Source organism: Equus quagga, chromosome 5 (assembly GCF_021613505.1).
Source record: "Equus quagga isolate Etosha38 chromosome 5, UCLA_HA_Equagga_1.0, whole genome shotgun sequence".
NCBI lineage: Eukaryota > Metazoa > Chordata > Mammalia > Perissodactyla > Equidae > Equus > Equus quagga.
In genome coordinates, this window is record NC_060271.1 from 43,977,889 (window position 1) to 44,196,370 (window position 218,482).

The window sequence follows — 218,482 nt, forward strand, 5'->3', positions numbered from 1 at the left end:
CCGCCCGGCGCCGCTGATGCCCGGGATGTCCGGCGGGGCCAGGTCCCGCCGCCCGCCGCGCCGCCCCCGGCCCCTCACGCTCCGGCTCTTACCTTCCGGCTTGTTTTCGGCAGCCATTTCCCCTCCGCGCGCCACATCCTCCTCCTCCTCGCGACCGGGACCCCGAGCGCGCGCCTCGTACCGCCGCCGCCGCCGGCCCAGCCACCCCGCCGCCGCCGCGCACCCGCCCTGGCCCCGCCCCGCGGCCCACGCACTGCGCCCGTTGGGCCGCGCGGCTGCCACTCATCGCTCCCGCCACCAATAGCCCCGCACCAGGGGTCTCACTACTCTCCGGGAGGAGCGTCCTATCCATCCGGCCCATTGGCTGGTCACCACCCAACGGAATGAAAGGATTGGTCAAGAATCAACGCCCCCTCCCCACCCACTCCCAGGAAAGCCCGCCTTCCAGACCTAAACAAAGCTTCCCAGTGGCCAGGGCCCGAAAGACCTGTCCAATCAGGAAGGGGCCGACACGGAATATTTCCTCGAGGCCGAGATGTGGCGTCTTGATTGGGCGTTACTACAGTGTTTCCCAGGCCGTCCAGACCAATCAAAGGGGGTTCCCGGAACTCGGGAGCGGCGAAGGGAAGCCCCGCCCCCGAGCGTGACCGTCATGAGGAAGGCGCTCGCTCATTGGCACGCTGGGGCTTTTCCCGCGTGCTCCCGGGGCTGAAGGACGTTCCCGGGGAAGCCGCTGCCGGCGCGTGGGGTCCCGGTGGCAGTGGAGGACGCGGCGGGATCTCCGAGATCCCGCAGCGTGCCGCTGCCGAGGGATGGCGGGGGCCGGGGGCCTCGGGCTGAGGTCGGCCGGGCGCCGCGCTCCGGAGGCTGTCGGCCCTGGAGTCCGGGCGTCGCTGCCGGCCGTGGGGGAGGGGCGCGCCTCCCTCCAGGCCCCGCCCCTGCCCCTGCCCGCCCGCCGGTCACTGGCGGCCCGCGTCGCGCGGCCCCACGCGCGGGTGCCCGGACCGCCCGTGCCCGCCTTCCGCTCCCCGCCCCCGACGTGCTCCGTTGTCCCCTTTTCTAGCGGCTTAAAATACTGAAACTTTATTTTGGTCACGTTGGCCATGTGACCCACAGAGCCGATGACTCATAAATGCCCGTCCCAGGATGAGGCGGCTGAACAAAATCTTAGAGAAACGTTCAAGCTCGGCGCGGCTGCTCGAAGGGCGAAGCGAGCCAAGTTCCCTTCAATCCTGGGCTCACATTTCGTGGCTTTTCCGAACGAATATTCCAGCGTCCACTGACTCACTCTCCGTGCGAGGTGTCAGTCGGGGAGAGAGAGCCTAGAAACAGGTTAGGACCCGTCCTGTGGGGGGCAGACACCGCTGCAGCTTTTCTGGAAATCCGTCCACACCTAGTGGACCAGCACACGCTGTGCAGAGAAGCCTGTAGAGAGATGAAATGGCAAAGACGAAAATGCCCCCTTCCAGAGAAATTCAGGCATTGTGCACGTGGGCAAGTAATATCGGAAACAAAGGAGAGGGCTGAAATCTCAAAGTTTAAAAAAAGGAAGAAAAGTTGAAAGAGAAGCCGAGCTCCAAGCCCTCCATTTGGATATTGTGTGGTTTGCAGTGAGGACATTTCATTCCTCTACATTTTATTTTTCCCTTTGCTACTGTTGATGACGACTAGCAGAATCAGCGAAAGATCCTCGTTCGAGTATTTTGGCATTGAGATGGACTGCCAACGTGAACTTTGTGCCAATCCTAACAACATGGGTTTTTTTTCCTGGTCTTCACAAGTGAAAATTTATTAAGTTTTGCAGAAATAAAGATGTCTCAAAAGACTGATTTGTATTATACACTCATTCTTCAACAAACTTTAATTTTATGAGCCTCAAAAACATGCAAAATTTTAACAACTAGACTGCAATATTTTATCGATTAGCATTCTTAATAGTACCTATGTTGACGATTTGAGTAGTGAAACATGTTCTTAAAAGTACTGGTGGCATTGAAAGTTGGTATAACCCTTTTGAAAAGCAATTTTACAGTACATATTAAAAGCCATAAAAAATGTCTGCATCTTTTGACCCAATAATCTTACTTCTGGGAATCTATTCTAAGGAAATAGCACTAAATGCCAAAAAAGCTATATGTGTGAAAGTATTCTTCACAAGATCACTGTATCTATTACAACAAAAAATTGGGAGCATCCTAAACGTGCTAATGTTGGATATTTAGTAAGTAAATTGTGTTATATCCACAAAATGGAACATTATGGTAGTCACAGACATCAGAAAGAGAAAGAAAAGCTTATCATTGCTGGGTGGGGAAAAATAGTATTCAAAATTATGGTGTTGGTTTATTATATATGATGTGATTCAAGGTCAAAAAAACTGCAGTTTGTAAAAAGACATACAAAACACACCCAAGAAATTACATCTGGGAGATTATGGGTGGTTTTTCTTATTGTCTCCATTTTCCAGAATACAGTCATAATATAACTATATAGCTTTTATAATTAAAAATGTATTTAAATTAAAAAATAATTTTATACAGTGTTTACTAGACACCAGACACTGTGTTAGACGCTGAAGATGTAAAAGTGAATAAAGTTGAGCGTCTCCCTCCAAGGGGCTCACAGCCTAGCAGGGGTGAACAGGTCAAGGTGCAGTGGGGGAGACAGAAGGTAATGAGTATCACCTGAACCTCAAGAATGCATCACCATCACCATTGAAATCACCTATGGGAAGCAGTTTAGATTCTGGCTAGAATGGCAGTTCTCAAAGTGCAGCCTGGGGGCCGGGGGTAGGGGGGTCCTTAAAACTCTTTCTGTGGATCCACAAGGTCAAAACTATCTTCCTAATAATGCTATGTCAGTCTCTTAGGAGTGTACAGTGGAGTTTTCCAGAGGCTACATAATATATGATATCAAAACAGACTGAAAGCAGAAGCAGATAGGAGAATGCAGCTGTTGTCTATTAAGTGAGATATTAAAGAGATTTGCAGAACTGCAAAACGATGCCGCCCTTATCACTATTCCTCGTTTTGGAAAATTTAGTTATTTATCATAAAAAGTGTGATGTATGTTAACATGTAGTGAGTTTATTATTTTTAAATGGACTAGTCAATATTTTTTAAATTTCTAAGCAGTACACAAACTATAGATAAACAAATCACATAAAAAAAAAAGCTCTTTGGGGTCCTCAGTAATTTTTAAGAGTGCAAAGGGATCCTGAGACCAATGAGTTTGAGAACCACTGGTCTAGAGGGTGAGATGTCTTAGGGGGTTGGTTGGCTGTGTCTTAGTCACTTCGGGCTATAACAAAGTACCATGGACTGGGTGGCTTCTAACAACATAAATTTATTTCCCACAGTTCTGGAGGCTAGAATTCTGAGATCAGGGTGCATCCTCACATTGCAGAAAGCAGAGAGGAGAAGTAAGCTCTCTCATGATTCTTAAAAGAACACTAACACTGTCATGGGGTCCCACCTTCGTGACTCGTCTAATCCTAATCACCCCTCAATGGCTCCACCTGCTAATACCATCACGTGGGGAGTAGGGTTTCAACATATGGATTGAGGGGACACAAATGTTCAGCCCATAACAGCTGGTGTTTGTCTTTGCTTGGGAGGGTAACCAAGAGGTGGGCATGTCCAGTAAGGAAAGCAGCTCGGGTTGCTAAATAAGCTCATTTAGAAATGAAAGGAGTCAGAAGATGTGCTAGACACCCCACCCTCCAAATCCTTGCCCATTTTGACCCTAATGTTCTTCAAGGAAAATATGCTACTGTCCATAAACAGACAGAGATAGGTAAATAATGGGAATATTAAGTTGTTACTTTTTGTGTATGTATGTGTGTGTGTGTGAGGAAGATTGGCCCTTTGCTAACATCTGTTGCCAATCTTTCTCTTTTTGCATGAGGAAGATTTTCCCTGAGCTAACATCTGTGCCAATCTTCTTCCACTTTGTATATGGGATGCCACCACAGAATGGTGTGATGAGCAGCGTGTAGGTCCACGCCCGGGATCCAAACCAGTGAACCGCAGGACACCAAAGTGGAATGTGGGAACTTAACCACTACGCCAACAGGCTGGCCCCAAATTGCTACTTTTTTATCTCAAAAAAGAGCATTCTTTCCTGGTCAGTTTTCAGAAGTAATTAAAGTGACTGTTTATTATTACTGGTGATGACAATAATAAAAGTGTTTGGAATTTCTTCCTTAAACTGGAAGTTACTGAAGCTCCATATTACTGGGTTGATAGAGGAAAGCATGGGCTGAACCCATTTCAGAGGCTTAAAAGCTTCTAAAAGGGGAACTGGTGATACTACACTCACTTGCACCCAACATTGGACAAGAAAAAAAAGATTGTTCTATCTACGCTTTCCTTAGCTTTGAAAGGACTGCGTTGTTACAAGTAATGATATCCAAAAATTTTGCTTCCAAATAGTTACTCTTCTTGCCTTTTCTTTAATTAATTTTTTTATTTTGAGATAATTGTAGATTCACATGCAGTTGTAAGAAATAATACAGAGAGATCCCATATCCCCTTGCCTTTTCAGGATAAAACATAATGAAAGGAACCAGTCAAGGATGCCCACTTTCACCACTCTTATTTAACATAGTATTGGAAGTCCTAGCCAGAGCAATCAGGCAAGAAAAAGAAATAAAACGGATCCAAATTGGAAAAGAAGAAGTGAAACTGTCACTATGTGCAGATGACATTATTTTATATATAGAAAACCCTAAAAGAATCCACTAAAAAACTTTTAGAAATAATAAATTAACACAGTCGTCACAGGATACAAAATCAACATACAAAAATCAGTTGTGATTCTATACACTAACAACGAAGTAACAGAAAGAGAAATTAAGAATACAATCCCATTTACAATTGCAAAAAAAAGAATAAAATACCTAGGAATAAACTTAACCAAAGAGGTGAAAGATCTGTACACCGGAAACTATAAAACGCTGTTGAAAGAAATTGAAGAAGATACAAAGAAATGGAAAGATATTCCATGTTCTCAGATTGAAAGAATGAACATAGTTAAAATGTCCATACTTCCTAAAGCAATCTGCAGATTCAATGCAATCCCTATCAAAGTTCCAACAACATTTTTCACAGAAATAGAACAAAGAATCCTAAAATGTATATGGAACAACAAAAGACCCCGAATAGCCAAAGGAATCTTGAGGAAAAAAAACAAAGCTGCAGGTATCACACTCCCTGGTTTCAAAATATACTACAAACCTATAGCAACCAAAACAGCCTGGTACTGGCACAAAAACAGACACACAGATCAATGAAACAGAATCGAGAGCCCAGAAGTAAACCCACACATGTATGGACAGCTAATTTTTGACAAGGGAGCCAAGAGCATACAATGGAGAAAGGAGAGTCTCTTCAGTAAATGGTGCTGGGAAAAGCTGGACAGCCACATGCAAAAGAATGAAGTAGATCATTATCTTACACGATGCACAAAAATCAACTCAAAATGGATTAAAGACTTGAATGTAAGACCTGAAACCATGAAACCATGAAACTTCTAGAAGAAAACACAGGCAGTCGTCTGTGACATCAGTCTTAGCAGCGTATTTTCAAGTACCATGTCTGACAGGGCAAGGGAAGCAAAAGAAAAAATAAACAAATGGGACTACATCAAACTAAAAAGCTTCTGCACAGCAAAAGAAACCATCAACAAAATGAAAAGACAACCTAACAATTGGGAGAAGATGTTTCCACCCATATGTCAGATAAGGGGTTAATATCCAAAATATACAAAGAACTCATACAACTCAACAACAAAAAACCCACAACCCAATTAAAAGATGGGCAAAAGATCTGAACAGAGATTTCTCCAAAGAAGATATACAGATGGCCAACAGGCACATGAAATGATGTTGAACATCATTAACTATCAGGGAAATGCAAATCAAAACTACAATGAAATATCAGCTAACTCCTGTCACAATGGCTATAATTAACAAGACAGGAAACAACAAGTTTTGGAGAAGATGTAGAGAGAAGGGAACTCTCATACACTGCTGGTGGGAGTGCAAACTGGTGCAGCCACTATGTTAAACAGTATGAAATTTCCTCAGAAAATTAAGAATAGATCCACCATACGATCCAGCTATTCCACTGCTGGATATTTATCCAAAGAACTTGAAAAAGCAAATGCATAAAGATACATGCACCCCTATGTTCATCACAGCATTATTCACAATAGCCAAGACTTGGAAGCAACCTAGGTGCCCATTAAGGGATGAATGGATAAAGAAGATGTGATATATATACACAATGGAATACTACTCAGCCATGAGAAATGACGAAATCTGGCCATTTGTGACAAGATGGCTGGACCTTGAGCGTAATATGCTAAGTGAAATAAGTCAGAGGGAGAAAGTCAAATACTGTATGATCTCACTCATAAATAGAAGATAAAAACAATGACAAACAAACGCATAGCAACAGAGATTGGATTGGTGGTTACCGAAAGGGAAGGATGGAGGGAAGAGGGTGAAAGGGATGATTAGGCACAAATGTGTGGGGATGGATTGTAATTAGTCTTTGGGTGGGGAACATGATGTAATCTACACAGAATTCAAAATATATTACGATGTACACCTGAAAGTTACGTAATGTTATAATCCAATGTTACTGAAATTAAAAAAAAAAACCCATAATGAAAATCTGTGAGCTTTGTTAGAACGAACCTTTCACTAGATATTCCTTGTTTTCCCTATCCTGCAAACCTTCATCTTTCCTCCTTTCTACACCCCACCTGCCTCCATTCACAATTATGTTAGCCGTTATAATCTAAGAATGTCTACTCAGTATGCAGGAGTAAAGACTTGTCAGATACTCCAAATCTAATGAGATATTTGGGCCTAGTAGGGCTGAATTCCAGCTCATTTGAAATAAAATGTGAACATAAAAGGTCTTCTTTGTAGACCAGGAATCTGTTGAAATTTTGAAAAGAACAAGTAGTTTCATTTGTTCAATATTTACTTTACTGAAGTATGGCCAAGTCAGAATGGACAGTAGGTCCAAGGACCAACCACACCACTTCTGGCAGGTTTTTTTTCCTTTTAGCATTAAAACCCAGAACAGAACATTATCCTTCGTGGCAGTGATTTCAAGAGATATTGTTTAAACAATAATTATAATCATAAAACCTGTCCACATTGTCCAGCTATTGCATAAAGCAGACCTGAGTTCACGTGCTTTACAAGGACCCTCCTTGGAGTTACAGCTAAATGACTTTGACAGAATGTATCTTACTTTCATACCCTACTTAAAGAGTCAATCCAGTTTTTTTCTGAACTTTCCCTTTAAAATTGGAGTCTTTGCCCTCCCTCTTAAGCCTTCTGGTATTACAGCTTAACGTTTTTTTTTTTTTTTTTTTACTGAATTTGAACTTGGGACCAAAGAAATGGTTTCTTTTCTAAAGAAGGAAAAGGCTCTTGAGATAGGGCTTTGCTGGTTCAGAAGGGCACAGGTGCAGAGAGCTTCATGATTTCCAAAGTTAACAGACTTAGGAGATCAGGACGCCACCTCTGCTTCCTGGGACCCAGAGAGACATCAGTAGAGCCCCCAAAATCTCTATAGCGTGAGGACTTGGAGGCAGTACTCTGATTGAAGGGAGGGGGTGGGCAAGGGCACTTTAGCATTCGCACAACAAGCCCCTGCTTGCTCGTCCATTGTCTGCTTATTTGAGGTGGCTCCAGGAGGCTAATGGAGATGGTAAGGACGCTCAAGTCGCCCCCTGGCCACCACTGAAGGCTGGTGATATCATTTGGAGGACTCCTAAGTTTTGTTTCATTTGTTTTCTTACTTATTTGCCTCATTTAATTTCCAATGTAATTTATTTTGACTCTCAGTCTTCCGAGGAAACTTTGTTTAGTTGTTGAAAGTAAAATGACCTGTCAAAACACCTGAAAGAAAAAGTTCCTGATGTATCAGCAGTATTGTCTTTGATGGTCACTGAGGAGCACCCAAGAAAAATCAGCCTGCTACCATCTACCGCAGAAGATAATGTCAACTTAAAAAGCAAATTTGCTTGTTTCTTTACCCTCAAAATGAGTTTATTTGGGAATAGTCAAAAGAATTGCAATTTGGGATGTGCATGCTTTGGCAAACCATAGTCAAATCCAGAGAATAAGGGAGACGAGTTGCTTTTATAGAGGAAAAGAGAGAAGGAGGAGGGGCTGTTCTAAACAGAAAGTCCATTGGAGGAAAGTAACAGTTCAGGGTGGCAATGGCTTCTCATTGGCTGAGCTGCTGCCTTTCTCATTGGCTGAGCTGCGGCATTTCTCATTGGCTGGGCTGCAGCATTTCTCATTGGCTGAACTGCAGTTTTCTCATTGGCTGAGCTGCAGTTTTCTCATTGGCTAGGCTGTTGCCAGGTAGAGAGAGAAATCTTCCTTCAGTTATAAAGCAGGTTCACCTCCTGTCGGAGATACAAGCCTAGTCTCTTCCTGTTTGGGGTAGTGGATGATGTATGATAGGCTGTGAGTGCTCCCCCCACCAGCCTTCCTGACTTCAATTTAGTTGAGGTTTCTCTTATTCATTTAATGATAAAAATGGTGTGGACTAAGGGGCTTCCTGGTGGTGTAGCAGTTAAGCCTAGACACTCTGCTTCCACCAGCCTTGGATTTGTGGGTTTGGATCCTGGGCGTGAAGCTAGCACTGCTTGTCAAGCCATGCTGTGGTGGCATCCCACATAAAATATAGAGGAAGATTGGCACAGACGTTAGCTCAGAGACAATCTTCCTCAAGCAAAAAGAGGAGGATGGGCAACAGATATTAGCTCAGGGACGATCTTCCTCACAAAAAAAAAGAAAAAGAAAAGGTGTGTACTCAGAGGCATTTAATTGTCATTAGCTTTTCTGTTTTTCAAACAAGGTGAGTGATTTATTTGTCTTTAAGTATTCGCTGTGGGATGTTCTGCCATTAAAAAGATGGGGGTAAATCAACATGTGCTACTATGGAAGGTTCTCCAGCTTAAATGTTTAACTGAAAAAAGTGAGGCACAAGGCATAATGTATACTCCTCTCAGATATATACAGATATAACGTTTATTGCATATATAGATATTCTTGTATGAACAAGGAAAGTTTCTGGAAGAATAACAAGAAATTTAACTATTACCTATAGTTACATTTGTGGGTAAAGCAAAAAAACAGCAAGGCTTACTCTTCATCTGAAATGGCCTGGATTTCTTTACATGTGCATTCATTCATCCAACAAATATTTCTTGGGTGCCTATGATGTACCAGATACTGGTTCTAAGTGCTGGGGACAGAGCAGTGAACAAAATGGACCAAAATCCCTGCCTTCCTGGAGCTGACGTGGAAGTGGAAAAGACAGATGATAAACACACAAATATATGATCAAAGGTTAGAGAATGAGAAGTGCTTGAAGAAAAACACTAGGAAGAGAGAGTGGAGTCATAAGGGGGCTATTTTAGGTAGGGTGGGGTCTGTGAAACCTGAAGGAAGTAGGGGTGAGCTATGCAGTTATCAGTGGGGTGAACGAACATTCTAGGCAGAGGAAACAGCAAGTGAAAAAGCCCTGAGGCAAATGCACACTTGGTGTGTTGTAGGAGCTGCAATGAGGTCAGGCAGAAAGAGTGCTAGGACATGAATCCAAAGAGAAATAAAAGGCCAGATCACATAGGATTTGAATTTCATGGTGAAATCTTTGCGTTTTATTGAGGGTATTGAGCTGGGAGTATGATCTCAGTGCTGTTTTAAAAGACTCACTCTGCCATGATGTGGAGAATATATTGCAAGGGGGCAAGAGAGGAAGCAGAGAATCATTGGGAGATTATTGCATTCATGAAGACTGGACGGTGGCTTAAACAAGGTGTGTTAGTTTCCTGTGGCTGCTGTAACGAATTACCTTAGTGGCTTAAAACAACAGAAATTTATTCCCTTACACTATGGAAGCCAGAAGTCCGAAATCAGTTTCATTGGGCCAAAATCAAGGTGTTGGCAGGACTATACTCCCTCTGGAGGCTCCGGGGAAAGTCCGTTCTTTGCCTCTTCCAGCTTTTAGTGGCTGTCGGCACTTCCTGGCTTGTGGCCACATCACTCCAATCTTCAAGGCCAGCATCTTCAAATCTCTCTCTGCTCCATCTTTACATTGCCCTCTCCTCTGTGTATGTTGGGAGGGGGGTGGTGTGTGTGTCAAATCTCCTTCTGCCTCTCTCTTATAATGACACTTGTGATGGCATTTAGAAACCACCCAAATAATCCAGGATAATCTCCCCCATTTCAAGATCCTTAACTTAATCATGTCTGCAAAGACCCTTTTTCCAAATAAGGTAACATTTACAAGTTCCAGGGATCATAACCTGATAATTTGGGGTCCATTATTCAGTCTACCATACCAGGGGCAGGCAAATTTTTTTCAGTAAAGGAGCAGATAGTAAATATTTAAGATTTAAGATTAAGACTTATTATTTAATTTAAGATTAAGACCCTGTGGTCTCTATCACAACTACTCAATCGTCACAACTGCCATTGCAGCGAGAAAGCAACCATGGACAAAATGTAAGCAAATGTGCGTGCCTATGTTCCAATAAAACTTTATTTACAAAAACAAGTGGCAGGTCTTAGATTAAGGTGGAGGTCTTAAGAAGTAGGTAGATTTGGAACATGTATTGAAGGTAGAGCTATTGCTCAGGTTTTGCCAAAGGATTGAATGTGAAGTATAAAACAGAGAAATACTTTGGGCCAAGGTTTGACTCATAGGATTTTGGCCCGAGCAATTGAGTAATAGTGTTGCTACTTAAAGACTGGGGAGGGCCAAGTTTAGGACAGGCATCCAAAATTCCATTTAGGACACGTTAATTCTGAAATGCCTATTAGATACCCAAGTGGAGAAATCAAGAAGGCAACTGGATATACACATCTGAGGCACAGAGAGGTTGTGGTTAGAGATACAAATTTGGAAGTAATCAGCATTCAGTGGTATCTAAAACCATGGGACTAGATAAGATTTCCTAGGGAGCGAGTATACTTCATTCTTTTTTATTGTTAGTGCCATCGAGTCGATTCCGATTCTTGGTGACCCTGTGGACAGCAGAGCAGAATCATGCCCAATCTTTTGCGCCATCCTCTCAACTTCTGGCGCCATATCAGACAATGCTCTGCTGCTATTCATGGGGTTTTCGTGGCCAATTTTTCAGAAGTGGGTGGCTAGGTCCTTCCGCCTGGTCTGTCTTCGTCTGGAAGCTCCACTGAATTCTATCCACCATGGGTGACTCCGCTGGTGTTGGAAATCCCAGTGGCAGAGCTTTCAGCATCACAGCAACATGCAGCCACCTCAGTATGACAACCAACAGATAGGTGGTGTGCTTCCCTGACCAGGAAACAAGCCTGGGCCTCAGTGGTAAGAGTGCCAAATCTTAACCACTAGACCACCAGGGCTAGCTAATTCACTCCTTTATTCAATCATAATTTTCAAAAAGATAAAAAAAATCATGACTCTCATACAAAGATAAAGTGAATATGTGTTAAGAATTTTCTTGAGCTCTTTAATTAATAAGGGAACTGGTAAGATGTTGAAACTGGTTCAAAGGAGAATTTGAAGAACAGAGGTATAGGCAAGCAACAATGCTTGCTAAAAGATGCAAAATTGATTCATATCCTGTTGGGCAATAAAGCATCATGTTGGGGGTTATCTTTTCTGTAGGGCAAAAATCAGTTGCATCTATGGGCAAGAATCGTTTGCATTACTCTCAGTTTCCTACTTCTACAGAGTCCATAGAAAGGCAGTGAAAGGTGCTCACTCCTATGGAAATCAGATCCTCCCCAGAGGGCCTGTTAGGCAATGCCAGCACTTTGCTGAAAGGATATTCTCGTTCATTTCCAAATCTGGGACAATTTTTCCTGACATTGTCATTCAACATTTATTGAGCACCTACTAAGTGATAGGCACTGCTCTGTGCAATTAAAGGACATCACTGAATAAAATATACTTCTCTGATCTCTTGGTGCTGAACTTCAAGTGTGGGGCAATAAACATTATAAAGAAAGATATTCTACAGTGTGTCAGAAGGCCATAAGTGATACAGAAAAAATAAAAAGTGGAGCAGATTGAAGGGGATCAGGAGTAGCAGTGTTAGAGAGATACATTTTTAAATAGAAATGGTCAGTGTAGATGTCATTAAGAAATTGGCATTTGGGGGCCAGCCCTGAGGTGTAGTGGTTAAGTTTGCACCTCTGCTTTGGTAGCCTAGGGTTCAAAGGTTCAGATCCCAGGCATGGACATACACACCTCTCATCAAGCCATGCTGTGGCAGCACCCCACATACAAAATAGAGGAAAATTGGCACAGATGTTAACTCAGCCACAACATTCCTCTCCAAAAAAAAAAAAAATTGACATTTGGGCAAAGACTCAAAGAAGATGAGGGAGTTAGTCATGTGGATATCTGAAAGAAGATTATTTAAAATATGAAAAGAGCTCAGAATTTTTAAACGAAGGTTAATTTTGTTTTTAATTAGTGAAGGAAAAAAATGTAAGCAGTAAAATTTGAATCATAGACCGAGTCAAAACAGTTTGTTTTGCTGACTGCAACGTGTTCTTTCAAATTCTAAGCAGACTGTGGGTACGAGATAAATGTGAAATCAGAAGAATAATTTTAACAGTCCTGATCTTTGCCCCCTTTCAGAACGAAAATTGGCTCTTCCTTTTTATTGGAGGGGAGTCCCATCTGCCTCGCTATTTCACCCACAAAGAATTAGACTGCATGCGTGACACTGCTTAAAGGAAAAATTAAAATTTTAGTAGTAAATAGCAATTCAAAAATAGGTTTCTTGAAAGAGAATTTGCTAGTTAATGAAAGCGCTGCTCTGGAGGAGACCTGGCACCTCTGATCTGATTTCTAAAAGTCTGCTGTAGTAAACGTAGGAAAACGAACTTTCGTTTCTCTGCTCTTTATTTGGGAGAAAAAGGGGGCCTGGTATTATTTCCACTTTAATTCAAACTGTGTAAAGCAGAGCCTTAAGACTTGTGCAAAGATTTCTCAAAGCACAATTTTCTTCAGTGACAAAAGCTTTCTTTCTTTTTCATCTTGTCAAACATAATCACTCACAGATAAAGTCAATTTGCTCTTTTTGCCTTCATGTTGGGCTATTTCCTTTTGCCAGCTGACTAACGTTTTCTAGGGCAGGTTGGAATTAATCATTCAGCACCCTGAGATTTTTCAGGCCAGCCAGGGCTGAGGATTAGAAACAATAAAACCACAGTTCACCCTCTAACAAAAGACCTCACGCTTGGCAACGAGTGGACCACAGACCACCTTAGAAAGAACAGTTTGGGAAATTTCATCAAATAGCCCAATCTTGATTCTCCAGATCTGGAAAAACATGTTCATTTGTCACCCTAACAAGAAGTCATTTGTGCTAATTGTTCTAGAACTGGTGGCCATTTTCAGCTTTCCCAAGAGGCCTCACCATCAAGTGCAAACACACTTCATTGTTTTCTCTCTGAATCTCCTGGGGCCTCCTAGGGACTTCTCTGAAAAACCCAAGCCCCCCTTGCATTTTCATTCTGGCAGCTTCGAGCCCTGGGTGTTGATTCCCCATCTAGCATCTTCAAGTGACCTGAAACGCCATGTTCTTTTCACCAGGGTGGTGTCTTAATTGGCCTCTTCTGCAGAGCCAACCGCAGTCTGCCTGTGCTCAAAGAATGGGCCACTTGCCCTTCTCACGTCTGGAGCTTCAAGACCAAAAGGCAGAATGTGGTCCCCAGCACACAGGAGCAGCAGGCTGGGACCAGCCAGCAATTTTAGGCCGGCCAGCCAGGGAGCTAGAGCAAATGTCAAGGGATATTTGCTGCAAAGAGGCTCCAGAAATAATGTAAAATTGTTCTGTCCTTTTAAAAATGGAAAATGCCTTGGCAGGGTGATATATTATTTGCCTGGCTGCGTTTTCTCTCTGTCTCCGTCAAGGCTTAAAAGTACTGGCACTTCTGCCTTTTCAAGCGGAGCTCAGTGTAACTGGACCACATCTAATGCCTGCTCGATGCAAATGAAGATTGAAACTGTTGTTTCCTTTGATGTGTGTGACTAAATGCTCAAAGGGGATATTTTCTTTCCGATCCTCCAGTGGATAAAGTCTCTTTAAAAATACCTGTTGGCTCCCTCTTCCCATTGGCAATTGAAGTAATTCCTGCACTGGAGACGGAGGCTCGGTACCGTCATGATGAATGTCTTTCTCTGAGAAGAATACCCTGCCCGTGTTTGCGATGATTGTTAAAGTTCTGGAGGGAATGAGGAAGCGTGAAAGCCACGTTAATGATGGGTATCTGCAATGAGCCACTCAGGCTTGCCTGAGAAAGTCCAGAGAGCACATTTCGAGAGTGAAGTTGGGGAGGCGGATGAGTCATGGCCAGATTCGCAGCCACTTGAGCTCTTTCTGGCACCCAGTGGCATAAAGGGCCTGGGAAGCCGTTGGGGCTGCTGTGCAAGAGAGAAGCGGACCCACACGTTCGCCATTCCGTCTTGCCCCTCGTTTCCCTGCCAAGAGGGGAAACGACCCTGAACGGCGCTGGTAGAATCCAAGATCTCCTCTGAATCTGGGTGGTCTCTGGAAACACACAAACACACGCAAGGAAATCAATAGCTCCGAGGGCTGTCAGAGCCGCCAGCCTCCAAATTGGCTGTGGTGGGCACTTTGAACCACTTTCATAATGAAGAGAAGCATAATTATAATCACCTCAGTGGCTTTTTCTTGCTTGTCCACGTTCAACAAAGCAATCTATAAGAGAAGCTTATATTTTAAAGCAAAAACAAACAAACAAATAAGCAACCATCTATAAATCATGATTTGGGTCATTTAATTTATTCTTTCTCCTTTTTTCCTGGTAAATGTTTGCAGTGTTTTACTCCGGGAGGATGTTGGAGAGCAGGGCATTTTGGAGGTAAGGTGTTAGATGGTAGCTCCAGGATAACAGGGACTTTGTTCACAGTCACTGCTTGTACCTAGCGCCTAGTCAGGCACAGGACAGTGTGCAATAAATAATGAATGAATGAATGAATGAATGAATGCTCAGCCCAGCCTTATCCAAAGGAACCAGATTGCTATGGGGGCAGGAAATTCTCACAGAGGAGAATAGCCCTTGGATGGATACTGTATTAATCTGCTCAGGCCACCATAACAAAATACAACAGACTGGGCCGCTTAAACAGCAGAAATTTACTTTCTCACAGTTCTGGAGGCTGGAAGTCCAAGAGCAAGGTGTTGGCAGGTTTGGTTTCTCCTGAGACTTCTCTCCTTGGTTTGTAGATTGCCATCTTCTCTCTATGTCCTCACATGGTCTTTCCTCTGCATACAAGTATTCTTGGTGTGTCTCTCTGTGGGTCCAAATTTCCTCTTCTTTTAAATACACCAGTCGTATTGGATTAGGACCAACCCTAAAGACCTCATTTTAACACAATCATCTCTTTCAAGGCCCTATCTCCAAACACAGGCACATTCTGAGTTACCCGGGACTAGGGCTTTCACATAGGAATTTGGGGGAACACATTTCAGACCATAACTGATATGTACTATTCTCACATGAAAATTCAGTACTACTTTCGTGCTTCTTGAAACGAAAGAGCACTGATCCCTTTTCCTGCCACATTAACTAAGGCTACATTTTCCAGGTCTTTCATCCCACACTCAACAAACATGTCACGCAAGTGTCCCTTCAGTGTAAACCCTGCTGCATTTGTCTTTTAAGATCCTGGTTGGATCCTGGTTTTCTATCTTTTGTCTGTAATCTGAGAGGCATTGTGACATGCCATCAGGTACTGCTGCCCTCCTGGCTATGCCCCCACAGGCTGTGTCTCCTGGGCCAGGTCACTCGACATCGCTGAGCACCAGTCACCTCATCTCCAGAAGGGGCTTAATAATTCCTGCCCTGCCTGACTCACAATATCACTGTGATGACCCCGCAATGTCATGTTTCCATGTTAAACTGGGGTGCACGTGCCTGCCAAGGTGTGTAAGTGTCAGAGTAAACGAAGTCCATCTTTCTAGAGCATCTGTTTTAAAATATGATCTTTATATTAAAATAAGCACAGATGCATTAGGAAGCAGGATGAAAAATTGGCATGAAATGCAAATAAAACCGAAGATTTCAAATACACTGTGTCCTCGCTGCAGCCTGTGTTCCTGCCGTCCCAGGTACTTCGGTGGAAAAGTTTAGGCAATGCCAGCTATGCTCGTGAAGATGTATGAGACTGCTCTCCGCGTACTGATATGGAACAATTGCCAAGATATATTGCAAAGTGAAAAATCCAGGTGCAGAAAAAGGTGTTACCATTTGTTTAAAAAAAAAAAGAAAAAAAGGGCAGAGAGGATATTTATAAATGCTTGTGAATGCCGAGCATACTTTGAAGTGATAAAAACAAACCAGTAACAGAGAGTTACCTCTAAGGTAAAGACTTAGGGACCCAGAGGACAGGAGTGGGAAGGAGACTTCTCATCAGAAACCCTTCTAGAAATCTGATTTCTTTTTTAACATTTATGTGCTACCTGTTTTTAAAATGTGTTGTTTTTAAGAGCGGCAGTCCTGTTTTTAAAGTGAATTTACTATCATTATTCAAATGATACTTATCTTCTGAAGAAAAAAACTCAAACTGGACAATAATTATTAAATATATTGAGTTACTTACTAGTGAAATTAAAAGTTTAAGATTCCTCTATCCTCAGCATCTGCAAAGTATTTCTCTCCCCTTTTTGCCCTTGTTCAGAGAAAAAGATTGCATCCAATCTCACATCCTGTGAGGTTCTCCCTACAAGTAAAATTTAATCTTAAAATTTTAGCACTAAACAACACAAACTAATTTCTTTAGTAGACAACCTGTATGTGTAACAGGGACGTGAGTATTAGGTGATGATGAATATATGTGGTGTGAGATGCATGCAGTCCACCCATTCATTCATATATTAAACAATCGCTAACCAGGCATATACTCTGACACCAAGCGCTATGCACCTGTGAATACAGAAGTAAATAAACACTTAAAATACAAAGTTTTGTCCCTTCCTCATCCGTTCTATTCCAGTGATAGAGACAGAAGTGAACACCTAATTACAACTCAGGGTGAGAAGTGTTTACTCTAAGGAGTCTGGAATAGCCAGTAATGGTCAGACGGAGGCAAGGTGAAAAGCGTGGACTTTGGAGTAAAGTGACCTTGAAGTTACTTCTTTAAGCCTCGGTTCCCCAAATGGCAATATGAAGTTAATAATAGGGTTGGTGAGAATGTCAAATGATTAAAAACAAAGTTTAAATGACAAAATGCTTATAAACCACTCCTCCCAGTGTGTGACATAAATATTAGCTCTTTCAAATTTTTTTTAACTTCTGTTTTTAGTAGATGGTTGGACATACAAGTCCAGAGCTCAGAAAAAGGGTCCAAGTTGGGCATATAGATTTGAGAATCTACACCATCCAAGCAGGAGGTGAAATCAGGATATCAATGAAGTTATAGCAGAGTATGGGGTATATGAGTATATGGAACATATGACTTCTGCGGAGAATATGGAGTGCCTGAGTATATGTGGTACATGAGTTATATAGTGTATATGGAGTATATGAGTATATGGAGTGTAGGAGTTTATGGAGTACATGAGTATATGCAACACATGAGTATATGGAGTACATGGAGTATATAAGTACATGGAGTGAGGGACCAAGGATGCAGCAACACTAACATTGATGAGGTGGCTGGAGACCAAAAAAAAAAATAAAAAAAGAACAACCAGAAAAGTAGAAAAGAAAATCCAGAGAGTATGGAGGAAATGAGAGAAGAGATTTTGAGAAGGAATTGTCCATAGAGTCAAATGCCACAGGAAAGTCAATTTAGAACCACTTCACATTCACTAGGATGACTCATCAAAAAAGGAAAAAACAAAAAAAAATAGCAAGTGTTCGCAAGGATGTAGAGTAACTGGAATCTTTGTACACTGCTAGTGGGAATGTAAAATGGTGCTGCTTCTGTGGAAAATGGTATGGTGATTCCTCAATAAATTAGACAGTATTACTATATGATGTAGAAATTCTACTCCCAAGTGTACACCCAAAAGAATTGAAAGCAGAGACTTGAACAGATACTTGTACACTCATGTTTATAGCAGTTATTCACGATAGCCAAAACGTAAGAGCAACGGGAGCATCCATGGATGGATGATTGGATACACAAAATGTGGTAGAGCCATACAATGGAATACTATGCAGCTGTAAAAAGGAAGGAAATTCTAACAATGCTACATTATGTATGAACTTGAAGACATTATGCTAAGTCACAAATAAGCCAGTCACAAAAGGACAAATACCTTATGTTTCCCCTTATATGAGGTCCCTACAGGAGTGAAAATCATAGAGACAGAGAGTAGAATGAAGGTTGCCAGGGGCTGGGAGGAGGGGAAAATGAGGATTAGTATTTAATGGGTATGGAGTTTGAAATTGGGAAGATAAAGTTCTGAAGATAGATGGTGGCGATGGTTGCATGACAATGTGAATGCATTTAATGCCACCAAACTGTAGACTTAAAAATGGTTAAAATGGTAAATTTTATGTTATGTATATTTTACAACAGTAAAAAAGCGTGAATCCAACCTGGAAGTTACTGAGGATTTTGATAAGCCTAGTTTCTGTGGAGACAAAAGGGCAGAAACCAAACTACTGGAGGTTAAGGAATGACTGAAGGAAGTGAGGAAGTGAAGACGATGATACAGGTGTCCACAGCAGCAGGAGAAAGGTGGGATAAGAGTCAAAGGGAATCAAGGGTTTTTCTTGATTACTTGGTTTACAAAGATGGCGGAAGCTTGGTTCTGTTTATTGGTTGAAGGAAAAGTGGTTTAAATTGGTGTTTGTTTTATGTTTCAGAATAAAAGTTTCTGCCTTGCTACAAACAGGTGGTGTGTTCTGACTTGGTTTCTTTTCTTCTTCGGATGGGGTAGGCAGTAGGAACTCAGTGGTGGGGAGAAACTCTTATTGTCATCACCTTGCATCGAGGAGGCAGAAGAGTACATGCAGGGCTTCCTGAATGTGTCCAACCAGTAGACTAACCTAAAGCTCCTGATGGAAATAGAGATTCCAGGGCTCCGTCTTCTGGATCCGAATCTCCAGGTGATGGGCGATGCAAAGCCTCCATTGTAACCAGTGCCCAGGTGTATGAGCACCAGGCCAGGCTGGGAGCCTGGGTGGAGTCTAGGAACCTAACCTTTAGAGAGGGAAGGAGCCAGGCTCAAATTCCATCCCCACGTCACTACATGACCTCGTATGAATTATTCAACTTCTTTGAGCCTCAGTTTTGACAGATGAGATAGTTCTTACCTCAGAGGTTGTTGTGCAGATTAAATGAGATAATATATGGTGAAGTACCAGGCATAGACACATATTAAATGCTCAATAAACATTGAGTGTTTTTATTAACCCAGATTTGGTCCTTTAGGGCTTGGCTGTTGGGATGATTATCCATGCATAGATAGTATAGACTATGGAATACATGTGTAATTGGTATGAACCTCCGTTCACAAACTCAGGTTATAAGAAATATTGCATCTAAAGGCCGACTTAACTTCACTGTCAAACCCATCTCCCATGGGGTCCGCACTGGTTGGGGCACAATCTCAGCCATGCCTGGGCCTTTCCACTCCCTTAGTCAGGCCTGGGTTCCAGGATCATAGCTAGCACCAAGGCATGAGGGAGAGGTGCCCCATGCCCACCCCCAGGGGACCCTCTTGCTTCTTCCAAGCCCCTCTGCTCCTCCCTTTCACCCCTGGGTTTAGGCCGTTGGAAACAAGAGTCAAAGTCTTGCAGCTACCCCTATAATCTGCCAGTCCCAGGGTTCGCCAGAGGCAATGCGATGCAGAGCCAGCCCCGCATGCAACCAAGGGGAAGGAAAAAGAGAAAACACGGAGAGGGGGAAACTATCAGAGGACATTGCCTAGTGCCCCTGCTCCTTGGGTCTCAGAGCTCATGCACAGCCTCTTGCTGGCAGGCCTCTTGGTGTCTGACCAACAAGTCGAATGTGTTTTCTACTTAGCAGACCTTACCTTCCGTCTTCCTCTCCCATCCTCTCAATGCTCTCATTCCTCAGCCCACCGACCCTTACATTTAACACTGGAGCTCCTGCAACAAATATTTATTAGCACTTACTATGAAGCGAAACAGATGGGCATTCCTGCCCTTGTGGATTTTAACGTTCTCCTAGTGGGAGACAATAAAGTTTAAAAGTTACATACATTTATTAGATAGTAAGTGCTATAGAAAAAAAATAAGACAGAAAAGGAAGATGAGAGGAACAAGAGTGAGAGACGGAATTGCAATTTCAAAACGAGCAGTCAGAGAAGGCAGCCCTTGTGTGATATTTGAGCAAAGACCAAAGCAGGTGAGGGAGATCTGTGTGGGTCTCTGGGGGAAGAGGATCCCAGGCAGGGCAAAGAGCCAGTGCAAGGGTCCTGGGGCAGGAGCTTCCCTTGGGGATTGGAGGAAGAGTGAGGAGGCTAAACAACTGTAGCAGAGTGAGCACAGGAGAACACACTGGGATGTGTGCTGGGAGTTTAAAGAGTGAGCAAGCAGATCTGATGAGGACTTCGGCTCTCCTTCTGAGTGCAATGGGAAGCCATAAGAGGGGATGGGGGCACCCTGACCTGACGTAAGGGCTGGAATCACCAGTCTGGCCACTGTGTGAACAATAGACAGTTAGGGGGCAGGTGGCAAGTGGAAAAACAGGGAGATCAGTTACAAAGCAATTGCACAATCATGGCCAGAGGTCATGGTGGGTTGCACCAGAGTGAGAGCAGTGAGGTGGTGAGAGGGAGTCCACCTTGGGTCAATTCTGAAGGCAGAGCAGCCAGGATCTCCTGGCGGATTGCATGTGGAGTTCGAGGGAAAGGGAAAAGTCGAGAATGGTTTCTTGACAAAGTGACAAGAAGGGGAGGTGTGTTTGTGGGGGAGGATTAAGCTCCCACTGGATGGCAGCAACGTCCTCTGGGCCGGTTCTCTCCCTGGGCGAGCTGACTCCTTCCCAGAGCCTTTCTTCCCGCTTCCATCAGAAGGAGACACGAACTGGGGTTTCTCTACATGTCACAAGGCTCATCATCAAGAGTTACTTTCCATTTATTCTGCCACTGGTAGATCAAGAATAAACCTGGGGAATGTTAATAATTTTGAGCCAGTGCCTTTTATTAGAGAACTAGAAAGCAGCCAAAACACAGCCCCATCATCTCTTAATTATCAGAGTCACTGTCAGTTGGTGGTTTAGGTGCCAGGAAAGAGTGAAGGGTTGATTTCAGTTTTTCTTTGCTTCTGTAAATACCTGTCTATCTTCAGAACATTGAGGAGTCAGATGTGGGGGTGTCCCTAAATGAGTAATGCACACCTTTTCTGGTAGGATATGCCTGTAGATCAGCGGTTCTCAAAGTGGCATCCCTGGATTGGATGCATCAGCATTATCTGAGAAATTGTTAGAAACGCAGATGCTGTGATCCCACTGCAGACCTACTGAAGCAGAAACTCCCCGAGAAGAGGCACCCGGCAGTCTGTGTTTTACCCAATCCTCCAGGTGTTTCTGATGCACACCTAAGTTGGAGAAGTGCTGCTCCTAGTGATCAGCCCACGCTCACTCCCTTTAATCTTTACCCCTGGGGAGCGGGGGTAAATACTAAAAAGTTGGAAGGTTGGGGGGGGGGGGGGCGCGGGGAGGGGCTTTTCTGCTGCCTATAGCTTCCAGGCGCCCTGTCTGGAGCCTTCCTAATTTATAGGTTGGCTCTCCTTATTTAGTATGCACCCATGTAAGCCGTGGGGACCTCATCCAAGCATTTTGTCGTAGGCACTCAACCAATTATACACATCCGTGTCCAGTTGCTCTGGCAAGCATAAGGCAACCAGATGACTTATACAATTTCTGCTGGTAAGAATGGCAACATTGAAACCCTTTTCCTCTTGTGCTAGTTACAAAGTTTCTCCGCAGAGGAAAACAGTGGTAAAAATGCCAAGCGTTGTTGTTTTTAAAACACTAGTCAAACATGAGGCTCACTTTTTCAATGTTTGTGTGATCGAGATAAAAACCAACTGTTCTTTTGGCGTGGCATCTTTTCATGTCTCACTCTTTCTAAACAGGGTAGAGGGGAAACCCTTCCAAGCTAGCCTGCCTTATCGTTTGAAATGTATAAAAATTCAGTCCTTTTTCTCTTTTGTAATAAAAGTTTGAGTCTTTACAGCAGTCCAGCTGTGTGCTTAATGAGACACTGCCAAGGTTACCAAATATGGGTTCACAACCACATGGAGTTATCCATCCCTTTTGACAGTCCCACAATCTGGAGGCCCATCCATCTAATGTGACTGTCTTGCCATTCATTGATATGTGCCGGGAATTTGAAGGAAAACAGATATGCCTGGAATTTCATATGAGCCGTGGGTGCTGAGTCAGCACTGATTTGGCATCTAATATTTTCTTACCAGCCTGAGGAGACAGATCACCAGGCTGTTTCCCACCTTCCAGAGCTGGAAACCCCGGATTAGAAAGAGAAGCTGCTTGCCACAGAGCACACAGGGAGCCTGTGTCAAGAGTAAGGAGAGAATTCCCTCCTTTTCTACACCATTCCTCAAGGCCACTTTCTCTGGGCGAAAATAGTTCCAAGTTATAATGACAGGCTCAGAGAAGCGGAAGGGAGTGCCTCTGTCAGAGCTCTCCCTCATCGGGGCATAAACCCAGTCTGCTCCTGGACGCAGGGTGGGGAAGGGTGGCTCAGACCTAAATAGAGAGGAGACTCTGCTCATACCGAGGGGCAATGTCGATGAGCCACCAGAGCCTAAAATGATGATGCTCAACTGAACACAACATCCTCGCTCCCAGTACGCCTCCCAGCAGCAGGCTTTGTGGGCGCACAGTGCCAGAGCCAGGATGAGGGGGAGGCAAGAGAGGCTTCAGGTGCCTACCCTGCACGTGCACGACCCTAGGAGTAAGCACCTCCTTACGGTTTGCACCCAGGGCTCCGCAAGCCACGATGAAATCCTGCAGAGGATTATTTAACAAGACCCTGGAATCCTTGTGCCATGAGGATGACAAGAGGCTGAAGCCACTATCAAGACTAATTCTCCAAACCGCCACACAGTCAGCAGTAAGTGTGCACGAGGGAAAAGGAAACAGAGAGGGAATTTGACGGAGTTTGCTTCCAAACTCCAGTTTGGCCATCAGTATCGTGGTATCAGCAGAAGCTCCTCAGCTTCCTTCATTGTTGTTCCCAGTGTTACTTTGCAATTTGGGAGCACCCTACAAAGGGCGCTGGACAATAGCCACACCTGCATTCTGGTCCTGCCTCTGCCAAAGTTACACAGCGGCTTTGGGTGTGTCATATGGCTTCTGTGAGCTTTGATTTCCTCATCCAAAAACGTGCATAATACCTATTGTGGCATATCACAAGTTGTCACGAATGGCAGAGAATACCTGTAAAAGTTCTTTTGAAAATGCAAGATACGCTAGAAATGGAAGGTGTAACAACCGCTGTTTGCTCTTTATCGTTTGCAGATCTGTGGCACCTCTCTGTTTGTCTAGCCAGTCATCTTCATTTTAAATTGTGGTACCCTTGTTTGAGGTTGTAGGAATTAAGCAAGCAAGCCCTGGAGACTTCCGTGGAGACTTTGAAGGCACATTTTGTTTGTTCGTTTTTTTCTACGTTATTTCCTGTTTGTGTTTACAAAGCCTGTTTAACTCATCATGCTGAGCTAAGAGAGCTAGGCTACCTTCGTTCTGGGTTCAGAAAGCAAGGAGGAAACGCAGACTTCATACTTTTAACTTTCGAGTAAAGCGTAGATCACACTCGCACCATCAATGACACGCTCATGATTTTGTGAGGAGAAATGCTTTGTAAAATCCCGCACACTCACCTCCACTCAATCAGAGAGCTGTGTTCATTCACTGACCTCCCAGAAACTCTAAGGGTTCTGCTGGGCATTAGGCTTAGAGAAAGAACTCCAAGCTGCCCTCTGAGTGGGAGACCGAAGAATAACTGTATTAGTCAGGGTTCTCCAGAGAAACCACTAGTAGGCAAGAGAGACAGAGAGACAGAGATAGACAGGGAGATTGACTGATTAGAAGGAATTGGACTACGTGATTACGGAGGCGGAGAAGTCCCACAGTCTGCCGTCTACAAGCTGGAGACCCAGGAGAGCCAGTGGTCTAATTCAGTCTGAGCCCAAAGGCCTGAGAACCAGCGGAGCCGAATGTTGAAATCCCAGTCCACAGGCTGGAGGAAATGAGAGATGTCCCAACTGAAGCACACAGGCAGGAAGCAAAAAGGATTGAATTCCTCCTTCCCCCGCTTTTTGTTCTGTTCAGGCCCTCCACGGACTGAGTGATACCCGCTCACACCAGGGAGGACAATCTAATTTACTGACTGCATGGATTTAAATGTTAACCTCACTTGGAAACACGGTCACAGACACACCCAGAAATAATGTTAAATCTGGGCATCCTGTGGCCCAGTCAAGTTGACACATAAAATTAGCTATCCTCATAATCAAACAGTTACATTATGAGTATCCCAAGAAATGTCACATTAAGTGCTGGGGAGAACAAAGGAGAGCTCACCTCCTTGGGAGGACATTGGGGCAGCTTCACAGGAAAGGGCTGACCAAGATGGGCCTTGAAGGCCGGATGGGCATAACCAGCCCATAGCACTTGTGATTTCTTTCAGATCAGTTGCCTCCCTCTTTATTCATTCATTGACCCCACTAAAATTTTGTTTCAGGCACTGTTCTTGGCCTTGGGGATATGGTGGGAAAGGACAGGGACAAGATCCTGCCCTTGCAGAGTGGAGAAGACAAGACAACCAGAGAGAAAACAAATAATTAGGATGGTGTCCTATGGGATGAGTGCTCCAAGGTCAACAAAGCAGGATAATGGGGTAGAGAATGCCTTGCTGGGGTCATGGGATAGTGGGTGAGTGCTGTTTTAGCTGGAGCCGTGGGGCTATCTGCGGGAAATGCATATCAGGCACAGGGAACAGCCTGTCCAATGGCCCTGAGGATGGAATAAGCTTGATCTGAGGAACTGATATGACCACTAGATGGAAAAGGAAGGAGCCAGAACTCAACGGGACTTGTTGGCCCTGATGATGAGTTGATTTTATTTGAAATGTAATAGAAGCCCATTTGTAGGATTTTCAGCAGGGGAAATCATATGATCTAAACTTTTTGGGAGCCAGGACTCTGTTTCTCAATGGTTTCCAACCATTTATTGAATTGAGCTGAATTTCATCCACTCTGCCAATATTAGCCGTATGACCTTCGCGAAATCCCTTCACCAATGACTCTCCCACCGGGTCTTCTTTGCACTTAGTAGGCATGAGCCCAGGATTTGCTGGATGAAGACTCTCACTTGCCTCCCTGTAATGGGAAGGCGATGGATTATTGCTGGGGTGCTTTCCAGCTCCAGCATTTGCATGAGTCTGTGACCTCAGACTGCTGAAATGGCCATAGAGGTATCCAAGCTTCTTCTAGTGCTCAGTTCCAACTGGATTATTACAGCCCATTTCTCTCCAGAATGACCCAAACCCCCTCCCTCGACTCTCAGCCACAAAGGGAAAATTAACAGTAACATAAAAAGTTAAGAAGGTGAGAGAACATTATCACTCTTGTCAACAATAAAATCTGCTGCTGATCTTCAGTTGTGAAGACAGGCACATCTATTATTTATAGAATACAGATTGTTAAATATTAAATACTTGAGCCCGGGACAGTGTGAGGGTAAAACCAGGAGTGTGAACTTATCAAAATCGTAAAAATGGCAACTCTCTGCAAGGGTGGAGTGCACCTACATTTATTGCTGCTTTTATTGCGCCATAAATTAAGGGGGGAAACCTATGATGTGTCAGTTTCAAGTTCTAAGTGATATGCATTATCTTTGGGATGGCATCTATTTTACTCTGCTTCACAAATAGCTACTAGCCCACTTGCCTAGAAATATTAACTATTTCACCTGGGAAGGTGGCAAAAGGTAGGGGTTTCTTCCTTATTTACCACGTGAAGGAATGGTAGGCAAGAAAACCTTTTATGAGCTGGCAATTTTTCTTGTAGTTACTTGCACATCTGATCTAACATTTGTCCAAAGGTTTGTGTTGATGAAGGTAAAAATCATAAAATCTTCTTAAAAGTCACGTCTGATGCCCAATGTCTTAATTTTTGTATGATTTTGATGTCCTTCAATTTACCCTCACCATTATTTCCGGCCTGAAGTTTTCATACAAATTTTAAAACTTGAATCACCACTATTTGCTTCATACTAGGCAGCGAAGTGCCACAAGATCTGTCAGAATCTGGGGGTCCACTCAGCCTGCCCCTAAAGTCCGTAGGTCTGAAAGCTTGATTTCTTGATTTACTGCTCATAATAAAATGGCTTTCCCTTTTCTTAGAAAGAATATTTGCTCATCCAATTTATTTTTCTCTTTTAAAAAGTGTGTTGAATTTATCCAAAAAATTTCCAATGAAGCACTGATTCAAATACAAATTCTGCCCACTAAAGTCAGTCTTACTCAGTCTAATGTTTACGCAGTCATGAGCAGTCTCATGTTTAATAAGTGCTCAGCATGGATTATGCATTAAATTATCTCCCTCAAAAACTTGGTGATAGACTTATCAATATTTGGATTAATTTTAGTGTTAAAGAAGTAAATTCTTAACATTTCCATTCTAGGAGGAAAGGAAACCTATGACTTAATTGTATAACAATTTTAACCTTGATTATCCCTTTTTCTGATTGAACGCTATATAATGATATTAAATTCAAAAATTAATCTAGCCTGCAGGATGGATAATTAGTCAAAACCAGGGAAAAGTCACAAGAAATTAACAATGAAATCAATTCCTTGATTTTGTGTCGCACCGCTTTCTCCTGAGCGTTTTGAGGCAGATTTTCAGTATGAGCTCATTGCCTTCTTGTAAATTCTGCTGCAATTATATTCTAGGAAGATCTAGACTTTTCCTTTTAGAGACAGGAAAACTGAGGTAAAGCAAAACTTCACGATGACAGGAAGAAAAATTAGAAAAAGAAATAATTCGGAAAGAGACTAACTAGGGAGGAGGGAAGAGCCAGAGCTCAGAGGAGCTGAGTTGACCTGGCCGAGAAGAGAGTGAGGGCCAAGTGGCTAGTAATGGAGCAAGCAGAACTGCTTTCCAAAGCTGCTAGGGATCTAGCAAGCAGCCATCCAGTTTGGAGCAGGAAAGCAGACAGCTCGAGGAGGAAGACGTCTGGTGAAGATAGACAGAATACTGAGAGCTTGAAAAAGAATTGAGAATAGGATGAAGGCAAGTCATGCCAAAAAAGAAAAGAAAGACAATTAGACCCTCTAGGAAAAACAACAAAAAGTGTACACGAATTAATGGTCCAAAAATGAAGCAAACAAAATGTATCATGATTTTAAACAATTAACGGAATATAATAACTTTTTTTATACTTAGAAAAGTGACACAGAGTTCACTCTCGTGCCAGGCATTGAACACTCCTGAGGATGTCATTTTAATGCAAAGCCATTCACTGGTTTTTAACTTTTCAATTCAAACTGCAGACATAGCATCCAACACTCGGTCGCGTTGTCAGGACAGAATGCAAATGTTACCAACCTTGATGTTGTGAAAGTGTAGCTAATAGATATTATAATAAAGGAGGGAGGAAAGGATGGGGTGTAACTGTCTTTATCAGACAAAGTGGAGGATGAAATGAAATTACAGATAGTTGGTGTACAAGAAATCAAGAGATAAGCCCAGGATTTAAAGTTAGGAAAGTGGCTAATAGAAGAATTTAAAATAATAATGTAAATATCAAACATTAAGAGAAGAGGGAAAACTCAAGAAGAAATATAAAATATGAAGAGATCTATGACACGAGATTGAATTAGTAATCAAAAAACTTCCCACCAAAAAAAAAAACCCTAGGCCCAGATGGCTTCACTGGTGAATTCTACCAAATGTTTAAAGAAGTTACACCAATCCTTCACAAACTCTTCCAAAAAATAAAGTAGGAGGGAACACTTCCCAACTCATTCTATAAGACCAGTATTCCCTGATACCAAAACCAGACAGACATCACGCACAAAAACTCACACGCCAATATCTCTTTTGAATATAGATACAAGAGCTCTTTTGAATACTAGCAAATCAAATCCAGTAACATATAAAAAAGATTATATGACCAAGTGGAATTTATCCCAGGAACGCAATGTTGATTTAACATATGAAAATCAATCAATGTAATACACCATACTAATAGAATAAAGGACAAAAACTACACAATCATCTCAATCGACACAGAAAAAGCACTTGACAAAATCCAACACTCTTTCACATTAATAGCACTCCACAAGCCGGGAATCAAAGGGAATTTCCTCAACCTGATAAAGATCATCTATAAAAAGCCCACAGTGAACATCATACTTAATGGTAAAAGACTGACTATTTCCCCCCTAAGATCAGGAGTAAGACAAGGATAGCCATTCTCACCAATTCTACTCAATATTGTGCTGGAAGTTCTATCCAGGGCAATTAGGTAAGGCAAAAAAAAAAGGCATCTAGATTGGAAAAGAAGTCAAACTATCTCTCTTCACAAATAGCATGATCTTCTATATAGAAAATCCTAAGGAATCCACGCACACACACACATTAGAACTAATAAACGAGTTCAACAAGGCTGCAGGGGGGATACAAAATCAATATACAAAAATCAGTTGTATGTCTATATACTAGCAATGAACAATTTGAAAATAAAATTGGGAAAACATTTCCATTTACAACAGCATCAAAAACTGAAGACTACAAAATATCATTGAAAGAAATTAAAGAAGACAAAGAAATGGAATCCACGTTAAATGGACTGGAAGATTTAATACTGCTAAGATGGCGACGCCTCAGATTGGTACACACTTTCAACATAATCCCTATCAGAGACCTAAATGTAAGAGCTAAGGCTAGAAAATCCTAGAAGAAAACATGGGAGTAAATCTTTGTGATCTTGGATTAAGCAATGGGTTCTTAGATATAATACCAAAAGCATAGTGACAAAAGAAAAAATAGATTAATTGGACTTTGTCAACATTTAAAACTTTTGTGATTCAAAGGACACCATCAAGAAAATGAAAAGACAACCCACAGAGTGGAAGAAAATATTCGCAAATTACATATACCGTAAGTATCTAGTATCCAAAATATATAGAGAATTCTTACACCTCAACAATAAACAAGCAGTCCAATTTAAAAACACAAATGACTTATATAGACTTGTCTCCAAAGAATATCTGTAAATGACCAATAAGCTCATGAAAGGTGCTCAAAGTCATTAGTTATTAGGCCAACATAAGTCAAAACTACAATCAGAAACCACTTCACATCCCCTAGGCTGACTATAAGAAAAAAGACAGACAAATAACAAGTGTTGATGAAGATGTGGAGAAATTAGTAATTGCCAGAGGTTGGGAGGAGGGAAGAATGAGGGCAGAGTGCTATGGGATACGGGGTTTCTTTTGAGGGGGGCACGAAAATGTTCTGGATTTAGAGAATCGTGCACACTGGATTTAGACATGGTTGCACAACTTTGTGAATATACTAAAAAACCAGTGAATTGGACATTTTAACAGGGTGAACTTTATGGTATGTGAATTCCAGCTCAATAAAGCAGTTACAAAAATAAAAGAGAGACGAGGGCAAAGAGGAAAGAGTGGGTAGGTGAGCTAAATCCTTATCTTCCTACTTAGGAGTCAAAAGATATTGCCCAAAATTGATAAATGAAACAGTAGAGGTATAATCATAGAGCAGCACAGGAAATTCCAGAAGAATTAAAGCAAGGGCCAGCTAAAGTCCCTTTTGGGAAAGGGCTGGAGTGAGAAGGCTGCTTTTCAACATCATCTCTCTTCTACTTTTATATTTGTTCCTGTGTGTGTGTGTTGCTTTGACATAAAGTTTTTAAAAAATTCTTAAAAATGCAAGCATTTTTTCAAAGCTCCTGGAGATGGAGGCTAGGGAGAGGGAAGCTCTGAAAGGTGCTCATGGGACCCTGAGATGGAGCTTCTGGACCAAGCTTCTTCCAGGAAACTGTCCTCCCGCTGAAATCTTGTCTCGGCTCCACGCCTGCTGCTCCTCGCTGCCTCCTGCTGTGGTCAGATGACCCTGTCTGGCTCCAGCAAGGGTAACAACTGGTACAGATTTTTCTCAACCAGCTGAGAGATCAGAGAGTGACACTGTCAAAAAAGGAGCAGTGAAAAGAATTAACTGTAAAATTAATTAAATGTCATGCACTCAAAACTGCAGGAAGATTGGAACAAGAAAACGGCTCCAGCTTCAACAGTCAGCACAACTACATTTTTTTATTACTCAACTTTCACATACCTCCTCAACGTGTCCCCCAGGTGTGCCGAGAAATTGGGAGTTCATGCTGTCATCAGTGGTCTCTATGGCTTTAATTCCAAATCACTCTTCTTCTGAGTTGAATCTGCTGTTTAGCTAACACACAGCTCTGAGAGCTCTCCGTTCGATCCAGTACTCAGAAAATTAAAAATAAACAAAACAGTGTGTAAGGTAATTTTGTCCCAGATCTTTCCCTCCAAGTCATGAACATAATAGATTTGACTTTTTACATCGTGTGCCCCCCTAAGAAGCATAAAGGAAAGGTTACACTGTCAGGCAGCTAGAAAAGAGTTTAATTAATCCCAAAGTGTGTGCTTCACTTGGAAAGTGCATCACAAAAGAATCCTGTGTTTACTGAACTAGATCCTTAGGGCCATTATCCCTCCACCAATGGCAAGATTTTTCTGAGGGAGCCTCGTCCCTTGTGGTCTGGAAGGTACTGCCATTAAAAATAAGATCCACGCGGGGAACCAGAATTGAAGATGCTGAGGATGCAGGCACTTTCCCCTTGGCAGAGGTAATTGGCGTCCTGGCATTTATGGAAAGATGTCTGTAGACTTCCCTCTCCCGGGCTGATGGTGCCATCCAGCTTTCCCCGGACCGTCCCCACAAAGGAGCGAGGGTGGTCGGTATTCCACACCCTCCTAGTCGGCTAGCCCTTTTGTGAAAGCAGATGTTGCGCTGCCTTAGCAGATGTGCTAGGACTAATCAGAAACCACTTGCCTAAAACAAAAAATGTAGTTGTGCTTTAATTCAGCATTACTTTGATCAATTAGATGAGTGATTTTTTTTAAAAGGTGAGGATGCTGCAACATGGATGAAGCTTGAAGACATGATGCTAAGCGAAATGCTCCAGTTACAAAAGGACAAATCCTGTGTGATTCCACTCCTGTGAGGTACTTAGAGGAGTCAGATTCAGAGACAGAAAGCAGAACGGAGGTGCCAGCGGCTGGGGGTAGAGAGTGGAATGGGGAGTTAGTGGTTAATGGGACAGAATTTCATTTGGGGAAGATGAAAAAGTTCTGGAGATGGATGGTGGTGATGGCGCACAACAATGTGAATGTTCTTAATGCCATCAAACTGTGCACTTAAAAATGGTTAAAATGGTAAATTTTATGTGTATATACTTTACTAAAATTTTTTAAAATTAATTTTTAAAAAAACTGAGGGCTTATTCTATTAAAAAGTAACATGATGTTGTGCCTTGTTGTAGGTGTTAGCATTATGCTGATTTCAGAGACGGCTTAGAAGCCCAGGGCAGGGGTCCCTCAGTGGGCATCTGAGGGCAAACCCAGCCTCTTCTGGAGACTGGGAGGGAGGAAGCTTGCCCTGCTCATAAGTAATGACTGTGGTTTTCTGGCAAACATTAAGGAGGAAGGAGCTAAAAATACTTATTGGCCACTCTGCCAAAACTCCGCAGCGCTCAGAACGTACCAGGCCAACATGTTGAAGCACTTTCAGAGTGAGAAGGATCAGACTAAACATCAAGGTCAGAGTCGTTTCACGCCTTCCTCTTGCCTCTCCCTGATGCTGGTGCATGGGAGGAGGGACCAGGCGCCCAGCACTGCCCCAGACAGCCATCCAGCCACTGCCAGGGAGAGAGGCTGCAGCAGGAGGAACTGCTGGGGTCCCCAGGCCTGTGGGCCACAGAGTCACCGCCCCCACCCATCTGCAGGACTCACCAAGCCCTGCCAGGCGGTGCCTTTTCTGCTGCCAACTCTCGGAAGCTAAGACAGAAAGAGCAACATAGACATTTCCCTGACGCTTCCTCCCAAGTTGCTGGAGGCAAAGCCCCAGACACTTGCGGAGAGGGCAGGAGAGAAAGAGAAACAGGTGTGGTGAGAAGCAGCCCAGATGGAGGATGGTCCTCCAGACCCGTGCTTCTCAAACTCTTCATGTGCACGTGAATCGCCGGACAGCTGGCTAAAATGCAGGTGCTTATTTAGCCAGTCCGGGTGGGGCCAGAGATTCTGCGTTTCTCACAAGTGCCCAGGTGTGCCGTTGCTCCTGGCCCGTGGAACAGCAGCAAAACAAAAACCCACCAGGCACAGAGAGCAAACAGGGATGGGGGTTGGAGGTGAGGCTAGTGGCACCAGGCTACTCAGGTGTAGCCAGGTGTGGAGGGTGGAGAACATTTTTGGAGCCGATGGACCGTGATTTTGTATCTGCCACATGGGAGAATTTTACTCATCGTAAGCACAACCCAGAACCCCCTGTGGGTTTGAGGCGGGGTGCAGGCATCCGCTAACCACTAGGGGGAAGTGTGTCGACGCAGAAAGGGTGCATGCTGACCCAAATGGTAAACCAGGGAGGCTGACTCACCAGGGCTCAAGTTCCAGATGTTCCACATCAGCCATGTGACCTTGGTCAAGTCCTTCTGAGCCTCAGTTTCCTTATTTGTAAAGTGGGACTAATAATGGTACCTTTCTATGGGGAACAGAATAACGGCCCCCAAATCAGTACATATCCCCAGAACCTGGGACTACACGACCTTATGTGGCAAAAGGGTCCTAGCAGATGAGATTAAATTAAAGATCTTGAGTTAGAGAGATTATCCTGGATTATCCAGGTGACCCAATGTAATCACAAGAGTCTTTATAAGAGGGAGACAGGAGGATCAGAGTCAGAAAAGGAGGTGTGATGACAAAAGCAGAGGGAGAGAGGGAGATTTGAAGACGCTATGTTCCTGGCTTGGAAGACAGAGGAAGGGGCCACAAGCCAAAGAATGGGGGGTAGTTTCTAGGAGCTGCAAAAAGCAAAGAAATAGATGTCCCCCAGAGCCTCTAGAAGGAACATAAGTGTGCCCACACCTTAATTTTAACCCCATATGACCTGTTTCCTCCAGAACTGTAAGATTATAAATTTGTGTTGTTTTAGGCCACTAAATCTATGGTAGTTTGTTACAGCAGTCATCAGAAACACAGACACTTTCCCACAGGATGGTAGTAAAGATGAATGAAACACTGAGTGTGGCTCCCAGCACAGAGTCCGGCATCCTGTAAGCTGCACAGTTAGCAGGGCACACAGCAGGGACATGCACGCTTTGTTGCTGTTGTTGGCATAGTTGCAGCCCTATCAGGTGGCAACCCCCACCCTCACCCTGTGCCAGGAACACTGAACGTTTCTGGGACCGACCCCCATCACCAGATGATGACCACGGACTTCCTGCTTCCAAGGACTTCTGATGACTTTGAGGTCAGACAAGCTTGGGGGAGGGGTACCCCAAAGTGAAGATTTAGAATCTCTGAAGAAGCACATAGAGGACATTACTCCTGAGGATTCCCGCCGGACCATGCATTTTCCTGTCTCTGAGAATTAAAGTCCACTTTTTAAAAATCTCTATACCTCCACAATAACTTGACAGAGAAATGCCGTTTTAGAGGCTAGTGGGAAAGAGTGTAAAATGGATGATCTGCAGCCGGGCTTCAGCTTGATGCAAAATGGAACAGACGTGGAACCCAGCCTCCCAGGAAGGACTTGCTAATAGAGACGGCGGCTGCAGAGTCCTAACTCTGACTGAGATCTCGCTCAGCTCCAAGATTACCAAACCTGGACCCGAGCCAGGACATAATGTATTATAACTATAGAGTAAGTTATTCAAATTATGATCATTTCAGGAACCATTTTTTATGAGAAAATAAATTTTAAATAATAGCATTTTAAACTTTTTATGGTTACATTTGTCATGTGACCTGGGACAAGGTATATTTTTGCACTAAAATGGGACATGTTAATTATCTCCTAAGTAACACTCACTCAGTAACAACGTTAACAGGATGAAAGGACAGCCTGAACCAGACAGCTATTCCTTCCACCTGAGACACGTGAACACACACACACACACACACACACACACACACACACGAAGGATAAAGGTAGGACAATTCGGCCCATGGGTCAATGAAAGGTCTCTAGAGGGCAGAGCAAGATTGCAAACAGAGCAGTAGATTTAATTCAGGCCCAACAAACATAGTAGTTTGTGTGTGTGCGCATGTGTGTGTGCATGTGCATCTGTGCTTTGCACGTTTGCTTAGCAATTGAACAATCAAATAGTTTTTAACTTTGGCCATATGCTTCCCTAAACTGAAAATGGAAAGAACCTTCTATCAGCAGTGATTCTCCACCTCGCTCTCCAGAATCCCGTGGGAGCCCAGAGGGTCTGAGCTGACGTAGGTCTGTGCAGATTATGGGGGGTCAGGTGGCAGACAGTTGGATTATGGAGGTTTCCTGGCAAGAAGACCATGACACTAGACATAGGAGGTCTACACAGACTCTCTTGTCCCTAGGGGGAGGGACGAGAGGCTTATAAATAATAATAATGCTTTGCATAGCGCTTTACAGTTTGCAACTCCTTTTCCATACACTATGTCACCTGCCTGGGACTAGCTGTATAATTTGTGGGGCTGGTATAAGATGAAAATGTAGGCCCCCATTTAAAAATTTTTAGGAGTTTCAAGACAGCAACAGCAGAGCATTAAGCCAAGCCCGGGCCCTGTGTCATTGCCTCTGTCACCAGCCTGTGAGACTGGCCCTGCTCCTGCTCGACGTGCAGAACTGACCATTGAAGCACATGCACCAACCACTGCCCCCATGCCCGAAGACTGCCCCCACCCCCTCCACCTCCTACCTTTCCACCTCTCCTCAGGGCTTTCAGCAGCAAATTACAAACACCCAATGCAAACTGGCTTAAACAATAAAGCAAGGTATTGGATCACGTGACTGGAGGTCAAGAGAAAGGATGGGCTTCCCGACCTCCCTAATCCACTGGCTCTGGCTCAGTTTCCATGCCATGCTCTGGGTTCTGCCTTCCTGGGCAGTGACATCATCCTCAGGATGGAAGCAAGAATGGCTGCAGCAGCTCTGGGCCCCACCAACCGTGTATAACAACGTCCCAAGGAAGAGAGACCACCTTCCTCCACGGCTCTCCCCTAAGAACAAGGACATTTCCTCCCCCGCAGCCCTCCACATATCTCCCCTTGTGAAACACTGAACAGATTTATAAACCCACCCTGGGACCAATCCCTGCACAGAGGAATGCCTTGCACTGACCCAACCTTGGATTCTTTGACCAAAAATTAGCAAGGGTAGGGGAAGTGGAATTACCTTGACTGGCCTCAGGAACCCCTTTGCCACTCAGCTGAGGTCCAGCCCTCCCAATCACATTGCTGCTACACTATGGAGGTTGTTGCAGAGACAACTCTGAATGACTGCTCCAATGCCCTGTCCACTCCCTTGGTGAAAGCGGCCATGGGTAGCCATGTTTTCTAGCATGTGACATTGACCTCTAGCTGTATTTGATTGGGCCACTGTACCCCGACCTGGGGACTGTCAATCCATTGACTACACATTGCCCTGTGTAGAAAGATGAGTTGAACTGGATTGTTGCTCTGGGAATTTGAGGGAAGAAACTACAGGACTGAGAGAAGGGGACAGTTAATGTTCACAGTTGAAGTTTAAACATGACAACACAGAAGAGAGAAGATACAGTGGGCTTTGTGCAACGGAAGTGGTAAGGGGGAAGGAACCGTGGACAGGCAGAAGCTTTAGAGCAGAGAAAAGATGTTGACTAAAAGGTGAGAAGTGGGAGGGCAGGGAATAGAGAGGCCCTGAGTAGCCTGCTGACTCGAGTTAATACCAGAACACCAGAGCGAAGCCCACCCACTCCTGCTCCGGAGGTCCCCAGGGCAGCCCTGGATCCAGAACAGCCCCCTTGATGCTGTAACTCCTAGTCTGCACGCCCACCTTTTCCTGGGTTCCTTGCTTGGGCATAGCCTTCTCCTCCCCCACCCCCAGCCTTTGAGCGTTTTTTTCCTTACAACCAGAAAAGCCCTGTCTCAAACAAGGGATCTTAGATTTAATTGCACTTTTCAGCTGAGTAGGAGCAGAGAAATAGAAGAAAACAGCCTTTCATTCATTCAACACATACTGGGAACTCTGTGCCCCAAGCCCCTCCGCCAGGCTTTGGGGATGTGACAATGAACTGCAGTCCCTGTCAAGGACCTCACAGTAGGGTTGGGGGAAGGGAGAAGAAGACAGGTAAACAAGTAATTATGCTGCGATGTGATGAGCATGATAGGGAGAGGAAGGAAATGATTGAAAGGGTCCCCAAACTCAGCCAGCTCAGAGGGGAGTGTCTCCAAAGCTTAAACCACATTCAAAATTGATGCTGTGAGTGAAGATGAGATGCAAATGTTTGATAATAAACAAGCATATGGCAAATTTGTTTCAGTTCCCCTTCCTACTGTTTCCCCTGGATCTGTAATCCTTCCACTTCCATGAAAAAGAATTAAAAACAAACAAACAAACAAGGTTTATCCTGAGAGCTTTGCACAGATTAGTTCTTACAGTGGTGAAGCCCACAAAAGTACAGCTCTAGTTACTGAGAACTGTGATCACTAAAGCGATATCCATGGTAACTGATCAGAAACATAGGAAATCTATCACACAGGAATCTCTGACGAAACAGAGTAATCAGAGTAGATGATACTGACTTATGAATCTAGTTATGGAATTTTATGAGAAAAAGAATTATACCTTCAGAGAGAACGAGGGGCTTCTCATCTCAACATAACATCCATCTGTGTCAGAATAAATAACCTCACCTTGATTCCAAGGAAACTGACCTTTTTCTCTGAAAATATCCAGGGATCTGAGACTCAAAAGCTGTGTGTGTGTTGGCAGGTTGGAAGGGTCAGAGAATGAGGAAAAAGGTGTGTATTTCTATGGGGAAGATTTAGCCACACTTTCCTGATCCACTTATCCCATGAGCATTCTATAAATCCACTGTAGATTCACAGATTAATATTTGATATTAAAAGGCTCGTTTAAGAAAGCACTAAGTCCTATGGGTGAGAAATCTTCTGGCCAGGCCTCTGAAGCAAGAAGGTCCAAGGAAATCCGCTCCAAACTTTGGAGAAGGACCTTAGCTTAATTCTCAGAGGGATGTAATTACAGACTTTCTCCTCCTTGCCTCATTGGGACCTCGCTAACACACAAGATATGCTATTAACTTCTGAAAGAAATAGCACTACATAAATTATAAAGACTGAAATTTAATTTTTTTATTGCAATAGAGGAAAACAAGCCTGAGAAGATGGCCCTAAGGTCAGCTGAAGGGAACAGGAATTGATTTCTTTGTGAAATCATTGTTCAACAAACCCCCTGGACAGATGTGACCTGGCAAATGTCCACATCTGTATCAGAGAATCCAAACTGCCATCCTTTCATACTTAGAAAATAGATTAATAACATGGCAAGCCGTGATTGCATTAACAGTGTAACAGCTGCCTGTCTGAGGAATTGGAATGGGCAGTAGTATATGGAAGTTACATTTTCGGAGTCAATGAGTTTTGATAATTGAGTTTATCCCTCGCAATGAGTACAGTTCTAGGAAATCTAGATAAAAGCGTTATGGGCTTTGTTTGCTTAAGTGTTTCCTGAGCAAGGACCATTAGCTTCGTATGACTTTTTTGGACATTTTTTTGTCATTACTTCCTGGATAGGATTTTCAGTGGTGCTCTCCAGCATCATTTCCATTCCACAGAAGCCTTTTTTAAATAATATATGGAAAAACAAACAAACCACACAGAAAAAAGTGGCAGCTCTGCTTGGTGGATGGCTGAGAGGGGTTGACCCTTTTCCCTTGTCATCATTCACCATTACACACAGGATCCCGAGGGAGGGTCCCGGGGAGCATATTTGAAATCTACTACATGATCCACAACAAACCTCCATGTCTCTTTCCTAGTTCATAGAACATCACTGGAGCTTCGGGGAAGAGTTGGACTTGGGTCAGCCTTGGTTTGGGTCTGTATGGGAGGAGGTGGGACTTTCCAGGAGGAGAATGCAGTAAAGGCAATGGGGCAGGGATGGGAGGGCATCTGGGATGGGAGGAGCCTGGAGTCAACCAGATAGGGTGGACCGGGGGCTCCATTATGGAAGAAAGAAGAAAGATTGGGAACGTGGGATGGGACAAGGACATAGAAGGTCTTGAACATAAAACTAAGAAATTTGGCCTTTGTCTTGTGTCGCTGGGCTCTGTGACTAGTTAATTGAATAGTAGTTTGCTAGGGCTGCCAAAACGAAGCGCTACAGACTGCGTGGCTTACACAACAGAAATTTATTTCCCCACAGTTCTGGAAGCTACAAGTCCAAGATCAAGGGGTTGGCAGGTTGACTTCTTCTGAGGCCCCCGTCCTGGCCTTGCAGATGGCCATCTTCTCCTTGTGTTTTCACATGGTCTTCTCTCTGTGTGTCTGTGTCCTTATCTCCCCTTCTAATAAGGACACCAGTCATGTCGGATTAGGGCCCACCCCAATGACCTCATTTTAACTTAATTACCTCTTTAAAGACCCTATCTCAAATACAGTCACATTCTTAGGTGTTAGGGGTTAGAACTTCAACATATGAAGTTGAGGGGACACATTTCAGCCCATAACATTGAGATTTGTTATGTTATATATACATATACACATTCAGGCTTTTAAAAAAAAATCATCTGGGGGCTGGCCCTGTGGCCGAGTGGTTAAGTTCACGCGCTCCGCTGCAAGCGGCCCAGTGTTTCGGCGGTTCAAATCCTGGGCACGGACATGGCACTGCTCATCAAACCACGCTGAGGCAGCGTCCCACATGCCACAACTAGAAGGGCCCACAACGAAGAATATACAACTATGTACGGGGGGGCTTTGGGGAGAAAAAGGAAAAAAATAAAATCTTTTAAAAAAAATCATCTGGTAATAGTACAAAATAAATTGGTTGGCTCCAGGCATAGTGCAGAAGTGGAGAGAGTAAGAATAGGGTGAAGCATGAAGACATGGGGCCGCTGCAGTGCTGTAAAATAACGCTCATGCAATAAGCAAAGAGAATAAAAAGTGGTTGTAATTAAACGCTGGCTGGGATGGTGCAATCCATAAGTACCACAGGAGTTCAGGGAAAAAAGAGAAAATTATGTAGAGGGCAGAGAGCGAGGCAGGGGGCTTGTGGAGGGGTTGTACCTTGAAGGGTGGGTAGGTTTGGGACAGAGGAATAGAGGGAGGGTCTGCATTCATAACGGGGTGATGGCAGGGGCCGGCCCGGTGGCGCAGTGGTTAAGTTCGCACGTTTGGCTTCTCGGCGGCCCGTGGTTCACTGGTTCGGATCCTGGGTGCAGACATGGCACCTCTTGGCAAAAAGCCATGCTGTGGTAGGTGTCCCACATATAAAGTAGAGGAAGATGGGCATGGATGTTAGCTCAGGGCCAATCTTCCTCAGCAAGAAGAGGAGGATTGGCAGTAGTTAGCTCAGGGCTGATCTTCCTCAAAAAATAAAATAAAATAAAAATAAAGGGGTGAAGGCAGAACCACAAGGACAGGCTTTGCAGCTGGAGTTGCAGTTTGCAGACCTCCACATGTAAGGTCTGGACAAGACTGCCTTGCTGGGGTCTTCTCAGCCAAACTCATTAGCTTAGGAAGCCGCTGCTCAGAGCGTGATATTTAAATGTAGAGACTTTGCCCTTGTATCTTAATTGATCCTGAAGAAATGCTCAGGGGTAATGCTGAGAACCCCAATCCTCAAGAAGAGAACTTCCCTCCTTCAGTGATTTGATTTTTGTGCATTTTTATCTTGTTGGAATATACCAGGCAACCTCGCAAGGCCTCCAAAGCCCTCCCGGACATTCTCCAACATGAGTCCCCCCACCCCGCCGGAGGCTAAGGTAGGGTGCTCTCCCACGTGAACACATCACAGGGAGCCTGACCTCCACCATCCTGTGTGTGTTTCAAGGGGACTGATCTTAAAAAAAGAAGTTTTAGACAAGCTTAAATAACAATCAGACTCCAGAGAACAATGAGAGAAGCCAAATATAAAAATACTAGCATATGCCAAAAAAAAAAGAAAAGAGAAGAAAAATCAATTCACTTCCACAGATTACAACTGAAAATTCCCAGAGGGACGGGTAGATTTTGGAAGAGAAAAAGAGATTATATTTTATGGGAAGAGATACAATAACCATTCTCTTCCCATAAAGCAAGTGATGGAAGATTGTCTCTGCTCCATAGATACACACTGCACATTTTCGGGATAATACTATCAGGAAATCAATAGGATCTTTTATACGTGAAAAGACATTATCTCTCTGGAATCCCAGCACGGCTCACCGGGCTACAGGAGATCTTCACGAAAACTTGCCACTCACCATTAATCTTGGTCCTGGGACAGTAAGTAGCCTTTAAATCCAGATCTTTGTTTATTTTTAAATTATCCTCATTATTTACTTTTTTAGAAATAATCACATTCAAGGTTTCACCCTTCACTAGAGGCGAAGAGCCCTCAGATAATGCTCATGGCAAGTGTCTCCACGGTAGGCCAGAAGCTCTCCAGAAAGCCCCTCCCGCCCACATGCTCGCCGGGTGGACAGCCGTATCATTAGCCACCAGAAGCTCTATCAGGGCGTAACTTGGCAGCTCTGACGAGCGCAGCAGGATTTATGGGATCTCTTGGTTTTTGCCTCCATTGATCTGAAATAGAACCAAAGTTAATATTAGCAAAAAACACTTTGTGCTGGGGTAATTTTCCCATGAAAGGTTTTGGCGACTGGTGGCTTTGAACATCTATTATACAAATGCTCTTGGCCGACCCTGGGTCATGAGTTTCATAATACCCAAAAGACTGAATACCTTTGTCTCACCTCCCAGATGAGGATCTAACCACCAATCTGGTCAAACCTCATTTTTCCAAGAAACTAATTTAATTGTCACAGGTGTAGACCCCATTAGTATCAAGCTCGGATTTAGCACTGGCTCTGCCCTTGTGTTAGTGTCCTAGGGCTGCCCCAACAAAATACCAAAAACTGGATGGCTTAAAACAATGGAAATTTATTCTGTCAGAGTCTGGAGGCAAGATCTCCAAAATCCAGGTGTTGGCAGGGCCATGCTCTCCCTGAGGGCTCCAGGGGAAGATCCTTCCTTGCCTCTTCCAGCTCCACGTGGCTCCCAACAATCCTTGGCTTCCCTTGGCTTGTAGCCGCATCACTCCAGCCATGTGGTCATCTTCTCCCTCTGTCTTCACAGGGTCTTCTCCCTATGTGTGTCTGTGTCCAGATTTCCCTTGTTCTAAATACACCAGTCACACTGGATTAGGGCCACCCTGATGACCTCATTTTAACTTGATTACGTCTTTGAAGACCCTACTTTCAAATAAGGGCACACTGCGAGGTATTGGGGATTAGGACTTTGCATCTTTTCTGGAGGACACAATTCAACCCATAACAGCCCTCAAGGAACTTACCTCTTGTTAACGCAGACTAGATAACTCTGAACACGACTAGGTTAAATCCAGGTTTCTCAACCTTGGCACAATTGACATTTTGTCCAGATAATTCTTTGTTGTGGGGAGTCGTCCTGTGCATTGTAGGATGTTTAGCAAGATCTCTGGCCTCTGCCAACCACAGATGCCGGTACACTCCTCCTCCCTCTTGTGACAACCAAAAATGTCTCCAGATATTGCCAAATGTCCCCAACTAGGGGCAATATTGCCCCTAGTTGAGAACTACTGGTTTGAGTCAAATGTAAGCCAAGCTTAAACACATATAAAGAGGTTAGATTGGTTATATATCAATCAAAAATTTGCTAAAAGAGATGGATGCTGAGCAATTCCCTAATGTCTGCATTCCTTCATTAATTTAACAAATATTTATTGAGCACCAACTATATGTTGGGTCTGATCTGGGCACTGTGGGAAAACCAGGAAACAAAAGAGATTTTAAAACCTCTGCCTTAAACATCAGACCTTTTACTGGGGAAGACTGAAAATAAACAAGGTAAATAAAATATATAGTATGTTAGTGATCCGTGTGAATGAGAAAAGACTAAAGCAAGCAAGAGGACAGGAAGTGGTAGAGGACACTGCAATTTTCCAGAGTGGCCTGGGAAGGACTCACTGAGGTATAGGTGCATACCTAAGATGTGGGACAGGGGGTGAACCATGCAGATTTGGGGGGAAGAGCACTGCAGGCAGAGGAAACAGCAAGGGCAAAGGCCCTGAGGCAGGGACATCCCTGGGGTGTCTGAGGAACAGGAGGAGGCCTGTGCAGTTGGAGCAGAGCAGACAACAGGGAGACAGGTGGGCGATAAAGTCAGCAAGATGATGGCAGGGGACAGATGAGGCAGGGCATTCAGGTCCTTATAAAGACAGGCTGTCGCTGGGAATGATATGAGAAGCCAATGGAGATGTGTGCAGCGGGATGCTCCGTGGACCAGCGTGATGGGTGGTGTGAGATGTGGTGAGATTCTGAATGCATGTATTTGAAGGCAGAGGCAGTAAGATTTACCAATGTACCGAACATGTGCTACAAGAGAAAGAGGAGGTCTTTGGCTTTAGCAAATGGAGAGCTAGAGTTAGTGTGAAATGAGATGCGAAGTCTGCAGAAGGAGCAGGTTTTGAGGGAATATCAGAGGTGTTTTTTTCATTGCGGTAAAACACACATAACAAAATTTACCGTTTTAACCATTTTAAAGTGTACAGTTCCGTGGCATTTAATACATTTACACTGTTGTACAAGCATCACTGCCATCTATGTCCAGAGCTTTTACGTCTTCTCCAGCTGATACTGCCCATCCCCAGCCCCTAGAAATCTACTTTGTCTCTAGGAATTTGACCACTCTAGGAACCTCATACAAGAGGAGTCATACAGCTTTTGTCTTTCTGTGACTGGCTTATTTCACTTAGCATGATGTCCTAAGTTCATCCACGTTGTAGCATGCCAAAATTACCTTCCTTTTCAAGGCTGAATAATATTCCATTATATGAATATACTACATTTTGTTTATTCATTCATCCATGTATGGACACTTGGGTTGCTTCCATCTTCTGGCTTTTGCAAATAAAGCTGCTATGAACGTGTGTGTACAAATAACCGTGTGAGTCCCTGTTTTCAGGTCTTTTGGACACATACCTAGGAGTAGAATTACTGGATCCTATGGTAATTCTGTTTAAGTTTTTGAAGAACTGCCTTACCATTTTCCACAGTAGCTGTATCATTTTGCATTTCCATCAGCAATATACTAGGGTTCCAACTTCTTCACATCCTTGCCAAAACTTGTTATTTTCTGCTTGTTTATTTAAGAACAGCCATCCTAGTAGGTTTGAAGTGGTATCTTATTGTGATCAGAAGGTTAGTTTTGAACATGTTAAGTTTGAAATGCCCACTAGACAGTCAAGGAAAGCTAGCAGATAGGTAATTGGATATACAGGTCTGAATTTTAGGGGAGAGGTTAGGGAGACTAGACAAATTTGGGAGTCAGAGCCTCCTAAAAATGGTATTTAAAGCCATGAGACTGGCTGAAACCATCCAGGTCTGCACTGTCCAATACGCTAGCCACATTCAAGTACTCAACAGCCACATTTGACCAGTAGCTATTGTATTGGAGAGCACAGATACAGAACATTTCCATCACAGCAGAAAATTCCACTGGACTGCACTGGTCTAGGGAGTATGTAAGATATAAGAAAGAAGAGATCCAACCGCTGAGTCCCGGGCACTTCCACAATGAGATCTATAGTGGAGCTGTGTAAACCTGGGATGGCCAGATGCCCCTCTTTTCCAGGGATAATCCAGATTATGCCTATGGTCCTTTGCCTATTGTGCCTATGACTCCTTTCACTCTGAAAAGTGCTCCAGTTTGGGTGGCAATATGGTCACCCCACCTACACCCCACCTACTCTGAAGTAAGAATTACCAGGTGGCATCTCCTGTAAAGTGAGGGCGCAGAGCTTCAGCGATTCAGAATCCCCACCTGGGCCCGTCCACCATGTGCACATCTCAGTCACTGGGAGCCAGCTAGAGGATTGGTTCCAGCGTGCTTCTCCCTCTGACTAAACCATCATGAAGAAGTCTGTGCACATCACATGAGCCTGTGCCTTTGATACTGGTAGGAAGCAGGTGCAAATTCCAGGCCCTGTCATCGGGGTCACGAGGGCAGGCATGTAGCCTCAGGTCTGCCTTCCTCTTCCATTCACTGGTTCTGGTGCACTAAACAAAGGATGAGTTTAGACTGGTAAAGTCTTTGGCTGTGATATCTCCTGCTAGAGTTTCTGTCTCATTTACAGCCTACCCTGTGGGGACCATCTGCTTATTTACAGCAAATCTCACCTCACCTGTTGACATTTACACACACATGCCAAAACTAAGAGACAGTCTGAAGAGCAAGGGACATACAGATCTGGGGTGTTGCCATGTCGCTCCAGGCTCCTTACCAGGTGGGCTGGAATGTGGGAGAAATTCAGGAAGTTATGGATATACATTCCAAAATTCCCTGTGACATCTTCAGAATGAAAGAAGCTCCCAGGCAAAAACAATAGCCCTTGTTTAATTCTGAAGTTTACATGCACGTTGGCACTATTCTATCTCAACCTTTCATTTCCATGGAAACCATTTATGATGCCACAAAAAGAAGATTCTGACCAGAGTGAGAAAGGAGTAGTAGCAATAAAACTGGCTTTCAAATGAGCTTCTGGTGGAGGAAAAGATGGAAAAACCAAGGAGCTGTCCCCAGAGCTATTGCTAGGAAGAGTGACGCTCTTAAGACATCCAGGATGCGCACGGGTACCCCAAGCAGAGCCCGCTGACCCTGGGTTGATCCTGATGATCTGGCTGGCTGGTGGCCCATCCAAAAACTGCTTCACCTTTTTGTTTCGTTTTCTTTTCTTAAGAAAAAAGTGTGTTCTTCAGTCAATGGTAAAGGGCTCTCTGCTATAACTCAAGCACAGAGAGGGACAGGATGCAGGGAGCAGAAGTCACCCACAGTATTTGTTTCCTGGGCTCACCATAACAAATGACCACAAACTGAGTGGCTTAAAAGAACAGAAATTGAGGGGCCGGCCCAGTGGCCGAGTGGTTAAGTTCGCGCGCTCCGCTGCAGGCGGCCCAGTGTTTCGTTGGTTTGAATCCTGGGTGCGGACATGGCACTGCTCATCAAACCACGCTAAGGCAGCGTCCCACATGCCACAAGTAGAAGGACCCACAACGAAGAATATACAACTATGTACTGGGGGGCATTGGGGAGAAAAAGGAAAAAATAAAATCTTAAAAAAAAAAAATTTATAAAAAAAAACAAAAAAAAAACAGAAATTGAGGGGCCGGCCCAGTGGCACAGCGGTTAAGTTTGCGTGTTCTGCTTCGGCGGCCCTGGGTTCACAGGTTCGAATCCTGGGTGCAGACATGGCACCGCTTGGCAAGCCACACTGTGGTAAGCGTCCCATATATAAAAAAAGTAGAGGAGGATGGGCACAGATGTTAGCACAAGGCCAGTCTTCCTCAGCAAAAAGACAAGGATTGGTAGCAGATGTTAGCTCAGGGCTAATCTTCCTTAAAAAAAAAACACGAGAAATTCATTGTCTCACAGTTCTGGAGGCGAGAAGTCTGAAATTGGGGTGTCAGCAGGGCCACACTTCCTCTGAGGGCTCTAGGGGAGAATGCTTCCTTGCCTCTGCCAGTTTCTGGTGGCTCCTGGAGTTCCTCAGCTTGTGGCAATATTACTCCAATCTCTTCCTCCATCTTCACTCAGACTCCTTTCCCTGTGCATCTGTGTCCCAAATCTCTCTCTGCCTTTTTCTTATAAGGACACCGTCATTGGATTTAGGGCCCACCCTGAATCCAGGATGATCTCATCATGAGATCTTAATTACATCTGCAAAGCCTGTTTTCCCAAATAAAGTCACATTCACAGGTTCCAAGGATAAGGACTTGGACATGTCTTTTTTGAGGGCTACTATTCCACCCACTATACCCACTCAACAGGAGACTTCGCCCTAGCAGCTGCAAAAGTTCACATTCTGAGGCCAAAAGGGTCAGTCTGTGGGTTTTAAGGCTTTGGCCAATTTCAAAGGAATGGCATGACCAGTTCCTATCACTCTGAGACCTGGGTAAGGCAGGGAATCTGAGGCGTTGCTATGGTGATTCCAAACCTTGAAACTTTTGTCCCTTTTATTGTTTGCAAGGAACTAATTGCTCTAACACCACATGAAACACACGAATCCAATAGGTGGGCTGTTTCTGGAGGAAATTTATTGCTCAGAGTGGGAACTTTCATCTTCCTTTATCAAACAAACATAATCTGTGACATCTTGGGATTTTTCCCGAATGACCATTGTCCTAGGCTTAGCAACAGCCTTCAACTTTAAACATAATCAGATGCATTTGGAAATGAGGAGTACAGAAGAGTAAGAAAGGGAAAGAAATGCTTCTAATACTTACCACTCTCCACCACTCCAACTCAGTAGAGATTCTGAAAATGCTTGACCCTATAGAAATGCTGGCGGTGACACGGACAGGAAAGGAACAGCCTCTATATGAACAGCTTATCATGATGAATGTGGCTCTGCCAGACATATAACTAGTTATGAGGAGCTGACAGAAGGGCTAGGCAGCGGGCGAGAGCCTCTTTCTCCAGGAAACTTAACAAACTTGGAGAAGTTTTTTGTTAATCTATCTCAGGATTTCCATACAGGTAAGCATGTAAAAGAGAAGATTTGGGTAAATTCATCAGCTTGGACAGAACTTTGGCTAAAGATTCTCTGGGTAATTTCCTTCTTCATGAAATAAGGACTGGTTTGACCGTCCTTTTTTAATACATCCATCACCTTCTGGATTCAGTGTCCTCCCTTGGTAGCATGCCGAGGTCTGAACACATGGTCCCACATTGCAGTCAAGGCACCGAGCCCCTGTAAACCTATCAAAAAGGAGGATGCAGAGGAAAACCTTCTCCTCCTTAATGGTATTTCACAGCAGAAGATTTTTTTGCTCTGTAACACTTACAGACCAAGATCAGCTTAATAATCAAAAGTCTGGAAGAGGACAGTAAAGCTAAGGTGGTCTTTTAACTTCACGTTATCCTGTTGGAAGGAGGTTGTACATTTTTAAAAGAACGGGACAATTAAATACACAGTCCACAAAAATGTAAAAATGGCCCCACCTCTGGAGAAGCAAGTGATGTGGCTGCCATTTTCCAGAAACCTTTCCCCCTCTCTATCCCAAACCCTCAGGAACAGTTTTCTTTGCCCACTGCTGTTGATTGGGACCACAGGTCTGCCCTCTGCTGGTTAAGGGACATTTTGGCGTTATTACAACTGAGAAGGGGATGGATGTTGGGCCCCTTGACCAGCTGCCTTGTCATGGATGTAGAAATGTACTCATCTCCTAATTCATAGAGACTTTATCTTGGAGTCAGAGCTGTTAAGTGGTCAACACCACATTCCCCACCTTTGAGATTCACAGACAACATCTTTACGTGCCACCCATCAAAGGAATTATAAAATAAAGCAGGCATGAGCACGTATATGGCTAAAAAGTCCTCTGAAACATCATTACATAAATGACGATCATTATATAAATTAAGCTGAAAGAGACAAAACAAATAAATAAATACAAAGGCAATCATAAAAGGAGACAGACCCATGTGGGAATACTGGTTTCTCTATTTACTGGCTCCCTGAGCTGGGACAAGCACTTAGCTTCTCTAAACCCATGTTCCTTATCTGTAAAGTGAGGCTACTAATAATCACACCAGAGAATTATCGAAAAGATTAAATGAGATAATGAAGTAGCGCAGTGTCTGGCACATGGTAAATATTTCATAAATGGTAGCTTAAATATTTTTCTTTTTCATTTCATTTTATTCTAGAAACAAGAAAATTTTGCTCAGTGTCTGCAGTAGGAGAAGCCAATGTTGGAGAAGTGGGCATTGAGATCCTTGTGGTTTGTGAACAGCATGGTCATCTCCAGCCAAGCAGTTCTCAACCAGGGCAATTTTGTCCCCCGGGAGATTTTTGGCAATGTCTGCAGACATTTTTGGTTGCTGTAGTTGGGGTGTGGTACTACTGGCATCTAGTGGGTAGAGGCCAGGATGTTGCTTAGCATCCTCCAGTGCACTGGACAGACCTGCAACAAAGACTTATCCAGCACCAAATCTTAATAGCGCTGAGGTTGGAAACCCTGCCCTGGCCTTTCTAGAAATGTCTTTAGCTTTACACCAAAGAACTAAAGCCTTGGCTAGCCAGTGTCTAGTCAGTGTGTTTCCCTCAAATTGAAAACATTCAGAAATGCAAGCTACCAGCCCTCACCATGGGTCAGGGGTGGCCTTAAGCATTGGTGATTCTCTGCTGAGTTCTGGAACTTTCAGTCCCTGACTGACAGGTAGCATTTCTGCTTATTGCTTGCTTGGCTTTCTAGATGACAGGTCAGGAATAAGGTCTCTGGATTTAAAAGCCACTCAAAGGCAAGCAGTCAAGGCTCCCAATGTATTTTTCACATTTTTAAATTGTGATAAAATCCACATATCATAAAACTTACCACATTAACAATTTTTAAGTGTACAGCTCAATAGTGTTAAGCACATTCACATAACTGTGCAACCAATTTCCAGAACCCTGTCCATCTTGTAAAACTGAAACTCGATACCCATTAAACAACTCCTCGTTCCCCCTCCCTTCAAGGACTCCCCACACTTTTGTAAGAAAAAGTTCTCGTGTATTTTTTTTAAATGACCTGCAGCAGCCATCTAGTCCCCATAAGAGGATCGAGCCTAAGTAGACATGACTCCCAGGAGTGGCGGGAGGCAACATAGGAAGAACCTTTCTCCTGAAGACGTAGCCGAGCAGCCGGCCCACCCACTTCTGGAACCGCCTGGCTCTGGGCCTCTCGTCATGGTAGATAATAAACTTCTTGCTGTTTGAAAAAAAATGTAAAAGCAAATTAAAACAAAATACCCAACCAACCAACAAAAAACCCAGAGGTCTTTCTTTTAAGTTGGCACTTAATTTAAAAGGAACCATTTCTTCAAACTTGGTCTGACTCTGTGCTCAAGACAAGTCCCCACTCACCCACCCTCCGTGACAAAGCCACCTTCCCTTCTAGGGATTCCCAGGAAGACGGGGAAGGGAGATGGGCAGCTTGCCAACTGCATGGCCACGCACTTCCTGAGATCAGCGATGCTGGGGAGAGGGCTGATCTACCCCAATTGAGAAAGACCTAGGGCTTTCCCTGGCATTGTTCTGCTCCTAAGGGTCCTTGGCACTTCCACCTGAACTCTGCTCCTCTGCCTATCAGTGGACGAAAACATCTCTCTGCTTCTCCATTCCCATCATCTTTTGTTTCCAGTGCTCTCTCTCTCCTCTTAGCTTGAGCATACATTAAATACACGCATTTGCCTTAAGCACGTATTATATGTCAGGCACACGTGCTGTTGGAAATATAAACACAAAATATTTCAAGCACTTGCATCAAAGAGCTTACAGTCTGATGGAGGAAATAAATGGGTAAATGATGGAAATTTGTCAGTGGAATATAAGTGGTACAAATGGGTAAGTGCCAAAACATTATGTTGTTCAAAGGGACTTGGGTTAAACCTGATGAGAGACATGCAAGAGTGTGTCTTTGCTCCCTCCAGAAATCCCAATAAAATGATAATTAAGGAATTAAACAGGTATAAATGCATATGGACAAAATGAATGGGAGAGGAGATGACATGAGACAAAAGAAATCAACAAAAACTTGGAAGATGTAAAATGAAGGTGCCCTTTGTAACACACTTAGGTTGCAGCTTTCTCCATCCTGCTAAATGCCTGTGGGGTGTAGGAACACAACTGGAAAGTGGTTCATGTTGCAGGACCCAGGAGTGGTTCAGGAGTAGGAGTCTGGACACAAAGGATAGTTGAGAACCCCAGATATCCTTTCCCAACCTGCCCAGCCAGGAAACTGCACCACCTTACGCCTATAGGAGCTTCATTGTCTGGTGAGGCTCCATAGGAAAGTCTTTGGAGTCTAGACATCACAGCACAGCTAGACACCAGATGTTGTAGTGAAAATGAGGATTTTGTGAATCTCTAGGTTCTGAAATGCTATTCCCAGACTCTTCCCACGCAGGGCTTTTACCTACCCCAGGCAGGAAAAGGGAGGACTCCTCCCTGGGAAAATCAATCCACCCGAGAGAAAAGACCTACAGATCTGGGGGACCTTCCCCGACAACTCTCCAGGAAGTCCGCTAGAAGAACAGCCTCCAACGTGTACCTGGAGCTCCCGTGACTAGGCAGCCAAGGATCACCAGAGCACTGAGGGACGTCCCCCACAAAAGAAACAAACAGGAAAAGAAATAATTTGGAAGAAAGAAACAGTGAGGGAGTAGAGCAAAACTTAAACACGTCCTCAGAAATATGGGAGATGCAGCTATAAAACTATTTTAAAGAAAAAAAGAATCAGAGAACAAGAGCGAGCTCTGGAAAACTAAAAAATATTGTCGTAAACATTTTTTAAAAATCTAAGAATTGGTAGACATAGTTGAGATCTCAAAAAAAAGACTGAAAAGACAACGGAAATTTTTAAAATAACAACATTAGAGAATCTGTCCAGGAGGTCCAACATCACAATAAATAGAGTTCCAATGAGAACAAACCAAGAAAATTAAGTTATCAAACAAATAATTTTCTCCAGAAGTGATGAACCAAAGGTTCCTGGTTAAAGGAGCCCACTGAGTGGACAGCACGATACATTCAAAAAGACCCAGACAAGGTATATCATCATGGAATTTCAGAACACCAGGAGTGAAAACAATATTTTCAAAGAAAGGAAAACAACAAGCAGGGATGCCAATGCTGGAGAGAGAAGGGTCGTCGTACAGTGATGGTACAGGGAAGATGCAGGATGACATCTGTGGAGCAAGCTGTACAATTCCATCTATAAACTTCTAGAAAATGCAAACTAATCTATAACGATAGATAGCGGATTAGTGGTTGCCTGGAGATAGGAGTGAAGAGAGGGATAGATTATAAAAGGGCATGAGGAAACTTGGGGGAGATGGAGATGTTCATCATTTTAATGATAGTAATGGATTCATGAGTGGATACATATGTCAAAACTCATAAAATGCTTCACGTTAAATATGTGTATTCTATCACACACAAACTACACCTCAATAAAGCAGTAAAACTTTTTTCAGGAAAACAAGAGAATTAGTGAAGTGGAAGACTGGTCAGTGGAAACTACCCACGAAGAAAACAGAGAGATAAAAAGAAGGAACATACAAAGAGAGAATAAAGGGCATACAGGATCCACTGAGAAGGTCTAACGGGTTCAGTTGGGATCCCTGAAAGAGAAGGAGAATTGCTTCACAGCAGCAGCAGAAGCCTAAAGGAAGGGAAGAGACATCGCCAGAGTGCTGCAAAACAAAATGGCAGCCAAGCTAAAATTCTCTACCCTGAGAAAATATCCTTTAATATTAATGAAGGCAAGATAAAGACATTTCAGACAAACAAAAGCTGAGAGAGTTCTCCAACAGCAGACCCACACTTAAAGATATTCCACAGGGTGTTTTTTCCCCCCAGGGAAAGGTTCACCTTGAGCTAACCTCTGTTGCCAATCTTCCTTTTTCTTTTTTCTCCCCAAAACTCCAATGCATGGTTGTATATCCTAGTTGTAAGTCCTTCTAATTTTTCTACATGAGCTGCTGCCACAGCACAGCAACTGACAGAGAAGTGGTGTGGTTCCACGACCAGGAAACGAACCCAGGTCACCAAAGTGGTGAGCTCGCCAAACTTTGACCACTAGGCCATGAGGGCTGGCTCCACAGGGTGTTTTTTAGGCTGAAGGTCAACAACCCTCCATAGAAGCTCAGAGATACAGCAAAGAGTGAAGAAAGAAGTTCAAGGAGTGTTCAGAGAATATTTTTTTCCTGACTGGAACCAAAGATCCATGAAGGAAAGTCAACGGGTATATGGCTGAAGGATATGTGAACCCAGATCGAAGAGTCCTGAATTTGAGGTAAGAGGAAGAAAAAAGCGAACCCATAGAGAAAGATAGAAGTTAAGAGGGGCCGGTCCCGTGGCCGAGTGGTTAAGTCTGCGCACTCCGCTTCGGCAGCCCAGGGTTTTGCCAGTTCAGATTCTGGGCTCAGACATGGCACCGCTCATCAAAGCACGCTGAGGCAGCATCCCACATAGCACAACTAGAAGGACCACAACTAAAAATATACAACTACGTACCAGAGGTCTTTGGGGAGAAAAAGGAAAAATAAAAAATCTTCAAAAAAAAAAAAAAAGAAGAGAGAGAGAAGGTGACACAGTCAAGGATGGAGAGGTTACAATGAAGAAGGTGGGTAACACTGAAATACTGCCTAGAGTCCAGGCAGACAGCAACTAAACAAATGCCATTGGATTTGGGGTTCAAGAAGTTACAGGAAACTTTGAGAAGGAGATTTTAAGGAAATGATGGGGAGGAGCATCTGATTGCAAGACATGAAAGAGTGGGTGGTGAAGAAGCAGAAGCAGCAAACGCCATCTCCACAAGGAGGTCTGAGAAAGACCCAGCTCTCCTTCTCCAAAACAGAAGGCTTGGTTACTCCCCTCTCAAGCCTGTCTCTTCCCTAGTCTTCCTCAGTTCTGTAAGTGGCCTTACTACCTCGTAGCTCAAGCTAAAATGCAGGAGGAGCCGCTGATTCCTCTTTCCCCATCCGCCAGACCCAATCTATCAGCAGTTCCTGTTGATCTGGTACAATGTGTATCTTCTGTCTGAGCATCCCCACTGTCCAAGACCACCATTCTCTCCTCCCTGGAACACCACAGGAACCTCTAATGGGGTAGGGGTGAGGGGATGCTTCCATTCCTGCTCCTTATAACCCAGTCTCCCTGGAGTGATCCTTCAGGAAAAAAATCAGACCATGTCACTTCTCTGCTTAAAATCCTTCCATAGCTCCCCAGTGTGGTCAGAATAAGAGCCAAATTCCTGACCACTGTCCTCCATGAGCCTGCCCTGGCTGAGGTTCTCCAATATCTCTTCCTACTGCCCTCCCCACCTGCCTCAGCTTCCTGCTCACTGGCTCTCTCCCTATTCCTGGAGTACACTAAACTTGTTCCCATCTCCAGGCGTTTTCACTGGAAGCTTCCTCTAGGTCTTGCAAAGCTGGATCCTTCCTGTCATTCAGTTCTAAATGACCTCCTCAGATAGATCTTCCATAACCAACTTAACGTGACCTCCTTCCACCTAATATGTTCCACTATCACATCACTGCATTTTATTTTACTTACAGTACTTAGCATCTGAAATTATCTTTTTTATTAATTAACTGGTTTATTGTCTGTACGCACGCCCCACACTGGAGTGCTAATTCCACTAAAACAGAAATCATTTCCCTCTTGTGAATTGCTGAAACGTCAATGCCCATTCCTGGACGTTGTCTTCAAACCTAAAGATAAGCTGAGCAGACACTTCGGGGAAATTTATAGGGTGTTAATAAGAAATGGGTATAATAGGATTGCCGACTAACACTGGGTGCCCTTTGAAATCAGATAGCATCAACTTTGTATTTTCCAAGACTTTCCGCAGCCACTCTTACTTAACAGCCTGGGAGGAGTGTAGAAAGGCAGATAAGGGAGACAAACGGAACTGGAAATGGATGTGCTGGACAGAGCCAGAGGTCAAAAGATTACGATATCACTGAATGGTCAAGAAAGCAGATTGGAATGGGACTCCAGCTGGGAGCTGATGGATTAAGATGGATCAGCACATGGGAACCAAGGACCCGAAGTTGTCAACAGCAGGGAAAACCAGTACCAGGGGCATGATGGATGGATGACATTGCAGGTAGAATGCTGAGTTCCAAAGGCAGAAACTCTGAATTGGAGATTTTGGAGATGCGTGCTTTGTCAGGATGGCAAGGTCTAAAACTGGCGAGTCCAGAGGGCTCTAGTCTATCGCTGCATTACTGCCCACGTCTCCTCTATCACCCAAGGCTGCGTCTGGGGCTAGGCTCTTCAGCCTCTCTGGACAGCTATCTCAGCACGAGCCCTTCCTCTGGGTGACCCAACTCTTCTGCAATGATCATCATGACTAAAGATGTCAATGACAAGTCACTGAAATGCTAAGGGAGGAGATAACATCAAGAAAATTTAATTCTTGATGCCTGTAGACTCTCCCTTCTTGTCTTTAGCTAAGGATTTTTTCTTTTTCTAACTCCTTAACAGGGTTATCAGTGCTCCTGAGGGAAAAGGGAGAACAGGCTCTGAATGACAAACAAGCACTAAATCCCAATCTGGACTCAGTGACAAGAGAATAATAAAAAGATGATAGGCAATATTTCCTCCTGAATTATAGAGAAGGGGTGGGATTCAACCCAACAGAAGGGCCTGGGTCAGGCTGCTCACCTCGTCTCTCAGGAGTATACTCAGGAAAAGGGGAAGGATTGAAGGGTTTCCAGTTGAGGTTCCCAGGTGCTGCAAAGAAAAATACAGGACATGCAGTGAAATTGGAATTTAAGCTTCCCGAGTGTCTGTGCTAGGAGGCCGAATGCTCTGAAGTCATTCTGAATATGAATGATGGTGGAGGTAAATGTTCTTATATTTACTATTTTAAGATGAGAGAATTCACTAACAGTTATATATACATATATATAATATATACACCCACATACATAGTTATATAAATATATTGTATAAGTATATAAGGCTTTGCTTTACAGCTAAGTTACAAATTGCTTTGCAGCTTTGTCCAATAAAAAGAAAACAAAAGTGCAAGGCAGTGAGTTAACGTGGCCGAGTTTTGTCAGTTGCTCTGGTGTGAGTAGTTTGTTGGGTGTGTGTTAGCTTGCGAATTCGTACTGCTCCTGGTTTATATTATTTTGCCCATCATAGATTAGGGTTTTTGGACAGAAGCAACAAAAGAGCCAATTTCTGAAGTAAATATATTCTCAGGCCTGTGGTGTATCTAAGTTTATTTTTCATTTGTCACAACCGCTTTCCAAGTCACCATAATGCAAAATATCGTGGGCCCAAGAGAGGACAAATGCAGAACATCCCTGAGTCACTATTTATTTTGTGTGAGTGGTGATAAAAACCAGGTCATTCTCAATCATAGAAACACAGACCTGGGCGTTCTGAAACATATGTTATGCTCCGTTTATGTAATTCCTAGAGGCAGTGTTTTCCAAAGCAGAGGGAGGATGGCAAAGAACTCCTCTACCCAACTGAGCATTATGGCCCAATTAATGTCTACAAACCTAAGGAAAAAAGGAATGTCTCAACATTGTAGTTTTTTCCCCCAGCCTCTCTGTAAGAAATTCTTGAAGACCAGCAAATGTCAGCATGCAGTTTAGCCCTAATCACTGCTTCACAAAAGAGAAAAAGGAAAGACCATAAAAAATTGCTGGAATAGCTGATGGAACATGAGTGTCTGTGAAAGCTATTGTGGGGAAGCCTCACACAGCTAAAGAAATAGCTCCTAATTTACAACCTGGGCTGACAGTCTGTTCCAGACTAATTCAACACCCCTGAATAACCCTTCTCAGCACAGCTAAGTGCGTGATGCCAAAAGATCCTAACAGGGCTGGGCAACTTGGAAGGGACCATACACAGACCCAGATGGTACACATCTGGCCAAAAATTAGGAAGAGAAAGAAATCAACTTCTCAAATCCACAGACAGGTGTTTGGGGCTTCCCAGGAGACCTACTTAGGAAGGGCAGCAGGGTTGGTTCTAAACTGATTAGTTAAGGAACAACAAACATTCCTGAGAAATAATGAAGAATGGGTACAGGTCAGCATGAACCAAACAGGTGGCAAGAGCAAGGCAGCCCTGCTGTCCACCTTCTCTTGATAACTGCATCATTTCGAAGACATTTAAATTATTTAGGTGATTGTAACCGAGACATCTTTAATAATGCACCAAACAGCAGGCATTAGGTTGAAATCAATTAGACTCTACCGCTAAATTATAAGGTAGAAATTTACAAGCGAACGGCTCTGCGATAGGGGCTGTAGGTACACACGCCTGCCGAAGACTATTATATTAGGAACCAAATGGGTATCGCCTGGTCATTTAAGCAGCAGAAAAATAGCCAGGTCCTCCTAAATATAGGGCAACAATACCAAACGAAAAGGGAGAGGCCCGTTCTCTGGGCAAGGTTCTGCATGGCGAGGAGAAAAGACCAAGAACAATGGAGGCAGGAACAAATTCTATTCCGGAGATTTCCTGTGCAAAGACAAGTCAGCAAGCGGGGCCACGAGGAGCCTCCCGCCCGCGTGGGGCTATTTGGGATCCGGATGTGTCCCGTACTCAGCAGGCGAGACAGGGAGGAGTCGCAGGGGCCCGTCTCTACAGCGCCCAGAGGGTGAAGACCCCAGTTGTGACTACAAACTCTCCCTTTCTAGTCCAGGGAAAGCCCTAGGGAGACCCGGCTGAGCTTTAACTCTGCCAGCGGCACGTGGAGGAGCCCGGGCCCCAGGTGCCGCCCTCAGCCGCGCAGGAGCACAGAGTGCAGGCGCAGTGGTACCGGGCGCGGGCGGCGGCACGACTCCAAACCGCTAGGGGCCGCTGTGGCGCAACAGCGCCGGCTGGCGCTGTCAGGGCCGCGGATCGCTCGTCCCTCTTGAGCACGGCCTTGCCTGTTCGGCGGGGTGAAAGGTTGCGAAGATGGCGACGGCCTTGAGCGAGGAGGAGCTGGACAATGAAGACTATTACTCGTTGCTGAACGTGCGCAGGGAGGTGAGGCCTGCGGCAGGATGCCGTCGGGGCTGAGGCCGGGCCCGGTCGTTCGGGAGGGCCAGGCTGGTGGCGATCGCTTTGTCCCCACCGCGGGCGGCCAGGGTCCGGCTGGGAGGCCGCGTGACCCCGCCCGACGTGCCCTATCGCCGGCCGACCGGGCGGTTCGTGCCGCCCCGATGCTTGCGCCGGGGTTGTCCTGGCCGCCCTCTACCCCTGCTCTCAGCGGCCGGTGTGCCGCATGCGCTGTGTCCAGGCAAGGCCAGAGGCCCCCGGACCCACAGGAGGGCACAGGGTCCCCGACATGGAGGCTGCTGGAGTGGGGTTCGCAGTCCTCCGGGACCGGGTGCCACGCTCGGCTCTCATACTCGTTCTAGCTGGGGGCCGTGTCATTTCCCCTCGACCGGCATGATGGGAACCTGAGTTTCAGGCACCAAGGTCAAGGCCACCAGGGAACCTCCCTGGGGGTCTGTCGGGTCCCCGAGTCTTCCATGGGGACGTCCGGCCTCTGAAGTGAGTCCAGGCTCAGAGGCACGTGTCTTGTGTCTTCTTTTCCGCTGAGCGGCTGTCATGAAATTGAAGGAAGAGCCTCCCGGACATCCAGCCTCAATTCGAAGGCCGCACATTAGGAAGGAGCTCTAAAGCCAGCAAAGAAGTGGTGTCTCGAGCACGGCCTCAGCATGTGCCCCCATTTCCCCACGCCAGTGCTCATAGCCTGTTTCGTTACTGAATAAGATAACACGAGAGAGTCTCACGCTGTGTCTGGCACGTAGTAGGGGTTCAGTAAATTTTCTTTCTTGCTGACTAGACCAGTTGAGAGCGTGAAGGGCAGGAAAGCTTCCAAGGTCAGGTCATAAGGTGGATCGTTTATCTCTAAGCTGCTGGGTTCAGTCTTTCCAGCCCTGCCAGAGAATCCTTAATTCCATCTCTCAGCGTGTCCAGTGATCAGAACTAGACAAGTTTAGCTATCCTAGGCCAAGGTGGTCAAGCATGCTTTGTCAGTAAATGTTAGTCTGCATGATGTTACTGTTAGCTGATGTTTTTTGAGCATTTTGTGCAGGGCCACCGTGCTGAATGAACACTTTATATTGTGTAATCTCATGTAATTCTCACGTCAGCCCTTAAAACAGGTATTATGGTAATCCTTGATTTATAGTTGAGGAAACTGAGGCATAGAGAGAGAAGTAATTTGCCCAAAGTCGCACCGCTAGAAAGTACTAGAGCCTGAAATCAGCCCGGGGAAGTCTGACTCTGGGAATTTGGGGAGTTGCAGCTCTTATTAGGCCTCCATGGGGCACCTGGAGATTCTTGTTCTCAGTTTGTGACTAATCAGCAGTAGGTCTTTGGATAAATCACTTCTTTGGCCTTTAGATTCTTTCCCTTTAAATGATGCCATGTAGCTAGTTATTCTTTAAGTTTTCTCCAGTTCTTAGAAACAAAGCAGTAAATGAAACCAGCTTTTCTGAAATCAGTCTTTGTTATCACTCATTTATAATTACCAGTAATTGAGCAGCCATTTTCCCATTTACCAGGCTTACTAAATCTTAGGCACCTGCAGATGGTCAAAAAGATCTGGAATAATTGGCTTGGCCAGAGTCCTAGGTAAACATTGGTCAAAGGTATACCTTGAAACTGCTGGAATTTTAGGGCTTGTCATTATTATTGGACTGATGTGTGGGAGCCAAAGAAATATTTCTTTTTTTTTTTTTTTTTAAAGACTTTATTTTTTCCATTTTTCTCCCCAAAGCCCCCCGGTACATAGTTGTATATTCTTTGTTGTGGGTCCTTCTAGTTGTGGCATGTGGGACGCTGCCTCAGCGTGGTCTGATGAGCAGTACCATGTCCGCGCCCAGGATTCGAACCAACGAAACACTGGGCCGCCTGCAGCAGAGCGCGCGAACTTAACCACTCGGCCACGGGGCCAGCCCCCAAAGAAATATTTCTTAAAAAAACATTTTGGTTCTCGCAGTGAGTGAAAGCACTTCCCATATTTATGACTGTAAGTGAAATCCCTATGAAACATGACCTCTTGCTGAAGTCACTTCGTGTTGCCTTTGTCAGCAAACTCAGAGTGAAATGTTTCCAGGTGTGGTGCGCAGATTTTATCTATCAGGATTCTCCTAGAAGAGAAACTTTGAAGATAACATCTGCACTTGATATTTACTAGAGGTTTTTCTGTGTGAAATCAGAAATCAACCTGAAGTTGAAATAACATGGTTTGGTTGGAGGGAAAGTAGAAGTAGTCTTCTTACATGTGTGGTTGGAAGAAGATAATTACACCTGTTTAGGTGTTTGCTGTCAGCTCCACAGCTTGATGCCATTTAAGCATAAGTGTAGGAAGTGAGATCTTCTTCCCACCAGTACTTCAAAGTACCTTCAAAAGAGTATCTTGAAAACTGTCAGTGTCAGGAAGCTGAGACTTTTCCCTAGGAATTTAAAATGGAACCCACTTGCGACAAAACCAGGGAATTTTATTTAAAAAATTTTAGGCATGATACATAATTATAAAAATTGGAGCGATAGAGAAATGTCAAAAATCAGTTAAGAATCTCTTTTCTCAGGTTTCTAACTTTAAAATATTCCGTTAAATTGTATTCCAGAGAGTAAAACAGACAGCTAGACAGAACCACCAAATTCTGCTCTAAACAAGACTCATGATCTTTAATGATTCCCTTTCTCTCGTGTTCTGGATTTCCTGTCTTCCTGTTTACAGAGTGGAGCCATCTGCCCGCCGCACACTGAGGGGAGGGAGTAATGTGTCGTTAACCGGCCGCTCTGAAACCTGATTGGCATCCCTGGGTTAGTTTTACCAGGTGCCTAAAATGTAACTGGTCTGAGATTCTGGGATGATTTTCCAAAATTGACTTGAAGAAAGGATTCCTCAACGGTAAATCAGAGTGAAATTTTCTTGATCTTTATACTTTTTATAGACATTTTAATTAACACATTTTAAACCTAAGTTTTTGGTAAATAATTGGCTAATTTTTACTTCATCAGTTTGTATTACCTTTAAAAGAGTTTCATTTTTACAGTGTCATTCAGCAGTGTTTATAACCTGTTTCAAGATCTCTAGTCCCAGCCAGTTTAGACTTAAAGGAGCCAGCCCCTTTTTCAAAGTTTAAACACTTCCGAAAAAAAACAAAGTTGCTAAGTAAAAAATAAACTTAAGTAAAAAAGTTTTTTCCTTGCACTCCATGTGTGGAGGTCCCTGTCGTGGGATCTCCTTACTTCAGTAATGGCCATGAAACTAGAAATACAAAGTCATCACCTACCAATAAAAAGTTTTCCCAAAGTTCCTGTATTTTCATTCTTTCCCTGTTACAGGGTACATTGTTCTTTCTCTAGTTTTTGGTTGTCTGGGATTCTTTGGTTGCAGGTCACAGCCACAGAGTGGGGCTAAACATTCGAGTTTAGACTGCAGATGGAAGGAAAGGGCTAGAGCAGTGGAGGAAGGGCTCTTGGTCACTGTCAGGATTGACCTGGGGGGCAGAGTCATCCAAGTCTCCAACCAGGACCACTCAGCCAGGTGCACACCCAAGTCCCTAAAGTGGTGAAGTACTGTGTGCTTGTTCAGTCATTGCTTATCTGACCTCGTGGTGGGCAGGTAATTTAGTCTTAATGAGGGATATAAAGATGGGTCTGAGGTCATTGCTTCGGTGCGTTTCTCATTTACTACATTATGCTCAAAGTTTGATATTCCCAACAGTGACCTCACTTAAAATGTTTACATGGGGCAAGTAATGCTAAGCCTTGGTTGTCCAAAAACCTCATCACATTCCTAAGGTGTCCTGTAAGTGAAGAGGCTGAGGAGCTGGGTCATTAGGTGTGGGAGTTTCAGCCCACACTTGGGTGACCTTGAACGAGTCATTTAACCTCTCAGAGTCTCCATTTATCTGCAGCAGTTACTGACGGTAGAAGGATACAACACTGTAGGGCTTTGCAGCCGGAGAGTCCTGTATTCAGATCCCAGTACTGTCCTGGGAGTTTCTAGGCTAGTAGTTTAATCTTTCTGTTCTCTGTTTTCTTTGATATTGAAAGGTAGGTGACAGGAAATAATGTATCAAGCACTTACTGTGAGCCAGGATGTTGTATTTGGGAGGGTCGCAGTGTACTGAAGATATATATCAAGTGCCTGGTGTTAAGTAGGGGTTCAGTTAATATTTATTGTTGTTCATGAATTTTGATAAGCATGAGGTTTTTCTTACTTAAAAAAGACATACATGTACATAGAAAGCTTTGGTATGCTTCATCCTGTCTAAATTTGCTGTCCATCTAGTGTATTAATAAAAAAGTGCCAGAATTTAAGCTAAGTACTAGGTTATGAGTTCCTAAAGCTTTCTTTGCTTTTTCTGTTCAAAATACCGAGTTTGTTGTCTTCAAAAGACAGTTATCTCTGAGCTCTGCTTTCTGCAGGGTCATGAGTTTGACTTGGGGGGCAATGGTTCCTGGAAGCTGGGGCTAAGCACGGGAGTAGGCTGCAGAGCCAGGGATAATCCAGAAAGACAGCGCCTGGGCTAAAGGCAGAGAAGGACCCGAAGAGAGAGTCGTTGTGAGCTGTCAGCTTTGCAGGGGCCAGGCAAGGAGGGGAGGACCTGATCAGAGGCAAAGGTTCTGCTGCTGGCAACAAGAAGACAGAGCACTGGGGGTCAGGAGGATGCCCAGGTGGAGCTCAGAGAGGCTTAGGGGGTGGGGGCCTGGGAGGGGATTGTCTTGCCTGTGGCTGAGGAGGGAGCTGTTAGAACACCTAGCTAGTTCCAATGTCATCTCATAATGTGATTAGCAAACACCATGAGGTTAAATTTAAAAATCTGTTTTCTTTAATGAACCATAAGCTAGTTATTACCTTTCTGCTTTGGGCATTTCAAACAATCGCTTCTTGAAATTTTAATGCTCTAGTTCTGCATTATCTACCAAAATACGTCTTTTTTTCCTTTTTGCTTTCTTAAAGAGAATTCAATTGAAAGCGTTTATATTTGCCATGAGTTCAGTAATAAAACAATGAGAAGACGGTGTGGGACAGGCAAGCAGCATGGTTTGCTTGGCTATGGGATTTTAGTGTTTACTTTTATTAAACTTTCATTTTAATTTTACTTATGTATTTTATTTATACCCTACCTTGTTTAAGAAAGGATTTAAGACAACCAACTGAGATGAATAAATAAAATAGCATAAATATTTAAAAGGGGGCACCAAAAAAGACCGTTGGGAATGTTGCTGCTTTATCACCCACACTATGGCACGGGGATCACACAGATCCCACTCCCGTGAAGAAGCTCGGAGCTTGAAGTGGGACCTCCTCCGAGACAGTAGACTGCTGGCTGGATCCTGTTTGGCTCTTGGAGTGTTGGAACCGCTTCTGCATGCGATGAGTGCACAGTGTTCCCTCCCTAGTTTGCAGGAGCCAGAACATTCTTCAGTAGTAAAATGCCAACAGACATCAACCACAAGAAGTCTGCAAGAGTGGGCAGGATGTAACAGATGGACACGGATGAGAGAAAGTATAAGGTCAGGCTTTTAGGGAAAAATAAGCCAAACTCTTGATTTGAAGATAGGATCTGAACCATCAGTTTTGACCCAGAAAGGAACTTGAGCTCATTTCCCTAAGACTCTGGCCTTAGGGCACCAAACACATGGACATAACCAGGAAGAGAAATGAAAACAAAGTTGTAGAATGATAGGAAAATATTCCCAAGCCCTCGGAATGACCTTTGATCAGGAATCAGAATTTCTGCTCCTTTGGCTCCCTGGTTCTCTCGCGCTGCTGTCAGCAGAAATGCACTGGAGGGAGGATTCCCGTCTGCCCCATAAACCTTAAAGGTGACCTGGGCCCTGCCTTTTCTCTTTTATAGTATTTAGAGTTCTGTTGTTACTGATCGCCTAATCCTTTTTCAAATTTATATTGCCATCTGGGGGTTATGAGTTCTGTACATTTTGTAAGTTTTTTCCTTCTAAGTAGAACTTAAGTTTCAAAGGTTATTCCTGGTTGTAGAATCTTGGAATTGTTTGATCAACCTCCTGTTTAGCTTTTGTGACTTATTCATGATTTGATTGTTTCTCTCAAGCCCACCTTTCCAGAGTGAAGAGGCCTGAAATGGCCATAGGAGACTTACTTCCAAGATTGTGTGAAATATAGTGCGTCCGCCTAACCCCTACACTCACCAAAAGTGTGCTGAGCTCAGAGGTTGTGGAAAAGGAAACCACTGAGCCCAGTGCCTTGCATGTTAAGCACCTATGAGCGTTTGTTGGTGATTGTTTGAAAAGGCCAAAGATGATGGTGGAGCTTTGAATGGGGTCAGTGGCTTAAAGAGCAAAGCCCTTGAAGTCAGGTCTGAGTTTGACTTTCTAGCAGCCTGATCTGGGACGAGTTACTTAACCTCTCTGAGCCTGTTTCTTCATCCATAAAATCCAGACGATAATTTTACTGTCATAGAGCTGTTGGGAGAATTAAGAGAGAATGCATATAAGTGCTTAGCATAGTAATGGGCATATTATTATGTAAAGTAAATGCCAGTATATTTTTATTAGTATCATGAGCATAAAAGTTAATAAGGAATGCTCTTACCGATTTGTCTGAGTTCTTTGTATAATTTGGATGAGTCGTTTGTCTGATAGATGTATTGTACGTATCTATTCCCTCTCTGTAGGTTGCCTTTCATGCTCATAAGGGTACCTGTTCAATAACCGAAGCTTTGGGGCTGGCCCTGTGGTCAAGTGGTTGAGTTCACGCGCTGCACTTCGGCAGCCCAGGGTTTCGCTCGTTCAGATCCTGGGCGCGGACATGGCGCCGCTCGTCGGGCCACATTGAGGCGGTGTCCCACATGCCACAACTAGAGGGACTCACAGCGAAGATATACAGCTATGTACTGGAGGAATTTGGGGCAAAAAAAGAAAAAATTGAAGTTTGGTTTGAGCCAGGCTACATAAGTTGTTAATTTCTAGCCAGCTTTTGAGTCAGGGGTCCATAATCAGGTAAACTCCATTTTAGACAAGTCATTTAATCTTTTTGATCCTCACTGTTTTTATCTGTAAAATGGAGGTTCTAATACCAACTTCAAGATGGTTTGTGAGTATTAAAGTGTTTAATTCCTGGGGCTGGCCCAGTGGCTTAGTGATTAAGTTGGTATACTCCGCTTCGGTGGCCCAGGTCACAGGTTGGAATCCTGGGCGTGGACCTATGCACCACTCATCAAGCCATGCTGTGGCAGCATTCCACATACGAAATAGAGGAAGATTGGCACAGATGTTAGCTCAAGGACAGTCTTCCTCAAGCAAAAAGAGGAAGATTGGCAATAGATGTTGACTCGGCACCACTGTTCCTCACCAAAAAAAAGTATTCCTCATTTAATGAGGAAATATCAGTGGAAGTATTTTGTGCTATAAATCTATGCAAATACATTTGTGACACCATTGACAGCCTTGAAATCTCCTTCAGCTTCTGTGATCTTCTCGGTCCTCCTTTCTTACCTTGCCAGGTGCTCATTCTCTGTCCTCCTTAGAATTTCCGCAGGTTCAGTCCTCATGAGGTTGGCTCTTTTTAAAATGTCTCGCTTCAGCCCTGCATCTCTATCTGCCTTCTGGGCGTTATGCTTGGTTGTCAAATTCACCTTCCCTCCAAGCCTGACTGCCTCCCAGTTTCTCCCTAACTCATGCTTTCGAGCCAAAAAACCTGGGATGCTCTTTGATTTTTCTTTTGCATATAGTATTGAGCCCCTTTCAACTGTCCCATAGATCCATTCGGTCTGCGAATCCTCTGGACTCCCACGGCTCTGATCCCTTCATTTCCATTTCACCTTCTAGGCTGTTGACTGCCCTCACAGCCTCAACCCTACATTTCTGCTGTAGTTTTCTTCAGATCTCTCTGGTTTTGATTTTTGTCAGTTTTAATCAGGCTGTACCAAATTAATATTAATATTATATTAATATATAATTATAATAATATTAATATAATGTAATAACTGATCACAGTACTTCCCTGCCCGGGAACCTTCCATGACTTCCTGTTGTTTATTGGGCAAGGGTCAAACTCTTGGCTCCATTTTTATTTTTTATTTGTTGGCTCCATTTTTAAAGCCCCTCATAAATTAGATGTTTTATTTGTTTTCTGCCTCCTTTGTGGTGGTGTTCTGCCTTCTTCCACTGCGAAGCCAGCTCCCGGTGGTCAGGGACGGTGGCTGTCTAGCTCACCATTATGTCCCTAGCACAGTGCGGGCACATACAGGTACTTACCAAATGTTTACTGAATGAATGAGCAGGTGGATGGATGTCCGAATTCATGACTTGCCTACTTCCTCCCTACTTAGAGTCCTTTACTCCTATCAGTTTGGTCAGCGTGCTGTCTCTCTGTTCCCAACACTGGCCTGTTTCCTCAGGGTGTTCTTTTTCTCTGAAATGCCCCAGCCTGTCTTGGATACTGAAACAACTCAAAGTCCACCTTTTGCATTCCCATTTAGATCCCACTGCCTCTATGAAGTTTTCTTTGCATTCTGACTGCCCTGAACTTATTTCTGCACCATTAATATTAGCATTTCTGTTTTATATTGTCTAGTTAAACCCATGTGTGTGTTTTTTTTTTTAGGGAAAACACACCCCCCCCCCCCCCCAGGTTGTAATCTCCTTGAGGGCAGGGACCATATTGTATTTCCTTTGTACTTCCTGCTGTGCTTAGAGCAGGTTGGGCATTCAGTAGACATACTGACTTGAAGTGATAACGTATTTGCTGACACCTTACTCCCCTTGTCTGGGTGCATTTTACTTTGTGAAATGCTGTATTTTTGAGGAGGACATTGCAATTTTGGCAGCAAATCATTCTAGAGGACTTCATTGGAAGGAGTTTATCAATTATCAATTTGGTAATTCTATATCTTTACTTACAAACGTCATCTAAAGTCAGGTACAAGAGGAAGAGAGCAAATTCAAACACGTGCCTTTACGCTCAGGCCCAGAGTAAGCCAAGGCTGGTGGAGCCTCAGTCCGAGACTGACATTCGTGCTAGAAGAGGAAAGAACAGCTTTCCCTGCTGGGCTTGTCCTTTTTCATCTGGCAGATATTGATTATTTTCCTCCTATGTTTCTTTATTGCAGTGGGAAAAGGTTAATTGTTTATCTTTTGTACTAGCACCAGTAGTGATATTTGTAAACGTAAATAAGTTTCAGGTGAATTAAATTTCCTTTTGTACAGTTCTTTTTCTTTTTTCAGTTAATAGTGCTGAATTTTTACGCTAACATAGGTTAGTCTCATTGAAACCCTATTCTACTTGAGATGCTCCTTGCAAAGATGGGTCAGGCAGAATGAGGCAGTACAGTCTGCCTCGCGCTCAACATTGAGGGTGAGTCCACACGCATCGTTGGAGTCTCTTACTGTTTGTGAAGGAAGCCCATGTATAGGAACTTCTTTCCAGACCCTCTGAAGATGTTCCACATGGAAATGAGAAGGGCAGAGGTCTGTGTTGAACAGGGAAATAGCATCGCAGGATGGCAGGGCTGCGTATGAGAGCAGTTTTATTGTGTGATGCTTTACACTGTGTAGTGGGAACCTTTACGAAATGAAGTAGGACGTGTTTTCAAGTCCAGCTCAGATTGTGTTTTAGCGCCTGATGAGTGAGTGGCTTAGTCTGTTAGTATAATCAGTGTCTGCTCAGTGACCCCAAATCATCTGTAGCACCCCTTCTCTTCGTGAAACAGCTCTTACTCAGCACAAAGTACACATGCTGTCTTGGTCTAAATTAGCTCTGAAATCTGCTCTTTCCTTTAAATTGTGTGAGCACCAAGTGTCATAAAAAATTATAGGTTTTTATTAGCTGGTGCAGTTTATTTCAATCAAATTGTTGTGGAACATATGGACAGTAATGAATCTTCAATTGTGGTAGTTAGGCAAACTTCCCAAAATCCAATAGGATATAGTTTGTGGAGTCTTAGTTGCTGAAAACAGCAAGGTAGATATAGCCGGAAAGTTTGAACTTGAAATGATAGCCTTCAGCAACAAAAACCCTGGTGGCTTTGCTGTTCCTAAAATGAATGTAAGTGTGAGGTATTATTGAGCCGCTGCTTGCAGGCTCTATTTCGTCTTCAAAGTATTGAATTCAGTATCATCATTGTGGCAGGCGTGGGTGCTGTCCACCAGACGTTGGTTCTTTGCCTGCCCGGCATGTGATGGAGCTGCATTTCCTTGTCCCCTAGTGGCTGAGGGAGGCCCTGTGTCTAGTTCTAGCCAGTGATAGGAGTGGAAGTGATGTGTGGCACGCTCAGGCTGAGCCCTTTCAATGCCTGTGTGAGCCAGAGGGTCTCATGCTCTTCCCTCTGCCTCGGTGACTAGCATTGCTTCTAAAGGGTGGCTGCTCTGTCAGCCTGGGACCTAAGGACATTGCCAAGCAGAGTGCTAGATGACTTGAGACGAACATATGAAGTGAGGGAGAAATAAACCTTTGGAATTTTGGGGTTGCTTGTTACCACAGTATTATCTAACCTAGAAATTCTCCAACTTTGATGTCAAGACCCCTTTAGATTCTTAAATTATTGAGGACCCCAAAGAGCTTTCGTTTATGTGGGTTATAGCTATTGATATTTAATTAGAAATTAAAACTGAATAACTGATAAAATGTTGTAAAACAAGGCACAAAGTGTACTACTTGTGTTTCAGCATAGGCACAAGGCAGACTTAAGGATTTCAGAATAGCTGTGTGTTGGAAAATAATGAAGTTACAGATATACAGATATCATAGCAGATATAACAAAGATAGCTAGTCAGTACACAGTAAAAGAACTGAGAACCAATCGAGCTAATTTCTTTTTTTTTTAAAGATTGGCACCTGAGCTAACAACTGTTGCCAATCTATTTTTTTTCCTTTCTGCTTTTTCTTCCCAAATCCCCCCAGTACATAGTTGTATATTTTAGTTGTGGGTCATTCCAGTTGTGGCACGTGGGACGCCGCCTCAACATGGCCTGATGGGTGGTGCCATGTCCGCACCCAGAATCCGAACCAGTGAAACCCCGGGCCGCCGCAGCAGAGTGTGTGAACTTAACCACTCGGCCACGGGGCCAGCCCCTCAAGCTAATTTCTGAAAACTTTTGTATTTGTACTCTAAAACTACTACCTTAGAAATTTCTAGAAAACATAAGGATACATAAGTACTACACATTTCATTAACCATCAGAACAGTGATGTCATCACACATCATGTAGCTTCAAGAAAATCCCATTATACATTAATGAGGAAAAGGCAAATAACAGCTTAGTTTTATTATGAGAATAGTTTTGACATGTGAACCCTCTAAAAGGGTCTCAGGGATTCCCAGGGGCCCCACACCACACTTGAGAACCACTGACTTGGCCTGTACTGACCAATACAATCATTGTTCAGACAGACTGGTGTTCCTCACATTTTAGCTTACTTTGTTAAGTGAAGATGGAAAATAAAAGCAGAGTGGCAGTGTGCTCTTTGAATATGTGCTACCACATTGATTCCAGAGATGGTCTCCATCACTAGAATTTAAATAAGTGAAAATGTAGCAACTTCTTCAGTTGTTTAAGGAAAGCGAATGTGATGGAGTTAGGAGACTTTTCTAAGTATGATACCTCAGCAGAAATCAGAAAAGAGACAGTTGGGGCCTGGTCCAGTGGCATAGTGGTTAAGTTCATGCACTCTGCTTCAGGGCCTGGGGTTCTCAGGTTTGGGTCCCGGGCACGGACCTATACCACTTGTCAAGCCACGCTGTGGCAGCATCCCACATACAAAATACAGGGAGATTGGCACAGATGTTAGCTCAGGGCATATCTTCCTCAAGCAAAAAGAGGAAGATTGGCAACAGATGTTAGCTCAGTGACAATCTTCCCCACCAAAAAAAAAGAAAGAAAAAAGAGGGAGACGGTTGATAAGTTTAATTTTGTAAAAATGAGAAATTAAAAAGAAAAAGATGAATACCCTATATAGGAAAACAATACGAAGGAAATGAATAGGTTATTTCATAAAAGAAGAAATCTAAAATGCAAATAAATGAAAAAATGTTCACCCTCACTAGTAAAAAAACAAAAGCAATTTAAGACAAGGTACTCTTTTTTTGTCTGCCAGATTGACAAAGGTTTTTTTCTTTTTCATGGTGGTACTCAGTGCTGATGAGATGACAGTGCATTAGCCCGCCCAGCCAGGAGACAGGAGGCTTATTTCCTGGAGAAGGCCAACCAGAGAGTCTTCAGAGCCTGGACACAGGCACAGTAGGGGCAAGAGTGGCAGCCTAACAAAAGCAGGGAATGCCTGAGAGTTTACACCCTGCAATGGGGAGACTTCCAGCTTTTTCCATTTGTTCTCTGGGCTCTTCCCTGAAGAAACTAACCAGTCAGGGAGAAAAGACTGCTCAGTGAAACTTCCAGGTCCATTTGCAGGTGTTTCAGAGGAGCTCATCAGATAACAAGGCCTCTTCACACATACAGAGCTTCCAAATAGCTTTTTAGTATCTTACTATTAAGTATAAAGGGATTGCAAAAAAAATCAGATGTTTGAAGGACGGCTCCAATGTGAAGTTCTAAGATCATGCAGACAGCAAGGAGAAACTAGAAGAGAGCAGACAGTGCAGGGAGTTCAAAAAGAAGGTTGTCCTCAGAGAGGTAAGGCATTATATGTAAGAAATAAGAATAAGGTGATACTTTATAAATAAATATATAAAAAAGGAGCTCTTGGAAATTAAAAATAAGATACCAGAAATAAGGAATTCTATGGAAGAGTTGGAAGATAAACATGAGGAAATCTCCACAAAAATAAAATTTAAGAATTTTGTACTATCGTAAATGGAACTGTTCTTAATTTACTTTTCAGATTGTTCATTGTTAGTGTTTAGGAATGCAACTAATTTTTGTATGTCGACTTTGTATCCTACAACTTTGCTGAATTCATTTATTAGTCCTAACAGGTGTTTTGGTGTGGACTCTTTAGAGTTTTCTCCATATGAGATCATGTCATCTATGAATAGAGATCAGTTTACTTCTTCCTTTCCAATTTGGATATCTTTTATTTCTTTTTCTTACCCAGTTGCCCTGGCTGGGACTTCTAGTACTATGTTGAATAGAAGTGATGAGAGCAGACATCCTTCCATTGTTCCTGATCTTAGAGGAAAAGGTTTCAGTCTGCCACTGTTGAATCTGATGTTCCCCATAGGTTTGTCTTTCGTTGTAAGAGCTCTTTGTGGCTTTTATTATGCTGAAGTAGTTTCCTTCTCTTTCTGGTTTGTTGAGTGTTTTTATCACGAAAGGGTGTTGAATTTTGTCAGATTCTTTTTCTGCATCAATTGAGATGATCGTGTGAGGTTGTTTCCATCATTTTCTTAACGTTATATACTATGGGGGTTGATTTCATATGTTGAACTATCCTTGCATTCCAGGAATAAATCCCACTTGGTCATGATGTATAAACCTTTTAATAAGCTGTTGAATTCTGTTTGCAGTGTTTTGTTGAGGACTTTTGTATCAATGTTCATAATGGATATTGTTCTCTGTTTTCTTGTGGTATCTTTGTCTGGCTTTGGTATCAGTTTGGTATGAGTTTGGAAGTGTTCCCTCCTCTTCAGTGTTTGGGGAAAGTTTGAAGAGGGTTGATATTAGTTCTTCTTTAAATATCTGTTAGAATTCTCCAGTGAAGCCACAGGTCCAGGGATTTTCTTTGTCAAGAGGTTTTTGTCTGCCAATTCAATCTCCTTACTAGTTTATAGATCTATTCAGATTTTCTGTTTCTTCATGACTCAGTCTTGGTAGGTTTTGTATTTCTAGGAATTTGTCAGTTTCATCTGGGTTTTCCAATTTGTTGTTGTACAATTATTTGTTCATAGTACTCTCTTAATAATCCTTTTTGTTTCTGTAGAATCAGTAATTTCCCCACTTTTATTTCTGAGTTTGGTAATTTGAGTCTTCTCTCTTTTTTTCCTTAGTCAATCTAGATGAAGGTTTGTCAATTTTGTTGATCTTTTTGAAGAACCAATTTTTGGTTTCATTAATTTTCTCTATTGTTTTTCTGTTCTCTATTTCATTTATCTCTGCTCTAATCTTTATTGTTTCCTCCTTCTGCTAACTTTGAGTTTAGTTTGTTCTTCTTTTTCTAGTTCCTTAAGCTGTAAAGTTAGGTCATTGGTTGGCAATCTTTCTTGTGTTTTAATGTAAACACTTAGATTTATAGCTATAAATTTCCCCCAGCGCTGCTTTCACTGTATCCCATTAGTTTTGGTGTGTTTTGTTTATTTTCATTCATCTGTAACTATTTTCTAATTTCTCTTGTGATTTCTTCTTTGATCCATTGGTTGTTTAAGAATGTGTTGTTTAATTTACACAAATTTGTTGATTTTCCAGTTTTCTTTCTGTTTTGGATTTCTAACTTCATCCCATTGTAAGTTGGAGAAGATAATTAGTGTGATATCTACCTTTTTAAATTTACTGAGACTTAATTTGTGGCTTAACATATAGTCTATCCTGGAGGATGTCCCTTGTGCACTTGAGAAGAATGTGTGTTCTTTGTTGTTGGGTGGGGTATTCTGTATATGTCTGTTAGCTAGTTGCTTTATTGTGCTTTTCAAGTCCTCTCTTTCCTTATCTTCTGTCTGATTATTCTCTCTGCTATTGGCAATGGAATATTGAAGTCTCCAACTATTATTGTGAAACTGTCTATTTCTCTCTTCAATTCTGTCAATTTTTGCTTTCATATATTTTGATGGTCTGTTATTAGGTACATAGATGGTTATATTGTTATATCTTCTTGCTGTATTGGACCTTTAATTTTTAATGTCCTTCTTTGTGTCTTATGCCTTTCTAAGTCTATTTTATCTGATATTAGTATAGCCACCCCTGCTCTTTTTTGGTTACTATTTGCAAGGAATGTCTTTTTCCATCCTTTTACTTTTAACCTGTTTGTGTCTTTAAATCTAAAGCACATCTGTTGAGAGCGTATAGTTGCGTCATGTCTTTTTTTTTTTTTTTAATCCATTCTGCCCATCTCTGTCCTTTGGATTGGAGAATTTAATCCATTAACATGTAGAGTAATTACTGATAAGGGGGACCTTATTTCAGCCATTTTGCTATTTGCTTTCTATGCCCTATATCTTTTTTATCCCTCATTTCCCAAATTACTGTCTTTTTTTGTTTAGCTGAATTTTTTGTAGTAAAATGCTTTAATTCCCTTTCATGTATATTCTATAACTATTTTCTTTGTGGTTACATTTAATATCTTAAATTACATTTGACATCCTGAAGTTATAACACTCTAATTTGAATTTAGACCAGCTTAACTTCAATAATGTACAAAAACTCTGTTCCTTTACAGCTCTGTCCCACTTCTTTTAGTTATTGATGTCATGGAATTACATCTTTATACATTATGTGTCCAAAAAAATAAATAATTGTTTTTTATAATGCATTAGTCTCTTAAATTTTGTAGAAACAAAATGTGAAGTTACAAGCCAAAGTTATAAGACTAGCTTTTAGACCAGTAATTTTTTTAATGTATTAGTCTCTTAAATTATTAATAAAAAATGTAGGGTTACAAACTCTTTTTACAATAATATTAGATTCTATAATTGCCCATGTGTTTACCTTTCCTGATATCTTTATTTCCTCAAATGTCCTCTAGTTTCTGTCTAGTGTCCTTTGATTTCACCCTGCAGAATTCCCTTGAGCATTTCTAACAGGGCAGTTAGAGTGGAAACAAACTCCCTCAGCTTTTGTTTATCTGGGAAAATTTAATTTGTCTCTTTCATGTGATGCAAGGTAAGGGTCAATGTTCATTTTTTGCATATAGATGTTCCCTTCTAGCATCATTTATTGAAAAAACTATCTTTTCCCCATTGAACTACCTTGGCACCTTTGTCAAAAATTAATTGACAATATTTAGGAGATCTGTTTGTGGACTCACTTCCGTTCAGTTGATCTATAGATCTGTTCTTTCACCAGTATCGCACTGTCTTGATTACTGTAGCCATATAATAAATCTTAAAATCTGGTAATGTGAGTCCTCCAGTTCTTTTTTAAGGTTATTTTGGCTGATAAAATAACTAGGAAAGTAAAATTTCTTTTTGCTGCATGTCGTTTGTCTTTCCATATAAATTTTAGAATTGGCTTGTCAATTTCTAAAAAAAAAAAGCCTGCTGGGGTTTTGATTGGATTGCATTGAATCTATAGATTGCTTTGGGAAAATTTGATGTCTCACTAGTGTTGAACCTTCTGGTGCATGAAGGCGGTTTATCTCCGTTATTTTCTGTCTTCTTTAATTTCTGCCAGCAGTGTGTTGTAGTTTTCAGTGCACAAGTCTTGCACATACTTGTTAAATTTATCCCTAAGTAGTTCGTGTTTGTTGATGATACTCAAAATGGTATTTTTAAATTTCAGTTTTTAGTATATAGAAATAAATTGATGTTTGTATGTTCAGCCTGTATCCCATGACCTCACTGAAATCACTTAGTAGCTTTTTTGTAGGTTCTTTATGGTTTCCTACATAGATGGCATCTGCAAATACCGTTTTACTTTTTCCTTTCCAATCTGTATGCCTTTATTTCTTTTCTGTGCCTTATTGCAGGAAATTCATTTTTTGTATTGTATAGCATCTAATCCAACAGTTTTAACAGACCGCTAAACTCTACAGTCAGGTCACAAAGAACCTTTTCACTGTGAATTTTATGATATATAAAGGTTGAATTTATAATAGATTTCCTTTCCATTGAAAATATAACCAGATGATTGAGATGGTGAAACTTTTCAGACTTAAAGCACAATACATCTCTTAATTTTATATAGAATTTTAGAAATAAGTGTGTGACTTTAGGTATCATTTTTAATGATACCACGTTTTGAAATGGTATCGGTATTTTCTTAATAGTGAAAGAGTTTATCATTTGTGAAATATCGAACCAATGACCTTAGCTATTCAGTTGTGATGAAAGGCCTAATCTAACCTTTTATTGAATGTGATATTTATTAAAAATGAAACTTCTCATTTCTATTATTTAATCAATAGCACATTAAGCCATTTATTAATATGATTAAAGAAGGTCTTGCAGGCTAGATGTTCCACTCTCTAGTCACCTAGCTTAATTTTAACAACCAGGGAATAGCAGTCTAATCTAGAGTCGGTCAAATCTATCTAATCCTGCACTTTTAACTTTTATGAGATGCTAGAAAGAACAGTTAAAATTTGCAGAAGAAAAATAATTTGTAATGGCTATTTAGAAAGGAACAAGCCCAGGGCCGGCCCCATGGCTGAGTGGTTAGGTTCGTGCACTCCGCTTCGGTGGCCCAGGGTTTCGCTGGTTCAGATCCTGGGCATGGCCATGGCACCGCTCATCAGGCCACGCTGAGGTGGCGTCCCACATAGCAGACCCAGAAGGACCTACAGCTAGAATATACAACTATATACAGAGGGGCTTTGGAGAGAAGAAGAGAAAAAAACTAAAAGAAAAAAAAATTTTTTTAAAGAGAAAGGAACAAGCCCCTTTTACGTCTTCACATAAGTAAACCTACCTGGAAAAGATATGTTTTATTTGCCATTAGTTAATTATTTATTTACTAAAACAATAGGGTTTGGTACAGGTGGCATATTGGTAAGTGTGGTGAGAAATGCATTGCATAATTGATGTTGGCAGAGAAACAATCCTATGGTAGGAAAAAGAGAAAGAAACTATAGAGTTGGGAATGTTGAGGCCCATCTCTTTTATGGAGTCTTTTGTTTTTGTTGAAATAGAATATGCATATAGAGAAGTGCACATCTTAAGCATGTAGCTCAGTGAATTTTTGCAAGCATGGACTACTTCAAGAATGAATGTTTCTCCTGTCCTTGCACCAGGGCGGTGCCTTCTCTCTGAATTGTTCAGTTTCAGTATGCATGCTACCAAAGGGATATCGAAATTGAATTGTGATGATGATGATGATAGCTAAAGTGATTAAATTCCTACTCTGTGCAGGGCGTTGTAAAGCACTTGTACATGTATTATCTCACTTACTCCTCACGATAACTCTGTGAGAGAGGGACTGTGCCCACAGCTTCAAGATGAGAAAGCAAAGAAAAGGATTTAGAAGAGCTACAGCTTGTAAGTTTTTTGCTGTGTCTTGGACACTATCTGAGGCACATTATGGTCACTGTCTCAATTCTTTCTCACACAGTCCCTGAGAGTTGTTATTATCCCCTTTTGAAGATGAGAAAGTTAAGGGTCAGAAAGCTCATTTGACCAAAGCCACAGAGCTTTGAAGTGACAGATCCAGTGTCCAAACACAGGCCATTCGACTCCACAGCGTATGTTATTAACCACCAAATTAGAAGGTTGGTGTGTTACCACAGAGTAAATCACACAGATGACCAAATGGAGAGAAAGGAGGAAGGCAGTCAACAAAAACGTGTTCAGTAGTGTAATTCCCAAAGGCTACTAAATACACGATGGAAGAAAGAGATTAGGGCTAGAACGGGGCAGGCATCTACCTAATTTTTGGAGGCAAAGAGAGGCTCAATCAATGAGATCTTTGACCCTAAGAAGCTGCTAGTTTAAACACCCTCTGTGGGGCCGGCCCGGTGGCTCAGTGGTTAAGTGTGCACGGTCCGCTGTGGTGCCCCAGGGTTCGCTGGTTCGGATCCCGGGTGTGGACATGGCACCTCTTGGCACGCCGTGCTGTGGTAGGCATCCCACATATAAAGTAGACAACGATGGGCATGGATGTTAGCTCGGGACCAGTCTTCCTCAGCAAAAAGAAGGGGATTGGCAGCAGATGTTAGCTCAGGACTAATCTTCCCAAAAAAAAAAAAAAAACACCCTCTGTGCAGTTAAAGTTAGAGCTGGAAGGGCTCTTAGACATTATCCCCCCAACCACCTACCCCTCAGACGAAGAAAGGGGCAGGCATGGAGGTGAAGGCATCTCCCTGAGAGGGTGTGGAATTGGTCCATGGGCCTCCCCCACAGCCTCTCCTCTTGGGTATGTGTGACTGACACTTCACATGCCTCTGCATGTCTTTCCAGTAACATTTTTTGTCTCTCTGTTGGAGTTCTTCCGAATTCCGTTTTGAAAATCTCTAGTAAACTTGCACAAATTTGCTGGTTTTCTAGTGTCTGAATAACTTCGTCCCACATTTATAAAACCTTTAAATTTCATGCCAAATATTATTACTGAAGTACAGTAAAATTCTGCCTTCTTTCATTGGTGAAAAAACTCATTAGTCTTGGAATTGGAAGATATTCAAAACTTGTGGGAATTATTGAAAAATATAGTTTAATGTTTTCTCTTATAACCTTGATCCCTTGACTGTGTCCCTATGACTGCTATCCTTGTGGATCCATGTTCCAGGACCTGATCCCAGAGCACTGTTCATCCTCGGCATCCTCACCGGGGACCTGGTCCCACTCCTCTGCCCAGAGGCCTGGTGTTTCCGGCCCCTCTAGCTGGTGTCAGTGACCCAGAAATGTGCTTCTGTTGTCAAAAGGGTGGGATGGGTCACCTCCCAAAATAAAGTGTTCTTTACTTGACAAATCATTTGGATAGAGGTGCCCATTCAGCATCACCTCTGATAGACCAAAATGGCCCCTGAGGCTGATAAAGAAAATGATACCCCCTAAAACAGACCCAAGGGGCTAGCCAGTTAGATGGCACAGGGTTCTTAGGGCCTCTGAGGAAGTCTGTTTCTGAGAACTTAACGGCTGTGAGGCAGGCAGAGGAGAATGTGGATTTTTATCATCCTCTTCCTTCCTCCCTCTCTATGGTTGAAACACACACAGAGTCCATTTCACTCTCTGTGTCATCTGTGCTCCTGGTGTGGTGCATTTTTGTGCCTCAAAGTGACGATGAGAACTGGAGAGTTCTATGTGTGGGGTAGGGCCTTTTGGGTTTTGAGGGTGGGGGTGCTTTTCACCAGAGGGTAGTGAAACATTTTTGCCTGTTATGTGCTACCTTTTAGAATTAGAAGTGGGATTAGAGGAGTATGTTGGTTTTACAATTTTATTGTCTTTGATTTTTACAGATGAATATTCATTGAGTTTCCTTTGTCAGAAAACTGATTAAATGCATGGCCATTCTGTCTAACGATATATAGCTTTTTTTTTCTTTCTGAACAAATTCTCTGTTGAGAGTGCCTTGGCATGATTTACTTCAAATACCTTAGGTTAGAGACTATGCGGGTCTCTGTGACGTTTTTAGTTTCAGCTCAGAGCACGTTGAGCCAGTGTAGAGAGAAGCTTTCGTTGCATCTGATAGCAGCATTTCCCAGCAAAACACACTGCTATTGATGAACATAATGATCACTTTATTAACTGTGGAAGAAAGAAGCCGTATTGGAGCAATAAAGCATCACTTCATTATGTCCTGTATGCAGGGAGCAGACATGTTGGAAAGAGGCTGACAGGGTCCCATTTCAAGGCTGATTCTGATAATGATAATATTTAAGGAGCATTGATTGTTCCCTAATTGGATTTTTCTTTCTGTAGGCCTCTTCTGAAGAGCTGAAAGCTGCCTACCGGAGGCTGTGTATGCTTTACCATCCCGACAAGCACAGAGACCCAGAGCTCAAATCACAGGCGGAGCGGCTGTTTAACCTTGTTCACCAGGCTTATGAAGGTCAGTGGAGGGCTTGGCTTCCTAGAAGAACCCTGGTAGCAGATATTCGATTTTTAAGACTGGATTTATAGAAGATAGAAAAAGAGAGTCCTCAGAGGTGTATAAAAGAGGTGGTTAGTTTAGTACTTTTTACTGACAGGGTCCTTTGGAAGAGTAGTATTTTGCTTTGGAGATCAATATGTGTCCAGTAGGTAGAAAATGAGCGTACAGGTAAAGCAATAGGCCAGGGTCTGAGCTGCAGGGGATACACAAGTTTTAAATCCTTTACGAGTTTTCCTCTACAGGGAACTCTTAGAGGTAAAAGGCTGATCATTACAGACAAGCTTTCTTTGTTCTTTTCTTTGTGAGAAGATACAAGAACATTTTCCATCTCAAAGTGATTTTCCTGGTGCCGTAGCATTCAGTTAAGGAAAAGTTCTAACAAAAGAAAGAAAAATGGTGTTAAGAGGGCTAACAGGAAGTAGAATCAAGTAATTCAGATTTTTATACTTACATCTTATGTATCTCAAAAGAAAATGTTGTGATATATTTGTTTATAAAATATTAAACTCACTAATAGGTACAGTTTCTGTTTGAGATGATGAAAAAGTCCTATAAATAGACAGTGGTGGTGGTTACACGACAGTATGAATGTACTTAATGACACTGAATTGTACACTTAAAAATAGTTAAAATGATCCATTTTGTTATGTGTGTTTTATCACAATTTTAAAAATAAAAATTAAAAAATATTAAATCACTCTTAGGATGTATACTAAGTAAAACACATTATTCGTTCCAGAGCTGCTTGGTGATTAATTAGGCAGATGCAAAATTAGATAATGTGTTTCTTTACAAAATAAAGATTTCTCATTGTAGACATAAAAGCATATGCTGTATTTCACTTTATAGTTTTACCAAAACATTAGATTTTGATGACCAGTAAAACTCAGGCCGTGGCACATGATACATGTATGCAATCAACTTTGTGTCTTTAACCAAATCTGATGCTATTCAGACCACTTATGTGGTGGCCTTGATCAAAAGTCTGTTCCTTTTATTGAGTGCTGTTGTCTAAATGGCTGTGTTAGTTTTACTGTTGTCTAAATTACCCACATAGCTGGTTGGTACTGAGTTGGAGATTTAAGGAAGAGTTAACAGGAAAACCCCTCCAGTGCGTGTGAAAATGCTGCAGCAGCAGTCCTGGCCCCCACGTTAGCCTGAGGGAGACTAAAGTCAAATAGTGAATAAATAATTCCTTATTAAATCCTAGAGAGTAACTCAAGAAGTTTGGCTCCCACGTTTTCCAATGGTCAGCATTTCTTTCTTCCCATTAGGTTTGAATAAGGATAGAATCATTTACATCGTTTTTTAATTACACCTAAAAATATATGGGAAATCTCAGGGGAGAAAAGATTCAAAGGTCTTGAACAGAAATTGGCAGAGTGGAGGAGGAAGATAACAACTGTTAGCTTTACTGACGTTTAAATTCGGTTTGATATCTTTTGAATAGCTCTCGCTCTTATTGAAAAATCTTTCTCTGATGCACTTTAGGTGGTGTGGCCAACACCTTAGTGACAGGTGTTTGTGTCTTTTAAAATGATTTACAAATAAAGAGGAGAGGCACCAAAAAAAAAAAAAAAAAACTATCCTTTAGTGATATAAGCGTGAGTGCAGCTTCCTACAAGGTTCACCTTACAATTAAGAATAGTTTGGGCATGAGAAATCCAATGTTTCTCATTTGTTGCCGCCTTTAAACACATCGTAGATTGGATCTAAAGAGCTATTGGGAGGAAAGGTGCGTAGAGAATGAAGAGGGTCTCTGGGAGATTGTGGTTGGACGGGGAAGAACAAAAAGAGATGGACTAACCTGGTGTTGCTGTTGTCAGGCCTGAACAGTGAATTTCGTACTTTGTAAACATGTTTGGTTCTTCATTTGCAGTGCTCAGTGACCCCCACACCAGGGCCATCTATGATATATATGGAAAGAGAGGACTGGAAATGGAAGGATGGGAGGTAAGAGAAGCCGTGCGTCTGGTACCCAGAAAAGTCATCCAACAACAACCCCCAGATCCTGCAACCTTTGATAATATCTTTGAGAATATTTGAAGACTTTGGAGTCCCTTCCTCACCTAGTAATTTGGTTTAAGAGATTGAGGTGTAGGCTTGGCTTTGCCGGTTTGTAGCTATGTGAACGTAGGCAAGTCACTCTTCCAGCTTTCCTCAGTTTCCTAACTTGTCAGGTGAGAAGTAAGAGGGATCGACTGTATCAGTAGTTTTTAACCCAAGAGAAGGGAGCAGGCCGGTCGTGGGGTTGAAGGCAGACAGTTTCTGGAAGGATGCGGTGCTGTCCACACATGCACTGCCGTCCCCCTCCACATTTCTGTGCCTCTTCTCTCAGCCTGAGGTTATGAATAACTGCATTTAGGAGGTGTTTCTGTTGGTGACGTGTTGTGCACGTGAACAAAATGGAAGCAGAGAGAAGAGGAGAACTACTGGATTCAACTATCTGGGATGACCCTTCCATCTCTAATGCGCTGTCATATTAGAATGTTGTCAGATATACGAGTGAAACAAAGGAGCCAATATCCATGAAATAGGTTAGCCTGGGCAGCCGTGCCATGTTAACAGTCACTAAAATTCCAAAGATTCTGGGTTTTTTTGCTCTGCCACTGACTAGTCTTAGAGCCTTGGGCAAGTCATTTGACTGTACTTCCGTGTTATTATCTGAAAAATGAAGATACAAGGATCTAGTAGAAATGTGAATATGAAAGTTAGTTGTAAAACTTTAAATTGTTATGAGAACATATAGGTATTATTACTTAATTTCATTAAAGAAACTTGGTTCTGATGCCCAAGAAATTTTGTTAGGCTGTTAACGTTAAATTGACTGTCATTGATTTATTTTCTCATCATCGTGTAAGATTTCCCTTGAAGTTGTTTTGGTATTTAATCTCAAGCTTGTACGCCTGTCTCTTTTCATTCTAGTATGAGAACTTTTTAAGGGCCTTTGGGTAAGGAGTAGAAAGAAGAGAAGCAAAACAGGGTTCTATTTCCTTTCCACTACTGCTTAATATTGGTGGTTTGTGGGACATATTTCACCTGTAGCCATGTTTTGGTTGCCCGCACAAGGAATTGTAGTTGCTAACATTTAAAACTTGGGTTGTACACAAAAATCCAATCTTTTGTCTTCTCTTGAAAGAAATCAGATAATCTGATAAAACTGTATCTGAATTTTCCTGTGAGACAGCACCCAACTAAATCTGAGGAGCCTCTGCCCTTTAGACTGACTGTGCTGTCCAGTTTGTCCCAGTCCTCACCACTCCCTGTTGTGTTACATCTGGCCCCTCAGTTCATCTACATGTCCCCCTGGCTCCAGTAGGTGTTTGGTTTCTGGCCTTTGGCTTGATGGAAATAGCAATGTTTCATGTTACATTAGTTTATTGTAGCAAAGTGTCAGGCATAATTGCTTAACATTTTTTTTGTCCAGAAAGGAAAATAGAATCCTGTTGTATTTACTAAATTTCTCCTCACACTTTGGACACTATGTTAAAGCTCCCTTGTTTTTTGAAGCTGGTTACAGTTTTTCAGGGCCACTGCAAAGCTGTAGGCCTCTCGTACATACCCCGACTTCAGAGTCCAGGTTTTTAATTCCCAGCAGCATTATCCCAACTCTAATGGAGCACTTGGGTAGCATCTTCCTGGCAAAATATTGCGTGGTTTCCTATCGCCAAACTAACTTATCTCCCCATTAGGAGCAAAGCAAAACCACACACAGTAGTGACTGCAAAAATATGTAGGCAGTCACAGATGGTGAATGGAGAAGCTTTTATATTCGTAGTTTTTAGTAAACTATTCTAAGGAAATCAATTTCTCATTGACCAGAATTGGCTTTCTTTTGCATTGATACTAAGCCTTCACTTAAGATAAAAATGCCTTCAAAGAAGACTGCAGGAGGATACCTCCACAACTGTTTACTCAGAGATGTATTGGCGCCTGACATGCAGTAGGAAAATCGAGCCCGTCATTTATACTGTAAAGCAAAAGTGTCGCTGAACCCATGAGCGTTGTATGAAGCTGGCACCATCATTCCTTCAAGGAGTTCTACAGCTCGTCGAATATGAGTATTCTCTCACTTCATTTGTAGCTTTTGCCCCAGAGATGAAGGTGTGTTCACTTCATGCTGTTGCTAGTGTTTTTAGACTGTTAAACTTTTGCTGACAGGTATCCATCTCCACACATCTGCTGGTCTAAACATACAAGTAGTCGGTGAAGGATGAAGGACACTGTTAAAACCTTTAGTGTCTGAGACACCTTTCATCCAAAGGCATCAAAACACTCAACAGGTGAAGCAGTCACCCGCTGTCCCAGCAGTAGGGTCACCCCCTTTCTGTTGGTGGACGCTGGAGATGAAATGTGAGTTTTTTTAGATTGCATAAAATATTGGCTCTGTTTTCAGTCATTAGGTAAGTTTTCAGTCTTTGTTTTTAACCTTTAAGAGACTTTGTCATTCTCCAGCAGGGCTCCAAAGGAATGAGATGCAGCTGTTCCCAATTTGTAAAACCAACCATCTTAGTTCTTAAAGTTGGTTAGCAGGGCTTATATGGATACCTACAATGAAAATGAAATTGATGTCTTCTTCCTAATGGTGAAAATTCAACTTTGAGCTGAGAATGCCTTGACAGTGTTGAATCTGGTAACAGCTGGCAAGTGGAATGGAAACCACCTACTCAGCACTTTCAGATGTTGGATTACATTTGGAGGAGCATCCTTTGGCCAGATCATCCACAGTTTATTTTTGTCTGCAATCCTTTACATTATTCATATTTCACTTTTCCCTGTCTCGTTGACTTCAGTCTTATAGTGTCTAAGAAAGTCAGCCTGCTTTAAGAGCTGTAATATGGTCAAGGTCATGAGAATGAAGAATTAGAAACTCTCACAGATCAGAGGAGACTAAGGAGACATGATGATGAAATGCAATGCTGGATCCTAGACTGGATCCTGGAACATAAACGAGATGCTAGTGGAAAAACTAGAAATCCAAAAAGTCCAGGTTTAGTTAATAGTAACGTACTAATGTTAGTTTCTTAGTTTTGACAGATGAAATGTGGTTATGTAACATGAGGCAAAGCTGGGTGAGGGGGTATACAAGAACTTTCTGTACTGTCTTTGTAACTTTTCTAAAGTTCTAAATGATTTTCTAACATTATTCCAAAATAAAAGTTGACTACCAAGAATCAGAATTTTCAAACCAGACAACATCTCAGAAATTGGGTAGTTTAATTCCCCTCATTGATAGCAGGGATCTGAAGCTTAGAGAGGTGACTTACCTGTGGTCTCCCAGAAAGTTAGATAATGTCAGAGAACCTCGATTTCTATCCTCTTTTCACTGTGCCAACTAGACCTAGCTTTTAGAAATCTCTGTGCCCCTTTCCACAAGGTCAGTCAGTCTTCCTGGCCAGCACAGGGATGGACCTAGTTGGTGACTGGCCAGGGTGAACAGTGCAGGTGTATAGATTCATGGGCTGCATGTGATACACTCTGTTGATGAAAAACATCAAAAATGTTTTGTATTTAGCAACTGTAATGCAGTTTAGGAGCTGTCCCCCTGGACGCTTGTATCTAAGAGTTACTGAAATGGGAAAAAAGTGACTTGCAGCTGGCTTAGTCTTTTCCATTCTCCATCATCATGTCCTCTGTGTAAAGAGGGATATAAATAATAAAGGATGTCCGTGGCTTGTGGGAGCTAGAAGGAGATACCTGCCCTGCCGCATGCTTCACTGCTCTAGAGGAGCCAGCCATTTTGACTTTGCAGTTAGTTCTGATTATGCACCAACTGTTTGCAAAACTTATGTAAAATATGACTAGAAATGGGATGGCTTAACGCCTTTGGCATATTTGCCTCTTCAGCTTATCACAGAGTGTGGCAGAGAGAAAGTAATTTCCAGCTATTAATTCAATCAGCAAGGGTCAGACAGCTAGAATTCCTGAAAACAAATCCTGTTCTTTTCTGGCCTCTGTGGACGCTGATGCTTTCCAGTCTTTTAATTCCTGGAATCTTACAAATCTGTTATTAAAAAAATACCGGCATAGTGGCATATTCACGGAGTCTATGTCACTGGTTAGTTATGGCTAATCAAACTTTTGTTTAATCTACTTTAACACAAGCATCTTGTTAAATAGAGTACTGAGTATGAAATCTTTTCGTCCAGGTAGAACAGCCTGGTTGCTCTGGGCCCTGTGGCGGAAGTGCTCTCCTGAGGAACGAGTTGCTTAGCTCACCCTTGGCAGGGCTCCGAGTAAATGGTGGTTCCGCAGTCACAGGTCTACCGGATTGGGGTTTAAGAGTCATGAACAGTTTTTAAAGTATTTTAAATAATTTTTGCTTGATCTTCAAGGTTAGGTGGAATAGTTGATTGCCTACATTTCCCTAAAGCTCTTTTAGTTTTATTTTCTTTTGACGAAAGGAGAGACTGACAGGAGATTGTGAAGATAATGGAAACTTTGAAAAACTGTACCTCGCTTTTGTTCGGTCCGAGATAGGGTAACTTTGGGGAAGTGAAAGTGCTATAAATGGGTGCACATGCCTTCAGTGTTTTTAAGAACTAGCAGAGTGAACTTGCTATATCAGTTAAATATGACCGAGTATGTTTTTGTGAGGTCACCGAGAACTGCTGTCATGCCATTTAGGACTTTCAGTTTGTTCTTGGATGATTTTAACAGTGTTTTTATTTTAAAACTTCCTTTAAAAGAACCATCTCCTCCTTTTTAGTATTTATTGATTTATGTTGGGTTATTAGAGGAGAAAATGTCGTTTTCATTATTTTTTTCTGTTTAACTTACTGAAAGCAGTAGTGAACAAATTTCTTAAAGTTTTTTTGGATAGGCCAATTTTTGTTTTTATTTTTCTGTATTGCTAAGTAATAAAATCAAGTTGCACAAAACCTGTGATAGGACCCCCATTTGTGTTAGAATGTATATACATACATACAGATGCATAGAAGATTTTTAGAAAGATACGTAAAAAATTAAATGTTAGTAGCTTGTGAGAAGAGGGAGAGTGGTATGGGGGAATTCTTTTTACTTCCTATCCTTCTGTACTATATTGATTTTTTGCTATAAGCATGTCTTTTTAAAATAATTTTTAACCTTGTGATTTCTAAGGTAGCTTTTTCTCACATCACCTACCTTTTAGATGTTCTTTGAGCAGCCTCTCAGGACTTCCCGTATTTCTCCCACTGATACAGGGAATATACTATGTGGGGTTTTTTTCCCATCTCACCCATCTAATGACTTTGGTTGTGTCTGTCCTACTCCCACTCTCTGTGTTTCTTACAGGTGATAGAATTTTGGACCCTTAGAAGTCATGTGGTGCCTTTCCTCTTTCACAGATGTGGTACCTGAGGCCCAGTGAGGCCTTTCCCTGCCTCTTTGAAATCTCAACTAGATTGTCTTCCTTTCATGATGAGCTAAGAAAGTCCAAGATGGAATGCCTTGTTTTCTCTGGCATAGATTTGACTGACATCATTGTTCATCCCTGAGTGTTAACGTGATCTCCTGTTTGGTACCTGAGTAATAACTGACATCACACCTTCTAAGGTTCCCATCATATTTTAGGGAGAAGAGTCCCATGATTTTAAAAACACCCAGACCTGATGGCTTAAGATTTCTTGGTCCAAGAAGCTCAAAAGGCATCTCTAGCAATGGCCGCAGCACACTAGAGAGAGATGGCAGTATGTGTGGACAGCTTTGCCTTTGTTTTGATAGTTAAAATTTATCTGGGATTCCTTAGGAAATTTAAACTATGAGACTTAAGATGACATTTCTTTGTAAGATTCCTGGAGCCTCGGAGATAAGTTACTAAAATGCAGGAAATGATGCCAAAGTCTTTCTGGAGAGCTGAGGAAAAGTGTAACCTTGAGAATGACCAGGGCGGCAGAATGGAGCGAGTACGACGGTGAGCCTCACCTCACCTCGCCAGGGTCTGGGGCTGTCCAGTGGAAAACCTCATTGCCGTTCATTGACGCCTCAGAGTCCTGGGGAAGAGGAATAGGGGGCCCCTGGGCAACACATACACACCACAGTGAATGATGTCAGCTCTCAGTGTGGGTTTTCCTCACTCTCTGGGTCCTGTCTTCTCTTGATTCTGCCCATAGGTTGTGGAAAGGAGGAGAACTCCAGCTGAAATTAGAGAAGAGTTTGAACGGTTGCAGAGGGAGAGGGAAGAGAGGAGACTGCAGCAGCGAACCAATCCCAAGGTAAGCTAGGGGCCGGTGTTAATGAGGATTGTTGCAAGGCTTTATTAGGAGAAGGCAGGTCTAAAATAATTCAGTGCTGGTGGCTTTTTAAAGTAATAACATACAAAATTGAGTGGAACAAAATTTTGCTTATTTTGTCTCAGAGTGGTATCTTTCTGGAAGGCAACTCCATGGAAAGCAAAGCGTCTGCTGCTGACCCAGAGGGAAGTATTCTGAACCATAAGGAAGGAAGACAAAACCAGTCCCGTGGTCCTCCCAGAAACCAAGGAGACTCCCCAAGCAGAAACGCAGGCTAGCTCTCTGAGACCTTGTCCTCTAGTCATGCTGCACAAGGCCTTGACATGTGACAGTCAGTTACAGGGCAGTATCAGGGAAAGGACAGCCACCTCACCACACATGGAGGCAGCAGGATTTCTTGGGCCAGTGAGGATATGGAGAACCAGATAATATAGAAGGTTTGGAACATTTCCAAACTGTTTTAAGCAGGGGCCCATGCTCTCGTTTTCCCATGACAACAGTGCCGTCAACACCAGTCAGCAGGCTGTTTGGGCAACAATGAGGTGACTTTCACTCAATTGAGTCCCCGGTGGAGTTCGAATCTTGTAACCCAGCGCCGCGCCTGAGTCTGAGAATTGCCAGCCCTGCATATATCTTTTTCCTTTGATCTGTTAGGGAAGCAAATTGTCTGAGTGCTGCCCCAGCCCCGTGGCAAATAGGCTATCTTGGTCAATTTGAGATACCAGTTGTACTGAATGACTGATGGAGCATGGCCCAGTGTTCCTGTTCGACTGTGTTAAGAGGACTCGGTGGCCAGGCTCTGTTGGTGAGGTCAGAATGGCCTGGCAAGCAGCCTGAGAATCTTCTAAAGAAAAAGAACAAATGCTAGCTTGCAACTGGGAAGCATGATAATACGAAATTCTGATCAAATACATTCCAGAAAATGGAATTTTTGGAGACCCCTGTAGCATTTAAAGGCCCGTATATTCAGAACACTCCCGTTTATTTGAAGTCTACCTTTCGAAGTATATTTGTAAATGCCACTGCAGCTCCTTGCCACCATCCCTCCCCTTCGACAGATGCTGGCTTCAGTAGTGCAGAGTTATCTATTTGTCAGATGGAGGTAGAGAATTGAAACGCTGGCTGAACTGACTCAGGGAGTGTGTGAGATAATTGGGAGAGTTGATAGTCTCTGAGGTGCCCTGAACTGTGCTGGTGGGTTCCCTTCTTGGATCTCCCAGCCGGTGCTCGGGGCCAGTGCACTGTAGGGAGGTCTGGTGTGAAAGGTTAGTGCTGGCAGATGGAGGTGAGGGTGGAGGAGATGGGGTGGGAGCCTGGCAGGAACAGGCTTGGCTTTGGTACCTTTGCTGTTCTGGCTGGAGTCTTTGCTGCATTCAGAGCAATGAAGGGGAAAGAGAACATCACAGTAGCCTGAGCCTCTGTGTCCTATGATAAAATTGGCCATCTGGGTGTGTGCAGTGATTGCTTATTGGGATTCTATAGAAATGTGTCTCCGGGCCATGTTTCTGTGGAATGAGGGAGCACAGCTGTGACCATTTCACACAAGCATGCAAGTTACTGTAAAATTCCCAATACTTTGCTACTTCCATAAACTGCTTCCAAATAAATAAGATATTTTCTAACCAGAAATACTGAGTGATAACCAGATGTTGGCTATGTAGCATTTTGAGGGAAGATTTTGAGCTGTATCTTTCATTCCCTTTCCGAGTGTTTTGCTTTTCAAGATGAGCAGAAACGTCTGGAACCTCCTTATCCTAAGAAGAAAGGGGTAATCTCCTCTTTTAAGAAGCCCACAGGGAGAAAGACTCTTGGCGGCCTTGAGGCTCAGCACTGGCCTGTCACCTCGACCCTCACAAAGGATCATGGCTTTTAGGGGGTTGACAGACTAGATAACATTGTGATGCTGCCATCTGAAACATGGCTGGATAGTTCTCTCCATTTTCATCAGGAAGAGTTTGTTGGGTAGGGATTTTCCAGTCAGGTGTGTGTACCAAGAACAGGCAAAAAGGTCGAGTGGGGAAAATTCTAGGTTAGAAATATGGACCCTGACACAGTGATGCATGACACAAAACAAACCATTTGACCTGTGTTTAGTTTTCTCATTTGTAAAATGAGGAATCTCCTCCAACTACCACACCAAGTTGTTAAACGACTGAAAAAATGGGAAATAGATGTTAATTTATTAGAGAGAGGCAAGCCTGCTAAATAAATGCAAGTTGGTACTAGCACCAAGGTGAGGTTAAGAGCTAAATTTTGCTTTAGTGTTTCATTTGGCACTACGTGGGAAGTACTCAGCTTCGTCAGGCAATTCCTTTGCCCATGGTGTCTGGGTTGGGTGGGGTCTCTCAATTGGGGTTTGAAAATGGCCCTCTGACGACACCATCAGCCTTCTGCTGTGACAGAGGCCAGTGCTGTTCCAGTGTGGCCAGCCGCCTGCGAGTCTTGGTTTGTGTGAACTGAGCTTTGGAAAGCACTGTAGGACCCAGAAGGATGAGTGGAATCCCACCTCCAGTGTGTGTTCAGCCAGTGGAATGCACACGTGCGTGCGTGCGCACACAGGAGGCGGCATGGTAGAGCTTTCTACCTGGAGTCAAGAGTCCTGAATTGGGCTTTGGATTCCACCCTCCAGTTCTCTGCCCTCGGTCAGGTTACTCCTCCAGCCTTAGCTCACTTCTTGTGTGAAATGAAAAGTTCACCACAAGGTCCACTGCTTGGGGTCAGAAGGCCCCAAGTCCCCAAAGTTCTTAGTTGCCTTTGTTTTCTGTCTTTGCTGAGTGGGAGCAAATTCTTCTGTATTTCCTGCTAGAAAATGCCAGGCTCAGGTTGCTTGGGTCCTAGGGTCTCAGGGGCCCTCCATATTGAGCCAGTGTCGGGGAAGGAATTTATGGTTGGACGGATGATGAGGTTCATCTGCGTCCACGAGGACTGTGTGTAACTGGAATCTAACTGGACCGCCTTGGCCGTCCTACCTTCGTCTTTAAGATCTCTTTTATTTGCATAATCCATCTACATTTCTTGCCTCTTAGAGACTAGGATCGTACAGTAAGGTTGTTCTGTGCTATGGTCACTTCATATTGATTATATTAATTCCTCTCATTTGTTAATACCCATAAATCTCTCTCTCTGGATGGCAGCCACTTTGAGAGTTGGATGACAAGATCTCAGACAGTGTCGTTGGACTTTATTACTGCCTTCTTAATGAACTTGTTCGGATTCCACGTGAAGCAGAGCCCTAAGTTGGGGATTGTTTGAGGGGTGTGGTTGTCTGTCTCTGAGGGTATAGACTGCCTTCTTTTTACCCTGTTATGTAACAGTTCATGGAGATTGTTACGCTGTTTCTTGGACCATTCTGTTCTCCTTTCAGTATTACAGAGGCTGACATAAATTCCTTGGCAAGACCTCCTTTCTGATTTTAGAAAGGCCAGCTTATCGGTGTGGTTCCTGTAATAGCTTAAAAGCACGATTCAGCTTTATCAGAAAAAAAAATTTAAATAATGTATCAAGGAAGACATATGACCAATAAAATATTTTTAAATCTTAAAATGTTTTCATAAAGATGTATGAGTACATTACTCAATTACTTTTAAAGGATTTTTAAAAAGATTTGTTTTGGTTGCCATGGGTAATGATTATAGCCATCAGAATGTGCCTGTGGTTATGACTTCAGTCTGTTCTGTGGAAATGATTCTGATGTCATAAACTGACTCGACTTGGCTGACAGGATAATTGTGCAGAAGAAAAGCTGTTTGAACCCATATGTTTGTTGTACTCAATGGCAGGAAGGGGCAATTTACCGTATGCAGAAATGGGCTGCTATTGAATTTGAAGAAATTGGGAAGTTGTCGTATAAGGAGAAGGGATCAAGTCTGGGAAAGTGCTGTTATATAAAGTGGAGTCTTTGGGGAAGAGAAGAGGTGGCTGACTGTAGAAGGCATAGAGAAAGCTATTTAAGTGGGTGCTGGTTGGAGGACTGTTCCACCCCCATCCTGTCAGCATAATCACTTATAAATAAGAATTAAAGAGTATTGTTTATATGGGGCCGGCCCCGTGGCCCAGTGGTTAAGTTCGCGCGCTCCGCCTTGGTGGCCCAGGGTTTCGCTGGTTCGGATCCTGGGTACGGACATGGCACCACTCGTCGGGCAGTGCTGAGGCGGCATCCCACGTGCCACAACTAGAAGGACCCACAACTAAAAATATACAAGTATGTACGGAGGGGACTTTGGGGAGAAAAAGGAAAAATAAAATCTTTTTTAAAAAAAGACTGTTGTTTATAGATGTGAGGTAGGGGGCAGAATTGTTCTTGGAAACCCTGGTAGGTTTGAGTTTGATCCTCCGTAACATTGGAGAACACAGGTTTCAACTTCGATCTCAGGTTGAATGAGTCTTTGGAGACGGTCTCACAAGAGCCGCCATGGGCTCATCAGCCGTAAAACAGGCAGATTTCACATTACCTCTTAACGTAATTGCCACTTTTAGTGGAATTCTCAATTAGTAAACAGTTACTATGGAGACTGCATTTGACAGAAATTCCTCACATTATCCTTATGGCCAGATAAAAAAATATAAACATGAATATAATTCAGATTGGAACATTCCTGGCTGAATGAACAACTGATTCTATTCAAAGAGGGTTAATTAGTGCATCATTTCCAACCTGGCGAGAGTAAGGGGTAAGGAACTTTCTAGCTTGCCACGCTCAGAGTTTTTATGAGTGATGTCAACGAAGATGTGTTTGTCACATTCACAGGTGACCCAAGATGGAAGGACAAAACCGAGATCCTAAAAGATCTCAGTGAACTAGAATGGAAGGGATAAATGTGCTAGCTAAGAGAAGGCGAGATGGGGAAAAATGGTGGTCTTTAATTGACTCACCGGCTTAATATTAGCAACAATTTAACATCTTTTGTTGGTTGGAGGTGAGTATGGTCAAGATGATCCATTTATTCACAAAGTAATTTAAATTGGGTGACTGTAAGGAGCCAGGCACTCTTCCAGGTGTGGACATGCAGCAGAGAATAACAGTGCACAAGACTCTGCCCTCTCATGAAGCTTAGCAGTCTAGTTGAGAGAGCCAAATAATATGCAATAAGCACAATACACAAATTATATAATGTATTAGAGGATGATAATGCTGTGACAGGAAAATAGATTTGGGGTAAGGAGGGAGGGCTGCAGTTTTAAATAGGGTGGTCAGGCCTCATTGAGAAAGTGATATTGGAAGGAAGATGAGGAGAGAAGAGTTATCCCTGTGGATATCTGAAGAAGAGCTTCCCAGATGGAAGGAACAACCAGTGCAAAGGTGAAGTGGGTCTTGTATGTTCGAGGAATAGCAAAGAGGCTGGAGTGTCTGGAACACTGATGAAGGAAATTAGTAGGACTTGAGGTCGAAGAGGTACATCTTCCATTTCCCTAATGAGAAACAGTGACTAGCCTTAATTTGTGACGGGTCAAGAGAACAGAAACACCCAATAGCAGGAAGATGATTTTGGCTTGGTATAAGAAACACTGGACAACGTGGGCTGCTGAGGATTAATGGAAACTGCGCTTTTAATGACTATCTCATCTTGAACATGACGTGGCAAGGACCTACATTGCCCAAGAGGCAGCAGGGGCGGGATATATAACTGAGATAAAAATAAGATTTCCAGGGGCTGACCCTGTAGCGTAGTGGTTGGGTTCAGCATGCTCTGCTTTGGCGGCCTGGGTTCACGAGTTCAGATCCATTCACGGACCTACAACACTCGTCAGTCATGCTGTGGCAGCATCCCACACACAAAATAGAGGAAGATTGACACAGATGTTAGCTCAGGGCTAATCTTCCTGAGCAAATAAATAAGTTTTCCAGCCTGTTTACAGAGCCAGTCCGGGAGTAGATTCTGGGCTGGCAGATAATGCTCCCTTCTGGGCTGGAGAACCTTTGGATCAGGAATGGTTGGGCTTTTGATGATGGCTGGTGGCTGCCAAGAAGAGGCTGGGCCCCATCTCTCCTACTCCAGGCCCTGCCTGTGAGTAATGGTGTCATTTGGTTATGTTGGATCCTCCTGATCAAGAAACATGTGAGACTAGACTTAACAGGCACAAGAAGTCTACTAACTTTTAAATATGCGTATCAGAACTTTTTGAGATGTTAATAGTCTTTAAGTAGCCTCTAGTTTCGAAGTCTAAGGTGTGGGAAATTTTTTTCAGTTTTTTTTTGTCGAAGTAATGTAGTCATGCATCGCTTAATGACAGGGATACGTTCTGAGAAATGCATCATTAGTTGATTTCGTTGTGTGAACATCATAGAGCGCACTTACACAAGCTTAGGTGGTACAGCCTACTACACACCTAGGCTAATGGTACTCATCTTATGGGACCATCATCATATATGTGGTCTGTCGTCAACCGAAACATCATTATGCAGCGCATGACTGTATGAGTAAATAGTTTAGAGAGGCAAAGAGTTGTTAGACTTATACCCTTCCCACCCCTCCTTTCAACTCCTGACTCCTGTTGCCCGGAGGCGGCCACTCTGAGCTCTTTCTTCTGAAATTTCTTCTGCATTTCTAAATTGCATATTTATATTGTTCTCTCTTTGTTTTTTCAGTTTTAGTAAATATCTCCTGACCTCCTGCCAGAAAAGATAAGGATATAGTTCCCCAACATGGTACATGTTTTTCTTTCCATCCATTGTAGTTATAATAGTCTTTTGGGTTAAATTAATATTCACTGTATAAATACTCAGCTGAGCCAGACAGTAGACCATGATTACCTGACCTTTGTTAATATGCTTTTTCCTCCGTGGTGTTAATAATTGTCTCATTTGGTTCCTTTTGATTCGTTTTCTATAAATCTATCACTAATTGATTTCCAAAGTCTGTTGAAACTGAAACTTTCCTCTCAGTTTCGTCTGACACCACAGGCCTAGAAATTCATGGGAAGGTAGAGGGGAGGGCTTTGGTGCTTGAGCTCTAGAGATGGATGCCCTGGGTTCCAGTCCTGTCTCTGCCACTCACCTTGTCAGCTATGGGACCTTGAGCAAGGTACTTGACTTCTCTGTTCCTCAGTTTCTTCATCTGTGAAATGGAGCTAATAGTACCTACCTCACGTTGTTGATGAAAGGATTACATGGAATAATGCATGTCAAATACTTGAAGAGTTCCTGGCGCACAATAGGCATTCATCAATGTTATTTTTTATTATTAATGCAATATCTCTTATTTTTTTTAAGGATATTACTTACAGATTTCTTGCCATTTTCTTTGGCATTTGTATCCTCTGCTTTCTGGTTCTTTTTGATCTTTACTTGGTTTCAGACTTCGTGTTGGAGGTTTTCCTCGATGTCTGACAGTCCTTGGCTGTCTGCTCGTGAAGAGTGAGGCAGTGAGGCTGAGTAGCTGCTCCTTGTATTGGCAGGGCTTGTCACTGACAGGCTTCACTCTGGGACGTTTGGAGACTCCCTGCCATGGTTGGTGTCTAAAGGCCTTTTCTAATTAGCAGATGATTCTTCTCTGAGAGGAAGCTGCCAGTCTCCCGCCTGGCTGACGGCAGTCTTGTTGCTGACTGGGGTAGGAAGTTTGGGAAGCGACTGTTTGGTGTGCAGAGTTTCACTTCACCTTTGTTTCCAGTATGTGCCCCACACCTCCGCAGCTGTACCTGGAACGCCTTCTCTTTTTTTTTTTATTTTTATTTATTTATTTTTTTGAGGAAGATCAGCCCTGAGCTAACATCTGTTGCCAATCCTCCTCTTTTTGCTAAGGAAGACTGGCCCTGAGCTAACATCCGTGCCCATCTCCCTCTACTTTATATGTGGGGCACCTACCACAGCATGGCTTTTGCCAAGCACTGCCATGTCTGCACCTGGGATCCGAACCAGCGAACCCCGGGCTGCTGAAGCGGAATGTGCGCACTTAACTGCTGCGCCGCCGGGCCAGCCCCTAATTTTTTTTTTTTTTTAAAGATTTTATTTTTCCTTTTTCACCCCAAAGCCACCTGGTACATAGTTGTATATTTTTAGTTGTGAGTCCTTCTAGTTGTGGCATGTGGGACGCCACCTCAGCATGGCTTAATGAGCCATGCCATGTCCGCGCCCAGAATCCAAACCAGTGAAACCCTGGGCTGGCAAAGTGGAGCCCACGAACTTGGCCATTCGGCCACGGTGCCAGCCCCATGGAATGCCTTCTCTTGATTTCTCCAAAAAACAAGCTTCTGTCACTTGTCTCCTTGGTGAGTGGGAGCTCTCCCGACTCCTGGGGTACCTGGTGCACCCAGATCCTGAGCCGGCAGACACTTGGATTTCATCTTTCTCTGCTGAATTAGTTACCATCTGTCCATCCAACTCTGTCAACTTCAGCATCTTCATTTCAAGGACTGTCAGAAATGGAGAACAGATTTGGGATAGCCATAGCTTGGGAAGAGGGGGAGGAAGGGAGAGGGAGGAGGTGGGTGTGGTTATAAAAGGGCAACACAAGGGATCCTTGTGGTGATGGAAATGGTCTGTATCTTAGCTGTAATGGTGGATACATGAACCCATGTATATGTGATAAAATTGTATAGAATATACATACCACAAATGAAAAATAAACCTGAGGCACTCTGAATAATATCATTGGATTGTATCCATGTCAGTATCCTGGTTGTGATAGTGTACTGTAGTTTTGCAGGATGTTATTGGGGGAAATGAGGTACATGGGATCTCTTTTATTATTTCTTACAGCTTCATGTGAACCTACAATTATCTCAATGAAATTTTCAGTTAAGAAAAAAGACTGTCAACTAGCCCATGGTTCCCAGAGCCAGAAGGTGAACTCAGCTATGTCACAATAATACGTTTGCTTATTAGAAATGTAGATTCTCGGGCCCTACCTCAGAGCAACTCAATAGCAGGAGTCTGTCAGGCTGCTGCCTGGGAATCTGTATTTTAACAGGCTCCCCAGGGAATTCAGATGAGTGGCTGATTTGAGAACTGAATTTGCAGTAGTCTGCAGATGAGAGAATGAAAATGTACCTTTTTTGCGGTGCTTATTTCTATTTAATGGTTAAAGTAAAAAGGGTTGACTTTTTGTCTTTTTTTTTGAGGAAGATTAGCCCTGAGCCAACTGCTGCCAATCCTCCTCTTTTTGCTAAGACTGGCCCTGAGCTAACATCCATGCCCATCTTCCTGTATTTTATACGTGGGACGCCTACCACAGCATGGCTTTTGCCAAGCGGTGCCATGTCCACACCCGGGATGCGAACCAGTGAACCCCGGGCCGGCGAAGCAGAATGTGCGCACTTAGCCGCTGTGCCACTGGCCCGGCCCCAAGGGTTGACTTTTGAATGGAACATTTGATAGTCCAGCAAGTCAGTGATCCAGTGGGATTGTAGTTTATAGGTTGCATTAAATACTTAAAAAGGTGATCTCTTCATCTGCTTCCTCTTGTATTTAGCTCCTTGAACCTTTAAACTTTAGCAGTTTGTGATTTTTGTTGAGTAGCTCACAACTTGAGAAATTAAATCAGATTCTTTAGACAACTTGTGTTACACTCTTATTACTGTGACCTGATTGTTTGAAGATAGTATGAAACTGCGGGGCGGGGGGGCTTGTTCCCCATACAGTCTCGTTAGCTCTAGTGTAAGGGGGAAAAAACTGCCCTATACTATGGATTGAATCTTTCAGCTCCAAAAAAGTCACAAAGGCCTCACTTGAGAATCTGTAGCTGCTGGCCGTCCCACTGACGATTTTTCCGTGGTATCATCATTGTAGTAAAGGACTACGCATAACTTGTCATTGTTGTCTTTTTCTGCTCTGAGAGCAGAGTTAGGTGCCCTAGAACGAGGGTTGGCAAAGTGGCCTGCTGCCTGTTTTTGTCCTGCCCATGAGCTAAGAATGGTTGTTACATTTTTAATAGTTTTTAAGAAATCCAAAGAAGAATAATGTTTTGTGACACATAAAAATGATATGAAACTCAGATTTCAATGTCCATAAATAAAGTTTTATTGGAACACAGCAGAGCTCACTCATTTCTGTGGTACCTGTGGCTGTTTGCGCTGCGGTAGCAGAGTTGTGTAGTTTCGACAATGCTTGCCCACAAACCTAGAATACTGTCTGGCCCTTTATAGAAGAAGCGTGGCGACCTGGCTCTGGAACAGTAAGCTGAAGTGTGTAAGTATTTTCCTTTGTAAACTCTTGTTATTTGAAAAATGTGGTTTAATAGCAATAACAAAAGGACATGAACCTGCATATATTCAATTAGAAGTTGTTAGGAAAAATCTAACCCATTAATTTATCCAGGATTAGATTTCTGTTTATCTTTTTTTTTCCCTTGATCTTTTTTGATCTTCTGTCAGAATTCAAATCTGACTTTCATTCCTCTCAGTGACTTCTAGTTGTATAAAAAAGCATATTATCTTGAAAGAGAAAATGAATTGTAAGTTGTAGCCAAACTTCTTTGACACGTAGAGAAGAATCTATCTAGTTCTGGTACTCTGACCAGTCCATTTTCAAAAGATTATTTCCTTGAAATGGAAGACGAGCAGAAGGCAAGCATCTGAACCGCTTTCTGAAATGTTAAAGACATGCCCTTGAAACTCAGAGCGACTCGACCATTCTCTGGGACTGTTTCCTCTGGCATAGTTGGCATGTGAGCCTAATGTTCTTCTCCGCTCTCTCGACTCTTCTGGGTTAGTCCTTCTCCGTAGACTTGGATCAGCACCAGTGGCTGTCGAGTCTCAAAGTCACTGACTCGTTGGAGTTTTCGGTTATTTTGGCTTTGTTTAAAGAAACAACAAAATGGTTGAAAAAGTGATGACTTGAGCAAGACTTTTAACCTTCTAAAGGCCTCTCTACCCTCTGGTGAATCAGTTGATTCTCAGTGTAGAATTAACACAAATATTCAACATTTACAAAGTTTTCTTTGGGAAAGGAAATAAAACCATATTTAACATTATTCTGAAAGTTTTAGCCAATACAGTTAGACAAATAATAAAAGATATAAATATTGAAAGGGCTATCATTATTTGAATATGATTGCCTGTCTTTAAAAACCAATTGAAAACTGTCAACACTAATGAGTTGAATGAGGTGGCCAGTTACAGAATATATGTCCATAAATCATTAGTTTCTGCCATTGCTGCCGTTTCGTCTCTTCATGGATTGTGGAGTAGCCTCTCCTGACTTCTCTCTCTGCTTATTCTTTGCCCCAACACAGCAACCAGAGCAAGCCCACAGAATTCAGGTCAGACCAGGTCATGCAACTTGAAATGCTCCACTGTCTTTGCCATCATTCATTGTAAGCCAGCGTCCATAGGGTGGCCTGTAGACAGGGTGACCATGTCTACATCCAAACCAGGACATTTTGGAGACTGAAAAGGGGTGCTTAATTAAATTTCTACAGTTTTTTGATATATTTATTGACCCAACACTGGTTTTATTAATTGGAGAACCTGTGAAAAGGCTTATCAAAAAGTGTTTTCAGGGGCTGGCCCAATGGCATAGTGGTTAGGTGCGAGTGCTCTGCTTCGGTGGCCTAGAGTTCGCAGGTTCAGATCCTGGGCACGGACCTACATGCTGCTCATCAAGCCATGCTGTGGTGGTGTCCCACATACAAAATAGAGGGGATTGGGACAGATGTTAGCTTGGGGACAATCTTCCTCACCAAAAAACCCCACAAAACTATTTTCAGAATATTTCCTTTAAAAAATATACCTGTGTATATTAAAAGACATTTTGAAAATTATATTGATTATGTGAACATTAAAAGTTAGCAGAAGCAGAATCATTGTTTTTGGCATATGTTCACATACTTTAATCAGTTCATCAGTTATGTTTGTCTCTGGTGCTGTGTGTTCTGGTTGTGTACTGCCGCATAACAAACCTCTCTGACACTTAGCGGCTCACAGGAACAATTTGACTTTCTCTTGTGTTTCTGTGGATTGACTGGACTCAGCTGGATGGTTCTCGCACGGGGTCTCTTCCGGCAGTTGCAGTGCGATGGCAGCTGGGTCTTGTCATGTGGAAGATGGCATCTGCACTCATGTGCCTCTCACATGCCTCAGCTGGGGTGGCCTGGCATCTCTCCCATGCTGCCTTCCCCACCCCCAGCTAGCTTGGGTTTCCCCTTGACATGGCAGTCTCAGGGCTGTTGGATTGTTATGTGTTTGCTAGCTTCCTCAGAAAGCATGTTCCGGAGACCTAGACCAGGCTGCAAGCCTTCTCATGACCTTCTCATGACGTAGCCTTGAGGTTTCTACCATCATGTCCACTGCATTCTGTTGGACAAAAACAAGTGCCCAGGCAAGTCTGGAATCAGGGAAAGGACACTGTGCAAGGGCAGGATGGCAGCAGGCATGACTCACTGAGAGGCCTCCTCTACACTCTCACTTCCACACTGTGTCACCCTATGTTTCTGAAGACTGTACTTTCCATGTCTTTTTTCTTTCATAACATTGCCCACCCTCTTCATAAAAGTTGTGTTTATATTTAGTATTTGAAATTTTTACATACATCTCTGTATATCATAGTATTCTTTTTCTTTTTTAAGTAGGGCAACCAAGTTACTTGAAAGGTTCAAGTGCCTATTCTTTTTTTCCCCCCTGCTTTTTGGTGAGGAAGATTGGCCCTGAGCTAACATCTGTGCCCATCTTCCTCTATTTTATATGTGGGACACCTGCCACAGCATGGCTTGATGAGCAGTGCATAGGTCTGTGCCTGGAATCTGAACTGGCGAACCCCAGGCAGCTGAAGCAGAGCATGCAAACTTAACCTCTATGCCATCAGGCCAGCCCCCTATCATAGTATTCTTTTTTTTTTTTGAGGAAGATCAGCCCTGAGCTAACTACTGCCAATCTTCCTCTTTTTGCTGAGGAAGACTGGCCCTGAGCTAACATCCATGCCCATCTTCCTCTTCTTTATACATGGGACGCCTGCCACAGCATGGCTTTTGCCAAGTGGTGCCATGTCCGCACCCAGATCTGAACCAGCAAACACCAGGCTGCTGGGAAGCAGAACGTGCGAACTTAACGGCTGCGCCACCGGGCCAGCCGCTATCATAGTATTCTTAATTGATAAAATCTCTCAATTCTGAATTTCTTCGTTTTGGAACATACAAATATTTTCGCCTAAGTATTTTCCCAAGTATTGTCTTTTTGCCTCCATTCAGAGTATTTTTATTTGACAAATTTTTAATAAACTGCCTTTATTTATGATCTTTTGAATGCTTCATCAAATTTAGATGCCTCAAAACTATAGGCGGGCCTTTCAATTTTATTCCATTCTAGGGCAGAGTATAAATTTAAATAACTAATTAATTAAAAACAGCTTCACTGAAAATTGAGATATCCAAAATGCCGTTATAGTATTTCAAAATGAAATAAACTGTTTGAGCTCTTACCCTTTTATTTGTTCAGTTTTTCCCTCCTCAAGAGATCAATTTCAGGGTATTCTTGGTTACATGCTTTGTTTTCAGTGATTGCAATTTCTTAAATATTTTAAAAGCTGCAGGGTTTATTATGCTCCATTTTAAAAAGGAGTTCTACAAAGGCTCACACATTCCTAATACACAATTTATTTTTTTTGAAGAAGAAGAAGATTAGCCCTGAGCTAACATCTGCTGCCAGTCCTCCTCTTTTTGGTGAGGAAGACTGGCCCTGAGCTAACATCTGTGCCCATCTTCCTCTGCTTTTTTTTTATATGTGGGACACCTGCCACAGCATGGTTTGCCAAGTGGTGGCATGTCCGCACCCGGGATCTGTGCCGGCGAACCCTGGGCTGCCAAAGCGGAACGTGCGCACTTAACGGCTGTGCCACCGGGCCGGCGCCCCAGTACACAATTTTTAATGCACTGCCATGCTTTAGGTTTTTCTGTATTCAGAATCAACTTCACAAAAAATTATTCTGTTACTCTGTGAATATACAGACATATTTGTACAATTTGACAACGATAACTTTGTTTTCCATAGGTAGAATATCGCAGCTTGTTTTGATGCAGTCATGCGTTGTGTGTGTACTATAACTAATTCTGACTACTTCTGCCCCACAGGTTCTTGATTTAATAAGACCACTTTACATTCAATGTGGAACTTTTTCACTGAGTTTAATGTCAGGTGTTTCACCTTCAAAAATCAAATGATTATTAAGGTTACCTGATATTCTGTTTGAAGCATGTGATTGACATTGATATAAAACTGGCATCGTTAGCAGTTGTAAGGTTCTTCTATTAATAGAACCAACATGTAAACAGCTATTGCTTTGTCTTTCATTTGTGCATTACAAACCTTAAAATGGAAAAATGAGAGAAATTAACATAGTAGAGGGACTACCAGTTGCTGTAAGAGAAAAGTCCTTTTCCACGGTTATATGTAGCTCCGCCTGCCGCTGCAGCCTTGCTTTTGGACATGATCTTCTTAAAAGAATGACTCACTGTTGAAGAATATGCTGGTACTTCATTGGCAGATCTGAGAGTTATAATTTTCATATGCTCTGAGTTGGCACTATGGATGGTTGATGTTGAAAAACATTTTGTACAAGTTACAAATTCATCAGCTTTCTGAGAAAATGGAGATGTATTACTTAATTTGTTTTTCATTAAACACACACTGTATTTAATCTCATTGCTGCCTGGAGAGTTTCTCAAAAAAGTAGGCATTGCTGGGGCTGGCCCCGTGGCCGAGTGGTTAAGTTCGCGCGCTCCACTGCAGGCGGCCCAGTGTTTCGTTGGTTCGAATCCTGGGCGCGGACATGGCACTGCTCATCAAACCACGCTGAGGCAGCGTCCCACATACCACAACTAGAAGGACGCACAACGAAGAATATACAACTATGTACTGGGGAGCTTTGGGGAGAGAAAGGAAAAAAATAAAATCTTTAAAAAAAAAAATAAGCATTACTCCCCCTCCAAAAAAAACCCTGTAAGTTTATATCAAAAGTTGCCAAATTCAGCCCACTGCCTGTTTTTGTTAGACCTGTAAGCTAAAATTGTTTTACATTTTTAAAAGGTTGGGAACAATATTTTGAGACATGAAAATTATATGAAATTTAGATTTCGGGGTCAATGAACAAAGTTTCATTGGAACACGGTCAGGCCCAGTCATTTACTGGCTACTCTGGCTGCTTTCCCCAGTAAAAGCAGAGTCAAATTGCAACAGAGACTGTATGGCCCACAACTCCTAAAACATTTACTATAGCCCTTCACGGAAAACACATGCAACTCCTGATTTAGACCATTCAGTAGATGAGAAAAAACACCGCCAAGAGTGTTGGGACTGCTCTCTCATTCTTTCTCCTACGGGACTGACTCATCTCTGCTTTCCCGCACGTGTTCACACGCACCTGGAGTTTCCCATGGACATGGCTGATCAGTTTCTTGACAGGCTCGTACATGTCACAGGCCAAGGCACCAGCCACCTGCTTGATGCTTGCTGAGCATCTCATACCTCTCCTGCCACCGAGACTGGAAGGAGTTAGCTGTGCCTAGCTACTGTATCAGCAAGCGCTTGCGTGCGAGTACTAGAATGGGAGGCGCTGCTCACATTTCACCTGGAAAAGATGGGAGAAGAGTGATGGGTTATCTTTGTCATCTCCTAAAGTCACTGTGTAGCCCACACACCATTAGAAGAGATGGTAGTAGATGCTACAAATGCAAAGTGAAGTCCTAGCCACCAAACCCACTCTGGCTTCTTAGTTTAAGGCAGCTATTGACAATAATAGTACTAATGATGATAATAACACTATTGATGATGATAATACTATTAGTGGTGATGATATAGCCATGCGTCACTTAATGATGGGGATATGTTCTGAGAAACATGTCGTTAAAGGATTTCATCATTGTGCGAACATCAGAGTGTACTTACACAAATCTACATGGTGTGGCCTATTACACACCTAGGCTATATGGTGCTAATTTTATGGGACCACCGTCTTATATGCAGTCCACCATTGACCACAGCTTCGTTATGCAGAGCATGACTGTACCGTTGATGATAATTCTATTGGTGATGATAATACTTTGTTTAAAAATGAAAATCTAGGATAATTACTAAACTAATTAAAAGAGCAGGTTAGCGGCCAGCCTGGTGGCACAGCAGTTGAGTTCGCATGCTCTGCTTTGGCAGCCTGGGGTTTGCCAGTTTGGATCCTGGGTGCGGACCCACGCACTGCTCATCAAGCCATGCTGTGGCAGGCATGCCACATATAGAGCAGAGGAAGATGGGCATGGATGTTAGCTCAGGGCCAGTCTTCCTCGGCAAAAAGAGTAGGATTGGCAGCAGATGTTAACTCAGGGCTAATCTTCCTCAAAAAAAATTAAAAAAAAAAAAAAACAGGTTAAACTGGTATTATCCCGGATAAACCCACCTCTAACGTTGTATGTGATCACCCATGCAAGACACTCCCTCCCAGCTCCTCATCTGCCTTTCTCTGCTTCTGCTCCAGCCCAGTGGCCTCCTCATTCCTCCATTAGACACCCACAGTTTAGACACCCCTCATTTCCCTCACATGTCTTTGTTCACATGTCCCCCTTCTCAGAGAAAAACACACCCTCCCAAGCTACTTTTTGGGTGATAGAACCGTTTGTACCCTGATTTTGGAGGTGGTTTCACAAGTGTATACATCTCACAAAACTGATTGAATTGTACACTTCAAATGGGTGCAGTGTGTATTATTATATTTAAACTTCAATAAAGTTTTTTTTTAAATGGGCTGCAGATGATCTAATAAAAATGTGTGTCTGGTTATGATTTTATATGTCAGATTAAAATATATGCCCATTTGAAAAGTCTTATGACAATAAAAGAAAATGAACATCGATCTTCTGAGTATGGAGCATTTTTATCAGTCAGCAAAATTTTAGCTTAGTATTTCTTGAGAGAATATGGTGTTCTGTTTCTCATAACTTAATTGTCAAATTAATTTTAGAAGGAGGAACAATTTATAAATTTCCATTTGTTCATAATTTGTTTTGTTTGCACGTCTTTATCTTTGAAGATATTTTTATGTTTTAAAGAGTTTTAAGGCAGTTTTGTGATGTAAGTATTTAGAGAAAAATGTTTAATCCATGTAGCTAATTTCTAGGTGGTTTTGTACATTCATGGGTTAAATACGGAGATGACCTGTTTAGAGCCATGAAATAGGTCCTGTTTGGTCTCTCAAAATCAAATTGCGTAGATCTTATTTCTCCTCCTAACTTGTCTTAGGCATGTCGTTCATCCACAGACATGACTGGTTTCTGACTCTGGAATCGATGGTGCTCTGCCCTGTTTTGGTTTGAACTGGGACGTTCATATTCTGTGGGCTTCGTTGTGGAGTCTTGCCTGCACCCAGTGAACTACACCAGCTGCCAAAGTGTAGTTTGTCTTATTCCACAAATACTACCCCTGGTGCTGACTGCTTGCTTTTCTGCCCCAGGGGACCATCAGCGTTGGCATTGATGCCACTGACCTTTTTGATCGCTATGAGGAGGAGTATGAAGATGTGTCCGGAAGTGGCTTTCCACAGATTGAAATTAACAAGATGCACATATCCCAGTCCATTGAGGTAAAGTGCACAGACGCCTCCCCAGTTGTGGAGGGGTTCGGGTTAACGAGGCACAGCACACCAAGCAGCTGGAATGAGGGAATCTGCTAAGGGTTGTCTTCATCTTTATTTATGAAAAGATGCAAATAGGCACTTAAAAATAAAAGCTCCGATCCCAACCTTGTTTTTTACTGCTTTGCCAACATGTTAGCAGCATGAGTGCTGGGGGCCAAGGGGGCTTAGCTACCAAGGTCTCAGGGCTCTCCAGTCAGAAAGTGTTAATGGGCTCAAAGAAGTGAAAGCCCAAGGTCATGGTGATTTTAGCAGAGACAGCAGACCTCTGTGAGTAATTCTAAGAACCAGTCTTAGTTTTAAGGCACATTCTCTTGTGTGCTGAAAACACAAGGTTTACCTGAGCCCTGGGGTCACTTAAATGTCATCTTTCTGCCCACTATTTGGATGTGGTGTCAGGCCACTCTCCTGTGGGGTACAGAGGTCTCTACCTCCTCAACTCATTTATTTATTCTCAAGTGTATCAACCTAGAACATGAAGTCCTAACTCAGGAAATTGCCCCCTCTTGGAGCTACCAGAGTCAGTCAGTATGGCCATGGGAGGGTTCTTCAGTCCCTAATGCTGGTGGTGGCGTGCAAGGATTGCAGAGCCCAGGTGTCCAGAAGTGGGAAGGCACATAGTGAAGTCATTGCAATCTGATGCCCTTGGTACACTAAGAACTAGAGGGTGGCCCTGTGTTTCCCCTGTTTTTTTTTAAATTTGCCCATTAAAGCTTTTGCAAAAGATTACCTTAGTGGCCACATGCAGTTCACATGGCAAAGTGAGAGAGAAGTGAAGCTGTTGCGGTAATTCTGTGTCCCTACACACTTGAACTGTGGAGTCACCTGCGCTTTTGGCCTTGCACTTATAATGTATTCATCAGGCTGCTATCTCTGGCACTTCCTATTGCTTTGATTGATTTATAATCAGCAAATATCACTTCCTAGGCACCCTTGACAGCTACAGACACAGCCATCCTCTCTGGAAGCCTCTCAACGCAGAATGGGAATGGAGGGGGTTCCATTAACTTTGCACTCAGACGAGTCACTTCTGCAAAGGGGTGGGGAGAGGTAAGAATGTCGACTGGGTGGATCGTGTTGTCCATTGCAAAGCCTTATTTCGAACATTTACGCTCTAAAAGCTAACCATCAAAATGACCTGGGTTGGTCACATCATTGTGTAACAGGGAACCAGATGTCAAAATTCCATAGGGTTGACTGTCCCCAGGAGGAAAATATGTTTCATAGCTGAGAAGGAATTCTCCCAGTCTGCTTAACAGGTCAAAGTTTAGGATAGAACAACCAGATTTTGCTTGAAATTCCAGTGTCCAGAAATCCAACCTGTAGAGACTCTTTGTTCCCTTTAAGCAAAAATCTGTGGGCTCTTACTTTCTTTTCCTACACAATTGGGAAGGCAGGTGCCTCTGTCTCAGTGCTCTGGTCCACTGATTGGTAGTCATTTAACAGCCAGTTCTGCGAGCAAATTGGGCTGCACCAAATTAACTTTGAAGCGTTGCCTTGAAAGTCACCCAGACTAGTAAATGAGGCAGCCAGAACCGGCAGGACTTCCAAGGCCATGAGTGCGGAACTGCTGACGGGCTTAATATCAGACCCCTGAGAACCATCTCCAGGCGCCTGTGAGACCTGCGGACAGTGAAGCAGAGCAGAATGAAAATGCCAAGTGGGCACTGCGGGGGAGGGGAGGGCTCACGCCTGCCTGCAGCAGGCGCTCTGTCGATGAGCACGGCTGCTCTGCCACAGGGAGGAGCGCGGAGCGCCAGTCTCCTCTTCGGACTTGAGCTAGGGAGATGAGGATCAGATGCGAGCGATGTTTTATTTGAAGGGGTCCTTTTTGAAACATGCCTCATTGAAATCTGCTCCCTTTGCATCCGTGGAGACAGTCATCTCCATTGGGCAAAAGTTAAGATGAGACATTAAGAATCTTCCAGCCTCTACTTTTAGAGCCCTGGCCAGGACTCATGGCACTGAGTTAAATGAAGGGATTATAACCAGAGGTCCTTACCTGAGGCTGGGTTGCTGCTGTGAGATAAAACGCCATTAATCCTTTTTCTTTTTCTTTTTTGAACAGTTAGAATTTGGAGCTGGGGATCTGCAGGGGCCTTTATTTGGTCTAAAGCTGTTCCGTAATCTCACACCAAGATGGTAAATATAAAGAGATAAACCTTCTTTGATGGTCTTTGTGGATTTAGGAGACCAGAACCTGTGTATTCTTTTTGTCAAGGTTATCTGGAGTTACCTTGTCTGTCCTCCAGGGTCACTGGGGGCAGACCCTGCACCGCTGGCGTGGAGCCTGGGCAGCGTGCCTGTTGCCCATAGCACTGGCTTGGGGGTTCTGCTTGTCCCAGCCCTGCGCCAGGCTTCCGCCCTGTGGCACGCAGTTTCCTCCTTTGTGGGGATGAGGCTCTTTATCTGCCTGGTCACCGTGGGCTGTGAGGACCCCTAGAGACTGGAAGGAAAGCACCTTTAGGGAAGTTGGTCAGCAGTCTGAAATATTCATGAACTTGTGGATCATTTCTTTGTCCCAGAGAATGTGTGTTAAGTTCTGAAAAGGTGCGTTATTAAGCAGTGAGGCAGCTTGTGAGACCGCCTAGTTATCAGACAGATTTATAGATGCCAGAGCTTTAAATTCCCACCAGCCTCTGCTCTCCTTCATCTTTGCTGTGTCAGTGATGTCACACTCCTAGAACTGCACCTCGCTGTCCCTTCTAGAACAACAGTGGTGTCCTTCCTTCCCATTTGAGGGGTATCTGTGTGAGCTCAGGTAAAAGAATTAGGTGGAAGGTAAAATAAAACCTCTTTCCTCTGGGGGATGACATATAGCCAAGGGAGATCTGAAATGGAGTATATGTGTGAAAATAAAGGTGCTGCCCTTCCACTTGGATGTGTGTCTGCCAGCTTGCCAGGTTCTGCGGAGTCAGACCAATCCCGCCCTCTGGTCTGACAATGAAGGCAAGTTCATAGGTTGGTTGACATGCGGAGAGTAGCGAAGTGTTTTGAGAGGGGGCGTGGCATCTGGGACGGGTGAAGATGGAGCTTGTGAAGTTGAGCCAGCCTGAGTAGAGGCCCAGAAGCAGTGCTTCCAGGCAGGGAGCACGGTGTAGAGAGGTACTCGAGACTCCCTGGTGTTGGTTAGAACGCGCCTTCCCAGGCCTCTGCCCTGGGCTTTGGATTCACTGCATTTGGGAGGGGACAAGGATTTATCTTTTTAACCAGAACTGCAGGTGAACAGTATACATACATGTCAGCATTGTTCTAACCCTGTCTGCTTAGGGTTGTCACCTCTGGGACCGACTAAAAGCAGATTCCTGCCCCCGCCCCAGACTGACTGAATCAGGTCCTCTGAGGGAGAGGACTGGGAATCCGTGGTTTTATCAAGCATTCCGGGTCACTCTTAAGATTGGGCAAGTTTAGGAGACACTTCATTGAGGAGACTCTGTCGGCCATTTTGTTCTGGTTGAGCCTCAAGGCGCCCGGCCATTGGAGGCCACCTGAGTCTAGGGCTGGCTGGTTTTCAGCTTTTGCAGGTTTGGAAATTGAATTTTGTCATAGTACCCAGAGTATCAGACTTGAGAACAGATTTATAAGCAAGGATGCCACTTTGTTAATGTTCAGTGAGTGTCTGCTCTTCAGGGAACCCTGATCCTAGGGTCCAGTTATTTATGAGTCCAAACCAGTGATCAGAGGGTAGTCGGTGAGTGTGGAATCAGCCCCAAGAAAGGCAGGCAGCCTGTGGAGTGTTCTCGGTCTCCCAGGGCAGTGCCTGCCTTTCTCATCTCCCGAGAGACTGTCTCTCTCTCTCTCTCTAGAACATGCTAGATAAAAATACTAGCTCTTATTACTTTGATTAAACAGGCATCTCACTCTTTATATTTTGATTCTTTTAAATGTCACTCTGTAACTCTTGTCTTGAAGTTCTAGAGGTGACTTTTATCTTTCTCTTCTTCCTGCTTGCCTCCCCTCAGCGCAGTGTGGCTAAAGCAGAAAAATGTAGCTTTTGTCCTCTCTGACTCCAGTGTGAGCTAAATGAGAGAAAACATTAGGTGGGACCTGTCAGGAGTAAGGAGTTAATTCTTAGTTCATTTGGCCATGGGAACCTATTGGAAGTTTGTGAGAACAGGAGCGAAAATGATCAGTTATATTTATTATTATTATTTTAATGGCAAAAGTGACACCTCCAGAGCTTAAGAAGGAGAGAAAGAAACTAAACTTAAGCAATCTACTGAATGTTGGGCTGTTTACTAAAGAAGGCCAGCTGTTTGCTCACCTTTAACACTTTGAGTGAAATGGTGTGAATTCTTTGTTATTGAAATGAAATACCCCTTTTTAACCAGAAGATGGGGCTGGCTCCCCTGGAAACAACCTTCAGAGGCCTTTCAGGGGAAATAGTTTACTGTACTAGTTTTGCAAGTAGCTTCAGTCAGTAGCACAGGACCCTGGAGAGACATCAGGATCACATGGGCCGTCTTAAACGTACACTGCTGCCTGGGCCCCCCCCCAGAAGTTCTGACTTAGTTGCTCTGAGGCACGCTCTGGGTGAGTGGTTCCCAAGCTTTGCTGCACAGTTAGAATCACCTGGCGAGCTTTAACCTTCCCGGCCTCTACATCAGAACGCCTGGGGCCAGGAGCCAACTAACGGCATTTTCAGATGAGCCAGGGGATTCCAGCGTGCAGCCAAGTTTGGGGACCTCCCCATGTGATTCTAAACTGCAGCGGGATTGGATCTGTCGGCTTAGGAACGCAGACACTGAGGTGCCTCTTTGGTTGTAGCTGAAGTTAGAATGAGCTGGCGTGGGCGGTGCAGATGAGCAGGGAGGATTGCTGGAGAGATTGCACCCTGTCACCCTCCCTCTGTCTCTCATGATGGAGGCTTGGTCACCTGCTTTCCTTGCCGGGAGCTGGCCCAGGGGTTAATGGAAGTGGTAGTGAGCAGGGTCTTAGCCTGGCGGAGAGGAAGGGGCCAAGAACAGCTGAGAGCCACGTGTCACCCAGGACTCTTTCTGTCTGTGCGTCCCCTCAGCTTTGTGACGACAAACTGTGCCCTGCAGTTTTCGTCCCGTGGAATCCGGCCCGGCCTTACCACTGTCCTGGCCCGGAACCTGGACAAGAACACCGTGGGCTACCTGCAGTGGCGGTGGGGTATCCAGTCGGCCATGAACACTAGCATTGTCCGGGACACCAAAACCAGCCACTTCACTGTGGCCCTTCAGGTGAGGGCAGAGCTCGCACAGGACCCATTCCTGCTGCCGTCTCGATGTGTCCCCTGTGGCCTTCACCCTGTTCCCCTTGCCCGAATCTGAGCACCTGTGGGGGTCCTGAGGGGCAGAGTTCACTCACTCACGCTCAGAGTGTTGAAATACTGTTGTTCTCAGGCTCCCAGAATAGCAGTGTTCCACTTATCTGTAAAAATGTGCCCTTTTTTCACATCTTCTGGTGAGAGAAGCCCACCAAATCAGGGTGGGAGAGAGCCCTTGTTGATAAGCAACCCCGAAGCATGCTCATGCACTCAAATGCCACTGTGGCCGGGCAGGGACACGGGGAGAGGCCATCGCTCAAACGGCAGCTGCTCTGTAGCTCTCACCAGCTGCTGCCATATGAGAATGCAGGCTCGGTGTTGCAGTGTCTTTTATTTTTCATGAGAAGTCAGAAAACTGGGTTTTTATGTGAAACCTCCCAGTTTTAAAATCTTGGCTACTGGTAAATTCTCACACAATTTGTGCAGCTGCCATATGGTGGCCCCTGCCTAAGAGGCCTGCCCGGGGTAGGTGCTCAGTGCAAGGGCATACTCACCTTACCACAAAGTCTTGGCCAGCAGCCATGCCTTCTTTTTCCCCTCTGTCTTCTCAGCTTGGAATCCCTCACTCCTTTGCACTGATCAGCTATCAGCACAAATTCCAGGATGATGATCAGACTCGCGTGAAAGGATCCCTTAAGTAAGTTCTGGCCTGGCTGACGCGAAAGCATGCCTGGTCTGTGTGGGGGTTTCTGATGGTGGAGCCCATGGGTGTAAGATGCCTGCTCGTGTTGATCTCTCGTGTCTGTGAGATCACTTGAGCGCCCCCTATTGCGAGGCAATGGGACCTACCACTATGCATTCCCCGTCCTTGAGGGACTCGGAGTCTAATGGAAGAGCTGGACTGAGGTTGCCAGTCAGCCCCTGGGGGGGTGGGGAGGGCAAGGGAAGGATGGGATGGGGGACCTAGCCTTTGTTCTGAGTGACAGTAGCCTGTGGTGAACGGGAGGAGTCGGGAGCTAAGGGGCCCTTGCTCGCTCACCGCCATCTGCTCCTGCAGGGCAGGCTTCTTCGGGACGGTGGTGGAGTACGGGGCAGAGAGGAAAATCTCCAGGCACAGCGTTCTAGGCGCAGCCGTCAGCATTGGAGTCCCACAGGGCGTTTCTCTCAAAGTCAAGTAAGTTGAACTGGATATTTCTGGCCAAGGATTATCTGGCAACTTGTAACTCAGCGGGGCATCGCCTAAGTTAAAGATGAAATAGACTTCGCTCTGAAATTTTGTTCTTAAAGATGCAGTTGCTTCTGTCTTTCATCTGTAAGCAAATGTCAAGGAGTTCATTAGCCCAACATTCAGGTAGTGAGGTCTGAGTCTCTGCGTTTAGAGAACTTCCATCTGCTCTACCAGCCCGTCTTCCAACCTGCCTGCGTCCCTTAACTACCCTCTGCCTTCCCTGATGGCCCCGCATACCCGCTCACCGACAGTGCTCCGGCAGTTTGCACACACACAGTGTCATCATCAGCGCATCTGCTCTGAATTGCTGCAGGATCCTGACTGATCTCCTGCAGCCCCTGTAACACTGCTCTCCAAACAGGCAGTCTTCTGACAGTGTAAGTCAGCGTCTCTCACCCTTCTGAAAACCCTCAGTGACTCCCTCAATTCAGGGCAAAAGCCAGACTCCCTCAGTGCCCTCCACGATCTAGCCTTCTCACCCCCTCTTCCCCGCTCCGCCCTGTGCTCCCTCCACTCTGGCCACACTGGCCTCCGAGCTGCTCCTCGAACACACCAAGCCCACTTCTGCTTCCAGACTCAGCATTTGCTGTTCTCAGTCCCCAGGTAACTACGGGGCTGGTTCCTTCGTTTCCCTCAGGTCTGTTCAAATGTCAGCCAGTTGCCGAAACCATCCCTCCTCCCCCTGCGTAAAATAGCAACCCCTCACCTTGCCCCAGGCCTTCCCTTTCTCCTTTACTCTGTTTCTTATTCTGCTTTGCACCCATCTCCATCTGCTCTTCATCAGAAGCTCTTTAACTTAACATTTTATTCTTTCTATACTACTAGAACCTGGAACACAGCCTGGCGCTTAAGAACTCAGTGAGTGAGCGAGAGAGAGAAAGAGGAAGCAGATCCCATCTCAGTGTTGGAGATGAGAACCGAACTAGGTTATCAAGATCAGAGCTGGCATCAGGCATCTCTCCTGTCAGATAACATTTGAGAATACTTGAGATTTAATAAAGAACATACAGAGAGCTATCAGATTTTCTGCATTCTAATCCCTTTTTTTTCCCCCAAATTGGGACCACTAATGAGGCACCGTTCTCTGTGATTCAGCCTTTATTTTTAAACACTTCTCCTATGCAGATGTTGCGTGATATAATCTGAATTGAATTCTAATCCAAAGAATGCCACTCTGCCTCCTTGGAAAGAGAGACACTCATTTCAGCTGAGTTTCCTGTATAATAGGCTGAATTGTCCAAATTGTATTGGTATATAAAGCAAACTTTTGCCAGAAGGCACCAGAGTTCAGCGATAGTAAATGATCTTACTTTGCTAGCCTTTCTCTTATATTCTGTTTATTTGATGAGTCACAGCAATTTTTTTTTCCTTTTTTTGGAAGATTAGCCCTGAGCTAACTGCTGCCAATCTTCCTCTTTTTGCTGAAGAAGCCTGGCCCTGAGCTAACATCTGTGCCCATTTTCCTCTGTATGTGGGATGCCTACCACAGCATGGCTTGCCAAGCGGTGCCATGTCCCCACCTGGGATCTGAACTGGTGAACCCTGGGCCGCTGAAGTGGAACGTGCGCACTTAACCACTGAGCCGCCAGGCCGGCCCATAGTCACAGCAATTTTTGAATGTTAAACCAACCTTTCATTCCCGAGGAAAATTCCACTTGATCATGACATGTAATACTTTTTATATATTTTTTAAAATTTGTATACTTTTTAAAATATTTTTTTGTATTTTATACTTTTTTACTTTTCATTTATATACATTTAATACTTTTTTATATATTGCTTGATTTGATTTGCTAATAACTTATTAAGGATTTCTGCATCTATGCTTATAAGGGATGCTGGTCTATAATTTCCTTTTTTACTATGTATTTTTCAGGCTTTGGAATGATAAAATGAGTTAGGAAATGTTCCTTCCTTCTCTCTTTTCGGAAAAAATTTGTGTAAGATTAGTATTATTTCATCCTTGTTTTATAGAATTCACCAGTGAAATCAGCTGAGCCTGAATTTTCTTTGTAGGAAGGTTTTTGATAATGAATTCAATTTCTTTTGTAAATTCTTTTCCATTTTTTTGTTTCATCTTATGTCAACTTTGTTAATTTGTTTTTTTCAAGGAAGTTGTCCATTTCATCTAAGTATTGGATTTTTTAGCATAAACTTGTTTACCGTATCCTGTTATCCTTTTAACATCTATAGTCTCTGTCGATGCTCTCTGCCTTCGTTCCTAATGTTGGCAATTTGTGTTCTTGCTACCTTTTTCTTAATTAGTCTGGCTAGGGTACTTAACTTTTCGAAGAAGCCGCTTTTGGCTTTGTTAACTTTCTCTATTGTTTTTCTGTTTTCTAGTTCATTGATTTCTGATCTTTAATATTTCCTTCTTTCTACTTATTTTGGTTTTACTTTGCTTCTCTTTCTAGCTTTTTAAGTTCAGACTTTAGGTTATTAATTTGAGACCCTTTTTCTTTTCTAATGTAAACATGTAAGGCTGTAGATCTCCCTTTAAACACTGCTTTACTCCATCCCACAAATTTTGATATGTTGTATTATCATTATCATTCAGTTCAAACTATTTTCTCATTTCACTTTTAGAAATGTATTGCTTAATTTCCAAATATTTGGGTTTTTCTAAATGTCTGTTTATTGTTTTCTAATTTAATTTCATTTTGGTCAAAGAACATATTCTGTATGATTCCAGTCGTTTTAAATATATTGAGACGTCTTTTGTGGCCCCACATCGATCTTGGTGAATGTATCATGTGCACTTGAAAAGAATGTGTATTCCACAGTTGAGAAATGAGGATTAAAAATCTCCAGCTGGCCTGATCACACAGTGGTTAAGTTCGCACGTTTCGCTTCAGCGGCCCAGGGTTCACCAGTTCAGATCCCAGGTGCAGACCTGCACACCATTTGTCAAGCCGTGCTGTGGCAGGCTTTCCACATATAAAGTGGAGGAAGATGGGCACAGATGTGAGCTCAGGGCCAGTCTTCCTCAGCAAAAAGAGGAGGATTGGCAGCAGATGTTAGCTCAGGGCTAATCTTCCTCAAAGAAACAAAAAAAATCTCCAGCTGTGACTGTGCAATTCTCTATTTCTTCCTTTGTCAATTTTTGCTTCATTTTTTAAAAAATTTGTATTTTATTTATTTATTTATTTTGATGAGGAAGATTGTCCCTGAGCTAACATCTATGCCAGTCTTCCCCCATCTTGTATGTGGGACGCTGCCAAAGCATGGTTTGATGACCAGTGTGTAGGTCCCACCTGGGATCTGAACCCATGAATCCCAGGCTGCCGAAGCAGAGTGTGTGACCTTAACCACTATGCCACCAGGCTGGCTCCCATTTTTTTCTTTTTATTGATAGCAATACTCTTTGTCTTGAAGTCTGTCTGTTATTAATATAGCTACTCTAGCCTTCTTATGTTTATGTAGTTTATCTTTTTCTGTCCATTTATATGTAACCTATCTCTGTGTTTCTATTTAAACTGTCTCTCATAGACAACATACAGTTGGATCTTGCTTTTCCATTCTTATGATGCATGCATACAGTTTCTTGCTTTTTACTTGGAATGTTTAGTCCATTCACATTTAAAGTATTTATTGGTATGGTTGCATTTAGGCCTGCTGTTTTATTATTGGTTTTCTATTCTTCTGATTTTTTGGTCATCTACCCATCCTCTTCTGCCTTCTCTTATATTAATTCTTTTTAGCATTCCATTTTAATTTGTCTGTTGACTTTTTAGCTATACTTCTTTGCATTTTTTTTCAGTGGTTGCTCTAGAGATTACAACACACATTCTTAACCTTTCATCATCTATTTAGGCTTAATATTGTACCACTTCATGTAAAATGAAAGAACCTCAGGAATATCTAGACCCAGTTTCCCCTCACCGTGTCCTTTATGCTGTAGTTGTCATGATTTATTACATCTGCATATGTTATAATCCCCACAAGTGTTATAATTTCAGCTTTAAATTGTCATGTTAAAGAACTTAAGGAGAGAAAAGTCTGTAGTTACTCACTTTTTTTTTTTTTAAACCTTTTCCAAGGTTCCTTATTCCTAAAAATCCTGAATTCCTTTCTGGTATTGGTTTCTTTGGCCTAAAAACTTTCATATGGTGTAGGTCTGCTAGTGAAGACCTCTGAGTATTCTTTATCAAGAAAATGTCTTTATTTTTCCTTTATTCTGCTCTTATATTGTATTAGTTTATTTTATCTATATGCGTTATTTTATTTCTATTTTATATTAACCAAAAGTATTTCAGTTATGGGCCTTCCTGCTCCAGAACTAAGCTGCTGTCATTGCTGTAATTTTTAAAGTCAGGTCTATTAAAGTAAAATTTATTGGGTTTTTTGGGGTTTTTTCTTTGTTTTTGTTTTTGTTTTTTTGAGGAAGATTAGCGTGATTCGTATTTCCCTAAGTGTCTAAGATGTTGCAGCTTTTCATGTGCTTATTTGCCATCCATATCCTTTTTTTAGTGAAGTCTTTATTCAAATCTTTTGTCTGCTTTGTTATTGGGTTGTTTGATTTCTTTTGAGTTTTGAGTGTTCTTGATCAATTCTGGAGTTGTTTTTATTACTGAAGGATATTGCCCCTGGATGTAGAATTCAAGGTTCACAGGATTTTTGTTTCAGCACTCTAATGATGATCATCTTCTGTCTTCCGGCCTCCATTGTTTCTGATGACAAGTCAGTGGTCATTGGAATCATTATCCCCCTGCATGTAATGTAATGTGTCATCGTCATCTTCTTCTTTTTTTTTTTTTTTTTTTTGCTGAGGAAGATTTGCCCTGAGCTAAGATCTATTGCCAATCTTTTTTTATTTTTTATATGAGCCACCACCACAGCATGCCTGCTAACAGACAAGTGGTGTAGGTCCGTGCCCCGGATCCAAACCTGGGCCACCAAAGTGGAGCACGCTCAACTTAACCACTAGGCCACCAGGGCTGGCCCTTTTTTTTTCAGTGGTTTAACTGCAGTGTACCTACATTTGGTTTTTGTTGTATTTGTGCTGCTTGGGGTTTGCTAAACTTGCATGTGTATATTTTTATTCTACATCAAATTTTGGACTTTTGGGGCATTAATTCTTCAAGTAAATATTTGTTACTGCCCGATTCTCTCCTCTCTGGGGCTCTAATTACTCATATGCGAAACCTCTCCATGTTGTCCCACAGGCTTTTGAGGCTCTGCCCATTTGGCTTTGGTTCTTTTTCTCTTTTTTCTTCATATTGGATAATTTCTGTTGATCTGTCTACAAGTTCGAACCCTTCTCCCATCTCCAATCTGCTCTTAAGCCCATCCAATGAATATTGTGTCTTTGCGCATAGTTGAAATAGCTGCTTTAAAATCCTTACCTGCTCGTTCCCACATCTGAGTCACTGGCGTGGGTCTCTGTTCCTTCCTCCTCTCTTGTTGTATCTAGATATGTAGAGTAGTTTGTATTGGATCCTGGGTATTATAAATAATACATTGTAGAGACTCTATCTTCTGTTATGTTTCTCACAGAAGTGTTGACTTTCCCTTTTAGAAGGTAATTTAGAGGTTAAACAGACTCATCTGTGTGGCAGCAGCCTAAACACAGCACAATTATTTTCCCCTTCGCTAGGCCATTGACAGATGAGGGATCCACTGGAGGTCTGTGCCACATTTATACACAGAACTTGGAGCTCTCCATCTCTGACTTTCGTTTTTGGCGACCCCCCGTTTCCCAGCTGCTGTGGTTGCCCCAAACTCTAAGCTCGGGCTCTTTGATCTAGTAGGGCTGCAGATTTCTTTGCAGTTTTAGTCATCCATGTGGTACAGACTGAAACTTGCCCCCAGGCTAAAAGCTGTTAAAAAACAAAAACAAGTGTGCTGGGGGGACCATAGCTGGTGTACTAAATTAATGCTGTATAGATTATGACCTGCCAAATGAGGAGACACAAGCCATCCACATGGGGTCAGCAGGTAGCTCCCTCTTTGGGGAAGTGAAACCCATGGAGTCGTTTTGATTTTGTGTGTGTGTGAGGAAGATTGGCCCTGAGCTAACATCTGTTGCCAATCTTCTTTTTGCTTGAGCAAGATTGTTGCTGAGCTAACGTCTGTGCCAGTCTTCCTCTATTTTATGTGGGATGCTGCCACAGCGTGGCTTGACAAGTGATGCTAGGTCTGTGACCAGAAACTGAACCTGTGAACCCCAGGCTGCTGGAACGAGCGCACAAACTTAACCTGCTTTGCCACCAGGCTGACCCCCAGGGGTTGTCTTGATTGAGGGCGCAGTTTGAATATGCTCACACAAAGGAGGTAGAGTCACAAGATGTATTACGTACAGATCCCGGACGTCGGGGGTGGGCAGTGAGCCGGGGGAAGAGCAGTCGGGAGCGAGTGAGCAGGAGGTAGAGAGCAGAGTAGCAAGCACCCGTTGCTTGTAAGGTGGTTGGGGCGGAGGTCGCTAGCAGTTTGCAGGCTCAACTCTTAAGTGATTATTTTAAAAGGGGCCCCAGGAAAAGCAAAGCAGGAACTTATGGTGAGAATCCTAAGCTCAGGTTCTTATCTAAATGTCCAGACTCTGTGTGAGCAGAGTTGTTATAGTGTGAAACATCGAGGCAGCAACTCAGAAAAACAACAGGAAACTCACCAGCGCCATTCCAGTCTTCTGAATTTCAGCCCTCCTTTTGTACGCTTGCCTTTGGTTGCTGTCCAGGACCTGAAGGTCTTTGTTCTATGTGGTGCAGACTTCACTGCTATCTGTGGGGTGATTGGTGCAGTGGGAGCTACTCAGCCATACTGGAAGCAGAACCTCCTTATTGCCTAACTTTGGAGATCTTCACACACTTCTTTCAAACAGATAAATTGAGGCCTGAGATAGGACTCTGTCTCAACAACAGCTGGAGGAGTGTCCGCTCCTGTCTTCTAAGGCCACATTTGCTCTGGTCAAGCGTTAGTCTGTTGTTTTGCCCTTGAGGTTAGCAGGTGGTGGGACCTTTCTTCTGTCACGTACATCAAATCCAGCAGCTAAACTGTGGAACAGGGAACAGCAAAGAGGAATGGATTATGAAAGAAGTAGACTTCAGGGTTCCTTCTCACTGGTCTTTTGTCTTCTGCGAGGTTCCCTTCCTGTGGCTGAGACCCACATTACCCTTCCCTGGAAACCTGACTCATCTTGGCTGTTTGGTTTTTTTCTTTTCAGGTTAAACAGGGCCAGTCAGACTTACTTCTTCCCTATTCATCTGACGGATCAGCTTCTTCCCAGCGCTGTGTTCTATGCCACCGTGGGGCCTCTCGTGGTCTACTTTGCCATGCATCGTCTGATCATCAAACCATACCTCAGGGCTCAAAAGGAGAAGTGAGTGTAAAACGTGTCATGGGCATGTCCCTAAACACCTCTGTGCCTCAGTTTCCTTATCTTTAAAATGGAGATGATAATAATAGAAGCTACCCCATAGGGTTATAGAAAAATTAAATTAATACATGCAAAGTGCTTAGCATGGCATCTGGTCCAGTAAGTACTCAGTAAATGTTAATATTTATTATCATTGGTGGTAGTCCTACTGTTCCCTTCATCTGTTATCCCTACTTTCGAGAAGGAGTAGAGTGAGTTCACAAAATTGTCAAGACTGTAACCATGACCACAAGAAATAAGAAGTTTTCCTTTTTCTCACTCTGACCATTTCCTTTCCTGGCACTCAGTTCAGGAGGAATGAGTTCTGAGTTCTTACATACAGGGCGTGCATCATATAGTCGTAGAAGTCATAGAAATATAATTTATTTTGCAGTTTCTTATAGATAATCCATTAGGGCATGACATTAAATCTGAGAGGTGGTTTAGATTCGTTGCTTTATAATAATCTAATTGAATAAATCATTGAGCTTAGAAAATCTGGGAGAAAGGAATGAATCTCCTTTTTAGGGCCCCTCTAGACTTTGAATCATTAGAATTCAGGGTCCTAATTTCTCAGGGGCTTGAAGCTTGGCACAAAGAATGTGCTGGGTCAAGTTTTCTGACAGCAGGTGCATGCTGCCCCAGAGCCCCTGTGCTTTGCTAAGAGGAAGGTATATTTACGTATCTAAAGTGGTATGCGTTATCCCTACCAAGAATGTTATGTAATCGCCCCAGAAGGTTGGCGGGCCCTCCTCTGCCTCTCGCCTTCTCTGACCGCTCACTCTCCTGAGAGGCCTGTCAGCTGGAGTCTTCTTCCCACAGCAGACTTCTGGTGAGGAGGTAGGGAGAGCCATCTAGGACCAAAGGAAAGCTGCACAGGCCTGTGACTAGCAGATTTGCTTGAGATTGTCTTGGAAATATTTGTTGAAGTTCTAGAACTAGGAATGCAGGAGGATCACAGACTGTGTGCTGGGCGCAGGTCCAGCGAGGGGTTCTGTTGCCTCACTGCTGGGTTCAACACACTTGTGTGTGCCTTGTGTTTTTCTCACATAAGGGAGTTGGAGAAGCAAAGGGAAAGCACGGCCACCGACATTCTGCAGAAGAAGCAAGAGGCAGAGGCCGCTGTGAGTGCCGTGTCGCTGCCACCGGATGTGAACAGAGTCCTTGTGCTCTGTGTGAATCGCTGAGAACGTTCCTGCACTGTCGTGCAGAGCTCACACTGCAGTGCCCGCTCCTCTCTTGCCTAGTCCACATTTCGTAAACTGGGGCTGTGGGAAAATACTTCACACTCTGCACATTGGTCTCAAGGGCTGTAGGTGTCAGACTTTTCTTCCCCAACAAGTTCATTGGTCATTTTAGTCTGTACATTGCTTATGGGATGCAGTACTGGGAACTGCAGCCCCTGTCCTAGAGATCAGATACAGTTACCCTCAAAAGGCAGAACAAGCTTTATTAAAAAGTGGTGGGTGGGGCTGGCCCCGTGGTGCAGCGGTTAAGTTCGCACGTTCCGCTTCGGCTGCCCGGGGTTTGCCAGTTCGGATCCCGGGTGCAGTTATGGCACCACTTGGCAAGCCATGCTGTGGTAGGCGTCCCACATATAAAGTACAGGAAGATGGGCACGGATGCTAGCTCAGGGCTAATCTTCCTCAAAAAGAAAAAGGGGGGGGGGGGCGGTATTTTCCTGTTTATCTTCCCTTTAAGTGAATTGTTTTCATGTGACATAGGATAACAGAGCTATCCAGGGTCAGTGACTGTCCCTTCAGGGGAAGGGCTGAAATGCACCCAGGCACATGGCTGTGGCTCTGAACAAAAGGGGCAGAGCCCACTGCGGTCCTGAGGGCGGCCATCCTTGTTCTTTGCAGGTTCGGTTGATGCAGGAATCTGTCCGAAGAATAATCGAGGCAGAAGAGTCCAGAATGGGTGAGAAGGCATGGTCTCTCTTGGGACGGGTGGGCGCTGGGGTTCTCAAAGGAGCACACCGCTCCTGCTGTCCAGCTGCACGGGGGTGCCTGCCGCAGCCCGCCCCTGCTCTGACTGAGCCTGTCCTCAGGGCTCATCATCGTCAACGCCTGGTACGGGAAATTTGTCAACGACAAGAGCAAGAAGAGCGAGAAGGTGAAGGTGATTGATGTGACTGTGCCCCTGCAGTGCCTGGTGAAGGACTCAAAGCTCATCCTCACAGAGGCCTCTAAGGTACAGCGCACGTGTGCCCACGGGATTCAGACAGAAGAGGCGCCTGGGGAACAGGGGTGCCTGGCCCCTTGGAATGGCCACTTCGTTGCAGTGGAATCCTTCATGTTGCTGACAGTTGCTGTACCAAGTTATATCCACATTGGAGCTATTTACTTCATCCATTCATCCATCCATCCATGTGCTCAACAAGCATTTATTGAGCACCTACTGTGTGCCCGGTACAGCAGCAGTGCATACTCTGCCTTCACGGAGCTTACATGCTGTTTATTCCTCACCATGCTCCAGAAAGAGTGTGAAGTCGCCTGTAGCACGTTAGAGGCTCACACTGGAGCCTGGGGCACGGATGATAAAGGCGAATTAAAATGCAGATTAGTTCGGGCACTGAACTCCACTCAGAGTTCCCTGAGGAAGTCCACGTGGTGGGGCTTCCGGAAGACAGGCGGATTTAGAGTGGGGGATGGGGCCACTATTGAGGGGGAAGTCTAGAACCAAACAGGCAGCTTTTTGGAATTCTCATTTCTTTTTCCTCAAGCTCCAAAGTTTGCATCTTTCACAGGCAGCTCCCAAGGGCAAGTCAAGGCCCTTCTTCCACACTTCACCTTCAGGTGGCAGCAGACAGTAGTGGTGCCAGGTTTTTCAGGGCTGTCTCAAGTCATCTTTCCAGTAAGCATCTGTGTGTTACAGGCTGGGCTGCCTGGGTTTTATGACCCATGTGTGGGGGAAGAGAAGAACCTGAAAGTGCTTTACCAGTTCCGAGGGGTCCTGCACCAGGTGATGGCGCTGGACAGTGAGGCGCTTAGGATACCAAAGCAGTGTGAGTAGCTGTCCCTTTGCAGTCACATGCCCTGTGCATGGACAGGGAGAGGCCTGCGGCCACTGATGGGGACAGGGACGTCAGGGTGTCGGGCAACAACCGTCTTCCCTCTGTATCCAGCCGGGAGCAGGCAGGCTTGAGAGTCACGACTTGCTCAGAGCCCACAGTTTGTTGCCCACAGGAGGGGGTGTCGGCCCTTTCCCAGGTGGAGTTAGAGTGAGCTCTTTGCTTGGAAACTACAGCGTGGGTGGCTGGGTATGAAGCAGACCCAGCTGCTCCTTTATGTTCTAGAACCAGCTGATTCTCGGCACCTTGTATACTGCTACTCAGCCATAGGCCAGGCAGCCTCTGGTCTGGTGATGGCTGAACCCCTTACGTGGAAAGAGAGTCTAGAAACAGTTGCCTTTTGATACACTGAGTTTGTCTTTTCTTTTACAGCCCACAGGATTGATACAGATGGATAAACTACTTGAGAAATGAGATTAAAAAGAGGCTACAAAAAATCTTTTCCTGGGAGTCTACAAATTTGGAAGCAGGGAAAAAACCCAGACATCAGATCTGTTTATTTTATATTATTCCTATAGAAGGTGGTACCATATAAATTATGTGAAGGGACACACAGGCACCCCACTCTCCTGGGTGCTGTAGTCAAGACTGAGGCGGCCCCACCTGGACCAGAAGTGCAGCACCGCAGCTCAGCCTGTGTCTGTTTTCCCAAGGATCATGTCCCTGCAGGGAAGGGCCGTGGGCCCTGGACGCCTCCAGGTCCCTCCCCAGGTTCAGGGCACGTGCTGACTGCAGCCCCCAGTAGTTCGTGGTCTGTCTTGAGGCGTTTGTGGAACATCTTGCCCTCAAACACAGGACCGTGAACTGCTTTTCCTGAAATCCACACTGAACGTGGAAAACAACATGGAAAAGGAAGGGAGGAAGGAAGGAGCTCTCCCGAGCAGAGGTCTCCAGAGGAGTGAGCATCTTCAATCAGCTTCTGAAAACCACCTTTTCCTGCTGAAATATTACTAAGTGAATCTGGAGAGGATTGTGTGGGTTTATAAATTTGCTTTTTATCTGATAACGAATGGTTTTGGAAATTAGTCCTCCCCCCCGCCCGACTCCAGAACTTCTTGAATCATTCCACTAGCACCTGGTTTGGGTCAGAGTGGTGTAACTCCGGGTCCAGGGCCCATCCCTGTCACTGGTCACTCCCTTCCAGAAGCCACCTGTATCCTTGTGGGAAAAGGCAGATGAGAGCCAAGCCATGTCCTTCTCAGCCCGCTCCACACGGCTCAGCCTGACCTGCCCGTGCCGGTCACACTAGAGTGCAGTGTTGGAATGAAGAGGTTCAGGGCGAGAAGGGAGGCTGAGTTGGGGTGAAAGGACCAGGGCGCAGACAGGTGCCAAATCCCAAGCCCAGGAGAGCTGCGCTGGCCTGCGCCTCACTCACTTGTGGCCAGCAGGTGTCGCTGCTGCTCCCCACCTGTCAGGTCCAGCTCCCGCCTCACAGGGGCCTCCTTTCTGGGCGTCTGCTCCCAAGACCCTCTTCTCTCACTTGCCTCTTCTGTGGCTGCAGACTGTTGTAGGAGCCAGGACACTCCTGAACAGCCTGGTCTGTTAACTGGGAAACAGTTACTCAGTGAGCACAGGCCCTGGATGGTGGTGGTTCTGGCAGCCCCCCTGCAGCTATTGCTAAATGAGGCTTCACTCCTTGGCATTGGTACCCGAGTAACCTCTAATGACCCCCTCCCTCCAATTTTTAAAAACAGGTCACGTTGCCCAATTCTGTAATATTTATCTCCATTTAAAAAAGTTTTTCTCCGAGCTACTGCTCTGAATGTGAATCTTGCAATAGCGTTGCGTTAAGTGAGTCTGACTTGGGATGCAGCCCTGGGTTCCCTCCATGCAGGGGGGTCTTGTGGGCACCGATTCTCTTCATTTTGTCTGAAACGGACTGTACAGCAGGCACTCTCTTACCACAATAAACCTTTCCTGAAATCTGGGGATAGTGTTTTATTGCATCTGTATGTTCATTTTAAAGTTTGGCTTTCTTTAAGATTTTTTTAATTTTTCCTTTTTCTCCCCAAATCCCCTCGGTACATAGTTGTGCATTTTTAGTTGTGGGTCCTTCTAGCTGTGGCATGTGGGATGCCACCTCAGCGTGGCCTAATGAGTGGTGCCATGTCCGCGCCCAGGATCCAAACCAGTGAAACCCTGGGCCGCCACAGCGGAGCGTGCAAACTTAACCACTCGGCCACGGGGCCAGTCCGTTTGTTCATTTTAGGAGTGAACAAAACAAGGGACACGCCCCCTCCTCAAAGGCCTCATTCCATCCTTTGTTGTTCCACGCTGGAACCATGTTTTAAACCATGAGGCTTCACCTGAGGCTGGGCTTTGGTTTTTCTACATCAAACATCTGCCTGAGGAACAGAGGGTAGACTTAGGAAATCACTTAGGCTAAGACTTCTGTTTTCTTTCTTTAACTAGAATCACATTTTTTTTTGTAGTCAAAGGTAGTCATGCCCTGCCTGCTCTTCAATGGGAAACAGGAAGTCAGTCTTCTTGGCAGCAGCAAAGCACCAGGAGAACCTCGAATTAGTGCTTGCTTGTAAATAAAAGAGAAAAAACTGCAGTGTGGGAAGACACTTTATTGCATCGTTCACTCAAACCAGGCTGGAAAGGAGGCACTCCTTAGAACAGAGGCCAGTCTGAGCCCCTGAGCGAGCCAGCCATCCAGGCGATGGGGGGGACCACTCGCTGCCATCACTGGCTCTCGTGAGGGGGGTGGGGGTGACCCCATGCACTGAGTCTGTCCCTGGACCAAGCTGCCCCTTGAGGAAATGTGCTTCCTCCCTGTTGGGGGGGGGGGGGGGGGTGTCTGCCACACCATGGCTCCAAAGATGCTCGCCCAGCTTGTGCTGAAAGGACAGCTGAGGCTGCCACCTCGGGGCGGCCTAAGCTGTCATGCTCACAGCCCCACCCACTCCCGGCCTGATGCCACTAAACCACGCAAGATGGCGTTGGAATCCTCACCGGGGGCTGGCATGCCTCACTGCCATTTTGAGTGGCAGGAGCAGGATTGAAAGGTCCACGGCCAGAGTCCTGAAACCAGTGCCCCACCTCCCAGATGCTCCGCGCAGAAAGCCCGGCTGTCTGGCTCAGCTCTGCTGCTCTGGAGTCCCCTGGAGACCTGCCTGTCCGGCTCTGTGGGCGCGGAGGCGGCTGGACATCCTCCGCATCACCAGCCTCTGGGCCTTCAAGCGCTTTCGGAGCTTTTCGTTTTCCTTCAGAGTGAGGAAGAGTTTCTTTTTTAGAGCATTTAAGTCCAAAAGGGCGTAGCTGTGATCCGATGGCTGTGCGGGGAGGGCCCTTCTCAGACCTGTAGGGCTGGCCGGCTGACTGGGGGCCTTGGTTGCTTCTGGTCTGTGTGGCAGGACCTGAGGAGGGAGAGATTAGGAGCGCCCAGAGGCCAAGGCTCTGGAGGGCCAGAGGGCAGCGTGGCTCCGCGCTCAGCCCTGCCCCGCGGCAGCACTCACTCCCAGCAGCTCTCCTGAAAGCCAGACCTGCCGGGTCGCAGCTCATTCCATCAGGAGGGTCTGGACTCGGGGCTCCATGCCACGGTCCTTGTGGTCTCAGCACCAGTTTTCTTCATTTTTATTTGCAGCGAATCCCCTCGTGCCGAGACCAGCCAACCACACCGTGCCTCCATGCCAGCCCAGCACCTTACCTGCTCTCCAGGGCGTCGGGCACTTGGGGGCAGCTGCAGCGCTTCCAGGGCAGTGTCCGCCTTCCTGCCCGGGCCACGCTCCCCGGCCCCCACCCTGGACACGACCTGCGAAGGGCAGAAGCAGGCAGCTGAGCAGCACAGACAGCTGCTCCTTGTCTATCCCACCAGTAATCCCTGCGCACTGTTCCGGTGTTCCGGGCAGTGGCCGCTGCCAGGGGACCGGCAGAAACAGCCAGCCTCCTCCTCCACAGGCCTAGGACCAGCCCCTGAGAACAGGGCGCGAGCCGGCCTTGTAAGCAGCTACCGCTGCTTGATATTGAACAGAGAGGCTTCTGCTTTCCCTTTTCTAGGAAAAGAGAGAATCCAAAACCCTAGCTGACGAGAAAGCACGACAAGCCCCCAGCTGCCAGCCTGGCAGGCAGGTGACGCTGCTCAGTCTCCATCTCACAGCCTAAGTCCGAAGGCCCGTGAGCGCCAGAGCAGACTCACCTCCTCAGAGTCAGCATTTCCGCACTGGCTGTCAGGGGCTGTGCTCTCCTTCACCAGCTGCAAGAGACACGGCGCTACTGGAGACGGGGCGAGTGGGCAACGTGCGCCCCCGAGAACCCCACGGCCAGGTACCGGGTCTCGGGCAGCTCTGCCCCCTTGCTCAGCCCCATCTTTGTCCGGTTAAACCCGGAGACCCAGCTGCTGTTCTTTTCCAAAGATCTTCCCACATCTTGGGTTAGAGGCCCATGAACAAGTCCCTATGAAGCCAGGGACCTAATTCATATGTGTCACCACAGGGCCTGGCATTCTTCTAGGCACACAGCAGGTGACTCATTTTGCTCAATGAATGGCAGCCACGTAGTAGAAAACCTCTGACTCAGAGCCTGCGGTGCCCAGGCAGCCCCGGAGCGGGGCCAAGGCTACAGGGCCAGAACCAACTTCTCCCTGCCCCGGGGGCTGGAAGCACTAAGGAGCAAGGTCACAAATGTCCCCCAGAGATCAGACTAATCTCCTCCTTCAGGGGCAAACACTTCACCACAGATGCTGAAGGTGGAAGTGATCAAACGGCTCTATTCACAAACGTGCGCGGGGGTGGGGGGGGGGGGGCACTAATCAGTGGGCAGAGAGCTTCAGCTCAGAGAGAGGAGGACGTTCCAGAACCTGCCGTACAACGTCGTGCCTACCATCCACAATGCTGCCCTGTGTACACTTGAGAGCCTGCAGAGGGTAGATCTTGTGTTAAATGTTCTTTCCACAATAAAATACAATTTTAAAAAAACACGTATATAAAGTAAAACTAAAAGGCCTTCCGTGTTAAAACAACAACAAACCAAACATGCATTCAGCAGCTCCAGACCAGAGGCTGCCTGGCCTATGGCTGAGTAGCATGCCAGGCAACGCTGCGCGGGCTGGAACGAAGCCGTGAGACGGCCCGTTCCCGTGCGCTTACACTGGAGGGAGAAGACCAAACAAGGGGGACACCGAGAGCGGCGCACCGGGATGGGTGAGGTGCTAGAAAGACCGACAGCAGGAGGGAGGCAAGGGCCAGCAAGGGCGGTGGAAACAGGTGGGGTGGGCCCTCCTAGAGGACACGTGAACACGGACTTGGAGGTAAGGCCACAAGCGTGAGGGTGTCTGGGAAAGATCAATGGGCAGAGGCCCTGACGCAGGGCGTTCTGGGCGCGTCTGCTCACAAATGGCTGCCTGTCCTTCCTCACACCCTGTAACTCAACTCCTGTTTCCACCGGCTCCCTTCTCTCTCTTTCCCAATAAAATCAGACTACCACAGGGCTTTGGCAGCCTTGGGTTTGTCCCACCAGCACTCTGCCTTCCAGGTTCAGACGGGTGCCCCGCTGTGGAGCCCACACTCTGGGACTCGCTACACCTTTAGGATTTATGAAATTCAATATAATCCCCCTCACGGCTTCCACATCCAAGTGCCCGTGAACTCTCTCCGGAGCCAAATCCACACATCCTGCCCCCCAAGACACACCTACCTCAGTGTCCCCCTGGGAAGCCTAACTCGCCATGCACAGGACCAAACTCCTCAGGGAATCAGGGAAGCCCACCCTGCAGGGGCTCAGCGAGCCTGGTCTCCCTGACCACCTCCCTCTCAACCCCCCAGCTCTGCAAAGTCCATCCACTCTGCACCTCTCCTCACCACACTCACCACCAGCTCAGGCCACATGGCTGCACTCACCTGGGACACCACAGTGGCCTCCAAACCAGCTTCCAGCCAGAGGGAGCCTTCCAAAGCCACAACCCTCACCCAAAAACCCACAGCTTGTCCAACCGTCTGGCCTCTGCAAGCAGCCTGAGCCGATGCTGTTCCTGAGTGTGCCCCAATCCCTCCCACCTCTGCCCGCACTGGCCCGTCTCCCCCCAGCACTCCACCTGCCCCGTCCTTCCGTGCCCTGGAGAGAGCCCTCAGCTGGCACGCGCGCGGCACATGGAGCACTTGAGTGGAGACCTGCAGAGTGGCAGCGGCACAGTGTCTGGACTACACGCTCCCAAGCCCCGGCCGGCTACCATGAAGGACAGGACGAGGTCTGAACGCACCACAGCCGGCTGCCTTCCGCTGGGAAGGTCTTCGCCGCGTGGCCTTGAGCCTGCAGGAGGCCCAGCAGAAGTGAAATGCATCAAGGCACACTCGCCACTCAGCCACTTCAACGGCATCCAGCTGTGAAGCGTGATTTATTTTTAAAGTGGCTTTAAACTGCGACTTCCCTCCAGTGAGGGTCATGGCCGGCAGGGCCGGCTGGGCTCGGAACCGGAGGCTCGACAGTGCTGCTCGCCCCGCAAACACCCCCCCCCCCAGGCAGGCGGGATCTGGGGAGAAAGACAGCGGTGTGTCCACCTGCGCCGGCTCCTGGAAGGCGAACTCCGTGGGCACGGCGTTGTGCTTCAGGTTCTTGCGGTTCCCGAAGGCGCTGAAGCACTCGGGTCGGAAGTGCTCGGAGCAGATGACCGTGTGCTGCTTGGGCTTGAAGTTGCCGCGGCCGATGTTCAGCACCCATTCCTTCAGCAGCTCCGGGCGGCTGAACGGGAACCTGAGGGGCAAGGAAGCAGACGTGAGGGAATCCGCAACACCCAAGGCAGCACTTCCGAGTCCCGTGGAATTTTCACATCACCACACAGTATTTTACTGGACAGCGTGGAAAATTCAACCACCTCATCTGATTTCTGGGAGCTTCTGTCATGGCTGTTTACAGCATCCTTAGTAGGAAACTTGAGACTATGAATGTGGCCAAAGGGCCCAAGCGAGCTGTTTCCGAAGCTACGTCTGCCAGGTGGGGTTTCGTTCGTTAGTCAGGAGCCTGGCCCTGCTCTTGGTGGTGGGATGTGGGAGTGAGGAAGACAGCCCGCCCTCGCGGAGCCTACATTCCAGAATGGGGAGACAGACGGTAGACCAGATGTAGACTGCGTAGGAATAAGGAGTAGGGAATGGTCAGGGAAGGTCACCTGAGAGGTGACGTTTGAGCAGAGGCTGCGGGAAGTGGGAGAGCGGGCTGTGTGGGTATCAGAAGGAAGAGAGCAGAGGCTCTCTGGCAGGAGTGTGCCCCACGTGTGCGAGGAATGGTCACAGGCAGGCTGGGCTGAGACAGAGCAAGAGGAGGGGTGGGGACCACAGGATGCGGGCCTTGGGCAGATGGGGAGTCCCTGGAGGCTCCGGGCAGAGGGTGACGGACCGCGTCCACCCTGGCTGCCATAGGAGGGCACCTGGTGGCTGCGACCAGGGTGTCAGCAGGAGCAGATAATGAGCCAGGAGATCTGGGATATAATTTGAAAACCATGTAATAAGGTTTGCCTGTGGGCCATGAAATAAAGAGAGAAGGAAGGAGTTTCCTGTATTAAGATTGGGGGGCAAAGTGGGGCTGTAGGAAGGGAAGGTTTGGGGGTTGGAAGTTTGGTTTTATACATTCGATTTTTTTTTCTACTGAGGAAGATTGGCCCTGAGCTAGCATCCACTGCCAGTCTTCCTCTTTTTGTATGTGAGCTGCCACCAGAGCATGGCCACTACTGACAGACGTGTGGTGTAGGTCTGCACCCAGGAACCAAACCTGGGCTGCCAAACTTAACCACTAGGCCACCAGGGCAGACCCTGAGGTGACTCGTAGATGCCCAAGTGCTGGAGTGGAGTGGCAGGTGGACACACATGTCAGGAAATGTCAATGTGGGGACTGTCCCTGCATAAAGGGTGGTAAAGCCATAAGCCTGGGTGAGATCAGTGCCCTGGGGAGCAAGTGTGGACGGGGACAACACAGAGCCATGCCCCTCGCCCCGAAATGCTCCAATATCTGGTGTTGTAAATAAGGAGGATCCAGCAAAGGAGACTGAGAAGAGACACTGTGACAAAGGAAGAGGCCAGGAAGTGTCCTAGAAGCCAAGTGGGAGAGTCTCAAGGGGTCAGTGGTCAGTGTGTCAAATGCTGCAGAGAGGTCAATTCAGATGAGGACGGACCACTGCAGTGGGCACCATAAGGGCCCCTGGGGACTTGGCAGACCTCTTTTGTGGGAGTGGTGGAGGCAAGAGTCTGACTGGAATGGGTTCAAGAGAGAACCAGGGGCGACTCCACCACCAGGTGCATACCCGACCGAAAAGTACAGGTGCATGCACCAGAAGACTCGTCCCAGCAAAGATGTCCAGAGCCATGTGCTTGTAATGGCAAAAAACAGAGGCATCCCCATGCGCTTCAACTGTATGACAAACCAATTCTGGTGCATACCTTCAGTGGAATACTACACAGCAATGAAAAGGAACGAACTGCTGCTGCATGCAACAAGGATGACTCTCATCAACATAATGGTGAGCAAAAGACAGAGAAAAGCACACACTGTGTGAATCCATTCACGTAAAGTTCAAAATAGGCCAAAGCAATCCACTCTGACGGACGGCAGGATATAAGTTGCCCTTGGGGACGTTGAAGGACGAGGGGCTGAGGCGGGGATGCGGTTGGGGGTCTCCTGGGGCTAGTATGTTCTAATTCATGGCAGTCACACGGGGCGTTCACTGCGTTAGACCGGCTGGGCTGTGTACTGACGGCCGCGCACTCTTCTGAAAGTGTGCTACAGTACTTCAACAGAAACGTTCACTTTGCAAAAGACAACGATGAGAGGAGGAGAGGCGGCGCAGACAAGGAGCGCAGCAGCCCTTTGGAGTGGTGCTCGAAAGGGGACAGTGAAACGGGCAGTGGCTGCCACCTTGACGGGAGCGGGCAACATTCAACGGGCCCAGCGGACGAGCTCTGCTGGGAGAGTCAGGGACGGACTCCAAAACCCCGCCGTCCTCCCCGGACTCCCGCGGCCGCAGCGCGCCCGGCCCCACTCCCCGCCCACGGACCGTCCTCCCTCCGCCACTCCACGCTTCCCTCACGACAGGAGGCCTGCAGAGGGCACCGCAAACGCGACAGCCGTCACCGTCTCTCATTCATTCAGCAAATGCATTCAGCAAATACTGGACACCTACTGCGTCTCAGGCTGCCTCTGTGGACAAGATAAAGGCCCTGGGACCTGGAGGGGACGAGTACTCAGTAACTGCGCGGTGCTAGGTGCTAGGTGCGCTCTGCCGGGGAAAGAGCCGAGACCCGAGCTCGCAGCAGGGCCGGCCCACCGCCCCCTCGCACGCGCTTGCCTGGCCGGCGGCAGGAGGCCATGCGCCCCTCGACCGTCTCCTCACGCGCCCCGGCCGGCCGAGGCGGCGCCAGGCTTCGCCGCCCGTGACCCCGCCGGCCCTCGGGCCGCCGCCCCCCCCGCGAAGGCTCGGCCGCACGCCCTCGGCCCGCCCGGTGCACCAGGCCTCGGGCTCCGGCGGGGGCCGCAGGCGGGCGGCCCGGGTGAAGCGGGCAGGGCCTCGCGCCCCCGCGCCCCGCGCCCCGCGCCTCACCGATGGAAGGTGAGCTGCTTCCTGCGGTTGCTGTAGCGGTTGCAGCACTGCCGGGCCGCGCACGACTTCGGCATCTCCACACGCCAGGCCCGGCCGCCCCTAACAAAGATGGCGGCTGCGGGGCCTGCGGGCGGGGCGGGGCCGGCCGGGCGGCGGGGCATAAGGTGGGTGTGGCCTGCGGGGCCCTGAATGGACGGGGCCTGTGGAAAGGGCGGGGCCTGCCGGGTCGCCAGGAGGTGCAGGCTGGCCTGGCTCTGTTCCAGGGCCAGTATCTCATGCGGTGCCCCCGACCCGCGTTGCTCCAGAGTCGGGCGAGCTCTGGGTGCCACATGAAAGGGTGCTCTCGGGCCCAACTCAGGCCCGACACTCCCAACAGGGCTGGCCGGTGCAAGTTTCACCCCGGTTCACTGAAGCTCGTAGCCCTCCCCTCCTTGCTTTGGGGCCCCCAGTATCACACCCACCAACAACCTTGGAGAACTGGAAACCAGAGTAACGCTCAACGCCCAACTTGGCCAGTATTTTCAAGATTTCAAGGTGTCGATAGGTAGCGTCTGGCTGCTTGAATGTCTCTGGAGGAGGTACTAGTTGACCACTAGTTGGTCCGAGTTAGGCAGACATAGCTGATTGACAGAACAGCCTCAGGCCCCTGGGAGCCCCAACTGTAAAGGGGTGGAATGAGCACCCTAGAGAGATCTCAGTCCTGCTTACAGCTCAGAGGAGGCTGCAGCTTTACAAAGCAGGTACTCACTGGGGTTTAAGCTAATCCACAATTTCATGAAGAAATTGTGAAAGCTATTCCTGTCTATTCATACTGTGATTTGTTTCTGGAGAATTTACTGGAAAGATATATTAGGGGCTGTGGGCATTTTTCATCCTGCTAAACCACACTCAGACTTTAACATCCCAAGTCTTCATGTAACCATGGTTTGGGGGCGGTGATGAAGGGAGAAACACACAATTGTCCTTCAGCAAACAGCACAAACACCTCAAGCCAAACATGAATCTCAAAGTAGCAATATATTTATTTACAAAATATACAGTTTCACAGAAACAGCTTCGCTTTATACACATAAACTTCATTACACAGAACCATGTAAACGATGTTAAGTGTCTGGCCGGGCCAAAGCCAATGGGAGGGGCCTACATTTGGGGTGACATCTTTCTCTCCCCTCACTTCATTAGCCACCAACCAGGAGCCCCTAGATGGGCCATGCCTAATTTGCATAAAGCTGATTGCAGCTGCCCAGCTCAATGGAACACAAAATCAAGGTGTACTGACTTCTTAGACACCACCCCCAGGGATAGATCTGGTAGAAGGACAAAAGAAAACGAAGGAAACAGAAATCGAGATGATTATCCGATGCCTTGCAGAGGCGTCACCAGGCACCGCACCTTCTAAGAGTAATGCAGCAGCCACCAGCGCTGGCATTTCCACCCAAAAATCACACGTACTCTTAAACGCACTTTTAAAACCTTGTGGAATTTTTTTTTGAAAAGGAGAAAAACACTTTGGAACTTTGGCTATTCTCACGGTGAAGACACTGGACAGGCAATGTCAGGGGCAGATCTTTGGCAAATTCCTCTCCAGCTTTTCCTGGATGTTTGCCCTCGTCAGAGCCAGACAGTTGTCTGGGGAGAAGGTTGTTTCTAAGCCAGCTTCTCACTATTTTTCTCTATAGCAGAACTTCTCCCTTGGGGATCTTCACAATAAACTGGGTTTCAGAAACTATTTCTATTTTTCTGTTAATATAAACACAGAATTTAAAAAAAAAAAAAAAAGGCAGTTGGCTGGTCAAGCATGAAAGATACAACGACAAAATATGGGCTCCAAGGAGCCAAATACAGTTCAACCCCCTTGGTGCTTCAGTGAGAGAATGTGGACGGGGTCCGCCTGGTGGCCCCACACAAGTGAGCCCTGTGGAGAAGGCCCTGGCAGAGAGACTAGGGGTCCATCCTGCAGTAAATAAATATGACTAACCTGGCCATTTTTCCCTTTTCATGCTTTACAAGAAACGTTTATGAAAACACATCCATCGATTTACAAAAAAAAACATTTTTGAGAACAAGTATTTGAACTGCTAAAAAGTCATGTCAATTTCGGAGAGCACTGAAGCCCTCCTCTCCTTGGAACTCCGGAACCACCAGGATCCCAGGGTTCACGGCCCCCGAGCAGGGCCCTGCAGGGGCTTCAGGTGCAAACTCCCCGGCTTCTCCAGAGCTGACCTGCGTAGGGGTCTCCTCAATCCAGGGTCCTAGTTCAGATTTAAGGAACTCTGCACAATTCAGTGGGATATTCCTGGAGGCCAACGTTACTGTATCACTCACTCACCAATTCAAACAAAGAAAAGGCTTCAAGTCCTAACCTTGCCCTGTGGAACCAGCAGGCCAGCCTGTATGAGGGCATACTAAGAATCACCCATGGGAGAGGCTTCCTCCCAATTTTTCTTTACCCCATTATGTAGAGGAACGCCATTCCCCAGTGATTGCCTAACCTTTATGTTGCTACTGGAACAAGGTGAGGGGAAGAGACAAGGAGAGAATCTAAGTGCCCCCTCGCTTGAAAACACTTTGCCTGGGCACCCCCAGGACCTCAAATGCCAACTGGAGAGAAAGGGCACCAAGGCAGAACTCTGCCAATACTTTTGGCTATATCGTGCAAAAAGACAGGTTTTTTTACATCGTGCAAAACAGGAAACTGAGTTATGAACACAGGCTACCTCTCAACCCCCCAACCAACCCCCTTTCCACAGAGAAGTGGCCATATACTGTCCCTTTTAACAAACAGAAGGAAACCTAGGGATCACTAGCCAGCCCACCGCCCTGGGGCTCCTCTCAGAGGGAGAGCAGAGAACTCCAGCAGGCAGCCACTGAGGCAGGGGAGACGGGAGACCACAAAGGCAGGGGCAGCTTTGATGGTTGCTGTACGGACACTTACGGTAAAAGACTTAGTTAGACTTGAGAAAAAGCTTACAAGTATGGCTGTCATTAACAGGCCAGGGAAACTGAACACCTCCTCTCCCAACACAGAGGAAGCAGGAGTAACAGCTAGCACTTGTTCCAATCGACGGGAGTTGGTTAACAATGAGAGCAAGAATTCACAACTACCATGTACCCTCATGTTCAGCTGAGCCAAACCCACTGCACTTGGGTGTTTAGTCCACCTCCACTGCAGAGAACACAGCTCCAGCAGCAGCTTTGGCCAACAAGGATTTATTCAGTCACTGGCTATGTACAGTTTATACCTTGGACAGCCTGTCCTTTTGCTTAGGCACCTGAATGGCAGGGGTCTGCCCGCACCAGAGCTGAGAGTTCTGTGCTCAACTAAGAGAGGGGCCAAAAAGCCCACTGTCCCTTCTGATTCCTCATCCACAGTCTCTTTGCTCGCCAGCAGTCAGTCCAGAAACAGCTTCCGGGAGCCCATTCGGGAACGGTTGGAACGGCGGATGTCAAACTTGGAGTCCCGGCACTTTTGGCAGACAAACACTTCCGGAACATTGGATTTCCGGATTTTCGCACAGGACAGGTGAATCCAAGTATGGCACTCATTACACTCTATCATGGGGCGGCCAGCAAATGGCTTCATACAGAAGCAGGTGACAAGGTCCCAGGAGTCATCATCTGAAAGAAGAGAAACACATAACAAGAGGGAAAAAACTTTTCAAGATCCCTCTCCACCAGGATCCCTCTCCACCAGGATCCCTCTCCACCAGGAAGGCCGCTCTCCACCAGGATCCCTCTCCACCAGGAGGGCCGCTCTCCACCAGGATCCCTCTCCACCAGGAGGGCCGCTCTCCACCAGGATCCCTCTCCACCAGGATCCCTCTCCACCAGGAGGGCCACTCTCCAACGGGAGAGAGCAGCTGAGCTGCACTGAGACCTGATCCTCAACAAATGAAACTGATTTCAACTTTCACTTACGTCCGATACTGCCCTCTCTGAAAATGCTGTAAATGCACGACAAAGGGCACTAAAACACGTAGTATCAGGAATTACCCGTGAGATGTTTACTTATGAGCTACATTATTTTTCTATTTTGAGGTCTGTCTTGGAATCTCAGCTGTTTCTAGCTGCAATCTCTCCTTCCTAACATCTCAGTGCCCCCCTTCTTGCACCCTTCTCCCTAGACATAGGGGGGCACACTCTGCTGTCACACTCTACGGAAGGGACCACTGAGACCCTGCTTACAATCACCTCTCTTCTGACTACCAGCCAACAGCGTGGCCGTACTTCCGGTACCACTCACCTGAGTCCACCATTATGTCCTCATCATTGCCGGTGCTGTCCTCATCCCGGAACACCACCTGCTTTCCCTGCCGGACAATAGTCCGTTTGCCTTCAGTTTTTATTTCTTTGACCTGATCAGGAGACACTGTGGCACAAGATCCACTGGAAGGCGTGTCGGAGTCCCAGCCCGAGCAGGGGTCACCGGGGGGCTGGGGGATATCCTGCAGGGTGGGACTCGTGGGGGTCTCTACATATGCATCAGCAGCTTCCAGCTTCATTAAGCTCCCCATGTACCCCTCCTTCACGGGCACGTCACTGTCCCTTCGCTTCCTCTTCTTCTTCTTCTTCAGTTTGTCAGTCTTCTTTCTGTCCAGCAGGAAGTTACTGGGCTTGGCTCGCTGCAGGAGGGTGGGCTGCAGGTGGCCAAAGCAGCGGTCAGAGACTGGCAAGGGCACCGCGGATGAGATGTCAGTGAAAGAAGTGTCCCAGCCGTCGCTGTCAATGGTACCAGCGGTGCTGTTGGCAGGGCTGGGGCTGCTCCTCAAAGGGAGTTCCTGAAAGGACAGAGGCAAAGGTGGCGGGTTCCGATTATTTAGACCATTCCCCGGCAACAAGAGCTGGTCCCGAGCAGAGCTTCCGCAGGCAGCCCCGGCCAGGTCAGGCCTGCAGACAGACGTGCCCTCGCACAACCTTGAGCTTCCCAGCTCTCATGAGCATTATTCCTTAGGAACGATGTCATTAGTACCCTACTGTGACCTTCCAGACAGAATGTGAACCCACGAGGGGCAAAACTCCTACCCTTGCTGAACCCTCAGCCCGCGTCCCAGAGCCAGAAACTCAATCAACATTCAATAAGTATTTGCGAAAAGAGTGCCCAAGACACCCTCTCAAACCCTCTTATCTTTCCACAACTGTAAAATCTCCCCTCCAATTGTCCTCCCAAAGGATGTATTTTTTTAATTAAGGCAATTTACATTAGTTTTGAGAATCTTCTGATACTTTTTCAAAAACAGAGACATCACAAACTATTGCAAAATCAAAATTGGTAATTATTACCCCAAAGCAGTGAGCTAAACTCTGTGGTTCCTTCAGATCATTCACGCATTTTATTTGCAATGGTAGCAACATTCTGTGTGGCACGAAGCAAGCATCACCCACCTAGACGGCGGTGGGAATGATAAACCTATGCTGCACGTGGCCGCCTAGGATTCCTTTCTTTTCAGCCTCATACAATATGAATGAGGCTTGTGAAGTTAGAGCACCATGGCAGTGCTGGTCACAGTTCTGCCCATTTCTTAGCAAGGAAAAAACTTCCCTTAAACTACGTGGGATTTGGGCCACGAGTCTCTGAAGATCCTCTAATACGACATGCACAACCACCAGGAGACTGCTTGCCAGGCACAGCTGGGTGGACCCGCCAACCACCTGGCTGAACTCCAGGCTCCACCACTGTGCCTCACAGCTCCCTCTCTGTGACCCTGTGCCCCCATCTTTAAAACAGGGATAAATAATAGCACCTACTTCACATCAGATAAGCGCCAAGAACAGCGCCTGGCCATTTAGAAAGCACTCAATAAGTACTGGACATTAAAAGCAGACAGATATCAAATACGTTATTTGCAGGCAAACTTTGAAAGTTTATTAAATCTTTTCTGGACAAGCCTGCATTTTCTTTCTTTTTTTTTTTTTTTTTTTGAGGAAGATTAGCCCTGAGCTAACATCCACTGCCAATCCTCCTCTTTTTTTGGTGAGGAACATTAGCCCTGAGCTAATATTCATGCCCATCTTCTCCTATTTTATACATGGGATGCCTGCCACGGTATGACTTGGTAAGTAGTGCATAGGCCCGCACCCAGGATCCAAACCAGCGAACCCCAGGCTGCCAAAGTACAGTGGGCGAACTTAACCACTGTGCCACCGAGCTGGCCCCCAGCCTGTATTTTCTGAGTTTTAGGAACCCCTTCCCAGGCTGGTCTAAGTTTCCAAGAAGGATTTCTGCCTGACTGTTGTCTGAAGTCCTCCTGCACAACCCTTCCAGACCCCACTGCCTATGAGACACTTTGGTTTCACTGCCAGCAAGAAAGGTCTCAGAAGTGCTGAAGGTTACCTCCTTCGGATAAGGGATGTAGCCAGCATAGGCCAAGACAAAGGTGCAGAATTTGTTGAAATCCTCCACTGTCCTGCGCCTCTTGTAACTGGGGGAGTACTCCTGTTAGTGGATGAGAAAACAGAGTGTGGTTGAAAGGAGACATTTGTAGCTGGAATGGCAGAAACAAAGCTAAACAAGCTGGAGCTTTTAATGTCAACCACTCAAAACATACTGCTAGATCTGCAAACATTCTAGAAACAAGATAAGGTAAGCTCAGGTCAAGAAATAACACTGTTTTCAGAAGCTTAAAAGAGAGTATTATAACGTTATGTAAAGAATACTGGGAAACTGGTTAGGATATAAAAGCTTGTACAAAAGTCTATTTCTTAGCACTCATGTGGCATTTTCTGACATTATCTATCAGTTTCTGCAGGCCTATCCAGGGCTCTAATGACCACTTTTCTTGCTACAGATTTTCCATTTTGAAAACAAACTCCTGCTGCAGCTGAAACTAAAGTATTTTAGGTGATTTCAAAAATCAGCTACTTCTTACCTTCAGAGCTCCCTGAGCCTGGGACCCTGCAACTGAATCTGCCTGACCGCCCCCACCTCCTACCGCCCTCTCTCCTCCAGGAGGCACTTCCTGCTGGTCCCTCCACTGCTCCAACCTCCAGGGGGCCAGGCACCCCAATGTTCCCCCACTCAGAACAAGCCAGAAACACTCCTGCTAGTCTTATTTGCAGGTTGAAGATGAAGTACTGGAGGTTTTGGCTTGTGTGTCCTGTCAGTCAATCTGGAAACACCCTCGACAAGAATGGATTTTCTCCTGAGTAGGAGAGCAGCTCCGGGAGAAAGAGCCCTTATTTGCTACTGAGCAAAACAACCGTGCTTTATTTCGGCTTATTCGACTAGCATATTTACTGAGGTTTTCTTTAAGCATTTATCACCCACCTCAACCCCCTCCTTACATGCTCAGCTAACACTTCCAGAGCCTAGGGCCCCATCGCCCTGCTAGAGTGATAGCAGGGAAGGAGAAGGGGGGGTGGGGGGTGGACTCCTGGGCCGGCCTAGCCCAGCCCCTCCCAAGGACAGACGAGCCCAGTGAGCCAAGCGGCACCGGCGTGCTGGCTGCAGGTTTCCTTGCAAGGGCTCCACTTCTAACTTTCTCAACTTGGTTATAACAAACCACCTTCTACCCCCACCCGTCGGGCGCTGAGACCCCGAGGGGTGCGCAGGTTAGCGGAGCACTATGCGCAGCGCGGTACCCAGCGTCTCCTGTGCTCGAGAAATCCTGCACCCACCCCCGGGAAGAACTGTCGCCCTCCCTCCGGCCAGGGTGCGAGGCCCGCAGCCCTCGGCCCTCAAACTCTCAGGGAGAACTTTTATTTCGGCGGGGAACGTGCAGAAGTGGGTCAGGAGCCCCGACGCAGAACGGAAGGCGGCGGCGCCCGCGGCCCGGGGCGGGGGACCCGCGCGCCCCCACCCCGCCCGCAGCGCCGCCCCGGCCGCCTTTAGGAAAAGCAGATGGCGGTGCGGTCCCCTCCCCGCCCTCCCGCCTCCCGCGGAAACCGCCCCCCGCCGACACTCGGCCCCGGAAGGTGCGGGGCCCATCCCGCAAGGGAGGGGGCGCGGGAAGGAGGGCAGGATTCGGGGTCGGGGGCTGGCAGGCCCCGCGAATCACCGAGGCGGCACCGCAGCGGGCGAGCGCGGCCGGCGCCGCCTCCCCTCCCCCATCCACCCGCGGCCAGACCCGCATCCCGGACCCGGCGGGTCTCGGGAGGGGACAGGGGACGCGGCGGGAGCGCCGGGGGGGGGCCGGCCCGGAGAACCGAAGGCCGATCCCCGGAAGGAGGGAGAAAGGCGGGGCGAGCAGAGTCCGCGGGCGGGGGGCGGGGGCCCCGGAGGGGGAGGCGAGCGCGCCGGGGATGGGGGCATGGCTCCGGCCCCCGCAGGGGGAGGACCCCGAAGGACTAGGCGCCCCCGAGCCGGAGGGGGCGGGGGCCGCGCGGGCCGCGCAGGAGTCAGGGGGCGGGGCGCAGCCCACCCGGCCTGGGGGATTAGGGGAGCAGGCAGGGGCCTGCGGAGCGAAGTCCCAGTCAGAGGGGGACCGCGAGCCCCTCCGGGAGGGGGAGGGGGAGTCCTCCGAGAGGCGGGAGCGCAGGGCGGCGGCGGCTCGGACCGACTCCCCGGGGGAGGGGAAGGGGTAAGTCAGGCCGGTGGGGAGGGGCCGGGGGCGCAGACAGGTCCCGGGGCTACGCGAGGCCGGGGAGGAGTGGGCGCGGCGGCAGGGGGGAAGGGGCGCCGGCAGGACGCGGACGCCCGCGGAAAGGACGCCGAGGCGAAGGCCGGCGGGAGGACGGGGCGCGGGCCCGAATGGGGGGCGGGGCTGGGCGCCGGGGGGGGGGGGGGGGGCGGGGGGGGGGGGGGGGGGGGGAGGGCGGCGCTCTGCCCGCGGGGGTCGGGCTCCCGCGAGCGCAGGAGAGGGGTGAGGGTGGTCGGGGGCGATCGGGGCGCAGCTCTCACTCACCTCCGGGTGGAAGGCGGCGGCGCAGGAGTCGGAGTCCATGTTCAGGGTGAGGGGCGGCGGCTGCGGGAGTGCAGGGGCCGGGATGCGGGCGCCGGGCCGCGAGGCCGCTCGGGACTGGGGGCTCCGGCGGCCGCGCAGGGCGAGGGAGGACCCGAGAGGGGTCGCCCCGGCTGGAGGTGATGGGGGGCTCGGTGTGTCGCGTCCCGGGCTCTGTGCTCCGGGGCCGGCGGCTCCACGGCCAAGCAGAGTTGGCGATGCAGCTCCCGCGGCCGGCGCGGCGGGAGAAGCGGGAGAGTCGCTGCGGGGGGCGGCGGCGGCGAGCGGGAACCCGACCGGCTCCCCGACCTGACGCCCAGTTCGGGCTCGTGTCTCGGGAGGGAGGGCGGGAGAGCCGTGAGGGCTGTCGGGAAATGTAGTCTGGGGGCGACTGGAAGCCAACGGCGAGGGGGCGTGGCGCGGGGGCGAGCGCGGGGCATTGTGGGAGTCGTAGTCCCCAACTTCGCGGCTCAGCCGCACAAAGCCCTCCTCGAGGACTCCAAGCCCCATAGAGCTCAGCGGCGGCTGCCCGGTCTGCGGAGGCGGTGTCTCCGGGACTTGAGGCCGCCGGAACGGGGGAGGTGCGGGGGCTCGCGCCGGCTCGGCGGTGGGGGAGGGGCGGTGCGAGCGGCAGCGCCGCGGTCTTCGCGGGGGCGGGGGCGCGCGCGGTCATCCCGGCGGGTGGGGGCGCGGCTGACGGCCTCGGTCGCGGAGGGCGGGGGCGGCGGCTGGCCCTTCCCCTTTCTCCTTTGAGACTTGGGGTTCGTGCCCCTTTGTGGGGCCGGGGTCCCCACGGCCCGGGCGGGAGTAGGGGCGGCAGGGGTGACGTCGCAGCCGCCCCCCCGGCTCGGCCCCCAGCCGCTCCGGCCGGGTGGAGCGAACTTGTTTTCGCGGCCGCGGGTTTTCTGGCCGGCTGTTCCTCGCCCCGGGGGCCCGGGCCGGCGGGAGTGCGGCCGAGCGGGCGCAGGCTCCGGGGCGCCGCGGTCCCCGGAGGGTCCGCGGGGTGTGGGGTTACCGCGTTTAAAGACACTCGGCCAGAGTTAGCGATTGTTAGAAGATGTTTGCTTTAAATTCGTTCTCTTTCCCTCTTCGGCTAACCTTGGGACCGCCCCTGTTTTCTCACTTTAATTGAATGATTTCCTGAATCTGTTCCTCACAGGATTTTAACTGTGGGGCGAGGCGGACACTTGATAGAAATATTCGCTATTGGCATTGACTTTATTGATATTTAATTGAGGAATTTGCAGTGTTGAAATGCTGGATCGCAGAGTGTTTTACAGCGTTTTGTGTTGAAGGTTGATTGACTCTGAACACTTAGTTGAAAATTAACTGCTCCGATTAAATTACCGGGAGGAGGCCTGACGTTCTGTAACAGGTTAAACCACCATTTGAAAGGGGAAAAAAAAAATCTGTATACAGAATGCAGATGAGTCCATAACATATTTGGGAGTTTTGAAGACAAAGAAACTTGTGTTAAAAAAGAGTGACGTGAAATTTTAAATTCATATCAGAATTCTGACTCTTCTACAGACGAAATCAAAACGATGGATGGAAGAACCCCTAAGAGATGAGATTATTTCCGAGGCAGCGAGTGCTGCATGGGTTGGCTATTGCTACTTAGGTGGTTAAGATAATTCTGATGGGAACACTTAGTGGTTAAGAGACTGGGTTTATCTTAAAAATACTTCTCTGAGCCTCAGTTACCTAAGCTATAAAGTTTTTAGCATAGTCCTTGGCTCAGTAAATAGTTTACCATTGCTGTTGTTACTGTTTATTATTTCAGCAATATCTTCCCCAATAGAAGGGCTCCCCAGAGCTGGTAACAGACTGAGGTGCTTTCTAAAAACTAGGAAGGTAAAAAGAGACATTGGACTTGGCTGGTGGAAACTCATTAACAACTTCTTACAGAGTTGTCACCTTCAAGTGGTCTAGCCAGATTTGGGATGTTATCTGATCGCTGTGGCCAGAGCAAATGTCCTGAGGTTCCCCGGGGTTGTGCAGGGTCAGATTCACCAGGAGCACCTTCTTTTGCCTGAATAAAAAAGGGTCAGGACGGATATTATCCTATTGATGGTTTAAAGGTGTAAATACCAAAACAATAATTATTAGAGGCAAAGTCCAAATGAGAGAAGAGGGAATTTTTTCTTAACTGATCATTATTCCTTATGGTATAATTTTTCACATAATAAACATTAAATCCCCTCCCCATTAAGAAACTGAAATAAAGAACTTGTTCATAATGATAATGGACTTGATAACAAACCTAGAATTCAGGAACCTTTATTGGACCACTCCATCACTCTAAGGAAAGAAAATCCCAGACCTGGATTGTGTCATCTGACAGTGGGAGCTCTTGCTTAGAATAGGTATCCAAGAGATAGTTCTTGAATGAGTTCTTAGGAAACAGCAGTTGTTAGTACACAGATGTGGCCAGGGCTGCCTGGCGTACCCTGCTCGTCTTCCTGCCTGCCACGCCAGTAAAAGAAAACTCCATGGAGAACAACCTTCTGTGTCTCTCCCTCCTTTGATTTCCTTAGAAATTTAACCCTTTGGAGGAGCTTTAGACATTAATATTTACCCTTCTTTCCTTGGATTCAAAAAAGGACAGTAACACCAATGACTGACTGAAATTCAGGAGCACACTATGCAGCTATGGGGTAACAAAGTTGATTTTCTCTCCGTGACAGGCTTACGCTTCATCAGTGTGTTGTTTACTCCTCAGGTACACTGTACTACTCCTGGGCTCCCCGGGGCAAATCTACAATTCCATGATTAATGCAAGAGCATTAGCCACGCTAGCCAGATCCTTGGAGTCTACGATTCTTTGTTTTCTTCTTAAAAAAATGTTTACCTGCTGCTGAATGCTGATTCTCAGATGATGATAGTTACTTAGGAAAGAGGAAGAAAAGAGCCTACATTAGCACAGGTTGTGACAAGTTTTAAAATACTAAGAATACCGTGGTTTCCCAGTAAGTAACTTGAGAATGTAGTTATTTTAATTGGGTTACCAAATATAGCTTCACCTTCCTAAATCTCACTGGCTACACTACATTCATCTGGGGAACATTCAGGAAAGCTTTCTGCCTCCCATTTTAACTCTCTACGCTGGAATGTAGGTATGAACAGAACCAAAGGTTTATTTTTCCCAGAATTATTTTCTGGTGTTTCAGCTTTTTGTCAGCTTACTAGTATATTCTCATGAATTCTTATGGATTTTTCCTACCCTCAGTTTTGTGCCTTTCTCACTTCCATTTCCGGGAGAGGAAAAAAAGTGAAAATTCTTCAAAATCAGATTGTTTTCAACTTTTAGTACCTTGACTACTGCGTGAGTATATGTGTGTAAATAACTTTAAATCATTAATAAATAATTTCTAAACTATGTATTGTCAACTTTTCATATACCGTCGTGCACCGCATAACGGTGGACCACATCTACAATGATGGTCCCATAAGGCTAGTACCATATAGAAGGTGTGCAGTAAGCTCTACCATCTAGGTTTGTGTAAGTGCACTCTAACACGTTCACACAATGACGAAAACCCCGTCATTAAGTGACATGTGACTGTAGTGAGGGAAATAACCTATGCATAGAAGAATCAAATGAATGTCTTGTGTTATGGTTCATACAGGGAAAATATAAAGATGAAGAGCTAACACTATGTGCCAAACACTGTGTAAATGTTTTCACTTACAGTATCCCATTTACATGTAATGACGCACTTAATAGAGAATGCTGTAACACTCCTTAAAGGAAGACGTTTATGTAGAGTAAGTACATTACAGACCACACCTGAGGCAGCCCAGAATCAGAAAAGAACAGGGTGTGTAATAGGAAAAAAGGCACAATCTCTTTCTGACTCTATAAATGTTAAGGTATGTGTTCCTAAATGTTCTCAAAAAAGAAAAAGGGGGAGAATGGCAGCTTTCAAAATGATCTCAGTCACCTCTTGTCCTGTCTGCCTGAAATTAGAATTCAAATATCAAAATTAAGTAGTTTGCATTTTTTAAATTAAATAGTACCATTATTTAAGTCTTGTTAAATTACATTATGATAAAGAAGTTACCTAGGCAAAGACCATTTTCATGATTTTAGAAGAGATGAATTTATAAAACTGTCATGGCTCAAGTTTAATCTATAAATACAAACATTTTCCCACAAACGATTGCTTGTGTGCTGGAGTTAACCTCCTCACCAAACAAAAGTGCTTCTGCCACACCCTGATGTTGGATATTTGAGGAATGGAAATCCCTTAATTAATAGTTTACTGACTGTATTGATCACATTGTCACCCTACAGTGAGTGAATTTCTCACATTCCCATTTTGAACTCGAGATTAATGAGCAAAAAAAGGAACTAAATAGCATGCCTGGGTTACTAGGTTATTTAAAATTCCAAACACAGCTGAGAAGTCTAAATCTATCCTTTCTTTTCCAACCACATTCCTTTATTGACTTAGATATACACACATGGTTTCAAATGTTTGCCTGTTGGGTCTGGTATATTAATACACCTGTTTTCTCAAGAACTGAATTTTTAAATTTTATTTTGAACTTGTATTTTTTTTTAATACGCAAGTTATATACGTTTAGTACAGAAAGAAAATGCAGGCAAGCAAAAACAACAAACCTACCAGCTAAAGAAAATGTTACCTTCACCACCTTTTTAGGCATATGAACGCATATGAATGACAAATTGGGTCACACTATGGGTAATCAGATTTTTCGCTTGACACCATAGCATGAACATCTTTCCGTTTCAACAAATATCTACAACATTATTTTTCAAGCCTTCACGGTAAGGCTGAAAGACGGGTTGTTTAAATAAGAAAACTGGACTCAGTTCTTAACTATAGAAACATTATTGATTTAAAGATTTGATTTATGCAAGGTGGATGAGTTGTGACTCAGAGGGACTGGAGTACTTTTCCCTACAAACATCCCACTTCCTGGCTACTCAGACTTTCTTGTCACAAAGCCTGTGCAAGTAAGCTATTGGCCAGGCTCCTGGGCCCAGGAATGCTGCCGCTGCCGTTAATAGCTGTGTGAACAGTCCATCTATGGGCAACAGGCAGCCCGCCTGGGTACCTGAATGTTTTCTTACTTAGGCCTGTGCTTCTCATGCTGCAATTTAGACCAGATACATTCTCACGGCAAGTTGATGAGAGATTCATGAGTAGAAGAGAAAGCCTACCGTTCTCATTTCAAAAACAAGATGCCTTCTCCAAAGGCTGTGCTGACTTTGCTGGAACCCAGAAATGACAGCACCTCCGGTGTGCCCAGCCTGTGCTGGGACACACGTGGGAGCATGAGGTGTTCATCAGGAATGCCTTTAAGAAGCCCAAAGGGCATGGGTGGGGGCTATTAAATAACAAAAAACAGGTTTCATCTGCAAAACAAGAGGACTAGAGGCAAAACAAGGGTCTTTTCTAAAACTGAGAACACACATTAAAGAAAAAAATGGCCTCCAAGTGAGGGAACTTTTTCATATGGTTACGTTGAAAGTGCAACCCTGGTATTGTATCTACTGGAACCAAAATAAGGCAAAATTCCTTTCTTCACTGTCACCGCACAAGTGACTGTGACATTTCTGAATGGCCACATGGCCTGGTTTTTAAGGTAGTTCCCTGTCTGACCTTGAGCTGAAGGCCCTGTCCCCGGGCCCCTAGAACCCCGTCTCAAGATGTTGGAAAAACTGCTAATTCTCCAGAATTATTTTCTGGTGCTTTAGCTTCTTGTTGAGCTTAATAATCTATTCTTACGACTTCTGATATATTTCTCCTACCCTCACTTTTCTATCTTTCTCAGTTTCAATTCGAGAAGAGGAGGCGAGGAGGCCAGGTGGCCGAACCCAGAGCAGGCCTGCCCACTTCGGAGGGCAGCTCTGGGGCCTGGGAGTCCGTGAATCGGAAACAAACTGCACCCATACGCTGACGGAAGTTAATGACCGAGTTAGTCAAGTTTGAAACTCCTGCAGGAACACAGTAGAGCAGATTCCAGGCAGCTGGCCCCGTGTCACATATATACGCCAAGAAAAAAGTCACCTAAAAACCTTATACTTGTTCATGCTTTGGTCCTGAATTGTAAAAATCCTGTCGTTTGAAATCTGCCCTGTGATAGGGTTAACTAGCAACCCTTGGAAGTAGTGGAATTCGAAAAAAAAAAAGGCCATTGTACCGAGCAGCCCCGGGGCTCAGGGGCGGACGCAGTTGGGAAGTCTGGCGCGAAAGGGGTGGCTTCGGTTTCAGGCACGGAGCTCCCACCGGGTTTTGTTCAGCAGCAGGGCCTGGGTGGGTCGTGAGCAGGCCCTGGAGGCCCCCGATCCCGGCGCGCGGCACAGCCGCCCCTCGCAGAGGACACTTGTCACCAGGCGTCCCCGGCTCGGGCGTCGGCGGGAGGCGGCTGGAAGCCCCGGAAAGGCGGAGAGAGGGAGCGGGCGCGGGCGGCGGTGACTCAGCCTGGAGCGCGGGGGCGGGCGCGCGCGGGGGGGAGGCGATCCCGCGCGCGCGGCCGGGCGGCGGCGCCGGGCCCGGAGGGGTTAAGTGGGCGGTGCCGGCGGCGCCCCGCCCCCCGCCCGGGCCGGCCCCCCCGCGGCCGCGGCGCCCGGCCTTATTTATAGCGGCGACGCGCAGCGGGTCGCGTCTCTCCCGCTGGCCCCGGCCGCGGCGTTCCCAGGCACCGCGCGCAGCGGCCCCGCGCCCCGCAGCGAGAGCGCCATGGAGCGGCCGGCGCCCCTGGCCGTGCTGCCCTTCTCGGACCCCGCGCACGCGCTGAGCCTGCTGCGCGGGCTGAGCCAGCTCCGCGCGGAGCGCAAGTTCCTGGACGTGACCCTGGAGGCGGCGGGCGGGCGCGACTTCCCGGCGCACCGCGCCGTGCTGGCGGCCGCCAGCCCCTACTTCCGCGCCATGTTCGCCGGGCAGCTGCGTGAGAGCCGCGCGGAGCGGGTGCGCCTGCACGGCGTGCCGCCCGACATGCTGCAGCTGCTCCTCGACTTCAGCTACACGGGCCGCGTGGCGGTGAGCGGCGACAACGCCGAGCCGCTGCTGCGCGCCGCCGACCTGCTGCAGTTCCCGGCCGTGAAGGAGGCGTGCGGCGCCTTTCTGCAGCAGCAGCTCGACCTGGCTAACTGCCTGGACATGCAGGACTTCGCCGAGGCCTTTAGCTGCGCGGGGTTGGCGAGCGCGGCTCAGCGCTTCATCCTGCGCCACGTGGGCGAGCTGGGCGCCGAGCAGCTGGAGCGGCTGCCGCTGGCGCGCCTGCTGCGCTACCTGCGCGACGACGGGCTGTGTGTGCCCAAGGAGGAGGCCGCCTACCAGCTGGCGCTGCGCTGGGTGCGCGCCGACCCGCCGCGCCGCGCCGCGCACTGGCCGCAGCTGCTCGAGGCCGTGCGCCTGCCCTTCGTGCGTCGCTTCTACCTGCTGGCGCACGTCGAGGCCGAGCCACTCGTGGCGCGCTGCCCGCCCTGCCTGCGCCTCCTGCGCGAGGCGCGCGACTTCCAGGCGGCGCGCTATGACCGCCACGACCGTGGGCCCTGCCCCCGCATGCGCCCGCGCCCCTCCACCGGCCTCGCCGAGATCCTCGTGCTTGTGGGGGGCTGCGACCAGGACTGCGACGAGCTGGTCACCGTTGACTGCTACAACCCGCAGACGGGCCAGTGGCGCTACCTGGCGGAGTTCCCCGACCACCTGGGCGGCGGCTACAGCATCGTGGCGCTGGGCAATGACATCTACGTGACGGGTGAGTTGCCTGGGGGCTGGTTAGGAGGACCCAGGACCGGCCGGCCCCCCAGGCAGGGGTCTCGGGTTGGCCTCCTGCGCCCCTGGGGGATCACGTCTGTCCCCAGGAAACAGAACCTGGAGTCCAGGGACCTCGCCTGAGTGCAAGCGACTATTTCCCTTTCCCTTCCCGCAAGCTGGCCAGTGGGTACTGGTTTGGGGTTAATACTTTCAACCTAGAAAAAGAGCCCCTTGTGTGAGCCGAGACAAGTAACTGCTTGTGGGTCTCCCTCTCTCTCTTCTCCCAGCCGTGTGGCCTGCCCAGGGGAGCCCACTCCTTGCCTGGGAGGTGCCTGGCTATTTGGTTGGAAGATACTGGGACATTCACTCTACACAATGGGTGCTTTCTTTTTTTCCCTCCGGGATTCAGGGGACAGGCCACAGGCTGATGCGCTGCCCTGTGAGACATGCATTATCCCCTCCCAGGGGATTTCTCCTCACTGCTGAGCCACACGGGCCTCCTGACACATGCATTTTGTCATGGGTGACAAAGTTCCCTGGGACTTACACCTAGGCTATGTGGTGTGGGTCACGTGGTGTTTAGGCTGCTCCCTACACAGCGACTGTAAACATAGTCACATGCTAAGGTTTCCTTCCAGTTGCTTTGGCCCAAACCCCAAAACACTGCCGAGTCATGCTGGGCGGGTCCCAGCCAGCCTCAGTCCCGGGCTTCTCCCACATTTTTTATTAAAGATAAATCTCGGTTCGAACAGGAGGCTACCTCCTTCCGTGGGATGAGGAGGGGCGGTCTCTGACGGCTATATAAGGAAAGAACAGGACCAAGCGTGCGTTGAGCCCTTCAGAGGCTGTTACCCGGCTGGGGAGGCTCAGGGCTGGGTCCTCACAGCCACCGTGCCCAGCCTGGCATGTTAGAGAGAAAGCTAGCCCTGAGACGTGCTCCAGTGTGCCCTGGGGCTCTGAGCTGACAATGGGCAGCATCTCAGCCCAAGGACATGCTCAGCTCTGTAGCCAAGCTGCCTTGGCCTGCAGCTCCAGGTCCAGCCTCTGCTGGAATCTCCCGGAATCCAGTCTGAAGTTGGCCGTGTTGTTTGGGAATCATGGTCCCGACTTCCCTGAAAATTCTGCCAGTGAACTTCCTCCCAGAACTGGTCAGACTCGCCCCAACATTGCACACGCTTCCATAAATGTCTCAGCTGAGCAGCTAATCCTTCGGGTTTAGACAGGTGGCTGGGTCGTTCCATACAGCTGCCTCTAGGGAATTTCGCAGGGCCGGAAAACCGGCTCCAGCTGCCCTCCACACGGGTCCTTTGGAAGGGAGAAGGTAGGCAGAGTGGACTTTACAAGAACTTTGTTTTCTTCCTTTTAGAGCTCTGGGCTGTGAGACGGATAGAATGTCATGCCTGCTCTGCCCTGTGGCGCCAGCCTGGGGAGTTGGGATTGTAGCCCCCAGAGTTCTTAGGGTTCCTTCATGCTGTGGGAGTTTTGATGTCCCCGATAGACCTGTTTAATTTACAATTACAGCCAGCACCACTGGGAGTTTTTTCCTAGTTCTTTTCTGAAATAAGAAATGTAGACAGAAGAGTATACATCATACTTGTGCAGCTTGATGAGTTTTTCCAACAAAACACGCCTCTGTAACTTGCACCTAAATCAAGAACCAACCCCAGAAGTCCACTCGCAGCTTTACTTTACGTGGTGGTGTTGTGCTGGCTGCGTGAAGTAGATTTCCACTCAGTTGGTCCTGGCACAGCTTTGGTTGGGGGTGCCCCGGAAGCCTGGGATTTGGTGAACAAGCCCCTGTGTACCCCCCCTCCCCCTACATCCTGTGGCTCCCTGGGAGAATTGACTCAGACCTGATGCCCTGGTCCAGGTGAGGGGTCTGATGGCATCTGTGGGGGTAGCCCTGGGGCCTTTGCTTCAGCTGCAAAGATTTGGTGGAGTTTCTATGGCACGAAGCTCGGCCGTCGTCCTGGGTATTGCCTTAGCCCCAGCTTGGAGTCCCTGCCTTGGGCTTTGATGAGAGAGAACGTGTTCACATCAAAGCACAGTGAGGTTCATTCCTCCCCTGGGAGACGCCCTCTCGGAAGTTCAGGAAGGCACGGGTAGGTGACTCACCCCAAGTTGATGTGGGCTGACCTGTCCATTGTGCATCCCGGCAGGCGGGTCTGATGGCTCCCGGCTCTATGACTGCGTGTGGAGGTACAACTCGAGTGTGAACGAGTGGACGGAGGTGGCGCCCATGCTGAAGGCCCGCGAGTACCACAGCTCCTCTGTACTGGACGGGCTGCTGTATGTGGTGGCCGCGGACAGCACGGAGCGCTACGACCACACCACTGACTCCTGGGAGGCCCTGCAGCCTATGACCTACCCCATGGACAATTGCTCCACCACTGCCTGCCGCGGCCGGCTCTACGCCATTGGCTCCCTGGCTGGCAAGGAGACCATGGTGATGCAGTGCTACCATCCGGACACGGACCTGTGGTCGCTGGTGGACTGTGGCCAGCTCCCACCCTGGTCCTTCGCCCCCAAGACGGTGACCCTGAATGGACTCATGTACTTCATCAGGTGAGTCCCCGGGGCTGAGGCCGTGCGTTCCGCACTTCTTGCCAGGCCCCATGCTAAGCACTTTATCACTGTTCTCCCCATTTCACAGGTGAGGAAACTGAGGCAAAGCTGGGCTCTGAGGCTGGGTCTTTCTGACCCTTTGTTCCTGTTTCTTAGAGTGGTTTACATGGGCTTCTAGATTTTCTTAATCCAGGGATCCCAAGTGTGATGGAGTTAGATCCTTTCAGAGAACTTTTTGAGAAGCTAGATAAAATGTGTCCCTTTGGCTGGACATCCACCTGGAGGATCCCACTAAAAGCCTGGTTGTTCTTGCATTTGTTTAGTGCTGTCAAGTCAACTCCTGGTCCTGGCGACCCTGTGCACAGCAGAGCAGAGCCTCGTGGTCTTTTTGTGCCACCCTCTCCTCTTCTGGCGCCATATCAGACAATGCTCCGCCGCTCTTCATAGGGTTTTCATGGCCAATTTTTCCAGAAGTGAGTGGTCAGGTCCTTCTTCCTAGTCTCTCTTAGTCTACAATCTCCTGCTGAAACCTGTCCACCATGGGTGACCCTGCTGGTATTTGAAATACCAGTGGCAGAGCTTTCAGCATCACACACAGCCGCCACATAATGACAACCGACAGACGGGTGGTGTGGTTCCCTGACTGGGAAATGACCCCAGGCTGTGGTGGTGAGTGCGCCGAATTTTAACCACTGGACCACCAGGGCCGGCTGTTCTCACTTGGCATTTTTCAGAAAGGAACATGCCCTGCCTAAGAGGGATTTCAAATCTTTAAAATACCAGAGGAAAGCTTGTTGGACACTCAAGCCTTTGGGGAGATGTGGCCTCAACTGAGGGACCCTTTACTCGCTTGGCACAGTGTCCATGCTCAGGTAGGTGGGGGATCTATCCCCAGGTACTTGTGTGTTCAGTGAGTTTCCGAAGATTCTGTCTGGCGCCTTCTCGCCTGTCCTGGCGCAGGGAGGGCTCATGAGTCTTGTTGAATGAATGCTCTTCTCCGGGGATCCCACAGCCACTCTGGACCAGAAAGGGACCTGGTATTGAACAGGCCCCGAAGCTACCTGAGGGAATGATGACAACAGGCAGCGTGTGTTGGGGTGCCAGACGAGTCGATCTCTGTGCTGCCTGCTTCCTGGGCCTTTTCACAGTTGATCTCCATGACTGTCTAATGAGATGGGCACCACTGCTGTCCGTATTTCACATATTGCAAAACAGAGGCCTTGAGGGCTAGGGAACTTAATAGGCACAGGCTTTAGGTAGCAACAGAGGATTTGAACCAAGTACCTTTGACCCAGGTCCTGCGTGATGTCATTACATCACGGACTCCCTGCACTGGGCTGTGTCCTTAGCGGCATGGAGCGGAGATAGGCAGCCAGTGGGTCGCCGTGCATTCGTTGATCTTGATGACTGGTTGTAACCAAATGCCTCCTCCTCATGGGCCACTGGGCATCCAGGGGCGTAGGAGCTCCCTGCCAACTGTGTGTAGCTTCCGTGTGTGTGTGTGTGGGTATGCAAGTGCGTGTGTCCGTAGGTACATACGGGCATCATTGTAGGTGTTGTACCTGCTGGTCTGCTCTCTGGCCTGGAGCTTGCCTGGAGCTCCGGGACCAGGAGGGAAGAGTAAGGGATGAATGGCGGAGCCCTCTGTCCCCTTGCGGTCTGGGGCTTTGAATTGGGAGCCTCAGTGCACTTTGCTTCTTGGCCACCCCCTCTCTCACTGAGCTGTGCTGGCCTTTGTCTGTCCCTCCCTCTCCTCCGCCTGACTCGAGGCTCCTTCCCAGGCTTTGGGAGAGCCCATGCGGAACAGAGGTGGCATTGCTTGCCATGCAAGTGGCCAAGGGGCCAGGCATCACCGTGTGCCAGGAACCTGCAGTCTGCTCTGAGAAAGCCCTGGAATCTCAGCCTGCTCCTGTTAGAAAACATCATCTGACCTTTCTCACAGCTCTCCCTCCCACAGGTCATTGTAGATGTCTTCAAGGAGGGGGTGGAGATGGCTATAAATACAACTTATCAGAGCGCCAGGACCTTGGCTTCAGCCCCTCACCAGTAGTTCCAGGGTGAGCGCCTTTGAAAACGTCCTCCCTGCCCTGTGGTCGTAGAGCAAGGTGTGCCCAAGGGCTGGTCTGCAGATTGAGGTCCCACGGCTTCCTCTTCCTGGTCTGAGTCACCTGTCAGTTGCTAAACTCCTCACATGGACGCATTGGGGCACCCTCCACACCCACTGTTGGGGGTTCACCCAAGCCCTGGGGGGCGGGCTCACCTCTGCCCACCCCCCCAACCTGACTGAGAGAGTGGGAGGTAGGGAAAGGCAGCCCATTTGCCCTCCAGGTGAGTCATGGGGACCTGGCCTTGGCTGAGAGTCTCGGCAAGGCCTGGGGCTGACACTCTGGAGTGTTTGTCCCAGAGCCACGCTGTTCATGCACTTCGGCACCTCCGAGCCCCTGCTCAGAATGCTACCTATCAGGGCAGCTCCTGTCTGGAAGGTGCCCTCCCCAGGGAGGCAGCCAGTGCTGTGTGGAGGTCCCAGCCCCTTTCCTTCCCCAGCAATGCCCCGCCTCTGTCCTCGTCCTCATTTAAGGTGGCTCTCGGCTGGGGCATCCCAGCCCCCGCAGAGGAATGAACTGGGAGCACTGTCCAGCCTGTCACCTTCTGGCTGCAGCTTGCATGTCTCTGCTGGGGGAGGACAGCCAAGCAGGTTCTGGTATTGCCATCATCACGTGGGCCACACGCTAAGAATGGTTGTTACATTTTGAAATGGTTGGAGGAAAAAATTGAAGCAAGAGAAATATTTCATGACCTATGAAAAGTTATGCAAAATTCAAGTTTCTGTGTCTCTAAGAAAGGTTGTCTTGGAACGCAGCCAGTCCCTCTGTTTACGTACAGCTGTGGCTGCTTTTCAGCCACAACAGCCGAGTTGGGGAGGAGCCACAGAGACCGTCTGCTCTGCAAGGCCTAAGATACTTACTGTGGGGCCCCTCGGCTGACCCCTGACCTGTGACCATGATCGTCATTACTGCTGCTATTGCGGGGTACTGTCTTTGCTCTTCAAGGCTGTGCCTTTGAGCCTTTTGTTACAGGGATCAGGAGCCTGTCAAACAGGCTGAAGGATCCTGACCCCAAAGGGAAGGGCAGCGCCGGTATCTCAGTTCCTGTGACTGTGTTTATCCTGCTGGGCACTGAGGACACAGCAGTGAACGGGATGGGGCGGGGAGGCTGGTGGTGGCGGTGAGGACAGAGGCCAAGGAGCAGCCTGGGGCAACTGGGGGTGTGTGGTGGGGCAGGAGGCCTGGCCTGGACTGGTCAACCATGGAAGGCTGTCCTAAAGAGATGGCATAAGTCCAAATCAGGAGGATGAGAAGGAGCCTGGGGCAAGAAGGACCATAAGTTCAAGATCTGAGAGAAGCCAGCGTGGCTGCAGCCAGGAAAGAGGACAGCCGTGTCGGAGCTGGGTGGCAGGGAAAGGTTTAAGCACCAGAGGGTGTGATCTTAGGGTTTGGGGATCAAGGCTGAGTTCTGGCCTCAGACGCTGGGCCAGATAGGTGTCGGGGTCTGAGATTGGCTCCTGTAAACCAGGGATGGGGTCCCACTGGCCACTAGGCCAAATGGTGTCAGCCACATACTCAAGGTAGAGGGCCTGAAGGACCCTCTTCTCTAGCCCTTCACACTGGGGGGTACTTCCTCCTTGCTCTGACCTGCTCTCTCTGCTCCTTCTCTCCACAGGGATGACTCTGCCGAGGTGGACGTATATAACCCGACAAAGAACGAATGGGACAAGATCCCATCTATGAATCAGGTAAATTTACAGACATGCCAGCGTTGGAAGCACAGGCTGGTCCTGCTTTCTGGCCCAAGTGTCATCATAAGTGTTTGGGAGATAGTCCTGATGGGCAGGGCCCGTGGTGAGCCCTTTCCGGGTGTTATCTCATTGAGAGAGAGCTAGTGTGACCCTCAATTTGTTCTTGAGGGTCGCTGAGACACGGAGACCTTAAATAACATCCCAGGGCCACATAGCTTAGCAGGTTCATTCATTACACCAGTATTCACTGAGTACCTGCCATGAGCCAGAGAGCATACTGAGGAAGAGTGTTCTACAGAAGGACAGCAAGCACAAAGGCCCTGGGGCAGGGCATGCCTGGGATGTTTCTGGAACAAGGCCTAGAACAGGGCTCCTGTGTGGCTGGAACAGAGTGAATAAGGGGGCAAAAGAGGGGATAAGAAGGTCTTTGGAGACTGACACACCCTCAGCTGGTTCCTAAGGAACTGACCTTCAGAATACATTTATTGAGCACCTGCTGTGTGCTCTGAAGAGGACACCCATGCTGCTGCTGCTGCCTGATCAGGGTCTCTCCTTTCTGCTTGTCGAGAAGAGAGATGCTGAGCCTGACAGTGTGATGGAGCCAGGAAGGCTCGGAGGCATTTAGCCATGTGGGCAGTCTCCTTAGTCCCAGAAACATATACACCCATCTACATCTTTCTTTTCTGTCTTCCTTAAAATTTCCAAACCTGCTCTCGTGATAACGTCTGCATGGCAGATATCACAATTTACACATCACAGCTTAACATCTTAACATTTAGGAAATGTAACTATATTTTTCCTATAATGAGCTACATGTACTCCTTATAGCAAATTTGGGAAAGATGGGGTGGTACAGCCTTCTGGTTCGGAGCCCCGGCTTTGGATCAAGTCCCAGCTCAGCCACCATCAGCCATATGAGGCTCAGTTTTCCCATCTGAAACTTCCAGCAAGTGCTGAGGCCACCCCTCCCAGTGGTCATGGGTACCTGGAGAGGGGCAGTAGGGACTCTTCTGTGCCCTGGCTGCCAGTCTCCACTCACCCCTCTCCTTTGGCTCACAGGTGCACGTTGGGGGCAGCCTGGCCGTCCTCGGAGGGAAGCTGTACGTCTCGGGGGGATACGACAATACGTTTGAGCTCTCTGACGTGGTGGAGGCCTATGATCCGGAGACTCGGGCATGGAGCGTGGTGGGGCGGCTCCCAGAGCCCACCTTCTGGCACGGGAGTGTCAGCATCTTTCGCCAGTTCATGCCCCAGACACCCTCTGGCGGGCGTGGCTTTGAGCTGGACAGTGGCAGTAGTGACATGGATGTGGGGCGGGGGCACCGGCCGCCACAGAACCCTGGTGAGCTGCACTAGCCCCGGCCTGGCCCAGGGAGGGCCTCGGTGCAGGTAACCCAGCACCTCTGGGGGCAGCGACCCCCTCCTTCGCACACGAGGACAGGTTGGCCTCACCAGGTGGAGCATTGGCTCTTGGGCTGCTGACTGAGCCTCAGGATCTGACGCCTGGAGAGTTTCTGTGCATTTAGAGCCTGAGTCATGGCTGCTGGGGCCAAAGCTGGTTGCGAATGCCTCTCCCTTGGCCTGGAAGAGATGCCTCCTTGCTGGACGTCTCTGGCTCCAGCAGGTCACCCCCAGCCTCAGACCCATCCCTCACCAATGCAGCTCACACGCCTCCTGCTGCCACTACCTGCGCCTGCTTGCTCCCACCTCGGGAGAGGAGGGCCGCTTCTGAGGTACGAGTGGAGGGGGTGGGGTCCTCCCGTGAGGGTCTGAGAATGGCCTGGGCCTCCTGCTTTCCTGCGGACCTCGCTGTCCTGGAGCATCAGGAATCAGGCAGACGATAGCTGCAGCGGGATCTCAAACTCCATGTCCAGCGCTGGATGTCCCAGTGTGCCAGCTCCCCAGATGGAGGGCATCTGCCTGCCTAGCTCCTCGCCCCAGCTGGGGTCTCACAGCAAAATACTCCTCACAGGGGTGGGCCTCCCGGGGGTGAGCTCCCACCCAGGGGCGCAGGGTGGTGCGACTGGACAGGATTGTGGCCTTGAAGGGGGCCCTGAGGGGCCTGCTGCGTGTTTTCTGTCTCCAGTGGACCTGGGCTGAGGCAGGTGTTGGGTGTCCCCTTCCACCCACCCTACCAACTGGTGTGTCCCCACCTGGCCTGGAGACCTCTCTGGGACCTTCGTCCCATGCCAATGCAGGAGAGGTCAAAAGCCTGCAAGTACAAGGTCATAGCTCCTTATTGGGAGGCCCTGGGAGCCTTGTTGAAGCCCAGCCAGGCAGACGGCTGCAGGCGCCCCCACCGGCCTGTGAGCGCAGAGTCCGGCTGCTTCTAAAGGAAGCCCTGGGCTGGGCGGCCTCCATGGTTGTTTGCGAGATTTGAAGTGCAGTTCAGCCCTTCCTTAAAAGAAGCGGGGCAGCTAGAAACAGGGTCTGGTTTGTTTGGTTTTTAATCTATCACCATGCCATTGCTGAAGCTTTCTGTGGGGTGGGAGGTGGCTTAAGCTCCTCAGAAAGCCCAGGGCCAGCTCCAGGGCGCGGCAGGAAGAGCTCCCAGGAGACCTTGCGGCTCAGGGTCCCTGGTTTTCTCTGGGGAGTGTGAACATTTCTGGATTGGGAGGTCTTGTCCCTTCCGATTTCCCAAAGTAGCCTTTGTTTGAATGTCTTCCTTCCCTTCCTTCCTTCCTTCCTTCCTTCCAGAGAGGAGGCTGTTGGCATTTTCCTCGTTACATAAATTGAAAGCACACGTTCATTGAGTTGCCTCCCCAGTGAACTAACCTGGGAGATGTGTTCTCACCAGGACAAAAAGAATTTCAGCACTGTCATGTCACAAATGGCACTTAGGACCCTTTTATCGGTCAGATGGCGCAAGTTCTTCTGGGGAGGAAGCCTTCTGGCCTGCACGCTGTTAGGTAGAGCCCCATCGTGCCTATGAAGAGCCCTGGCACCCTGGCACCACAGCGAGCCCTTCCCGTCCCCTTGGGGTTGTCGCTGACCCAAGCACCCACTGTGTGCTGGGCGCTGTTGGAGGTGGGCTGGTGGGGCTCCCTGGATCAGGCCTGGCTGTGGGCTCCTGTGGGCCTCAGGGAGACATGTGCCTGGGCTTCTTGGGGTCGGCCAGCCCCGTGCTGTTGCTTTGTGCCCCAGGCCTTGGCCCAGGTGGGTGCTCAGCCCTCTGTTCCCTTGGGGACCCTCCACTTGGTGTCCACCTTCACTCTTCCTGATCTGGGTGTTCTCCCCTGGTGAGTCAGGGCTCCCCTGCCCCTCTCCCCCTCAGCCTTAGATGCTCCTCTCCACAGCCCTCACTTCCCTCCCCAGGGGGTCCTGGGGCCTTTTTCTGGCCCAAGTGCCTGCCCAGCAGTCTGAGCCCACCCAGAGATTGACCGTGCTTGGTGGGGTGGCCGTCTTGGGTTCCTTTGCAGGCAGAGGCTGCACAGGCACAGTGGTTTGTCTCCTGTCAGTGGCAGGGGGATGGCAGAGCAGGGTTGCGCTGCACAGCATTGATGGAGCCCTGATTATATACCAGACATGGAGCTCAGTGCCAGAGAGACTATGTCCTGCCCAGTTGGTGTGGGGACACGGCACACAGGTAGATGCTATGCTGACTGCTGTGACAGGTCATCCTGGTGCCCTTCCTCGGGGCTGTCTCCCTAGAGGCCCCCCTCGGCAGTCCAAGAAGGCAGGATGGGGAGCAGAGAGTGACTGTGCCGCGGTCACTGGAGCTCACCCCACAGCCCTCCAGATAGGTGGGGCTGGGTCTTTGTCAAGGTCAAGGATTTCCCACGGGTGGTGACTTAAGGGGAGAGGTATCATATAAAGCTTTTTTGTTGGGCCAGGGGAGCTGCAAACGCTTTCTTGTTTTTCTTACAGAACCAGCCTTTGGAGCCCGCCGCAGTGGTTATGGTCAGCACTGAGGGCCAGGGCCTGGCCTTTGTCTGACCTTCCCGGTAGAAGCTCCCCCCTTGTGGCAGGGGCCCAGTGTCCTGGGTTCCTGCTCTTTCTCCTCCTTTGGTACTTCACCATGACTGGCCGCCATGTGACTGACCATCCCGCTGTCTGGTGGCTGCTCAGATAATGGTTTGCTGTGAGCCAATGAAGGAGAGAGAAGGTCGGGTGTCGTCCTTTGTGTTCACTCTCTAGAACTACCTGGGTCCCCACCACCTGGATACCCCATCTTCGGTTTAAAAGACCAAGGATGGGAAGTGGAGGCAGTAGCCTCGGCCGTAGCAGGTCCCTCCAGAAATGTCTGCTCCCCTCCCCACTTCCCCTGGGCAGGGTTCTAGGCTGTGAAGCCCCTGCCACTTAAGAATGTCTGTACACTGACTTGGGGACAGAGGCTGGGCCAACTTGGGGTGGGACTGTCTACATGTTGGATGTACACAGCTTTATCAGTCTCAAGACAAATTAAGTTATAAAAATTCAGTGACTAGTATTTAATACTGATCTACTCCTATAAAGGATCTATATTTATATGACTTCAGAACTCTCACATACTAAAGGATACCACCTCCCTCCAGTGTCTGACATCCAGTTCCAACCCCAGACGATGGGGCAGATTTGCATATTTATTTGTCTGTTCTGTAGGCTTACATGTCCAAAATCCTGTTTCAGGTTTTAGGATGCCTTCAATACATATTTCTTGAAATAAAAAGATTTCCTATATACTTGGTGTCATTACCTTTATCCTGCTGCCACTGTCTTGGAACCTCTGGGCTGAGGCCAAGCAATGTGGGGCAAGGGGAGCAGAGCAGTGTGAGCCGTCCCTATGCTAGCAGGGAAGGTGGCAGACTCTGGAGCACCCAGGGCCTAAGCTAATGGTCTTGGGGGCAAAGCTCTCAGGCCCTTTCTCATCTTGGATCACTAGGAGTATGAAGTAGTGGCAAGAGGAGGCTGAGCCCGAGATGTGAGGGATGCGGTGGTTGAGTCCATGCCTCACTTGTTGCTCCCAGGCTGGGTTCAGTCTCCCCCACTCCACCTCTCAGTGCTCTGCCCTTGTCTTGCTCTCCCAGCCCCTCCTGGAGGTGTCCCAGTGGTGATGAGATCCCCATCTCTGCAGTGGGCGGATCTTGGACCTGTAGAGGGTAGAGCTCTTAAAATAAGGGATTCCAGAGGAAGCCATGGATCCCCTGGGTCATGAAGCTCAGAAACATCCCTCACATCTGCAGAGCCCATCTGAAACCAAGGGAGAGGCCAGGCCTGGGCTGGTAGGGGAGCATTTGGAGGCCAGTTTGCCTTTTTAAGACCCTGTTGCCAAAAAAGATCTGAAGCAGCTCATAACCTGCATGTCAGTTACTGTACCTGAATCCTGTCTTTACCTCTGAGCTCCCGAGTGGTCAGGGAATAAAAGGAAAGATAGATGGGTTCTACGTCTAAAATAGAAGATAGTTTTCCTCCTCAAACTCCAGGAGGAATTTAGCACAGCGTGGGGCTGCTGTTTCGGGAATCCTCCAGTGATGAGATTTAAGTAGTGCCTGACTCAAGCTCTCGGGGTTGTGACTGTCACTACCATTGACTCAGAGTTCACTCCAGGTCAAACACTGAGCAGAAGCACTGACTGTATGGGACAGTTGTAAACTGTGCGATTCTCTGACACCCTTCCCATCAACTGGTGGGGTCTATGTTCCCTCCCCTCGAATCTGGGGAGTGACATTTTGGTGACTGCCTGGACCAACACAACATAGCAAAGGTGATACAATGTGACTTCCCAGGACTAGGTCATAAAAAGGCCTTTCAGCTTTGCCCTGTGGGGACATTTGCTCTTGGCTCCCAGCCACCATGCTGCGAGGAAGCCCAGGCAGCTGGTGGAAAGGGACCGAAGCCCACAGCCAGCTTGCCAACCTGCCAGACACCTAAGCCACCTTGACAGCAGATCCCCAGCCTCCAGGGAAATGCCTGGGTAGTTTGACATCCAGCAGGACGTAACTGCAACAGTGGGTTTTCTCATTTAATCCTCGTTTATAAAGTGTGTACTGTTACTAATTCCATTAAAAGATGAGGAAATAAAGGAGTTAGTAACTTGCCCTGGGTCGCAGAGCTATGAATGAGGAGTTGGGAAGGAGTGTGGACACGGGCAGTCGGCCTCCTGCACCCACACTCTTCCTCCATGACACGCAGCACCCCACCCCACCCCCGTCCCTGTGACTGTAGCACCTGGGAACCGCCAGGCCCTATCACCATTCTAGGCCTGGTGTTGCCTGACCCCAGGCCTCCTGGACAAGCACACCAAGGTAGGGCCCTCCCAAGGGAAGGGTATTGTCTGTGGGCATGCTGCCAGCGAGGGTCCATCCAAAGCTTGCTTAGCCACAAACCCCACTCTCCTCAGGTTCCCAGATGTGCTCAGCTGCACATTAATGGCCTGAGACTTGAGCCAACAAGGCCATCAGCAGGGTGCCCTGGCCACTCTGTTTTGATACCAGAGGCTTAGTAATGAATTCTGCCCCCACTAGCTGGCAGCTCTGCAACTATGAAATAGGAACCCCACTGCTGTATCTGGCCACTACTGCCAGTTCTAAACCCTGACAGAACAAGGGACAGGAGACAGATGAGAGTGTTTGGGGTGAGAGGCTTGGCCACCAAAGCTACCTGCCCAGATTTCATTCTGCTGAGGTCTCCTGACAAGGTAGGGAAGCTGCTGGCCGAACTCTGAGGTACACAGAAGGTCAGGTAGGGCACCATTTCTTCTAGAGGACACGGTGGGAAAGCAGCACATCCCTGGAGTCCATTTACTGGGAAACAGATGGCCGGATGGGCTGAAACAATCAAGTCCAAAGCCATGTGGTTTATTGGGGGCTGGGGCCAAGTGGGCTATGGTGGGTAGGGGGCTACGTGTCACAGTCATCAGGGATGGCAGCCGTGATGATGAGCGAGGGCTCCATGACACCCGGGCTTGCAAAGCTCTCCTCTGCACATAGTCTCTGGCCAGGGAGCTGGGAGGCCAGGCCGCCGTGGCCCAGGGACTCCACGATGACTTCAGCCGAGCCCACCTCCAGCTCGGCAGGCGGCTGGAGTGCCACCACCACCATCTTCTCATCCTCAATGACCAGATTCCGGAGCTTGCGCTGCCGTGGGTTGTAGTTCTCCACCCGGTCGTGGATCTCCATGTGCCTCCGCAGGTGGGCCTAGGGGTGAGGGGGGCTCAGGGCTGGGTGGAGTGGGGCTGAGGGGTAGGGGGGCTCAGGGGCCCCAAAGGGGGCAAGAGGAAGTGACTCAGGCTCCAGGCCTACCTGCCGGGTGAACTTGTAGCCACATTCAGTGCATTCAAACTTCCTAACCCCCTTGTGTCTTCTGACGTGCACACGCAGCTGCTCCACTGCTGCAGAAGGGAAGGGACCGCCAGCATTAGGAGAGGTGGGGAGGTGGGTGGGATTGTGCCCCAAGATGAGAGGCAGCACTCGGGGCTTGCAACTGTGTGGAGGAGGGCCCTGCCAGGCTCTACAGCACCACTCCAAGGTCACTGTTCCACACCCCCCTTGGGAGTTTCCAGCCCCTCCACTTCAGTCAGAGCAGCTCCACCCTCATGTCTTTGACATGGGGGGAAGGGAAGAGATTCGCTGGCAAGAAGGTTCCTCTGCCCAGGAGCATGTGAAAGCCACTGCTGCCCCTGACCTCTCCCGGAGGAGACCGTCCAACTCTGGTCAGCAGGAAATGGCCCAGCCCACTGCTCCCCCCAAGGCTTGCCCAGAGAAAGGTGTGGGGTGATGGCCTTCCACAGCCAGGTACCTTTGAAGGTCTTCCCACAGATCTGGCAGAAGTGGGGCCGGCCCTCCTGGTGGCGGCTGGCCACATGCCTCAGCAGGGGCCCCTTCTCAGTGAAACGCTGCTCGCAGAACTCACAGCTGAAGGGCCTCTCACCAGTGTGGGTGCGGTTGTGCTTGTCCAGGCTGGCTGTGGGAATAAGGTGAGGGCTCAGCAACTGGGCCTCGGCCCAAGAACAGGGAGGGGACGGGCCTGCCTCACCTTGGGTACGGAAGGTCTTGCCACAGAGGTGGCACTGGAAGGGCTTCTCGCCCGTGTGTGTGCGCAGATGCATGTTGAGATTGGCCTTCTGGGTGAAGGCGTGGCTGCAGAACTCACAGACATATGGCCTCTCATTCCTGTCCGGACGGAGGACACAAGAAGCCATCACCATCTGTAGCTGGGAGCATACCTGGCCCCAGAGCCAAGGAAAGAGGCAAGCCTGAAGCAAGCCTGCCAGAGCCACTGGCATGGGCCCAGGCTGCAACGCGCTGCCTGGTGGAAGGAGGGCTTGGGCAGTGCTAGGAAAGGGGCACCAGCTCCATCCCGGGAGCCACAGGAAACTGACTCTGCCCAGGAAGATACAGAGCCTTGTCTTAGCCTGAAATCCCCTCCCCGACCCTCTCTGCCTGACAGATTTGCTCATCCCTCCTGTGCCCCCACCTAGAAAGGCTGCAGGGGCCAGACTCAGGGTGGAGGGCACTCTGTCCCATATGAGCATCAGCAAACTCTTCCCGGCCCACCCACTGGCCTGGAGCCAGCAGCAGCACCGGGCCCTGCGGGAAGATGGGCCAACCCCAACCTGTGCTTGGCCTTGATGTGCATCTGCAAACCATTTCGACTCGAGGCCCGGTGCCCACACTCCTCGCACACAAACAGCTTCTCCCCGCGGTGCTTGAAAGCCTCATGCAGCTGCAGTTCCGTTCGGGACAGGAAGCACTTGGCACAGGTAGGACACTGTGGAGCAGAGGGAACAGGCAGAGGGAGCAAGGCCAGGGAGAAGATAGGGTGGGGCTGCCCCCGGAGTCCCACAGACCTTCTTGGCCCCCTACATGGCAGAAACTGCACAGCCTGCCCATTCTGGACACAGCTACAGCCACATCACTCCTACTAGTTCCCAGCATCAAAGCATGCCCAGCCCCAGCCCTCAGCATGGCCTGGCACTTACGGCATGGGGCTTGGGGGCTCCATGCAGCTTGATCATGTGGCTCTGCAAGTCCTTCTTCTGCATGAACTGCTGGGAGCAGGAGGAACACTGAAAAAACAGGCCCACAGTCACCTCTGAGGCAGCACACACCAATGGAACCCTGGCCACCCCTGGGCTATCGGGGTGGGAACCCAAGGGCAGGGCCCAGCCTGAGAAGCTGGGAGCCTCCTTGACCTGGAGTAAAGGATGTGCCAGGGAGGGCTCCCAGTGCCATGCCCACACAGATGCTGAGCCTGCCCTCCATGGAAAGAAACAAGAACCCAAAAGGGCCAGTGGCCCTGCCTAAAGGCATGGAAGCACTGGATGGGCAGGGAAGGCTGGGCTCCTTGACCACTGGCAAGGGGGAGGCGCCTGACACCATTGGAAGTAAAGGGCTCAGCGGGAGGGATCCTGGGGCTGCCCCTCAGCCCATGGCCCTGGAGACAGGCCGAGCCTGACCTTGTAGGGCATCTCCCCCGTGTGGGACACCATGTGCACCCGCAGCTCCATCCTCCGGCGGAAGGTTTCCTGGCACACAGAGCACGTGAAGACCTGGCAGTGTGAGGGGCAAGCAGGGCCGGCATCAGGGGGGGCCTCTGCCTGCGACGGCAGCCCGGGCTTCCACTCGCTGCTGGGAGGAGTCTGCCCGAGGGGGGGGATGCTAGGGTGGGAGAGGGCAACACGTAACCTGCCTGCCCTGACCCTGACCATCACTGAGTACTGCAAACCCACCACACCAGGCCCTTCTCAGGCCCGACAAGCTGGGGCAGGAGCAGAGTGGCCTCACCGGCAGCCCTCGCCCCCCATGACAGGCCTCTAGAAAGAGAAGGGCAGGCTTTAGCTGGTCCCACCACATGGGCCAGCCAGTGGAGTCGGGGGAGGTGGCCAGGTGGCCCCTCCCAGCAGCCATCCCCACACCAAGTCACCCCTTCTCCAAAGCCCAGGGGGCTGGGCAGGCAAACCCAAAATGCCTCCCTCAAAGTCCCTCCTGGACTTGTCCCTTCCACCCTTGGGACCTGTGTCCCCATCTGTAATATGAGGGAGTAGACTCTGGCCTCCAGCTCTTGAGTTTACAGTCCCATCTAAGACAGTCTCCTGGGGGCCCTCTCGGGTGGCAGGAAGACAGAAGCCAACATGCCCTGGCCCACAAGGACCTGGGCCAGCCCACAAGTACCTGTTCTGAGCGGTTCATACAATTCCGGGCTTCATGCTCAAGGAGATTCTCCTTCCGAAAGTAACATTTTCCACATTTGGGACACTCGAAGGGTTTCTCCCCAGTGTGTTTCCTGCCAGGAGAAGCCATGGGGGGCATGGGCGCTGAGCAGACTTCTTGCCTCTCCCTCAGCCAGTGCCCCCTCTGGCTCCCCTGCTCCCAGGGGGGTGCTCACAGTGCTGTGCTCCACAGCAGAAAGGAAGAGCGGTCCTGAGGCCAGCCATGGCTCACCACGTGACTTGGTCAGACCCAGCTGGGGAACCTACAGGGGTGAACCCAGAGCTACCCTCCTCCAATGTGGAGACTGCAAGGGAGACTGCCGGGACTGGAGCCCACACAGCTGCATGCCCAAGGGCTGCTCCAGAGCCCTGCCAGCTGGCTTCTCTCTGAAGGCAGAAACAATCCCCCAGTTCTGACTCCCTGGAGAAACCACTCAGTCTGCCCAGAACTTCTGCGGGCTCCACCTTCCACACCGTGGCCAGAATCTGCTCACTTCACCTATCTCCACACTAACACCTAGCGCAGCCACACCAACCCCCAAGCTCTGCCTGAGCCTCCACATGGGTCTCAGGCTCCACACCTGCCTCCTGACAGGTTTTAACTTCAGTAGCCAGAGGGGCCCTTAAATAGAGTCGGACCTCATCATCTCTTTGCTCACAACCCTCCAGGCTTCCCATTTCACCTCAGAAAAGGCCTGGGGGCTACGAAGGTATAGCTGGCCTGCCCCTTACCTCCCTGCTTGCTGTTCACCAACCTGCTGGCTCACTCCCACCCCAGAGCCTCTACTCTGGCTCTTCTCTCGGCCCAGAACACTCTCCCACTCATCCACTCGGTGAACTTCCTCACCTCCTTTGAGTCTGCTCAAATCTCTTTTCTTTAAAATTGCAGCCTGACCCCACACTGAACTCCCCAACCCTTTGGCGCTGCTGTCCTTTTTCTTTTTTCTGTGGCACTTCCCACCTTCCTCTTCCCTGGCACTTTCCATCACACTATAAAGTTACTTATCTGTTAGTTCACAGTCTGCACCACCCTGCTGGAAGACAAGCCCTACAAGGCCTGTTTTGTTCACTAAGGTATCCTAAGCACACAGAATAGTCTTGTCAGCTACCTGGCAGACAGCTCATTGAATGAAAAAACCAAATGAACCCTGACCTCAGAGCCCAGATGCTTCTCTCATCCTCTGCCCCAACATCAACTATCCTCATCCCCCAACCCAATGACCTCATGAGGCCATGTCCCCATCCCTGTGTCCTCCCCCTGCCCCCAGCCCCATTCTCAGGGCCAGTCCAGCAGCCTGCAGCCGAAGGTAGGAATGCGGATGGTGCCTGGACTAGAGTCTTACAGTGGGGGAGTGTCCAGGCAGACCTGGACACCCCAGGGTACTTCCCACACTGGGAGTGCCCCAAAGACTGCACTGTTGGCAGCTGTCCCAAAGCAGGAAGAGCAAACAGCTTCCCCCCCAGCTCCAACTCCAGTCGGTCACTAGTGGCTTCCCAGAGTGCCATACTGAGAAAACATGTGTGGCCCAACCTGGCTTGGCAAGAAATAGCACCATGGCAGACTAGTGATGTCTTGGGCTAGGGAGTGACAGGACTGGATGGCACGTCACTCAGCTGCCATCCCTTGAGGCCTTGCAGAGACTCTGGAGCAGTGCTGTCCAAGAGAACTCTCTGTGATGATGGAGATGTTCTGTCTGCGCTGTCCGATTCGGCAGCCAGGGACTACATGTAGCTACTGAGCACTTGGAATGTAGCTAATGCAACTGAGGAACTGAATTTATTTCATTTTAATTACTTTTACTTTACATTAACATAGCTTCATGTGGCAATGGGTTACTTTATTGGACACAGCAGCTTTAGACAAATGGTCTCTTAAGCTCCACTTACACCCCAGAGCTAACATTTCTCCAGAAACACAGGCGGCACCAACCCTACAGATTGACATCTTGGCCCAAAGCCCACACTGCCAGGCTTTAGAAATACCGAAGGTCAGGCCTCAGCCATAGCACAGGGCCACAGGCTTCTCTCACCCTCTTTGCAGAAGCCAGCTGGAGATCAAGGTCCACCAGGGGTGGAACCTGTCGACAAGCTGTCCACAAACCCACCAGAGGGCTCACAGTAGGAGGAAGAAGGAATCCGACCCAAGGCTAGGTTCTCACTCCCTGATGATCAGAGGCTTGCTAATGCCAGGCACTACAGGAGTCTTGAGATGGGGCCCCCAACCCCTACATGGCCCAGGAATGGGGAGGGCAGGCCACCTCCCCAACATGGAGACGGCAGAGGGGAAAAGAAAATAGAAAAACAGAACGTTTACCTGTTGTGGACTTTTAGATAATATTTGCTGAGGAACTTTTTATGGCATGTGGGACACTCAACCGGCACGGCTGTACCTTTTCTGCTCTCAGAGGCCTCGGCTGCTAGGGAACCTGCGCTCAGGGCTGGCTCGGCAGCACAGGGCTTTCTGATTACGTTTGATTTCCTCCTGGTCGGCACAATCTCAGTCTCAGAAACGTAAGCGCCATCCCCGTCGTCCTCAACTTGAACCACCACTTCCCACTAGAGCAGAAAAGGAGGCAGGAGGGCACGAGGTCACTACATGAATCAGCAGGGATTCTAGGGGTGGATCTACAGGGCAGCCAGTTCCACCCCAAGGCCCAACCCGAGCACATCCCCACACAAGTCCCTTCATCCGTCACTGTTCCTTCAGGGCCCCAGAGCAGGCAGCATTTGAATCTTGGATTTGGAGAGCAGTGGCTCTGTCTGTGAGAAACTGGAAGTTTGACTGGATGTCACTACCCTGGTGAAACACCTGTAACCCTGATGCCATACACTCCACCCCAAGAGGCTGGGAATCATGGACAGCTGTGGCTCCCAGGAAGGTCAGCCAGAGGCTGCAGGATGGAGCCAGCTTCCTATGTTTGGAGAAAATCTGGTCCAAACCCACATATCAGAGATTCTACCTTGGGGTCCAGATTACCCTGGAAAAACAGTCTCTTCCCCCAACTCCTGCCTCCCCTTTTCCAGCCCCCTGGGCACAGTACCTCATCACTCCGGCCCTGCAGCTGGGCACCTTCAGCCTCGAAGGGCCTTGGGGGCACTTTGCAGTCCTCAGGCTCCTTGTCCTCTGGGGAACAAAGCTTCAGGGCCTGCTTGAGTTTCCCACGGAGAAAGGAGGGACTCTCACTCTCAGCAGGGACACCAAGCTGGGGCTTCTGGGGACTGTGACTGCCACTGAGCTCCTGATCCCTGGGGATTTGACCTAGAGTCCTCAAAACTTCCTCTTCTTCCAAGCCTGCTGGCTCCTTGAGGTGGCTGTTTCCCACATCCCGGGCGGCAGGTTTCCCCAAGCCACTCTGGCCACTTGGTCCCTGTCCCACTGAAGTTTTGGGCTTGAAGCTCTGGCACAGCTCCACAGCATCTGGCACTCGCAACTCCCTGGCTGCCAGGAGCACCTGATCCCGGTTCCCCGAGGTGAGGGCGAGGTGACCAGTGTAGAAAAAGTCCAACAGAAGGCCAAAGATCTCAGCGAAGCCAGCAGGGAGGACAACACTGCCCCCTGAGCCATCCCCATAGAGGCTCTGGAAGAAGTGGCTGCAGCAGGCAAGAACACTCCAGTGCGCCTTGAACACCAGGCCCCCCACGTCCAGGGTGGCGTCGCAGTACTGGCCCTTCTCCCGCTGCTTGTTGAGCTCCTGCAGAACCCTCACACTATGCTGGACAAAGGAGCCGTCCATGGTCTGCCTGGAGGAGGAAAGCAAAAGTGACAGCCTGGCCAGCCCAACCAAGCGGTAGCAAGAGAAAGCCTCTGGATTCGAGAAGAGGGAAAGGGGAGGTGGACTCTACTCAGTCACATTGATCACAAGGGCTTGGATCAAGGTTAGAGGACGCATGCTGAGACAGGAATGGACTGAAAGCTTCTGGGGGAGCGGGGGGTGGCCAGGGCAGCAGCCCTCATTGGTGTTGGCCAGAAAGAGCGAGTGGTGGGGGCGCAGGCGAACCTGGTAGGGGGAGGAGGCACGGCCTGCCGAGGATAGGACACGGTCGTGAAGAGGTGCTAGTGGGAACAATCAAAGTTGGGAAAAAGAGTCAGGGATCAGCGCGAAAACTGGTCGGCTTGGCACAGCTAGAGACCCCGGCCAGCGGAGGGCGGCAGCTGGGGAGAGGTGAGCGGAACCCCCGCCGCGCCCACATGTCCCGAGCGGCCGGGTGGAAGGCGGCCTTGTCGGCCCGCAGCGCCTACCTCCCTCGCCCCGCGCCCCCTCACCTCCTCACCCAGGCCAGTCCTCCTTACGCCGACCGCACCGGGAGCAGGAAGCGTTGCCTCCACAGCCCCACGGACCAACTGCCCAGGCCGTACGTGCCCGGTCGGCCGTACGGAGACGGCGCCGTCGCCGCCGCCGGACATGACGTCAGGGCGCGCCGGCCGGGGTGGAGCGCCTGGGAGGCGCAGGGCTTCTAGCTCCGACCCCAGGGGACGGGACCACGCAGAGAACGGCCAATGGGATGCCTAATGGGGCGTGGCCACGCCGGTTCTCTGGCCGCCGGACCCGCCTCCCAGAGTTGCCTAGCAACGCCAAGCTGGGCGCCGGGCCTTCACCCGGCTCTGGCCGAGTCCCGAGGTTCCGGCTGCGGTTTGTCGGCCGCGGCGCGCCCCCCCATCTCCTGCACAGGAAGCGCAGCCAAGACGCAGACGTACATTTCACCTCTTTATTGGTAGGCTCGTGGGCTTACACTTCCCCAGCCAAAACTGAGGAGCCCAGAGACCTCTCGGAGACCCCAGACCCTGCACGCCCCGCTCCACCTTCGATCCTCAGGGCAGGGAAGGCTTCCAGTGCGCCCCGCCCTGGCTTGGCCCTGCCCGACCCCGCGGTCAAGTGGAGCTGCAGCGCCTGGTGTACTCCTGGATGGAAGCCTGGAAGTACGCCGTGCTGTTGAGATCTGGACGGCAGAGGATCACATAGCACTTGGGCAGGAAATAACCGCTGAAGCCGCCGCTCAGGCAGCTCAGCGCGGCCAGCATGGTGACAGCCGGCAGGTACTTGCCCTGGTAGACGCTGGCAGTGGTGAAGAAGGCGATCCAGGACACGAAGTTGAGGAGCAGGCTGAAGGTGACACATTTGGCCTCGTTGTAGTTCTCTGGCAGGTCCTTGCCTAGGTAGCTGCAGGCAAAGGTGCTGACCGAGAGGAGGCTATTGTAGATGAAAGCCAGCACGAAGCCCAGTGACTTGGCCTCTGTGCAGTCAAGCATCACCAACTGAGGGAAGCGCTGGTATTCCCTGGTGGGCAGTGGGGTCCACACTGCAAGCCAAGTTAGGCAGATAAGAAGCTGGGCTGTTGAGCTGATCACCACAAACAGGCCAGCACCATGGTGTTGGACCCAGGCACGGTAGAATATGGGTAGCTTGGCAGAAAACTTGAAGATGAAGACCAGTTGGAAGGAGCGGATTGTCAGGCAGGATAGGAAGATGGCAAGACCGAGGGCAAAGAGAGTCTGGCGTAGCAAGCACATGATTAGTGTGGGCTTCCCTAAGAAGCCATAGAGGCCACAGCTGCCCACTGCCAGGGAACCCAGCATGAGGAAGCACAGCTTGCCCCCAGCTGACCTCACCACAGGGGTCTCTAGGTGCCAGGCAAACAGGCCAGCAGTCCCAACCACCACCAGCAGCAGCAGTGTATTAGCTGCCAGCAGCACCCAAGAGACAGGCTCATGCCAAGCCAAAAACACCACGGTGCGTGGGAAGCAGGTTTGGCTTCTCTTAGGTGCCCACTCTTCTTTCCCACAAGGCTGACATCTGTGCGGGTCTGGGAAGGAAGGTGGAGAGAGCTCCTGAGATCCAAGTGAGTAGAGCAGGAAAGGAAAGGGAGGCCATGCAGGCCTGCAAGATGCTGGGAGGGCTATACCACAGCAGCTGGGCTCTGCTGGGCATAGCGACATGGGTATAGCCCTGAGTGGGGCCCCAAGGCCACATGTTTCCTAAAGATGCCTGTGTTAATTACAGATTCTGGAGACACACAGGTAGGTTCTGTATGGCTCATGATCCCAGAAGGGGTTTGCAAACCAAGAGGTCCCTAGGGAGGGCCTTACTCTGATAGCTCTGCCCACATGTCAGTGAGGCTGTGATTCAATGGGACCAGCCAGCCCCAAAGGAAGGGCATTTCCATCTCTCTCCCCAGCACTTCCACTAGCAAAACCCACCTTCCTGAGCTGCCACTCTGTGGTTTCTCTGAGTCTTGACTCTCTGAGGACAGAAGAGATGCATTCCCATGCCCACAGAGACAGTAAAAGGAAAGGATGCGGCCCCTGGTGTACAGCTCTGGACTGAGCCCTTAACTACTTAATTTGCTCTCTGATCTTGACCTGGCACCACTGGGTGGAGTACGCTGTTTTTCCTGCTACAGACATGCTTCTATCTGCATTCAGGCCAAGCTGTCCGAGGTGCTGGCTGTCTTTGGCATGGACAATAGAGGGACTTCATACAGACAGCATGGGAGGGTACAAAGGGAATGATAGCTACATCTGTTTGGATAAAGAGGTTGAATTTAGGATAAGACTGCATCTGTAGAAGTTGGGTTTGGAGCTCTCTAATAAAGGACACAGCTAGGTCTGAGGCTTTCAACTGGTTGTTTCTTTCTGCTTTGTCAGAATTCAGACTGGTGGCAGGTATCTTCCAACCTGCACCTAACTGGCAACAAAGTGATCGGGGCCCTGGTTCTGCACACATGTGGCCCAAGGGCAGTCCTTTCATCTGTACAGACCCCAGGAGCTCCAGGTCGTGTGCCCACTTGCTTCGCCACTCACCACTCTTGTTGAGGAAGGTCCCAGCCTCACAGGGCACACACTCGAAGCAACAGTGGTGGACACCCACAATCACTTGTGCATGCCCTTCAAGGCAGTTGCTGGAGCACACAGATGTCGGCACCTGCAAGAAGCCACAGGTGCTCTGCAACCACATGGAGGAGCCCAAGTCAAGGGACGTTCACATGCAGAATGGAAAACAGAATCTCTGTCCATCTGCCCTGCTGGTTCACTCCCAGGGCAGAGCCCCTGGTTGGATGAATCAGCAGCAATGGGGCCTGCTAGCCAGTCGAGCTTCCCTGGCAGGGCTGGGGAGAGCCAGAGCAGCCTGGTACCTGAAAGCCCCACTCCTGCCCTGTGTAAGCTGCGTCAGCATCAACCCCAGGATCCAGGCTGCCCATAAGGCTGTCACCTGGTTAGTAACCACATCCCCATTACCTGGTTGTCCTTTCCATGCCACTGGATTTTGGTCTTATTTATGTCAAGCCTAACTGGAGACCATCTGGAGGAGCCAATGACCTGGAAGGTCCACTTGGGGCCACTCCAGTCCCAGGCAATTATGTCATAGCTGCTGAGGGGGTCCCCGTTGTCATTAAATGTCACAACGTCCTCGTGTAGAAGGAAATTCACCTTGTGGATCTGCTCCAGAAGCTGAAACAAACAGAGATCATGGAGCCACCATAGATGACATAGGCTGCTCTTCCTCGACCCTCCAGACCTGGACGGCCCAGGAAACAAGTACCTGGGGCCTTGATGGGCTTCTATCTGGGTGGTTTCAGCCCATCTGGAAGTTCTAGTCCCTTCCTCAGAGCCCCCTTCCCTCCTAGAAGGCCCCTTGACCTTCACAACCAGTCTTCTGAATTTACAGTGATTTTTAGCCATGGACCCAAGGCATGGTGGGTGGGAGGAGCCAAGGTTCAGGGAAGAAAAGCCTAAGAGAAGAGATCAGCCCTCTAGTTGGTGGCCTTTGCCCCCCACCTCCAGCACTTAGGGTGGCCAGAGAGTGGCCTCTCTGCTTGCCTCAGGAAAGCACCCTCACTTGGGGTACCAGGAGCTGGGCTGCCTTACCTGCCCAGGGTAGACTTGGCCCCTGGAACAGGCTCCTGAGGTGCAGCCCAGGAGCTGGTGGAGGCCATGGGCCACGGCATAGACAGCCCGGTATACGTTGTAGGAGTTGCTCATGGCGAATGCTCCGAACGTGGGCATCTCCTGTGCCGTGAACGCCTGGCACTCTCTGCAGAGCTGGTTGCTGCTGCACCAAGAGCCCCTGGGGCAAGGCCCCTGGATCCCCTTGTCTGCCCGGACATAGGCCTCTTCAAACTCCTTCAGGCCAGGGACAGTCCTCTGCTGGATGGCCACGCCCAGCACTGTGCCGATGCCCCAGATCCCGGGCACGCTGCTGAGGTGTGTGGAGATGGCCCAGTCTTCTGAGGCAATCCACACCTTGGCAGTCAGGTTGGCCAGCACCACAGACTCAAAGAACACCCTGGCCGGCTGCCTGCTGGAGAAGACGACCACGACGGTGGTCCTCGCCCAGTCCAGGCGGCTCATCATGTTCCACATGCTGTCATCGCCTGGCCGAGCAGAGGAGGGCACAATGCCCTTGAAGGCGATGCAGATGCCCTGCTGGGTGCCCTGGTTCTCCAGCGCCTGCACCCCCAGCTGCCCGTACTCGTCGTCGCTGCCCACCAACGAGATCCAGACCCACCCAAAACTCTGCAGCAGCAGTACCATGATCTCCACCTGGTACTTATCACTGGGGATGGTGTGCAGAAAAGAAGGGTACTGCCGCTTCACGCCAAGCGTCTCGCTGCTGGGCTTGTAGCTGATCTGTGGGGGTTCAGTTCAGCGAGGTCAGTGGCAGCAGCCTCGACTGAGGGTCCCCACGGTGCCGGCCCTGTGCTGGGCACAGGAACCCAGGGAGGACAGAGACAAGGCCCTGGCTCTGGTTCTCAAGGAGAGCAATACTTGACATGAGACTGACAAGTTACATATGGAGAAGAGGGCAGGCCCCGAGGCAAGGCTTCTGGGAGAGGAATGGGAATCTGCCTAGTGGACAAAGAGGACAAAACCTGGCTGCAGGGAGTGAAATGGTGTCGTGTGCTCGGGATCCTACATGCACTCCCATTTGGTTGGAGGCCGGATGCCAGGAACAAGAACTCAGGGCAGGAGGCCTGAACTCCCATGCTAAGGGGCTTGGTCTTTACCCACAGGCCATGGGGAGCCCCTCAGGGTTTAGGCAGAGAACAGATGTGTTCAGACTTGTGTTTTAGGAGTATATCTCTGATTTCAGTGAGGAACATGTTAGAAAAGGCTCAAGACCAGAGTCAGGGAGAACCCCTAGGAGGCTGATGAATCATCTAGACAAGAGATGATGGTGGTCAGAGTTAAAGCTGTGGCAGTGGCAATGTAGAAGAGGGGATGGACCTGGCAGCTTTTAGAAGGTCAAAGCAGAGGCCGTGGTGTCGGCTAAACACAGGGGCAGGGGCAGGAGGAATGAAGGTAGAGATGGTCACTCAGCTGCTGGGCTGGGCTGGGGATGCAGGAAGAACAGAGGCTTTGGTAGTGTAGGGAGGTAAGTTCAGTTGGGGCCTGCTGCGTCCATGAAGTGGACACACTGGGTGAGCATCTGGAAATGGGACTCAGTGCTCAGAAGTCAGGATGAAGCTAGAGAGGGGAAGTTCAGCCGTGGGGCTGGTGGCCGCCTGGGAACGGGAGAGCTCTCACTGGGGGAATCACCTGCCTTCTCAGAGGAGGTGGGGAAGAGAAATCTCTAGAGGAGACTGAGAAAGAGGTGCCACAGTGCAGGGGGTTCATAAGTGACAAGGAAAAGTGTCCCGGAGGAACTGGCCAGAAATGTGACAAAGTGGTCATGCAAGGTAAAGAGGGCTGAAAAGCATTCGTGGGATTTGGAGACCCAGAAGGCCCTCCAGATCCAGGTGAGAACAAGAGCGGTGGGGTAGAATCCGGGGCAGTGGGTTGAGGAGCAAATGAAAAGCGGGAGAAGCGAACAAGAATAGAGACCTCTGTGGAGAAGTCTCGATGGAGGGGCAGAGAGTGCAGTGCTGGGAGCAGATGGGCCTGGCAGGGGGAGAGGGGTAAGGCAGGCTTAGAGGCTGAGGAGAGAGGCTGGGAGAGGCTGACAAGCAGAAGAGGGCGCGAGCCCAGAGGGATAGCACAGTGAGGGGCGCCACCCCTCGGAGCCTGAGCCTGGAAGGAGGGAGGGAAGGAGGAGCGCAGGGGAGAGGTGGTGGGAAGCGAAGAGTGTTCAGTTCTTCACAAGGAGATGGAACAGTGGGAGGAGAGTGAAAGGCAGAAGTTTCAGAGGAGAATGGGTTTTCCCATGAGCGTTGAGGCAGGGAGACCTGGAAGCAGCACTTGGAGAGAGACAGACGCTGGGGCAGGAATCATGATGGGCAGGGACCTCTGCCATGTGAGTAACGAGCAGTGACCACCCAGGAGATCCCAGGGGCAAGACTGGCCTTGGGGTGCAGCAGCTCCTGCCCACTCACCCCAGCCCATGCTGGACTTGCCAGGAAGGGAGATGGGCAAACTGCTGGGGCTCCAGCTTACCAGGGGCACCAGGAAGGGGCTCAGCATGCTGGCGGCGGCGGTGGCATGGTTGGTGGAGGAGGGCCCAATCACGGCCACGGCCGTGGGAGAATAACGGGAAGTGTCTCCTTGGATCTCTATGTGGTGCGTCCCCGGCACGCTCAGTATTCTCAGCATGGCGTACACGCTGGCTGACTCCGAGCACACGTCATACAGCTCATACCCCAGGGTGACATTGGGCAGCAGGGCTGTGGAGTTGTTTATCTCCTCGATGCTGAACCGCATGGCTTGGAAGAGATGGTAGCCATGGCTGTTGAAACTGTTGGACCTGTAGTGAGAGCCAAGCCCTGCTGAGAACCTCTGGCCTCCCAGAACTCCAGGCTTGGGCGGTAGAAAGGAACCTCTGAGGTCATCTACAACCATGACCTCAACATGGGCCCTGTAGCACACACACAGTTCTGTTAACAGGGTTTTGGGAACGTGGGGAACAAATTGAAGAAATGCACATTCCTTGACCCAACCCTGCTCCATAAACATATTAGCCTTGAAAGTCTCGCAAGCCCTACAGCAGAGAAACCTGCTATATTAGTCAGTATTCTCCAGAGTGACAGAACCAATAGGATATGGAAAGAGAGGGAGAGAGAGAAAGAGAGAGAGAGGTTTAGTTTAAGGAATTGGCTCATGTGATTCTGGGGGCTGGCAAGTCTGAAATTTACAGGGCAGGCTGAAAATTTCCACAAGAGTTTATGTTGCAGTCTTGAGTCTGAAGGCAGAATTCCTTCCTTTTCTGAAGACCTCAATCTTTTCTCTTAAGGTCTTCAACTGATTGGATGAGGCCCACCCAGATTATGGAGGGCAATCTGCTCTACTCAGTCTACTGATTTAAATGTTAACCATATCTAGGGGCTGGCCCCATGGCCGAGAGGTTAAGTTCGCACGCTCTGCTTCAGGCAGCCCAGTGTTTCGTTGGTTCAAATCCTGGGCGCGGACATGGCACGGCTCATCAAGCCACGCTGAGGCAGTGTCCCACATGCCACAACTAGAAGGACCCACAAAGAAGAATATATAACTATGTACCGGGGGGCTTTGGGGAGAAAAAGGAAAAAAATAAAATCTTTAAATGTTAACCGTATCTAAAAATAACTTCGCAGCAGACTGGTGTTTGAGTAAACAACTGGGCACCATAGCCTAGCTAAACTGACGCATAAAATTAAGCACCACACCTGCTTAACCTTGCTTAGAGCTTCTCACCAGGACACCCGTGACTGCAGTGAGGGCCTGTGTTCCACATTGCCTACTTTGGGAACTGCTGTCTGGACCCCAGCAGGGGCACGCCAGCGACGTGATTCAGCCTTGCCTGAAGAACGTGCTAACCCGTTCCACTTTCCAGCCTTTCTTCTTGTTAGAAGGCTCTTGCATCATTTCTATCACTTCTGTCCTTGAGTCACACTCAGAGGAGGCTCAGGGCCTCCTGCCTGTGGCAGCCCTTCATTACCTGAAGCCAGTTTTCAGGTCCTCTTCTCTCACAAGTCTTCTCTTCCCAGGTTCCCATCTGGCCTCTTTGGGCCAGTCCTCATGCACCAGGCTTTCCAGACCTTCCTCCTGGGCTGGCTGTCAAGTGTGCTTCATGTTTAGGGCATCCTGCCATTGAGCCCTGATACATCCTTGAGCCTCTCATATCTGTGACTTGTACAGACAGCAAGCAACTATCTTCTTTACAAGAAAAGCAGTTGTCTTTCGCTACCTGGACTGTTGGCTTCATAAGGCACCGACCTGATCGATCTTTGCAAAGCTCCTGAAGCATCTACTTGCTATGTGTCTCCCCTTCCTTCCCCATAGAGAACCACATCTGCCATCTGGGAGACTAAGGAGCTTGAACTTGGGGAGGAGTGAGGAGGAGACGGAGGAGAGGAAAGCCCTCCCTTAACGCACTCTAACAGCCAGGACAAAAGACTGTATTACAAAGTGGAATCTGGGTAGAAGCACCAGGACTGGAAGGTGGCGCCAGTGGGTTGGGGAGGGATTGGAGGCAGTTCAAGTGGCAACCCCAGAGGTAGAAAGGGCAAGGTCCTAGCTGAGGAGGGCAGGCAGAGGTCTCTTAGGCACAAGTCCCACTAAGTGACAGCTCTGCTGACCCCTCACTCACCTGTCACAGAGGGTCACCATGGGTCTGCTTCTCACCTCCAGATAGTCACTGTGGATAGGGAACAGGCCTGCAAGGAGGTAATCCCCAGGGAGGCTGAAGTCCGGAGAGGACTCTGTGCTGTGACAACTGAAAGCCCAGCAGCAGAAAAGGGAAAGGGAGAGCTGCAGGCCCACCAGGCGAGCCGCCTGGAGTAACATGCTGGCCAGACAGCGCCCTCTGACCAGGTCAGGCTGTTTAAATAGAATAGACGGCAGCTGCCCAGATGCTTCCCAACTTCATGCCCATGAAAGGGGTGGGACCAGAGCCCAGTTGTAGGAACTGGGCTGTTTGCCTTGGCCTTCCGGGCTGGCAGTCCTACTCAGGAACTGGGCAGCGTCAAGGCATGGATGCAAACGGGGCAGAACCCACTGACCCTTCCTCTGCACGGTTGTGGGTTCTGTCCTTGCTCTGGTGCCGGTAGCTTCACCTGGCTCAGGAAGGGAGCCCTGGCATTTTTTGGGGGGGGTCATAGGAAGGCAGGGACACAGCTGCTCTGGGGGCCCTGAGGGACAGGGTGTGGAGGGTTGCTATCAGGGAGCTGTGGGTTTTAGAATCTTTTACCTGGGCCTCAGTTTACCGAATGAGACCTGGCTTTGAATTGATCTCCCCCCTAGTTCTCAGTTTTCTGACACTGAAATTCTGAGTGAATCATCGTTAGTTTACCTTCAGCCCAAAGACAAATGCATGCAAACAGATGGTACGCAAATAGACCGGTTTTGTTTAAACGGCCAATCCTAGAGCTTTTTCTGCAGGAAAGAAAAATACCAGGTGGATTTCCGGAGAGGTGGCACTGCTGTCGGGTCGGGTACCTGGTTTTCCCTCTCGAGGTGGCCGGAGTGGGGCTTTTGCATAATGTAAATGTGACCCTAAGTGGGACGGCCGGCGGGGTGGCGCCGAGGCGGCCGCCCCCAGAGCGCCCCCTGGCGGGCTGGAGCCTCCGAGGGGCCAGCCAAGGCCCAGGTGCGCTGCCGGGGTCGCCGACAGAGGGCGCCCGCAGCTCCCAGGCCGCTCCCTTTTGGCCGCTCGACGGGCCGCGGGGCGGAGCGACGGGATCTCGCGAGATTCTCGCGCGACAGGCGCCGGCGACCAGCATGGCGGACTCGCCGCTGCTTCCCAGGCGGGGTCCCTCCCGCTCCACGTGGCTGCGAGCCCGCAAGGCACGGCCCCAGCTCATTCTCAGCCGCCGGCCCCGCCGCCGGCTCGGGGCCCTGCGCTGGTGCGGCCGAAGGCGTCTGCGGCGGCGGCTGCTGCAGACCCAGGCGGCCGGCGCGGACTGGCGGGAGGGCGGCTGCCTGGCGTCGCGCGCAGCGGCGGCCCGGAGGCCCAAGACCGCCGCCCCCAACCCGGCCTCCAGCCCGACCCCCAGCCCGGCCCCGGCAGCTGACCCCGACTCGAGTTACCTCGCGACTCTCCCCATCCCGCCGGTGCGACCGGCCGGCCCGGGCCGCGCGCTGGTGCTGCTGCCGCTCGAGCAGGTGGGTGGTATGGGGCCCGGTGGGCAAAGGGAGGTGCAGGCTAGGGGGAGACCGTGGTCCCTTCTGCCGGTTCTCTGGTCGCAAGTTGGGCGCATTCCTCGTGTCGGGGATGCTGAGCCGAGGATAACAAGGACCCTGCTGAGGGGATTTCTAGGCCTTCAGAGCTGAAAGGTCCTTTAGTAGTAATAACATTAAGTCTCGTTTACTGGGGGCTTAGAAATGTCAGGTTGTAAGTGTTTTAGGTTTACGAACCCGTTTAATACTGCCAGCGTCTGTGGCGTCTATACCGTCGTTGCTGTGAATGTTTACAGACGAAGAAACTGAGATATAGCTTAGGTCAGGCAGAGCTGGGATTCAAACCCAGGCAGCCTGGTTGCACGGCTCCTGCTCTTCACTCGGACTGGGAGGTCCCCCTCCAATGCAGGAGGCGAGTGAAAACCAGGGATAGGAGAGACTTGGGAAGGACAGGGAGCCCTGAGAACAGCAGAGCCCAGGTCATGGGACCCGCCTGTTCTTCATGTGTCAGTGTTCTGTCTCTGTAGCTGTCATGCAATAGATCCTAGGTTAAAAACATCAATCACCTGATGGTCACCTAGTACAATGTATTCTGTTAGTTAGAAACCAGCTATCTTTTCGTAACTGAGTAGTGATTAAGATTTTAGAAAATTTCAGTCATTAGTAACAGAATCTGTAACATTCTCTCTTTCTTTTTTCTCTCCCTTCTAGGGTTTTACGTTTAGCGGGATCTGTCGTGTGACCTGCCTCTATGGCCAGGTGCAGGTGTTCGGTTTCACCATCAGCCAAGGCCAGCCTGCCCAAGATGTCTTCTCTACCTATACCCACACTCGCCTGGCTATCACTGCAGTTCATTACTCAGTGTCTGAGAAAAACAAGAAAGAGATGAAAAGGGAAGCCCGAATTTTGCTCAAACCTCATCTTAACAAGGGTAATGAAAAGAACTGGGTAACTGACCGAGAGCTCACTCTAATAAGGCTTATAATTTTTAGATGCTTACTACAACGTAGACGTTGCACACTTTACTATGTTTGTTTAAACACACACAAGATTGAAACTACTGTTTTCACCATTTTACAGATGAGAAAAGTTGCCCAGGGCCACACAGCTAGTGTGTAGCAAACCTGGATTCATTTCTCCATCCTGGTGTGTTCCTGTTATGCAGTATGGCCTCCTGAAAAAGGCTCTCAAACATAATTCCTACTCTCAAAAAGTTTGCAACTTAGCCGAGGAGATGGTAGTCCTAAAGGGCATAGAATTTAATGGAGTTGTTATTTCTAAGGTAGTTTATTTTTCTTTACAGATGACAGATGTTGGTTGATGAAGAATTTTTCTCCTCTGTGTTCCATTGTGATGCTAGAACATCTGAAAACCTCCACTGTAAACTTCATAATCAGCCATCCAGGTTTATCTTACGTTTTTGTACAAGAGGTAGAACCAGTTTTCATTCAGAGTTTTGCTAATCACTTTCACCAAAATAGTCTTATCAAATGATTATGTAGGATCCTCCCTTGGGAGATCAGTCTGTCTGTCATGTTGTGCTGTAGGTCTTACAGATGTAACGTGTGTACAGTAAAAAATAGCATAGAAAGATAAAGCATGAAAAAGTCTCTTCTCCTCCCCTTAGTTTCATTCCCCAGTGAAAGCTGTCATTTCATATTGTGGTTAGTTAAATGCCTTTTGGCATTTTTAAATGATTATATCTTGATTTACTTAACATGAGACAGTATAAATTTTCTTTAAGCTGTGAATGAGTAATTTCGGTGTATTTACAGTTTTTCCTCTCTCTTTTGCACCTTCAAATTTTTGCTGGCCATCTTATTAATTTCCTAAAGCCAAGGTCTATTACCATAATTGTCTCCCATGAGCCATAAATTGAGTCTAATCTGCAGGATTATTGGACAAACTAGATGTGAGGTGTGAGGAACAATCAAGGAATAACAATCAAGAGAACTTCTACTTGTCTCTGGCCCTATCCTGGGCATTTCCTCCAGGTATTCTGAATGAACTGCTCCCAAGGCCAACGCCTCCACGCGGAATAACAAGGCTTTTTGGCTTAACCACCTTGGTGCATGGACTTGCTATTAACTGAGATGAGGGCACTGTAGGAGGAGCCGAGTTAGATACATTAACTCTGAGATGTCTGTTACACATTCAGTTGGAGATCTCAAGTGGGCAGTTGAATATGTGAGTCTGGAGTTCAGAGAAGAAGTTAGAAATGTAAATTTGGGATCTTTCAGCAGAAAAGGGTTCCAAAGGCTGCATGAGATAATAACACCAAGGGAGTTGATACAGATAGAGGTGAAAAGGTTCAAGGACTGAGCCCCCGGCACTCGTGTGAAGTGGGCTAGATGAGGGACTGGCAGAGACGGAAGAGTGACGGTTGACGTTAGAGGAAGACCAGTGAGTGTGGTCAGCCCGTCCTTAAAGGACATGGAAGTAAACAGCTGTGTCAGATGCTCCTGGGGCTGAGATGAGGCCTAGAAAGGAACTCTGGAAGTAGGAGCGTGGTCTGGGTGAGAGTCGTGTCAGTCGACTGCCAAGGAGGATGGCCTGACTGGAGTGGCGTCAGGAGCCTGGGAAGAAGGAGCACAAGGGCTTTTGTGGAGTTTAGCTGTAAAGGAAAGGAAAGAAATGACACAGTAGTTGGAGGACTAAGTGTGGTCAGAGAGTTTTGTTTTTTGTTAAGATGGCTAAAAAAACAGCATGTTTGAACACAGCATGTGGGAATGATCCAGAGGAGAGAGCCCTGATGCAGTAGAGAGAGGTGAGGACAGCTCCAAGTGTGTGAGTGAGTTGACCTCGAGGGAGGGCTTCTGGTTCTGGTCTCTGCGTGGAGGCGTTGGCCTTGGGAGCAGTTCATTCAGAATACCTGGAGGAAATGCCCAGGATAGGGCCAGAGACAAGTAGAAGTTCTCTTGATTGTTTCCTGTTACTCTGAGAAATGGATCACGGTCGTCACTGAGGGGGGCGTAGGTAGTAGGTAGGTGTTGGAGGTTTGAAGTGAGAGGAAAAGAAATGAAATGAGGGTGGGACAATGAATGAACTATTGTGGTTACCTAAGTTTAATCTAGTGCAGAATCTAGTAACTAGGTCAGGGCTGTAGAGAAGGAAATGGAAATCCCATGTTACCAAACCGTTAGTAGTTAAAAGTGAATGTTGCAAATGCAGTGATCAGACACACTTGTTTTTTTTTTAAGGAAGATCAGCCCTGAGCTAACTACTGCCAATCCTCCTCTTTTTGCTGAGGAAGACTGGCCCTGAGCTAACATCCATGCCCATCTTCCTCTACTTTATATGTGGGAGGCCTGCCACAGCATGGCTTTTGCCAAGCGGTGCCGTGTCCGCACCCGGGATCTGAACTGGTGAATCCTGGACCGCCCAGAAGCGGAACGTGCGAACTTAACCACTGTGCCACTGGCTGGCCCCTCATGTTTTTTTTTCTGGGACTTAACCACTACTGTTTATATTCCTTTTGCTCTTTCTTGGATAACTTCCCTTGCCCTACTTATATGTAATACATTCTGGATTTTTATATAAGGCAGAGAGTAAACTTTAGATCATCTCATTTTATAAGATATTTTGCCCTCAGTGATTGATAGCTGAGCAGAGTGTAGACTTGTAGGTTCAGAGAAGTTTTCCTGAAAACCTCGAAGGCCTTGCTCCATTGTTGTCTAGAATCCAGAGCAGCTGATAGGAAATTTCACACCAGGCTGACTCTTGTTCCTTTTATGATGTCTTTATCTTCCGAGTTGATGAATTGCACGAGGATGCGTTCGTGGGTGGGTCTCTTCCTGGAGCCTCTTGGACACTGTGGCCTCACTCCATCTGAGCCCCATCTGCTTCAGCCAGGATCGAGCTCTTACATTCCTTGGGTTGCTTTCCTGTGGTTTCCTGGTACTTCAGTTAGAACGCAGTGGGACTTGCTAGAACTGTCTTCTACATCTTTTCAGCTGCCTGTGTGTATTTTTTGTCTTTTTGCTTTATGTTTTGGAGATTGTCTTGATTTTATTCTAAATCACCAACCTATTCTACAGCTGTGGTCTGCTATTGAATTTTTCTTTTGGTAATCACTTCTAAATTTCACACATTAAATTTACATGCATTTTTTTTCTGGAGTCTCCTGCAGAGGTGGTATCAGCTTGGATGTAAGAGTAAGCTATGAAAACAGAGCCACGGATAACTTTAGGAGTAGAGTTGACAGGAGTTACTGAAGGGTTGGATTTGGGAAGTGAGAGAAAGGGAGGGATCAAATTTAACTTTTGTAGCTCACAGCTGTATGAGTCTTATTAATTTAGAACTGAATTAAAAAAGGTACATTTGTTTTCACCTTTTCTTAAAGTTTAAATTGTTAATTTCAGAGTCCGACTTTCCAGATTAACTCTGAATATTTCGCCTTGAGGTCTGTTGGCATTAAAAGAGAGAAAAAGAAAAACGGCCTTCGTTTAACTGAGAGTGCCCTTTCAGCCATGGAAGAGTTAGTCAGCGTTTCTTGTGGTGAGTGACATTGATAAATTCCAGCGTTTATCTGCCAAAGCCTCAGAGGATGACTGTTTATGATCAGAGGCCTAAAGAAGATGGCTAATTCTACGGGTCAATGTTTGTTTCACCTCCAGAAGAAGTAGATGGCTGCCCTATCATTCTGGTTTGTGGAGCTCAGGACGTTGGAAAATCAACATTTAATAGATCCCTGATCAACCAGTTGTTAAATAGGTAAGAGTATTTTTATTCCAGTTTTGACATATTGCTAGATTTTTGACATGAAGTTGTGTTTTTGATTTATGAATCCGATGCAAATGCATCTTGACTTCTAAGTAGAGATTATGTACAACTCTTATATATACAGCTTTATATCTACAGCTATCTTATATATACGGGTTATATACAGCTGCTCAGCTGAGTGGTGCCCTTCTCTGTCATGCTGTGTTTTGGAGTCAGGTGACGATGCTCTCGGGGTGTACTGACTGCCTATCTGTGAGCTTTTGAGAGGAGTCACTTGGTTTGTCCAAATCCAGAGATTCAGATTAGGGGTAAATTCTGTTACACTTTAAAGATAAAATTTTAAGAAAGACAGAGTTGTATCCGTATTATGAACGGGCACTGTGGCCATGCCTGTATCACATTTTCTCTTTACGTTGTTCTTTTTATATTGGTCATCATCTTTGGAGCATTCCCCCTAATTAGGCCTGTGGATCTCATAAAATCTTGAAGATCTGGTTTATTCTTTTGATATAGTAAAGCTGGTTAAGACTTTCTTTCTGTTAAATTTTCAGTATTTCCTGCGTTGACTATTTGGAATGTGATCTGGGACAGACGGAATTTACTCCTCCGGGTTGTATTTCTTTACTTAATATTACAGAACCAGTTCTAGGTACGTGATATACATTTCTTAAATGTCTTGGTTTTGTAAAACACAGTGAATGCTTATTAAAAACTCAAAGAATATAAAAGTATAAGATATAAAAAGTGAACATCTGCCTACCGAACTCATGGTCTTCCCATAGCTTCCTCAAGCCTCCAAAAAACCCCAAACTGCTACTTCTCCAGGGTTCCGTTTTAGTAAATGGAACTACTATCCATTTTGTTTTATGTAAATAAGAAACATCTTCCTCTACTATTAACGTCTTCTATAACCCTATACAATGCTCTAAACCAGGAAATTAACATTGATTTAATACTATTAACAGTCTATAGATTTTATTCAGAATTCACCAGTCTTCCTACTGTGTCCTTTCTCTGGTTCAGAATCTCATATTGCTTTTTTTTAATGGTGAAATTTGCATAACATGATATTTAACCATTCATATGTGTACATTCAGTGGCATTAAGAACATTCGAATAGTGTGTGTAACTATCACCACTGTCAATATCAATTTGGGATGTTTTTCATCATCCCAAACTGAAATGCTATACCCCTTAAACAGTAACTCCCCCTTCCAACTCTCCCTCCAGACCCTTGTAACTGCTGTTTACTACTTTCTGTCTCTGTGAATTTGCCTGTTCTAGGTACTTCATATAAGTGAAATCATACAGTATTTGTAATTCCACATCTAGCTTTTTTCACTAAGCGTAATAGTTTTTAGGTCTGTCCATATTCTAGCATATATCGAAATTTAGTTACTTTTTATGGCTGAAGATTATTCCATGGTATGTATATATCACATTTTGTTTATCCATTCAGCTGTTGACGGACACCTGGATTGTTTCCACCTTTGAGGTGTTGTGAATAGGGCTGCTGTGAACATTGCTATACAAGTCTCTGTTCAAGACCCTGCTTTCAGTTCTTTGGGATATATACCTAGGAGTGGAGTTGCTGGGTCATGTGGTAGTTCCATGTTTAACTTTTTGAGAAACTGCCAAACTGTTTTTCACAGTAGCTGCACCATTTTACATTCCTATCAGCAGTGCTCAATTGTTCTAATTTCGCCACATCTTCACCACTACTTATTGGGGGGGTTTTTTGTTGTTGTTGTTGTTGTTTTTGAGGAAGATTAGCCCTGAGTTAACAACTGCCGCCAATCCTCCTCTTTTTTCTGGGGGAGACTGGCCCTGAGCTAACATCTGTGCCCATCTTCCTCTACTTTATATGTGGGACGCCTACCACAGCATGGCTTGATGAGCGGTGCCATGTCTGCACCTGGGATCCAAACCGGCAAACCCCGGGCCGCCAAAGTGGGTCATGCCCACTTAATTCTGCTGTGCCACTAGGCCGGCCCCTGCTTATTGTTTTGAGTATAGCCATCCTGTTAGATGCGAAGTGATAGCTCATTTTGATTTTGATTTCCATTAATGATGATGAGCATCTTTTCATGTGTTTATTAGCCATTTGTATATCTTCTTTGGAGAAATGTCTATTCGAGTCCTTTGCCTATTTTTGAGTTGGGTTGTTTTGTTGAGTTTTAGGAGTTTTTTGTATATTCTGAATGTTAATCCCTTATGAGATATGTGATTTGCAAATATTTTCTCCCATTCTATAGATTATTGTTCCATTTTCTTGATAGTATCCTTTGATGCACAAAAGTTCTTAATTTTTATGAAGCCCAGTTTATCTATTTTTTCTTTTGTTGCCTGTGCTTTTGATGTCATATCCATGTAGTTGCCATCAAATCCATTGTCACAGAGATTTTCTGTAATGTTTTCTTCTAAGAGTTTTATAAGTTTTAGCTCTTACATGTAGGTCTTTGATTCATTTTGAGTTAATTTTTGTATATGATATAAGGAGAGGGTCCAACTTTATTCTTTTGCATATGGATATCCAGTTTTCCAGCCAGCCCTGGGGGTCTAGTGGTTAAGATTCAGCGTTCTCACTGCTGCAGCCCGGGGTTGTTTGCTTGTCAGGGAACCACACCAGCTGTCTGTCAGTTGTCATACTGTGGTGGCTGCATGTTGCTGGGATGCTGAAAGCTATGGCACTGGGATTTCAAAAGCTAGCAGTCACCCATGGTGGACAGTTTCAGTGGAGCTGCCAGACCAGACAGACTAAGAAGAAGGACCTGGCCACCCACATCTGAAAAAAATTGACCATGAAAACCCTGTGAATAGCAGTGGAGCACTGTGGGATATATGTAGGAAGGGGAGAGGATGGCACAAAAAGACTGGACAGCGTTCCGCTTTGCCATGTGCAGTGTTGCCTGGAGTCAGAATCGACTCTATGACGCTACCAACAATAAATCCAGTTTTCAAATCACTATTTGTTGAGAAGACTGTCCTTTCCTCGGGGAGTGGTCTTGGCACACTTATCAAAAATCGTTTGACCATATATTGTATTCTATTCTATTCCATTGATCTGTGTATCTGTCCTTAAGCAATTACCATACTCTTTTAATTTCTGTAGCTTATAGTAAGTTGAAAGTTGGGAAATTTGAGTCCTCCAACTTTATTCTTTTTCAAGATTGTTTTGGCCTTTGGGGACCCCCTTGCAATTCCATGTGAATCTGAGGATTGGCTTTTCCATTTCTTTGAAAAAGGCTGTTAGAATTTTGATAGGGATTGTGTTGAATCTGTAGATTGCTTTGGGTAGTACTGACATCTTAACAATGTCAAGTCTTCCTAGCCATGAGCAAGGGATGTCTCTCCATTTTTTCAGGTTGTCTTTAATTTCTTTCAGCAATATTTTGTGGTTTTCAGCATATAAGTATTTCACGTCCTTGGTTAGATTTATTCCTAAAGAGGCCAGCCCGGTGGTGTAGTGGTTAAGTTCGCGCACTCTGCTTTGGTGGCCTGAGTTTTGCCAGTTCGGATCCTGGGTGCAGACCTACATATCGCTCATCCAGCCATGTTGTGGTGGCATCCCACATAGAAGAACTAGAAGGACCTACGACTAGGATATACAACTATGTACTGGTGCTTTGGGGAGGGAAAAATAAAAAGAGGAAGATTGTCAACAGATGTTAGCTCAGGGCCAATCTTCCTCACCAAAAAAAAGCAGAAAGAAAAAAAGATTTATTCCTAAAGATTTAATTCTTTTAGCTGTTGTAAGTGGAGCTGCTTTCCTACTTTCCTTTCAGATTGTTCATTGCTGGTTTATAGACATACTGATTTTTGCATGTTGAAGTTGTGACCTGCAATTTGCTGAATTCCCTTATTAGCTCTAGTAGCTGTCTTGTGAATTCTTTGGGATTTTCTATGTATAAGATCATGTCATCTGTGAATTCCTTTGCAGTTTGGATGCCTTTTATTTCTTTTTTGTCTAATAGCTCTGGCTAGAACCTCTAGCACAATGTTGAATAGAAGGAAACATCCTTTTCTTGTTCTTGATCTTAAGAGGGAATGCATCCAGTCTTTCGCCATTAAGTATGATGTGAGTTGTGGGTTTTTCATAGTTTCCCTTTGTCAGGTTGAAGAAGTTGCCTTCTGTTCCTAGTTTGTTGAATGCTTTTATCATGAAAGGATGTTGGATTTTGTCAAATACTTTTTCTTTGTCTGTCGACATAATCGTGTGATTGTTCATTTGACTTTTGTTTTCCCAAGGAAGATTCACCTAGAGCTAATATCTGTCGCCAATCTTCCTCTTTTTGCTAGAGGAAGATTCACCCTGAGCTAACATCTGTTGCCAGTCTTCCTCTGTTTTGTATGTGGATCACCACCACAGCATGGCCACTGACAATTGGTGTAGACCCGTGCCCAGGAACTGACCCTGGGCTGCTGACGTGGAGCACGCCACACTTAACCATTAGGCCACTGGGCTGAGCCCTAGTTGACGTTTTTTTTTTTTAAAGATTTAATTTTTCCTTTTTCTCCCCAGAGGCCCCCGGTACACAGTTGTGTATTTTTAGTTGTGGGTCCTTCTAGTTGTGACATGTGGGATGCCTCCTCAGCATGGCCTCATGAGCAGTGCCGTGTCCGCGCCCAGGATTCCAACCGGCGAAACCCTGGGGCGCCGAAGCAGAGTGCATGAACTTAACTACTCGGCCTCGGGGCTGACCCCTAGTTAACTTTTAAAAGAAGCAGATGGTATCATATTAGGTTGCTAGATATGTTAGAGATTTAACAGACTTTTTGTCAATAAGAATTCTTAAAACATTTACAGTATTTTAACAAGTGTATCAAAAATAGTTGTTTAGGCATAGCTCTTTGGCTGGATTCATTGTTCCTCTTTTTTTTTCTTTTACATTTTCTCTAGTCCATTTGATTTTCTTTTCCTTTTTTACCCCTTAATGTTTCAGTAGGTTTTTCTTTCTTTTTTTTTTTTTTGAGGAAGATTAGCCCTGAGCTAACACCTGCTGCCAATCCTCTTTTTGCTGAGGAAGACTGGCCCTGAGCCAACATCCATGCCCATCTTCCTCTGTTTTTTATATGTGGGATGCCTACCACAGCATGGCTTGCCAAGTGGTGCCATGTTCACACCTGGGATTGATCCAGCGAACCCGGGGCTGCCGACGCAGAATGTGCGCACTTAACTGCTGCGCCACTGGGCTGGCCCCTCCGTAGATGTTTCTGAAAACAAGGACACTCTGTTACATATGTACATACATATGTAACACAACCACCAAAATCAGGATAGTAACATTGCTACAGTACCGTTACTCCAGTTTTGTCCATTGTCCCAGTCATTTGTATAGACCCAGGGTATACTTGTAAATCTTTAATCTCCTTCAATCTGGAACAGATTTTCTTATCTTTTATGACCTTGACAGCGTTGAAGAGTGCATTTGTGGAATGTCCCTCATGATTAGATTTAGAAGTGATGCTGTGTGCTCAGTGCATCGTATCAACGTGCTGTCACTGGTCCTGTCACCAGGATGTTGGCTTTGCTCGCTTGGTTAAGGTAGTGTTTGCCAGGGTTTTTCCTTCCAACTATAACTAGACGTGCTATTTTCTTCTGGGGTGTCGTTGCTTCCAGGTGCCCTCAGTGGACACATCCCCTCAGGGGACAGATATAAGGAATATATGTATGTTTAAACCCACACTTGCCATATATGTATGTACATATGTGTATTTATATGCATATGCACACACTCATACATCTATATCTCTTTGTAAATCTTTTCTGTTTTTTAAGAGCCATGGATTTGCACCAATTGTTCCAATTCCAAACTGACACCCAGGGTTCACTCTAGTTAGTCTTCCTTCTTTTCTGTTTATAAGGTCCTTCTCTGATGTAAGAACCCTGGCTACAGTTATTCTCGGTATGTTTACATGTTTGCTCAGTCCCTTTGTATTCGTTCACTCCCTCCACTGTGCAGCCCCTCTCTCACCTGTGGGCTGTCCCGGTTAGCCTTGCATCAGCCACGTTGACCAAGGCCTTTGCCCTGCTCACTGTGTTGCCACATGGTCCTGTTCACCTGCCTGCCGACCAGGGGAGACTGGAAGTGGCTTAAGCTGGACAGACTGGTGGTGTGATTAGGGAGTGTCAGCTCTGGAGCTGGGACACCTGAGTTCAAGCCCAGCTGATAACCTAGCTCTGTTACTTTGGTCAAGTTAGTCTCTTTCTCAATTTTCTTGTCTGTAAAAATGGGGATGATAATAGTGCCTGACTCATACTGTTTTTATGAAAATTAGAGGCTGTATGTTACGTACCCAGGGCATAGTAAGTGCTGTATTCCAACAGAGGATTGCTGTTGTTATTAGAATGTAAGCCTCTGCAAGGATGGGGTTGTTTATCTTGTTCACAGATGTGTCCTAAGTATTTAGAAGAATGCCCAGCACGTGGCAGGTGCTCAGTGAGTGTTTGCTGAATGAATGGCTATATTAGGACATAATTGGGGTTACTGTTCATGTAAAAGTGAGCATGTTTTGGATTAAGTTAGAAGCTTAGATTTCCGGAAATGGGAGTACAGCTATTCCTCATGGTAGGTTGGTCTCAGATTTTCTAAGGATCTTTGTCAGTGATGATGGCGGAAGCAAAACCCTTGCCACCTTTCAAGTAGTTGTGGATTGATTACTCTCGTCTTTATCTTCTTAGGGCCACCTTTCACCCACCAGAGGACACCGCAGAAAATGGTGTATTATGGGAAAATTTCTTGTAAAAACAACTGTGAGAATTATATTGAGATGGTAAAGTATGTGTTCAGCTCCTACAAGAGAGAGTCTCCTCTTATCATCAACACAATGGGCTGGGTGTCAGGTAAGCCGTGGAGGCAGGAAGGGACAGGCAGTGTGAATTAGCTTTTGGCTTTCAAACGTTAGTGCTGAAGCCCAGTTTTTAGGAGGGTCTTCTTATTGCTCATTTCTGTGTCTAAGAGTAAGTCTGTAAGCACAGTTTCTCGTTGGAATGTGGTGGTGTTTTTTGGTGCACTGACTGCTAATGTCATCTCCTTCTTCACAGACAACGGGCTTTTGCTTCTCATTGATCTGATCCGATTACTGTCTCCCAGCCACGTCGTTCAGTTCAGTTCTGGCCGAAGTAAATACATGCCAAACCTCACCCCCGACTACGTCGATGACATGGATGGCTTGTACACAAAAAGCAAGTCCAAAATCAGAAACAGAGGTTTTCACCTGCCAGAATTTACAGAGAATTTGGACTTTGTTGACGAGGAGAAGGAGAGTCCAGTTGTGTTTACTGGACATAAATTGATGTGTGTTCAGTCAGACTTTACATTTCGAAAAACTCCAAGAAATAGGTAAATAGACCATCATGGCTGGAGAATTAAGTTTTCTTCAGTTTAACAAGGCCTTCTGTCCTGAATTCCTTAAAATGAATAAGTCCTGAGAAAGTTTTCAAATCTCTGTCACAGTTATATATTTACGGAGAACCAGTTATTTTCTGAACTGTTACTTTCCCAATAGAAATATCCAGAAGTGGCCTCCAGTTCTGGTTGCCAGGAGCTTTCGCTTGAAGGAGAGTCTTTCTGCCTCCTGTTTTCCCACTGGGTTTGTGGAAGGGCGGGGTCTGCAGATCTTAAGGTGGAAACAAGCTCTGTGTAAAAATAACCCACGTAATGACAGACGTCCTATGTTCCTGAGTGGGAGGTAGACCTGTAGAGTTAAATTGCTACTTACCTCGTTCTGATCTGCTTTTCAGAGACTCGCATAACAAAGTTCTTCGGGATTTGGCGGTGTTAGGTTACCTTGGCCAGCTGCAGCCCCCGGTGCCAAAACCACTTTCTCCCTTACATAGCCTGACACCCTACCAGGTAACCTGAACGTGTAGGGGGACTGTCTTTGTTCGTTTCACAAGTGCTTCTGTAACTTCCTTCGTGCCACGCGCTCTTCTCACCACTTTATAACTCCTCACTCGTTGGACCCTCAGAGTAACTCTGAGGGGTAGGGTCTGTAACTAGCCCTGTTTACGGACTGGAGGCTGAGTGATCCAGCGGAAGCGGCAGGACTGGCGTCAGACCCAGGCAGCCAGCTCCAGAGCTCATGCTCTGAACCACTGTGCTGGGCACAACTCTGGTTCCATGCTGGCTAAGAATGGTGTACCCAAAGGTGGCTCTGGGATTAGACCCAGGCAGTCTAGCTCCAGCACTTCGGCTGACTAGCCGTGTGCGACTGAGTTTCTCATCTGTAGGACAGAGGCAGTCCAGACCTTGTGGAATGGTTGTGTGGACTCGACGAGTGTTCACAGTGGTGTCTGGCACCCGGAGAGCTCTCTTAAAGTGTTTCATGTTATTGTCAAAAGTAGATTCTAGCACCAGAGTATTTGCATCTTGGGATCAAAGTTCTTAAGAATTATTTTGGGAAGAAACCACCATAATATTAGGATTCTGGATGATGAAAGAGTAAAATAGCAACAGGTAGCATTTCTTAAACGTTTACTCTGTGCTGTGCTCTGTTCTAAGCTCTACTCATAGTGGCCCTGTTATTATCCCTGTTTTACAGATGATAGAGCCGAGGCTGGGCACGCTGAGTTAGCTTGCCCAAAGTGGTACAGTAGAAGTTTGGGCTGGAACTGGAGCCCAGGCAGCCTGACTCTAGAGCCCTGAGTGTCCACCCTCTGCTGTGTGGTCTCTCCAGTGTTGAGCACGTTCTCTGTGCCAGGCGCTCTGCAAAGCACGTTATGTGGGATGGCCCAGTGACTTCGTGGCAGCTCTGTGAGGGAGATGCTGTTATCTCCCTGTTTACAGCTTAGAAAACTGGGCACAGTCAGGTGGAGACACTGGCCTGAAGTCACACAGGCAGGAGCAGTGGCTTGGATGGTGAGGACATGTCTCCCAAGCCTGATGGTGAGGTTGACTCCAGGCTTCTGAGTCATCTCCGCTGGGGCCTCTGAGACAGCTTGTTTAGTGGACTTTGGTTGATTTACTCCAATTTACTCACTTGGAGATGCCCTATAACTGAACTCACAACTTATCTGCCAGAAGTTAAAACTGCCTTTTATTTCGAATTTACTTTCGAAATCTAAATAATAGGTATAACAAAATACTTTTCAACTTTAAAAGTTTAGAATTACTGAAAGTTACATGTTAAAGGTAGTTATTTATCTTCCCGCAGGAATGCGATCCACTTTCCTGAACTCGGTCTGTTGTGTTAGGGAACGAGGGGAGGCCTTTTCTCACTGGATGGATTTTCACTTTCTTACATTAAGAAACCTCTCAGTGAATGGGATTTTCGCAGTCTCCCTCAGCTTTGTTTAGGATGTCTCTAAACCTGCGTCTTACGTGTCTCTTCAAACAAGAAAGCTCCAGGCATTCGGTTTAGTTTTCTAGGAAGTGTTGCTGGTATACAGAAGCTTTGCGTCCATTTCTTAGGTTCTCTGTGTTAAAGCAGTGAAACATGAACCACGCAAGTGCTGGTTAGTGTTTCTGTTCAGTTTAGTTACTTTTTGGAAGGCAGTTTGGTGGACATAACTTTATGTAGCTGGCTAGTCAACTTGTGAAAATTGAAAGTAGTCTTTCAAGTAGAATTAATAGAGAGAGATGCAAATTTATTTTCCAGGTCCCCTTCAATGCAGTTGCACTCCGGATTATTCACGCTGATGTCGCTCCTACCCATATATTGTATGCTGTGAATGCCAGCTGGGTTGGTCTTTGCAAGATCCTGGATGATGTCAGAGGTTATGCAAATGGACCCATCCTACTTGCCCAGACTCCAATCTGTGATTGCTTGGGATTTGGTGAGTCTTGAGAATAAAACATGTCTATAAACCTACTGAATTGATCCACTTCTTCAACTGTAGATGGCTAGTCTTGACCTTGTAACTGTGTCTAGCCTGGAGTGGTCGGAGAACATCCCTGTCTTGTATACAGTGGGCCTCAGAAGACAAGGAGGAAGCAGTCCTTTCTCTGCTTTTCCTCCCAGCTCCTCTAAATCTAGGATTCCTAAGGGCCTGGTCACAGCTGCCTTCTCACTTGACATGTTTTCTCTAGGCCATTTACCCCCTGATGGGGCTCTGAATCCATCTTCAGGGTGACTTCCCATAGGACCTCTCCAGCCCAACCATCCGTCTGAGTTCAAAGCCCTTGTTACCAGTGCACTTCTCTTGATGTCTCCCTGGCCTCTGAGACTTAGGTCCAAAACCGGGGTCCTGATGGGTCCATCCACCCCCCCGATGTTCTCCCCGAATCTCCTCCTCCGCCCCAGTGCCATCTCCTGTTCCCGGGCCTATGAATGCTCCTTCAGAGAGTCACTCTGGTGTTCGGGCCAGACCCCTGAGTCCTCATTGGCACCCCCTCACCTTCATTCACCACATCCAACCCACTAGCAGGTCTGGTAGCTTCTGTTTTCAAAATATGTTGGAGTCCTCCATCTCATCTCCATGCCAGTCTGAGCCAGCAGCATTTCTGCAGTAGACTACCAGAAAAGCTTCTTGACTGGACTCCCCAGAGTCAGGAGTGATCTGAGCACAAACATGATTATGTCACGTCCTGGCACTTCCATCACACAGGTCCAGAGGCCTCTCAGTGCCCATCTGGTTTGGGTTCCTGCGTCTTTTGCCAAGCCTACCACACATGATTGTTCCTCTGGTTCCCTGAGGTCAATAAATGCCAGTGTATATTTCTGAAAGGGTGCTGGACCTACGTAACCTAAAATTAGCAAAATTCTTAAATAATTAAATGCACGTTTCTGATTTATAGAAGACTGACACTTCATAGAGACCATAAGGAAGGAATTGGTGGTGGGGACAGATCGAGTCATCTTTGTGTTCCCCACTAGTGGGTTTTCTCCTGGCCTGTGCAGCCTCAGCTCAGACATTCGAGGACTTTGGCATGTAGACCTCTGTGGTTCCTCACAGCTGAATGAGGAGAAGTATACCAAGAGTCTTCACCGTCAAATATGCCATCTCTTGGCACTTTGTATTTTCAAAGCAGGACACAGTTGAAATTAAAACTCATATTTTTTTTTTTTTAAGATTTTATTTTTTTCCTTTTCTCCCCAAAGCCCCCGAGTACATAGTTGTGTATTCTTTGTTGTGGGTCCTTCTAGTTGTGGCATGTGGGACCCTGCCTCAACGTGGTTTGATGAGCAGTGCCATGTCCGCGCCCAGGATTTGAACCAACGAAACACTGGGCCAACTGCAGTGGAGCGCGCGAACTTAACCACTTGGCCACGGGCCAGCCCCTAAAACTCGTGTTTTAAAAGCCCTTCTTCAATTTTGAGTGGTGGGGAGATCTGATATCTCCCAACAAGGATGATTTTGTGTGTTCTGTGTGTCTTCAAGGAATCTGTAGGGGGATCGACATGGAGAAGAGGCTTTACCACATCCTCACTCCTGTGCCCCCGGAAGAGCTAAGAAATGTGAATTGTCTGCTGGTTGGAGCCGTTTCTGTTCCTCAGTGTGTCTTCAAGAGCCAGGTGAGTACTGCTCCCAGGGACTGCCCTGGAGGTAGCTGGCCGTGTCCTCAGTAGAGAGAGTGAGGACCTGAAGTTGGGGTGAGAGTCACGAGAACAGGTTATTGTTTGGAAAATGGTTTGTTGTAGAGGCTGGATGAGGCAAGAGGAGTGGCAGAGTGGCCTCAAAGGCCACTCCCATGAATTGCTATCACTCGTGGTCAAGAGCCCTGTAGCAGAGCCCTTATCCCAGGAGTAAGTTGTAGGAGAAGAGAGCAGGGAGGAGGGCAGAGGTGGCCGCCCCAGGATTACCCCTTCCTGAGGACAGTCTTCAGGTGCGCCCATGGGAAGGTCATGTTGGCCAAGGGCATCCATGTGGCCTCAATGCCAAACTGCAGGGCCTCTGAGTGGCCTGGGGAGGCAGTGGGTGTTCCTACCTTTCTTGCTCGTTTTACTTCTTTGAGAGAGAAACACACACCCACACCCACCTGTTCTCGTGCTGTTCCATGTGTTTGTTGAGTTGAATTGGACAGGAGGGAGGCGGTCACCTTTGTAACTGGGCCAGTTGCTTTAGTGGGGCCCCTTGAGGGAAGGGAACCAAGTGTCTTAAGGGTGAGAGGACCTTACTCAGACTCGCCCTTAATAACACTGTCTTCTGGGGAAGAAATAAAATGCTGCAGACTCTCCTGGCTGGATTTGGAGTGTGTCCATGCATTCTCTTTGTGTTTCCATTTCAGCGTGGGCTCGAAGGGACGATACCTTACATCACAACAGATTATAATTTTAAACTTCCTGGAGCATCAGAGAAAATTGGAGCAAGAGAAACTGAGAAAGCAGATGAAGAGAAACTACCCCCCAGACCTAGACGCTGTCGGAAAACAAACTGATACTGATGTTTTCGATAGGGAAGGAAACTTTCTACTGGAAAGCTTGACTGTCTCCAGCTTGACCTCAGCAATCTGATGGGGTTTTGTGGTCGTTAACAGCGCGCTTACCTAGCAAATGGTGTTTCCTGTATAGCTCGTGAATGTGTTTAGAGTAAATTTAAGTCTCTTAAAGCTACATGGCCCAGAGTTTTGCCCTAGGCTTCTGTATGGTTAACCATACTTGCTGTCTGTTTTATTTTCTGAGGGATAAAGCAGCAGAGAGAGTTCGTCCACCATTAAGACAGAGAGAATATGATCAGTTCCTCAGAAAGTTCTTCAAGGACCTGGTTGTTGGAAATCTGGATAAAAACAGGGAAACTGGGGCCCAAAAAATGTACCCAGGAGGAAGGAAGGCTGGCCAGCAGGATCACAAGTATAAGAGGATGTGGAGACGGACTCTGTCCTCACCTTGGTCTTCGCCCAGTGACGGTGGACAGGCGCAGGAGACCACAACAGTGGGGTCCACCTGCAGGGTGGCCACAGTCCCGGTGGTCTTTCTCATCCCTGCTCATTTGATGCTGTCCAAGTTCTGTCCTATTCACGTGGGTCCAGTATTAAAAGATTGTGCTTAGTCTGTTCAATGTAATCAAGGTTTAATAGATAAAAGTTTGGACTGAAGAACCCCTCATTTATTTTTTTTTAATCGGATGGTTTTATGCTGAAAAAATTGTTCTCAAATCCAGGAAGCCTCTCCTAGGGCCTCTTTAAAGCTAGATTTGTCCTAATTGACGTCTCCTCTGAGACTGAAGATACACGGTGGGCAGAGCTGGAAACTAGGCTGTTTGGAAGAAGCACTAGCAGAGCAACTCCTGTGAGGAACCGTGTTCTTGCCTTTGGGTGGCTGGACCTGAACTTGTACACATGGAGAACTCTGTGCATCTAAAACTTTCTCTAAGGGTACAGGAGGCTGGTGATGATACCATCTCCCAGAAGCCTTTGGGAAAATCGATGGAAGTCCATTCTTGGTTTTCTCTCTGGTGGTCACAATTTTTTTTTTTTTTTGAGGAAGATTAGCCTTGAGCTAACTGCTGCCAATCCTCCTCTTTTTGCTGAGGAAGACTGGCCCTGAGCTAACATCTGTGCCCATCTTCCTCTACTTTATATGTGGGACGCCTAGCACAGCATGGCGTGCCAAGCGGTGCTGTGTCCGCATCTGGGATCTGAACCAGTGAACCCCAGGCCACCAAAGCAGAACGTGCGAACTTAACAGCTGCGCCACCGGGCCAGCCCCAGTGGTCAGGATTCTTTATCCTTCAAGGTTGGAAGTGGTTTTGGTAAAGGTTGATGAGGCTGGGTCAGATCATTTCTGTGTTTAAGACAGTAAGACACTGAGGCAGTATTTCAAACTGGTATTGTGAATTCCAGCTTCCTAGCAGATCATCTTGAAGAACACTTACTAGGATGTGTGGGTTTTAATATTTATATTCCTTTAAATCATTGATTATCATTGTCTTATTTACTCCTGTGCCCCCTTGGTGTCTCATAGACCCACAGACTTACAAATGCGCACAGGATCCCTTATTACCCTCCAGGATTAGTCTTGATACCCTAGAGACCATTTAACGTCTAACTTCTTAGTTGCCTCTTATTTATATCTAAATTTAGCTTGTATGTGTTTTGTTTTTTTTTTTTAAAGATTTTATTTTTTCCTTTTTCTCCCCAAAGCCCCCCGGTACATAGTTGTATATTCTTCATTGTGGGTCCTTCTAGTTGTGGCATGTGGGACGCTGCCTCAGCGTGGTTTGATGAACAGTGTCATGTCCGCACCCAGGATTCGAACCAACGAAACACTGGGCCGCCTGCAGCGGAGCGCGCGAACGTAACCTCTCGGCCACGGGGCCAGACCCTGTATGTGTTTTTTTATCTTGGCCTTGCAAAGAATTTTGACAGACAATCTGCCACCATCAACTTTTTGCCTCCTTCCCCAGTTCCTTGTATCTTTACAGTAATACTCACTCCAGGTCATCAGCAGCAGGTCTTCAGAAGAAGGGCATTCGTGCCCAGTCATTGCATTTTCCTTACTCCAGGCTTACCTTTAGCCTAATTTCCTGCTGGCCTTCAAGGATGCCCTGTCTGCAGTCCCCATTGGTAAAAAAAAAAAGAAAACATCGCCACTAGAGGGAGCCACCAGCCTTTGGTCAGATGGCCACACTGGAGCTTGCCTTGGCTGAGGAGCCTGTGTGGGACTTTGTGGGGGGGATTCAGAGATGCTGCAGACGTGGCTCTGTGGCCTGCTCCGCGCTGTGCCTGGCTGAGTGGCAGCAGCCCCCTCCACCTTGGGTGTCTGTCTGTCGGTGTCAACTGCTTGGGCTTTGTCGTTTCCAGTCAGTTATGGTTCAGAGTGGGCAGTAAGGAATTCTGCATTGGAGTTATGCCTTACAGAGACTCTCAGTCATTTTTGTATGTGATTTCCAAAGTACACGTGCTTCCTTTAAAGCAATGTATGACAGAAGGTGAAAACCTTTGGTCGCAATTTTGTATTCTTTAATGTCAGTTCTTTTATAGAGGTGCATTTGTAGGAAGCTAGTATGAGAATTAATGAGAAGACTCTCAAATCCTAGGGATCATTTTATTTTGTAAACAAAGGCAGGTCTGTCATTCCCATGTCCTCCATTAAGGCCTTGGGGGCAGGAATCGGCGTACATTCTGAGACCCCAGTGTAGAAACTGAAGATTTGAGAAAAGGGAGAAGGGATAGTTGCGCTGGCCCCTCAGGTACCTTGGATTATGGTTTTCGGGAAATCAAAATCTGGAAGTGGCCTGCAGGAGAGGATGGTAGATGGCGAGCCAAGAGCTGCCCCCCTCTGCTGGGACCGCTTTGACTGGCAGTTACCCTGTTGGACACTGGGGTATCTGCCGACAGGCGGTGTGAGGACAGGCAACGTGGGTACGGCGTTCCTTTGGTTGTACCAGGTGGCAATTTTGTAAAACATTTGTGACCATTTTTTTTCTTAGATAAGGATATGGCAGTATCATGATTAAGGCAGCAGGCTTTGATGTTAGAGCTCTGGGTTCAGATCCTGCCAGGGGAGAGATGTAACCTGAGCCTGTTCCCTTCCTGAAGATGCGACCATCGCTCTTCCCTCCTGCATGTGGGGACCTGTGTGAGGAGCACGTGAGGCATGTCTGTAGGAGGCGGACCAGTACCTCAGTGCACGCCCGTCTCTGGTTAGATTGTAAACTGCGAGAAGGGAAGGACCAAGATTGTCTTCCTCACAGCCACATTGGGATGAAGCAGAAACGAAGTGTTTGAATGAACCATCTTGCCTGGCCTGCCTTCAGGCAGGTTTGCCTGAAACCTGTTCTTGCCACTGAGCGTCCTGTTAAAGAGCTCCAGGGAAGTGGCTCCACCGCCTCCACTCATTCCATTCCTGGGAGTTTTTCCATAAACCTCCCACCTACTGCTTTTAGAATTGTATGAACGGTTCGCACAGGTAGACAATGACCCTCAGGTCCACCACCGTGTAGGTAATCACCAGTGACGCTGTGATGCTGTCTCTGGTGTTTTTCTGAAGTGGACGTGTGTGTGGTTTTTTACAAAATTAGTGTCCTACCATATGTATGTGGTTTTTTTTACCTTTTTTTTTTAATTTTCGGATGTACATCGTATTTCGAATTCTGTGTACGTTACATCATGTTCACCACCTGAAAACTAATATGTATGTTTTTCCATCCAGGTCTTTCCACTTAACATATGAACTTCTATATCATTAAATATTTTTAAGAACATGAATTTGTATAGTTTCATTATGTATATAGATCATTTTATTCTAGGAAATTATTTAAATGCTTAGGAGAAATGATGGCAAAAACTTTGGGGAAAATAAATCATTGGAAGGGGTAGTGAAATCTGAGTGCCACAGCAGGAGGAAGGGGAAACCCCAGCAAATGACCTGTGCCTTTTTCCATTTCAGTACTGAATGCAGTGGGAGTATTTTAAGTTTTCTCTATGGGCCCAAGTATGTAAGTTAAGAGAGGGTGCTATATCCTTTGTGAACTGTGTCTGAGAGTGTATTAGAAGGAAGAAGAATTTTGCTCCCAGAAGAGTTCAAATTAAAAACAAAAGCCTGAGGTCTCTGGCCTGTAACTGCCTCTCAGCAGGCGAGAGCTCGGCTCCTCCGTCTTCGCTCTCCCAGGGTTGGGCCTGGCAGAGAGACCCAGACTTCAGCCGAGCCTGAACGGTGGCTAAAATAAATATGGGGGCCGTCTGTGCTGTCATGGGGAAGGAGCCACGTGATGCTCGGGGCCTCTGCAGAAAGGCTTTGCCAGGAAAAGGGGCAGACGGTGGGCTGGGGGCAGCCTGAAAGGGGCCACACTTGTAGTTGAGGGGCAGCAGGTCCAATCTGGAAATGCCAGGAGCTGAGTAAGCAAAGTTGGGAGTCAGCAAACAGCTGAGCCGGCAGACAATGTGTTGTGCTGGGAAGCTGAGGGTTGCTATGGCTCCTGGCCTTGATGCTGCTGTGGGGCTCGGCAGACTGTGGCTTGGGTTTTTCTAATGCTTTGGAACTTGCTGGCCTCCAGACTGCATGTCTCACTGAATGTCTGCGGGGCAGGGAGAAGCCACCAAACTTTCAGGCCTTCCTTGCCAAGGAGTCCAGCAGGGGCCTGCTGGCTGTTGGGATCGCAGAGATAAGGGTCTTCCAGGCGTTGCTTTCCAGGAAGGGAAAGAAGGCACCCGCCAAAGGAGCCAGCAGTGTGAGAAATCTGTTCCAGCGAGCGAATGGGTACTTGGGAATGGAAAATCCAAGGGGAGAAAACCACCAGCAAGGAAGCAGTGCGAACCACGGGCACGCAGTCTGTATGTGAAGATCTGCAGCGCCCAGGGGGCCTTCGTCGGAGGGAAACAGATTGGCAGAGCTGAGAGCTCCGTGGTGTTCTGCACAGATTCTGCTGGAGAAATTGAGATTGGGGCTGAGTCTGGGAGAAGACCTTCAGGGTTGGGACTGCGGCTGGGCAGAGAGGCACAGAGAGCTGTGGGTGTGATCAGAGAGGCATGTGGCTCGAAGGCCAAGCAAGGTGCCACCCCCCTAGAGGTCAAGCATGAATTCAGTCCTGACAAAATACGGGTCCCCACCTCGCAGCTGGCTCAGCCTCCGGCCAGGAACTGGTGAGTGTATTTTCTTCCTCTTTTGTCCAGAAAGGAGACTTGGCAACACAGAACAAGAAGAGGGGACTGTAGGTTTTGGAGGGACCATCGAGACCCCACTCTTGCTAAATTAGTCTCGACCCTTTAAGAGCCCCTCCTGCAGGCTGGGCCCATTTTGTCCTCATTAATTGGTGAGTTAATGAATTGAGAGCCTGGAAGGCAAGGGTCGCCCAGCCGAGTGAGTGTTAAGTATCAGCTCTGATTTATGGGTGCAGACAATGTCCTGTCTTCTGAGAAGGCAGAGGATAGAGGCCTTCTATTTCAGCCATCCAAACCCTGAAAGACGACAGAGCAAGATCCCCTGGGTAAGCCCTGCTCCAGTGGCTGACTTGACTAGATGCGGCAGGAGGGAGCTGGACGGGCTTGTGGTAGAAGCTTACTCAGCTTCCTCTTCTGTGAGATGGAAGGTGGGTTGGGAAAAGTGCCCCAAGACCCTTCAAACTGTCACATTTTGTGCATTAAAGTTGTGTCCCCGTTGCTAGGATGGTCTGGAACATCTTCCCAACCTTGCCTTTTTAGCTTTCTCAAGAAGGACCATGAAATTCCTCCTAAACCATCTATATATTTTTTTTCTGCTTTTTTCCCCCCAAACCCCCCCAGTACATAGTTGCATATTTTAGTTGTGGGTCCTTCTAGTTGTGGCATGTGGGACACTGCCTCAGCGTGGCCTGATGAGTGGTGCCATGTCTGCACCCAGGATCTGAACTGGTGAAACCCTGGGCCACCAAAGCGGAGCGCGGGAACTTAACCACTCGGCCAGGGGGCCGGCCCCAACCATCTATATTTTTAGGTTCACTTTTGATATATGCTATGACACACCTTGGGACTGGGGGATCAGAAATGGTGTACATGGAATCAAATGGCCTTCCAGCACCCCAGAGTTGCAGTCCTGGCCTGGGAAATGCCCAACTCCTGGCCAGAGAGGCATTGCCTGGGGACGTGTTGGCCACCGACCTCTCTGTGCTCAAATAAGAGACCCCGTTCTGACCTTTGTCTCCCGACCCGTGGCTGGCCCAAGTCAGATTTATGAAGCAGACGGTCCTGGTGCTAGACAATTCCTCCTAGCACCCACGCAGGCCCCTCATCGCAGGGGCACCCCCTTCCCAGGAAGGAGGCTGCGCTGCTGACTTCTTCCTCTGGCTCACCCCTACAAGTAAAACTTACCTATCATGGCTGGGCTCTCTGCTGGGAGTGGTCAGAGAAAAAAGGAATGTGCACCATCCACCCTAGCAGGTCTATCGCATTAATACGTGAGCCCCCAGTGTCTGATGTCCTGTCAATTCAAGGTCCATCAATGCTTACTCACCAAAGGGGAGGTTGTTTCCAGGTGTAGGTGAAATGCGGGTGTGCCTTTCAGAGTGTACCCCAAATCATACCTGCCACAGGAATGGCAGAGAATGGTCACCTATTCTGGTTCAGCATGCCCTTGAGTGTGTCTTTAAACCCTTTATTATTTTTTTCTTTTTTTGACATTAAAAGGACAACTGCTTATTGTTTCGCCTTATTTCCAAGTTTTAGAGCTTAACAAGCTTGAATGTGTCCTAGTTACTCATTTAATCACTTAACAAATATTGCTTGAGCACTTACTGTCAGACGTTGTGCTGGGGGCTGGGTAGATGATGGGGAACAAGATAGAAGCCTATCCTTCTAGAATCTTACTGACTAGTGAGTGATAAGGACATGTAAACAGGAAATTGAGAAGTAGTTTGATGTGTGTTAAAATACAGCAATTGTGGGAAAATGAGTCCGTACATAGGAGAGATTCCTTTTATAGCACCGCTCTTAGGGATTTTCTGAAGAAGTGGCACCACCTAAAGGATACACTGAAGCCGGTTGGGAAAGGAGAGTGGAGGAGGAGCCGGGTATAGGGGCTGAAAGGCCATTTCAGGAAAAGAGAATAAAAGGAGCTGGAAAGGGTCATTTGTGCATGATGATTGGGATGTACCGTGGGGTGACTGAGGGATGGACAGGTGTGGTGGGTGTTGTAGGGAGGTGGGGGGCTGTAAAGAGACAGTGCAGAGGTCAGTCACGGAGAGGGTGGTAGAGGGTCTTACAGAATTCAGATTTCATCCTTGGGGCAATGAGAATTTTTTTTTTTTTTTGAGGAAGATTAGCCCCTTGCTAACTGCCAATCCTCCTCTTTTTGCTGAGGAAGACTGGCCCTGAGCTAACATCCATGCCCATCTTCCTCTACTTTATACATGGGACGCCTACCACAGCATGACGTGCCAAGCGGTGCCACATTGGTACCCGGGATCCAAACTGGCGAACACCGGGCCGTGGAGAAGTGGATCATGCGAACTTAACCGCTGCACCACTGGGCCAGCACCGGGGCACTGAGAACTTAAGCATTTTTAGCAGAGTAGACAACATGATCTGACTTGCATTTTAGGAAAATCCTTTTTGGTAGCAGTTTAGAGAGTGGATTCGGGAAGAGTGAGGAAGAGAGTGTGGCAAATGAGCCAAAGAATCAGGAGGGTATTGCAATAATTCAGGTGAAAGATGGTAGTCTAGTCCTTTAAATTAGAGTATAAATAAATAAAAATATATGTACATACGCACACACGTATGTCCACTTTTCTCCTTATACAAGTAAGACATTTTCATTATAAAATTTTCAAATGGTACATAAATAACGAAGATATAAGTCCTCACTTTCTATTCAGTTGTATCTGAGGTCTTTTCTACGAATATACACACACGTGCAGATCCCTACATATGTGGGTGTATGTAAAAGTTAATGAAATGTTAGAAGTATGTATTTTGCAATTGCTTTTTTCCAATTGAAACTATACTTTAGACATTTAAAAAATACCAATGCATAAAAACCTACTTCATTCTTTTTAATGGCTTCATATATATGGTTATACCTCATGCTTACATTGGCCCTCTGTGAGTGGACATTTGGGGTGGTTTCCAGTTTTACACTCTTGTAAATGACACCGTAGTGAACATCCTTATACCTCTGTCTCTCTGCCCTCGGGAAGAGTATCTTTAGAATAAATTCCTGGAAGTGGAATTGCTGGGTTGAAGGGCGTGAGAGTTTTGCATTTTAATAGTTATTTCCAGGTTGTCATCCAGAAAGCCACTTACTGTCCGGTCAGTGGAGTACTGGAGCACAATGCGTGCACTCTCTCTGTCTGGTCGTGAGCCTGCCCCTGATATATCAGGGTGGGTGGCTGGGCAGGTGTCCCCTTACGTGGTCCCCAGGCACTTCTCCTCCTTGTCCACTCCCATTACTGAAGTGCTGTGGCTCTTGGCCGGGGTGCGGGTGCAGCTGCGGGCTCTGACATCATGCCTCTAGGACGTCCACGGGTGGAGGGCAGAGAGGGCCCTCCACACATAATCCTCTTGTCTTTCTCCTTAGTCTTCCCTTCTAAGGACCCCCTTAGGTAGTAAGTGTTTAACACATCCATTACAGAGGCAACTGACCTGTGTTGAATCACAGCTCTTCTACTCACCAGCTGTAAGGAGGGGACCTTAGGCAAATCACAAGCCGTCTGAGCTTCAATTTCATTATGTTCAGTGGAGATAATAGTGTCTGGCATGAAAGCTTACTGTGGGATCAGATGAGGTGATGTTTGAGTCTGTGTCTGATAATTCCAGTATCTCCAGTTTTTGTGGGTCTCTTTCTGTTGTCATTGTTGCTGTTGGTTTTCAACCATGGGATCTTATTTACCTGTGTGCCTAGTTATCTCTAACTGCATGTTGGATGTTGTAGTTTAAAAATTATTTGCAGGAAAAATTTGAGGCCTAGGATGATAAAGGATTCCCATTGCTTCTGTCATATGCCTGGAAAGACTACCGGTCTAGGCTGACCTTAATCCAAATTCAAGTCGCAGCTTCCCTGGACCTTGAGCTCTTTCCCCCAGCCCAAAAGCCATTCAAAGTGAAACCCAGTTTTCCAACTCTTTCTTCAGAACACCTGAGGACAAAACCATCTGAATTTACCTCCCTAGATCCACCTCGTCTGTGTTTTGTCTGGTTTGATGTTTTTAAGTAAGAAACTGTCTTTTCATCCAGCGTTTTCAGTTGTCCCACGTGGGAAGGTTGGTCTGGTTTGCGTGGTCCGCCTCTGAGGGAGGCAGAGTGCCCACTGGAGGATCTCAATGTTCAAGGCATTTAGCACATTGTCTTTTTGTAGCTGCTGTCATCTGCTAAACTCTGGTGTGTGTTGAAAGCACAAGAAATTAAAGTTTGTTAGATTCATAATGATGCAGGACAGAGGCTTTCTGTAGCCAACTCAGAGCCACGGCGAGGACAGGAAGTCCCCTGTACCCTGCTAGGATCCCTCCATGTTCCGAAGCTCCTCCCATTTCACCCATGATTACTTCTGCGATAACAGCCTTTTAACATCTAAGTCAGATCACGTTCCTCCTCTTTAAAAAGCTCCAGTGACTCCCGTCTCACTCAGAATAAGAGGCAAAGTCCTCACAGCCCTTATGGGACCTGACGGCCTGTCATCTCTCTGACTATCTCCTCCCCCTTGTTTACCCTGCTCCAACCACACTGACCTCCTCGAGGCTCCCTCATTAGGGTGACCAACTCGTCCGAGTTTTAAAACTGAAAGTCCTCTCAGTTCAGGGGGGGCAAACGGGAAGAGTAGGTCACCTTAGCTCGAGCAAAGATATGTGCCCACCTCAGGGCCTTTGCATTTGCTGTTTTCTCAGCCTGAGATGCTCCTCCCCAGATACCTGCAGGGCTAGCTCCCTCACATCGTTCCAGTCTCTGCTCAAAATCACCTTCCTCGGAGAGGGAGTCTTTAAAGTAATCTCTGTGTGCCTGTGTGGGAGCCTGTGCAGGAGGCTCTCAAGCACCAGCATCCACTAGAAAGCCAAGACAGGCTAAGACCCCACAGCTGCCCTGCCTAGAAACTGCCCCTGCATCCTAGGCTAGGGGAAAAGCAGGGGACGTGGCCTCTGTGGCCAACAGGGAGACAAGACCTGTCCCAGGTTTCTAAGCATCGGGATCGGTGTTCCAACAATGGGCTGGATATTTTGAAATCCCAGCTGTCCTGGATGTCTGGCCGGTCTTTTCTGTGGTTGGGAGCCTGGCCCAGAAGCCTTTGTTCCTTGAACAGACTTGGCCCTCGAGAGGGCCCAGCCTTTCAGTCTGTCTGGCCAGGTTTAAAAGTCTGCCCTGGCCAGCGGCCGGCAGTGAAACTGGAATGTGGCCATCCTGCCACGGCCACAGACAGCCCTAGGGATGCAGGCCTTCATTTCCTCCTCGCCCCCCACCACGGACGGGAAAACCCTGGCACCCCAGCCGACAGAGTGCCTGGGTTTAGCCAGGGTCTCAGCTCCTCCCAGGGCATTGCCCAGATTGACCCCAGGCTCGGTGTCTGGGCCTGTGGGCTGTCCTCTAAGCTGGGGTCCTGCTTGGAGGCCAGGGAGCCTCGCCACCTTTACCTTCGAGGATGAAGCAGAGCCCAGCTGGACCAAGCCTTGAGGTATTTGGAAGTCGGCCCCGGCAAGAGACACTTGATTGTGAACTGATCCAAGTTCAAGTCAACAAGCACTCCCCTGGCATGGCTCTGGGCCGGCCTGGGCCTGGGCTCTGCGTTCTGGGGAGAGTGAAACCAGGAGCTGCCCTCAGGGGCTCCCAGTCGAGATGGAGCATAGACTCCATCATTTCAGGGTGATCACCTGCAGCAGAGGCAGGACCAGAGGGCAGCCCAGCGGCTGGGGGACGGTACCATCGATCTGCCTGGGAGCCGCGAGTGGGGGCCGGTCCGGAAGAGTCTGATGGCCATGCCAGGGAGGATGGCCTTGCTTTACAGGTAGTGGGGAGCAGGTTTTTAATCAAAGCAGTGACATTTTCAGATTTGCATTCTATTCTTGTTGTTGTGATTGTAAGCCGTTGTCCACTGAGCCCCCACCAAGAGGAGACCCTGAGTGTGAAGGCCGCTTTTCTGGATTAAGTCATTTAATCCCCACAGCAACCCTGTGAGGTTGCACTGAGTACCTCCACTGTACAGATGAGGGAACTGAGGCCCAGAGAGGCCAAGCAACTTGCCCAAGTGACACAGCCGGCAGGAGCTGGAACTGGGATCTGAACCTGGATAGCCAGGCTGCATTCAGGAACCTGGCTTGGAGGGGGCAGAAGGGAGGCAGGGGGCCCAGACAGGAGGGTGGGAGCCTGAGCCTGGGCCAGGGCATTCTAGAGGCAGAGCTTAGAATGGCGTGGGCAGCTGGTCCATGGCCAGCCCGTCCCAGGCTATGCTTGTTCCCAGGCTGCAGTGGGTGGATGGGTGGGTGACAAGGGTCAGGCCAGATGCTGGACAGTGACTGGACCTCCCACCCCATCACCTCAGGGGAGGCGCCTGGGTCTGAGGGGCCTGTTGTTTGGCTGTCCCCCCCACACTCAGGGGAGCCCAGGGAGGGACCCACTTTCCTCAAGGCCTGTGGCCAGTGAGCTCAAAGGTCAAGGAGGCTTGTCCAAGCCAGAAGGCATCCCAGAGCCCCAAACGGGGGCACGTTGGGAAGGGAGGAGCCCAGGACTCCCTGGGATGGACCCACCTGAGCTCCGGTGACTCAGCTCAGGGCACTGATCAGCGAGGGGCAGGAAAGGCCCTTGACCAGACTCTGGCAGCACGTGGAACTTGAATATCTTGGCCATGGAGGGAGCAGCAGGTGGCATGGAAGATGGTGGGGAGACTCTGGTGACAGCGCCCCACCGTGTGAATCCCAGCCCCCGCCCACCTCCTGGCTGATCTGGGCAGGCCTCTAGACCCCTCTGAGCTTCAGCTTTCTGCTCTGTAAAATGGGCTGATAGTAACACGACAACAGGATCACTAGGCAGATTAAAGGAGATCCACCTTGAAGGCTTTTGCTCCAGGCCTGGCACAAAGGGGGATTTGGCAGATCTTAGTGTCCCTACTGTGTGCCCAGCCAGGCACTGGAGAAAGATGACTGAGACAGGGTCCCAGGCCAAGCAGGAACCTCCACTTCTGAGGGAGCACTCGAGGTGGGGGGGTTCACGTCAGAGTGCCTGCATGAGAACAGCACAGCCTGTGGCCCTGGCACAGGGCTTCCTGCCAGCAGAACTCTCTCCCCAGGCCATGGTGACAGCTCACATGTGTTCACACCTGTGAGCACTGGGGCAGCCCGGCTGTCGGCAGCTCTGGGGACCCTGTCCTGGGCCTTGGTGTGCCTAGACAACATCTTGTGTGTCTCAGTCCCAGCCCCTGGGGCCCCTGAGGGTTAGAGAAGGGCCGTGTAGGGGTCGCCACTCAGCCCCCTCCTGGCATGGTGAGTGCAGCCTGCTCTGGTGGGCAGTGGGCCACAGTAGCCGTGGGCTGTAAGAGGTGTCTGGGGAGAGGGTGCGGGGCTGGGGCCTGGTTGAGTCTAAGGGCCAGGCTGGATTGCAGCCAGGTGGCTGCAGCTCAGGTTTCCACCACCACCTTCCAAACTGATGGACCTGCAGCCGGCCGAGGCTCCAGACCCACATGTTCAGTGTTTGGAATGGTTTACTCTGCAGCGGAGGGTCTGTGCCGTCCATGCCAGGTCCTACTATTCACCCCTTCTGCAGGTGCCAGGCTGGGCGCACTGCCTGCTGGCGGGGGGTTGGCTTCCACCCCATCCCAGCCCCCCAACAGGGGCCACTACTGAGCATTGGTCCTGGAGGGTCCTCGGCCTGTGCTTCTGGCCAGTGGGGGCAGATTCTTCTCTTTCCTGAGGTTCTGAAGGTCCGGTGAGGGGATCAGTGGGACGCATCTCCTCTCAGGCCTGGCCGACGGGGCAGAGAGACAGGAGAGCTGGAGGGCTAGGAGGCGTCTGGTGCCTGCCCCACCAGGTTATGTAACGGGCCTCTGGCTGGCTGGCAGGACTTAATTCCTAATAGGCCCTGCAGCCCGACCTGGGAGCACTTAAGTACAGCACAGGCCGCTTCTCACGCAAGCTGGGCGCCTGGCACTGGGCACAGCACGTCAGAGCCCTTTCTGTTCCTGGCCCCCCCACCCCCAACACACACGTAGCTGGGCTCTCCTGGGCTGCCGTGGAGGTCCAGACAGGCCTCCTCAAACACTGGAAGGAAGAGGAAGGGATTTGGTCACCTGCTCCTGAAGGGGACCACAGAGGGCCATAGTGGACCTTGCCTGGGGAGAGGGAGGGGCTGGCCCCCTTGGCAGAATGCAGGGACCCCCTCAAGGCTTCATTCTCATGGGGCAAGCACTTGCTCTCTGCCAGACTCCCGGCTTAGCCCCAGGTGAGCAGGATTGTGGAGACGATACAGGGTTGGGGGGGGGTCTCTCTCCTGGGCCCATTTCACAGATATGGAATCTGAGGCTTCAGGAATTCTGCCAGAGGCTGCCCTGCTAGTGAGGCAGAGGCAGGACCCTGAACCAGTCCCACCCCTTTAGGTGCTGCCTTCAGGGGCCACAGGGCCCAGTACGGGGGGACAGGGGTTAGCCAGGAGGCTGAGAGGGAAGGGGCATCTAGGGGGCCCAGGGACCTCCAGTCTGTGAGCTCAGGCAGGGAAGGTACCCCCAGGGTCAAGATCTCTGTTGGCTGTGGCTTGCTGGGAGGCGGCTGGCATGGGGGTTGATGGGTGGTTCAGGCCACCTGCCCCTCTTCCTCTTTCAGCCCCTTACTCAGCAGCCTCTCTGGCTCCTGCTCCGGCCTCACGAGGCACTTCCGCTCCCAAGGAAACAGCTGTGGTTTGCAGAGGGCTCGACCCCCTCCCCACATCCAAGGCCATTGCCAGGCACTGGATGAAAGAGCCCCGGGTCTCCAGCTTGCCATCCCTCTGCCTGTCCTGGCCCTGGCCCCAGGCTAGTGGGAGCTGATGGAGGAGAGGACAAGAGGCATACCTCTGGGGTCTACCTGCCCAGGACAAGACTCTCAGCCCCGAGGAGCCAGTCCAAGAGGAAGGCACAAACCATTGGTCTCCTTGCTGTCGTTGGATCTCCCTGTCCAGGGGACATGAGGTTCCAGCAGGAGTAAGGCACAAGTCGTGGGCTTGGGGCTGTAGGAGGTTAGGCTTCCAGCTTGGGGCCACCCTGCCTCCCTCAGGGCTTCAGGCTGCCCATCTGTACACTGTGGTGACTGCAAGTCATGTCACTGAGGTCTGGGCAGTGTGGTCCAGTGGTGAGAGCACAGCTCTGGGCTTCTGCCCCTAGCTTGCCCCTTCTTGTCTGTGGGGCCTTGGGCAAGTTGCTGCCCCCTGGCCTCAGCTTCTCCATCCCTGTGGCAGGGATAACAGTACCTGCCTCATGGGGCTGACATGAGGATTAAAGGAGATAACGTGAACAGAATGGGGCTCAGCACGGCATCTGGCCCATGGGAAGTGTGGCTGTCATCACTCAGTACCCGCCTGAGGCTGGGGACACAGCAGCATGCAGGACAGACGTGCCCCACCCCAGCTGTCCCAGGAACCATGAGAAGTCCCCCCATGTTTATGAGCAGCATCACTAGTCTGGTTTCCTGGTTTCCCCCAGACCCAGTAAAAGGCCCAGATGTGTCTACGTGCCTTTGACCCCAGCTGCCTTGTGGTGGAGGGGCTGGTGTGGTGCCCTGGAGGACTGTGGGGGCCCTTTCCCCAGCCTGGGTGGGCCTGTCTTGCCCCCGAGGGCTGCCTCATGCCCTCCTGCACGGGGAGGATGGAGGCGAGGCAGTGGGTGGGGGCCTCTGGCCTGGACAGAAGGAGTGTGGGCGACTCTCTGGGGGAGCCAGAGGAGGGCATCCGGGCAGCAGGATGGGCACGAGCCAAGGCAGGGAGGTGGGAAGCAGCAGGCACATTTGGGGACAGAGAGAACTTTGGGGATGAGGCTGCCGTGTGCCCTGGAAAGTGGAAGAGTGAGGAGGGCCCCGGGTCCCGAGGGGGTCTGCACAGATGAGTGCGTGCAGGAAGGTGGGGGGCTCCTGTGTTCACCCCAAAGCCTGGCACAGGAAGAAATCTTTGCCTCCTCCACAGGCAGGGGTTGTTCTGAAATCATAACCAAGTGTGGCCCCCACCAGGCCTGAATGTAGAGGAGTCTGGGCTGGGTAGCTGCTCCAGGACCACCCCCGACTCTGTAGCCCTGGTCTCTGCTTGGTGGGCACTGAGACTGGCCATGGCTGCCGAGGACAGATCGTCTCATTCCCTGAGCTCAGTCTGACACCCCCACGCTGGCCACTTTCCTGTGAACATGAGCTGGGGCGCCCCCAACCTCCTGTGGGCCCAGGCCACGTGCGTGCTGATAATCAAGGACCAAGGGCCCTGCATTTGTTCATCCCTGGCCCTGTGCCGGAGGAGGAGGAGGAGGAGGAAGAGGAGGAGAAGGAGGGTGGGCGGGCAGGCAGGCATATGGTTTGAATTACTTGAGCCGCCTCTTGGCACCTTGGCCCTCAGCTGGGGGTGTGCAGGCTGCCTGGACGGCCACCCTCCCACCCGCCACAGCCCTGTGGTGACCCCACCCTCCCCCCCGGAAAGCAGAGCCTTCTGTTGCCAGCCCTCTCGCCTGGGCCTCTGCCTCTCTGTTGCCAGGCGTCTGGTCTAGGGGGTGGCTGGCTCTGCCCTGGCTCTGCTCTGAGCAACCCCCCACCCCCCCACCCCCTGCCAGAGCTAGCTCCTTCAAGTCCCTGGCAGGCCAGGACGGGGCGGGGTGGGTAGGGGGGGGTGGAGCATGGCAGGGTCAGACAGAGGAGGCTCGGCAACATGGCAGAGGCTGGTTGGGATGCTCAGCACGGTCTTCCCCTGTCCATCTGGATCTCCTCAGGGCCCCCCCACTGCCCTCTGACTGCCCAGCCTTCTCCCCCAGGTGGCTGTCCAGGCCCCCAAGTTGGCTTTGAAGCCAGACAGTCCTGGGTTCAAATCCAAGTTCTGCTCCATATTAGCTGAGCCCCAGCCATGTTCTCATCAGTGCTCTGGGCACAATCTCCCCTCCGCGGGGAGAACCAAAACTGTCAGGTAGGTGCAGCTTTCCTGGATGTGAGGGCAGAGGCCTCTCTACCGGAGGGTGGCCATAGGTCTTCACTTTTTATTTATTTTCTAACTAGATAAAAATTTGCAATTTTTACAAAGCTCCAAAATAAATTGACCAGTGACTTCCATTTTCTGTGTAGCTAGTTTTATCCTTCTCATGGTTCTTTTTGTGGGTGGCTCTGCACCCCACAACTCCTTCACCCCTCCAGCCTTTGTGACCTTCCCACCACCCCCTCCTCACCTGTGTCCCCCGGGCAGGGGGCAGGGCAGCTCCGTGATGATGCTGGAGGCTCTTTGCACGAGTTCAGCCCGCCCAGGGCTCCATGCAGGGCACTGCCGTTGGTGTGGATGACACAGCCCCAGGAGGGAGGCAGGAGTGGGTGGGCAGCCTGGTGAAGTGTGGCCAGCCCAGAGAGGGGAGAAACCCTTGGTGAGAGCCCAGAGGGCAGATTCTGGGCCTCACTGGCAGCCTGAAGGTAAGGCCTGGCCAGCAGCTCCTGCCTCCTGACCCCTGGAGGCCTCCTCAAGGCCTTGGCTCAGCGGAGCTGGGAGACACGCCTTGGGCTTCCCGGGGAGGGGCTCAGTTAGGCAGCTGAAAGCAGCTCCCAGGGTTATCCCATGGCACCCCCACGGGTGGCTCTACTTCTCATTGAGAAATCCTCCAGGGCCTAGCTGGGGCTGGGGGCTGGGGTCAGAGGTCAGGGGTAGGGGGCTGGAATTGCTCCTGGGGCAGCACATTTTTCTCCTCTGAAAACTTATCCTAGCAAAGAGACCATGGAACAATTGCACTCTTTTCCGAGCTTCTGTCGTCCCCAGACGGCTGGCCTATCCCCTCGGTGGGGGCTCCGAGGGGGCCGGGAAGTTGAAATTTGTAAAATGTCTGTAGGAGGGGAAGAAAGGCGCTTTGTGTGGGGCCGGGGCCCTGGCCATTGGTCAGCTCCTAGGCCCCCAGCCGCTCCCAGAATGCTCCCCTCCCCAGGGAGGGCCGTGCTTGGCTTACAGGCCGGAGGCCAGCCCCAGGGTCCCTGCAGCCCCTCTGCAGCCCCTGCACTCTAGTCCCTGGGGCCGCCCAGCCTCTGAGGGCACGGGCCTGGTGGGGAGGCCTCCCCGGCCCAGCATGTTTCTCTACTGGAAGAAGCGGGGCGCCTACGAGCTGGAGGCCCTGCCCGGCGCCCTGGCCGAGCTAGAGCTGGGGGCCGTCGAGCGCTTCTCCTGGAGCTCCACCCTGGACATCATCCAGGACCTTGGGGGTAGGTGTGGGCCCACTGTCCTGGGAGAGCTTTCAGGAGGCTCTGGCGCCTGGTCTACCTGGCCACCTCTCTCTGGTTAGAGCCTGTGGCCCACTCACCACACACATCCTACTGTCGGTCACTTACTTGACAGTAATGTTGGGGCCAGAGCCCCTCCTGAGAGCCACTGCTGGTGGAGGAGAGACACCTGAGCGTGAGGACCCTGGGGGTGCAGGGGCAGCAAGGGCAGGCCGAGGAGCTTCTCCTTCCTGGGGGCTTGCTTGGCTGGGCAGCGTGGGCCCTGCAGCTGGCGTGGAGCAGGGCAGATAGGGCTGGGGCAGCACTGCCTGGCGCTGGGCTTCAGGCCTGGCTCTGACTCTGTCTTCTACCTCCAAGATCAGGGCCATGTGCCATGTGGTGGGATGAGTCCTTCTGGAATGTTCATGTTCAAGGCCCCAGGACATGTGTCATTTCTCCTATTATCACACTGCAGACGAGGAAACGGTAGCACAGAGAGATGAAGCCCTCGAGAGGCAGTATGGGCAATGGGGACACCAAGCTGAGCCCCAGGCCTGTGTTGGAATGCCGACCTGACCATTTCCCCAATGAGAGATGTCGGGAGAGCCCTGTCAAGGGACTAAGGAAGACACTGACCTCAGTCGTGGGGTGGCTGAGAGGACTAAATGGGGTGACACACGGAGCACTTCAAACAGCACATGGCACAGAGCAAGGGCACAATCATGCTGCTGTCCTTACTGCCATTATTTTATTGTAGCTCCACTAACCATCAGCCCAGCAGAGCATTCAGCCTGGGGCTGGTGACTCGACTCTGTCAGGTCACTTCGGTGCCAGTGGTAGAAGCCCAGGTCTGGCCTGCAGGAGCTGGGCAGGGCGCAGAATCTGGGCCTCGGTTCTCTACTTGCCTCATCTTGGGCCTCAGGCACTGTCCTCCCCCAGGCCCCGGGCCAGAGGGGCAGGAGCCTCTCCCAGGTGCAGTTTCCTGAGCCTGGCGTGGACCTTCCCTGAGCCCAACCCCGTGGCCAGAGGGGTAGAAAGTGACTGGTAGGCCTGGGGTCCACCACGGAAGGCGACCACATGGGGCACGGGTTCCACAAAGAGTGATGGGAAATGCTGCTCCCAGAAAATAGATGCCTGGTGGGCATAAATCACAGGTGTCCCGAATGTGAGGAACCCTCTTCTGCTTCCTGTCCCACTGGCCAAAGTGGACTGGGGAATGTGGCTGCTTGGAGGGGAGGGGTGGGCACAGAGCCCACCTGGGCCCCAGGGGCACCTGACACCTTCAGAGGTGTGTGCAGGAGGCTGGGAGGCAGGACTGAGAGGAGGAGCCTGTGATGCTGGGCAGATTGTGGAGTGGGGGAGGCAGCAGGAGGGCACGGGGCAGGCTGCGTGTGGTTGGGGGCCAGCCTGGGGGAAAGCTCCTCTCCTCCTTCAGCAGATCCCTGTTCTGGAGCCAGAGGATGGGCTAGGGGGAGTGGGCCTGGGGGGCAGGCTGTGGGAGTCCTGTCTACTTGTACTGCTTCACCTGGCAAGTTCCTGTGGCCAAGGTCCTGACAGGGCCAGAGATTGGCCTGAGGTCGTTTAGTCAGTCCCAGCCACAACCAGGGATGGCCAGCAGGGGCTGTGGCCCCCGTCCCCAATCTATTCTCTACATCTCTGTCATCTAGAGGAGTCCAAGCTTTGCTGCCGCTGGGCCCCCTGCCCGGGATGCCCTCACCACTCGGGGTGGCTCTGGAGCAACTTCTGTGAATCCCACCCACCCCGCTGCCTTCCCCAGGCAGGGCAGTCCCTCCTACCTCTGGGATTCCGCAACCACTGCACGGTGACCATCTGCTTCCGAAAGCTCGGGGGCCCCACGGCTAGCATTTAGAGGAGATTTACTCAGTGCCAATCCTTTATAAGGCCTTCGCTCCTGGCATCTTCATGCCCACCCTTCGAGTCAGGGACATTTCTTAGTGTCTCCTTTCTCTGGAAGGGAAGGCAAGGCTCAACGGGGTGAGTGGTGGTACCCATACACACAACTCCCACTCTCAGCCTCAGAGCCACAGGACAAGGCCCTGCTCATCTGCATGTCCCTGTGTCCTCTCTAGCCCGGCTAGGGGACAGCCTCCGGCACATGGTGTGTGAGCAGATCTTGGGGGTGGGCTGAGGCAGGCTGGATGAGTGAGCTGGGCACACAGCTGTCTGTGTGGGCTCTGTCCTCTGCAGCCAGCCGGCCCCTGGCCTGGGCCCATCAAGGGTGGGTGGTGAGCCCTGGCGCCAGCCCAGCCCCATGATGGGGGTGGGGCTCGTGCATGGAGCGTGACTGTCCTGAATTGGAATCTCAAACCCATTTCTGCAGCCCTGCTCCTGTTCCTCCCTCGGCCACTCTCGGTTCCTCCAAGGAGCCTCAGGAGGAAGCCCGTGGTGGGCAAATGGGCAGGTGCCCCCAGCAGCTTCAGCCAGAGGAAGTGGCTGGCGTAATCCAGGCCTGTGTGCAGGAACTGTGGACAGTTTCTGCGGCCCCAGGAAGGGATTCTGAATGTGTCCTCCTGCCTCTTCTTACTGAGCCTGAGAGGTGTGGACAGGCAGGGCAATGGCTGGGGTCTTTCGGCCCCAGGGGGCAACATCAGTGACGGTTCTGGGCAGCAGGCAGGGACAGCGTCAGAGGCTATGGTCCCTGCTCTTTCCTCCAGCTGGGTTCCCACTTGACTGCCCTACCCCCAAAATGCCCCAGCGGGCTTTGGGAAGGGGACCACATTTTTTTCCTAGGCCACCTATGATGCTCTGACCAGTGTCCGGAGTAGGGAGTGGCAGATGGTTCCTGGGGCCAGCAGCCATTTGCCCAGGACATGCGCCTCTGGCTGTTGGCCAGGTATGGGCCAAATCTTGCCCTTCCGCAGGCTACCCTGGTGAGGGGGGTCCAGCCCAGCACCGCCTGTGGCAGCTGCCCCAGCTTGAAGAGGCTCCCAGGAGCACTGGCTTCGCGTAGGAGGGGGCATTCAAGGCCACAGCTGCTTCCTGGGAGGGGCAGCCTTTGCATGGTCAGGCCTGGAGTTGGGAGGTGGTGGGCAGAGAGGCCCTGCCTTCTTGGGGCAGAAGGGTTCAGTGGACTGGGGGTCACAGGGAGGGGCTCCTCCAAGAAATGAGAACAAGGGTGGTTTCTTGCGTTAGCCTGGGGCCAACTGGGAAAGGGGGCACTTATGTGATGATGGGGGGATCAACTCTTGTGTGCCAGCCACCTAACTGTGCCAGGAACCATGGGGGCACTCGGGAGCAGTGTACCTAATGGTTAGGAGCACAAACTTGGAGTCTTATGGACCTAAGCTCAAGTCCCAGCCTCATCACTCACTAGCTGCATGAACTTGGGCAACTCTCCCAACCCTCTGAGCCTCAGTTTCCTCATCTGTAAAGAGGGCACAATGATTGTGCCACCCTCTCGATTGTTTAGAACAGTGCTATCCAATAGAACTGTCACCATGAACATTTTCTAGATGCCACATTAAAAAACAAAACTAAAAATAAGCAAGCAAATAAAATTAATTTTAATAATGTAACCCAATATATTCCAAACATTACCATTTCAACATGTAATCAATACGAAAAATCATCAATGAGATTTCACATTCTTTTTTCACAAAGTCTTCCAAATTTGGCACATATTTTACACCTCTAGCACATCTCAGTTTGGACTGGTCCCGCTGCATGTGCTCAGTAGCTGTCTTTTTGGGGTTAGATGATGGGGCTTAGATGGTGAAATGAGACCATGTGTGGAAACCAAAGAGTGCTCAGCTGAGGAGGACAGAGCAGTGGTTATCGGCAGTTCCCGAAGCCATCAAGAGGGGAAGACAGGTCAAAAGTAATAGGTCATTTCAAAGGCCCGTCCCAGGACAGTGGGATCAAGGAGGGAGAGATTCATCTGGAATTTGGATATGTTGAGATAGGGAGGGCTTCCAGAAGGTAGCCGCATTTGACTTGGGCCTTGGAGAGCGAGCAGGATGTCAGTAGACAGCGATGGGGAGGAGGTAGCCGGGGGCTGAGGAACAGAACCAGGGAGGTCTGGGCTGGGGTCAGAAGCTCAGTTCTCTCCCCAGGGGAGCCCCCGAGTAACTGATTGAGGGGGCTGGTGTGAGGCGATAGAGAGTGGTGGGGACTGCGGAGGCTGGAAGGGTGTGTGCCAGTCTAAAGCAGACACATCTTGGGAACTGGAGCCATCAGGCATACAGGTCCAGAGCTGCCAGGCTCCTCTGGTTTGTCCATAGAAAACCAGAAATCTGGTTTTTTATGTGAAATCTGACTTTTCAAAGTTGGCAACCAATTCAAATTCTTTTGAAGCACTGTGCTCAGCCAAACAAAACATGTCTGCCGGCCGGCTTCTGCCCAGGCGCCCTGTCGGCCAGTTGTGGTAGAGATCGTGTTGGGGGAGAACCAAAAGCGGCATCCTGTGACTAAGATAGAGGGTGTGGGGAGAGCTGGAGTGTGGGTTTGTCTGCCTGGCTGAGGGGCCCTGGCTTTCTCCAGGACAGTGGGAGCTAGAGGAGCCAGGAGGGCAGCTGGGCTGTTTCAGACCCAGGGAGACAGCCTCTGGCACCCTAAGCGGGGGCAAGTTCAGGGTTCTGGGACATCCTGGGGTCTGGCTAAGGGCCAGCAGCCAGACACCGGCTCAGGTTGACTCAGGTCAGAGGGGCACTGCAGGAGGCAGGGACCCTGGGGGAAGCCAAGGGCAGGCAGCGGAGGCAGGCCCCCGGGAGCTGCCCCACAGTCACAGAGCCAGCTTCTTTCCTCCCTTTCTGCTCTACGGCCCTCTCCGCTGACCAGCTGCTCCTACGGGTCCCCTTGTTCTTGCTCCCCAACAATCTTGGGGCTTTGTACTCACTCAGACTGACTTTCTATGATCTCAGGGTCCCAGGGCCCAACAAAAGTTGCCTGTTTCAATCTGAATTCTCAAGAGAGTGAATCTAACTGAATGGGTTATGCTAGGTGGCCACCTCTGGCCCAAGCAACTATGTCTGGGGTTCGATATCACCCGGTACATCACGTGCTCCTGATCAGGCCCATGCTTTCCACAGTACTGTAAATGGGGCTGCCTGCCTAGAGGGGAGCTCATGGCAGGCCTGTGGTGGTGGTGACCTGTTCCCATGCCTGAGCCCTCCGCAGCCCAGAGGTCCCTTTCTGGGCTCTGATTCCTGTGTTTAGAGTGTCCACGGCCCCGTGAGGTTGCAGCTTCAGCATGGAGCACAGAGAAAGCTAGATCCTGGGGGAGTTAGGATCGGGCAGCCTGGAGAGGGGGGGTCTAGAAAGCAGATTGAGCACCTTGAGGGAGCTGAAACCACGGGGGTTGGAGGCCAGAGAGATCAGTCAGGTAGAACCCTGGGGCCTGGAAGAGTCAGGACAAAGAATCCACACGTCCGCAACCCTATGGCCACCGCAGGGGTATCTGGCCCTGCAGTGGCTGTGGCCTGGAGCAGCCACTGAGGCACTTATGAGCTGTGAAGGCAGTTCCGGAACCCCATGGTGGAGGAAGTAGCTGGGAACCTGCAGAATTTAGAGCCAGAACCCAGAAGTCTTAGGGTAAAGGGTGTTAGAACCCGACCCCAGGCCCAGAGTTGCGAGGACCTAGGGACCTGGAGCCATCAGCAGACCTTGTCTGGCTGAGTTGGAGAAGTCCCTGGCAGGGTGCACAGCAAACTCCCCAAAGCTGGCTGAGGGCTCCAGGTCCTCGAGGAAACCCAGATGGCAGAGAGGGTGCTGCTGGGATTGTGGTGAGAAGAGCCCTGCCTCCCACCCCACCCTCAGGTCAGCTAGCTCCTGGTAGGCAGGGCTGTGCAGGGCCAGCAGGATCGCTGACTCCAGGGACCTCATCAGGGTCCTCAGAGGGCCATCGCCCACCTCAGCTGCCCCCTGCCTCCAGGCTAGAGGCAGAACAGGCATCACCAGCCCTTCGGACAGCTGAGGAAGCAGAGATTCCAAGAAGGAAATCAGAACTGTGCGATGTTGTGAACTGAACGAGGTAGGAGGGGCCTCTGAGTCCTGAGAATTGCTGCAGGCAGGTGCAGGTCCCTTCTCGGAACCCCCAGTTCACACTGCACAAAGGGGAGACCAAGGGACACTGCCGCTGCTTCCTTCTCAGCCCAGAAGCCTCATGACGCCACATGAGCCCTCTGTGCAGATGCTCCCAGGTGCAGCCTCTTCCCCAAGAGCTCCCTCCCCACCACACTGCAGATGTGCTGGCCTCAAAAGGGCCACCCTGCCCGCCAGGCCCACAGAGAGCTCCCCAAGACTTGTCAAAGTCACCCATGGGTACCCAGTGCCCAGCCTGGGGCTTGGCACATGGTGGGCGCTCAGGGGACCCTTGATGTGTGTTTGCTGAGTGAATCCAGAGAACCCAGAAGACGTGGAACCCACCACAGTTCCCTCTGTCAAGAGTCCTTGAGGGGCCAGCCCGGTAGCGCAGCGGTTAAGTTCACACGTCCCACTTTGGCGGCCTGGGGTTTGCCAGTTTGGATCCTGGGTGCGGACATGGCACTGCTTGGCACACCATGCTGTGGTAGGCGTCCCACATATAAAAAAGTAGAGGAAGATGGGTATGGGTGTTAGCTCAGGGCCAATCTTCCTCAGCAAAAAGAAGAGGATTGGCAACAGTTAGCTCAGGGCTAATCTTCCTCAAAAGAAAAAGAGCCCTTGAGGTCAGGAACTGGGTTCCGGTCACCTGTCAGTCCCCATGGCCCGCTCACATAAGGGATACACGCAGGAAGGCAGGCACCCTACTTCGGCAGAGAGGCCTCTGGGGAAGGGGTCAGAGAAGGCTTTGGGAGACGGACTGGGGCCCCACTGGAAACTGGATCTTCCATACGTGGGTCTTGTCAACCCAGAGCCTCCTGGCACCAACCTACGGGTGGGATGGGGTCTAAGCAAGCTCAGGAACACTCTGAGTCCCTTGGGGGAGTCTTGGCCACCTCCCCAAGCCTCCATTTCTGTCGTACAAAGTGTTTTGTAACCATTAAAATGTTGTCCAAGTATCGCGTGATGCCGTTTCATAAAGTACAAGAGCACGCAAAACCAATCGATGCAGTCAGGAGTCAGGACAGCATCTCCTTGGGACAGTGGCTGGCAGCCCCCAAGAGGGGGACTTCTGCAGGAGGCTGGGGGTGCTCTGTTTCTTGGTCTGGGTGCTGGTTATTTTGCAAAAACGTTTTGTGAGCATGAATTGAGCTGTGCACTCATGATAGCTGCACTCTACGTATTTATACTTCCATGAAGTTTCTAAAATGCGGCCCAACACGGAGATGATAACAGCAAAACAGGAGCCACGGAGCCCACTCCTTTTATGGAGCCCGTACCCCTATCCGTGACAGCATTTCTAA

The 218,482-nt window shown here is 48.0% G+C and overlaps 7 protein-coding genes across 13 annotated transcripts; 3 read left to right on the top strand and 4 right to left on the bottom strand.

The window, feature by feature from the left end:
* Positions 1-56,764: 56,764 nt before the first annotated feature.
* Positions 56,765-122,047, top strand: DNAJC11 (DnaJ heat shock protein family (Hsp40) member C11). Its single transcript, XM_046661703.1, has 16 exons — positions 56,765-56,887; positions 77,308-77,437; positions 79,359-79,432; positions 85,573-85,674; positions 103,055-103,183; positions 104,162-104,284; positions 105,303-105,376; positions 108,252-108,441; positions 109,079-109,164; positions 109,525-109,641; positions 116,855-117,010; positions 118,101-118,170; positions 118,909-118,966; positions 119,097-119,239; positions 119,924-120,053; positions 120,492-122,047. The coding sequence occupies exons 1-16, from the start codon at positions 56,816-56,818 to the stop codon at positions 120,515-120,517; spliced, it is 1,680 nt and encodes a 559-aa protein (XP_046517659.1). The 5' UTR covers positions 56,765-56,815; the 3' UTR covers positions 120,518-122,047.
* Positions 122,048-122,677: 630 nt separating this feature from the next.
* On the bottom strand, positions 122,678-129,760 carry THAP3 (THAP domain containing 3). Of its 2 annotated transcripts, XM_046660211.1 has the most exons (5): positions 129,643-129,760; positions 126,617-126,809; positions 124,261-124,317; positions 123,772-123,876; positions 122,678-123,481 (listed from the first exon to the last, which is right to left on the bottom strand). In XM_046660211.1, the coding sequence occupies exons 1-5, from the start codon at positions 129,714-129,716 to the stop codon at positions 123,203-123,205; spliced, it is 708 nt and encodes a 235-aa protein (XP_046516167.1). In that variant the 5' UTR covers positions 129,717-129,760; the 3' UTR covers positions 122,678-123,202. The 2 variants fall into 2 exon arrangements, with proteins under 2 accessions (XP_046516167.1, XP_046516168.1); XM_046660212.1 differs by lacking the exon at positions 124,261-124,317.
* Positions 129,761-130,646: 886 nt separating this feature from the next.
* PHF13 (PHD finger protein 13) lies at positions 130,647-138,876 on the bottom strand. The gene is made up of 4 exons (XM_046663236.1): positions 138,483-138,876; positions 135,974-136,075; positions 133,886-134,420; positions 130,647-133,260 (listed from the first exon to the last, which is right to left on the bottom strand). The coding sequence occupies exons 1-4, from the start codon at positions 138,519-138,521 to the stop codon at positions 133,034-133,036; spliced, it is 903 nt and encodes a 300-aa protein (XP_046519192.1). The 5' UTR covers positions 138,522-138,876; the 3' UTR covers positions 130,647-133,033.
* Positions 138,877-145,155: 6,279 nt separating this feature from the next.
* Positions 145,156-157,271, top strand: KLHL21 (kelch like family member 21). 2 transcript variants are annotated; one of them, XR_006888581.1, is made up of 5 exons: positions 145,156-146,252; positions 148,411-148,816; positions 152,537-152,609; positions 153,672-154,345; positions 156,480-157,271. XR_006888581.1 is itself a non-coding variant. In XM_046660750.1 (4 exons), the coding sequence occupies exons 1-4, from the start codon at positions 145,232-145,234 to the stop codon at positions 153,966-153,968; spliced, it is 1,797 nt and encodes a 598-aa protein (XP_046516706.1). In that variant the 5' UTR covers positions 145,156-145,231; the 3' UTR covers positions 153,969-157,271. The 2 variants fall into 2 exon arrangements, 1 of the variants encoding a protein (XP_046516706.1); XM_046660750.1 differs by having other exon boundaries at positions 153,672-157,271.
* Positions 157,272-159,367: 2,096 nt separating this feature from the next.
* Positions 159,368-167,143, bottom strand: ZBTB48 (zinc finger and BTB domain containing 48). 5 transcript variants are annotated; one of them, XM_046660746.1, is made up of 11 exons: positions 167,014-167,143; positions 165,783-166,482; positions 165,056-165,297; positions 162,704-162,815; positions 161,989-162,081; positions 161,512-161,598; positions 161,146-161,300; positions 160,566-160,702; positions 160,329-160,493; positions 159,833-159,921; positions 159,368-159,727 (listed from the first exon to the last, which is right to left on the bottom strand). In XM_046660746.1, exons 2-11 carry the CDS (start codon positions 166,473-166,475, stop codon positions 159,431-159,433), a joined length of 2,070 nt encoding a protein of 689 aa, XP_046516702.1. In that variant the 5' UTR covers positions 166,476-166,482; positions 167,014-167,143; the 3' UTR covers positions 159,368-159,430. The 5 variants fall into 5 exon arrangements, with proteins under 5 accessions (XP_046516702.1, XP_046516701.1, XP_046516699.1 ...); XM_046660745.1 differs by having other exon boundaries at positions 167,006-167,140; XM_046660743.1 differs by having other exon boundaries at positions 165,783-166,478; positions 167,014-167,110.
* A 468-nt stretch (positions 167,144-167,611) lies between these two features.
* TAS1R1 (taste 1 receptor member 1) lies at positions 167,612-175,432 on the bottom strand. Its single transcript, XM_046663122.1, has 6 exons — positions 175,236-175,432; positions 173,111-173,417; positions 170,606-171,367; positions 169,976-170,188; positions 169,541-169,661; positions 167,612-168,543 (listed from the first exon to the last, which is right to left on the bottom strand). The coding sequence occupies exons 1-6, from the start codon at positions 175,430-175,432 to the stop codon at positions 167,612-167,614; spliced, it is 2,532 nt and encodes an 843-aa protein (XP_046519078.1).
* A 911-nt stretch (positions 175,433-176,343) lies between these two features.
* NOL9 (nucleolar protein 9) lies at positions 176,344-194,927 on the top strand. Its single transcript, XM_046663117.1, has 12 exons — positions 176,344-176,749; positions 177,476-177,695; positions 178,068-178,195; positions 181,126-181,261; positions 181,381-181,477; positions 182,038-182,135; positions 188,169-188,330; positions 188,532-188,829; positions 189,231-189,342; positions 191,087-191,264; positions 192,810-192,943; positions 193,657-194,927. Exons 1-12 carry the CDS (start codon positions 176,366-176,368, stop codon positions 193,804-193,806), a joined length of 2,097 nt encoding a protein of 698 aa, XP_046519073.1. The 5' UTR covers positions 176,344-176,365; the 3' UTR covers positions 193,807-194,927.
* The last annotated feature ends 23,555 nt before the right edge of the window (positions 194,928-218,482 follow it).

What these genes read in the sequence shown, in the direction of transcription:
- TAS1R1 (XM_046663122.1), bottom strand. Translation starts at nt 175,432, where the DNA reads ATGTTACTCCAGGCGGCTCGCCTGGTGGGCCTGCAGCTCTCCCTTTCC. An exon ending in GCCCCTTCCTGGTGCCCCTG is followed by an intron (nt 171,368 to 173,110) that starts GTAAGCTGGAGC and finishes GAACCCCCACAG; the next exon opens with ATCAGCTACAAGCCCAGCAG. An exon ending in GCCAAGTCTACCCTGGGCAG is followed by an intron (nt 170,189 to 170,605) that starts GTAAGGCAGCCC and finishes TGTTTGTTTCAG; the next exon opens with CTTCTGGAGCAGATCCACAA.
- PHF13 (XM_046663236.1), bottom strand. Translation starts at nt 138,521, where the DNA reads ATGGACTCCGACTCCTGCGCCGCCGCCTTCCACCCGGAG. An exon ending in CCGCCGCCTTCCACCCGGAG is followed by an intron (nt 136,076 to 138,482) that starts GTGAGTGAGAGC and finishes ATCCACTAACAG; the next exon opens with GAGTACTCCCCCAGTTACAA. An exon ending in GGACATAATGGTGGACTCAG is followed by an intron (nt 133,261 to 133,885) that starts GTGAGTGGTACC and finishes CTCTTCTTTCAG; the next exon opens with ATGATGACTCCTGGGACCTT.
- THAP3 (XM_046660211.1), bottom strand. Translation starts at nt 129,716, where the DNA reads ATGCCGAAGTCGTGCGCGGCCCGGCAGTGCTGCAACCGCTACAGCAAC. An exon ending in GAAATGCTGACTCTGAGGAG is followed by an intron (nt 123,877 to 124,260) that starts GTGAGTCTGCTC and finishes TGCCCTTCGCAG; the next exon opens with GTCGTGTCCAGGGTGGGGGC. An exon ending in CCCGACGCCCTGGAGAGCAG is followed by an intron (nt 123,482 to 123,771) that starts GTAAGGTGCTGG and finishes CTCCCTCCTCAG; the next exon opens with GTCCTGCCACACAGACCAGA.
- DNAJC11 (XM_046661703.1), top strand. Translation starts at nt 56,816, where the DNA reads ATGGCGACGGCCTTGAGCGAGGAGGAGCTGGACAATGAAGACTATTAC. An exon ending in AGCAGCGAACCAATCCCAAG is followed by an intron (nt 85,675 to 103,054) that starts GTAAGCTAGGGG and finishes TTTCTGCCCCAG; the next exon opens with GGGACCATCAGCGTTGGCAT. An exon ending in CGTAATCTCACACCAAGATG is followed by an intron (nt 105,377 to 108,251) that starts GTAAATATAAAG and finishes GCGTCCCCTCAG; the next exon opens with CTTTGTGACGACAAACTGTG.
- KLHL21 (XM_046660750.1), top strand. Translation starts at nt 145,232, where the DNA reads ATGGAGCGGCCGGCGCCCCTGGCCGTGCTGCCCTTCTCGGACCCCGCG. An exon ending in CAATGACATCTACGTGACGG is followed by an intron (nt 146,253 to 148,410) that starts GTGAGTTGCCTG and finishes GCATCCCGGCAG; the next exon opens with GCGGGTCTGATGGCTCCCGG. An exon ending in GGACTCATGTACTTCATCAG is followed by an intron (nt 148,817 to 152,536) that starts GTGAGTCCCCGG and finishes TTCTCTCCACAG; the next exon opens with GGATGACTCTGCCGAGGTGG.
- ZBTB48 (XM_046660746.1), bottom strand. Translation starts at nt 166,475, where the DNA reads ATGGACGGCTCCTTTGTCCAGCATAGTGTGAGGGTTCTGCAGGAGCTC. An exon ending in TATCTAAAAGTCCACAACAG is followed by an intron (nt 162,816 to 165,055) that starts GTAAACGTTCTG and finishes TTCTCCTGGCAG; the next exon opens with GAAACACACTGGGGAGAAAC. An exon ending in CAAGACCTTCCGTACCCAAG is followed by an intron (nt 160,494 to 160,565) that starts GTGAGGCAGGCC and finishes TTATTCCCACAG; the next exon opens with CCAGCCTGGACAAGCACAAC.
- NOL9 (XM_046663117.1), top strand. Translation starts at nt 176,366, where the DNA reads ATGGCGGACTCGCCGCTGCTTCCCAGGCGGGGTCCCTCCCGCTCCACG. An exon ending in TATTACAGAACCAGTTCTAG is followed by an intron (nt 182,136 to 188,168) that starts GTACGTGATATA and finishes TTATCTTCTTAG; the next exon opens with GGCCACCTTTCACCCACCAG. An exon ending in CGAAAAACTCCAAGAAATAG is followed by an intron (nt 188,830 to 189,230) that starts GTAAATAGACCA and finishes TCTGCTTTTCAG; the next exon opens with AGACTCGCATAACAAAGTTC.